The 288358-nt window shown below is 40.9% G+C and overlaps 4 protein-coding genes, 5 long non-coding RNA genes and 3 pseudogenes across 12 annotated transcripts in view; 5 read left to right on the plus strand and 7 right to left on the minus strand.

The window, feature by feature from the left end:
* Positions 1-2264, minus strand: part of LOC123465380 (cancer/testis antigen 47A-like) — a 5050-nt gene extending 2786 nt beyond the window's left edge. The window contains exon 1 of one of the 2 annotated variants that reach the window (XM_045164386.1): positions 1-2264. This exon is cut by the window's left edge and continues 153 nt beyond it. In XM_045164386.1, coding sequence (XP_045020321.1) covers positions 1-526 — 526 coding nt within the window. In that variant the 5' untranslated portion in view covers positions 527-2264. The other variant, XM_045164385.1, reaches the window with a different exon arrangement.
* A 10911-nt stretch (positions 2265-13175) lies between these two features.
* On the plus strand, positions 13176-62353 carry LOC123465385. Of its 3 annotated transcripts, none has more exons than XR_006640601.1 (3): positions 48503-48847; positions 60783-60907; positions 61875-62353. It is a non-coding gene; the product is annotated as an uncharacterized LOC123465385 (long non-coding RNA). The 3 variants fall into 3 exon arrangements; XR_006640600.1 differs by having other exon boundaries at positions 48504-48805; XR_006640599.1 differs by lacking the exons at positions 48503-48847; positions 60783-60907 and adding an exon at positions 13176-13371.
* On the minus strand, positions 35749-39516 carry LOC123465381 (cancer/testis antigen 47A-like). Its single transcript, XM_045164387.1, has 2 exons — positions 37779-39516; positions 35749-36923 (listed from the first exon to the last, which is right to left on the minus strand). Exons 1-2 carry the CDS (start codon positions 38443-38445, stop codon positions 36694-36696), a joined length of 897 nt encoding a protein of 298 aa, XP_045020322.1. The 5' UTR covers positions 38446-39516; the 3' UTR covers positions 35749-36693.
* Positions 61273-66290, minus strand: LOC123465382 (cancer/testis antigen 47A-like). The gene is made up of 3 exons (XM_045164388.1): positions 63906-66290; positions 62906-63047; positions 61273-61883 (listed from the first exon to the last, which is right to left on the minus strand). The coding sequence occupies exons 1-3, from the start codon at positions 64582-64584 to the stop codon at positions 61871-61873; spliced, it is 834 nt and encodes a 277-aa protein (XP_045020323.1). The 5' UTR covers positions 64585-66290; the 3' UTR covers positions 61273-61870.
* A 7368-nt stretch (positions 66291-73658) lies between these two features.
* Positions 73659-93411, plus strand: LOC123465387. Its single transcript, XR_006640603.1, has 3 exons — positions 73659-75892; positions 77248-77370; positions 93089-93411. It is a non-coding gene; the product is annotated as an uncharacterized LOC123465387 (long non-coding RNA).
* LOC123465384 lies at positions 77405-92632 on the plus strand. Its single transcript, XR_006640598.1, has 2 exons — positions 77405-77590; positions 91675-92632. It is a non-coding gene; the product is annotated as an uncharacterized LOC123465384 (long non-coding RNA).
* On the minus strand, positions 91286-95354 carry LOC123465383 (annotated as a pseudogene).
* An 11696-nt stretch (positions 95355-107050) lies between these two features.
* On the plus strand, positions 107051-122931 carry LOC123465396. The gene is made up of 3 exons (XR_006640622.1): positions 107051-107246; positions 121276-122039; positions 122677-122931. It is a non-coding gene; the product is annotated as an uncharacterized LOC123465396 (long non-coding RNA).
* Positions 120887-125066, minus strand: LOC123464554 (cancer/testis antigen 47A-like). Its single transcript, XM_045164419.1, has 3 exons — positions 123309-125066; positions 122309-122450; positions 120887-121284 (listed from the first exon to the last, which is right to left on the minus strand). Exons 1-3 carry the CDS (start codon positions 124003-124005, stop codon positions 121272-121274), a joined length of 852 nt encoding a protein of 283 aa, XP_045020354.1. The 5' UTR covers positions 124006-125066; the 3' UTR covers positions 120887-121271.
* A 3900-nt stretch (positions 125067-128966) lies between these two features.
* On the plus strand, positions 128967-188728 carry LOC123331724. The gene is made up of 2 exons (XR_006640623.1): positions 128967-129158; positions 187451-188728. It is a non-coding gene; the product is annotated as an uncharacterized LOC123331724 (long non-coding RNA).
* An 18420-nt stretch (positions 188729-207148) lies between these two features.
* LOC112582287 lies at positions 207149-207815 on the minus strand (annotated as a pseudogene).
* Positions 207816-210744: 2929 nt separating this feature from the next.
* On the minus strand, positions 210745-211318 carry LOC102402522 (annotated as a pseudogene).
* Positions 211319-288358: the final 77040 nt, after the last annotated feature.

Genomic DNA, 288358 nt, shown 5'->3' on the forward strand with positions numbered 1-288358 from the left:
CCCCCTGGTCTGGGGCTTCCTCAGCCGGCCCCTCCCCCGATTCATCCGATGGCACCTGGACCTCCGAAAACCTGGCCACGGCGGCTGAGCCGTGGTCGGACAAGCGCTGCCTGGTCTGGTGCCAGACCAACACGCGATCATCATTTGGCGGAAGTATGACGTGGTTTTCGGACAAACGGTTCACCATCGAGTGCGCCAGATTTAGGACCGTTAAGAGGAAGGTGTTCATGGGGAAGTGGCGCGAGACCACCATGCGGTTCACGCCCTCCGCCTGCTCCTCCACCTCCCTCTCCTCAGCCGGCCTGAGGTCGGCATCTTCCTCAGCGTTCCCGCCCTCCAGGGCCGCCTCCCTCGGGCCTCCTGAGGCCCCCACGACTCCACCCGCCTCAGCCTCAGGCATGGAGTCACCCCTGCGAGCCTCGGAGCTGCGGTCCACACCGTCACGGGCTCCAGCCTGGGCCCCCGCCGCACCTGCAGGGCCTTCCTGCCCGCCAGGGGCCAGATCTCCATCCCCCGTGGTAGACATGGCAGCCGCCAGTTACCTCAGCCGGGCGGGGGACGATGGCAGTGGCGCAGGTGGTGGCACCCGAAGTGGCTGCCCTGAGAGGAGGCTGAGGGAAGTGAGATGGACCGAGGCAGTCACGGAAGGGACCACAGAGGAGGCCCCACGACCGGGAGGGTAGACGGCCAATGGCGGAAGCGTCCGACGGAAGTCGGGCCTCAGGCAGTGGAGCCAGGCCACAGTCGAGGGGCGGGGCCTGTTGACGCGGAACCGTTGACGGTGGCCTGTGACCCCTCGTCACGAGCTTTGGGCTCATTTGCTGACAAACAAGGATTGACGTGCTCTGTGTCCAATGAACGGCCAAGGCCCTTGGTTGTCAAATTGCTCACAATTGCCTACTTGTTCTTTGACGCGCTAGGGTTCTGACATGTGTGGAGGTCTTCTAGGCTCGTGTCCTTTATGTAATTGTGCAGGAAAGTATTTATGAAGGCATCCTGGGCCATGTGAACTGAGAGAAATTTCCCACCTGGGAATTTCCACCTGGTAATGGCTCATGTGAATAGAGACAGGGTCATAAAAATGTTGTATATCTCAGATGTTAGCAGTACTAAAAACCTCCGCAGAAGAGAAAGAGAATTTGGACAATTTACCTTAGTTAAAAATAGTTGGAAAAGAGTAGACAAATTGAAATGAATGCAGTCAGAACTGAAGGTTGAGAAGTGTTGGAGAAGTTAGGAGCTAGAAGGTGTATAATGAACCCAGACATATTCCCTTAATGCTTTGAAGACTGAATAAAAAAAGGAGAGGTTTCTTTAAAGGATCAGGTCATCTCCTAAGTGCTAAGCATGACAGACGTTAAAAGGGCCACCTTCCTAGGATGTTTCAGAGGCAACAGTCCCGGACTTTTTATTGATCTCAAGATCCACTTAGTCCAGACCCCAAGTGTAATTTTGAAAATTATACAGAAATGAACTGTTTTTATAGTCGTTCTGTAAAAAAAGTTTTGTAGCACTGTCGTTCTGTAAAAAAAGTTTTGTAGCACTAAAAATATTTTTTGAAAAAGACATAGCCAATTACATCTGGATGTTACATTTAGGAAAAATACTAATAAGTCTCATAATTGTAAAGAGGGATTTTTTCCCCTTTCATTCAGTTCAGTTCCAACCGAATTTCAGTGTTTTTATTTTTTCTCTGTCTCACCTCGTGAATGGAGCATGGTGTTGCCGTAAATCATTGGTTTAAATTTGGAAGGCAATGTCAATAATCTCTAATTCAAAATTCTCATTATAAAGACAGCAAAAAAGAGGCAGAATCCCAATCTGAGGTCTGAGTTGGTTTAACATTTGCCGCCCTAAGTGATCCTGAAACAGTTACTTATCATTTCTAGGCCTCAGTTTTATCATCAGTATAGGTGGCATTCAATGAAAATATGAGTTAGGTAGATGGAAGAAGATGGAATTATATTTAGGATACTGAGCATTTGTTGAAACTGTGTTTTTAGTTTGATTTTGCCTTCTAAGTATGCAGTTTTTCTTTTTTATGTCGTAAAATATAATAATATTTTCTTTTTTCTTGGTTTTAACATCATAAATGTGTACATCTTTTCTCATCCAGAAATGAATTTTATACTTTCTTCTTTTTGGAGATCTTCTGAATGTTTACATTGAACTCCTTAATTTGGAATCAATAATGACTCACAGTGTTAAGATTAAAATCTCAGTTGATTTTTAAACAGCTCACCTATAATACCATTTGTTATGCATGAATTCCCCTCTGTAAGGATGTGTGGGCTTCCGGGGTGGCGCTAGTGGTAAAGAACCTGCCTGCCAATGCAGGAGATGTAAGAGACCCGGATTTGATCCCTGGGTTGGGATGATTCCGTGGAGGAGGGCATGGCAATCCCTTCCAGTAGTCTTGCCTGGAGAATTCTAAGCACAGAGGAACCTGGGGGGGCTGTAGTCCATAGGGTCACACAGAGTCGGACACAACTGAAGCAACTTAGCATGCACACACATAAGGATGTGTGGCCAAGTCCCCTTTAGCATTTTCTATAAAGACAGAAGAGATGCAAGAGAAACACACATTCTCTTAGCGTTTCAGGGCTGGAAAGGCCTTTAGATATGGAATCTAAGACCATTCTTTTTTAAAGTAATTGACCTCCAATTAAAATAAATAAATTTAATACAAAATCGACAAACAAAAACAAGAAAAAACATAATTTTTAAAAATTAAAAAAAAATAAACGGGGAAACTAAGGTTTAGAGCTGCTAACTGGCATCCCCAAAGTCATGCCAGTTAGTAGAAGAGCCAGGACTAGGACCAATCTCCTGATCTTTAATGTGGAATTGAAACATACTTCACACGTCAGCTTTGGCCAACTTCCTTCCTATTGGACCTGTCATAGAACAGTGTCATAGAACATCAACCTCAGACATGGTCACTCTGAGACCATATTGAAAGGAGACAGTTCAGTTCAGTTCAGTTCAGTCCCTCAGTCATGTCCGACTCTTTGCAACCCCATGAATCGCAGCACGCCAGGCCTCCCTGTCCATCACCAACTCCCGGAGTTCACTCAGACTCACGTCCATCGAGTCAATGATATCATCCAGCCATCTCGTCCTCTGTCTTCCCCTTCTTTCCTGCCCCAATCCTTCCCAGCATCAGAGTCTTTTCCAATGAGTCAACTCTTCTCATGAGGTGGCCAAAGTACTGGAGTTTGAGCTTTAGCATCATTCCTTCCAAAGAAATCCCAGGGCTGATCTCCTTCAGAATGGACTGGTTGGATCTCCTTGCAGTCCAAGGGACTCTCAAGAGTCTTCTCCAACACCACAGTTCAAAAGCATCAATTCTTCGGCGCTCAGCCTTCTTCACAGTCCAACTCTCACATCCATACATGACCACTGGAAACACCATAGGCTTGACTAGATGGACCTTTGTTGGCAAAGTAACGTCTCTGCTTTTGAATATGGTATCTAGGTTGGACATAACTTTCCTTCCAAGGGGTAAGCGTCTTTTAATTTCATGGCCGCAGTCACCATCTGCAGCGACTTTGGAGCCCCCCCAAATAAAGTCTGACACTGTTTCCACTATTTCCCCATCTATTTCCCATGAAGTGATGGGACCGGATGCCATGATCTTCGTTTTCTGAATGTAAAGAAGGACTAAACATCCCCCTCTCTTGGCTAAAATGAATGTCTACAACTTCTTGACCAATTACATCTTTATTCTGGGTCTAGTCCCCTCTCCCTACAGGGAAGATTTACTCATATACCAATCAGAGAATTGCCTCAGCTACCTAAAGACATCTAATCTAGAGCAAACTCCTGTTTCCTTGAAGGAAAAACTTCCCCAAATAACTCAACCAAACCCCAGCCTCTGTAACAGGTTCTTTCTGATACTTGGGAAGACATCACATGGTTCCTCCATGATGTGTGTTCTCCCTTACTGCAATGAATAGTGAACTGAACTCACTCAACTACAGGCATGTTTCTGTGATCTTTGGCTGGAGGACACTGACGGTGTAAAACACTTCCATCTTTACACTGTAATGCATGAACTCAAACAAGTGAGTCAAAAGGCATTGAAAGTTTTTTCTCAGAAAAGGCTTCTCAGAGGAGGGAGGTGTTGGACCCAAAAGATGGGCAACAGGCCCAAACTAAGGACAATGAAGACAGGATGTTGGCTCTGTGTGGCCCTTGTTAAAATGGGCTTGTAAACCCCAGCAGGTCCCTGGCTGTAAAAAAAGCCTGCGGCCTTCCCTGGTGGCTCAGACTGTAAAGTGTCTGTCTGCAGTGCGGGAGACCCGGATTCGATCCCTGGCTTGGGAAGATCTCTTGGAGAAGGGAATGGCAACCCACTCCAGTACTCTTGCCTAGAAAATCCCATAGACAGAGGAGCCTAGTAGGCTACCGCCCATTGGGTTGCAAAGAGTCGGACATGACTTCACTTTCACTTTCATTTTCACTTTAGGAATAGAAGGTCCGTTCAAGCAAAGCTATGGTTTTTCCAGTAGTCATGTATAGATGTGAGAATTGGACCATAAGGAAAGCTGAGCACCAAAGAATTGGTGCTTTTGAACCTTGGGATTGGAGAAGACTCTTGAGAGTCCCTTGGACTGCAAGGAGATCAAACCAGTCAATCCTAAGGGAAATCAGTCCTGAATATTCATTGGAAGGACTGATGTTGAAGCTGAAACTCCAAAATTTTGGCCACTTGATGGGAAGAACTGACTCATTTGAAAAGACTGGGGAAGATGCTGGGAAGGATTGAAGGCAGGAAGAGACGGGGACGACAGAGGATGGAGATGGTTGGATGGCATCACCGACTCAATAGACAGTTTGCGTAAACTCCAGGAGTTGGTGATGGACAGGGAAGCCTGGTGTGCTGCAGTCCATGGGGTGGCAAAAAGTTGGACATAAGTGAACGATTGAACTGAACTGAGGGGTAGGAAAAGGAGGCAGATGTTGTTTCTGGGCAGAGGGCAGACCTGGGTGATGTGATGGAGGTCCTGGGGTGAGGAAGGTGCTTAATTAGGGCACTCCCATTTCCTATCCCATGCTGTGACAGGACTGCCTCCATTCTTCTTTAGCAGAGAAGCACATACTCCCAGGTGGATGGGGTTTTTTTTCCCCCCATAAGAATTTGCAACCCCATTGACTGTAGCCCACCAGGCTCCTCTGTCTATGGGATTTTCGAGGCGAGACTACTGGAGCGGGTTACCCTTCCTTTCTGCAGGGGATCTTCCCGACCCAGGGATCGAATCTGGGTCTCCTAATTTTTACCATCTGAGCCACCAGGGAAGTTGCCCCACCCATGAAACCCGAGTATTAATGCTTTCTTTGTTTCCTCCTATCTCTGTACATTCTTTTCTTCAGAACTTTTAACAAGACCATCACTATTCACTGTAGAGGACATAGCATGTTACCAAACAAAGCAAACAAAACAAGAGAAATCATACGAGTGTCTTTCCAGGTCAGGAACAACTAGTCTGTCCACTTGAAGCTACAGGACAAACACTCCAGCCCCTAGTCATTTAAGCATTCACTGAGCACATGTAAGCACCTACTATATACCTGGAATTATGTTCGGACTTGGGGACTCAGGTATCTAAGACCCATGGCTTGTTCTGGTTTACGATCTAAAGGGCTAGACAGACACATGGGCAATGACGACTCACTCTGTCCAGTGCTGTGACAAGGATGAGCACAAGTGTTAAGGAAGCATGGGAGAGTGGATGATTAGCTATGGCCAGTAGATGAAGGGGGTGGGCTGGTGCCTGGGAAAGTGCTCAAGAGGGGGCATTTCAGGGGGTCCTGAAGCTAGGAGTTCAAGTGGCAGTAAAAAGGCAGGGGCAAGGAGGTTCCTGTAGGTAAAGGAAGCAGCATGGAGAGTGGCAGAGATGTGTTGGTGTGCAGCTAGCCAGGGAGCAAAATGGCAGGAGTGTAGAGCAGAGTGGCAGCTGGGCCTTTAAAGTAGATAGGGCCGTGAAAGCTCCAGTAAAGACTTTGCCCTTTGCCCTGAAAAGGAGGTTGGCCTCCAAAGCAAAACACCATTGAGATGATGGTAGAGCTAGCAGAAGAGTTTTGGTGCATTTAGGAATATTCTTGATCATGTTACGTTTCCTGTCCCTTTGTTGTTAAAAGCTGTGTGGCTTAGGGTAAATTTTCCTATGGTCCTTAGTTTCCTCTTAACAAAGAGAAGAATTACCACCCCGCAGGGATTTTGTGAATATTTAACATGATAATAGACAATGAGCCTTATCAGAATTAAGGGTTATTAGTGAGGTTTGTCTCGGAGAAGGCAATGGCACCCCACTCTAGTACTCTTGCCTGGAAAATCCCATGGATGGAGGAGCCTAGTAGGCTCTAGTCCATGGGGTCGTTAAGAGTCGGACACGACTGAGCGACTTCACTTTCACTTTTTACTTTCATGCGTTGGAGAAAGAAATCACCACCCACTCCAGTGTTCTTGCCTGGAGAATCCCAGGGACGAGGTAGCCTGATGAGCTGCCATCTATGGGGTCGCACAGAGTCGGACACGACTGAAGCGACTTAGCGGCAGCAGCAGCAGCAGTGAGGTTTGTCTGGGTTTTCTCATCTTCTAAGCATGTCCTTTTTATTCAGAGGAAGTAGAGTTTTAATTTGGTCCTGTTGTCCACACTCAATCAGTAAATGCTTGCCTTCTGTACAGAAGAAATGCCCCCTCCCCCACTTTTATGTTCTCCGTAATTTTCATGGGAATCTTCCTCCCAAATTGTCCTATAGCGGCCTCCTCCTTGGAATTCAGGTTTGTTTGGTTTTTTAATTTTTTAAAATTGATTTATTTTACTTGGAGGCTAATTACTTTACAATATTGTATTGGTTTTGCCATACATTGACATGAATCCACCATGGTGTGGAATTCAGTCAAAGAACACTCACAGGGGATCATCGCTGACTACAACTTGTCACCCAGTGCCACCCTCAAACACTCTTATATTACCACCGTTTCTATTTCCTTCATAGCTTTGAACTTTTCCCATTTAATACGTTTTATCTTTGTATTTATTACTCCTGTCCTAACTCCCCAGCCTCCCCGAGCACCACCAAGAGTTAAGTGCCGCAAAGCAGAGCTTATTGTCTGTTTTCTTCACTATGTCCCCCAAACACCTAGAATGATATCTGGAACGGAGTAAATACTCAGACATTTATTTATTTACTTTAAAGATTTATTTATGTATGCCTGCACTGGGTCTTCATTGCTGCACAGGTTTTTCTATAGTTGCAGCAAGCAGGGTCTAGTCTCTAGTTGCAGGGTGCAGGCTTCTCACTGTGGAGGCTTCTCTTGTTGTGGAGCATGGCTCTAGGCATGTGGGCTCAGTAGTGGCTCCCGGACTCTAGAACACAGGTTTCCTGGACCAGTAATTGAACCCACATCCCCTGCATTGGCTAGCGGATTCTTTACCCCTGAGCCACCAAGGAGGCCCCTTAAACATTTGTTAAATGACTATAAATAACTTGCTTCCTCTATATTGGTTAATTGTACAAGTTACAAAGTCAAATGCTACTATGTGTAGGATCACATTTATGAATTTGGAGAGCCCCCAGTGGGTAAGATTCAAGTTGAGCCTTGAATGTCGGTAGAGTTTGGGTAATTTCTCTCTATACCAGTACATCTCATATTGTCAGAGGGATGGTGAAAAATCTGCCTGCAATGCTGGAGACCCAGGTTCAATCGCTGGCTTGGGAAGATCCCCTAGAGGAGGAAATAGCAACCTACTCCAGTCTTCTTGCCAGGAGAGAGCCATGGACCGAGGAGCCTGGTGGGCTACAGTCCATGAGGTTGCAAAGATTCGGACATGACTGAGTGACTAACACACACACATAAGTATCTTTAGATTGAGGGGGACAAGTTCATAGGGAAAAAAAAGTCTTTCAATTTGGTCATTAAAAGTATATATAAGATGACAGAGAATTGCATCAGTGTTAATGTTTGTTTGCTTTGTGGTTAGCTCATTCTAAATTTCAACATTTGGAGGTCAGAGAGGTTACACATTAAATTTCTGGGTCTTTACATAATGTAAGTTAAAAATCCTCTAAAATTTTCTTCCCCTACTTTGCCACAGGGTCTGAAATTGCCTATCTTAGCATCATTTCATAGGACCTTTCGGAGACAAGTACATTGTATGTTAAGTTGGAATCACATGCTACCTGAAAATACTATTTCTTTTATATCATTAGCCAGGTATTACATTAGGCAGGGTCTTGAGGAATTGGGACAGGAACCTTGAGAGCAGATGAGTAGAGGAATGAAGGAAAGATCTGGGAAGGATCTCCTTTCCCTCCCAGGGAAAGGAGGCCTCTATGGGGAGTGACAGTGACCCTGATTCTAGGTGCTGGGGGATGATGGTGGAATTGAGGAGGACAGCAGGGGCCACTGCTTGAGAGTTAACAGGATGTCGCTGAAAAAAGAGGTAAAGGATCTAGGGATGCAAGTCTTGTTCCACTTTCATAGCGTTGCCTCAGGTCAACTTGTCTCTGGAGGTATTTGGTACTTTAGGACAGAAAGGTGAAGAAGAGTCTTTGAGTTTCCATACAGTGAGGGTCTTGAGATGGGATGTAGGGAGGCTGCTTGTGAAGTATGCTATTGTAGCACACCGGAGAAGCAGTCTGCTAATGCCATCCTGAATGGGTGTCTAAGTGACCTTAACTAATCGTAGAACGAGGCCTTCCCCCAAACTCCCTTTCTCTGATGAACTACCTTTCACCACTTTTTTACCCCAATTCTAGAGCTTAGGCCCATCTACTACTTAAAGTCACACATAAGACTAGAGCAATATTAGTATGAGCACTAATAGAAACTTCCTTGGGGCCCAGGTAATCTCTGCTGAGTTTAAGAAATAAAACAATAGAAATGGAGTTGGAGGTCTGCACATCCTTTCCTCAAATGGTAACTGGTGTCATGAGTTTGGTGTTTCATTCCCATGTACTTTGCCTACATTGATGTGAAATGAAAGAGGTTGTTAAATATACACTTATATCCCAGAGTACATAGCATTTTTGGCAGGTTTTAAAACTTTATATAAATGGCATCACCGGATCTATGACTTTTGTCATTAGTTTTGCCTTACACTTTTCTCAACTACCTCCAGGAAATCATTATCCTCAGAGCGGTGTGTGGCTCAAGCTCCAAGGAGCTCTAGTCTCCTCTCCAGAGGAGCCCTTGGGTCCTAGTCAATTTACCCGCTACACATTGGAGCCAGTGAATTAAGGTTGGTCTTAGATGGAGGTGAGCCTCTTCCTCCGTTGTCTTAGCCAAAGTGCACGGCTGGGCTCACTTGCACCATGTGACCTCCTGGACCATTACCCTGGGAGCCCCACTTTGAAAACCACTACTCTAGAGCAGGAGACAGAGAATGAGATGGTTGTGTGGCATCACTGACTCGATGGACATAAGTTTGAGCAAGCTCTGGGAGTTGGTGATGGACAAGGAGGCCTGGCGTGCTGCAGTTCATGGCGTTGCAAAGAGTCAGACCCGACTGAGCGAGTGAACTGACTGACTGACTCTAGAGCAGGCATGCCCAACCTCCGGGATCTAGTGCCTCATGATCTGAGGTGGAGCTGATGTAATAACAATAGAAATAAAGTGCACAATGAATGTAATGCACCTGAATCATCCCCAAACCATCCACCTCCTCCCTGGTCCGTGGAAAAATTGTCTTCCTTGTAACTTATCCCTGGTGCCCAAAACGTGGGGGACCACAGCTCTAGAGCATCTTTTGCCCCTTGATATTTTAGGCTTCTTTCAACAAAATAATCTGATCCAAGTTTACCAAAAGGTGAACAGGTAGCATTCCTAGAAGGTAGAGTGCTACAAAAACTGCTCTGCTAAGTATAAAATGAAGACAAGACTTTATTAACACTCCAGTGATGAATCACTTGTCTCTAAATGTGTTTTCATGTAACCATCAGTGCAAAGATCCTCAAATAAGCTGACAGTTATTGAAGGTGGCTTTACTGGAACCCTTAACCATGCACATGGTTCAGTTAAAAGTGCATTATGTACTAGTGAGCCCAAGAGACTACCTTTCTACTGCACAATGATGAAGGCACAAGTCAAGCAAGCTAATTTGAAAACTACTTCAACTGGTTTCTCAGGAAGGCTTTCCAAACCACTCTTAGTTTGCATTAAGGATTCTGATATTTTACAGCTGTAGGTGTATCCCTATGACAAAAGTACTTCACGAGAACCAAACTATGGATGTTCAAGGATGCAGTAAATTATGTATCTGGCAGAAAAGTGGAGACCATTAAAATTCTAAGAAGAAAGCACTGGTTTTAAAACCTTTTAAAAGCTGCTTATTAGCTACCTAGAAACATGTTTTTTAAAAACGCAGGTATAAGCAGTGCAGCGTATGTTTAAGCTATTCTCTAATGATATTTAATGCCCTTGGCTCACTGCAGCTTGCATTCAACAAAGTCGTGTTTATTTTAGGGTTCTTCTTCCACTTCTGGTTAATCATTTTCTTCCTCTTGCTTTGCTTCTTCTCTCTTGATTCTTCGCCTGTGTCATCGTCATCATTCTGTGCATCTTGTCCTGTTGAGTAAAGTACTGATCTTGTACACTCGTGAAAGAGAACTGCAATTGATCTCCACGACTTTTACCTGGACCAACCCCACTTAGTATTCTAAATTTAGGAATTTCCAGAGTACAAAAGTAGCTGAAGTATGAGTCCTTGAAAGTTGTTTTGTACCCTATTCTAGAAGTTCCATTTCCTTTGCTATCCTGTTCCTTAATGCATTCTGAGTGACATTCTTCTTCCAATGTATTTAGCACCCAATGCAGCCTATAACTTGTGGTCCGTGAGAACAGAAGGATCAAAATCATCCAGGTATGACTTTATTAGATATGTTTCAGTCAACACCTCATTTGAGAAATAGTCACTGGATTCAGAGAAGTTCAACTGTGAAATTCGTAGGCTCTCCAGCATCTGAGAAGTTGCGGACAAGTATTTCAGGTGCTCTAAAATAGGCTCATGGGCTTTCTGAATCATATTTCTGAGCAATTCTGCATTCTTCAAAACTTTCATGCCAAGATAAAGAATTCTTTCAGGGTGGCTTTTACCTTCAGAATTTTCCTCAAGCTTTCTTTTTGATTTCCTCAACAACTGCCTCTGCAATAGGTTGATAGAGGCATACTTTCTCTCAGTATCATGAGTTACTTTATGATGTTTAGATTTTGTTTTTGCCTGTTCTAACTGGAATTTTCTTTAGGCATTAAGTTGCTTAACGATATTAATCAAGTCCTGAAAACAGCTTACACATGCTACAAGTGAAGCAGCACATCTTTCTTGGGAAGCCTGAGGAATTTGCCTCCCCTCAACAGTTTTTTCTTCCTTCCTGTTCTCAACAGCATGGTGCCCCTCAATCGTGGCTCATTGTAGTCTCCATGCCACAGGCTCTGTGACAGAAAACAGAGTCTCCTGTGCACAGCTTGAGGGTCCTTTGCTTTCCCACCTCAGGGCCTTTATGTTTCTCCGGTGAACGACGAAGCCAAGTGGCTCAAGTGTCCTCCATCATCTCATTAAGACAGGCAGGCCAGGAGGGTGTGGGTGGGGAAAGATGGTGGGCAGCCCAAGGCACTGTAGTCTGTCTTTCTGGCCCCTTGAGGTGGGATCCCTCCTCTGACTTTCAAGAGCTTCCTCCCCCAAATCAAAGTAAATGTTTAAAGTCTTCAACCCTCCCTTGGACACGACTGCCATCTTCCCTTCCTCCTCTTCCATCCTTCACAGCACAGGCTCTGGTTGGGCCAGTAGAGCTGGTTTTATGTCACTTTCGTCCAACATAAAACCTCAATAGCTCTGGCTAGGAAGTGGGGGCAGAGGTGAGAGCCAACAGCGAAGGTGGCCTCAGGGGTGCTGCTGGGACCAGGGGGGTGTGGGGCCAGGGGGCTGCTTGGGTGAGGGGGCTGCGGGGCTGGGGGCTGCTGGGGTGAGGAGGCTGTGGGCAGGAGGCTGCTGGGGTGAGGGCGCTGTGGGGCCATGTGGCTGCTGGGGTGAGGGGGCTGCTGGGCAATGGAGGGGTGTGGGGCTAGGGGGCTGCTGGAGTGAGGGGGCTGCGAGCCCGGAGGCCTGCTGGACTGAGGGGACTGTGGGGCCGGGTGCTGCCAGGAAGGGTGCTCGTCCTTGGCCTAGGCGACAGCCGCCCCTGCTGGGTGACCAGGATTAGACAAGGATGGCTGAGGAGCAGAGCCCCTTCCTGGGATGAAAGTCTGGTGGCCTCAACACAGGCCAGGACCTCACTGTCAGGCTAGGAGATTCCCTCCGTGTCACCTGGCCTTGAGCTGGCATTGAAATCTGACCAAGGCCAGGGCACATCGAAAGGGAGCAGCCAGGCTCAGGGAAGGTTGGCCCCTGCTGTTCCCTCCAGCATGTTTGGTCCTGGGGGCCTCTAAGCCTAAGAGAATTTGCTGCAAAAAGGTGATTGACAGGCCATCTCTTCCTTGTCCCTCCCCCTGTCCCCCCCGCCCCCAGCACTTGGCTTTTTTTGAAGAGGGGCTCATTGGTCCTCTCTCTAAGCAGACCCCAGGAAGAAGGCCTGGTTTAGGAGTACCAGCATGCCATATGCAAGTGAGCCCAGACAGCGAGCTTTTAACATACAATAGGTGTAAGTTCCACCAAGGATTCCCACTATTACAAACTGCAATCAGACTTTTCCTTTGTATACCACGGTTTGGTCCTAGGTTAAGAGTAGTGTGATTTTGTGCCAAATGGCCTGGAGGTCAATGCTCAGACATTCCCGAAAATGTCTAGAAGGGCCCTTAGACATCCTGGAATCCAGCGGTTTTCCAAACTTCGGTGCACATAGGAAGCACCTAGAGGGCTTGTGGGACCACAGATTGCTGGGCCCCATCCCAGTGGTGAGGATTCAGGACCTGGGGAGACCTGAGAGTTTGCATTGCCAAGGACTTCTCGTGTGAGGTTCACGCTGCTGGTCTGGCCACTGCACTTGGAGAACCACGGGTCTAATCCAACGTCTTCATTTCATAGATGGATCAGCTGAGGCAGAACCCCAGCTGGGTTCCAGGATTGGAGTAAACACTAACCAGGTGTTATGACTTTGCAATCTGATTTAGCTGTTCTGGGCCTGCGTTTTCTCATCTACAAAATTAGGTAAGAGCCTCGGTCATTCCTACCCTGGGTTCAGTCTGCAGGTGGCTGCTATTGGGCAGTTACTCAGGCTTTTAGTAACAGCCCTCTGGTTTGGTGTGGCGCTGTCACGCGGTTCTCAGGTCCGTGAGCTTCCACAGCTTCCCTCTGGTTCCTGGGTCGGGTTTAGGCCCTGCCTTTCCTGTGTGGAGCACTGAGAGATGAAGATGCTATCAGGTGGAGGGTAGGACATAAAGCTTTATTCTTTTTGCTGTGGTTTTCTCATTTTGCAGGTGCCTCTTCTGTTTGCTTACATTGCTAAGAATATTGGTTTTCTTTTCTGATGTAGAAAGTTTCCCAATGTTTTCCTTTTCTGTTTCCTTCATATCCTTTGAATTTAAAAATTCTTTACCATCTGATCATAAGGCTATTCAAGGATATATTTTCTTATTTTCCTTGTGATTTTTTATCTTGTATACCCTTATCCCTCTGGAGTTATTTTGACATGTGTTATAAAGTTTGGATCTTGGTTGACTTTCCTTTTTTGTAAATGGCTAATCTCTGGCATCATTTGTTGAGTAATCCCTTTCCTCTCTTTGGATGTCTGGCTGTGCATTCTTAGCACTCTAAGAATGTAGAATAGGTGGGAGTGAGATTTTTGTCGAAGCCTCTTTTTTTCAGATGGGGAAGTTGAGGCCCAGAGCAGCTAACTGGTTTTCCTAAGGTCATGTTAGTGAATGGAGAAGCTCTGACTTCTTTTGTGTGTGTGTGTGTTTATTTTTGGCCGTGCCGAGGCTTCATTGCTGTGCTCGGGCTTTCTCTAGTTGGGGTGAGCAGTGGCTCTTCTTGTTGCAGACCATGGGCTCTAGAGTGCAGGTTCAGTAGTTGTTGCCTGTGGGCTTCATTGCTCCTTGACATGTGGAACCTTTTCGGAGTGGGAATGGAACCCGTGGACCCTGCACTGGCAGGAGGATTCTTAACCACTGAGCCACCAGGAAAGTCCAGATCTCTGTGACCTCTAATCTGAGTTTGAGATATATAGGTCTGCTTGTCTGTCTAGCTCCAGGGACATTTGACAGGGGCAGGTTAGCTAACTGGCCACAAAGTAAATGAGCATGACCTAGGGTCTCTGAGAGGTAGAGACCAGCCTTCCTCAGCCAGCCCAGAGAAACCAGGAAATATGTACTGCACACCTATGTTCAAACTGCCCTGGTGGTTCAGTGGTAAAGAATCTGCCTGCAGTGCAGGAGATGCGGGCGATGTGCAGGAGATTCAGGTTCAATTCCTGGGTTGGGAAAATCCCCTGGAAGTGAAAATGGCAACCCACTCCAGCCTTCTTGCCTGGAGAATCCCATGGACGGAGGGGCCTGGTGGGCTACAGTCCATGAGGTCAGAAAGAGTTGGACACGACTGGGCACACACGCATCCAGTTACCTTTTCTGTGTTGATGATGGTTGTGAGAATATTTAAGATCTGCTCTCTTAGCAACTTTGAAGGACAAAACAGTATTCTTAACTATAGTCACCATACTGAATATTAGATCCACTGAACTTGGCATCTTATAGTTGGAAGTTTGTATCCTTTGAACAACATCTCCTCGTTTTCCGTCCCTGCAGCCCCTGGCAACCACCATTCTACTCTCTGTTTCTGTGAGTTTGTCTCGTTTTAGAGCCCACGTATAAGTGAGATCATACAGTATCTGTCTTTCTCTGACTTATTTCACTTAGCATAATGCCTTCATGGTTTATCCATGTTGCCATGACATTCAGGATTTCCTCTTTTTTATGACCGAATAATGTTTCCTAAATGTATATATGTATATACCTTTACACCCACGTTTTGTTTATCCATTCGTGCACAGGCACTTTGATTGTTTGCATGTCTTGGCTATTGTGAATAATGTTGCAATGAACAAGGGGCTGCAGATATTTCTTTCAGGTAGTTATTAAATTTTCTTTGGCTATATGTCCAGAAGTGGGATTTCTGGATCCTATGGTAGTTTTATTTTTAATATTTTGGAGGAAACCTTATGCAATTTTACATAGTGCCTGTTCCAAGTTACATTCCCACCAACAGTGTACAAGGGTTCCCTTTCCTTTAATATCCTTGCCAACACTTGTTTTGTCTTTTTGAGAATAGTCATTTGAACAGTATTGTATGAGTTCCTATATTAACCGTTTCTTAGATAGATGATTGGAAGAAATTTTCTCCCACTCCATAGATTGCCTTTTCATTTTGTTTCCTTGGCTGTGCATGAGCTTTTTTATTTGATGTAGTCTCACTTGTCTATTTTTGCATTTGCTGCCTGTACTTTTAACGTCATATGCCAACAGGTTTTTGTTTTTTTTTTTTTTTTTTTTTTTTTTTGCCAAAACCTAGGTCAAGGAGCTTGTCATAGGAAAGCTGTGTTTTCTTCCAGGAGTTTTATGATTTCAGGTCTTAAATTTAAGTCTTTAACCCATTTCAAGTGAGTTTTTGTGAGTGCTATAAGATTGGAGTCCAATTTTATTCTTCCCATGAGGATAGCTTGTTTTACCCAATATCATTTATTGAAGAGTCTTTTCCCACTAAATATTCTTGGCTCCCTTGTGAAATATTAGTTGACCGATTACGCATGGGCTTATTTCTGAGCTCTTGATTCTGTTCCATTGTTCCATGCTGTTTCAAATACTATACTTTGTAATATAGTTTGAGATCAGAAAGTGTGATCTCTCCAGCTTTGTTGTTCATTCTCAGGATTGTTTGGGTATTGGAGTCTTTTGTGGTTCCACACAAATTGTAGATTGCTTTTTCTATTCTGTGAAAAGATGTCATTGGAATTTTGATAGGAATTGCATTGCATGTGTAATTGGCTTTGGGTAGTATGGACGTTTTAACAATATTCTTTTTATACAGGAAATGGGGATATCTTTCCCTTTATGTCTTCTTCAATATCTGTCGTCAGTGTCTTATTGTTTTGGTGTATAGATCTTTTGACGTGCTTGGTTAAATGTATTTCTAAGTATTTTACTGTGTTTGCTGTATTGTAAATGAGATTATTTTCATTATTTATTTTTCAGATACTTTGTCCTTAGTGTATAGAAATGCAACAGATTTTTGTATGTTGATCATAGGTCTTGAGAATTTACCAAATTCACTGATGAGTTCTAAAATTTTTTAATGCAGTCTTTAGGTTTTCTGTATAATAAGATCATGTCATCTGCAAACAGACAATTTAACTTCATCCTTTCTGATTTTGATGTTTTTTATTTTTCTTGCCTACGTTCTCTGAGACTTGAGTACAATTCTGAATAGGAGTGGTGAAAGTGGGCACCCTTATCTTGTTTCTGTTCTTAGAGGAAAAGCTGTCACTTTTTCTGCATTGAGGATGATGTTAGCTGTGGGCTTAATGCAGGTGGCCTTTATTATGTTGAAGTATGTGCCTTCCAAACTAATTTGCTGAGAATTTTTTTTATCATGAAAGGATGTTGAATTTTGTCAAATTCTTTTTGTTTGCCACCTGTTGAGATGATCATATGATTTTATCTTTCATTCTATTAATGTGACATTTACTGATTTGTATATTTTGAACCTTCCTTGCATCCCAGGGGTAAATCCCTCCTGATCGTGTGCTATGGAATTCAATTTGATAGTGTTTTGTTGAGAAATTTTGCATCTACCTTTATTAGGAATATTGGTTCATAATTTCTTACAATATCCTTATCTGGTTTTGGTATCAGAGTAATGCTGGTCTCATACACTAAGTCTGGGAGTGTTCCCACCTCTTTGAATATTTGGTAGTTGAGAAGGATTGGCATTCATTCTTTAAATGTTTGGTAAAATTCACCAGGGAAGCCATCTTGTCTTGGAATTTTATGTGTTGGGAGTTTTTTGATTACCGATTCAGTCTCCTGATTTGTTACTATTCTGTTCAGATTTTCAGTATCTTCATGATTCAGTCTCGGTAGGTTGTATGATTCCAGTAATTTATCCATTTCTTCTAGGTTATCCAATTTGTTGGTGTGTAATTGTTCATAGTTATCCCTTAAAATCCTTTGCATTTGTGTGGTATCATTTATAAGGGTTCCATTTCATTTATAATTTTGCATCTTCTCTTTTCATGACTAATTCTAACTATCAGTTTTTCAATTTTGATTATCTTTTCAAAAAACCAACTTTTAGTTTCATTGCTCTTTTTTCTGTTTTCATGTTCTCTATTTCATTTATTTACAAATCTTGATTTCCATGCTTCTCTTAACTTTGGGCTTATTTTTTCCCTAGTTCCTTGAGGTATAATGTATGGTTGTTTGAGATCTTTTTCTAAAGTTAATGTAAGCACTTATTATTATAAACTTTCTTCTTAAAAATGCTTTTGCTGCATTAGTTATCATATGTTGTTCTATTTTTATTTGTTTCAATACATCGTTTTCATTTCCCTTTGATTTCTTTGACCCATTAGGTGTTGAGGAGTGCACTGTTTAGTTTCCATGTATTTGTGAATTTTCCAATCTTCTTCCTGCTTTTGATTCCTAGTTTTATAACATTTCAATCCCAAAAGATACTTGATAAAATTTCAATTTTCTTCCATTTGATGAGACTTGTTTTGTTTTTTGGGATAACTATTACCATTAACACTTGTTGTTTTAACTTGCCTAGATCTTGACTGTCTACATATGGCTTTCCCATCTTGTTTTGAATCCTCACCATTGCCTATGAGATTTCTGCTTTCAGGAAAGGGCTGTGATGCTGGATACATTGTTGCAGATTTACTTATAAAGCAGTTATCCTGGGATAATGTGCTTTAGAAGAGAGGATGCAAGAATGTTTTCTTGGCGTTATTAAGAGGTTATGTTCCTTGACAAAGGAAAAAAATGTGTCTCTAATGTAAAAGTCCGATGATTTAGTCCAAAGATTGTGGACTGTGTGCTTCGTTAAATGTCTCACTTTTTTCATTGCTACTCCATGCTCTGTAAAGACTAGTTTCCCAATCAGTCCACTACCCCTTAAATCACCTTCCCTGTGTCCCTGGGGGACCCTAGTGCCTGTGAATTGGGTAATAGTACACTTCTTGTACTAATTATAAGTGATAGAACACTTATATGGAACACTCTTTACACATGCCCCATGTCAATCTGTTCCAGGCCTGGCAACAGTAAGCACCTCCCTGTGAGACAGAACATTTCTTGGGGGATTATTGTACTCCTCTGGTTAGTCCATTAGTGTTTGTCATCTTGCCCCAATTTCACTGTGACCCGGTCTTCGATTGCCCAGAAATGTATTGCTCGTCCTACATATCCTATTGTTGAAGCTCTTAAGAGCTTGCTGAAATTAAAAATTCCACAGATGCCAAAAGCCATGCTTCCAATCAGGCAAAAAAGAAGCTTACCACAGTGAAGAATGTCTGGGGCCAGTGGAGAGATGTCTTCCCCCCTCACTCCAGCATTGAGGTGGAGATCTCCATGTACCCAAACTTTTAGTGCCTTCCACTCAGGAGCTTCTGCTTCAAAGGTTTTAGCCCAAAGCAAGGCTATATGCCGTCACCCCCACCCTGTGGCATAGTGGTGAAGACTCTGCCTGCCAGTGCAGGATTTCCAGAGATGCAGGTTCAATTCCTGGGTCCAGAAGGTCCTCTGGAGAAGGAAATGGCAACCCACTCCAGTATTCTTGCCTGGGAACTCCCATGGACAGAGGAGGCTGGCGGGCTACAGCCCATGGGGTTGCCAAGAGTCTGACATGACTGAGCACACACACTCACACACGTTCCTGCCCCCATTCCTAGAGACACACATACCTCAAAAGTTACTAGGCTGGACAGCCCCCACATCCCACGTGAACCAGTCTCCCTCAACCACAGAGAAGAGGGAAGTTCAAAATGGGGAGTGGAAAAGGAGAGGAGTCAGGATGCGAGGGATGGTTAGCTATGAGGGATGGGGACAAGTAGCCCAGCAAGTTTTGACTCCTTCCTCCCTATCTTGCCTCACAGTCTTTGGTGGCATTGCCTCCGTTAAGAACTTCAGGCAAAGGAATAAAGATGTAGAATCATTTGCCCTAAGAGTCAGTTGGTTAATAGGCTGGCTCTCCAAGGCACCGACCACCCTAGATTTTCACCTAGGTTCACTGGAAGTTGCTTAAAATTTCCTCTCGAAGGCCTTCCCCTTTAATTCCATCGCCCAAACACATCAAATACTGTGAGCTCCCTTTGGATTCCTGTGCAGTGCCTACCTCATTTTCTTGGGAAACCCAGAAGAGTCTTAGTATAACTTTCAGTGTGTCTGCCTCTGATACCTTGGGGCTACTTTGCTTAAACAGAATTGCAGGACTAGACGTAACTGTGCTTTTTCAGTTCTAAGTGTAATGGTTGAGGAAAACCAATGGGTCCTTGGTTTTCCTGATGATGGTATAATGTGATACTGAAAGGTTGTTGCTGAACGAAAAGGCACTGGGATTCTTGGCCTCCCGTGGAGAAGAAGTCAATCCAGGGCCAGAGACGAGGCTTGATCACTCAGAGCTTTTGTGTGATAACGTTTTATTCAAGTATAAAGGAGATAGAGAAAGCTTCTGACATAGGCATCAGAAGGGGGCAGAAAGAGTACCCCTTGCTAGTCTTCAGCTGGATGTTATATAGTCACTGCCGTTAAGTCACTTCAGGTGTGTCCGACTCTGTGCGACCCCATAGATGGCAGCCCACCAGGCTCCACCATCCCAGGGATTCTCCAGGCAAGAACACTGGAGTGGGTTGCCATTTCCTTCTCCAATGCATGAAAGTGAAAAGTGAAAGTGAAGTCGCTCAGTTGTGTCCGACTCTTCGCGACCCCATGGACTGCAGCCTACCAGGCTCCTCCATCCATGGGATTTTCCAGGCAAGAGTACTGGAGTGGGTGGCCATTAGCAGTCTGTTAATCAAAGAAAGGAATGTCTTAAAACTCAGAATGGCACTAGGCCCCTCATCCATAAGATGCATTTTGGGATCATCTTGGCACCAGATGATTCATCCCAGGCCATGAAACGATTGACTTGAATCTTGCAGAAGGGCAGATTACCCTACAAAGAGTTTCATTTACACAGATTAGGGGAACAATATCTGAGTGTAACATACTGGTTTGTCAAGTAGGTTCTGAGCCATTAGGCGGAACCGACTTGAAGACAGAGTCTGGGGTAAATTCTTAGTACAGTACCACAGCTTAAGACAAACATTTCCATAAGAAAAATGCATTGGTTAACTCAAGGTTTGAGAATAGTTAACTTCAGGTGAAACCAGGTGTCATTATGGCAACACAGTATTTTAAGAGAAACCTCCTTTTAAATTTGTATAGGGAAGGAAGAAAATATCGGTAGTTTGTTTCCTCCTGCTGTTTAAGAGGGAGAAAAGTGTCTGACACTTGCAGCCTATTTCCTCTGTTTGGAGACCCCTGGCCTTCCTGCCTGTTACCCTGTCAATACCAGACAATCACATGCTGGATTTTTGTACTTTCTCTATAAAACATGTGTATCTTTACCTTTTTGATAACGCTAGGTTCTTGATTAACTGGATTTTATTTCCTTTGTATTTTATTCATGAAATTTCATTTAGGTGGATGCCCTTTACCCAGGTAATTCTGGTAGATGAGCTGTTATGCCTTCTCTCTTCTCAGAGTGAACTTCTATTAGGTCATTCTTATTCTGAGCACTCAGCATTATTAATTTTTCTCACAGTTAACAGGTCTGTTTTTAAACACAAGTTATTTTTTCATGCCCAGAGACACATTCTTCAAAGCATTCAGCTTGTTTGAAACTTGTTTGATCTTTGCATATGAAAACAAATACAACAGAACCTGTTCTGTAGTCTGTCATGGGGAGGGCAATCAAATAGGATATTGACAATTCAGACTTGAAGGTTTTCAGAGAAATGAAATGTTCTTAAGAGGTGGTGCAGGGCATAAAGGGCCTCCACTTAGGCATGCCTGAGCAAGCTGATGGCTTCCAGGTGGGTATTTGTATGGGGAAGAGGTGGTATTGAAGTTTTGTATATGAACACCTAGGAAGCAAAGAAAGTGAGCAGTGGGAGGGTATTGCAGTAGAGGGGGCAAGATGGTTCGTATTTCTACTCCAGTCTGGACTAGGGACTAGATCCAAGTACTATAGCAAGATGGGCTATTAGAATGAGGCATTTTTGGAATTACAGGCCAGTATCACTGATGAACATAGATGCAAAAATTCTCAACAAAATTCTACCAAACAATTCAATAACACATCAACAAGGTCATACACCGTGATCAAGTTGAGTTTATTCCAGGGATGCAAGAATTCTTCAATATATGGAAACCAATGTGATACAGCCTATTAACAAATTGAAAGATAAAAACCATATAATAGATGCAGAAAAAGCGCTTGACAAAATTCAGGTCCCATTTGTGATTAACACTCCAAAAAATGGGCATAGAAAGAAGCTACCTCAACATAGAAATGTCCATGTATGACAAGCCCACAGCAAACGTTCTCAATGGGGAAAAACTGAAAGCATTCCCTCTAAGATCAGAAACAAGACAAGGGTGCCCACTCTCACTACTACTCTTCAACATAGTTTTGAAGTCCTAGTTATGCCAATCAGAGTAGAAAAGAAATAAAAGGAATCCAGATGGGAAAAGAAGAAGTGAAGCCTCCCTGATTGCAGATGACATGATACTACACACATAGAACCCTAAAGATAGTATCAGAAAATTACTAGAGCTAATCAGTGAAATTTGCAAAGTCACGGGATACAAAATCCATACACAGAAATCACTTACATTCCTATATACTAACAATGAGAAATCAGAAAGAGAAATTAAGGAACCATTCCCATTCACCATCGCAACAAAAAGCATAAAATATCTAGGAATAAACCTACATAAGGAGACAGAAGGACTGTATAACAGAAAATCATAAGACACTGATGAAAGAAAGCAAAGATGACATGAACAGATGGAGAGATATTCCATGTTCCTGGGTTGGAAGAATCAGTATTGTGAAAATGACTATGCTACCAAATGCAATCTACAGATTGAATGCAATCCCTATCAAAATACCAATGGCTTTTTTTGCACAGAACTAGAATTTTTTCAGAATTCATATGAAGACACAAAAGACCCCAAATAGCCAAAGCAGTCTTGAGAAAGAAGCATGGAGCTGGAGGAATCAGCCTTCCTGATTTCAGATTATACAACAAAGCTACAGTCATCAAAACAGTATGGTACTGGCACAGAAACATAGATACAGACAAATGGAACAAAATAGAGAGCCCAATAATAACCCCCGCACTTATGGGTACCTTCTTTTTGACAAAGGAGGCAAGAATATACAATGGAGCAAAGATAGCCTCTTCAATAAGTGGTGCTGGGAAAACTGGATAGTTACATGTAAAAGAATGGAATTAGAGCATTTCCTAACACCATACACAAAGGTAAACTCAAAATATATTAAAGAGCTAAATGTAAAACCAGCAACTATAAAACTCTTAGAGGAAAACATAGGTAGAACACTTGATGACAGAAATCAAAGCAAGGTCCTACAGTAATGGAAATAAAAACAAAGGTAAACAACTGGAAACTAATTAAACTTAAACGTTTTTGCCCAGCAATGGAAACTATAACCAAGGTGAAAAGTCAACCCTTAGAATGGGAGACAATAATAGCAGATGAAACAACTGACAAAGGATTAATTTCCAAATATACAAGTAGCTCATACAATTCAATACCAGAAAAACAAATAATCCAATTAAAAAGTGGAAAAAAGACCTAAACAGGCATTTCTCCAAAGACGACATATAGATGGCTAACAAACACATGAAAAGATGCTCAACATCACTCATTATTTGGCTCACTCACTCAGTTGTGTTCGATTCTTTGCGACCCCGTGGACTGCAGCACGCCAGGCTTCCCTGTCCAGCACCAATTCCCAGCACTTGCTCAAACTCACGCTCATCAAGTTGGTGATACCATCCAACCATCTCATCCTCTGTTGTCCCCTTCTCCTCAGCGTCTTTTCTAAGGACTCAGTTCTTTGTATCAGGTAGCCATAGTGGTGGAGCTTCAGCTTCAGCTTCAGCCTCAGCCCTTCCGATGAGTATTCAGGACTTACTTCCTTTGGGATTGATTGATTGGATCTCCTTGCAGTGCAAGGACTCTCAATGAGAGTTCTCCAGCACCACAGTTCAAAAGCATCAATTCTTCTGTGCTCAGCTTCTTCTTCTTTTTTTTTTTTAATTTTATTTTATTTTTAAACTTTATAATATTGTATCGGTTCTGAAATATATGGAAATGAATCTGCCACAGGCATACACGTGTTCCCCATCCTGAACCCTCGTCTCTCCTCCCTCCCCATACCATCCCTCTGGGTCGTCCCAGATCACCAGCCCCAAGCATCCAGTATCGTGCATCGAACCTGGACTGGCGACTCGTTTCATATGATATTATACATATTTCAATGCCATTCTCCCAAATCATCTCACCCTCTCCCTCTCCCACAGAGTCCAAAAGACTGTTCTATACATCAGTGTCTCTTTTGCTGTCTCGTATACAGGGTTATTGTTATCATCTTTCTAAATTCCATATATATGCGTTAGTATACTGTATTGGTGTTTTTCTTTCTGGCTTACTTCACTCTGTATAATAGGCTCCAGTTTCATCCACCTCATTAGAACTGATTCAAATGTGTTCTTTTTAATGGCTGAGTAATACTCCATTGTGTATATGTACCACAGCTTTCTTACCCATTCATCTGCTGATGGACATCTAGGTTGCTTCCATGTCCTGGCTATTATAAACAGTGCTGTGATGAACATTGGGGTACACGTGTCTCTTTCCCTTCTGGTTTCCTCAGTGTGTATGCCCAGCAGTGGGATTGCTGGATCATAAGGCAGTTCTATTTCCAGTTTTTCAAGGAATCTCCACACTGTTCTCCATAGTGGCTGTACTAGTTTGCATTCCCACCAACAGTGTAAGAGGGTTCCCTTTTCTCCACACCCTCTCCAGCATTTATTGCTTGTAGACTTTTGGATCGCAGCCATTCTGACTGGCGTGAAATGGTACCTCATAGTGGTTTTGATTTGCATTTCTCTGATAATGAGTGATGTTGAGCATCTTTTCATGTGTTTGTTAGGCATCTGTATGTCTTCTTTGGAGAAATGTCTATTTAGTTCTTTGGCCCATTTTTTGATTGGGTCATTTATTTTTCTTGAATTGAGCTGTAGAAGTTGCTTGTATAGTTTTGAGATTAGTTGTTTGTCAGTTGCTTCGCTTGCTATTATTTTCTCCCATTCTGGAGGCTGTCTTTTCACCTTGCTTATAGTTTCCTTTGTTGTGCAGAAGCTTTTAGTTTAAATAGGTCCCATTTGTTTGTTTTTGCTTTTATTTCCAATATTCTGAGAGGTGGGTCATAGAGGATCCTGCTGTGATGTATGTCGGAGAGTGTTTTGCCTATGTTCTCCTCTAAGAGTTTTATAGTTTCTGGTCTTACATTTAGATCTTTAGTCCATTTTGAGTTTATTTTTGTGTATGGTGTTAGAAAGTGCTCTAGTTTCATTCTTTTACAAGTGGTTGACCAGTTTTCCCAGCACCACCTGTTAAATAGATTCTCTTTAATCCATTGTATATTCTTGCCTCCTTTGTCAAAGATAAGGTGTCCATAGGTGCGTGGATTTATCTCTGGGCTTTCTGTTTTCTTCCATTGATCTATATTTCTGTCTTTGTGCCAGTACCATACTGTCTTGATGACTGTGGCTTTGTAGTAGAGCCTGAAGTCAGGCAGGTTGATTCCTCCAGTTCCATTCTTCTTTCTCAAGATAGCTTTGGCTATTCGGGGTTTTTTGTATTTCCATACAAATTGTGAAATTATTTGTTCTAGCTCTGTGAAGAATACCACTGGTAGCTTGATAGGGATTGCATTGAATCTATAGATTGCTTTGGGTAGTATACTCATTTTCACTATATTGATTCTTCCAATCCATGAACATGGTATATTTCTCCATCTATTAGTGTCCTCTTTGATTTCTTTCACCAGTGTTTTATAGTTTTCTATATATAGGTCTTCAGTTTCTTTAGGTAGATATATTCCTAAGTATTTTATTCTTTCCGTTGCAATGGTGAATGGAATTGTTTCCTTAATTTCTCTTTCTGTTTTCTCATTATTAGTGTATAGGAACGCAAGAGATTTCTGTGTGTTGATTTTATGTCCTGCAACTTTACTATAATCATTGATTAGTTCTAGTAATTTTCTGGTGGAGTCTTTAGAGTTTTCTATGTAGAGGATCATGTCATCTGCAAACAGTGAGCGTTGTACTTCTTCTTTTCCAATTTGGATTCCTTTTATTTCTTTTTCTGCTCTGATTGCTGTGGCCAAAACTTCCAAAACTATGTTGAATAGTAATGGTGAAAGTGGGCACCCTTGTCTTGTTCCTGACTTTAGAGGAAATGCTTTCAATGTTTCACCATTGAGGATAATGTTTGCTGTGGGTTTGTCATATATAGCTTTGATTATGTTGAGGTATGTTCCTTCTATTCCTGCTTTCTGGAGAGTTTTTTTAATCATAAATGGATGTTGAATTTTGTCAAAGGCTTTCTCTGCATCTATTGAGATAATCATATGGTTTTTATTTTTCAATTTGTTAATGTGGTGTATTACATTGATTGATTTGTGGATATTGAAGAATCCTTGCATCCCTGGGATCAAGCCCGCTTGGTCATGGTGTATGATCTTTTTGATGTGTTGTTGGATTCTGATTGCTAGAATTTTGTTAAGGATTTTTGCATCTAGGTTCATCAGTGATATTGGCCTGTAGTTTTCTTTTTTGTGGCATCTTTGTCAGGTTTTGGTATTAGGGTGATGGTGGCCTCATAGAATGAGTTTGGAAGTTTACCTTCCTCTGCAATTTTCTGGAAGAGTTTGAGTAGGACAGGTGTTAGCTCTTCTCTAAATTTTTGGTAGAATTCAGCTGTGAAGCCGTCTGGACCTGGGCTTTTGTTTGCTGAAAGATTTTTGATTACAGTTTCAATTTCTGTGCTTGTGATGGGTCTGTTAAGATTTTCTATTTCTTCCTGGTCGAGTTTTGGAAATTTGTACTTTTCTAAGAATTTGTCCATTTCTTCCAAGTTGTCCATTTTATTGGCATATAATTGCTGGTAGTAGTCTCTTATGATCCTTTGTATTTCTGTGTTGTCTGTTGTGATCTTTCCATTTTCATTTCTAATTTTATTGATTTGATTTTTCTCCCTTTCTTTCTTGATGAGTCTGGCTAATGGTTTGTCAATTTTATTTATCCTTTCAAAAAACCAGCTTTTGGCTTTGCTGATTTTTGCTATGGTCTCTTTTGTTTCTTTTGCATTTATTTCTGCCCTAATTTTCAAGATTTCTTTCCTTCTACTAACTCTGGAGTTCTTCATTTCTTCCTTTTCTAGTTGCTTTAGGTGTAGGGTTAGGTTATTTGTTTGACTTTTTTCTTGTTTCTTGAGGTATGCCTGTATTGCTATGAACTTTCCCCTTAGGACTGCTTTTGCCGTGTCCCACAGGTTTTGGGTTGTTGTATTTTCATTTTCATTCGTTTCTATGCAAATTTTGATTTCTTCTGTGATTTGTTGGTTATTCAGCAGCGTGTTGTTCAGCCTCCATATGTTGGGATTTTTAATAGTTGTTCTTCTGTACTTGAGATCTAATGTTACTGCCTTGTGGTCAGAAAAGATGCTTGGAATGATTTCAATTTTTTTGAATTTACCAAGGCTAGATTTATGGCCCAGGATGTGATCTATCCTGGAGAAGGTTCCATGTGCGCTTGAGGGAAAAGGTGAAATTCATTGTTTTGGGATGAAGTGTCCTATAGATATCAATTAGGTCTAACTGGTCTAGTGTATCGTTTAAAGTTTGTGTTTCCTTGTTAATTTTCTGTTTAGTTGATCTATCCATAGGTGTGAGTGGGGTATTAAAGTCTCCCACTATTATTGTGTTATTGTTAATTTCTCCTTTCATACTTGTTAGCATTTGCCTAACTATTGCGGTGCTCCCGTGTTGGGTGCATATATATTTATAATTGTTATATCTTCTTCTTGGATTGATCCTTTGATCATTATGTAGTGACCGTCTTTGTCTCTCTTCACAGCCTTTGTTTTAAAGTCTATTTTGTCTGATATGAGTATTGCTACTCCTGCTTTCTTTTGGTCCCCATTTGCATGGAAGCTCTTTCTCCAGCCCTTCACTTTCAGCCTGTATGTGTCCCCTGTTTTGAGGTGGGTCTCTTGTAGACAGCATATGTAGGGGTCTTGTTTTTGTATCCATTCAGCCAGTCTTTGTCTTTTGGTTAGGGCATTCAATCCATTTACGTTTAAGGTAATTATTGATAAGTATGATCCCGTTGCCATTTACTTTATTGTTTTGGGTTCGAATTTATACACCGTTTTTGTGTTTCCTGTCTAGAGAATATCCTTTAGTATTTGTTGGAGAGCTGGTTTGGTGGTGCTGAATTCTGTCAGCTTTTGCTTGTCTGTAAAGCTTTTGATTTCTCCTTCATATTTGAATGAGATCCTTGCTGGGTGCAATAATCTGGGCTGTAGGTTATTTTCTTTCATCGCTTTAAGTATGTCTTGCCATTCCCTCCTGGCTTGGAGAGTTTCTATTGAAAGATCAGCTGTTATCCTTATGGGAATTCCCTTGTGTGTTATTTGTTGTCTTTCCCTTGCTGCTTTTAATATTTGTTCTTTGTGTTTGATCTTTGCTAATTTGATTAATATGTGTCTTGGGGTGTTTCACCTTGGGTTTATCCTGTTTGGGACTCACTGGGTTTCTTGGACTTGAGTCATTATGTCTTTCCCCATTTTAGGGAAGTTTTCAACTATTATCTCCTCAAGTATTTTCTGATGGTCTGTCTTTTTGTCGTCGTCTTCTGGGACCCCTATGATTCGAATGTTGTAGCATTTAACATTGTCCTGGAGGTCTCTGAGATTGTCTTCATTTCTTTTAATTCGTTTTTCTTTTTTCCTCTCTGATTCATTTATTTCTACCATTCTATCTTCTAATTCACTAATCCTTTCTTCTGCCTCTGTTATTCTACTATTTGTTGCCTCCAGAGTGTTTTTGATTTCATTTATTGCATTATTCATTATATATTGACTCTTTTTTATTTCTTCTAGGTACTTGTTAAACCTTTCTTGCATCTTCTCAATCCTTGTCTCCAGGCTATTTATCTGTGATTCCATTTTGATTTCAAGATTTTGGATCAATTTCACTATCATTATTCGGAATTCTTTATCAGGTAGATTCCCTATCTCTTCCTCTTTGGTTTGGTTTGGTGGGCATTTATCCTGTTCCTTTACCTGCTGGGTATTCCTCTGTCTCTTCATCTTGTTTATATTGCTGAGTTTGGGGTGTCCTTTCTGTATTCTGGCAGTTTGTGGAGTTCTCTTTATTGTGGCATTTCCTCGCCGTGTGTGGGTTTGTACAGGTGGCTTGTCAAGGTTTCTTGGTTAGGGAAGCTTGTGTCGGTGTTCTGGTGGGTGGAGCTGTATTTCTTCTCTCTGGAGTGCAATGAAGTGTCCAGTAATGAGGTATGAGTTGTCTATGGTTTCGGGTTTACTTTGGGCAGCCTGTATCTTGGAGCTCAGGGCTGTGTTCCTGTGTTGCTGGAGAATTTGCTTGGTATGTCTTGCCCTGGAACTTGTTGGCCCTTGTGTGGTGCTTGGTTTCAGAGTAGGTATGGAGGTGTTTGATGAGCTTCTGTCTATTAATGTTCCCTGGAGTCAGGAGTTCCCTGGAGTTAGGGGTTGGACTTAAGCCTCCTGCTTCCAGTTATCGGTCTTATTTTTACAGTAGTTTCAAAACTTCTCCTTCTATACAGCCCCATTGATAAAACATCTACGTTAAAGATGAAAAGTGTCTCCACCGTGAAGGCCACCCAGAGAGGTTCACAGCACTACATGGAGAAGAGAAGAGGGAGGAGGGAGTTAGAGCTGACCCGAATGAGATGAGGTGGAATCAATAGAGGAGAGAGCAGGCTAGCCAGTAATCACTTCCTTATGTGCACTCCACAACTGGACCGCTCAGAATGTTCAGGGAATTATACAGAGAAGACAAGAAGGAGGAAGGAGACAGAGTTGGCCAGGAGGATAAAAGCGGGAATGAAAAGGAGGGAGACAGATCCAGCCAGTAATCAGTTCCCTAAGTGTTCTCCACCGTCTGGAACACACAGAAATTCACAGAGTTGCATAGAGTAGAGAGGGGTTAGGGAGGAGACACAGGTGACCTGGTGGAGAAAAAGGAGAGTCCAAAGAGGGAGAGAGCAGTCAAGCCAGTAATCTCGCTCCCTAGTGAAAAATGGGTCCTGAAGATTGGGTTCTTAAAGGTACAAAATTGGTAACAAATACATAAAAGCAAAAATTAAAATTCTAGAGTAGAGTTTGGAATTTCAAAAATACAATGTTAAAGAAAAGAAGAAGGAAAATAAAGAGAGTGGAAAAAAACAAAGTCACAAAAATTATAAAGAAAATATAGGTACAAAATTGATAACAAATACCAAAAAGCATAAATTAAAAATCTAGAGTGGAGTTTGGAATTTCAGATATACAATGTTATATAAAAGAAGAAGAGAAAGAGAGAAAAAAAAGTCACAAAAATTATTTAAAAAATATATGTATATAGGTATAAAATTGATAACAAATACCAAAAAGCTAAAATTAAAAATCTAGAGTAGAGTTTGGAATTTCAAAAATACAATGTTAAAAGAAGAAAAAAAAAAAACAAGGTCACAAAAATTATAAAAAACATATATATGAAGTTTGCTTTTTAAAAAAAATAGGGTCTTTTTTTTTTTTTTGCAAAGTAATAGTAGGTTATAAAAGTGAAAATTAAAGTAATAATAGAGGACTTAAAATTCTTTTTAAAAATTAAAAAAGAAAGAACAATTGTAAAAATAGTAAAAATATATCTAGGACTTTCTCTGGTTTTGTTTTGGGTATTGTAGGGTCAGTTCATTTTCGGCTAGTTCCTTGGTCGACTTATATTTCTCAAGATCTATAGGCCCCTTCCTATGTATTCAGTTCTAACCACAGGGTTTTAATCTATTGCCTGTAGCTTCCAAGGCGGTTCCCTCTGTTATAGCTTCTTCTGTTTGCTGGTCTCTTCAGTGTCTGGTTTCCGCCCTGACACAAAGGGGACGGTGGTGGACACTTTTTTTTTTTTTTTTTTTTTAGGCTCACTTGTTCAGTCGCGCTGGGGGAGGGAGGGACGCTGCAAACAAATAACACCGGCGTGTGCTCGCAGTGCCTCAGCCACACTGGGCCTGCCTCCACTCTCGGCACGTGTAGCCTCCCTGACCACACTGCTCAGGCTCTAGGTTGCTCCGCCAGGAACCATCCGTGGCCGGCCCTGGGCTGCTTAAACCTCCCAGGTCTAAGCCGCTCAGGTTCAGGCACTCGGGTAGTCCTCAGAGGCGCAGACTCAGTTGGGCCAGCGTTTTGTGCCCTTCCCAGGTCCGAGCAGCTCAGGTGATGAGGTGTTTGGCGAGCGCGATTGCTGCGACTTCTCACCTCCCCGCCGCTGGGTTATCTAGGTGTACAACCGGCGCACCTTCTCAGGCGGATGTTGACCGTCCAGACTCCCAAGAAGTTTTAGTTAGCAAAAAAGCCTGCTTACAGTTTTGTAGATAATGTCTCTCTGGGGCTGCGATTGCCCCCTTCCGGCCCTGGCTGCCTGTCACCAGAGGGGGACGGTCTGCAGCTGGCTATCTCTGTACAGTCCTTTGTTCCGTGCGCGGGCCTGGTGATGTCTTAGGTTAGGGCTGGCTTTTCGCGTGGTAGATATCCCACAGTCTGGTTTGCTAGACCAAATTATTTTGCTCAGATAGCACTCGGGGTATTCAGGCCAGATCCTTATTCTAAGTGATGCAGCCCGCGCCACGCCTCCCTGCCCAGCCCCGGCTTGCTAATGGCAGATGCAGGCGTCTGCACTGCTTCTCCACTGAGGGAGTTACGGTAGGGCTCGTAATCTGTGGGTTTTAATTGTTTGTTTATTTTTCCTCCCTGTTATGTTGCCCTCTGTGCTTCCAAGGCTCGACACAGATTCGGTAGTGAGAAGGTTTCCTGGTGTTTGGAAACTTCTCTCTTTTTAAGACTCCCTTCCCGGGACGGAGCTCTGTCCCTCCCTCTTTTGTCTCTTTTTTTGTTTTATATATTTTTTCCTACCTCTTTTCGAAGACATGGGTTGCTTTTCTGGGTGCCTGATGTCCTCTGCCGGCATTCAGAAGTTGTTTTGTGGAATTTACATGGCGTTTAAATGTTCTTTTGATGAATTTGTGGGGGAGAAAGTGTTCTCCTCGTCCTACTCCTCCGCCATCTTAGCTCCTCCCCGCCCCAGTGCTCAGTTTCTTTATGGGCCAACTCTCACATCCATACATGACTATTGGAAGAACCATGGCTTGGACTATAGGGACCTTTGTCGGCAAAGTAATGTCTCTGCTTTTTAATATGCTGTCTAGGTTTGTCATAGCTTTTCTTCCAAGGAGCAAGCGTCTTTTAATATCATGGCTGCAGTCATCATCTGCAGTGATTTTGGAGCCCCCCAAAATAAAGTTTCTCACTGTTGCCATTCTTTCCCTATCTATTTACCGTGAAGTGATGGGACTTGATGCCACGATCTTAGTTTTTTCAATGTTGAGTTTTAGGCCAGCTTTTTTAGGCTCCTGTTTCATTTTCATCAAGAGGCTCTTTATTAGAGAAATGAAAATCAAAACTATAATGAGATCTTGCCTCACACCAGTCAGAATGCCCATCATTAAAAAGACTACAAACAATAAATGCTGGAGAGGGTGTGGAGAAAAGGGAACCCTCTTGCACTGTTGGTGGGAATGTAAATTGATACAGCCACTATGGAAGACGGTATAGAGATTCCTTAAAAAAACCTAGCAATAAAACCACCATATGACCCAGCAATCCCACTCCTAGGCATATACCCTGAGGAAATAAAAATTGAAAAAGACACAGGTACCCCAATGTTCATTGTAGTACACTTTACAATAGCTAGAACATGGAAGCAACCTAGATGTGTCCATCGACAGATGAAGAAATAAAGGAGACATGGTACATATATACAATGGAATATTACTAAGCCATAAAAGGAATGCATTTAAGTCAGTTCTAAAGAGGCAGATGGACCTAGAGCCTATTATACACAGTGTAGTATGTCAGAAGGAGACAGATAAATATTGTATACTAACACATATATACGGAAACTAGAAAGATGGTACCAATGAATTTATTTGCAGGGCAGCAATGGAGAGACAGACATAGAGAACAGACTCATGGACATGGGAGGGTGGGAGGAGAGAGTGAGATGTATGGAGAGAGTAATATGGAAACTTAATTACCATAAGTAAAATAGATAGCCACTGGCAATTTGCTGTATAACTTGGGGAACTCAAACAGGGGCTCTGTATCAACCTAAAGGGGTGGGATGGGGAGTAAGATGGGAGGGAGTTTCAAGAGGGAGGGGACAAAATTATACCTATGGCTGGTTTATCTTGATGTCTGACAGAAAACAACAGAATTCTGTAAAGCATTTATACTTCAATTAAAAAAATAAATAAACTAAAAAAACCATTTTCAGAAGCATGACGCCCAGTATGCTCAGGAATAGGTGTAACATGGAGTGAAAAGGGAAAGGGGTGATAGAGCAGATATTTAATCTGGCCTGTGTGAAACATTAGTCCTATTTGCAAGGTTCAAAAAAAGAGTTCAGTTGGGGATCCACATGTCTAAAAATATTTGAAATGTTCAAATCGAATGATAAACCATTAAATAAGTTGTATCTCCTTCCACGACAAATGTACCTTCCTAATGAGCTGAAAGGCCAGGTTGGGATTTAGTCTTCTCAGACTCCTCTAAGTTCAGCCCTGATGGCGTGGGAAGAGCTGTCCTCCTTCCCTTCCCCCGCCCATGCCCAGGCTCCTAGGCCAGGCTGCATCCCCTTCTGGGCCTACAACCCCTCCTTGGGCCTGGGAGCATCCACCCCAGCAGTGAGTGCAGTCAGCCCTCCCCAGGACAGGTCTAAGAGGAGCACACGGGCCCTGGAAGCAGGCTAGGGACTGTTCAGGGCTGCCAGGTACCTGGAGCATGGGCTAGCAGGGACAGACCCCTTGTTCCCATGGGCTGGACTCCTGGCCCTGGCGGGAGGGGTGTGGCTAGAAGAGGACCAAAGTGGCCCTCTAGAGCATAGAGCTCAAGAAAGAGATATCTCTGCCTGGGCCAGGAAGCAATACTGTTTTAACAACCAGCACCGCAGATTATACTAACAAATCAGAACCAGGTTGAAGGGCCGCAAATTGTCCTAGTTGACCTGCCCTTTCAGTTGAAATCATGGTGACGGGGAATGCTTTGCCTTCTGTCTCACCATGTGGTTCTAGCCATAAGGAATAATATAACACATTTTAAAATGTCAACACTGGTGACCAGAAAAAAAAAAAGTTGTTGGGATCTTAAGTTTGCTTCACTTTAATTGACATTAAATACCTACGAAGAGGAAAATCCATTGCCTAGGGCTTTGGGAAAGAAAGATAAATAAAACCCTTAAGGTCCCAGCCATTTAAAGGTTGAGTGCAGGGGTTGGTTTTGATGGAATAGGTGGATGTAGTGTGTGTATTTGCATGTGTACACAGTTAGAATAGAAGACATGCCACCACAGAACATGACAGTATGTTATCAGTTACCTACAAGAAGGTCAGGAGCCGAGCCCGTAGGAACAAAGTATGCTCCAGCTAGACCATGTTTCAGATACCTAGGAAGCCTGAAGTAAATGCAGAAATGAGCCCGTCTAGTCTCAAACCCCCAGGCCCTTCCCCTTCTCTGATCCTCCACTCTGGTCATCTACAACTTTATCTTTTTATTACCTTAAACAGAGTTCAAAGATTAAGTCCACTTTCTCCCTTTTCATTTTATGTCATTTTATGACATACTTCCCATCTGCACAAAATTATAAAGACTACTATAAACACTATTTACCACCACTCAGTTTAAGAAATGTAAATTACAGACACAGCTGAAGCCCACTACGTATCCCTCCCCAATAGGATCACTGTCCTTGTCTTTCCCCATAGGTAACCACCATCCTAAATGTGGTTTATCTTTCCATTGCATGCCTTTCTGTATGCTTGCATATGCGTACATCCTGACAGGCAACTCTGTATGTATCTACTATCCACTCCTGCTGAATGAAGGTTCTCTTAGACTTCGTATACCCGGTATCATGTCTGTGACTTTCTGGAACCAGCTCTGTTCCTGGATATTTTTCTGGTGCCATCCCCTATCCACAGCCTCTCTCTGTCTCAGCCCCTGTGAATCCTAGTTTCCTCGCCAGTCCAGCCCCGACCGTCCTGTTCCATTTACCTCCAGCAGCCCCAAGGCAGTGAACGAAGGCTGGTCACCATAGGTGGGTCTCAACTTCTCCCCCTGTGGCTGTCAACCAGCGCTTCTCAAACCTTGGCTGCATCAGAATCCCCTGGAGGGCTTGTTAAAACACACACTACTGGGCCCCACTCTCAGTTTCTGATTCACAGGTCTTGAGTGGGGCCTAAGAATTCGTGGGTGATGCTAATAATGCTATTTTAAGGACCAAACTTTGAGAACCAGTGCTCCAAATCAGCGTCTGGGCTCAGGCTCAGCAGCACCATCTGGCCTCCAGGCAAGCTGGGCCATCCCTCAGGTTTCCTTCAAAAGCACCCAGCAGGACTATGACATACACATATAACACAAGTCCTGTGCAGTTTTAAATGTTCTAGTAGCCACATCTAAAAAGTAAAAAGAGGGCATCCCTGGTGGTCTAGTGGTTAAGAATCCACCTTGCAGTGCAGGGGACACAGGTTCAATCCCTGGTACAGGAAGATCCCACATGCTGAGGGGCAAGTAAGCCCATGTGCCGCAACTCTGAAGCCCGTCTGCCCTAGAGCTCATGCTCCACAAGAGAAGCCACCTCAGTGAGAACCTGTGCTCCATAATTAGAGAAAGCTCACGTGTAGCAATAAATAAATTTTTAAAAAAGGAAAAAGAAACTGGAGAAAATAATTTTAATGTTATATTTAATACTAGATTATCTTTTCAATGTGTAATTAGTTATTAAAGAGACTTTACATCACTTTTTACATTTCTAGCACATTTCAACTCAGAGTAGCCACATTTTCAATGCTCAGTAGCCACACATGGCTAGTGACTAGTACAGTAAACAAGATCAGATCTAAAGCCTTGACCCCTATTTCTGTCTTTACAAAACTCTTTTACATACAAATTTTATTTTGGGCTGCAATAAAAGAACTTAAAACAGGCTTATCAAATGGTGGAATGTGATGATGCCTTCCAATGATGTAAAACGGCTTCTCATTTTTAAAGAGATTTAAATCAGGATTATTTATATACATAAATCTATCTACATTTCAGTTTACTACTTTAAAACTTAGTTTTAACTAGAACAAATGCTGTCAAATATATCTGGAAAGGATAAAACCCAATTAGATATTGGAATTTTTATAGATATTATTATTAGACAGTTGCTTTTTGGGGGATGGATTTGGGAAGGAAATCAATGTTAATAATCCCATGGGCTTCTGAAAAATCTAAAAATAGCAAACAATGGATCCTTTCTTCTTTCTCTGTCTTCTTTCTAGTCTTCCAAACTGCAGGAAGAAATGAGAGAAAAGGAACGATTATACAGCATCAGTCAGCACCAGAAACTTTCTAAATCTAAGACAACAGTCAGCCTCATGTATATCTGCTGCATCTGAGGGTTGTATCTCAACAAGGAGAGAAGAAAAACACATTTTCCTCTTGTAAAATTCACCCTGGACACTGGGTGCATGTACAACCCGATGGCTTCAATCATGTGATCCTACCAACCTTGTCTCCCTCTTGCCCACAACCATAAATGCTTTTTTTTCCCCCTTCCTTTGAGAGGCTAGTCTGGGACTAAAATCACTCTTTCTACCTTAAAAGCCTGTGCTCACTCCACAGATGATACTCCCTTACCCTCCCAGACCCTCGGTTTCCATATCTACCGTATGAGAAAGAGGCTGTTATTATGAAACACATCACTATGCAAACGAGGGAGAAAATGTTAATCATTAAAAGACAGTACATATACCTTCACTACCAACTCAGTGATAAACAACAGTCATCCTATGACTGTTCCTTTTGACTGTCACATAAAATACAGAAATCTATAACCGAGCAAATATTTAAGTATTAATCACTAAATGTGGTCCTTCTTGAAATTCTGAGCTTTTTGCTATTCGTAAGTAGTTACGTTCTAAAAGATGTCTTCTCTTAGTGCAGGAGACTGCACTTCTGTGGTCAAGACATGAAGGCCAAACTAGTGCACAGCCCAGTTGCTGCTGCTTTTCGTCACTGTTTTCTCAAGAAATACTGGTCTTACGTACTGACACATTTACAACTTGTTGGTAGTCTTAGAGATAGAGGACCAAAGACCTCATAAGAACAAATGAGAAGCCATGAAGTGTATTTCACTTCATGCTCTTTATATTACTGGCTGCAGAACTGTTCTATAAACATTAGGTAAATTTGAGTTGTTGAACTAATTTCAAACAAACATTTTCTTAATTTACTCCGAGAATTAAAAAGCAAAAACAAAATTGGTAAATGCCTGGGAATAGCTGGGTTATTTTCAAAGCTATACACAGATACCTGGGCTTTCTGGGCCAGTCCTTTGCTGGGTCCAGATCCTTTTCTGGTTCTTCTTGTTTCCTCTTATACTTCTTTTCTTTCCCCTCACTTTTGCTGCCCTGCGCCTCTTCTTTGGAGTTCTCATCCTGGCATTCAGCTGTTTCTTTAGAGAGGAATAATAGACTTTGGGACCAGACATTCACAGAAAAAACAAATCCCAACTGATAAGGAATGGCAGGATGTCCAGTACTCTACCCTTAGGAGAAGCAGGAGGACAGAAGCAACTAAGAAAAGAGTAACTGGGGGCCTTCCTTCTGGCAGATGCAACACTTCCATGGCCCTCACTTTGCTGCTGCTTGATCATTTTCACAATGACATTATTTCTTCTTTTCTAGTAAATCTGTCACCCTGTGCTACTGATGACTTGTGGTCCAGGATCAGAATCCTCTGGGTCTGATGCATTCTGGAAGTTTTGGCCAGAACTTTCTCGCCAAAATATGCTTCACCTCAATAACAAATTCTATGCGGAAGCTCCTGAGTTCCTCAATCCCCTGAATACTTCATTTTGACCAAGTGCTCCTGTATGAGTTCATAATGTTTTGGGATAAACTCTCCAAGAATCTTGACATTCTTAAAAGCTATGAACCAAATATGAGGTCTGCCATTTGCTTGTTCTCTTCCATGTCCTCTCAAGCTCCCTCTCGAACACCTGCTTCCACTGACCTTCACGTGTGGGCTCATAACTGGCACTGATCATCTCAGACCTCTTACCGGGGTTGGTAGAGGGCAGCTTATTTTCCCCCCAAACCAAAGAAATTGTTATGGAGTTGGGCTTCTACTGGGCCCCTCTGGCCTTTGATTCAAGGAGGCCCTGACTCCCGGCCTCCCCTTCTGAGGTACCCAGCCCTCCCCGCCGTCTGAGCCTGCCCCCTCCTCGGGATCCCTGGTCCCCAGACCCGGCCTGCAGCTGCCAGTGTTTCTGTCCCTCCCAACTCCCCCCCGCCCCTCGAATGCTCACTCTCAGGGGTGGCCGGCTCCTGTGGCATCTCCGACAAGCTGTGCTCCTCAGACTCCTTGGTGGCCGTCTCCCATAAAGAGGCCTCCTCGGCCTCCTCCGCCGCCTCCTGGGCTTCCTCTGCCTGTTCCGCCTCCTGAGCCAGGGCTTCCTGCGCCGGTCCCCCCACTGGCCCCTCCCCCGGTCCATCTGAGTGCACCTGGACCTCAGAGAACCGAGCCACAGTGGCTGAGCCGAGGTTGGACAAGCGCGGCCGGGTCTGGTGCCGGACCGACACGTGGTCATCCTCTGGCGGGACTAGGATGTGGTTTTTGTACATACGGTTCAGAATCGGGTACCTCTGACTCAGGACCGTTAAGCGGGAGCGGGTCATGGAGAAGTGTTGCGAGTCCACCATGAGGTTCACGCCCTGCGCCTGCACCTCTTCCTCCCCCTCCTCGGCCGTCTCGATGTCCGAGTCTTCCTCAGAGTTCCCACCCTCCAGGGCCGCCTCCCTCGGGCCTCCTGAGGCCCCCACGTCTCCACCCGCCTCAACATCAGGCATGGAGTCACCCCTGCGAGGCTCGGAGTTGTGGTCCACACCGTCGCGGGCTCCGGCCTGGGCCCCCGCCGCACCTGCAGGGCCTTCCTGCCCGCCAGGGGCCAGATCCCCATCCCCCGTGGTAGACATGGCAGCCGCCAGTTACCTCAGCCGGGCGGGGGACGATGGCAATGGCGCAGGTGGTGGCACCCGAAGTGGCTGCCCTGAGAGGAGGCTGAGGGAAGTGAGATGGACCGAGGCAGTCACGGAAGGGACCACAGAGGAGGCCCCACGGCCGGGAGGGTAGACGGCCAATGGCGGAAGCGTCCGACGGAAGTCGGGCCTCAGGCAGTGGAGCCAGGCCACAGTCGAGGGGCGGGGCCTGTTGACGCGGAACCGTTGACGGTGGCCTGTGACCCCTCGTCACGAGCTTTGGGCTCATTTGCTGACAAACAAGGATTGACGTGCTCTGTGTCCAATGAACGGCCAAGGCCCTTGGTTGTCAAATTGCTCACAATTGCCTACTTGTTCTTTGACGCGCTAGGGTTCTGACATGTGTGGAGGTCTTCTAGGCTCGTGTCCTTTATGTAATTGTGCAGGAAAGTATTTATGAAGGCATCCTGGGCCATGTGAACTGAGAGAAATTTCCCACCTGGGAATTTCCACCTGGTAATGGCTCATGTGAATAGAGACAGGGTCATAAAAATGTTGTGTATCTCAGATGTTAGCAGTACTAAAAACCTCCGAAGAAGAGAAAGAGAATTTGGACAATTTACCTTAGTTAAAAATAGTTGGAAAAGAGTAGACAAATTGAAATGAATGCAGTCAGAACTGAAGGTTGAGAAGTGTTGGAGAAGTTAGGAGCTAGAAGGTGTATAATGAACCCAGACAAATTCACTTAACGCTTTGAAGACTGAATAAAAAAAGAGAGGTTTCTTTAAAGGATCAGGTCATCTCCTAAGTGCTAAGCATGACAGACGTTAAAAGGGCCACCTTCCTAGGATGTTTCAGAGGCAACAGTCCCGGACTTTTTATTGATCTCAAGATCCACTTAGTCCAGACCCCAAGTGTAATTTTGAAAATTATACAGAAATTAACTGCTTTTACAGTCATTCTGTAAAAAAAGTTTTGTAGTACTACAAATGTTTTTTGAAAAAGACATAGCCAATTACATCTGGATGTTACATTTAGGAAAAATACTAATAAGTCTCATAATTGTAAAGAGGGGATTTTTTTTCCCCTTTCATTCAGTTCAGTTCCAACCGAATGTCAGTGTTTTTATTTTTCCTCTGTCTCACCTCGGGAATGGAGCATGGTGTTGCTGTAAACCATTGGTTTAAATTCGGAAGGTAATGTCAGTAATCTCTAATCCAAAATTCTCATTATAAAGACAGCAAAAAAGAGGCAGAATCCCAATCTGAGGTCTGAGTTGGTTTAACATTTGCCGCCCTAAGTGATCCTGAAACAGTTACTTATCATTTCTAGGCCTCAGTTTTATCATCTGTATAGGTGGTGTTCAATGAAAATATGTGTGAGGTAGATGGAAGAAGATGGAATTATATTTAGGATACTCAGCTTTTGTTGAAAATGTGTTTTTAGTTTGATTTTGCCTTCTAAGTATGCAGTTTTTCTTTTTTATGTCGTAAAATCTAATAATATTTTCTTTTTTCTTGGTTTTAACATCATAAATGTGTACATCTTTTCTCATCCAGAAATGAATTTTATACTTTTTGGAGATCTTCAGAATGTTTACATTTCACTCCTTAATTTGGAATCAATAATGGCTCACAGTGTTAAGATTAAAATCTCAGTTGATTTTTAAACAGCTCACCTATAATACCATTTGTCATGCATGAATTCCCCTCTGTAAGGATGTGTGGGCTTCCGGGGTGGCGCTAGTGGTAAAGAACCTGCCTGCCAATGCAGGAGATGTAAGAGACCCGGCTTTGATCCCTGGGTTGGGAAGATTCCGTGGAGGAGGGCATGGCACTCCCTTCCAGTAGTCTTGCCTGGAGAATTCTAAGCACAGAGGAACCTGGGGGGCTATAGTCCATAGGGTCACACAGAGTCAGACACAACTGAAGCAACTTAGCATGCACACACATAAGGATGTGTGGCCAAGTCCCCTTTAGCATTTTCTATAAAGACAGAAGAGATGCAAGAGAAACACACATTCTCTTAGCATTTCAGGGCTGGAAAGGCCTTTAGATATGGAATCTAAGACCATTCTTTTTAAAGTAATTAACCTCCAATTAAAATAAATAAATTTAATAAAATCTACACACAAACAAAAAAAGTTTTAAAAATAAAAAAAATAATATTGGGAAACGAAGGTTTAGAGCTGCTAACTGGCATCCCCAAAGTCATGCCAGTTAGTAGAAGAGCCACGACTAGGACCAATCTCCTGATCTTTAATCTGGAATTGAAACATACTTCACACATCAGCTTTGGCCATCTTCTTTCCTATTGGACTTGTCTTAGAACAGTGTGCTAGAACATGAACATCAGACATGGTAACTCTTAGATCATATTGAAGGGAGACAAGACAGGACCAAAAAGAAGGTCATACATGACTAAACATCCCCCTCTCTTGGCTAAAATGAATGTCTACAACTTCTTGACCAATTACATCTTTATTCTGGGTCTAGTCTCCTCTCCCTAAAGGGAAGATTTACTCAAATACCAATCAGAGAATTGCCTCAGCTATGTAAAGCCATCTAATCTAGAGCAAACCCCTGTTTCCTTGAAGGAAAAACTTCCGCAAAGAACTCATCCAAACCCCAGCCTCTGTAACAGGTTCTTTCTGCTACTTTAGAAGGCATCACATGGTTCCCCCATGATGTGTGTTCTCCCTTACTGCAATGAATAGTGAACTGAACTCACTCAACTACAGGCATGTTTCTGTGATCTTTGGCTGGAGGACTCTGACGGTGTAAAACATTTCCATCTTTACACTGTAATGCATGAACTCACACAAGTGAGTCAAAAGGCATTGAAAGATTTTTCTCAGAAAAGGCTTCTCAGAGGAGGGAGGTGTTGGACCCAAAAGATGGGCAACAGGCCCGAACTAAGGACAATGAAGACAGGATGTTGGCTCTGTGTGGCCCTTGTTAAAATGGGCTTGTAAACCGCAGTGGGTCCCTGGCTGTAAAAAAGCCTGCGGCCTTCCCTGTGGCTCAGACTGTAAAGTGTCTGTCTGCAGTGTGGGAGACCCAGATTCGATCCCTGGGTTGGGAAGATCCCCTGGAGAAAGGAATGGCAACCCACTCCAGTACTCTTGCCTAGAAAATCCCATGGACAGAGGAGCCTAGTAGGCTACAGCCCATGGGGCTGCAAAGAGTCAGACATGACTTCACTTTCACTTTCATTTTCACTTCAGGAATAGGAAGGTCCGTCTAGTCAAAGCTATGGTTTTTCCAGTAGTCATATATAGATGTGAGAGTTGGACCATAAGGAAAGCTGAGCACCAAAGAATTGATGCTTTTGAACCTTGGGATTGGAGAAGACTCTTGAGAGTCCCTTGGACTGCAAGGAGATCAAACCAGTCAATCCTAAGGGAAATCAGTCCTGAATATTCATTGGAAGGACTGATGTTGAAGCTGAAACTCCAATACTTTGGCCACATGATGTGAAGAAATGACTCATTGGAAAAGACTGGGGAAGATGCTGGGAAAGGTTGAAGGCAGGAGAAGATGGGGATGACAGAGGATGAGATGGTTGGATGGCATCACCGACTCAATAGACATGAGTCTGAGTAAACTCCAGGATTTGGTGATGGACAGGGAAGCTTGGTGTGCTGCAGTCCATGGGGTCACAAAAAATCGGATATAAGTGAAAAACTGAACTGAACTGAGGGGTAGGAAGAGGAGCCAGATGTTGTTTCTGGCCAGAGGGCAGACCTGGGTGATGTGATGGAGGTCCTGGGGTGAGGATGGTGCTTAATTAGGGCACTCCCATTTCCTAACCCATGCTGTGACAGGACTGCCTCCATTCTTCTTTAGCAGAGAAGCCCATACTCCCAGGTAGACGTGGTTTTTTTCCCCTATAAGAAGTTGCGACCCCATTGACTGTAGCCCACCAGGCTCCTCTGTCTATGGGATTTTCGAGGCGAGACTACTGGAGCGGGTTACCCTTCCTTTCTGCAGGGGATCTTCCCGACCCAGGGATCGAATCCGGGTCTCCTAATTTTTACCATCTGAGCCACCAGGGAAGTTGCCCCACCCATGAAACCAGAGTATTAATGCTTTCTTTGTTTCCTCCTATCTCTGTACATTCTTTTCTTCAGAACTTTTAACAAGACCATCACTATTCACTGTAGAGGACATAGCATGTTACCAAACAAAGCAAACAAAACAAGAGAAATCATACGAGTGTCTTTCCAGGTCAGGAACAACTAGTCTGTCCACTTGAAGCTACAGGACAAACACTCCAGCCCCTAGTCATTTAAGCATTCACTGAGCACATGTAAGCACCTACTATATACCTGGAATTATGTTCGGACTTGGGGACTCAGGTATCTAAGACCCATGGCTTGTTCTGGTTTACGATCTAAAGGGCTAGACAGACACTTGGGCAATGACGACTCACTCTGTCCAGTGCTGTGACAAGGATGAGCACAAGTGTTAAGGAAGCATGGGAGAGTGGATGATTAGCTATGGCCAGTAGATGGAGGGGGTGGGCTGGTGCCTGGGAAAGTGCTCAAGAGGGGGCATTTCAGGGGGTCCTGAAGCTAGGAGTTCAAGTGGCAGTAAAAAGGCAGGGGCAAGGAGGTTCCTGTAGGTAAAGGAAGCAGCATGGAGAGTGGCAGAGATGTGTTGGTGTGCAGCTAGCCAGGGAGCAAAATGGCAGGAGTGTAGAGCAGAGTGGCAGCTGGGCCTTTAAAGTAGATAGGGCCGTGAAGGCTCCAGTAAAGACTTTGCCCTTGGCCCTGAAAAGGAGGTTGGCCTCCAAAGCAAAACACCATTGAGATGATGGTAGAGCTAGCAGAAGAGTTTTGGTGCATTTAGGAATGAGTTGAGTCAAGCAAAGTTCTGCTGAGGCCCTCCAAGGTCTTTCTGGCAAGTTTTAGGATCCCACGCTTTTCTTCTTTATAAAAATAATACATATTCTTTGTACAACAGATTAATAAACCATATAAGACTAAAGAGGGAATCAAAAATTCACACATATCTTGCCCATACAAATGAAGAAGATAATAATAGAAATATAAGCAAAAGACAGGGGTAGATAAATCATAGATAAATACAAATGATTTTTAAACATATGGACTTATTATGCTCAAACAATTCAAATTAAAATTATATTGAGGTAATGATAATGATTAGCATTTATTAAGTACTTATAGGTTGGACACTATTTTAAACACATAGATTATGTTATTTACTCCTTGCAAGAGCGTTATGATGTGAGTACTGTTATTATCCATCTTTTGCAAATAAGGAAACCAAAACACAGAGATGTTTAGCAACATTCTCAAGGATACACAGCCAGTAAGGAACAGAGCCTGGATTGAGAAGATAAAAATCGCCCTTAATCTCACTATCTAGAAATGATCACTCTGCTATTTAGCAAATAGTTCAGTTTCATTTTTCTGAGTTGGGAAGACACTCTGATTGTTAATTCTTCTCTTTGATTAGAGAATCCCAGTCTCCAACCCTTAAATAATAGGAAGTTGGCTGTTGATTGCAAACAGATATTCTTGATCATGTCAGGTTTTCTGTCCCTTTGTTGTTAAAAGCCATGTGGCTTAGGGTAAACTTTCCCATGGTCCTTAGTTTCATCTTAACAAAGAGAATAATTACCACCCCACAGGGTTTTTGTGAATATTTAACATGATAATATACAATGAGCATTATCAGAATTAAGGGTTATTAGTGAGGTTTGTCTGGGTTTTTTTCAACTTCTAAGCACACCCTTTTTATTCAGAGGAAGCAGAATTTTAATTTGGTCCTCTTGTCCACACTCAATCAGTAATTCCCTGCCTCTGTACAGAAGAAATGCCCCCCCCCCTTTTATGTTCTTAGTAATTTTCATGGGAATCTTCCTCCCAAATGGTCCTATGGCTGCTTCCTCCTTGGAATTCAGATTAGTTTTTTTTTTTTTAATTTTTTAAAATTTATTTATTTTACTTGAAGGCTAATTACTTTACAATATTGTATTGGCTTTGCCATACATTGACATGAATCCACCATGGGTGTGGAATTCAGGTTTTAGTCAAAGAACACTCACAGGGGATCATCGCTGACTACAACTTGTCACCCAGTGCCACCCTCAAACACTCTTATATTACCACCGTTTCTATTTCCTTCAGAGCTTTCAACTTTTCCCATTTAATACGTTTTATCTTTGTTTTTATTACTCCTGTCCTAACTCCCCAGCCTCCCCGAGCACCACCAAGAGTTAAGTGCCGCAAAAGCAGATCTTATTGTCTGTTTTCTTCACTATGTCCCCCAAACACCTAGAATGATATCTGGAACGGAGTAAATACTCAGACATTTATTTATTTACTTTAAAGATTTATTTATGTATGCCTGCACTGGGTCTTCATTGCTGCACAGGTTTTTCTATAGTTGCAGCAAGCAGGGTCTAGTCTCTAGTTGCAGGGTGCAGGCTTCTCACTGTGGAGGCTTCTCTTGTTGTGGAGCATGGCTCTAGGCATGTGGGCTCAGTAATGGCTCCCGGACTCTAGAACACAGGTTTCCTGGACCAGTAATTGAACCCACATCCCCTGCATTGGCAAGCAGATTCTTTACCCCTGAGCCACCAAGGAGGCCCCTTAAACATTTGTTAAATGACTATAAACAACTTGCTTCCTCTATATTGGTTAATTGTACAAGTTACAAAGTCAAATGCTACTATGTGTAGGATCACATTTATGAATTTGGAGAGCCCCCAGTGGGTGAGATTAAAGTTGAGCCTTGAATGTTGGTAAAGTTTGGGTAATTTCTCTCTATACCAGTACATCTCATATTGCCGGAGGGATGGTAAAAAATCTGCCTGCAATGCTGGAGACCCAGGTTCAATCGCTGGCTTGGGAAGATCCCCTGGAGGAGGAAATAGCAACCCACTCCAGTCTTCTTGCTGGGAGAATGTCATGGACCGAGGAGCCTGGTGGGCTACAGTCCATGAGGTTGCAAAGAGTCAGACATGACTGAGTGACTAACACACACACATAAGTATCTTTAGATTGAGGGGGACAAGTTCATAGGAAAAAAAAAAGTCTTTCAATTTGGTCATTAAAATATATATAAGATGGCAAAGAATTGCATCAGTGTTAATGTTTGTTTGCTTTGTGGTTAGCTCAGTCTAAATTTCAACTTTTGGAGGCCAGAGAGTTTACACATTAAATTGCTGTGTCTTTACATAGTGTAAGTTAAAAATCCTCTAAAATTTTCTTCCCCTACTTTGCCACAGGGTCTGAAATTGCCTATCCTAGCATCATTTCATAGGCCCTTTCAGATACAAGTACATTGTATGATAACTTGGAATCACATCCTTCCTGAAAATACTATTATTTTTGTATCATTAGCCAGGTATTACATTAGGCAGGGTCTTGAGGAATTGGGACAGGAACCTTGAGAGCAGATGAGTAGAGGAACGAAGAAAAGATCTGGGGGCATGGGGTGCTCCCAGGGAAAGGAGGCCTCTATGGGGAGTGACAGTGACCCTGATTCTAGGTACTTGGGGATGATGGTGGAATTGAGGAGGACAGCAGGGGCCACTGCTTGAGAGTTAACAGGATGTCGCTGAAAAAAGAGGTAAAGGATCTAGGGATGCAAGTCTTGTTCCACTTTCACAGCTTTGCCTCAGGTCAACTTGTCTCTGGAGGTATTTGGTACTTTAGGACAGAAAGGGGAAGAAGAGTCTTTGAGGTTCCATACAGTGAGGGTCTTGAGATGGGATGTAGGGAGGCTGCTTGTGAAGTATGCTATTGTAGCACACCGGAGAAGCAGTCTGCTAATGCCATCCTGAATGGGTGTCTAAGTGACCTTAACTAATCGTAGAACGAGGCCTTCCCCCAAACTCCCTTTCTCTGATGAACTACCTTTCACCCACTTTCTTACCCCAATTCTAGAGATTAGGCACATTTAAAGTCACACATAAGACTATAGGTATGAGCAGTAATAGAAACTTCCTTGGGTCCCAGGTAACCTCTGCTGAGTTTAAGAAATAAAACAGTAGAAATGGAGTTGGAGGTCTGCACATCTTTTCTTCAAATGGTAACTGGTGTCATGAGTTTGGTGTTTCATTCCCATGTACTTTGCCTACATTGTTGGGAAATGAAAGAGGTTGTTAAATATAAACTTATATCCCAGAGTACATAGCATTTTTGGCATGTTTTAAAACTTTATATCAATGGCATCACCGGATCTATGTTCTTCTGTCATTAGTTTTGCCTTACACTTTTCTCTACTACCTCCAGGAAATCATTATCCTCAGAGGGGTGTGTGACTCAAGCTCCAAGGAGTTCTAGTCTCCTCTCCAGAGGAGCCCTTGGTGTCCTAGTCCCTTTACCCACCACACTTGGGAGCCAGTGACCTCAGGTTGGTCTTAGATGGAGGTGAGCCTCTTCCTCTGTTGTCTTAGCCAAAGTGCAGGGCTGGGCTCACTTGCACTAGTGACCTCCTGGACCATTACCCTGGGAGCCCCACTTTGAAAACCACTACTCTAGAGCAGGAGACAGAGAATGAGATGGTTGTGTGGCATCACTGCCTCGATGGACATAAGTTTGAGCAAGCTCTGGGAGTTGGTGATGGACAAGGAGGCCTGGCGTGCTGCAGTTCATGGCGTTGCAAAGAGTCAGACCCGACTGAGTGACTGAACTGACTGACTGACTCTAGAGCAGGCATCCCCAACCTCTGGGATCTAGTGCCTCATGATCTGAGGTGGAGCTGATGTAATAACAATAGAAATAAAGTGCACAATGAATGTAATGCACCTGAATGATCCCCAAACCATCCCCCTCCTCCCTGCTCTGTGGAAAAATTGTCTCCCTTGAAACTTATCTCTGGTGCCAAAAACGTGGGGGACCACAGCTCTAGAGCATCTTTTGCCCCTTGATATTTTAGCCTTCTTTCAACGAAATAATCTGATACAAGTTTACCAAAAGGTGAACAGGTAGCATTCCTAGAAGGTAGAGTGCTTTATTAACACCCCAGCGATGAATCACTTGTCTCTAAATTTCTTTTGATTTAAACATCTGTGCAAAGATCCTCAAATAAGCTGACCGTTATTGAAGGTGGCTTTACTGGAACCCTTAACCATGCACATGGTTCGGTTAAAAGTGCATTGTGTACTAGTGAGTACAAGAGACTTCATTTCCAGGAGTTCCATTTCCTTTGCTATCCTGTTCCTTAATGCATTCTGAGTGACATTCTTCTTCCAATGTATTTAGCACCCAATGCAGCCTATAACTTGTGGTCCGTGAGAACAGAAGGATCAAAATCATCCAGGTATGACTTTATTAGATATGTTTCAGTCAACACCTCATTTGAGAAATAGTCACTGGATTCAGAGAAGTTCAACTGTGAAATTCGTAGGCTCTCCAGCATCTGAGAAGTTGCGGACAAGTATTTCAGGTGCTCTAAAATAGGCTCATGGGCTTTCTGAATCATATTTCTGAGCAATTCTGCATTCTTCAAAACTTTCATGCCAAGATAAAGAATTCTTTCAGGGTGGCTTTTACCTTCAGAATTTTCCTCAAGTTTTCTTTTTTGATTTCCTCAACAACTGCCTCCGCAGTACCTGGTTTCCATTTATTTTCGTCATCTGTAAGCTCATTAGATGATTTTGTATCTCTTATCATACAGGTTGATAGAGGCATACTTTCTCTCAGTATCATGAGTTACTTTATGATGTTTAGATTTTGTTTTTGCCTGTTCTAACTGGAATTTTCTTTAGGCATTAAGTTGCTTAACAATATTAATCAAGTCCTGAAAACAGCTTACACATGCTACAAGTGAAGCAGCACATCTTTCTTGGGAAGCCTGAGGAATTTGCCTCCCCTCAACAGTTTTTTCTTCTTTCCTGTTCTCAACAGCATGGTGCCCCTCAATTGTGGCACATTGCAGTCTCCATGCCACCGACTCTGTGACAGAAAACAGTCTCCTGCGCACAGCTTAAGGGTCTTTTGCTTTCCCACCTCAGGGCCTTTATGTTTCGCCGGTGAACGACAGGGCCAAGTGGCTCAAGTGTCCTCTATCATCTCATTAAGATACACAGGCAGGAGGGTGTGGGTGGGGAAAGATGGTGGGCAGCCCAAGGCACCGTAGTCTGTCTTTCTGGCCCCTTGAGGTGGGATCCCTCCACTGACTTTCAAGAGCTGCCTCCCCCTAATTAAAGTAAATGTTAAAAGTCTTCAACCCTCCCTTGGACACGACTGCCGTCTTCCCCTCCTCCCCTTTCATCCTTCACAGCACAGGCTCTGGTTGGGCCAGTAGAGCTGGTTTTATGTCACTTTCATCCAACATAATACCTGCTCAATAGCTCTGGCTGGGAAGTAGGGGCAGAGGTGAGAGCCAACAGCGAAGGTGGCCTCAGTGGTGCTGCTGTGGTGAGGGGGCTGCTGGGCTAGGTTGGGTGTGGGGCCAGGGGGCTGCTGGGGTGAGCGGGCTGCGGGGCCAGGGGACTGCTGGCGTGAGGGGGCTGCGGGGCTGGGGCCTGCTACAGAGGGTGCTGGGCTTTGGCCTAGGTGATAGCCGCCCCTGCTGGGTGACCAGGATTTGGCAAGGATGGCCGAGGAACAGAGCCCCTTCCCGGGATGGAAAGTCTGGTGGCCTCAACACAGGGCAGGACCTCACTGTCAGGCCAGGACCTCACTGTCAGGCTAGGAGATTCCCTCCGTGTCACCTGGCCTTGAGCTGGCATTGAAATCTGACCAAGGCCAGGGCACGTTGAACGGGTGCAGCCAGGCTCAGGGAAGGTTGGCCCCTGCAGTTCCCTCCAGCACGTTTGGTCCTGGGGGCCTCTAAGCCTAAGAGAATTTGATGCAAAAAGGTGATTGGCAGGCCATCTCTTCCTTGTCCCTCTTCCTGCCCCCCGTCCACTTTGCTTGTTTTGAAGAGGGGCTTATTGGTCCTCACTCTAAGCAGACCCCAGGAAGAGCGACTGGTTTAGGAGTACCAGCATGCCATATGCAAGTGAATTCAGACAGGGAGCTTATACTCTTGCCTGGAAAATCCCATGGATGGAGGAGCATGGTAGGCTGCAGTCCATGGGGTCGCTAAGAGTCGGACACGACTGAGCGACTTCACTTTCACTTTTCACTTTCATGCATTGGAGAAGGAAATGGCAACCCACTCCACTATTCTTGCCTGGAGAATCCCAGGGAGGGCGGAGCCTGGTGGGCTGCCGTCTATGGGGTCGCACAGAGTTGGACACGACTGAAGTGACTTAGCAGGTGTAAATTACCAAGGGGGAGGGGGGAGGGGCATTTATTCCCACTGTTACAAACTGCAATTAAACTTTTCCTTTGTATACCACTCTTTGGTCCTAGGTTAAGAGTAGTGTGATTTTGTGCCAAATGGCCTGGAGATCAATGCTCAGACATTCCCGAAAATGTCTAGAAGGGCCCTTAGACATCCTGGAATCCAGCGGTTTTCCAAACTTCGGTGCACATAGGAAGCACCTAGAGGGCTGGTGGGACCAACAGATTGCTGGGCCCATCCCAGTGGTGAGGATTCTGGATCTGGGGAGACCTGAGAGTTTGCATTGCCAAGGACTTCTCATGTGAGGTTCACGCTGCTGGTCTGGCCACTGCACTTCATTCCAACGTCTTCATTTCATAGATGGATCAGCTGAGACAGAACCCCAGCTGGGTTCCAGAATTGGCATTAACGCTTACCAGGTGTTGACTTTGCAATCTGATTTAGCTGTTCTGAGCCTGCGTTTTCTCATCCACAAAATTAGGTAAGAGCCTCGGTCATTCCTACCCTGGGTTCAGTCTGCAGGTGGCTGCTATTGGGCAGTTACTCAGGCTTTTAGTAACAGCCCTCTGGTTTGGTGTGGCGCTGTCACGCGGTTCTCAGGTGCGTGAGCTTCCACAGCTTCCCTCTGGTTCCTGGGTCGGGTTTAGGCCCTGCCTTTCCTGTGTGGAGCACCGAGAGATGACGATGCTCTCAGGTGGAGGGTAGGACATAAAGCTTTGTTCTTTTTGCTGTGGTTTTCTCATTTTGCAGGTGCCTCTTCTGTTTGCTTACATTGCTAAGAATATTGGTTTTCTTTTCTGATGTAGAAAGTTTCCCAATGTTTTCCCTTTCTGTTTCCTTCATATCCTTTGAATTTAAAAATTCTTTACCATCTGATCATAAGGCTATTCAAGGATATATTTTCTTATTTTCCTTGTGATTTTTTATGTTGTATACCCTCATCCCTCTGGAGTTATTTTGACATGTGTTATAAAGTTTGGATCTTGGTTGAGTTTCCTTTCTTTGTAAATGGCTAAACTCGGGCATCATTTGTTGAGTAATCCCTTTCCTCTCTTTGGATGTCTGGCTGTGCATTCTTAGCACTCTAAGAATGTAGAATAGGTGGGAGTGAGATTTTTGTCGAAGCCCCTTTTTTCCAGATGGGGAAGTTGAGGCCCAGAGCAGCTAACTGGTTTTCCTAAGGTCATGTTAGTGAATGGAGAAGCTCTGACTTCTTTTGTGTGTGTGTGTGTTTATTTTTGGCCGTGCCGAGGCTTCATTGCTGTGCTCGGGCTTTCTCTAGTTGGGGTGAGCAGTGGCTCTTCTTGTTGCAGAGCATGGGCTCTAGAGTGCAGGTTCAGTAGTTGTTGCCCATGGGCTTCATTGCTCCTTGACATGTGGAACCTTTTCGGAGTGGGAATGGAACCCGTGGACCCTGCACTGGCAGGAGGATTCTTAACCACTGAGCCACCAGGAAAGTCCAGATCGCTGTGACCTCTAATCTGAGTTTGAGATATATAGGTCTGCTTGTCTGTCTAGCTCCAGGGACATTTGACAGGGGCAGGTTAGCTAACTGGCCACAAAGTAAATGAGCATGACCTAGGGTCTCTGAGAGGTAGAGACCAGCCTTCCTCAGCCAGCCCAGAGAAACCGGGAAATATGTACTGCACACCTATGTTCAAACTGCCCTGGTGGTTCAGTGGTAAAGAATCTGCCTGCAGTGCAGGAGATGCGGGCGATGTGCAGGAGATTCAGGTTCAATTCCTGGGTTGGGAAAATCCCCTGGAAGTGAAAATGGCAACCCACTCCAGCCTTCTTACCTGGAGAATCCCATGGACGGAGGGGCCTGGTGGGCTACAGTCCATGAGGTCAGAAAGAGTTGGACACGACTGGGCACACACGCATTCAGTTACCTTTTCTGTGCTGGTGGTGGTTGTGAGAATATTTAAGATCTGCTCTCTCAGCAACTTTGAAGAAGGATACAACATAGTATTCTTAACTATAGTCACCATACTGAATATTAGATCCCCTGAACTTGTTCATCTTATAGTTGGAAGTTTGTATCCTTTGAACAACATCTCCTCGTTTCCCGTCCCTGGCAGCCACCATTCTACTCTCTATTTCTGTGAGTTTGGCTTGTTTTTAGATCCACATATAAGTGAGATCATACAGTGTCTGTCTTTCTCTGACTTATTTCACTTAGCATAATGCCTTCATGGTTTATCCATGTTGTCATGACAGTCAGGATTTCCTCTTTTTTTATGACCAAATGTTTCATTGTGTATATATGTATATACATTTACACACACGTTTTCTTTATCCATTCGTGCACAGGCACTTTGATTGTTTGCATGTCTTGGCTATTGTGAATAATGTTGCAATGAACAAGGGGCTGCAGATATTTCTTTCAGGTAGTTATTAAATTTTCTTTGGCTATATGTCCAGAAGTGGGATTTCTGGATCCTATGGTAGTTTTATTTTTAATATTTTGGAGGAAACCTTATGCAATTTTACATAGTGCCTGTACTAAGTTACATTCCCACCAACCGTGTACAAGGGTTCTCTTTCCTTTAATATCCTTGCCAACACTTCTTTTGTCTTTTGGATAATAGTCATTTGAACAGAATTGTATGAGTTCCTATATTAACCGTTTCTCAGATAGATGATTTGAAAATATTTTCTCCCGCTCCATAGATTGCCTTTTCATTTTGTTGTTTCCTTGGCTGTGCATGAGCTTTTTTATTTGATGTAGTCTCACTTGTCTATTTTTGCATTTGCTGCCTGTACTTTTAACGTCATATGTCAACAGGTTTTTTTTTTTTTTTTTTTTTTTTTTTTTTTTTTTTTTGCCAAAACCTAGGTCAAGGAGCTTGTCATAGGAAAGCTGTGTTTTCTTCCAGGAGTTTTATGATTTCAGGTCTTAAATTTAAGTCTTTAACCCATTTCAAGTGAGTTTTTGTGAGTGCTATAAGATTGGAGTCCAATTTTATTCTTCCCATGAGGATAGCTCGTTTTACCCAATACCATTTATTGAAGAGTCTTTTCCCACTAAATATTCTTGGCTCCCTTGTGAAATATTAGTTGACTGATTATGCATGGGCTTATTTCTGAGCTCTTGATTCTGTTCCATTGTTCCATGCTGTTTCAAATACTATACTTGGTAATATAGTTTGAGATCAGAAAGTGTGATCTCTCCAGCTTTGTTGTTCATTCTCAGGATTGTTTGGGTATTGGAGTCTTTTGTGGTTCCACACAAATTGTAGATTGCTTTTTCTATTCTGTGAAAAGATGTCATTGGAATTTTGATAGGAATTGCATTGCATGTGTAATTGGCTTTGGGTAGTATGGACGTTTTAACAATATTCTTTTTATACAGGAAATGGGGATATCTTTCCCTTTATGTCTTCTTCAATGTCTGTCCTCAGTGTCTTATTGTTTTGGTGTATAGATCTTTTGACGTGCTTGGTTAAATGTATTTCTAAGTATTTTATTGTGTTTGCTGTATTGTAAATGAGATTATTTTCATTATTTCTTTTTAAGATACTTTGTCCTTAATGTATAGAAATGCAACTGATTTTTGTATGTTGATCATAGGTCTTGCAAATTTACCAAATTCACTGAGGAGTTCTAAATTTTTTAATGCAGTCTTTAGGTTTTCTGTATATAAGATCATGTCATCCTCAAATGGACAATTTAACTTCGTCCTTTCTGATTTTGATGTCTTTTATTTTCCTTGCCTACTTTCTCTGAGACTTGAGTACAATCCTGAATAGGAGTGGTGAAAGTGGGCCCCCTTATCTTGTTTCTGTTCTTCGAGGAAAAGCTTTCAATTTTTCTGCATTGAGGATGATGTTAGCTGTGGGCTTATTGCAGATGGCCTTCATTATGTTGAAGTATGTGGCTTAGAACCTAATTTGCTGAGATTTTTTTTTAATCATGAAAGGATGTTGAATTTTGTCAAATTCTTTTTTTCCCCCACCTGTTGAGATGATCATATGATTTTATCTTTCATTCTATTAATGTGACATTTACTAATTTGTATATTTTGAACCTTCCTTGCATCCCAGGGGTAAATCCCTCTTGATTGTGTGCTATGGAATTCAATGTGATAGTGTTTTGTTGAGAAATTTTGCATCTACCTTTATTAGGAATATTGGTTCATAATTTCTTATAATATCCTTATCTGCTTTTGGTATCAGAGCAATGCTGGTCTCATAAAATAGGTCTGGGAGTGTTCCCCCCTCTTTGAATTTTTGGTAGTTGAGAAGGATTGGCATTCATTCTTTAAATGTTTGGTAAAATTCACCAGGGAAGCCATCTGGAATCTCATCTTGGAATTTTATGTGTTGGGAGTTTTTTGATTACCCATTCAGTCTCCTTATTTGTTACTGTTCTGTTCAGATTTTCAGTATCTTCATGATTCAGTCTTGGTAGGTTGTATGATTCCAGTCATTGATCCATTTCTTCTAGGTTATCCGATTTGTTGGTGTGTAATTGTTCATGCTGCTGCTGCTCAGTCTCTTCAGTCGTGTCCGACTCTGTGCGACCCCATGGACTGCAGCCTACCAGGCTCCTCCATCCATGGGATTTTCCAGGCAAGAATACTGGAGGGGGTGGCCATTAGCAGTCTGGTAATCAAAGAAAGGAATGTCTTAAAACTCAGAATGGCACCAGGCCCCTCATCCATAAGATGCATTTTGGGATCATCTTGGCGCCAGATGATTCATCCCAGGCCATGAAACGATTGACTTGAATCTTGCAGAAGGGCAGATTACCCTACAAAGAGTTTCGTTTACATAGATTAGGCGAACAATATCTGAGTGTAACATACTGGTTTGTCAAGTAGGTTCTGAGGCATTAGGCGGAACCGAGTTGAAGACAGTCTGGGGCAAATGCATAGTACATTAACATAGCTTAAGACAAACATTTCCATAAGAAAAATACATTGGTTAACTCAAGGTTTGAGAATAGTTAACTTCAGGTGAAACCAGGTGTCATTATGGCAACACAGTATTTTAAGAGAAACCTCCTTTTAAATTTGTAAAGGGAAGGAAAAAAAAAAAATCACTAGTTTGTTTCCGCCTGATGTTTGAGCGAGAGAAATATGTCTGACACTTGCAGCCTGTTTCCTCTGTGTGGAGACCCCTGGCCTTCCTGCCTGTTACCCTCTCAATACCACACAATCACGTGCTGGATTTTTGTACTTTCTCTATAAAACATCTGCATCTTTACCTTTTTTATCATGCTAGGTTCTTGATTAACTGGATTTTATTTCCTTTGTATTTTCTTCATGAAATTTCTTTTAGGTGGATGCCCTTTACCCAGGTAATTCTGGTAGATGAGCTGTTATGCCTTCTCTCTTCTCAGAGTGAACTTCTATTAGGTCATTCTTATTCTGAGCACTCACCATTATTAATTTTTCCCACAGTTAACAAGTCTGTTTTTAAACACAAGTTATTTTTTCATGCCCAGGGGCACATTCTTCAGAGCATTCAGCTTCTTTGTAACTTGTTTGATCTTTGCATATGAAAACAAATACAACAGAACCTGTTCTGTAGTCTGTCATGCGGAGGGCAATCAAATAGGCTATTGATAATTCAGACCTGAAGGTTTTCAGAGAAATGAAATGTTCTTAAGAGGTGGTGCAGGGCATAAAGGGCCTCCACTTAGGTGCGCCTGAGCAAGCTGATGGCTTCCAGGTGGGTATTTGTATGGGGAAGAGGTGGTATTGAAGTTTTGTATGTGAACACCTAGGAAGCAAAGAAAGTGAGCAGTGGGAGGGTATTGCAGTAGAGGGGGCAAGATGGTTCGTATTTCTACTCCAGTCTGGACTAGGGACTAGATCCAAGTACAATAGCAAGATGGGCTATTAGAATGAGGCATTTTTGGAATTACAGGCCAGTATCACTGATGAACATAGATGCAAAAATTCTCAACAAAATTCTACCAAACAGAATTCAATAACACATTAACCAGGTCATACACCATGATCAAGTTGAGTTTATTCCAGGGATGCAAGAATTCTTCAATATATGCAAACCAATGTGCTACAGCATATTAACAAATTGAAAGATAAAAACCATATAATAGATGCAGAAAAAGCATTTGACAAAATTCAGGACCCATTTGTAATTAACACTCCAAAAAATGGGCATAGAAGGAAGCTACCTCAACATAGAAAAGTCCATATATGACAAGCCCACAGTAAACCTTCTCAATGGGGAAAAACTGAAAGCACTCCCTCTAAGATCAGGAACAAGACAAGGGTGCTCACTCTCCTATCATTCAACATAGTTTTGAAATCCTAGTTATGCCAATCACAGAAGAAAAAGAAATAAAAGGAATCCAGATGGGAAAAGAAGAAGTAAAGCCTCCCTGATTGCAGATGACATGATACTCGACATACAGAACCCTAAAGATAGTATCAGAAAATTACTAGAGCTAATCAGTGAGTTTAGCAAAGTAATGGGATACAAAATCAATACACAGAAATCACCTACATTCCTATATACTAACAATGAGAAATGAGAAAGAGAAATTAAGGAAACAATTCCATTCACCATCGCATCAAAAAGACTAAAATATCTAGGAATAAACCTACATAAGGAGACAGAAGAACTGTATAACAGAAAATCATAAGACACTGATGAAAGAAAGCAAAGATGACATGAACAGATGGAGAGATATTCCATGTTCCTGGGGTGGAAGAATCAATATTGTGAAAATGACAATGCTACCAAATGTAATCTACAGATTGAATGCAATCCCTATCCAAATACCAATGGCTTTTTTCCCACAGAACTAGAATTGTTTCAGTTTCATATGAAGACACCAAAGACCCCAAATAGCCAAAGCAGTCTTGAGAAAGAAGCATGGAGCTGGAGGAATCAGCCTTCCTGACTTCAGATTATACAACAAAGCTACAGTCATCAAAACAGTATGGTACTGGCACAAAAACATAGATGCACACAAATAGAACAAAATAGAGAGCCCAGAAATAACCCCCGTGCTTATGGGTACCTTCTTTTTGACAAAGGAGGCAAGAATATACAATGGAGCAAAGATAGCCTCTTCAATAAGTGGTGCTGGGAAAACTGGATAGTTACATGTAAAAGAATGAAATTAGAGCATTTCCTAACACCATACACAAAGGTAAACACAAAATATACTAAAGACCTAAATGTAAGACCTGCAACTATAAAACTCGTAGAGGAAAACATAGAACACTCGATGACAGAAATCAAAGCAAGATCCTACAGTAATGGAAACAAAAACAAAGGTAACAACTGGAACCTAGTTAAAGTTAGAAGTTTTTGCACAGCAAAGGAAACTATAACCAAGGTGAAAAGTCAACCCTCAGAATGGGAGACAATAATAGCACATGAAACAACTGACAAAGGATTAATTTCCAAATATACAAATAGCTCATACAATACCAGGAACACAAATAATCCAATTAAAAAGTGGGAAAAAACCCTAAACAGGTATTTCTCCAAAGAAGACATATACATGGCTAACAAACACATGAAAAGGTGCTCAACATCACTCATTATTTGGCTCACTCACTGAGTCGTGTTCGATTCTTTGTGACCCCGTGGACTGCAGCACGCCAGGCTTCCCTGTCCAGCACCAATTCCCAGCACTTGCTCAAACTCGCACTCATCAGGTTGGTGATGCCATCCAACCATCTCATCCTCTGTTGTCCCCTTCTCCTCAGTGTCATTTCTAAGGAGTCAGTTCTTTGCATCAGGTAGCCAAAGTATTGGAGCTTCAGCTTCAGCCTCAGCCCTTCCAATGAGTATTGAGGACTTACTTCCTTTGGGATTGATTGGTTGGATCTCCGTGCAGTGCAAGGGCTCTCCATGAGAGTTCTCCAACACCACAGTTCACAAGCATCAGTTCTTCAGTGCTCAGCTACTTTATGGGCCAACTCTCACATCCATACATGACTACTGGAAAAACCATGGCTTGGACTACAGGGAACTTTGTCGGCAAAGTAATGTCTCTGCTTTTTAATATGCTGTCTAGGTTTGTCATAGCTTTTCTTCCAGGGAGCAAGCATCTTTCAATACCATGGCTGCAGTCACCATCTGCAGTGATTTTGGGCCCCCCCAAAATAAAGCCTCTCACTGTTTCCATTCTTACCCTATCTATTTGCCGTGAAGTGATGGGACTTGATGTCATGATCTTAGTTTTTCAATGTTGAGTTTTAGGCCAGCTTTTTTAATCTCCTGTTTCATTTTCATCAAGAGGCTCTTTATTAGAGAAATGAAAATCAAACCTATAATGAGATCTTGCCTCGCACCCGTCAGAATGCCCATCATTAAAAAGTCTACAAACAATAAATGCTGGAGAGGGTGTGGAGAAAAGGGAACCCTCTTGCACCGTTGGTGGCAATGTAAATTGATACAGCCACTATGGAAGACGGTATAGAGATTCCTTAAAAAACTTAGCAAACCCACTCCTAGGCATATATGCTGAGGAAATAAAAATTGAAAAAGACACACGCACCCAGTGTTCCTTGCAGTAGTCTTTACAATAGCTAGAACATGGGAGCAACCTAGATGTCCATCAAAAGATGAAGGGATAAAGGAGCTGTGGTACATATGTACAATGGAATATTACTCAGCCATATAAAGGAATGCATTTAAGTCAGTTCTAAAGAGGTAGATGAACCTAGAGCCTATTATACAGAGTGTAGTAAGTTAGAAGGAGAAACGTAAGTATTGTATACTAACACATATATATATGGAAACTAGAAAGATGGTACCAATGAATTTATTTGCAGGGCAGCAATGGAGAGACAGACATAGAGAACAGCCTTATGGACATGGGAGGGTGGGAGGAGAGGGTGAGATGTATGGAGAGAGTAACATGGAAACTTAATTACATAAGTAAAATAGATAGCCACTGGCAATTTGCTATATAACTTGGGGAACTCAAACAAGGGCTCTGTATCAATCTAGAGGGGTGGGTTGGGGAGGGAGAAGGGAGGGAGGTTCAAGAAGGAGGGGACAAATGTATACCTGTGGTTGGTTCATGTTGATGTCTGACAGAAAACAACAAAATTCTGTAAAGCATTTATACTTCAATTAAAAAATAAGTACCTTTTAAAAACCATTTTCAGAAGCATGACGCCCAGTATGCTCAGGAATAGGTGTAACATGGAGTGAAAAGGGAAAGTGGTGATAGAGCAGGTATTTAATCTGGCCTGCCTGAAACATTTATCCTATTTGCAAGGTTCAGAAAAAGAGTTCAATTGGGAATCCACATGTCTAAAAATATTTGAAATGTTCAAATCAAATGATAAACCATTAAATAGGTTGTATCTCCTTCCACGACAAATGTACCTTCCTAATGAGCTGAAAGGCCAGGTTGGGATTTAGAATTCTCAGACTCCTCTAAGTTCTGCCCTGATGGCGTGGGAAGAGCTGCCCTCCTTCCCTTCCCCCGGCCATGCCCTGGTTCCGAGGCCAGGCCACATCCCCTTCTGGGCCTACAACCCCTCCTTGGGCGTGCGAGCACCAACCCCAGCAGTGAGTACAGTCAGCCCTCCCCAGGACAGGTCTAAGAGGAGCACATGGGGCCTGGAAGCAGGCTAGGGACTGTTCAGGGCTGCCAGGTACCTGGAGCATGGGCTAGCAGGGACACACCCCTTGTTCCCATGGGCTGGGCTCCTGGCCCTGGCGAGAGGGGTGTGGCTGGAAGAGGACCAAAGTGGCCCTCTAAAGCATAGAGCTCAAGACAGAGATATCTCTGCCTGGGCCTGGAAGCAATAGTGTTTTAACAACCAGCACCGCAGAAATACTAACAAATCAGAACCAGGTTGAAGGGCCTCAAATTGTCCTAGTTGACCTGCCCTTTTAGTTGAAATCATGGTGACGGGGAATGCTTTGCCTTCTGTCTCACTATGTGGTTCTAGCCATAAGGAATAATATAACACATTTTAAAATGTTCACACTGGTGACCAAAAAAAAAAAAAGTTGTGGGGATCTTAAGTTTACTTCACTTTAATTGACATTAAATACCTACGAAGAGGAAAATTCATTGCCTAGGCCTTTGGGAAAGAAAGATAGATAAAACCCTTAAGGTCGCAGCCATTTAAAGGTTGAGTGCAGGGGTTGGTTTTGATGGAATAGGTGGATGTAGTGTGTGTATTTGCATGTGCACACACTTAGAATAGAAGACATGCCACCACAGAACATGACAGTATGTTATCAGTTACCTACAAGAAGGTCAGGAGCCGAGCCCCTGGGAACAAAGTATGCTCCACCTAAACCATGTTTCAGATACCTAGGAAGCCTGAAGTAAATGCAGAAATGAGCCTGTCTAGTCTCAAACCCCCAGGTCCTTCCCCTTCTCTGATCCTCCACTCTGGTCATCTACAACTTTATCTTTTTATTAACTTAAACAGAGTTCAAAGATTAAGTCCACTTTCTCCCTTTTCTCTTTGTATTTTTCTTTATTATGATATACTTCCCATCTGCACAAAATTATAAAGAATACTAGTAGAAACACTATTTACCCACCACTCAGTTTAAGAAATGTAAATTAGAGATACAGTTGAAGCCCACTACGTATCCCTCCCCAATAGGATCGCTGTCCTTGTCTTTCCCCAAGAGGTAACCACCATCCTAAATGTGGTTTATCTTTCCATTGCATGCTTTTCTGTATGCTTGCATATGCGTACATCCTGACAGGCAACTCTGTATGTATCTACTATCCATTTCTGCTCAGTGAAGGTTCCCTTCGACTTCATATACCCGGTATCATGTCTGTGACTTTCGGGAACTAGCTCTGTCCCTTGGATATTTTTCTGGTGCCATCCCCTATCCACAGCCTCGCTCTGTCTCAGCCCCTGTGAATCCTAATTTCCTCGCCAGTCCAGCCCCGACCGTCCTGTTCAATTTACCTCCAGCAGCCCCAAGGCAGTGAACGAAGGCTGGTCACCAAAGGTGGGTCTCAACTTCTCCCCCTGTGGCTGTCAACCAGTGCTTCTCAAACCTTGGCTGCATCAGAATCCCCTGGAGGGCTTGTTAAAACACACACTACTGGGCCCCACTCTCAGTTTCTGATTCACAGGTCTTAAGTGGAGCCTAAGAATTCGTGGGTGATGCTAATAATGCTATTTTAAGGACCAATCTTTGAGAACCAGTGCTCCAAATCAGCGTCTGGGCTCAGGCTCAGCAGCACCATCTGGCCTCCAGGTAAGCTGGGCCGTCCCTCAGGTTTTCTTCAAAAGCACCCAGCAGGACTATGAAATACACATATAACACAAGTCCTGTGCAGTTTTAAATGTTCTAGTAGCCACATCTAAAAAGTAAAGAGGGCATCCCTGGTGATCTAGTGGTTAAGAATCCACCTTGCAGTGCAGGGGACACAGGTTCAATCCCTGGTACAGGAAGATCCCACATGTGAGGGGCAACTAATCGCATGTGCCACAGCTCTGAAGCCCGTTTACCTGAGAGCTCATGCTCCGCAGGAGAAGCCACCTCAGTGAGAACCTGTGCACCGTAACTAGAGACAGCTCATGTGTAGCAATAAATAACGTTTTGAAAAAGTAAAAAGAAACTGGAGGAAATAATTTTAATGCTATATTTAATACTAGATTATCATTTCAATGTGTAATTACGTATTAAAGAGACTTTACACAGTTTTTTACATTTGTAGCACATTTCAACTCAGATTAGCCACATTTTCAATGCTCAGCAGCCACACGTGGCTAGTGACTAGTACAGTAAACAAGTTCAGATCTAAAGCCTTGACCCCTATTTCTGTCTTTACAAAACTGTTTTAAATACAAATTTTATTTTGGGCTGCAATAAAAGAATTTAAAACAGGCTTATCAAATGGCGGAATGTGATGATGCCTTCCAATGATGTAAAACGGCTTCTCATTTTTAAAGAGATTTAAATCAGGATTATTTATATACATAAATCTATCTACATTTCAGTTTACTACTTTAAAACTTAGTTTTAACTAGAACAAATGCTTTCAAATATATCTGGAAAAGATAAAACCCAATTAGATATTGGAATTTTTATAGATATTAGACAGTTGCTTTTTGGGGGATGGATTTGGGAAGGAAATCAATGTTAGTAATCCCATGGGCTTCTGAAAAATCGAAAAATAGCAAACAATGGATCCTTTCTTCTTTCTCTGTCTTCTTTCTAGTCTTCCAAACTGCAGGAAGAAATGAGAGAAAAGGAACGATTATACAGCATCAGTCAGCATCAGAAACTTTCTAAATCGAAGAAAACAATCAGCCTTATGTATATCTGCTGCATCTGAGGGTTGTATCTCAACAAGGAGAGAAGAAAAACACATTTTCCTTTTGTAAAATTCACCCTGGACACTGGGTGCATGTACAACCCGATGGCTTCAATCATGTGATCCTACCAGCCTTGTCTCCCTCTTGCCCAACACCATAAATGCTTTTTTTTTTCCCCCTTCCTTTGAGAGGCTAGTCTGGGACTTAAATCACTCTTTCTACCTTAAAAGCCTGTGCTCACTCCACAGATGATACTCCCTTACCCTCCCAGACCCTCGGTTTCCATATCTACCGAATGAGAAAGAGGCTGTTATTATGAAACACACCACTATGCAAACAAGGGAGAAAATATTAATCATTAAAGACAAGATATATACCTTCACTACCATCTCAGTGATAAACAACAGTCATCCTACGATTGTTTCTTTTGACTGTCATATAAAATACACAAATCTACAACCGAACAAATATTTCAGTATTAATCACTAAATGTGGTCCTTCTTGAAATTCTGAACTGTTTGCTATTCGTAAGTAGTTACGTTCTAAAAGGTGTCTTCTCTTAGTGCAGGAGACTGCACTTCTGTGGTCAAGAAATGAAGGCCAAACTTCTGCACAGCCCAGTTGCTGCAGCTTTTAGTCACTGTTTTCTCAAGAAATACTGGTCTTAGGTACTGATACATTTACAACTTGTTGGTAGTCTTAGAGATAGAGGACCAAAGACCTCATAAGAAGAAATGAGAAGCCATGAAGTATATTTCACTTCATGCTCTTTATATTACTGGGTGCAGAACTGTTCTATAAACATTAGGTAAATTTGAGTTGTTGAACTAATTTCAAACAAACGTTTTAATTTACTCCGAGAATTAAAAAGCAAAAACAAAATTGGTAAATGCCTGGGAATAGCTGGGTTATTTTCAAAGCTATACACAGATACCTGGGCTTTCTGGGCCAGTCCTTTGCTGGGTCCAGATCCTTTTCTGGTTCTTCTTGTTTCCTCTTATACTTCTTTTCTTTCCCCTCACTTTTGGTGCCCTGCGCCTCTTCTTTGGAGTTCTCATCCTGGCATTCAGCTGTTTCTTAAAGAGGAATAATAGACTTTGGGACCAGACATTTACAGAAAAAAAACGCAAACACATAAGGAATGGCAGGATGTCCAGTACTCTACCCTTAGGAGAAGCAGGACAGAAGCAACTAAGAAAAGAGTAACTGGGGGCCTTCCTTCTGGAGGATGCAACACTTCCATGGCCCTCACTTTGCTGCTGCTTGATCATTTTCACAATGATATTATTTCTTCTTTTCTAGTAAATCTGTCACCCTGTGCTACTGATGACTTGTGCTCAAGGATCAGAATTCTCTGGGTCTGATGCATTCTGGATGTTTTGGCCAGAACTTTTTCGCCAAAATATGCTTCACCTCAATAACAAATTCTATGGGGAAGCTCCTGAGTTCCTCAATCACCTAAACATTTCCTTTTGACCATGTGGTCCTGTATGAGTTCATAATGTTTTGGGATCAACTCTCCAAGAATCTTGACATTTTTAAAAGCTATGAACCAAATATGAGGTCTGCCATTTGCCTGTTCTCTTCCATGTCCTCTCAAGCTCCCTCTTGAACACCTGCCTCCACTGACCTTCACGTGTGGGCTCATAACTGGCACTGATCATCTCAGACCTCTTACCGGGGTTGGTAGAGGGCAGCTTATTTTCCCCCCAAACCAAACAAATCGTTATGCAGTTGGGCTTCTACTGGGCCCCTCTGGCCTTCGATTCAAGGAGGCCCTGACTCCCGGCCTCCCCTCCTGAGGAACGCCCCCCCCCACCCCGTGCCCCCCGTATGAGCCTGCCCCCTCCTCGGGATCCCTGGTCCCCAGACCCGGCCGGCAGCTGCCAGTGTTTCCGTCCCCCCCAACTCCCCCCCGCCCCTCGAATGCTCACTCTCAGGGGCGACAGGCTCCTGTGGCATCTCCCGCGAGCTGGGCTCCTCAGACTCCTTGGTGGCCGTCTCCAATAAAGAGGCCTCCTCGGCTTCCTCCGCCTCCTGGGCTTCCTCCGCCTGCTCCGCCTCCTGGGCTTCCTCCGCCTGCTCCGCCCCCTGGTCCGGGGCTTCCTCAGCCGGCCCCTCCCCCGATTCATCCGATGGCACCTGGACCTCCGAAAACCCGGCCACGGCGGCTGAGCCGTGGTCGGACAAGCGCGGCCTGGTCTGGTGCCAGACCAACACGCGGTCATCATTTGCCGGAAGTATGACGTGGTTTTCAGAAAAACGGTTCACCATCGACTGCAGCAGATTTAGGGCCGTTAAGAGGAAGGCGTTCATGGGGAAGTGGCGCGAGACCACCATGCGGTTCACGCCCTCTGCCTGCTCCTCCACCTCCCTCTCCTCAGCCGGCCTGAGGTCGGCGTCTTCCTCAGCGTTCCCGCCCTCCAGGGCCGCCTCCCTCGGGCCTCCTGAGGCCCCCACGACTCTACCCGCCTCAGCTTCAGGCATGGAGTCACCCCTGCGAGCCTCGGAGTTGCGGTCCACACCGTCACGGGCTCCGGCCTGGGCCCCCGCCGCACCTGCAGGGCCTTCCTGCCCGCCAGGGGCCAGATCTCCATCCCCCGTGGTAGACATGGCAGCCGCCAGTTACCTCAGCCGGGCGGGGGACGATGGCAGTGGCGCAGGTGGTGGCACCCGAAGTGGCTGCCCTGAGAGGAGGCTGAGGGAAGTGAGATGGACCGAGGCAGTCACGGAAGGGACCACAGAGGAGGCCCCACGACCGGGAGGGTAGACGGCCAATGGCGGAAGCGTCCGACGGAAGTCGGGCCTCAGGCAGTGGAGCCAGGCCACAGTCGAGGGGCGGGGCCTGTTGACGCGGAACCGTTGACGGTGGCCTGTGACCCCTCGTCACGAGCTTTGGGCTCATTTGCTGACAAACAAGGATTGACGTGCTCTGTGTCCAATGAACGGCCAAGGCCCTTGGTTGTCAAATTGCTCACAATTGCCTACTTGTTCTTTGACGCGCTAGGGTTCTGACATGTGTGGAGGCCTTCTAGGCTCGTGTCCTTTATGTAATTGTGCAGGAAAGTATTTATGAAGGCATCCTGGGCCATGTGAACTGAGAGAAATTTCCCACCTGGGAATTTCCACCTGGTAATGGCTCATGTGAATAGAGACAGGGTCATAAAAATGTTGTATATCTCAGATGTTAGCAGTACTAAAAACCTCCGAAGAAGAGAAAGAGAATTTGGACAATTTACCTTAGTTAAAAATAGTTGGAAAAGAGTAGACAAATTGAAATGAATGCAGTCAGAACTGAAGGTTGAGAAGTGTTGGAGAAGTTAGGAGCTAGAAGGTGTATAATGAACCCAGACATATTCCCTTAATGCTTTGAAGACTGAATAAAAAAAGGAGAGGTTTCTTTAAAGGATCAGGTCATCTCCTAAGTGCTAAGCATGACAGACGTTAAAAGGGCCACCTTCCTAGGATGTTTCAGAGGCAACAGTCCCGGACTTTTTATTGATCTCAAGATCCACTTAGTCCAGACCCCAAGTGTAATTTTGAAAATTATACAGAAATGAACTGTTTTTATAGTCATTCTGTAAAAAAAGTTTTGTAGCACTAAAAATATTTTTTGAAAAAGACATAGCCAATTACATCTGGATGTTACATTTAGGAAAAATACTAATAAGTCTCATAATTGTAAAGAGGGATTTTTTCCCCTTTCATTTAGTTCAGTTCCAACCGAATTTCAGTGTTTTTATTTTTTCTCTGTCTCACCTCGTGAATGGAGCATGGTGTTGCTGTAAATCATTGGTTTAAATTTGGAAGGCAATGTCAATAATCTCTAATTCAAAATTCTCATTATAAAGACAGCAAAAAAGAGGCAGAATCCCAATCTGAGGTCTGAGTTGGTTTAACATTTGCCGCCCTAAGTGATCCTGAAACAGTTACTTATCATTTCTAGGCCTCAGTTTTATCATCTGTATAGGTGGCATTCAATGAAAATATGAGTTAGGTAGATGGAAGAAGATGGAATTATATTTAGGATACTGAGCATTTGTTGAAACTGTGTTTTTAGTTTGATTTTGCCTTCTAAGTATGCAGTTTTTCTTTTTTATGTCGTAAAATCTAATAATATTTTCTTTTTTCTTGGTTTTAACATCATAAATGTGTACATCTTTTCTCATCCAGAAATGAATTTTATACTTTCTTCTTTTTGGAGATCTTCTGAATGTTTACATTGAACTCCTTAATTTGGAATCAATAATGACTCACAGTGTTAAGATTAAAATCTCAGTTGATTTTTAAACAGCTCACCTATAATACCATTTGTTATGCATGAATTCCCCTCTGTAAGGATGTGTGGGCTTCCGGGGTGGCGCTAGTGGTAAAGAACCTGCCTGCCAATGCAGGAGATGTAAGAGACCCGGATTTGATCCTTGGGTTGGGATGATTCCGTGGAGGAGGGCATGGCAATCCCTTCCAGTAGTCTTGCCTGGAGGATTCTAAGCACAGAGGAACCTGGGGGGGCTGTAGTCCATAGGGTCACACAGAGTCGGACACAACTGAAGCAACTTAGCATGCACACACATAAGGATGTGTGGCCAAGTCCCCTTTAGCATTTTCTATAAAGACAGAAGAGATGCAAGAGAAACACACATTCTCTTAGCGTTTCAGGGCTGGAAAGGCCTTTAGATATGGAATCTAAGACCATTCTTTTTTAAAGTAATTGACCTCCAATTAAAATAAATAAATTTAATACAAAATCGACAAACAAAAACAAGAAAAAACATAATTTTTAAAAATTAAAAAAAAATAAACGGGGAAACTAAGGTTTAGAGCTGCTAACTGGCATCCCCAAAGTCATGCCAGTTAGTAGAAGAGCCAGGACTAGGACCAATCTCCTGATCTTTAATGTGGAATTGAAACATACTTCACACGTCAGCTTTGGCCAACTTCCTTCCTATTGGACCTGTCATAGAACAGTGTCATAGAACATCAACTTCAGACATGGTCACTCTGAGACCATATTGAAAGGAGACAGTTCAGTTCAGTTCAGTTCAGTCCCTCAGTCATGTCCGACTCTTTGCAACCCCATGAATCGCAGCACGCCAGGCCTCCCTGTCCATCACCAACTCCCGGAGTTCACTCAGACTCACGTCCATCGAGTCAATGATATCATCCAGCCATCTCGTCGTCTGTCTTCCCCTTCTTTCCTGCCCCAATCCTTCCCAGCATCAGAGTCTTTTCCAATGTGTCAACTCTTCTCATGAGGTGGCCAAAGTACTGGAGTTTGAGCTTTAGCATCATTCCTTCCAAAGAAATCCCAGGGCTGATCTCCTTCAGAATGGACTGGTTGGATCTCCTTGCAGTCCAAGGGACTCTCAAGAGTCTTCTCCAACACCACAGTTCAAAAGCATCAATTCTTCGGCGCTCAGCCTTCTTCACAGTCCAACTCTCACATCCATACATGACCACTGGAAACACCATAGGCTTGACTAGATGGACCTTTGTTGGCAAAGTAACGTCTCTGCTTTTGAATATGGTATCTAGGTTGGACATAACTTTCCTTCCAAGGGGTAAGCGTCTTTTAATTTCATGGCTGCAGTCACCATCTGCAGCGACTTTGGAGCCCCCCCAAATAAAGTCTGACACTGTTTCCACTATTTCCCCATCTATTTCCCATGAAGTGATGGGACCGGATGCCATGATCTTCGTTTTCTGAATGTAAAGAAGGACTAAACATCCCCCTCTCTTGGCTAAAATGAATGTCTACAACTTCTTGACCAATTACATCTTTATTCTGGGTCTAGTCCCCTCTCCCTACAGGGAAGATTTACTCATATACCAATCAGAGAATTGCCTCAGCTACCTAAAGACATCTAATCTAGAGCAAACTCCTGTTTCCTTGAAGGAAAAACTTCCCCAAATAACTCAACCAAACCCCAGCCTCTGTAACAGGTTCTTTCTGATACTTGGGAAGACATCACATGGTTCCTCCATGATGTGTGTTCTCCCTTACTGCAATGAATAGTGAACTGAACTCACTCAACTACAGGCATGTTTCTGTGATCTTTGGCTGGAGGACACTGACGGTGTAAAACACTTCCATCTTTACACTGTAATGCATGAACTCAAACAAGTGAGTCAAAAGGCATTGAAAGTTTTTTCTCAGAAAAGGCTTCTCAGAGGAGGGAGGTGTTGGACCCAAAAGATGGGCAACAGGCCCAAACTAAGGACAATGAAGACAGGATGTTGGCTCTGTGTGGCCCTTGTTAAAATGGGCTTGTAAACCCCAGCGGGTCCCTGGCTGTAAAAAAAGCCTGCGGCCTTCCCTGGTGGCTCAGACTGTAAAGTGTCTGTCTGCAGTGCGGGAGACCCGGATTCGATCCCTGGCTTGGGAAGATCTCTTGGAGAAGGGAATGGCAACCCACTCCAGTACTCTTGCCTAGAAAATCCCATAGACAGAGGAGCCTAGTAGGCTACCGCCCATTGGGTTGCAAAGAGTCGGACATGACTTCACTTTCACTTTCATTTTCACTTTAGGAATAGAAGGTCCGTTCAAGCAAAGCTATGGTTTTTCCAGTAGTCATGTATAGATGTGAGAATTGGACCATAAGGAAAGCTGAGCACCAAAGAATTGGTGCTTTTGAACCTTGGGATTGGAGAAGACTCTTGAGAGTCCCTTGGACTGCAAGGAGATCAAACCAGTCAATCCTAAGGGAAATCAGTCCTGAATATTCATTGGAAGGACTGATGTTGAAGCTGAAACTCCAAAATTTTGGCCACTTGATGGGAAGAACTGACTCATTTGAAAAGACTGGGGAAGATGCTGGGAAGGATTGAAGGCAGGAAGAGACGGGGACGACAGAGGATGGAGATGGTTGGATGGCATCACCGACTCAATAGACAGTTTGCGTAAACTCCAGGAGTTGGTGATGGACAGGGAAGCCTGGTGTGCTGCAGTCCATGGGGTGGCAAAAAGTTGGACATAAGTGAACGATTGAACTGAACTGAGGGGTAGGAAAAGGAGGCAGATGTTGTTTCTGGGCAGAGGGCAGACGTGGGTGATGTGATGGAGGTCCTGGGGTGAGGAAGGTGCTTAATTAGGGCACTCCCATTTCCTATCCCATGCTGTGACAGGACTGCCTCCATTCTTCTTTAGCAGAGAAGCACATACTCCCAGGTGGATGGGGTTTTTTTTCCCCCCATAAGAATTTGCAACCCCATTGACTGTAGCCCACCAGGCTCCTCTGTCTATGGGATTTTCGAGGCGAGACTACTGGAGCGGGTTACCCTTCCTTTCTGCAGGGGATCTTCCCGACCCAGGGATCGAATCTGGGTCTCCTAATTTTTACCATCTGAGCCACCAGGGAAGTTGCCCCACCCATGAAACCCGAGTATTAATGCTTTCTTTGTTTCCTCCTATCTCTGTACATTCTTTTCTTCAGAACTTTTAACAAGACCATCACTATTCACTGTAGAGGACATAGCATGTTACCAAACAAAGCAAACAAAACAAGAGAAATCATACGAGTGTCTTTCCAGGTCAGGAACAACTAGTCTGTCCACTTGAAGCTACAGGACAAACACTCCAGCCCCTAGTCATTTAAGCATTCACTGAGCACATGTAAGCACCTACTATATACCTGGAATTATGTTCGGACTTGGGGACTCAGGTATCTAAGACCCATGGCTTGTTCTGGTTTACGATCTAAAGGGCTAGACAGACACATGGGCAATGACGACTCACTCTGTCCAGTGCTGTGACAAGGATGAGCACAAGTGTTAAGGAAGCATGGGAGAGTGGATGATTAGCTATGGCCAGTAGATGAAGGGGGTGGGCTGGTGCCTGGGAAAGTGCTCAAGAGGGGGCATTTCAGGGGGTCCTGAAGCTAGGAGTTCAAGTGGCAGTAAAAAGGCAGGGGCAAGGAGGTTCCTGTAGGTAAAGGAAGCAGCATGGAGAGTGGCAGAGATGTGTTGGTGTGCAGCTAGCCAGGGAGCAAAATGGCAGGAGTGTAGAGCAGAGTGGCAGCTGGGCCTTTAAAGTAGATAGGGCCGTGAAAGCTCCAGTAAAGACTTTGCCCTTTGCCCTGAAAAGGAGGTTGGCCTCCAAAGCAAAACACCATTGAGATGATGGTAGAGCTAGCAGAAGAGTTTTGGTGCATTTAGGAATATTCTTGATCATGTTACGTTTCCTGTCCCTTTGTTGTTAAAAGCTGTGTGGCTTAGGGTAAATTTTCCTATGGTCCTTAGTTTCCTCTTAACAAAGAGAAGAATTACCACCCCGCAGGGTTTTTGTGAATATTTAACATGATAATAGACAATGAGCCTTATCAGAATTAAGGGTTATTAGTGAGGTTTGTCTCGGAGAAGGCAATGGCACCCCACTCTAGTACTCTTGCCTGGAAAATCCCATGGATGGAGGAGCCTAGTAGGCTCTAGTCCATGGGGTCGTTAAGAGTCGGACACGACTGAGCGACTTCACTTTCACTTTTTACTTTCATGCGTTGGAGAAAGAAATCACCACCCACTCCAGTGTTCTTGCCTGGAGAATCCCAGGGACGAGGTAGCCTGATGAGCTGCCATCTATGGGGTCGCACAGAGTCGGACACGACTGAAGCGACTTAGCGGCAGCAGCAGCAGCAGTGAGGTTTGTCTGGGTTTTCTCATCTTCTAAGCATGTCCTTTTTATTCAGAGGAAGTAGAGTTTTAATTTGGTCCTGTTGTCCACACTCAATCAGTAAATGCTTGCCTTCTGTACAGAAGAAATGCCCCCTCCCCCACTTTTATGTTCTCCGTAATTTTCATGGGAATCTTCCTCCCAAATTGTCCTATAGCGGCCTCCTCCTTGGAATTCAGGTTTGTTTGGTTTTTTAATTTTTTAAAATTGATTTATTTTACTTGGAGGCTAATTACTTTACAATATTGTATTGGTTTTGCCATACATTGACATGAATCCACCATGGGTGTGGAATTCAGTCAAAGAACACTCACAGGGGATCATCGCTGACTACAACTTGTCACCCAGTGCCACCCTCAAACACTCTTATATTACCACCGTTTCTATTTCCTTCATAGCTTTGAACTTTTCCCATTTAATACGTTTTATCTTTGTATTTATTACTCCTGTCCTAACTCCCCAGCCTCCCCGAGCACCACCAAGAGTTAAGTGCCGCAAAGCAGAGCTTATTGTCTGTTTTCTTCACTATGTCCCCCAAACACCTAGAATGATATCTGGAACAGAGTAAATACTCAGACATTTATTTATTTACTTTAAAGATTTATTTATGTATGCCTGCACTGGGTCTTCATTGCTGCACAGGTTTTTCTATAGTTGCAGCAAGCAGGGTCTAGTCTCTAGTTGCAGGGTGCAGGCTTCTCACTGTGGAGGCTTCTCTTGTTGTGGAGCATGGCTCTAGGCATGTGGGCTCAGTAGTGGCTCCCGGACTCTAGAACACAGGTTTCCTGGACCAGTAATTGAACCCACATCCCCTGCATTGGCTAGCGGATTCTTTACCCCTGAGCCACCAAGGAGGCCCCTTAAACATTTGTTAAATGACTATAAATAACTTGCTTCCTCTATATTGGTTAATTGTACAAGTTACAAAGTCAAATGCTACTATGTGTAGGATCACATTTATGAATTTGGAGAGCCCCCAGTGGGTAAGATTCAAGTTGAGCCTTGAATGTCGGTAGAGTTTGGGTAATTTCTCTCTATACCAGTACATCTCATATTGTCAGAGGGATGGTGAAAAATCTGCCTGCAATGCTGGAGACCCAGGTTCAATCGCTGGCTTGGGAAGATCCCCTAGAGGAGGAAATAGCAACCTACTCCAGTCTTCTTGCCAGGAGAGAGCCATGGACCGAGGAGCCTGGTGGGCTACAGTCCATGAGGTTGCAAAGATTCGGACATGACTGAGTGACTAACACACACACATAAGTATCTTTAGATTGAGGGGGACAAGTTCATAGGGAAAAAAAAGTCTTTCAATTTGGTCATTAAAAGTATATATAAGATGACAGAGAATTGCATCAGTGTTAATGTTTGTTTGCTTTGTGGTTAGCTCATTCTAAATTTCAACATTTGGAGGTCAGAGAGGTTACACATTAAATTTCTGGGTCTTTACATAATGTAAGTTAAAAATCCTCTAAAATTTTCTTCCCCTACTTTGCCACAGGGTCTGAAATTGCCTATCTTAGCATCATTTCATAGGACCTTTTGGAGACAAGTACATTGTATGTTAACTTGGAATCACATGCTACCTGAAAATACTATTTCTTTTATATCATTAGCCAGGTATTACATTAGGCAGGGTCTTGAGGAATTGGGACAGGAACCTTGAGAGCAGATGAGTAGAGGAATGAAGGAAAGATCTGGGAAGGATCTCCTTTCCCTCCCAGGGAAAGGAGGCCTCTATGGGGAGTGACAGTGACCCTGATTCTAGGTGCTGGGGGATGATGGTGGAATTGAGGAGGACAGCAGGGGCCACTGCTTGAGAGTTAACAGGATGTCGCTGAAAAAAGAGGTAAAGGATCTAGGGATGCAAGTCTTGTTCCACTTTCATAGCGTTGCCTCAGGTCAACTTGTCTCTGGAGGTATTTGGTACTTTAGGACAGAAAGGTGAAGAAGAGTCTTTGAGTTTCCATACAGTGAAGGTCTTGAGATGGGATGTAGGGAGGCTGCTTGTGAAGTATGCTATTGTAGCACACCAGAGAAGCAGTCTGCTAATGCCATCCTGAATGGGTGTCTAAGTGACCGTAACTAATCGTAGAACGAGGCCTTCCCCCAAACTCCCTTTCTCTGATGAACTACCTTTCACCACTTTTTTACCCCAATTCTAGAGCTTAGGCCCATCTACTACTTAAAGTCACACATAAGACTAGAGCAATATTAGTATGAGCACTAATAGAAACTTCCTTGGGGCCCAGGTAATCTCTGCTGAGTTTAAGAAATAAAACAATAGAAATGGAGTTGGAGGTCTGCACATCCTTTCCTCAAATGGTAACTGGTGTCATGAGTTTGGTGTTTCATTCCCATGTACTTTGCCTACATTGATGTGAAATGAAAGAGGTTGTTAAATATACACTTATATCCCAGAGTACACAGCATTTTTGGCAGGTTTTAAAACTTTATATAAATGGCATCACCGGATCTATGACTTTTGTCATTAGTTTTGCCTTACACTTTTCTCAACTACCTCCAGGAAATCATTATCCTCAGAGCGGTGTGTGGCTCAAGCTCCAAGGAGCTCTAGTCTCCTCTCCAGAGGAGCCCTTGGGTCCTAGTCAATTTACCCGCTACACATTGGAGCCAGTGAATTAAGGTTGGTCTTAGATGGAGGTGAGCCTCTTCCTCTGTTGTCTTAGCCAAAGTGCACGGCTGGGCTCACTTGCACCATGTGACCTCCTGGACCATTACCCTGGGAGCCCCACTTTGAAAACCACTACTCTAGAGCAGGAGACAGAGAATGAGATGGTTGTGTGGCATCACTGACTCGATGGACATAAGTTTGAGCAAGCTCTGGGAGTTGGTGATGGACAAGGAGGCCTGGCGTGCTGCAGTTCATGGCGTTGCAAAGAGTCAGACCCGACTGAGCGAGTGAACTGACTGACTGACTCTAGAGCAGGCATGCCCAACCTCCGGGATCTAGTGCCTCATGATCTGAGGTGGAGCTGATGTAATAACAATAGAAATAAAGTGCACAATGAATGTCATGCACCTGAATCATCCCCAAACCATCCCCCTCCTCCCTGGTCCGTGGAAAAATTGTCTTCCTTGTAACTTATCCCTGGTGCCCAAAACGTGGGGGATCACAGCTCTAGAGCATCTTTTGCCCCTTGGTATTTTAAGCTTCTTTCAACAAAATAATCTGATACAAGTTTACCAAAAGGTGAACAGGTAGCATTCCTAGAAGGTAGAGTGCTACAAAAACTGCTCTGCTAAGTATAAAATGAAGACAAGACTTTATTAACACTCCAGTGATGAATCACTTGTCTCTAAATGTGTTTTCATGTAACCATCAGTGCAAAGATCCTCAAATAAGCTGAGAGTTATTGAAGGTGGCTTTACTGGAACCCTTAACCATGCACATGGTTCAGTTAAAAGTGCATTGTGTACTAGTGAGCCCAAGAGACTACCTTTCTACTGCACAATGATGAAGGCACAAGTCAAGCAAGCTAATTTGAAAACTACTTCAACTGGTTTCTCAGGAAGGCTTTCCAAACCACTCTTAGTTTGCATTAAGGATTCTGATATTTTACAGCTGTAGGTGTATCCCTATGACAAAAGTACTTCACGAGAACCAAACTATGGATGTTCAAGGATGCAGTAAATTATGTATCTGGCAGAAAAGTGGAGACCATTAAAATTCTAAGAAGAAAGCACTGGTTTTAAAACCTTTTAAAAGCTGCTTATTAGCTACCTAGAAACATGTTTTTTAAAAACGCAGGTATAAGCAGTGCAGCGTATGTTTAAGCTATTCTCTAATGATATTTAATGCCCTTGGCTCACTGCAGCTTGCATTCAACAAAGTCGTGTTTATTTTAGGGTTCTTCTTCCACTTCTGGTTAATCATTTTCTTCCTCTTGCTTTGCTTCTTCTCTCTTGATTCTTCGCCTGTGTCATCGTCATCATTCTGTGCATCTTGTCCTGTTGAGTAAAATACTGATCTTGTACACTCGTGAAAGAGAACTGCAATTGATCTCCACGACTTTTACCTGGACCAACCCCACTTAGTATTCTAAATTTAGGAATTTCCAGAGTACAAAAGTAGCTGAAGTATGAGTCCTTGAAAGTTGTTTTGTACCCTATTCTAGAAGTTCCATTTCCTTTGCTATCCTGATCCTTAATGCATTCTGAGTGACATTCTTCTTCCAATGTATTTAGCACCCAATGCAGCCTATAACTTGTGGTCCGTGAGAACAGAAGGATCAAAATCATCCAGGTATGACTTTATTAGATATGTTTCAGTCAACACCTCATTTGAGAAATAGTCACTGGATTCAGAGAAGTTCAACTGTGAAATTCGTAGGCTCTCCAGCATCTGAGAAGTTGCGGACAAGTATTTCAGGTGCTCTAAAATAGGCTCATGGGCTTTCTGAATCATATTTCTGAGCAATTCTGCATTCTTCAAAACTTTCATGCCAAGATAAAGAATTCTTTCAGGGTGGCTTTTACCTTCAGAATTTTCCTCAAGCTTTCTTTTTGATTTCCTCAACAACTGCCTCTGCAATAGGTTGATAGAGGCATACTTTCTCTCAGTATCATGAGTTACTTTATGATGTTTAGATTTTGTTTTTGCCTGTTCTAACTGGAATTTTCTTTAGGCATTAAGTTGCTTAACGATATTTATCAAGTCCTGAAAACAGCTTACACATGCTACAAGTGAAGCAGCACATCTTTCTTGGGAAGCCTGAGGAATTTGCCTCCCCTCAACAGTTTTTTCTTCCTTCCTGTTCTCAACAGCATGGTGCCCCTCAATCGTGGCTCATTGTAGTCTCCATGCCACAGGCTCTGTGACAGAAAACAGAGTCTCCTGTGCACAGCTTGAGGGTCCTTTGCTTTCCCACCTCAGGGCCTTTATGTTTCTCCGGTGAACGACGAAGCCAAGTGGCTCAAGTGTCCTCCATCATCTCATTAAGACAGGCAGGCCAGGAGGGTGTGGGTGGGGAAAGATGGTGGGCAGCCCAAGGCACTGTAGTCTGTCTTTCTGGCCCCTTGAGGTGGGATCCCTCCTCTGACTTTCAAGAGCTTCCTCCCCCAAATCAAAGTAAATGTTTAAAGTCTTCAACCCTCCCTTGGACACGACTGCCATCTTCCCTTCCTCCTCTTCCATCCTTCACAGCACAGGCTCTGGTTGGGCCAGTAGAGCTGGTTTTATGTCACTTTCGTCCAACATAAAACCTCAATAGCTCTGGCTAGGAAGTGGGGGCAGAGGTGAGAGCCAACAGCGAAGGTGGCCTCAGGGGTGCTGCTGGGACCAGGGGGGTGTGGGGCCAGGGGGCTGCTTGGGTGAGGGGGCTGCGGGGCTGGGGGCTGCTGGGGTGAGGAGGCTGTGGGCAGGAGGCTGCTGGGGTGAGGGCGCTGTGGGGCCATGTGGCTGCTGGGGTGAGGGGGCTGTGGGGCCAGAGGGGTGTGGGGCCAGGGGGCTGCTTGGGTGAGAGGGCTGTGGGCCGGGGGCTGCTGGGGTGAGGGGGCTGCGGGGCCAGGGGGCTGCTGGGGTGAGGGGGCTGCGGGTCCGGGGGGGCTGCTGTGGTGAGGGGGCTATGGGGCCAGGGGCTGCTGGGGTGAGGGGGCTGCTGGGCAATGGAGGGGTGTGGGGCTAGGGGGCTGCTGGAGTGAGGGGGCTGCGAGCCCGGAGGCCTGCTGGACTGAGGGGACTGTGGGGCCGGGTGCTGCCAGGAAGGGTGCTCGTCCTTGGCCTAGGCGACAGCCGCCCCTGCTGGGTGACCAGGATTAGACAAGGATGGCTGAGGAGCAGAGCCCCTTCCTGGGATGAAAGTCTGGTGGCCTCAACACAGGCCAGGACCTCACTGTCAGGCTAGGAGATTCCCTCCGTGTCACCTGGCCTTGAGCTGGCATTGAAATCTGACCAAGGCCAGGGCACATCGAAAGGGAGCAGCCAGGCTCAGGGAAGGTTGGCCCCTGCTGTTCCCTCCAGCATGTTTGGTCCTGGGGGCCTCTAAGCCTAAGAGAATTTGCTGCAAAAAGGTGATTGACAGGCCATCTCTTCCTTGTCCCTCCCCCTGTCCCCCCCGCCCCCAGCACTTGGCTTTTTTTGAAGAGGGGCTCATTGGTCCTCTCTCTAAGCAGACCCCAGGAAGAAGGCCTGGTTTAGGAGTACCAGCATGCCATATGCAAGTGAGCCCAGACAGCGAGCTTTTAACATACAATAGGTGTAAGTTCCACCAAGGGGGCGGCATTTATTCCCACTATTACAAACTGCAATCAGACTTTTCCTTTGTATACCATGGTTTGGTCCTAGGTTAAGAGTAGTGTGATTTTGTGCCAAATGTCCTGGAGGTCAATGCTCAGACATTCCCGAAAATGTCTAGAAAGGCCCTTAGACATCCTGGAATCCAGCGGTTTTCCAAACTTCGGTGCACATAGGAAGCACCTAGAGGGCTTGTGGGACCACAGATTGCTGGGCCCCATCCCAGTGGTGAGGATTCTGGACCTGAGGAGACCTGAGAGTTTGCATTGCCAAGGACTTCTCGTGTGAGGTTTACGCTGCTGGTCTGGCCACTGCACTTGGAGAACCACGGGTCTAATCTAACGTCTTCATTGCATAGATGGATCAGCTGAGGCAGAGCCCCAGCTGGGTTCCAGGATTGGCGCTATTGCTAACCAGGTGTTATGACTTTGCAATCTGATTTAGCTGTTCTGGGCCTGCGTTTTCTCATCTACAAAATTAGGTAAGAGCCTCGGTCATTCCTACCCCGGGTTCAGTTTGCAGGTGGCTGCTATTGAGCACTTACTCAGGCTTTTAGTAACAGCCCTCTGGTTTGGTGTGGCACTGTCACGTGGTTCTCAGGTCCGTGAACATCCACAGCTTCCCTCTGGTTCCTGGGTCGGGTTTAGGCCCTGCCTTTCCTGTGTGGAGCACTGAGAGATGAAGATGCTATCAGGTGGAGGGTAGGACATAAAGCTTTATTCTTTTTGCTGTGGTTTTCTCATTTTGCAGGTGCCTCTTGTGTTTGCTTACATTGCTAAGAATATCGGTTTTCTTTTCTGATGTAGAAAGTTTCCCAATGTTTTCCTTTTCTGTTTCCTTCATATTCTTTGAATTTAAAAATTCTTTACCATCTGATCATAAGGCTATTCAAGGATATATTTTCTTATTTTCCTTGTGATTTTTTATCTTGTATACCCTTATCCCTCTGGAGTTATTTTGACATGTGTTATAAAGTTTGGATCTTGGTTGACTTTCCTTTTTTGTAAATGGCTAATCTCTGGCATCATTTCTTGAGTAATCCCTTTCCTCTCTTTGGATGTCTGGCTGTGCATTCTTAGCACTCTAAGAATGTAGAATAGGTGGGAGTGAGATTTTTGTCGAAGCTCCTTTTTTTCAGATGGGGAAGTTGAGGCCCAGAGCAGCTAACTGGTTTTCCTAAGGTCATGTTAGTGAATGGAGAAGCTCTGACTTCTTTTGTGTGTGTGTGTGTTTATTTTTGGCCGTGCCGAGGCTTCATTGCTGTGCTCGGGCTTTCTCTAGTTGGGGTGAGCAGTGGCTCTTCTTGTTGCAGACCATGGGCTCTAGAGTGCAGGTTCAGTAGTTGTTGCCCATGGGCTTCATTGCTCCTTGACATGTGGAACCTTTTCGGAGTGGGAATGGAACCCGTGGACCCTGCACTGGCAGGAGGATTCTTAACCACTGAGCCACCAGGAAAGTCCAGATCTCTGTGACCTCTAATCTGAGTTTGAGATATATAGGTCTGCTTGTCTGTCTAGCTCCAGGGACATTTGACAGGGGAGGTTAACTAACCGGCCACAAAGTAAATGAGCATGACCTAGGGTCTCTGAAAGGTAGAGACGAGCCTTCCTCAGCCATCCCAGATAAACCAGGAAATGTGTACTGCACACCTAGGTTCAAACTGCCCTGGTGGTTCAGTGGTAAAGAATCTGCCTGCAGTGCAGGAGATGCGGGCGCTGTGTAGGAGATTCAGGTTCAATTCCTGGGTTGGGAAAATCCCCTGGAAGTGAAAATGGCAACCCACTCCAGCCTTCTTGCCTGGAGAATCCCATGGACGGAGGGGCCTGGTGGGCTACAGTCCATGAGGTCAGAAAGAGTTGGACACGACTGGGCACACACGCATCCAGTTACCTTTTCTGTGTTGATGATGGTTGTGAGAATATTTAAGATCTGCTCTCTTAGCAACTTTGAAGGACAAAACAGTATTCTTAACTATAGTCACCATACTGAATATTAGATCCACTGAACTTGGCATCTTATAGTTGGAAGTTTGTATCCTTTGAACAACATCTCCTCGTTTTCCGTCCCTGCAGCCCCTGGCAACCACCATTCTACTCTCTGTTTCTGTGAGTTTGTCTCGTTTTAGATCCCACGTATAAGTGAGATCATACAGTATCTGTCTTTCTCTGACTTATTTCACTTAGCATAATGCCTTCATGGTTTATCCATGTTGCCATGACATTCAGGATTTCCTCTTTTTTATGACCGAATAATGTTTCATAAATGAATATATGTATATAAATTTACACTCACGTTTTGTTTATCCATTCGTGCACAGGCACTTTGATTGTTTGCATGTCTTGGCTATTGTGAATAATGTTGCAATGAACAAGGGGCTGCAGATATTTCTTTCAGGTAGTTATTAAATTTTCTTTGGCTATATGTCCAGAAGTGGGATTTCTGGATCCTATGGTTTTATTTTTAATATTTTGGAGGAAACCTTATGCAATTTTACATAGTGCCTGTTCCAAGTTACATTCCCACCAACAGTGTACAAGGGTTCCCTTTTCTTTAATATCCTTGCCAACACTTGTTTTGTCTTTTTGAGAATAGTCATTTGAACAGTATTGTATGAGTTCCTATATTAACCGTTTCTTAGATAGATGATTGGAAGAAATTTTCTCCCACTCCATAGATTGCCTTTTCATTTTGTTTCCTTGGCTGTGCATGAGCTTTTTTATTTGATGTAGTCTCACTTGTCTATTTTTGCATTTGCTGCCTGTACTTTTAACGTCATATGCCAACAGGTTTTTGTTTTTTTTTTTTTTTTTTTTTTTTTTTTGCCAAAACCTAGGTCAAGGAGCTTGTCATAGGAAAGCTGTGTTTTCTTCCAGGAGTTTTATGATTTCAGGTCTTAAATTTAAGTCTTTAACCCATTTCAAGTGAGTTTTTGTGAGTGCTATAAGATTGGAGTCCAATTTTATTCTTCTCATGAGGATAACTTGTTTTACCCAATATCATTTATTGAAGAGTCTTTTCCCGCTAAATATTCTTGGCTCCCTTGTGGAATATTAGTTGACCGATTACGCATGGGCTTATTTCTGAGCTCTTGATTCTGTTCCATTGTTCCATGCTGTTTCAAATACTATACTTTGTAATATAGTTTGAGATCAGAAAGTGTGATCTCTCCAGCTTTGTTGTTCATTCTCAGGATTGTTTGGGTATTGGAGTCTTTTGTGGTTCCACACAAATTGTAGATTGCTTTTTCTATTCTGTGAAAAGATGTCATTGGAATTTTGATAGGAATTGCATTGCATGTGTAATTGGCTTTGGGTAGTATGGACGTTTTAACAATATTCTTTTTATACAGGAAATGGGGATATCTTTCCCTTTATGTCTTCTTCAATGTCTGTCGTCAGTGTCTTATTGTTTTGGTGTATAGATCTTTTGACGTGCTTGGTTAAATATATTTCTAAGTATTTTACTGTGTTTGCTGTATTGTAAATGAGATTATTTTCATTATTGATTTTTCAGATACTTTGTCCTTAGTGTATAGAAATGCAACAGATTTTTGTATGTTGATCATAGGTCTTGAGAATTTACCAAATTCACTGATGAGTTCTAAAATTTTTTAATGCAGTCTTTAGGTTTTCTGTATAATAAGATCATGTCATCTGCAAACAGACAATTTAACTTCATCCTTTCTGATTTTGATGTTTTTTATTTTTCTTGCCTACGTTCTCTGAGACTTGAGTACAATTCTGAATAGGAGTGGTGAAAGTGGGCACCCTTATCTTGTTTCTGTTCTTAGAGGAAAAGCTGTCACTTTTTCTGCATTGAGGATGATGTTAGCTGTGGGCTTATGCAGGTGGCCTTTATTATGTTGAAGTATGTGCCTTCCAAACTAATTTGCTGGGAATTTTTTTTATCATGAAAGGATGTTGAATTTTGTCAAATTCTTTTTGTTTGCCACCTGTTGAGATGATCATATGATTTTATCTTTCATTCTATTAATGTGACATTTACTGATTTGTATATTTTGAACCTTCCTTGCATCCCAGGGGTAAATCCCTCCTGATCGTGTGCTATGGAATTCAATTTGATAGTGTTTTGTTGAGAAATTTTGCATCTACCTTTATTAGGAATATTGGTTCATAATTTCTTACAATATCCTTATCTGGTTTTGGTATCAGAGTAATGCTGGTCTCATACACTAAGTCTGGGAGTGTTCCCACCTCTTTGAATATTTGGTAGTTGAGAAGGATTGGCATTCATTCTTTAAATGTTTGGTAAAATTCACCAGGGAAGCCATCTTGTCTTGGAATTTTATGTGTTGGGAGTTTTTTGATTACCGATTCAGTCTCCTGATTTGTTACTATTCTGTTCAGATTTTCAGTATCTTCATGATTCAGTCTCGGTAGGTTGTATGATTCCAGTAATTTATCCATTTCTTCTAGGTTATCCAATTTGTTGGTGTGTAATTGTTCATAGTTATCCCTTAAAATCCTTTGCATTTGTGTGGTATCATTTATAAGGGTTCCATTTCATTTATAATTTTGCATCTTCTCTTTTCATGACTAATTCTAACTATCAGTTTTTCAATTTTGATTATCTTTTCAAAAAACCAACTTTTAGTTTCATTGATCTTTTTTCTGTTTTCATGTTCTCTATTTCATTTATTTACAAATCTTGATTTCCATGTTTCTCTTAACTTTGGGCTTATTTTTTCCTTGTTCCTTGAGGTATAATGTATGGTTGTTTGAGATCTTTTTCTAAAGTTAATGTAAGCACTTATTATTATAAACTTTCTTCTTAAAAATGCTTTTGCTGCATTAGTTATCATATGTTGTTTCTATTTTTATTTGTTTCAATACATCGTTTTCATTTCCCTTTGATTTCTTTGACCCATTAGGTGTTGAGGAGTGCACTGTTTAGTTTCCATGTATTTGTGAATTTTCCAATCTTCTTCCTGCTTTTGATTCCTAGTTTTATAACATTTCAATCCCAAAAGATACTTGATAAAATTTCAATTTTCTTCCATTTGATGAGACTTGTTTTGTCTTTTTGGGATAACTATTACCATTAACACTTGTTGTTTTAACTTGCCTAGATCTTGACTGTCTACATATGGCTTTCCCATCTTGTTTTGAATCCTCACCATTGCCTATGAGATTTCTGCTTTCAGGAAAGGGCTGTGATGCTGGATACATTGTTGCAGATTTACTTATAAAGCAGTTATCCTGGGACAATGTGCTTTAGAAGAGAGGATGCAAGAATGTTTTCTTGGCGTTATTAAGAGGTTATGTTCCTTGACAAAGGAAAAAAATGTGTCTCTAATGTAAAAGTCCGATGATTTAGTCCAAAGATTGTGGACTGTGTGCTTCGTTAAATGTCTCACTTTTTCATTGCTACTCCATGCTCTGTAAAGACTAGTTTCCCAATCAGTCCACTACCCCTTAAATCACCTCCCCTGTGTCCCTGGGGGACCCTAGTGCCTGTGAATTGGGGTAATAGTACACTTCTTGTACTAATTATAAGGGGGACCCTAGTGCCTGTGAATTGGGTAATAGTACACTTCTTGTACTAATTATAAGTGATAGAACACTTATATGGAACACTCTTTAGACATGCCCCATGTCAATCTGTTCCAGGCCTGGCAACAGTAAGCACCTCCCTATGAGACAGAACATTTCTTGGGGGGTTATTGTACTCCTCTGGTTAGTCCATTAGTGTTTGTCATCTTGCCCCAATTTCACTGTGACCCGGTCTTCGATTGCCCAGAAATGTATTGTTCGTCCTACATATCCTATTGTTGAAGCTCTTAAGAGCTTGCTGAAATTAAAAATTCCACAGATGCCAAAAGCCATGCTTCCAATCAGGCAAAAAAGAAGCTTACCACAGTGAAGAATGTCTGGGGCCAGTGGAGAGATGTCTTCCCCCCTCACTCCAGCATTGAGGTGGAGATCTCCATGTACCCAAACTTTTAGTGCCTTCCACTCAGGAGCTTCTGCTTCAAAGGTTTTAGCCCAAAGCAAGGCTATATGCCGTCACCCCCACCCTGTGGCATAGTGGTGAAGACTCTGCCTGCCAGTGCAGGATTTGCAAGAGATGCAGGTTCAATTCCTGGGTCCAGAAGGTCCTCTGGAGAAGGAAATGGCAACCCACTCCAGTATTCTTGCCTGGGAACTCCCATGGACAGAGGAGGCTGGCGGGCTACAGCCCATGGGGTTGCCAAGAGTCTGACATGACTGAGCACACACACACACACACACATTCCTGCCCCCACTTCCTAGAGACACCATACCTCAAAAGTTACTAGGCTGGACAGCCCCCACATCCCACGTGAACCAGTCTCCCTCAACCACAGAGAAGAGGGAAGTTCAAAATGGGGAGTGGAAAAGGAGAGGAGTCAGGATGCGAGGGATGGTTAGCTATGAGGGATGGGGACAAGTAGCCCAGCAAGTTTTGACTCCTTCCTCCCTATCTTGCCTCACAGTCTTTGGTGGCATTGCCTCCGTTAAGAACTTCAGGCAAAGGAATAAAGATGTAGAATCATTTGCCCTAAGAGTCAGTTGGTTAATAGGCTGGCTCTCCAAGGCACCTACCACCCTATTTTCACCTAGGTTCACTGGAAGTTGGTTCAAATTTCCTCTCTAAGTCCTTCCCCTTTAATTCCATCCCTCAAACCCTTCAAATACTGTGAGCTCCCTTTGGATTCCTGTGCAGTGCCTACCTCATTTTCTTGGGAAGCCCAGAAGAGTCTTAGTATATCTTTCACTGTGTCTGCCTCTGATACCTTGGGGCTACTTTGCTTAAACAGAATTGCAGGACTAGACGTAACTGTGCTTTTTCAGGTCTGAGTGTAATGGTTGAGGAAAACCAATGGGTTCTTGGTTTTCCAGATGATGGTATAACGTGATACTGAAAGGTTGTTGCTGATCGAAAAGACACCGGGATTCTTGGCCTCCGGAGGAGAAGAATTCAATCCAGGGCCAGAGACGAGGCTTGATCGCTCAGAGCTTTTGTGTAATAAAGTTTTATTGAAGTATAAAGGAGATAGAGAAAGCTTCTGACATAGGCATCAGAAGGGGGCAGAAAGAGTACCCCCTGCTAGTCTTCAGCTGGATGTTATACAGTCACTGCCGTTAAGTCACTTCAGTTGTGTCCGACTCTGTGCGACCCCATGGACTGCAGCCTACCAGGCTCCTCCATCCATGGGATTTTCCAGGCAAGAATACTGGAGGGGGTGGCCATTAGCAGTCTGGTAATCAAAGAAAGGAATGTCTTAAAACTCAGAATGGCACCAGGCCCCTCATCCATAAGATGCATTTTGGGATCATCTTGGCGCCAGATGATTCATCCCAGGCCATGAAACGATTGACTTGAATCTTGCAGAAGGGCAGATTACCCTACAAAGAGTTTCGTTTACATAGATGAGGCGAACAATATCTGAGTGTAACATACTGGTTTGTCAAGTAGGTTCTGAGGCATTAGGCGGAACCGAGTTGAAGACGGTCTGGGGCAAATGCATAGTACATTAACATAGCTTAAGACAAACATTTCCATAAGAAAAATACATTGGTTAACTCAAGGTTTGAGAATAGTTAACTTCAGGTGAAACCAGGTGTCATTATGGCAACACAGTATTTTAAGAGAAACCTCCTTTTAAATTTGTATAGGGAAGGAAAAAAAAAATCACTAGTTTGTTTCCGCCTGATGTTTGAGCGAGAGAAATATGTCTGACACTTGCAGCCTGTTTCCTCTGTGTGGAGACCCCTGGCCTTCCTGCCTGTTACCCTCTCAATACCACACAATCACGTGCTGGATTTTTGTACTTTCTCTATAAAACATCTGCATCTTTACCTTTTTTATCATGCTAGGTTCTTGATTAACTGGATTTTATTTCCTTTGTATTTTCTTCATGAAATTTCATTTAGGTGGATGTCCTTTACCCAGGTAATTCTGGTAGATGAGCTGTTATACCTTCTCTCTTCTCAGAGTGAACTTCTATTAGGTCATTCTTATTCTGAGCACTCACCATTATTAATTTTTCCCACAGTTAACAAGTCTGTTTTTAAACACAAGTTATTTTTTCACGCCCAGAGGCACATTCTTCAGAGCAGTCAGCTTCTTTGTAACTTGTTTGATCTTTGCATATGAAAACAAATACAACAGAACCTGTTCTGTAGTCTGTCATGCGGAGGGCAATCAAATAGGCTATTGATAATTCAGACCTGAAGGTTTTCAGAGAAATGAAATGTTCTTAAGAGGTGGTGCAGGGCATAAAGGGCCTCCACTTAGGTGTGCCTGAGCAAGCTGATGGCTTCCAGGTGGGTATTTGTATGGGGAAGAGGTGGTATTGAAGTTTTGTATATGAACACCTAGGAAGCAAAGAAAGTGAGCAGTGGGAGGGTATTGCAGTAGAGGGGGCAAGATGGTTCGTATTTCTACTCCAGTCTGGACTAGGGACTAGATCCAAGTACTATAGCAAGATGGGCTATTAGAATGAGGCATTTTTGGAATTACAGGCCAGTATCACTGATGAACATAGATGCAAAAATTCTCAACAAAATTCTACCAAACAGAATTCAATAACACATTAACCAGGTCATACACCATGATCAAGTTGAGTTTATTCCAGGGATGCAAGAATTCTTCAATATATGCAAACCAATGTGCTACAGCATATTAACAAATTGAAAGATAAAAACCATATAATAGATGCAGAAAAAGCATTTGACAAAATTCAGGACCCATTTGTGATTAACACTCCAAAAAATGGGCATAGAAGGAAGCTACCTCAACATAGAAAAGTCCATATATGACAAGCCCACAGTAAACCTTCTCAATGGGGAAAAACTGAAAGCACTCCCTCTAAGATCAGGAACAAGACAAGGGTGCTCAGTCTCCTATCATTCAACATAGTTTTGAAATCCTAGTTATGCCAATCACAGAAGAAAAAGAAATAAAAGGAATCCAGATGGGAAAAGAAGAAGTAAAGCCTCCCTGATTGCAGATGACATGATACTCGACATAGAGAACCCTAAAGATAGTATCAGAAAATTACTAGAGCTAATCAGTGAGTTTAGCAAAGTAATGGGATACAAAATCAATACACAGAAATCACCTACATTCCTATATACTAACAATGAGAAATCAGAAAGAGAAATTAAGGAAACAATTCCATTCACCATCGCATCAAAAAGACTAAAATATCTAGGAATAAACCTACATAAGGAGACAGAAGAACTGTATAACAGAAAATCATAAGACACTGATGAAAGAAAGCAAAGATGACATGAACAGATGGAGAGATATTCCATGTTCCTGGGGTGGAAGAATCAATATTGTGAAAATGACAATGCTACCAAATGTAATCTACAGATTGAATGCAATCCCTATCCAAATACCAATGGCTTTTTTCCCACAGAACTAGAATTGTTTCAGTTTCATATGAAGACACCAAAGACCCCAAATAGCCAAAGCAGTCTTGATAAAGAAGCATGGAGCTGGAGGAATCCGCCTTCCTGACTTCAGATTATACAACAAAGCTACAGTCATCAAAACAGTATGGTACTGGCACAAAAACATAGATGCACACAAATAGAACAAAATAGAGAGCCCAGAAATAACCCCCGCGCTTATGGGTACCTTCTTTTTGACAAAGGAGGCAAGAATATACAATGGAACAAAGACAGCCTCTTCAATAAGTGGTGCTGGGAAAACTGGATAGTTACATGTAAAAGAATGGAATTAGAGCATTTCCTAACACCATACACAAAGGTAAACACAAAATATATTAAAGACCTAAATGTAAGACCTGCAACTATAAAACTCGTAGAGGAAAACATAGAACACTCGATGACAGAAATTAAAGCAAGATCCTACAGTAAGGGAAACAAAAACAAAGGTAACAACTGGAACCTAGTTAAAGTTAGAAGTTATTGCACAGCAAAGGAAACTATAACCAAGGTGAAAAGTCAACCCTCAGAATGGGAGACAATAATAGCACATGAAACAACTGACAAAGGATTAATTTCCAAATATACAAATAGCTCATACAATACCAGAAACACAAATAATCCAATTAAAAAGTGGGAAAAAACCCTAAACAGGTATTTCTCCAAAGAAGACATATACATGGCTAACAAACACATGAAAAGATGCTCAACATCACTCATTATTTGGCTCACTCACTGAGTCGTGTTCGATTCTTTGTGACCCCGTGGACTGCAGCATGCCATGCTTCCCTGTCCAGCACCAATTCCCAGCACTTGCTCAAACTCGCACTCATCAAGTTGGTGATGCCATCCAACCATCTCATCCTCTGTTGTCCCCTTCTCCTCAGCGTCATTTCTAAGGAGTCAGTTCTTTGCATCAGGTAGCCAAAGTATTGGAGCTTCAGCTTCAGCCTCAGCCCTTCCAATGAGTATTGAGGACTTACTTCCTTTGGGATTGATTGGTTGGATCTCCGTGCAGTGCAAGGGCTCTCCATGAGAGTTCTCCAACACCACAGTTCACAAGCATCAGTTCTTCAGTGCTCAGCTACTTCATGGGCCAACTCTCACATCCATACATGACTACTGGAAAAACCATGGCTTGGACTACAGGGAACTTTGTCGGCAAAGTAATGTCTCTGCTTTTTAATATGCTGTCTAGGTTTGTCATAGCTTTTCTTCCAGGGAGCAAGCATCTTTCAATACCATGGCTGCAGTCACCATCTGCAGTGATTTTGGGCCCCCCCAAAATAAAGCCTCTCACTGTTTCCATTCTTACCCTATCTATTTGCCGTGAAGTGATGGGACTTGATGTCATGATCTTAGTTTTCTCAATGTTGAGTTTTAGGCCAGCTTTTTTAATCTCCTGTTTCATTTTCATCAAGAGGCTCTTTATTAGAGAAATGAAAATCAAACCTATAATGAGATCTTGCCTCGCACCAGTCAGAATGCCCATCATTAAAAAGTCTACAAACAATAAATGCTGGAGAGGGTGTGGAGAAAAGGGAACCCTCTTGCACCGTTGGTGGCAATGTAAATTGATACAGCCACTATGGAAGACGGTATAGAGATTCCTTAAAAAACCTAGCAAACCCACTCCTAGGCATATACGCTGAGGAAATAAAAATTGAAAAAGACACACGTACCCAGTGTTCCTTGCAGTAGTCTTTACAATAGCTAGAACATGGGAGCAACCTAGATGTCCATCAAAAGATGAAGGGATAAAGGAGCTGTGGTACATATGTACAATGGAATATTACTCAGCCATATAAAGGAATGCATTTAAGTCAGTTCTAAAGAGGTAGATGAACCTAGAGCCTATTATACAGAGTGTAGTAAGTCAGAAGGAGAAACGTAAGTATTGTATACTAACACATATATATATGGAAACTAGAAAGATGGTACCAATGAATTTATTTGCAGGGCAGCAGTGGAGAGACAGACATAGAGAACAGCCTTATGGACATGGGAGGGTGGGAGGAGAGGGTGAGATGTATGGAGAGAGTAACATGGAAACTTAATTACATAAGTAAAATAGATAGCCACTGGCAATTTGCTATATAACTTGGGGAACTCAAACAAGGGCTCTGTATCAATCTAGAGGGGTGGGTTGGGGAGGGAGAAGGGAGGGAGGTTCAAGAAGGAGGGGACAAATGTATACCTGTGGTTGGTTCATGTTGATGTCTGACAGAAAACAACAAAATTCTGTAAAGCATTTATACTTCAATTAAAAAATAAGTACCTTTTAAAAACCATTTTCAGAAGCATGACGCCCAGTATGCTCAGGAATAGGTGTAACATGGAGTGTTAAGGGAAAGTGGTGATAGAGCAGGTATTTAATCTGGCCTGCCTGAAACATTTATCCTATTTGCAAGGTTCAGAAAAAGAGTTCAATTGGGAATCCACATGTCTAAAAATATTTGAAATGTTCAAATCAAATGATAAACCATTAAATAGGTTGTATCTCCTTCCACGACAAATGTACCTTCCTAATGAGCTGAAAGGCCAGGTTGGGATTTAGAATTCTCAGACTCCTCTAAGTTCTGCCCTGATGGCGTGGGAAGAGCTGCCCTCCTTCCCTTCCCCCGGCCATGCCCTGGTTCCGAGGCCAGGCCGCATCCCCTTCTGGGCCTACAACCCCTCCTTGGGCCTGCGAGCACCAACCCCAGCAGTGAGTGCAGTCAGCCCTCCCCAGGACAGGTCTAAGAGGAGCACATGGGGCCTGGAAGCAGGCTAGGGACTGTTCAGGGCTGCCAGGTACCTGGAGCATGGGCTAGCAGGGACACACCCCTTGTTCCCATGGGCTGGGCTCCTGGCCCTGGCGAGAGGGGTGTGGCTGGAAGAGGACCAAAGTGGCCCTCTAAAGCATAGAGCTCAAGACAGAGATATCTCTGCCTGGGCCTGGAAGCAATAGTGTTTTAACAACCAGCACCGCAGAAATACTAACAAATCAGAACCAGGTTGAAGGGCCTCAAATTGTCCTAGTTGACCTGCCCTTTTAGTTGAAATCATGGTGACGGGGAATGCTTTGCCTTCTGTCTCACTATGTGGTTCTAGCCATAAGGAATAATATAACACATTTTAAAATGTTCACACTGGTGACCAAAAAAAAAAAGTTGTGGGGATCTTAAGTTTACTTCACTTTAATTGACATTAAATACCTACGAAGAGGAAAATTCATTGCCTAGGCCTTTGGGAAAGAAAGATAGATAAAACCCTTAAGGTCGCAGCCATTTAAAGGTTGAGTGCAGGGGTTGGTTTTGATGGAATAGGTGGATGTAGTGTGTGTATTTGCATGTGCACACACTTAGAATAGAAGACATGCCACCACAGAACATGACAGTATGTTATCAGTTACCTACAAGAAGGTCAGGAGCCGAGCCCCTGGGAACAAAGTATGCTCCACCTAAACCATGTTTCAGATACCTAGGAAGCCTGAAGTAAATGCAGAAATGAGCCTGTCTAGTCTCAAACCCCCAGGTCCTTCCCCTTCTCTGATCCTCCACTCTGGTCATCTACAACTTTATCTTTTTATTAACTTAAACAGAGTTCAAAGATTAAGTCCACTTTCTCCCTTTTCTCTTTGTATTTTTATTATGATATACTTCCCATCTGCACAAAATTATAAAGAATACTAGTAGAAACACTATTTACCCACCACTCAGTTTAAGAAATGTAAATTAGAGATACAGTTGAAGCCCACTACGTATCCCTCCCCAATAGGATCGCTGTCCTTGTCTTTCCCCAAGAGGTAACCACCATCCTAAATGTGGTTTATCTTTCCATTGCATGCCTTTCTGTATGCTTGCATATGCGTACATCCTGACAGGCAACTCTGTATGTATCTACTATCCATTTCTGCTCAGTGAAGGTTCCCTTAGACTTCATATACCCGGTATCATGTCTGTGACTTTCTGGAACTAGCTCTGTCCCTTGGATATTTTTCTGGTGCCATCCCCTATCCACAGCCTCGCTCTGTCTCAGCCCCTGTGAATCCTAATTTCCTCGCCAGTCCAGCCCCGACCGTCCTGTTCAATTTACCTCCAGCAGCCCCAAGGCAGTGAACGAAGGCTGGTCACCAGAGGTGGGCCTCAACTTCTCCCCCTGTGGCTGTCAACCAGTGCTTCTCAAACCTTGGCTGCATCAGAATCCCCTGGAGGGCTTGTTAAAACACACACTACTGGGCCCCACTCTCAGTTTCTGATTCACAGGTCTTAAGTGGAGCCTAAGAATTCATGGGTGATGCTAATAATGCTATTTTAAGGACCAAACTTTGAGAACCAGTGCTCCAAATCAGCGTCTGGGCTCAGGCTCAGCAGCACCATCTGGCCTCCAGGCAAGCTGGGCCATCCCTCAGGTTTCCTTCAAAAGCACCCAGCAGGACTATGAAATACACATATAACACAAGTCCTGTGCAGTTTTAAATGTTCTAGTAGCCACATCTAAAAAGTAAAGAGGGCATCCCTGGTGATCTAGTGGTTAAGAATCCACCTTGCAGTGCAGGGGACACAGGTTCAATCCCTGGTACAGGAAGATCCCACATGTGAGGGGCAACTAATCGCATGTGCCACAGCTCTGAAGCCCGTTTTCCTGAGAGCTCATGTTCCGCAGGAGAAGCCACCTCAGTGAGAACCTGTGCACCGTAACTAGAGAAAGCTCACGTGTAGCAATAAATAACGTTTTGAAAAAGTAAAAAGAAACTGGAGGAAATAATTTTAATGCTATATTTAATACTAGATTATCATTTCAATGTGTAATTAGGTATTAAAGAGACTTTACACAGTTTTTTACATTTGTAGCACATTTCAACTCAGATTAGCCACATTTTCAATGCTCAGCAGCCACACGTGGCTAGTGACTAGTACAGTAAACAAGTTCAGATCTAAAGCCTTGACCCCTATTTCTGTCTTTACAAAACTGTTTTAAATACAAATTTTATTTTGGGCTGCAATAAAAGAACTTAAAACAGGCTTATCAAATGGTGGAATGTGATGATGCCTTCCAATGATGTAAAACGGCTTCTCATTTTTAAAGAGATTTAAATCAGGATTATTTATATACATAAATCTATCTACATTTCAGTTTACTACTTTGAAACTTAGTTTTAACTAGAACAAATGCTGTCAAATATATCTGGAAAAGATAAAACCCAATTAGATATTGGAATTTTTATAGATATTATTATTAGACAGTTGCTTTTTGGGGGATGGATTTGGGAAGGAAATCAATGTTAGTAATCCCATGGGCTTCTGAAAAATCTAAAAATAGCGAACAATGGATCCTTTCTTCTTTCTCTGTCTTCTTTCTAGTCTTCCAAACTGCAGGAAGAAATGAGAGAAAAGGAACGATTATACAGCATCAGTCAGCATCAGAAACTTTCTAAATCGAAGAAAACAATCAGCCTTATGTATATCTGCTGCATCTGAGGGTTGTATCTCAACAAGGAGAGAAGAAAAACACATTTTCCTCTTGTAAAATTCACCCTGGACACTGGGTGCATGTACAACCCCATGGCTTCAATCATGTGATCCTACCAACCTTGTCTCCCTCTTGCCCACAACCATAAATGCTTTCTTTTTTCCCCCTTCCTTTGAGAGGCTAGTCTGGGACTTAAATCACTCTTTCTACCTTAAAAGCCTGTGCTCACTCCACAGATGATACTCCCTTACCCTCCCAGACCCTCGGTTTCCATATCTACCGTATGAGAAAGAGGCTGTTATTATGAAACACACCACTATGCAAACAAGGGAGAAAATGTTAATCATTAAAGACAAGATATATACCTTCACTACCATCTCAGTGATAAACAACAGTCATCCTATGACTGTTTCTTTTGACTGTCATATAAAATACACAAATCTACAACCGAACAAATATTTCAGTATTAATCACTAAATGTGGTCCTACTTGAAATTCTGAACTGTATGCTATTCGTAAGTAGTTACGTTCTAAAAGGTGTCTTCTCTTAGTGCAGGAGACTGCACTTCTGTGGTCAAGAAATGAAGGCCAAACTAGTGCACAGCCCAGTTGCTGCTGCTTTTCGTCACTGTTTTCTCAAGAAATACTGGTCTTAGGTACTGATACATTTACAACTTGTTGATAATCTTAGAGATAGAGGACCAAAGACCTCATAAGAACAAATGAGAAGCCATGAAGTATATTTCACTTCATGCTCTTTATATTACTGGGTGCAGAACTGTTCTATAAACATTAGGTAAATTTGAGTTGTTGAACTAATTTCAAACAAACGTTTTCTTAATTTACTCCGAGAATTAAAAAGCAAAAACAAAATTGGTAAATGCCTGGGAATAGCTGGGTTATTTTCAAAGCTATACACAGATACCTGGGCTTTCTGGGCCAGTCCTTTGCTGGGTCCAGATCCTTTTCTGGTTCTTCTTGTTTCCTCTTATACTTCTTTTCTTTCCCCTCACTTTTGCTGCCCTGCGCCTCTTCTTTGGAGTTCTCATCCTGGCATTCAGCTGTTTCTTTAGAGAGGAATAATAGACTTTGGGACCAGACATTTACAGGAAAAAAAAAAAAAAAAAACGCAAACACATAAGGAATGGCAGGATGTCCAGTACTCTACCCTTAGGAGAAGCAGGACAGAAGCAACTAAGAAAAGAGTAACTGGGGGCCTTCCTTCTGGCGGATGCAACACTTCCATGGCCCTCACTTTGCTGCTGCTTGATCATTTTCACAATGATATTATTTCTTCTTTTCTAGTAAATCTGTCACCCTGTGCTACTGATGACTTGTGCTCAAGGATCAGAATTCTCTGGGTCTGATGCATTCTGGATGTTTTGGCCAGAACTTTTTCGCCAAAATATGCTTCACCTCAATAACAAATTCTATGGGGAAGCTCCTGAGTTCCTCAATCACCTAAACATTTCCTTTTGACCATGTGGTCCTGTATGAGTTCATAATGTTTTGGGATCAACTCTCCAAGAATCTTGACATTTTTAAAAGCTATGAACCAAATATGAGGTCTGCCATTTGCCTGTTCTCTTCCATGTCCTCTCAAGCTCCCTCTTGAACACCTGCCTCCACTGACCTTCACGTGTGGGCTCATAACTGGCACTGATCATCTCAGACCTCTTACCAGGGTTGGTAGAGGGCAGCTTATTTTCCCCCCAAACCAAAGAAATCGTTATGCAGTTGGGCTTCTACTGGGCCCCTCTGGCCTTCGATTCAAGGAGGCCCTGACTCCCGGCCTCCCGTCCTGAGGAACGCCCCCCCCCCCCCACCCCGTGCCCCCCGTATGAGCCTGCCCCCTCCTCGGGATCCCTGGTCCCCAGACCCGGCCGGCAGCTGCCAGTGTTTCCGTCCCCCCCAACTCCCCCCCGCCCCTCGAATGCTCACTCTCAGGGGCGACAGGCTCCTGTGGCATCTCCCGCGAGCTGGGCTCCTCAGACTCCTTGGTGGCCGTCTCCAATAAAGAGGCCTCCTCGGCTTCCTCCGCCTCCTGGGCTTCCTCCGCCTGCTCCGCCTCCTGGGCTTCCTCCGCCTGCTCCGCCCCCTGGTCTGGGGCTTCCTCAGCCGGCCCCTCCCCCGATTCATCCGATGGCACCTGGACCTCCGAAAACCTGGCCACGGCGGCTGAGCCGTGGTCGGACAAGCGCTGCCTGGTCTGGTGCCAGACCAACACGCGATCATCATTTGGCGGAAGTATGACGTGGTTTTCAGGACAAACGGTTCACCATCGACGTGCAGCCAGATTTAGGGCCGTTAAGAGGAAGGCGTTCATGGGGAAGTGGCGCGAGACCACCATGCGGTTCACGCCCTCCGCCTGCTCCTCCACCTCCCTCTCCTCAGCCGGCCTGAGGTCGGCGTCTTCCTCAGCGTTCCCGCCCTCCAGGGCCGCCTCCCTCGGGCCTCCTGAGGCCCCCACGACTCCACCCGCCTCAGCCTCAGGCATGGAGTCACCCCTGCGAGCCTCGGAGCTGCGGTCCACACCGTCACGGGCTCCGGCCTGGGCCCCCGCCGCACCTGCAGGGCCTTCCTGCCTGCCAGGGGCCAGATCTCCATCCCCCGTGGTAGACATGGCAGCCGCCAGTTACCTCAGCCAGGCAGGGGACGATGGCAGTGGCGCAGGTGGTGGCACCCGAAGTGGCTGCCCTGAGAGGAGGCTGAGGGAAGTGAGATGGACCGAGGCAGTCACGGAAGGGACCACAGAGGAGGCCCCACGACCGGGAGGGTAGACGGCCAATGGCGGAAGCGTCCGACGGAAGTCGGGCCTCAGGCAGTGGAGCCAGGCCACAGTCGAGGGGCGGGGCCTGTTGACGCGGAACAGTTGACGGTGGCCTGTGACCCCTCGTCACGAGCTTTGGGCTCATTTGCTGACAAACAAGGATTGACGTGCTCTGTGTCCAATGAACGGCCAAGGCCCTTGGTTGTCAAATTGCTCACAATTGCCTACTTGTTCTTTGACGCGCTAGGGTTCTGACATGTGTGGAGGTCTTCTAGGCTCGTGTCCTTTATGTAATTGTGCAGGAAAGTATTTATGAAGGCATCCTGGGCCATGTGAACTGAGAGAAATTTCCCACCTGGGAATTTCCACCTGGTAATGGCTCATGTGAATAGAGACAGGGTCATAAAAATGTTGTATATCTCAGATGTTAGCAGTACTAAAAACCTCCGCAGAAGAGAAAGAGAATTTGGACAATTTACCTTAGTTAAAAATAGTTGGAAAAGAGTAGACAAATTGAAATGAATGCAGTCAGAACTGAAGGTTGAGAAGTGTTGGAGAAGTTAGGAGCTAGAAGGTGTATAATGAACCCAGACATATTCCCTTAATGCTTTGAAGACTGAATAAAAAAAGGAGAGGTTTCTTTAAAGGATCAGGTCATCTCCTAAGTGCTAAGCATGACAGACGTTAAAAGGGCCACCTTCCTAGGATGTTTCAGAGGCAACAGTCCCGGACTTTTTATTGATCTCAAGATCCACTTAGTCCAGACCCCAAGTGTAATTTTGAAAATTATACAGAAATGAACTGTTTTATAGTCGTTCTGTAAAAAAGTTTTGTAGCACTGTCGTTCTGTAAAAAAAGTTTTGTAGCACTAAAAATATTTTTTGAAAAAGACATAGCCAATTACATCTGGATGTTACATTTAGGAAAAATACTAATAAGTCTCATAATTGTAAAGAGGGATTTTTTTCCCTTTCATTCAGTTCAGTTCCAACCGAATTTCAGTGTTTTTATTTTTTCTCTGTCTCACCTCGTGAATGGAGCATGGTGTTGCTGTAAATCATTGGTTTAAATTTGGAAGGCAATGTCAATAATCTCTAATTCAAAATTCTCATTATAAAGACAGCAAAAAAGAGGCAGAATCCCAATCTGAGGTCTGAGTTGGTTTAACATTTGCCGCCCTAAGTGATCCTGAAACAGTTACTTATCATTTCTAGGCCTCAGTTTTATCATCTGTATAGGTGGCATTCAATGAAAATATGAGTTAGGTAGATGGAAGAAGATGGAATTATATTTAGGATACTGAGCATTTGTTGAAACTGTGTTTTTAGTTTGATTTTGCCTTCTAAGAATGCAGTTTTTCTTTTTTATGTCGTAAAATCTAATAATATTTTCTTTTTTCTTGGTTTTAACATCATAAATGTGTACATCTTTTCTCATCCAGAAATGAATTTTATACTTTCTTCTTTTTGGAGATCTTCAGAATGTTTACATTTCACTCCTTAATTTGGAATCAATAATGGCTCACAGTGTTAAGATTAAAATCTCAGTTGATTTTTAAACAGCTCACCTATAATACCATTTGTTATGCATGAATTCCCCTCTGTAAGGATGTGTGGGCTTCCGGGGTGGCGCTAGTGGTAAAGAACCTGCCTGCCAATGCAGGAGATGTAAGAGACCCGGATTTGATCCCTGGGTTGGGATGATTCCGTGGAGGAGGGCATGGCAATCCCTTCCAGTAGTCTTGCCTGGAGAATTCTAAGCACAGAGGAACCTGGGGGGGCTGTAGTCCATAGGGTCACACAGAGTCGGACACAACTGAAGCAACTTAGCATGCACACACATAAGGATGTGTGGCCAAGTCCCCTTTAGCATTTTCTATAAAGACAGAAGAGATGCAAGAGAAACACACATTCTCTTAGCGTTTCAGGGCTGGAAAGGCCTTTAGATATGGAATCTAAGACCATTCTTTTTTAAAGTAATTGACCTCCAATTAAAATAAATTTAATACAAAATCGACAAACAAAAACAAGAAAAAACATAATTTTTAAAAATTAAAAAAAAATAAACGGGGAAACTAAGGTTTAGAGCTGCTAACTGGCATCCCCAAAGTCATGCCAGTTAGTAGAAGAGCCAGGACTAGGACCAATCTCCTGATCTTTAATGTGGAATTGAAACATACTTCACACGTCAGCTTTGGCCAACTTCCTTCCTATTGGACCTGTCATAGAACAGTGTCATAGAACATCAACTTCAGACATGGTCACTCTGAGACCATATTGAAAGGAGACAGTTCAGTTCAGTTCAGTTCAGTCCCTCAGTCATGTCCGACTCTTTGCAACCCCATGAATCGCAGCACGCCAGGCCTCCCTGTCCATCACCAACTCCCGGAGTTCACTCAGACTCACGTCCATCGAGTCAATGATATCATCCAGCCATCTCGTCCTCTGTCTTCCCCTTCTTTCCTGCCCCAATCCTTCCCAGCATCAGAGTCTTTTCCAATGAGTCAACTCTTCTCATGAGGTGGCCAAAGTACTGGAGTTTGAGCTTTAGCATCATTCCTTCCAAAGAAATCCCAGGGCTGATCTCCTTCAGAATGGACTGGTTGGATCTCCTTGCAGTCCAAGGGACTCTCAAGAGTCTTCTCCAACACCACAGTTCAAAAGCATCAATTCTTCGGCGCTCAGCCTTCTTCACAGTCCAACTCTCACATCCATACATGACCACTGGAAACACCATAGGCTTGACTAGATGGACCTTTGTTGGCAAAGTAACGTCTCTGCTTTTGAATATGGTATCTAGGTTGGACATAACTTTCCTTCCAAGGGGTAAGCATCTTTTAATTTCATGGCCACAGTCACCATCTGCAGCGACTTTGGAGCCCCCCCAAATAAAGTCTGACACTGTTTCCACTATTTCCCCATCTATTTCCCATGAAGTGATGGGACCGGATGCCATGATCTTCGTTTTCTGAATGTAAAGAAGGACTAAACATCCCCCTCTCTTGGCTAAAATGAATGTCTACAACTTCTTGACCAATTACATCTTTATTCTGGGTCTAGTCCCCTCTCCCTACAGGGAAGATTTACTCATATACCAATCAGAGAATTGCCTCAGCTACCTAAAGACATCTAATCTAGAGCAAACTCCTGTTTCCTTGAAGGAAAAACTTCCCCAAATAACTCAACCAAACCCCAGCCTCTGTAACAGGTTCTTTCTGATACTTGGGAAGACATCACATGGTTCCTCCATGATGTGTGTTCTCCCTTACTGCAATGAATAGTGAACTGAACTCACTCAACTACAGGCATGTTTCTGTGATCTTTGGCTGGAGGACACTGACGGTGTAAAACACTTCCATCTTTACACTGTAATGCATGAACTCAAACAAGTGAGTCAAAAGGCATTGAAAGTTTTTTCTCAGAAAAGGCTTCTCAGAGGAGGGAGGTGTTGGGCCCAAAAGATGGGCAACAGGCCCAAACTAAGGACAATGAAGACAGGATGTTGGCTCTGTGTGGCCCTTGTTAAAATGGGCTTGTAAACCCCAGCGGGTCCCTGGCTGTAAAAAAGCCTGCGACTTCCCTGGTGGCTCAGACTGTAAAGTGTCTGTCTGCAGTGCGGGAGACCCGGATTCGATCCCTGGCTTGGGAAGATCCCTTGGAGAAGGGAATGGCAACCCACTCCAGTACTCTTGCCTAGAAAATCCCATAGACAGAGGAGCCTAGTAGGCTACCGCCCATTGGGTTGCAAAGAGTCGGACATGACTTCACTTTCACTTTCATTTTCACTTTAGGAATAGAAGGTCCGTTCAAGCAAAGCTATGGTTTTTCCAGTAGTCATGTATAGATGTGAGAATTGGACCATAAGGAAAGCTGAGCACCAAAGAATTGGTGCTTTTGAACCTTGGGATTGGAGAAGACTCTTGAGAGTCCCTTGGACTGCAAGGAGATCAAACCAGTCAATCCTAAGGGAAATCAGTCCTGAATATTCATTGGAAGGACTGATGTTGAAGCTGAAACTCCAAAATTTTGGCCACTTGATGGGAAGAACTGACTCATTTGAAAAGACTGGGGAAGATGCTGGGAAGGATTGAAGGCAGGAAGAGACGGGGACGACAGAGGATGGAGATGGTTGGATGGCATCACCGACTCAATAGACAGTTTGCGTAAACTCCAGGAGTTGGTGATGGACAGGGAAGCCTGGTGTGCTGCAGTCCATGGGGTGGCAAAAAGTTGGACATAAGTGAACGATTGAACTGAACTGAGGGGTAGGAAAAGGAGGCAGATATTGTTTCTGGGCAGAGGGCAGACCTGGGTGATGTGATGGAGGTCCTGGGGTGAGGAAGGTGCTTAATTAGGGCACTCCCATTTCCTATCCCATGCTGTGACAGGACTGCCTCCATTCTTCTTTAGCAGAGAAGCACATACTCCCAGGTAGATGGGGTTTTTTCCCCCCCATAAGAATTTGCAACCCCATTGACTGTAGCCCACCAGGCTCCTCTGTCTATGGGATTTTCGAGGCGAGACTACTGGAGCGGGTTACCCTTCCTTTCTGCAGGGGATCTTCCCGACCCAGGGATCGAATCTGGGTCTCCTAATTTTTACCATCTGAGCCACCAGGGAAGTTGCCCCACCCATGAAACCCGAGTATTAATGCTTTCTTTGTTTCCTCCTATCTCTGTACATTCTTTTCTTCAGAACTTTCAACAAGACCATCACTATTCACTGTAGAGGACATAGCATGTTACCAAACAAAGCAAACAAAACAAGAGAAATCATACGAGTGTCTTTCCAGGTCAGGAACAACTAGTCTGTCCACTTGAAGCTACAGGACAAACACTCCAGCCCCTAGTCATTTAAGCATTCACTGAGCACATGTAAGCACCTACTATATACCTGGAATTATGTTCGGACTTGGGGACTCAGGTATCTAAGACCCATGGCTTGTTCTGGTTTACGATCTAAAGGGCTAGACAGACACTTGGGCAATGACGACTCACTCTGTCCAGTGCTGTGACAAGGATGAGCACAAGTGTTAAGGAAGCATGGGAGAGTGGATGATTAGCTATGGCCAGTAGATGAAGGGGGTGGGCTGGTGCCTGGGAAAGTGCTCAAGAGGGGGCATTTCAGGGGGTCCTGAAGCTAGGAGTTCAAGTGGCAGTAAAAAGGCAGGGGCAAGGAGGTTCCTGTAGGTAAAGGAAGCAGCATGGAGAGTGGCAGAGATGTGTTGGTGTGCAGCTAGCCAGGGAGCAAAATGGCAGGAGTGTAGAGCAGAGTGGCAGCTGGGCCTTTAAAGTAGATAGGGCCGTGAAAGCTCCAGTAAAGACTTTGCCCTTTGCCCTGAAAAGGAGGTTGGCCTCCAAAGCAAAACACCATTGAGATGATGGTAGAGCTAGCAGAAGAGTTTTGGTGCATTTAGGAATATTCTTGATCATGTTACGTTTCCTGTCCCTTTGTTGTTAAAAGCTGTGTGGCTTAGGGTAAATTTTCCTATGGTCCTTAGTTTCCTCTTAACAAAGAGAAGAATTACCACCCCGCAGGGATTTTGTGAATATTTAACATGATAATAGACAATGAGCCTTATCAGAATTAAGGGTTATTAGTGAGGTTTGTCTCGGAGAAGGCAATGGCACCCCACTCTAGTACTCTTGCCTGGAAAATCCCATGGATGGAGGAGCCTAGTAGGCTCTAGTCCATGGGGTCGTTAAGAGTCGGACACGACTGAGCGACTTCACTTTCACTTTTTACTTTCATGCGTTGGAGAAAGAAATCACCACCCACTCCAGTGTTCTTGCCTGGAGAATCCCAGGGACGAGGTAGCCTGATGAGCTGCCATCTATGGGGTCGCACAGAGTCGGACACGACTGAAGCGACTTAGCGGCAGCAGCAGCAGCAGTGAGGTTTGTCTGGGTTTTCTCATCTTCTAAGCATGTCCTTTTTATTCAGAGGAAGTAGAGTTTTAATTTGGTCCTGTTGTCCACACTCAATCAGTAAATGCTTGCCTTCTGTACAGAAGAAATGCCCCCTCCCCCACTTTTATGTTCTCCGTAATTTTCATGGGAATCTTCCTCCCAAATTGTCCTATAGCGGCCTCCTCCTTGGAATTCAGGTTTGTTTGGTTTTTTAATTTTTTAAAATTGATTTATTTTACTTGGAGGCTAATTACTTTACAATATTGTATTGGTTTTGCCATACATTGACATGAATCCACCATGGTGTGGAATTCAGTCAAAGAACACTCACAGGGGATCATCGCTGACTACAACTTGTCACCCAGTGCCACCCTCAAACACTCTTATATTACCACCGTTTCTATTTCCTTCATAGCTTTGAACTTTTCCCATTTAATACGTTTTATCTTTGTATTTATTACTCCTGTCCTAACTCCCCAGCCTCCCCGAGCACCACCAAGAGTTAAGTGCCGCAAAGCAGAGCTTATTGTCTGTTTTCTTCACTATGTCCCCCAAACACCTAGAATGATATCTGGAACAGAGTAAATACTCAGACATTTATTTATTTACTTTAAAGATTTATTTATGTATGCCTGCACTGGGTCTTCATTGCTGCACAGGTTTTTCTATAGTTGCAGCAAGCAGGGTCTAGTCTCTAGTTGCAGGGTGCAGGCTTCTCACTGTGGAGGCTTCTCTTGTTGTGGAGCATGGCTCTAGGCATGTGGGCTCAGTAGTGGCTCCCGGACTCTAGAACACAGGTTTCCTGGACCAGTAATTGAACCCACATCCCCTGCATTGGCTAGCGGATTCTTTACCCCTGAGCCACCAAGGAGGCCCCTTAAACATTTGTTAAATGACTATAAATAACTTGCTTCCTCTATATTGGTTAATTGTACAAGTTACAAAGTCAAATGCTACTATGTGTAGGATCACATTTATGAATTTGGAGAGCCCCCAGTGGGTAAGATTCAAGTTGAGCCTTGAATGTCGGTAGAGTTTGGGTAATTTCTCTCTATACCAGTACATCTCATATTGTCAGAGGGATGGTGAAAAATCTGCCTGCAATGCTGGAGACCCAGGTTCAATCGCTGGCTTGGGAAGATCCCCTAGAGGAGGAAATAGCAACCTACTCCAGTCTTCTTGCCAGGAGAGAGCCATGGACCGAGGAGCCTGGTGGGCTACAGTCCATGAGGTTGCAAAGATTCGGACATGACTGAGTGACTAACACACACACACACACATAAGTATCTTTAGATTGAGGGGGACAAGTTCATAGGAAAAAAAGTCTTTCAATTTGGTCATTAAAAGTATATATAAGATGACAGAGAATTGCATCAGTGTTAATGTTTGTTTGCTTTGTGGTTAGCTCATTCTAAATTTCAACATTTGGAGGTCAGAGAGGTTACACATTAAATTTCTGGGTCTTTACATAATGTAAGTTAAAAATCCTCTAAAATTTTCTTCCCCTACTTTGCCACAGGGTCTGAAATTGCCTATCTTAGCATCATTTCATAGGACCTTTCGGAGACAAGTACATGTATGTTAAGTTGGAATCACATGCTACCTGAAAATACTATTATTTTTGTATCATTAGCCAGGTATTACATTAGGCAGGGTCTTGAGGAATTGGGACAGGAACCTTGAGAGCAGATGAGTAGAGGAATGAAGGAAAGATCTGGGAAGGATCTCCTTTCCCTCCCAGGGAAAGGAGGCCTCTATGGGGAGTGACAGTGACCCTGATTCTAGGTGCTGGGGGATGATGGTGGAATTGAGGAGGACAGCAGGGGCCACTGCTTGAGAGTTAACAGGATGTCGCTGAAAAAAGAGGTAAAGGATCTAGGGATGCAAGTCTTGTTCCACTTTCATAGCGTTGCCTCAGGTCAACTTGTCTCTGGAGGTATTTGGTACTTTAGGACAGAAAGGTGAAGAAGAGTCTTTGAGTTTCCATACAGTGAGGGTCTTGAGATGGGATGTAGGGAGGCTGCTTGTGAAGTATGCTATTGTAGCACACCGGAGAAGCAGTCTGCTAATGCCATCCTGAATGGGTGTCTAAGTGACCTTAACTAATCGTAGAACGAGGCCTTCCCCCAAACTCCCTTTCTCTGATGAACTACCTTTCACCACTTTTTTACCCCAATTCTAGAGCTTAGGCCCATCTACTACTTAAAGTCACACATAAGACTAGAGCAATATTAGTATGAGCACTAATAGAAACTTCCTTGGGGCCCAGGTAATCTCTGCTGAGTTTAAGAAATAAAACAATAGAAATGGAGTTGGAGGTCTGCACATCCTTTCCTCAAATGGTAACTGGTGTCATGAGTTTGGTGTTTCATTCCCATGTACTTTGCCTACATTGATGTGAAATGAAAGAGGTTGTTAAATATACACTTATATCCCAGAGTACATAGCATTTTTGGCAGGTTTTAAAACTTTATATAAATGGCATCACCGGATCTATGACTTTTGTCATTAGTTTTGCCTTACACTTTTCTCAACTACCTCCAGGAAATCATTATCCTCAGAGCGGTGTGTGGCTCAAGCTCCAAGGAGCTCTAGTCTCCTCTCCAGAGGAGCCCTTGGGTCCTAGTCAATTTACCCGCTACACATTGGAGCCAGTGAATTAAGGTTGGTCTTAGATGGAGGTGAGCCTCTTCCTCCGTTGTCTTAGCCAAAGTGCACGGCTGGGCTCACTTGCACCATGTGACCTCCTGGACCATTACCCTGGGAGCCCCACTTTGAAAACCACTACTCTAGAGCAGGAGACAGAGAATGAGATGGTTGTGTGGCATCACTGACTCGATGGACATAAGTTTGAGCAAGCTCCTGGGAGTTGGTGATGGACAAGGAGGCCTGGCGTGCTGCAGTTCACGGCGTTGCAAAGAGTCAGACCCGACTGATCGACTGAACTGACTGACTGACTCTAGAGCAGGCATGCCCAACCTCCGGGATCTAGTGCCTCATGATCTGAGGTGGAGCTGATGTAATAACAATAGAAATAAAGTGCACAATGAATGTAATGCACCTGAATCATCCCCAAACCATCCCCCTCCTCCCTGGTCCGTGGAAAAATTGTCTTCCTTGAAACTTATCCCTGGTGCCCAAAACGTGGGGGACCACAGCTCTAGAGCATCTTTTGCCCCTTGATATTTTAGGCTTCTTTCAACAAAATAATCTGATCCAAGTTTACCAAAAGGTGAACAGGTAGCATTCCTAGAAGGTAGAGTGCTACAAAAACTGCTCTGCTAAGTATAAAATGAAGACAAGACTTTATTAACACTCCAGTGATGAATCACTTGTCTCTAAATGTGTTTTCATGTAACCATCAGTGCAAAGATCCTCAAATAAGCTGACAGTTATTGAAGGTGGCTTTACTGGAACCCTTAACCATGCACATGGTTCAGTTAAAAGTGCATTGTGTACTAGTGAGCCCAAGAGACTACCTTTCTACTGCACAATGATGAAGGCACAAGTCAAGCAAGCTAATTTGAAAACTACTTCAACTGGTTTCTCAGGAAGGCTTTCCAAACCACTCTTAGTTTGCATTAAGGATTCTGATATTTTACAGCTGTAGGTGTATCCCTATGACAAAAGTACTTCACGAGAACCAAACTATGGATGTTCAAGGATGCAGTAAATTATGTATCTGGCAGAAAAGTGGAGACCATTAAAATTCTAAGAAGAAAGCACTGGTTTTAAAACCTTTTAAAAGCTGCTTATTAGCTACCTAGAAACATGTTTTTTAAAAACGCAGGTATAAGCAGTGCAGCGTATGTTTAAGCTATTCTCTAATGATATTTAATGCCCTTGGCTCACTGCAGCTTGCATTCAACAAAGTCGTGTTTATTTTAGGGTTCTTCTTCCACTTCTGGTTAATCATTTTCTTCCTCTTGCTTTGCTTCTTCTCTCTTGATTCTTCGCCTGTGTCATCGTCATCATTCTGTGCATCTTGTCCTGTTGAGTAAAATACTGATCTTGTACACTCGTGAAAGAGAACTGCAATTGATCTTCAGGACTTTTACCTGGACCAACCCCACTTAGTATTCTAAATTTAGGAATTTCCAGAGTACAAAAGTAGCTGAAGTATGAGTCCTTGAAAGTTGTTTTGTACCCTATTCTAGAAGTTCCATTTCCTTTGCTATCCTGTTCCTTAATGCATTCTGAGTGACATTCTTCTTCCAATGTATTTAGCACCCAATGCAGCCTATAACTTGTGGTCCGTGAGAACAGAAGGATCAAAATCATCCAGGTATGACTTTATTAGATATGTTTCAGTCAACACCTCATTTGAGAAATAGTCACTGGATTCAGAGAAGTTCAACTGTGAAATTCGTAGGCTCTCCAGCATCTGAGAAGTTGCGGACAAGTATTTCAGGTGCTCTAAAATAGGCTCATGGGCTTTCTGAATCATATTTCTGAGCAATTCTGCATTCTTCAAAACTTTCATGCCAAGATAAAGAATTCTTTCAGGGTGGCTTTTACCTTCAGAATTTTCCTCAAGCTTTCTTTTTGATTTCCTCAACAACTGCCTCCGCAATAGGTTGATAGAGGCATACTTTCTCTCAGTATCATGAGTTACTTTATGATGTTTAGATTTTGTTTTTGCCTGTTCTAACTGGAATTTTCTTTAGGCATTAAGTTGCTTAACGATATTAATCAAGTCCTGAAAACAGCTTACACATGCTACAAGTGAAGCAGCACATCTTTCTTGGGAAGCCTGAGGAATTTGCCTCCCCTCAACAGTTTTTTCTTCCTTCCTGTTCTCAACAGCATGGTGCCCCTCAATCGTGGCTCATTGTAGTCTCCATGCCACAGACTCTGTGACAGAAAACAGAGTCTCCTGTGCACAGCTTGAGGGTCCTTTGCTTTCCCACCTCAGGGCCTTTATGTTTCTCCGGTGAACGACGAAGCCAAGTGGCTCAAGTGTCCTCCATCATCTCATTAAGACAGGCAGGCCAGGAGGGTGTGGGTGGGGAAAGATGGTGGGCAGCCCAAGGCACTGTAGTCTGTCTTTCTGGCCCCTTGAGGTGGGATCCCTCCTCTGACTTTCAAGAGCTTCCTCCCCCAAATCAAAGTAAATGTTTAAAGTCTTCAACCCTCCCTTGGACACGACTGCCATCTTCCCTTCCTCCTCTTCCATCCTTCACAGCACAGGCTCTGGTTGGGCCAGTAGAGCTGGTTTTATGTCACTTTCGTCCAACATAAAACCTCAATAGCTCTGGCTAGGAAGTGGGGGCAGAGGTGAGAGCCAACAGCGAAGGTGGCCTCAGGGGTGCTGCTGGGACCAGGGGGGTGTGGGGCCAGGGGGCTGCTTGGGTGAGGGGGCTGCGGGGCTGGGGGCTGCTGGGGTGAGGAGGCTGTGGGCAGGAGGCTGCTGGGGTGAGGGCGCTGTGGGGCCATGTGGCTGCTGGGGTGAGGGGGCTGCTGGGCAATGGAGGGGTGTGGGGCTAGGGGGCTGCTGGAGTGAGGGGGCTGCGAGCCCGGAGGCCTGCTGGACTGAGGGGACTGTGGGGCCGGGTGCTGCCAGGAAGGGTGCTCGTCCTTGGCCTAGGCGACAGCCGCCCCTGCTGGGTGACCAGGATTAGACAAGGATGGCTGAGGAGCAGAGCCCCTTCCTGGGATGAAAGTCTGGTGGCCTCAACACAGGCCAGGACCTCACTGTCAGGCTAGGAGATTCCCTCCGTGTCACCTGGCCTTGAGCTGGCATTGAAATCTGACCAAGGCCAGGGCACATCGAAAGGGAGCAGCCAGGCTCAGGGAAGGTTGGCCCCTGCTGTTCCCTCCAGCATGTTTGGTCCTGGGGGCCTCTAAGCCTAAGAGAATTTGCTGCAAAAAGGTGATTGACAGGCCATCTCTTCCTTGTCCCTCCCCCTGTCCCCCCCGCCCCCAGCACTTGGCTTTTTTTGAAGAGGGGCTCATTGGTCCTCTCTCTAAGCAGACCCCAGGAAGAAGGCCTGGTTTAGGAGTACCAGCATGCCATATGCAAGTGAGCCCAGACAGCGAGCTTTTAACATACAATAGGTGTAAGTTCCACCAAGGATTCCCACTATTACAAACTGCAATCAGACTTTTCCTTTGTATACCACGGTTTGGTCCTAGGTTAAGAGTAGTGTGATTTTGTGCCAAATGGCCTGGAGGTCAATGCTCAGACATTCCCGAAAATGTCTAGAAGGGCCCTTAGACATCCTGGAATCCAGCGGTTTTCCAAACTTCGGTGCACATAGGAAGCACCTAGAGGGCTTGTGGGACCACAGATTGCTGGGCCCCATCCCAGTGGTGAGGATTCAGGACCTGGGGAGACCTGAGAGTTTGCATTGCCAAGGACTTCTCGTGTGAGGTTCACGCTGCTGGTCTGGCCACTGCACTTGGAGAACCACGGGTCTAATCCAACGTCTTCATTTCATAGATGGATCAGCTGAGGCAGAACCCCAGCTGGGTTCCAGGATTGGAGTAAACACTAACCAGGTGTTATGACTTTGCAATCTGATTTAGCTGTTCTGGGCCTGCGTTTTCTCATCTACAAAATTAGGTAAGAGCCTCGGTCATTCCTACCCTGGGTTCAGTCTGCAGGTGGCTGCTATTGGGCAGTTACTCAGGCTTTTAGTAACAGCCCTCTGGTTTGGTGTGGCGCTGTCACGCGGTTCTCAGGTCCGTGAGCTTCCACAGCTTCCCTCTGGTTCCTGGGTCGGGTTTAGGCCCTGCCTTTCCTGTGTGGAGCACTGAGAGATGAAGATGCTATCAGGTGGAGGGTAGGACATAAAGCTTTGTTCTTTTTGCTGTGGTTTTCTCATTTTGCAGGTGCCTCTTCTGTTTGCTTACATTGCTAAGAATATTGGTTTTCTTTTCTGATGTAGAAAGTTTCCCAATGTTTTCCTTTTCTGTTTCCTTCATATCCTTTGAATTTAAAAATTCTTTACCATCTGATCATAAGGCTATTCAAGGATATATTTTCTTATTTTCCTTGTGATTTTTTATCTTGTATACCCTTATCCCTCTGGAGTTATTTTGACATGTGTTATAAAGTTTGGATCTTGGTTGACTTTCCTTTTTTGTAAATGGCTAATCTCTGGCATCATTTGTTGAGTAATCCCTTTCCTCTCTTTGGATGTCTGGCTGTGCATTCTTAGCACTCTAAGAATGTAGAATAGGTGGGAGTGAGATTTTTGTCGAAGCCTCTTTTTTTCAGATGGGGAAGTTGAGGCCCAGAGCAGCTAACTGGTTTTCCTAAGGTCATGTTAGTGAATGGAGAAGCTCTGACTTCTTTTGTGTGTGTGTGTGTTTATTTTTGGCCGTGCCGAGGCTTCATTGCTGTGCTCGGGCTTTCTCTAGTTGGGGTGAGCAGTGGCTCTTCTTGTTGCAGACCATGGGCTCTAGAGTGCAGGTTCAGTAGTTGTTGCCTGTGGGCTTCATTGCTCCTTGACATGTGGAACCTTTTCGGAGTGGGAATGGAACCCGTGGACCCTGCACTGGCAGGAGGATTCTTAACCACTGAGCCACCAGGAAAGTCCAGATCTCTGTGACCTCTAATCTGAGTTTGAGATATATAGGTCTGCTTGTCTGTCTAGCTCCAGGGACATTTGACAGGGGCAGGTTAGCTAACTGGCCACAAAGTAAATGAGCATGACCTAGGGTCTCTGAGAGGTAGAGACCAGCCTTCCTCAGCCAGCCCAGAGAAACCAGGAAATATGTACTGCACACCTATGTTCAAACTGCCCTGGTGGTTCAGTGGTAAAGAATCTGCCTGCAGTGCAGGAGATGCGGGCGATGTGCAGGAGATTCAGGTTCAATTCCTGGGTTGGGAAAATCCCCTGGAAGTGAAAATGGCAACCCACTCCAGCCTTCTTGCCTGGAGAATCCCATGGACGGAGGGGCCTGGTGGGCTACAGTCCATGAGGTCAGAAAGAGTTGGACACGACTGGGCACACACGCATCCAGTTACCTTTTCTGTGTTGATGATGGTTGTGAGAATATTTAAGATCTGCTCTCTTAGCAACTTTGAAGGATAAAACAGTATTCTTAACTATAGTCACCATACTGAATATTAGATCCACTGAACTTGGCATCTTATAGTTGGAAGTTTGTATCCTTTGAACAACATCTCCTCGTTTTCCGTCCCTGCAGCCCCTGGCAACCACCATTCTACTCTCTGTTTCTGTGAGTTTGTCTCGTTTTAGAGCCCACGTATAAGTGAGATCATACAGTATCTGTCTTTCTCTGACTTATTTCACTTAGCATAATGCCTTCATGGTTTATCCATGTTGCCATGACATTCAGGATTTCCTCTTTTTTATGACCGAATAATGTTTCCTAAATGTATATATGTATATACCTTTACACCCACGTTTTGTTTATCCATTCGTGCACAGGCACTTTGATTGTTTGCATGTCTTGGCTATTGTGAATAATGTTGCAATGAACAAGGGGCTGCAGATATTTCTTTCAGGTAGTTATTAAATTTTCTTTGGCTATATGTCCAGAAGTGGGATTTCTGGATCCTATGGTAGTTTTATTTTTAATATTTTGGAGGAAACCTTATGCAATTTTACATAGTGCCTGTTCCAAGTTACATTCCCACCAACAGTGTACAAGGGTTCCCTTTCCTTTAATATCCTTGCCAACACTTGTTTTGTCTTTTTGATAATAGTCATTTGAACAGTATTGTATGAGTTCCTATATTAACCGTTTCTTAGATAGATGATTGGAAGAAATTTTCTCCCACTCCATAGATTGCCTTTTCATTTTGTTTCCTTGGCTGTGCATGAGCTTTTTTATTTGATGTAGTCTCACTTGTCTATTTTTGCATTTGCTGCCTGTACTTTTAACGTCATATGCCAACAGGTTTTGTTTTTTTTTTTTTTTTTTTTTTTTTTTGCCAAAACCTAGGTCAAGGAGCTTGTCATAGGAAAGCTGTGTTTTCTTCCAGGAGTTTTATGATTTCAGGTCTTAAATTTAAGTCTTTAACCCATTTCAAGTGAGTTTTTGTGAGTGCTATAAGATTGGAGTCCAATTTTATTCTTCCCATGAGGATAGCTTGTTTTACCCAATATCATTTATTGAAGAGTCTTTTCCCACTAAATATTCTTGGCTCCCTTGTGAAATATTAGTTGACCGATTACGCATGGGCTTATTTCTGAGCTCTTGATTCTGTTCCATTGTTCCATGCTGTTTCAAATACTATACTTTGTAATATAGTTTGAGATCAGAAAGTGTGATCTCTCCAGCTTTGTTGTTCATTCTCAGGATTGTTTGGGTATTGGAGTCTTTTGTGGTTCCACACAAATTGTAGATTGCTTTTTCTATTCTGTGAAAAGATGTCATTGGAATTTTGATAGGAATTGCATTGCATGTGTAATTGGCTTTGGGTAGTATGGACGTTTTAACAATATTCTTTTTATACAGGAAATGGGGATATCTTTCCCTTTATGTCTTCTTCAATGTCTGTCGTCAGTGTCTTATTGTTTTGGTGTATAGATCTTTTGACGTGCTTGGTTAAATGTATTTCTAAGTATTTTACTGTGTTTGCTGTATTGTAAATGAGATTATTTTCATTATTTATTTTTCAGATACTTTGTCCTTAGTGTATAGAAATGCAACAGATTTTTGTATGTTGATCATAGGTCTTGAGAATTTACCAAATTCACTGATGAGTTCTAAAATTTTTTAATGCAGTCTTTAGGTTTTCTGTATAATAAGATCATGTCATCTGCAAACAGACAATTTAACTTCATCCTTTCTGATTTTGATGTTTTTTATTTTCTTGCCTACGTTCTCTGAGACTTGAGTACAATTCTGAATAGGAGTGGTGAAAGTGGGCACCCTTATCTTGTTTCTGTTCTTAGAGGAAAAGCTGTCACTTTTTCTGCATTGAGGATGATGTTAGCTGTGGGCTTAATGCAGGTGGCCTTTATTATGTTGAAGTATGTGCCTTCCAAACTAATTTGCTGAGAATTTTTTTTATCATGAAAGGATGTTGAATTTTGTCAAATTCTTTTTGTTTGCCACCTGTTGAGATGATCATATGATTTTATCTTTCATTCTATTAATGTGACATTTACTGATTTGTATATTTTGAACCTTCCTTGCATCCCAGGGGTAAATCCCTCCTGATCGTGTGCTATGGAATTCAATTTGATAGTGTTTTGTTGAGAAATTTTGCATCTACCTTATTAGGAATATTGGTTCATAATTTCTTACAATATCCTTATCTGGTTTTGGTATCAGAGTAATGCTGGTCTCATACACTAAGTCTGGGAGTGTTCCCACCTCTTTGAATATTTGGTAGTTGAGAAGGATTGGCATTCATTCTTTAAATGTTTGGTAAAATTCACCAGGGAAGCCATCTTGTCTTGGAATTTTATGTGTTGGGAGTTTTTTGATTACCGATTCAGTCTCCTGATTTGTTACTATTCTGTTCAGATTTTCAGTATCTTCATGATTCAGTCTCGGTAGGTTGTATGATTCCAGTAATTTATCCATTTCTTCTAGGTTATCCAATTTGTTGGTGTGTAATTGTTCATAGTTATCCCTTAAAATCCTTTGCATTTGTGTGGTATCATTTATAAGGGTTCCATTTCATTTATAATTTGCATCTTCTCTTTTCATGACTAATTCTAACTATCAGTTTTTCAATTTTGATTATCTTTTCAAAAAACCAACTTTTAGTTTCATTGATCTTTTTTCTGTTTTCATGTTCTCTATTTCATTTATTTACAAATCTTGATTTCCATGCTTCTCTTAACTTTGGGCTTATTTTTTCCTTGTTCCTTGAGGTATAATGTATGGTTGTTTGAGATCTTTTTCTAAAGTTAATGTAAGCACTTATTATTATAACTTTCTTCTTAAAAATGCTTTTGCTGCATTAGTTATCATATGTTGTTTCTAGTTTTTATTTGTTTCAATACATCGTTTTCATTTCCCTTTGATTTCTTTGAACCCATTAGGTGTTGAGGAAGTGCACTGTTTAGTTTCCATGTATTTGTGAATTTTCCAATCTTCTTCCTGCTTTTGATTCCTAGTTTTATAACATTCAATCCCAAAAGATACTTGATAAAATTTCAATTTTCTTCCATTTGATGAGACTTGTTTTGGTCTTTTGGATAACTATTACCATTAACACTTGTTGTTTTAACTTGCCTAGATCTTGACTGTCTACATATGGCTTTCCCATCTTGTTTGAATCCTCACCATTGCCTATGAGATTTCTGCTTTCAGGAAAGGGCTGTGATGCTGGATACATTGTTGCAGATTTACTTATAAAGCAGTTATCCTGGGATAATGTGCTTTAGAAGAGAGGATGCAAGAATGTTTTCTTGGCGTTATTAAGAGGTTATGTTCCTTGACAAAGGAAAAAATGTGTCTCTAATGTAAAAGTCCGGATGATTTAGTCCAAAGATTGTGGACTGTGTGCTTCGTTAAATGTCTCACTTTTTTCATTGCTACTCCATGCTCTGTAAAGACTAGTTTCCCAATCAGTCCACTACCCCTTAAATCACCTTCCCTGTGTCCCTGGGGGACCCTAGTGCCTGTGAATTGGGTAATAGTACACTTCTTGTACTAATTATAAGTGATAGAACACTTATATGGAACACTCTTTAGACATGCCCCATGTCAATCTGTTCCAGGCCTGGCAACAGTAAGCACCTCCCTGTGAGACAGAACATTTCTTGGGGGATTATTGTACTCCTCTGGTTAGTCCATTAGTGTTTGTCATCTTGCCCCAATTTCACTGTGACCCGGTCTTCGATTGCCCAGAAATGTATTGCTCGTCCTACATATCCTATTGTTGAAGCTCTTAAGAGCTTGCTGAAATTAAAAATTCCACAGATGCCAAAAGCCATGCTTCCAATCAGGCAAAAAGAAGCTTACCACAGTGAAGAATGTCTGGGGCCAGTGGAGAGATGTCTTCCCCCCTCACTCCAGCATTGAGGTGGAGATCTCCATGTACCCAAACTTTTAGTGCCTTCCACTCAGGAGCTTCTGCTTCAAAGGTTTTAGCCCAAAGCAAGGCTATATGCCGTCACCCCCACCCTGTGGCATAGTGGTGAAGACTCTGCCTGCCAGTGCAGGATTTCCAGGAGATGCAGGTTCAATTCCTGGGTCCAGAAGGTCCTCTGGAGAAGGAAATGGCAACCCACTCCAGTATTCTTGCCTGGGAACTCCCATGGACAGAGGAGGCTGGCGGGCTACAGCCCATGGGGTTGCCAAGAGTCTGACATGACTGAGCACACACACATCACAACACGTTCCTGACCCCACTTCCTAGACGACACATTACCTCAAAAGTTACTAGGCTGGACAGCCCCCACATCCCACGTGAACCAGTCTCCCTCAACCACAGAGAAGAGGGAAGTTCAAAATGGGGAGTGGAAAAGGAGAGGAGTCAGGATGCGAGGGATGGTTAGCTATGAGGGATGGGGACAAGTAGCCCAGCAAGTTTTGACTCCTTCCTCCCTATCTTGCCTCACAGTCTTTGGTGGCATTGCCTCCGTTAAGAACTTCAGGCAAAGGAATAAAGATGTAGAATCATTTGCCCTAAGAGTCAGTTGGTTAATAGGCTGGCTCTCCAAGGCACCGACCACCCTAGATTTTCACCTAGGTTCACTGGAAGTTGGTTCAAATTTCCTCTCTAAGTCCTTCCCCTTTAATTCCATCGCCCCAAACACTTCAAATACTGTGAGCTCCCTTTGGATTCCTGTGCAGTGCCTACCTCATTTTCTTGGGAAGCCCAGAAGAGTCTTAGTATACCTTTCAGTGTGTCTGCCTCTGATACCTTGGGGCTACTTTGCTTAAACAGAATTGCAGGACTAGACGTAACTGTGCTTTTTCAGGTCTGAGTGTAATGGTTGAGGAAAACCAATGGGTTCTTGGTTTTCCAGATGATGGTATAACGTGATACTGAAAGGTTGTTGCTGATCGAAAAGACACCGGGATTCTTGGCCTCCGGAGGAGAAGAATTCAATCCAGGGCCAGAGACGAGGCTTGATCGCTCAGAGCTTTGTGTAATAAAGTTTTATTGAAGTATAAAGGAGATAGAGAAAGCTTCTGACATAGGCATCAGAAGGGGGCAGAAAGAGTACCCCCTGCTAGTCTTCAGCTGGATGTTATATAGTCACTGCTGTTAAGTCACTTCAGGTGTGTCCGACTCTGTGCGACCCCATGGACTGCAGCCTACCAGGCTCCTCCATCCATGGGATTTTCCAGGCAAGAATACTGGAGTGGGTGGCCATTAGCAGTCTGGTAATCAAAGAAAGGAATGTCTTAAAACTCAGAATGGCACCAGGCCCCTCATCCATAAGATGCATTTTGGGATCATCTTGGCGCCAGATGATTCATCCCAGGCCATGAAACGATTGACTTGAATCTTGCAGAAGGGCAGATTACCCTACAAAGAGTTTCGTTTACATAGATGAGGCGAACAATATCTGAGTGTAACATACTGGTTTGTCAAGTAGGTTCTGAGGCATTAGGCGGAACCGAGTTGAAGACAGTCTGGGGCAAATGCATAGTACATTAACATAGCTTAAGACAAACATTTCCATAAGAAAAATACATTGGTTAACTCAAGGTTTGAGAATAGTTAACTTCAGGTGAAACCAGGTGTCATTATGGCAACACAGTATTTAAGAGAAACCTCCTTTTAAATTTGTATAGGGAAGGAAAAAAAAAATCACTAGTTTGTTTCCGCCTGATGTTTGAGCGAGAGAAATATGTCTGACACTTGCAGCCTGTTTCCTCTGTGTGGAGACCCCTGGCCTTCCTGCCTGTTACCCTCTCAATACCACACAATCACGTGCTGGATTTTTGTACTTTCTCTATAAAACATCTGCATCTTTACCTTTTTATCATGCTAGGTTCTTGATTAACTGGATTTTATTTCCTTTGTATTTTCTTCATGAAATTTCATTTAGGTGGATGTCCTTTACCCAGGTAATTCTGGTAGATGAGCTGTTATGCCTTCTCTCTTCTCAGAGTGAACTTCTATTAGGTCATTCTTATTCTGAGCACTCACCATTATTAATTTTTCCCACAGTTAACAAGTCTGTTTTTAAACACAAGTTATTTTTTCATGCCCAGGGGCACATTCTTCAGAGCATTCAGCTTCTTTGTAACTTGTTTGATCTTTGCATATGAAAACAAATACAACAGAACCTGTTCTGTAGTCTGTCATGCGGAGGGCAATCAAATAGGCTATTGATAATTCAGACCTGAAGGTTTTCAGAGAAATGAAATGTTCTTAAGAGGTGGTGCAGGGCATAAAGGGCCTCCACTTAGGTGCGCCTGAGCAAGCTGATGGCTTCCAGGTGGGTATTTGTATGGGGAAGAGGTGGTATTGAAATTTTGTATATGAACACCTAGGAAGCAAAGAAAGTGAGCAGTGGGAGGGTATTGCAGTAGAGGGGGCAAGATGGTTCGTATTTCTACTCCAGTCTGGACTAGGGACTAGATCCAAGTACAATAGCAAGATGGGCTATTAGAATGAGGCATTTTTGGAATTACAGGCCAGTATCACTGATGAACATAGATGCAAAAATTCTCAACAAAATTCTACCAAACAGAATTCAATAACACATTAACCAGGTCATACACCATGATCAAGCTGAGTTTATTCCAGGGATGCAAGAATTCTTCAATATATGCAAACCAATGTGCTACAGCCTATCAACAAATTGAAAGATAAAAACCATATAATAGATGCAGAAAAAGCATTTGACAAAATTCAGGACCCATTTGTGATTACACTCCAAAAAATGGGCATAGAAGGAAGCTACCTCAACATAGAAAAGTCCATATATGACAAGCCCACAGTAAACCTTCTCATGGGGAAAAACTGAAAGCACTCCCTCTAAGATCAGGAACAAGACAAGGGTGCTCACTCTCCTATCATTCAACATAGTTTTGAAATCCTAGTTATGCCAATCACAGAAGAAAAAGAAATAAAAGGAATCCAGATGGGAAAAGAAGAAGTAAAGCCTCCCTGATTGCAGATGACATGATACTCGACATAGAGAACCCTAAAGATAGTATCAGAAAATTACTAGAGCTAATCAGTGAGTTTAGCAAAGTAATGGGATACAAAATCAATACACAGAAATCACCTACATTCCTATATACTAACAATGAGAAATGAGAAAGAGAAATTAAGGAAACAATTCCATTCACCATCGCATCAAAAAGACTAAAATATCTAGGAATAAACCTACATAAGGAGACAGAAGAACTGTATAACAGAAAATCATAAGACACTGATGAAAGAAAGCAAAGATGACATGAACAGATGGAGAGATATTCCATGTTCCTGGGGTGGAAGAATCAATATTGTGAAAATGACAATGCTACCAAATGTAATCTACAGATTGAATGCAATCCCTATCCAAATACCAATGGCTTTTTTCCCACAGAACTAGAATTGTTTCAGTTTCATATGAAGACACCAAAGACCCCAAATAGCCAAAGCAGTCTTGAGAAAGAAGCATGGAGCTGGAGGAATCAGCCTTCCTGACTTCAGATTATCCAACAAAGCTACGGTCATCAAAACAGTATGGTACTGGCACAAAAACATAGATGCACACAAATAGAACAAAATAGAGAGCCCAGAAATAACCCCCGTGCTTATGGGTACCTTCTTTTTGACAAAGGAGGCAAGAATATACAATGGAGCAAAGATAGCCTCTTCAATAAGTGGTGCTGGGAAAACTGGATAGTTACATGTAAAAGAATGAAAATAGAGCATTTCCTAACACCATACACAAAGGTAAACACAAAATATATTAAAGACCTAATATAAGACCTGCAACTATAAAACTCGTAGAGGAAAACATAGAACACTCGATGACAGAAATCAAAGCAAGATCCTACAGTAATGGAAACAAAAACAAAGGTAACAACTGGAACCTAGTTAAAGTTAGAAGTTTTTGCACAGCAAAGGAAACTATAACCAAGGTGAAAAGTCAACCCTCAGAATGGGAGACAATAATAGCACATGAAACAACTGACAAAGGATTAATTTCCAAATATACAAATAGCTCATACAATACCAGAAACACAAATAATCCAATTAAAAAGTGGGAAAAAACCCTAAACAGGTATTTCTCCAAAGAAGACATATACATGGCTAACAAACACATGAAAAGAGGCTCAACATCACTCATTATTTGGCTCACTCACTGAGTCGTGTTCGATTCTTTGTGACCCCGTGGACTGCAGCACGCCAGGCTTCCCTGTCCAGCACCAATTCCCAGCACTTGCTCAAACTCGCACTCATCAAGTTGGTGATGCCATCCAACCATCTCATCCTCTGTTGTCCCCTTCTCCTCAGCGTCATTTCTAAGGAGTCAGTTCTTTGCATCAGGTAGCCAAAGTATTGGAGCTTCAGCTTCAGCCTCAGCCCTTCCAATGAGTATTGAGGACTTACTTCCTTTGGGATTGATTGGTTGGATCTCCATGCAGTGCAAGGGCTCTCCATGAGAGTTCTCCAACACCACAGTTCACAAGCATCAGTTCTTCAGTGCTCAGCTACTTTATGGGCCAACTCGCACATCCATACATGACTACTGGAAAAACCATGGCTTGGACTATAGGGAACTTTGTCGGCAAAGTAATGTCTCTGCTTTTAATATGCTGTCTAGGTTTGTCATAGCTTTTCTTCCAGGGAGCAAGCATCTTTCAATACCATGGCTGCAGTCACCATCTGCAGTGATTTTGGGCCCCCCCAAAATAAAGCCTCTCACTGTTTCCATTCTTACCCTATCTATTTGCCGTGAAGTGATGGGACTTGATGTCATGATCTTAGTTTTTCAATGTTGAGTTTTAGGCTAGCTTTTTTAATCTCCTGTTTCATTTTCACCAAGAGGCTCTTTATTAGAGAAATGAAAATCAAACCTATAATGAGATCTTGCCTCACACCAGTCAGAATGCCCATCATTAAAAAGTCTACAAACAATAAATGCTGGAGAGGGTGTGGAGAAAAGGGAACCCTCTTGCACCGTTGATGGCAATGTGAATTGATACAGCCACTATGGAAGACGGTATAGAGATTCCTTAAAAAACCTAGCAAACCCACTCCTTGGCATATACGCTGAGGAAATAAAAATTGAAAAAGACACACGTACCCAGTGTTCCTTGCCATAGTCTTTACAATAGCTAGAACATGGGAGCAACCTAGATGTCCATCAAAAGATGAAGAGATAAAGGAGCTGTGGTACATATGTACAATGGAATATTAATCAGCCATATAAAGGAATGCATTTAAGTCAGTTCTAAAGAGGTAGATGAACCTAGAGCCTATTATACAGAGTGTAGTAAGTCAGAAGGAGAAACGTAAGTATTGTATACTAACCCATATATATATATGGAAACTAGAAAGATGGTACCAATGAATTTATTTGCAGGGCAGCAGTGGAGAGACAGACATAGAGAACAGACTCATGGACATGGGAGGGTGGGAGGAGAGAGTGAGATGTATGGAGAGAGTAATATGGAAACTTAATTACCATAAGTAAAATAGATAGCCACTGGCAATTTGCTATATAACTTGGGGAACTCAAACAGGGGCTCTGTATCAACCTAAAGGGGTGGGATGGGGAGTAAGATGGGAGGGAGTTTCAAGAGGGAGGGGACAAAATTATACCTCTGGCTGGTTTATCTTGATGTCTGACAAAAACAACAGAATTCTGTAAAGCATTTATACTTCAATTAAAAAAATAAATTAAAAAAACCATTTTCAGAAGCATGACGCCCAGTATGCTCAGGAATAGGTGTAACATGGAGTGAAAAGGGAAAGGGGTGATAGAGCAGATATTTAATCTGGCCTGCGTGAAACATTAGTCCTATTTGCAAGGTTCAAAAAAAGAGTTCAGTTGGGGATCCACATGTCTAAAAATATTTGAAATGTTCAAATCAAATGATAAACCATTAAATAAGTTGTATCTCCTTCCACGACAAATGTACCTTCCTAATGAGCTGAAAGGCCAGGTTGGGATTTAGTCTTCTCAGACTCCTCTAAGTTCAGCCCTGATGGCGTGGGAAGAGCTGTCCTCCTTCCCTTCCCCCGCCCATGCCCAGGCTCCTAGGCCAGGCTGCATCCCCTTCTGGGCCTACAACCCCTCCTTGGGCCTGGGAGCATCCACCCCAGCAGTGAGTGCAGTCAGCCCTCCCCAGGACAGGTCTAAGAGGAGCACACGGGCCCTGGAAGCAGGCTAGGGACTGTTCAGGGCTGTCAGGTACCTGGAGCATGGGCTAGCAGGGACACACCCCTTGTTCCCATGGGCTGGACTCCTGGCCCTGGCGGGAGGGGTGTGGCTAGAAGAGGACCAAAGTGGCCCTCTAGAGCATAGAGCTCAAGAAAGAGATATCTCTGCCTGGGCCAGGAAGCAATACTGTTTTAACAACCTGCACCGCAGAAATACTAACAAATCAGAACCAGGTTGAAGGGCCGCAAATTGTCCTAGTTGACCTGCCCTTTCAGTTGAAATAATGGTGACAGGGAATGCTTTGCCTTCTGTCTCACCATGTGGTTCTAGCCATAAGGAAGAATATAACACATTTTAAAATGTCAACACTGGTGACCAAAAAAAAAAAAAAAAAAAAAGTTGCGGGGATCTTAAGTTTGCTTCACTTTACTTGACATTAAATACCTAGGAAGAGGAAAATCCTTTGCCTAGGGCTTTGGGAAAGAAAGATAAATAAAACCCTTAAGGTCCCAGCCATTTAAAGGTTCAGTGCAGAGGTTGGTTTTGAATGAATAGGTGGATGTAGTGTGTGTATTTGCATGTGCACACAGTTAGAATAGAAGACATGTCACCACAGAACATGACAGTATGTTATCAGTTACCTACAAGAAGGTCAGGAGCCTAGCCCGTAGGAACAAAGTATGCTCCAGCTAGACCATGTTTCAGATACCTAGGAAGCCTGAAGTAAATGCAGAAATGAGCCCGTCTAGTCTCAAACCCCCAGGCCCTTCCCCTTCTCTTATCCTCCACTCTGGTCATCTACAACTTTAACCTTTTATTACCTTAAACAGAGTTCAAAGATTAAGTCCACTTTCTCCCTTTTCATTTTATGTCATTTTATGACATACTTCCCATCTGCACAAAATTATAAAGACTACTATAAACACTATTTACCCACCACTCAGTTTAAGAAATGTAAATTAGAGACACAGTTGAAGCCCACTACGTATCCCTCCCCAATAGGATCACTGTCCTTGTCTTTCCCCAAGAGGTAACCACCATCCTAAATGTGGTTTATCTTTCCATTGCATGCCTTTCTGTATGCTTGGGTACGCATACATCCTCACAGGCAACTCTGTATGTATCTACTATCCACTCCTGCTGAATGAAGGTTCTCTTAGACTACGTATACCCGGTATCATGTCTGTGACTTTCTGGAACCAGCTCTGTTCCTGGATATTTTTCTGGTGCCATCCCCTATCCACAGCCTCTCTCTGTCTCAGCCCCTGTGAATCCTAATTTCCTCGCCAGTCCAGCCCTTACCGTCCTGTTCAATTTACCTCCAGCAGCCCCAAGGCAGTGAACGAAGGCTGGTCACCAGAGGTGGGTCTCAACTTCTCCCCCTGTGGCTGTCAACCAGTGCTTCTCAAACCTTGGCTGCATCAGAATCCCCTGGAGGGCTTGTCAAAACACACACTACTGGGCCCCACTCTCAGTTTCTGATTCACAGGTCTTAAGTAGAGCCTAAGAATTCGTGGGTGATGCTAATAATGCTATTTTAAGGACCAAACTTTGAGAACCAGTGCTCCAGATCAGCGTCTGGGCTCAGGCTCAGCAGCACCATCTGGCCTCCAGGCAAGCTGGGCCATCCCTCAGGTTTCCTTCAAAAGCACCCAGCAGGACTATGAAATACACATATAACACAAGTCCTGTGCAGTTTTAAATGTTCTAGTAGCCACATCTAAAAAGTAAAAAGAGGGCATCCCTGGTGGTCTAGTGGTTAAGAATCCACCTTGCAGTGCAGGGGACACAGGTTCAATCCCTGGTACAGGAAGATCCCACATGCTGAGGGGCAAGTAAGCCCATGTGCCGCAACTCTGAAGCCCGTCTGCCCTAGAGCTCATGCTCCACAAGAGAAGCCACCTCAGTGAGAACCTGTGCACCGTAATTAGAGAAAGCTCACGTGTAGCAATAAATAAATTTTTAAAAAAGGAAAAAGAAACTGGAGGAAATAATTTTAATGCTATATTTAATACTAGATTATCTTTTCAATGTGTAATTAGGTATTAAAGAGACTTTACACCACTTTTTACATTTGTAGCACATTTCAACTCAGAGTAGCCACATTTTCAATGCTCAGTAGCCACACATGGCTAGTGACTAGTACAGTAAACAAGTTCAGATCTAAAGCCTTGACCCCTATTTCTGTCTTTACAAAACTGTTTTAAATACAAATTTTATTTTGGGCTGCAATAAAAGAACTTAAAACAGGCTTATCAAATGGTGGAATGTGATGATGCCTTCCAATGATGTAAAACGGCTTCTCATTTTTAAAGAGATTTAAATCAGGATTATTTATATACACAAATCTATCTACATTTCAGTTTACTACTTTAAAACTTAGTTTTAACTAGAACAAATGCTGTCAAATATATCTGGAAAAGATAAAACCCAATTAGATATTGGAATTTTTATAGATATTATTATTAGACAGTTGCTCTTTGGGGGATGGATTTGGGAAGGAAATCAACGTTAATAATCCCATGGGCTTCTGAAAAATCGAAAAATAGCGAACAATGGATCCTTTCTTCTTTCTCTGTCTTCTTTCTAGTCTTCCAAACTGCAGGAAGAAATGAGAGAAAAGGAACGATTATACAGCATCAGTCAGCATCAGAAACTTTCTAAATCGAAGAAAACAGTCAGCCTCATGTATATCTGCTGCATCTGAGGGTTGTATCTCAACAAGGAGAGAAGAAAAACACATTTTCCTCTTGTAAAATTCACCCTGGACACTGGGTGCATGTACAACCCCATGGCTTCAATCATGTGATCCTACCAACCTTGTCTCCCTCTTGCCCAACACCATAAATGCTTTTTTTTTCCCCCTTCCTTTGAGAGGCTAGTCTGGGACTTAAATCACTCTTTCTACCTTAAAAGCCTGTGCTCACTCCACAGATGATACTCCCTTACCCTCCCAGACCCTCGGTTTCCATATCTATCGTATGAGAAAGAGGCTGTTATTATGAAACACACCACTATGCAAACAAGGGAGAAAATATTAATCATTAAAGACAAGATATATACCTTCACTACCATCTCAGTGATAAACAACAGTCATCCTACGACTGTTTCTTTTGACTGTCATATAAAATACACAAATCTACAACCGAACAAATATTTCAGTATTAATCACTAAATGTGGTCCTACTTGAAATTCTGAACTGTATGCTATTTGTAAGTAGTTACGTTCTAAAAGGTGTCTTCTCTTAGTGCAGGAGACTGCACTTCTGTGGTCAAGAAATGAAGGCCAAACTACTGCACAGCCCAGTTGCTGCAGCTTTTCGTCACTGTTTTCTCAAGAAATACTGGTCTTAGGTACTGATACATTTACAACTTGTTGGTAGTCTTAGAGATAGAGGACCAAAGACCTCATAAGAACAAACGAGAAGCCATGAAGTATATTTCACTTCATGCTCTTTATATTACTGGGTGCAGAACTGTTCTATAAACATTAGGTAAATTTGAGTTGTTGAACTAATTTCAAACAAACGTTTTCTTAATTTACTCCGAGAATTAAAAAGCAAAAACAAAACTGGTAAATGCCTGGGAATAGCTGGGTTATTTTCAAAGCTATACACAGATACCTGGGCTTTCTGGGCCTGTCCTTTCCTGGGTCCAGATCCTTTTCTGGTTCTTCTTGTTTTCTGTTATACTTCTTTTCTTTCCCCTCACTTTTGGTGCCCTGCGCCTCTTCTTTGGAGTTCTCATCCTGGCATTCAGCTGTTTCTTAAAGAGGAATAATAGACTTTGGGACCAGACATTTACAGAAAAAAAACGCAAACACATAAGGAATGGCAGGATGTCCAGTACTCTACCCTTAGGAGAAGCAGGACAGAAGCAACTAAGAAAAGAGTAACTGGGGGCCTTCCTTCTGGAGGATGCAACACTTCCATGGCCCTCACTTTGCTGCTGCTTGATCATTTTCACAATGATATTATTTCTTCTTTTCTAGTAAATCTGTCACCCTGTGCTACTGATGACTTGTGCTCAAGGATCAGAATTCTCTGGGTCTGATGCATTCTGGATGTTTTGGCCAGAACTTTTTCGCCAAAATATGCTTCACCTCAATAACAAATTCTATGGGGAAGCTCCTGAGTTCCTCAATCCCCTAAACATTTCCTTTTGACCATGTGGTCCTGTATGAGTTCATAATGTTTTGGGATCAACTTTCCAAGAATCTTGACATTTTTAAAAGCTATGAACCAAATATGAGGTCTGCCATTTGCCTGTTCTCTTCCATGTCCTCTCAAGCTCCCTCTCGAACACCTGCCTCCACTGACCTTCACGTGTGGGCTCATAACTGGCACTGATCATCTCAGGCCTCTTACCAGGGTTGGTAGAGGGCAGCTTATTTTCCCCCCAAACCAAAGAAATCGTTATGCAGTTGGGCTTCTACTGGGCCCCTCTGGCCTTCGATTCAAGGAGGCCCTGACTCCCGGCCTCCCCTCCTGAGGAACGCCCCCCCCCACCCCGTGCCCCCCGTATGAGCCTGCCCCCTCCTCGGGATCCCTGGTCCCCAGACCCGGCCGGCAGCTGCCAGTGTTTCCGTCCCCCCCAACTCCCCCCCGCCCCTCGAATGCTCACTCTCAGGGGCGACAGGCTCCTGTGGCATCTCCCGCGAGCTGGGCTCCTCAGACTCCTTGGTGGCCGTCTCCAATAAAGAGGCCTCCTCGGCTTCCTCCGCCTCTTGGGCTTCCTCCGCCTCTTGGGCTTCCTCCGCCTGCTCCGCCTCCTGGGCTTCCTCCGCCTGCTCCGCCCCCTGGTCCGGGGCTTCCTCAGCCGGCCCCTCCCCCGATTCATCCGATGGCACCTGGACCTCCGAAAACCCGGCCACGGCGGCTGAGCCGTGGTCGGACAAGCGCTGCCTGGTCTGGTGCCAGACCAACACGCGGTCATCATTTGGCGGAAGTATGACGTGGTTTTCGGACAAACGGTTCACCATCGAGTGTGCCAGATTTAGGACCGTTAAGAGAAAGGTGTTCATGGGGAAGTGGCGCGAGACCACCATGCGGTTCACGCCCTCCGCCTGCTCCTCCACCTCCCTCTCCTCAGCCGGCCTGAGGTCGGCGTCTTCCTCAGCGTTCCCGCCCTCCAGGGCCGCCTCCCTCGGGCCTCCTGAGGCCCCCACGACTCCACCCGCCTCAGCCTCAGGCATGGAGTCACCCCTGCGAGCCTCGGAGCTGCGGTCCACACCGTCACGGGCTCTGGCCTGGGCCCCCGACGCACCTGCAGGGCCTTCCTGCCCGCCAGGGGCCAGATCTCCATCCCCCGTGGTAGACATGGCAGCCGCCAGTTACCTCAGCCGGGCGGGGGACGATGGCAGTGGCGCAGGTGGTGGCACCCGAAGTGGCTGCCCTGAGAGGAGGCTGAGGGAAGTGAGATGGACCGAGGCAGTCACAGAAGGGACCACAGAGGAGGCCCCACGACCGGGAGGGTGGGCGGCCAATGGCGGAAGCGTCCGACGGAAGTCGGGCCTCAGGCAGTGGAGCCAGGCCACAGTCGAGGGGCGGGGCCGGAACCGTTGACGGTGGCCTGTGACCCCTCGTCACGAGCTTTGGGCTCATTTGCTGACAAACAAGGATTGACGTGCTCTGTGTCCAATGAACGGCCAAGGCCCTTGGTTGTCAAATTGCTCACAATTGCCTACTTGTTCTTTGACGCGCTAGGGTTCTGACATGTGTGGAGGTCTTCTAGGCTCGTGTCCTTTATGTAATTGTGCAGGAAAGTATTTATGAAGGCATCCTGGCCCATGTGAACTGAGAGAAATTTCCCACCTGGGAATTTCCACCTGGTAATGGCTCATGTGAATAGAGACAGGGTCATAAAAATGTTGTATATCTCAGATGTTAGCAGTACTAAAAACCTCCGCAGAAGAGAAAGAGAATTTGGACAATTTACCTTAGTTAAAAATAGTTGGAAAAGAGTAGACAAATTGAAATGAATGCAGTCAGAACTGAAGGTTGAGAAGTGTTGGAGAAGTTAGGAGCTAGAAGGTGTATAATGAACCCAGACATATTCCCTTAATGCTTTGAAGACTGAATAAAAAAAGGAGAGGTTTCTTTAAAGGATCAGGTCATCTCCTAAGTGCTAAGCGTGACAGACGTTAAAAGGGCCACCTTCCTAGGATGTTTCAGAGGCAACAGTCCCGGACTTTTTATTGATCTCAAGATCCACTTAGTCCAGACCCCAAGTGTAATTTTGAAAATTATACAGAAATGAACTGTTTTTATAGTCGTTCTGTAAAAAAAGTTTTGTAGCACTAAAAATATTTTTTGAAAAAGACATAGCCAATTACATCTGGATGTTACATTTAGGAAAAATACTAATAAGTCTCATAATTGTAAAGAGTCAGACCCGACTGAGCGACTGAACTGACTGACTGACTCTAGAGCAGGCATGCCCAACCTCCGGGATCTAGTGCCTCATGATCTGAGGTGGAGCTGATGTAATAACAATAGAAATAAAGTGCACAATGAATGTAATGCACCTGAATCATCCCCAAACCATCCACCTCCTCCCTGGTCCGTGGAAAAATTGTCTTCCTTGAAACTTATCCCTGGTGCCCAAAACGTGGGGGACCACAGCTCTAGAGCATCTTTTGCCCCTTGATATTTTAGGCTTCTTTCAACAAAATAATCTGATCCAAGTTTACCAAAAGGTGAACAGGTAGCATTCCTAGAAGGTAGAGTGCTACAAAAACTGCTCTGCTAAGTATAAAATGAAGACAAGACTTTATTAACACTCCAGTGATGAATCACTTGTCTCTAAATGTGTTTTCATGTACCATCAGTGCAAAGATCCTCAAATAAGCTGACAGTTATTGAAGGTGGCTTTACTGGAACCCTTAACCATGCACATGGTTCAGTTAAAAGTGCATTGTGTACTAGTGAGCCCAAGAGACTACCTTTCTACTGCACAATGATGAAGGCACAAGTCAAGCAAGCTAATTTGAAAACTTCTTCAATTGGTTTCTCAGGAAGGCTTTGCAAACCACTCTTACTTTGCATTAAGGATTCTGATATTTTACAGCTGTAGGTGTATCCCTATGACAAAAGGACTTCACAAGAACCAAACTATGGATGTTCAAGGATGCAGTAAATTATGTATCTGGCAGAAAAGTGGAGACCATTAAAATTCTAAGAAGAAACCACTGGTTTTAAAACCTTTTAAAAGCTGCTTATTAGCTACCTAGAAACATGTTTTTTAAAAACGCAGGTATAAGCAGTGCAGCGTATGTTTAAGCTATTCTCTAATGATATTTAATGCCCTTGGCTCACTGCAGCTTGCATTCAACAAAGTCGTGTTTATTTTAGGGTTCTTCTTCCACTTCTGGTTAATCATTTTCTTCCTCTTGCTTTGCTTCTTCTCTCTTGATTCTTCGCCTGTGTCATCGTCATCATTCTGTGCATCTTGTCCTGTTGAGTAAAATACTGATCTTGTACACTTGTGAAAGAGAACTGCAATTGATCTTCAGGACTTTTACCTGGACCAACCCCACTTAGTATTCTAAATTTAGGAATTTCCAGAGTACAAAAGTAGCTGAAGTATGAGTCCTTGAAAGTTGTTTTGTACCCTATTCTAGAAGTTCCATTTCCTTTGCTATCCTGATCCTTAATGCATTCTGAGTGACATTCTTCTTCCAATGTATTTAGCACCCAATGCAGCCTATAACTTGTGGTCCGTGAGAACAGAAGGATCAAAATCATCCAGGTATGACTTTATTAGATATGTTTCAGTCAACACCTCATTTGAGAAATAGTCACTGGATTCAGGGAAGTTCAACTGTGAAATTCGTAGGCTCTCCAGCATCTGAGAAGTTGCGGACAAGTATTTCAGGTGCTCTAAAATAGGCTCATGGGCTTTCTGAATCATATTTCTGAGCAATTCTGCATTCTTCAAAACTTTCATGCCAAGATAAAGAATTCTTTCAGGGTGGCTTTTACCTTCAGAATTTTCCTCAAGCTTTCTTTTTGATTTCCTCAACAACTGCCTCCGCAATAGGTTGATAGAGGCATACTTTCTCTCAGTATCATGAGTTACTTTATGATGTTTAGATTTTGTTTTTGCCTGTTCTAACTGGAATTTTCTTTAGGCATTAAGTTGCTTAACGATATTAATCAAGTCCTGAAAACAGCTTACACATGCTACAAGTGAAGCAGCACATCTTTCTTGGGAAGCCTGAGGAATTTGCCTCCCCTCAACAGTTTTTTCTTCCTTCCTGTTCTCAACAGCATGGTGCCCCTCAATCGTGGCTCATTGTAGTCTCCATGCCACAGACTCTGTGACAGAAAACAGAGTCTCCTGTGCACAGCTTGAGGGTCCTTTGCTTTCCCACCTCAGGGCCTTTATGTTTCTCCGGTGAACGACGAAGCCAAGTGGCTCAAGTGTCCTCCATCATCTCATTAAGACAGGCAGGCCAGGAGGGTGTGGGTGGGGAAAGATGGTGGGCAGCCCAAGGCACTGTAGTCTGTCTTTCTGGCCCCTTGAGGTGGGATCCCTCCTCTGACTTTCAAGAGCTTCCTCCCCCAAATCAAAGTAAATGTTTAAAGTCTTCAACCTTCCCTTGGACACGACTGCCATCTTCCCTTCCTCCTCCTCCATCCTTCACAGCACAGGCTCTGGTTGGGCCAGTAGAGCTGGTTTTATGTCACTTTCATCCAACATAAAACCTCAATAGCTCTGGCTAGGAAGTGGGGGCAGAGGTGAGAGCCAACAGCGAAGGTGGCCTCAGTGGTGCTGCTGGGACCAGGGGGGTGTGGGGCCAGGGGGCTGCTTGGGTGAGGGGGCTGCGGGGCTGGGGGCTGCTGGGGTGAGGAGGCTGTGGGCAGGAGGCTGCTGGGGTGAGGGCGCTGTGGGGCCATGTGGCTGCTGGGGTGAGGGGGCTGCGGGGCCAGAGGGGTGTGGGGCCAGGGGGCTGTTTGGGTGAGAGGGCTGGGGGCTGCTGGGGTGAGGAGGCTGTGGGCAGGAGGCTGCTGGGGTGAGGGGGCTGTGGGGCTGGGGGCTGCTGGGGTGAGGAGGCTGTGGGCCGGGGGCTGCTGGGGTGAGGGGGCTGCGGGGCCAGGGGGCTGCTGGGGTGAGGGGGCTGCTGGGCCATGGAGGCGTGTGGGGCGAGGGGGCTGCTGGAGTGAGGGGGCTGCGAGCCCGGAGGTCTGCTGGACTGAGGGGACTGTGGGGCCGGGTGCTGCCAGGAAGGGTGCTTGTCTTTGGCCTAGGCGTCAGCCACCCCTGCTGGGTGACCAGGATTAGACAAGGATGGCTGAGGAGCAGAGCCCCTTCCTGGGATGAAAGTCTGGTGGCCTCAACACAGGCCAGGACCTCACTGTCAGGCTAGGAGATTCCCTCCGTGTCACCTGGCCTTGAGCTGGCATTGAAATCTGACCAAGGCCAGGGCACATCAAAAGGGAGCAGCCAGGCTCAAGGAAGGTTGGCCCCTGCTGTTCCCTCCAGCATGTTTGGTCCTGGGGGCCTCTAAGCCTAAGAGAATTTGCTGCAAAAAGGTGATTGACAGGCCATCTCTTCCTTGTCCCTTCCCCTGCCCCCCCCGCACCCCCCCCCCCCCGCACTTGGCTTTTTTTGAAGAGGGGCTCATTGGTCCTCTCTCTAAGCAGACCCTAGGAAGAAGGCCTGGTTTAGGAGTACCAGCATGCCATATGCAAGTGAGCCCAGACAGCGAGCTTTTAACATACAATAGGTGTAAGTTCCACCAAGGGGGCGGCATTTATTCCCACTATTACAAACTGCAATCAGACTTTTCCTTTGTATACCACGGTTTGGTCCTAGGTTAAGAGTAGTGTGATTTTGTGCCAAATGGCCTGGAGGTCAATGCTCAGACATTCCCGAAAATGTCTAGAAGGGCCCTTAGACATCCTGGAATCCAGCGGTTTTCCAAACTTCGGTGCACATAGGAAGCACCTAGAGGGCTTGTGGGACCACAGATTGCTGGGCCCCATCCCAGTGGTGAGGATTCTGGACCTGGGGAGAGAGACCTGAGAGTTTGCATTGCCAAGGACTTCTCGTGTGAGGTTCATGCTGCTGGTCTGGCCACTGCACTTGGAGAACCACGGGTCTAATCCAACGTCTTCATTTCATAGATGGATCAGCTGAGGCAGAACCCCAGCTGGGTTCCAGAATTGGCATTAACTCTTACCAGGTGTTATGACTTTGCAATCTGATTTAGCTGTTCTGGGCCTGCGTTTTCTCATCTACAAAATTAGGTAAGAGCCTCGGTCATTCCTGCCCCGGGTTCAGTTTGCAGGTGGCTGCTATTGGGCAGTTACTCAGGCTTTTAGTAACAGCCCTCTGGTTTGGTGTGGCGCTGTCACGCGGTTCTCAGGTCCATGAGCTTCCACAGCTTCCCTCTGGTTCCTGGGTCGGGTTTAGGCCCTGCCTTTCCTGTGTGGAGCACTGAGAGACGAAGATGCTCTCAGGTGGAGGGTAGGACATAAAGCTTTATTCTTTTTGCTGTGGTTTTCTCATTTTGCAGGTGCCTCTTCTGTTTGCTTACATTGCTAAGAATATTGGTTTTCTTTTCTGATGTAGAAAGTTTCCCAATGTTTTCCTTTTCTGTTTCCTTCATATTCTTTGAATTTAAAAATTCCTTACCATCTGATAAGCTTTTCAAAGCTATAGAACAACAACAATCAAGTCACTCACTCGTGTCTGACTCTGCGACCCTGTGGACTGTAGCCTACCAGGCTCCTCGTCCATGGGATTTTCCAGGCAAGAATACTGGAGTGCGTTGCCATTTCCTTCTCCAGATATTTCCTTCCTATTTTCCTGGTGATTTTTACCATGTATACCCTTATCTCTCTGAAGTTACGAAGTTTGGATTTTGATAGGCTTTTTCTTTCCTGTTTTTCCCAAACACCCAGTTCTGTTTGTTGAGTATTCCCCTTTCCTCTCCCTTGTTGTTTTTCTGTGCAGTCTCTAACATTTCTGGTAATATAGAATAGGTGGCAGTGAGGTGGTGGTGTTGGGTTTTTTTTGGTCCAAGCCCTTTTTTTTTTCAATTTGGGGAAGACGAGACCCAGAGCGGGTAACTGGTTTGCCACAGGTGGTACTTTTTAATTGGGAAGCCATGACTTAAACCAAGATCCCTGACTTCTCTTGTGAATTTGAGATAGGTCTGCTGCTTTTCTATACAACTTGAGGGCTGGGGATTGACTAATGTCTCTTCATTTTTTGGTCCTGTGGGAATATAGCCTATACAGTTCAGTCTTCTAGTATTACAGAAGATGTTAATGACCTTATTGTTTTAATTATTTATTTATTTGGCTGTATCGGGTCTTAGTTGTGGTACATGGGATTTAGTTCCGACTAGGGATGGAACCCAGGCCCCCTGCATTAGCAGCATGGAGTCTTAGCCACTGGAGCACTAGGGAAGTCCCCTAATGACCTTATTTTTAATGTGACATCTCCTAAATTTTAAGTTTCTATTTCGGCCAAACACAGTATGCTTTGAGACCACATGGAACCATTGGTGGTTAACTTTTGACCTTTTAAAAAAAGTATTTTAGTAGTGGTATGTGATTTGTAGTTTGATTTCTTTTCCAGTTATCCCAAACAAGGATTACTTAGCTAATATCAGAAGAGAAGCACTTCCTCACTCCTTTTCTTTCTTTTTCTCCTCCAAACAATCTAGCAGAGCATCTTGTGTTAGTGTTCCTGGAAGAGATCAGCTGAGTTAGATTATCTGAATTAGTTTATCAGATTATCTGAATTAGTTTATCATATTAATATAATTTCTGATGTGTGTGTCTGTGTGACCTTAATCTCTCAGTCATATCTGACTCTTTGTGATCTCCAGGATTGTAGCCCACCAGGCTCCTCTGTCCATGGGGTTTTCCATAATACTGGAGTGGTTTGCCATTTACTACTCCAGGGTATCTTCCCGACCCAGGGATCCAACTCAAGTCTCTTCTGTCTCCTCCATCAGAAGGTGGATTATTTACCACTGCGTCACATGGGAAACCCACCATTTCTCATAGTTCCCTGGTATTGACTTGAATTGTAGTCCAGGATTAGACCAATATATAGCAGGTTACTCTTCACTATAGTTACTGCAGTGATGAAAATCCATGGCCCATAACTGACTTAGTGAGATAATGAAGATACAAGTGTGCTGGATTTTTAAAGAAAACCAACAGTAATTGCATACTAGTGCCTCTTCCTTTCATTCACCTTTTCCTTAACCCAGAGATAGCCCTGGCTCAGCTTTCAGTATCCATCCCATAGCAGTTTAACAAAAATCTTGAATCCTCTGACTTCCTGCCTGAATTTCTGTTAGCTAATAAATGTGCTATTAATATTTAGACAGTGGTTCATTGATGTACTATTTAATTAGGAAATGCTTAATGGATGTTTGAGGGAGAACTAAGATTTTATAATATGGAGAATAAAAACATCAAGCATTGAAGGGGTGGTATGGCTTTTTGTGGAGAAGGCAATGGCACCCCACTCCAGTACTCTTGCCTGGAAAATTCCATGGGCAGAGGAGCCTGGAGGGCTACAGTCCATGGGGTTGCTGAGGGTCAGACACGACTGAGCGACTTCACTTTCACTTTTCACTTTCATGCATTGGAGAGGGAAATGACAACCCACTCCAGTGTTCTTGCCTGGAGAGTCCCAGGGACGGGGGAGCCTGGTGGGCTGCCGTCTATGGGGTTGCACAGAGTCGGAGACGACTGAAATGACTTAGCAGTATGGCTTTTTGTATGGGAAGATGAAGGTTATTGTGAAAGTGTTGTCCTTGTTTATGCCATTTGGCCTTTCATAAATGGATCAGGCGGTAAAGAATCCACCTGCAATGCAGGAGACCTGAGTTCGATTCCTGGGTTGGGAAGATCCCCTGGAGGAGGGCATGGCAACCCACTCCTGTATTCTTGCCTGGAGAACCCCCATGGACAGAGGAGCCTAGTGGGCTACAGTCCATGAGGTTGCATAGAGTCAGACACGACTGAGTGACAAAGTATAGCACACATGGTACAGACTTTGGTGATGAGATGAATACGAAAACCTAATCTATTTCTCTTCAACTCTCTTGCTTCATCCTTAGTTCGAGCTTTAAGGATCCCTCACCTTAATTATTGCAATATCCTCATAACTAATCTCCCTGCTGCCAGCACTGCTATTAATCTTTCAGTCTGTTTTCAATCTAGCAGTTGAAAGTGATGCTGTTAATTCATAGATCATATCCAAACCCTTTTTGCAATACCTTCCATATCATGTTAAGTAAAACCCAAGTAATTCCAATAGCCATATAGAGCCCTCTATGATCTGGACCCTCATTACTTCTCATTATTCTGTTCCAGCTACACTGTCTATGCCCACACAAACTAGGCATTTTCTTCCTCAGAACTTGGAATGTGTAACTTTTTGAGAGTTCTTTTCATTATACTTCATTGCTTGGTAGAACCTTAAGACTTTTGGGATAGAGAGACTTTGGCTTTCTATAGCTCCAAAAGTGAGATCCCACTATTCAGAAAATGGTGGGGGGCTTCCCTGGTGGTTCAATGGCTAAGACTCTATGTTTCCAATGCAGGGGGCTTGGGTTCAATCCCTGGTCAGGGAGCTAAGATCCCATATGCCCTGCCATGTCCCCTCCCCCACCAAAATTTTTTTTTCAAAAAAGGGGCAGTGTGAAATAATACGAAAAGTTCCCCAAATGTCCTACACTTACGGTAGATTACTTTCATTAATCAGTAGTCATCACAATCCATTCCTTTTGCATAGTTAGTGCATAAAAATTTACCTATAGTTTCACAAACTCTCTCCTTTTAAGATTGGTGCTGAGTGATAGTACCTAGTAATAAAGACTGCTTTGCATTGAGCTCTGTAAGACCTGATTTTGCCTTTTCACTTTCATGCATTGGAGAAGGAAATGGAAACCCACTCCAGTATTCTTGCCTGGAGAATCCCAGGGACAGAGGCTAGTGGGTTGCCATCTGTGGGGTCGCACAGAGTCAGACATGACTTAAGCGACTTAGCAGCAGCAGCAGTGTCAAAATTTGCATTAGAGTTCAGAATTCTACAGTGTTTGAAGTTAATATAGATGTTGTTTAGGTCATAAATATATAAATATAAATATATTTATAAACATAAATAAACATAAACATATAAACATAAATATATAAACACATATCTGTCTCTTTAATTCTGAAAGGGCATTAATTAAATCACTGACAATAATCCAGATAAACTAGGAAGAAATAAGGGTTAATTGCAAAATGTGATCTTATGGCTTCTTCAAAAGATCAAACTTGATCCCGTGGCTGACATATTTTTTCTGCAAATGTGAACACCATATAATTTGTAAAAATAAGTTACATAGGGCTGGCAGTATTTGAAATTTAGATTTCTGGACTTTTATGAGCTTTTGCAAAATAATGAAGTAATATTGGCCTTTAAATTTTTTTAACCAGGTCTTGCCTTTACCTATTCATCTTGAAAGACAGAGTGGTCTTTAGGGAAGAGAATGTAAATTGCTCAGGAGAAAACTGCAAAGCCAAGGGTTTTGGTCTACATAGTTAGAATGTGGATGAGTTTCCTGCTGTTGTATACTGAAAGGTATTCTTTTTGGTGCTCTATACTGTTAGGCAAATTTCAGGCCTGTGAGGAAAAGAGCAAAGCAAATGTTGCCAGGGGGAGAGATGAAATTCTTCTTGCATTTTCTTTTCTTCCCTGGGGTGACCAGTAACCATACAACAATTGTAGTTTCCTAAGAGCTTGGATGATCTAGAAAGAGAAACATTGCCATAGGCTGCTTTTCTAAATCAGTTGTGGATAAGAATCAACCAAGGTACTTATTAAAAATAATTTCTAGTATCAGAATTGTTGGATATAAATGCTGAGCATCTGTACTTTAACAAGTGGTACAGGTCATTTTGATGTATAGTTTGAGAACCATTGTTTAGAATTTAAGGTTATGATGTTTATAGTCAGGTGAACTTCAGTTCATATTCAAGTTTTGACATATACTAACTGTACTTCCAATTCAATCTTCCTTCTGTTATCATACCCTTCCAATCCCATACTATCCTGTGTGATAATCACCTCTCAATTACATATGCTTAGTTAGATAGGTGTCTAGTTTCTTCTTTTTAGTGTATAGAACAGTCTTTTTATTAGACTAAGCTATAGCAAAGAAAAAAAATTCCATCAACTTAAATAAGTTCATTTTCATTAATGTGTCCAAAGTTGACTGGATCAGGACTGCCAGAGTAGCTTTTCTTCACAGTTTTTCAAGTAATTAGATTTCTTCCATCATATTGCCCCACTATCTTCTAGGGTATAGTCCTTGTGTATATGGTTGAAGGTGGTTCACCTTCAAGATCATGTTCCTGATTTCAAGAAAGGAAAAGAAAGTGTATCGGCATATCTTGTTTTATTGTGCTTCACAGATACTGAATTTTTTACAAAAATTAAAAAAAAAATACAGTTGAAGTAGAATATTATGTTCATTTCAGGTGTATTACATAGTGATTTGACATTTGTATACATTGTAAAATGATCACTGTAAGTCTAGTAATTATCTCTTTCCATACAAAGTTATTACAGTATTATTGATTGTATTCCTTATCTGTATATTACATCACTGTGGCTTATTTATTTCATAACTGGATGTTTGTACCTCTTAACCCTCTTCATCTGTTTTGCCTCACAACCCCTCCTAACTGGCAACCACCTCTTCATTCTCTATATCCATGAGTCTGTTTTTGTTTTTTTAGATTCAACATATATACATAGATCACATGCTGTGTCTTTCCCTGGCTTATTTCAGTTAGCAGAATATTCTTTAGATCTATTCTTGTTGCAAATGGCAAGATTTCATTTTTTATGGCTGATTAAAATTCCATTGTGTGTGTGTGTGTGTGTGTGTGTGTGTGTGCGCGTGTGTGCTAAATTGCTTCAGTCACGTCCCACTCTTTGCAACCCTATGGACTGTAGCCTGCTAGGCTCCTCTGTCCATGGGATTCTCCAGGCATGAGTACTGGAGTGAGTTGTCATGCCCTCCTCCAGGGGATCTTCCCGACTCAGGGATCGAACCCGTATCTCTTATGTCTCCTGTGTTGGCAGGCAGGTTCTTTAGCACTAGTGCCACCTGGGAAGCCTATACACACACACACACACACACTCACCCCACATCTTCTTTATCCATTCAACTATTGATGGACACTTAGGTTGCTTCATTATTTTAGCTATTGTAAATGACACTGCAATTGATATCTTTTCAAAATACTGTTTTTCTCATCTTTGGGTTAAAACTCAGAAAAGAAATTGCTGGGTCATATGGCAGTTCTAGTTTTAATTTTTGGAGAAACTTTAATGCTGTTTACTGTAGTGAATGTACAAATATATGATCCCACAGGATTCCCTTTTCTCCTCATCCTCACCAACACTTATTACTTGTCATTTTTACAATAGCCATTCTGACAGGTGTGAGATGATCTCAATTTAGTTTTGATTTGTATTTCCCTGATGGTTAGTTCATTTCCATAATGATTAGTTATGTTCAGCATCTTTTCACATGCCTGTTGGTCATCTGTATGTCATCCACGGAATAATGGCTATTCAGGTTTTCTGCCCATTTTTTAACTGGGTTGTTTTTGTTCAGTTGTATGAGTTCTTTTTATAGTTTGGATATTAATACTTTATCAGAAATACTGTTCACAAATGTTTTCTACCATTCGGTAGACTGCCTTTTCATTTTGGTGATAATATCCTTTGTTGTGTAAAAGTTTTATCAGTTTGATGTAGTTCCATTTGTTCATTTTGCTTTCATTTCCCTTGCCCAAGGAGACAGATCCTCCCAAATATTGCTAAGACTAATGTCCAAGAGAGCACTTCCTACATTTTCTTCTAGAAGTTCTATGGTTTTGAGTCTTATTTAAGTCTTTAATCCATTTTGAGTTTATTTTTGTCTATATTCTGGGAAAGTAGTCCAGTTCGATTATTTTGCATGTAGCTATCCAGTTTTCCCAATACCATTTATTGAAGAGGCTGTATTTTCCCCATTAAATATCTTTCCCTTCTTTGTTGTAGATTAATTAACCATTATAAGTGTAGGTTTATGTTTGGTGTTCTATTTTCTGCTGATCTGTATATCTTTTTTTTTTTTTTGTGCCAGTACCATATTGTTTTAATGACTATAGCTTTGTAGTATAGTTTGAAATCAGGAAGTATGATGCCTCCAGCTTTGTTCTTCCTCAAGATTGCTTGGATTATTGGGAATCTTTTTGGTTTCCATACAAGTTTTAGAATTTTTTGTTGTAGTTCTATGAAAAATGCCTTTGGTGTTTTGTTGGGAATGCAGTAAACATGTAGATTGCTTTCAGTAGTATGGTCATGTTAACAATATTATGGGATGCAATTTTGTAAATAGGATTGCTAGTTTCTCTATGTGATAGCTTGTCATTAGTGTATAGAAATGTGACAGACTTCTGTATATTTTGTATCTTGCAACTGTACTGAATTCATTTACACTAACAGATTTTTTTTTGGTAGTATCTTTAGGATTTTATTCTCTGATATTTCAGTTGGTAAAGAATCTACCTGCAATGCAGGAAACCCTGGTTTAATTCCTGGGTCCGGAAGATCTGTTGGAGAAGGGATAGGCTACCCATCCAGTATTGTTGGGCTTCTCTGTGGCTCAGCTGGTAAAGAATCTGTTTGCAATGTGGGAGACCTGGGTTTGATCCCTGGGTTGGGAAGATTCCCTGGAGAAGGGAAAGGCTACCCACTCCAGTATTCTGGCCTGGAGAATTCCATGGACAGAATAGCCTGGCAAGTTATAGTCCATGGGGTTGCAAAGAATTGGACACACCTGAGTGACTTTCACTGTCACTCTTCCAAGGAGCAAGCATCTTTTAACTTAGTGGCTGCAGTCACCATCTACAGTGATTTTTGAAGCTGAGGAAAATAAAATCTGCCACTGTTTCCACTTTCCCCCTTCTATTTGCCATGAAGTTATGGGGCTAGATGCCATGATCTTAGTTTTTTTAATGTTGAATTTTAAGCCAGCTTTTTCATTCTCCTCTTTTCATCTACATCAGGAGGCTGTTTAGTTTCTCCTTGCTTTCTGCCTTTAGGGTGGTATCATCTGCATATCTGAGATTGTTGATATTTCTCCTGGCAATCTTGATTCCAGGTTGTGCTTCATCCACCCTGGCATTTCACATGGTGTACTCTGCATATAAGTTAAATGCCAGTTGGTTGTTCCATGTCTGGTTTTAACTGTTGCTTCTTGGCCTGCATATAGGTTTTGCAGGAGGCAGGTAAGGTGTCTAGTATTCCCATCACTTGGAGAATTTTCCACAGTATGTTGTGAAATCCACACAAAGTCTTTATAGTAATCAATGAAGCAGAAGTCGATGTTTTTCTGGAATTCCCTTGCTTTCTCTACGATCCAATGGATGTTGCCAATTTGATCTCTGGTTTTAATACTATCTAAACAGCACTGCATGCTACAGAGAAATCTTTCATGAAAGGAAGAGTCAATCAATACAACAAACTTCATTGTTGTTTTATTTTAAGAAATTTTCATAGCCACCCCAACCTTCAGCAGCCAGCACCCTGATCAGCTAACAGCCATGAGCAATGAGACAAGACCATCCAGCAAAAGGCTACCACTTACTGAAGGCTCAGATGATGGTTAGCATTTTTAGTAATAGAGTATTTTAAAATTAAGTTGTGTACGTAATATTGTTGGACACAATGCATCACAGTATAGTATGAACATAGCTTTCACATACCCTGGGAAACCAAAACAATTTATGTGACATGCTACAATTTTCACCTCAGTGGTCTACAACCAAATATGGAATACCTCAGAAGTATGCCTATTTCTATAAATGCATTGTTGATATTATTATTTTGAGCAAACTGTTTTGTTAAGAGTTCAGTTCAGTCGCTCAGTCATGTCCGACTCCTTGCGACCCCATGAATTGCAGTACGCCAGGCCTCCCTGTCCATCACCAACTCCTGGAGTTCACTCAGACTCACATCCATTGAGTCCGTGATGCCATCCAGCCATCTCATCCTCTGTCATTCCCTTCTCCTGCCCCTCAATCCCTCCCAGCATCAGAGTCTTTTCCAATGAGTCAACTCTTCGCATGAGGTGGCCAAAGTACTGGAGTTTCAGCTTTAGCATCATTCCTTCCAAAGAAATCTCAGGGCCAATCACGATGCTGTGATCACTCACCTAGAGCCAGACATCCTGGAATGTGAAGTCAAGTGGGCCTTAGAAAGCATCACTACGAACAAAGCTAGTGGAGGTGATGGAATTCCAGTTGAGGTATTTCAAATCCTGAAAGATGATGCTGTGAAAGTGCTGCACTCAATATGCCAGCAAGTTTGGAAAACTCAGCAGGGGCCACAGGACTGGAAAAGGTCAGTTTTTATTCCAATCCCAAAGAAAGGCAATGCCAAAGAATGCTGAAACTACTGCACAGTTGCACTCATCTCACATGCTAGTAAAGTCATGCTCAAAATTCTCCAAGCCAGGCTTCAGCAATATGTGAACCATGAACTTCCTGATGTTCAAGCTGGTTTTAGAAAAGGCAAAGGAACCAGAGATCAAATTGCCCACATCCGCTGGATCATTGAAAAAGGAAGAGAGTTCCAGAAAAACATCTATTTCTGCTTTATTGACTATGCCAAAGCCTTTGACCGTGTGGATCACAATAAACTGTGGAAAGTTCTGAAAGAGATGGGAATACCAGACCACCTGACCTGCCTCTTGAGAAATTTGTATGCAGGTCAGGAAGCAACAGTTAGAACTGGACATGGAACAACAGACTGGTTCCAAATAGGAAAAGGAGTATGTCAAGGCTGTATATTGTCACCCTGCTTATTTAACTTATATGCGGAGTACATCATGAGAAACGCTGGGCTGGAAGAAGCACAAGCTGGAATCAAGATTGCCGGGAGAAATATGAATAACCTCAGATATGCAGATGACACCACGCTTATGGCAGAAAGTGAAGAGAAACTAAAAAGCCTCTTGATGAAGGTGAAAGAGGAGAGTATAAAAGTTGGTGTAAAGCTCAACATTCAGAAAACGAAGATCATGGCATCTGGTCCCATCACTTCATGGGAAATAATTGGGAAACAGTGTCAGACTTTATTTTTTTGGGCTCCAAAATCACTGCAGATGGTGACTGCAGCCATGAAATTAAAACATGCTTACTCCTTGGAAGAAAAGTTATGACCAATCTAGATAGCATATTGAAAAGCAGAGACATTATTTTGCCAACAAAGGTCCATCTAGTCAAGGCTATGGTTTTTCCAGTGGTCATGCATGGATGTGAGAGATGGACTGTGAAGAAAGCTGAACACCGAAGAATCGATGCTTTTGAACTGTGGTGTTGGAGAAGACTCTTGAGAGTTCCTTGGACTGCAAGGAGATCCAACCAGTCCATTGTTAAGAGTAAGGAAGTCTTTATTTTGCCTTCACTTATTCCTTTTCTGATGCTCTTCCTTTCTTTAGATCCAAGTTTTTGACCTCTAATTATTTTCCATCTCTCTAAAGAACCTCCTTTAACATTTCTTCCAAGGCAGGTCTACTGGCAACAAATTACCTCATTTTTTGTTCATATGAGAAAGTCTTTATTAAATGTTTTCTCTATTCTCTTCTTTTTTGCATGTTTCTGAGGAGTAATAAGATGTAAATCTTTTTCTTCCCCCTCTGTAGGTAATGTGTTTTTTCCTCTGGCTTCTTTCACGATCTTTTGTCTTAGCTGTATCATCTTCAAATTATAGAAAGCCTAGGTGCAGGATTTTTTTTTTTAATTTATCCTGCTTGATGATTCCTGGATTTCCTGGATCTGTGGTTTGGTGTCTGACATACATTTTGGGAGCTTCTTGTTCCTTATTGTTTCAAATATTTCTATTTTCTATCTTCTCATTTTAGTATTCCCATTATGGATATGTTGTCATCTGTAATTGTCCCACATTCCTTTGGTTATTCTGGCTTTTTTCAGTCTTTGTTCACTTTGCTTTTCAGTTTTTGAGGATTCTATTGATGCATTCTCTAGCTCAGATTCTTTTCTTGCCTGTTTTCAGTCTTCTATGCCTATCAAGGCTCTCTTCATTTCTGTTAGTGTTTTTGATCTCTAGGATTTCCTTTTGGTTCTTAGGATTTCCATCTCTCTGCTTACATTGCCCATATGTTCTTGCTTCTGGTCTACTCTATTCTTGAGAGCCCTTAGAGTGATGTCTCTTCAAGTTATGTTTTAATAGTAATCATAGTTGTTTTAAATTCTCAGTCTGATAGTTCCAATATCCATGCCATATCTGGTTCTGACGCTTGTGGTGTCTCTTCAAGTTATTATTGTTTGCCTTTTATTATACATTGTAATTTCCCCATGATAACCAGACATGATATACCAGGTAAAAAGAGGCCTTTGGTAATGTGGTGGTGAAATGTTGGGGGAGAGGATGCATTCTATAATCCTATGACTAGGCCTCAGCCTTTCAGTGAGCCCATGCCTCTGGACTATTTACCTCTCAGAATTTCCCCTTCTACCCCTCTTAGGTGAGAGAAGATGACTAGAGTAGGCTGGAGTTGAGTATCTTCCTTCTTTAGGTCAGTTAGGCTCTGATATAGCCCAGCAAGTTAGACTCTTACTAGTTTCCCCAGAAGGCAGGTCTTTTCAATAACAGAGTTCTCTGGGTATTTCAGGATGGTTCCTTTATCCCTACCGTCCCAGAAGCCTGAGTGGATTTCCCCCCACCCCGCCCCACCCCCCACCCCCCGCCGTATTTACTGTGGGAACCTGGTTGAGCTGCTGGAGATAAGCCTCACAATATTATAGGTCTTGAACCCACAATATGACTGGGGTCTTTTGGAATTTTTAACTCAATTTCCCATGCTGAGACTTCAGCAGTTCATCAGTTGTAGTTTAGGTTTTCCTACCCTGGCATTGGTTCTCATGGTGGTTCTGCTCATGAGTCTCTGCTGTAGTAAGCCACAACTCCCTGTATTTGCTTGTATATTTCTCCAGACTTGGGGCATGGAGCTTTCCCTATGTCCTCCTGTCTCTCATGGGTCCAAGAAGAGTTACTATATTTTTAGTCTGTTCAGTTCTTACTTGTTAGGAGGAAGTGGCAACTTCAAGCTCATTACATGTGAAACTGGGTCTGAAATAGAATCTTTAGAAAGGTAATCAAGTAAAAATGGGACATTATTCTAATGTGTCTAATGGGGCCTATTCCAGTGTGTCTGTCCTTGTGTTGGCTTTTTGTGAAACAAGTTCATGCAATTTCAGTTGACTCCTTTGTATCTGTATCTCTATTGAAATTCTTCAGCTTTTCATGCTTGTCGTTTTCACTCTCTCCTTTCACATAATTGATTTAATATAATGAATCTATTAACATAAAATACCTTCAGGACATCATGGTCTTCAAATTCTTCTAGCAGTGTGCTATTATTATCTTGTGCTTCAAGTAGGGGTTGGATTACCAGATGGTTTTTTTTCTCAGTGTTTCAGTCATCTCTCAATGCCTGCACCACAAGGGGAGAGGGTCTCTCTCTCCATGTGCTTTCCTGTCTGTCAGTGGTAAACTACTGTTGCTTATTACTTGTGCTCTACCAATTGTGTTTGGGGGTAGTTCTCTGTTGTTCTGATCCAGTCTAGTCTTAAGCAGATCCTGTTATTTTACAAGTTTACAACTTTTATAACAGCTTCAACTGAAATCTGCAAACTCAGGGGGAGAAAACTCAATGTAAAATTCAAAGCTTTCTTTCCATCTCTATCCCAGAAACTCCATCTCAGTGTTCCTCACATTCACATTAATTCTAGTTCTATTGGCTTCTCATATTCTCTATCTCATCACAACAATAGTCATATCTTTTAGAGATATGTTCTTGAATCGAAGGAGGCTTCATGAAGATAGTTTTATTGAGTTGGGATCTGGAAGATGACCAAGGTTTCCATAGGGAGAAATGGGTGGACAGCAAATTGCAGGAAGAGCAATCAGTTCAGTTGCTCAGTCATGTCCAACTCCTTGTGACCCCATGGACTGCCACACACCAGGCTTCCCTGTCTATCACCAACTCCCGGAGCTTGCTCAAACTCATGTCCATTAGGTTGGTGATGCCATCCAACAATCTCATCCTCTGTCGTCCCCTTCTCTCCCTGCCTTCAATCTTTCTCAGCATCAGGGTCTTTTCCAATGAGTCGGTTCTTCACATCAGGTGGCCAAAGTATTGGAGTTTCAGCTTCAGCATCAGTCCTTCCAATGAATATTCAGGACTGATTTCCTTTGGGATTGACTCGTTTGATCGTCTTGCAGTCCAAGGGACCCTCAAGAGTCTTCTCAACACCACAGTTCAAAAGCATCAGTTCTTCAGTGCTCAGCTTCTTTATGGGCCAACTCTCACATCCATACATGACTACTGGAAAAACCATAGCTTTGACTAGATGGACTTTTGTCAGTAATGTCTCTGCTTTTTAATATACTGTCTAGGTTGGTCATAGGTTTTCTTCCAAGGAGCAAGCGTCTTTTAATTTCATGGCTGCAGTCACCATGTGCTGTGATTTTGGAGCCCAAGAAAATAAAGTCTCACTGTTTCCATTGTTTTCCTGTCTATTTGCCATGAAGTGATGGAACCAGGTGTCATGATCCTCGTTTTTTGAATGTTGAGTTTTAACCCAACTTTTTCACTCTCCTCCTTCACTTTCATCAAGAGGCTCTTTAGTTCTTCTTTGCTTTCTGCCATAAGGGTGGTGTCATCTGTGTATCTGAGGTTATTGATATTTCTCCTAGCAATCTTGTTTCCAGCTTGTGCTTCTTCCAGCCCAGCATTTCACATGATGTACTCTGCAAATAAGTTGAATAAACACAGTGACAATATACAGCCTTGACATACTCCTTTCCCAATTTTGGATCAGTCTGTTGTTCCATGTTTGGTTATAACTGTTGCTTCTTGACCTGCATACAGATTTCTCAGGAAGCAGGTAAGGTGGCCTGGTATTCCCATCTCGAAGAATTTTCCACAGTTTGTTGTGATCCACACAGTCAAAAACTTTGGTGTAGTTAATAAAGCAGATGTTTTTCTTGGACTCTATTGCTTTTTCTATGATCCAGTGATGTTGGCAATTTGATCTCTGGTTCCCCTGCCTTTTCTTAATCCAGCTTGAATGTCTGGAAGTTCTCGGTTCACATATTGCTGAAGCCTGGCTTGGAGAATTTTGAGCATGACTTTACTAGCGTGTGAGATGAGTGCAACTGTGCAGTAGTTTGAGCATTCTTTGGCATTGCCTTTCTTTGGGATTGGAATGAAAACTGACCTTTTCCAGTCCTGTAGCCCCTGCTGAGTTTTCCAGATTTGTTGACATATTGAGTGCAGCACTTTCACAGCATCATTTTTCAGGATTTGAAATAGCTCAACTGGAATTTCATCACCTCCACTAGCTTTGTTCATAGTGATACTTCCTAAGGCCCACTTGACTTCACATTCCAGGATGTCTGGCTCTAGGTGAGTGATCACACCATTGTGATTATCTGGGGTGTGAAAATCTTTTTTGTACAGTTATTCTGTATATTCTTGCCACCTCTTTTTAATATCTTCTGCTTCTTTTAGGTCCCTACCATTTCTGTCCTTTATTGAGCCCATCTTTGCATAAAATGTTCCCTTGATATCTCTAATTTTCTTGAAGAGATATCTAGTCTTTCCCATTCTATTGTTTTCCTCTATTTCTCTGCATTTATCACTGAGGAAGGCTTTCTTCTCTCTCCTTGCTATTCTTTGGAACTCTACATTCATATGGGTACATTTTCTCCTTTGCCTTTAGCTTCTCTACTTTTCTCAGCTATTTGTAAAGCCTCCTCAGACAAACATTCTGCCTTTTTGCATTTCTTTTTCCTCTGAAGGCCTTTTTGCATTGAAGTGGGGAAAAAGCCATAACCCAGAGCAAAAGTAGTCAACGTTGGAAGAGGTATGGTGTGCCCCTCTAATGGTGTAGTCATGTTTGAGGGTTTCAACTGCTGCTGCTAAGTCGCTTCAGTCGTGTCTGACTCGGTGCAACCCCATAGCCAGCAGCCCACCAGGCTCCCTGTCCCTGGGATTCTCCAGGCAAGAACACTGGAGTGGGTTGCCATTTCCTTCTCCAATGCATGAAAGTGAAAAGTGAAAGTGAAGTCGCTCAGTCGTGTCCGACCCTCAGCGACCCCATGGACTGCAGCCTACCAGGCTCTTCCATCCATGGGATTTTCCAGGCAAGAGTACTGGAGTGGGGTGCCATTGCCTTCTCTGGAGGGTTTCACCTAGATGCCCACAAAGTTCCCTGATGTATAAATGGAACTATTCTGTGAGAATTGCAGCCATATTTGTATCACATGCTGGTGAAACAGACCATACTTGTCATCTAAGTGCAGTGTTTGAGGATATGAGCCTACCATATCATATACTTTCACATTTTCATCTGCCTGCTGTGGCCCAAAGGAATAGCCCCATATTCCCGAGAGGAATGGTTCTAGGAACAATGATCATAAGAACATGAATTCAGATGCAGAGATTGTGAAACACAAATCATTGTCCTGTCTTTACAGTGTAAAATACTGTACCCATTTTTATCTGAACTAGAAACCAAAACCCAGTAAAAATTCTGAGCATCAATTTGTATAGAGGGTAATCACTACAGTACCATATTGTGTCCCATTCTTTGCCATGCCACCTCCAGCCACCTGCCCATCTATATCTGTTGGTAAGAAGAGTCAAGGGAGAGGGAATGAAAACTACTAAAGTGAAGAGAACAAAACTCCTGTTCATTTCTCCTTTGCTGCTTAAAAACAAGGCAACTTCAAAAGATGCAAATAATTTAGTATCTAGATTTCCTGGATTTATTTTGTTTATCCAAAGCAATTTATCCAGATAAACCTTCATTATACTACTTTTGTAGTTGCTAATACCATCAGAAAAAGATACTGAATTTTAAGAAAAAACTTGTTATTTAAAGCTTATGAGAAATAGGCTTGAGAAAATAAATTATGATATAAAAATACCTAGTTGGTAACCCTAATCAAACTACTTCTTTATCATTATTACCATTTTTGTTTTAATTAACAATATTATTCTGCTGTGCCAGGTCTTAGTTGCAGCATGTGAACTCTTAATTGCGGCATGTGAGAGCTAGTTCCCTCATCAGGGATTGAACTCAGCCCCCTGCATTGGGAATGTGAAGTTTTAGCCACCGAACCATTAGGGATGCCCCACCATTTTTGTTTTATCGCTTTTAAATTAGTTGGTAGGTGAAGAGAGTGTGTCACCATACCTCTGTGTAATGATATTGCTGGGAAGGTGTCATCTTGATTTAAACAGAGCCTCCTCACTATGCTGAAATGGTGCTGTTATTTGAGATTAGGGCGAATTACTGCAGCTTGTATATAGTGAAGCACATTATATATTCATGTCCAGATCTAGGTTTGTTTTAAGGCTCTTTTGCTGCTCTCTCCTTGGCTCTGCCTACTAAATGGACGAGGGATTCAGTTTCCTGTTCTAGGGCTTATCCTAAGGGAAAGAGATGGCATGCTTTCATTTTTATATAAAAAGCCTGATTTCCTCTTACTCAAAGCCTCCATTTTGTGTTCTAAAAGAAAAACCAAAGAAGGATACAGTTGATGAGGTCCATCCCTCCAGAGTATGGTAGAGGACCAATGATACACTGTGTGTGATTGCTTTTGCTGATATTTGGTGTGCTTATAAACAAACAATAACAAGCTTTCATTAGATTTTAACTTTGTAACAGTTGTAAGCACCGTTGTTGTTGTTTAGTTGCTAAGTCATGTCAGACTCGGACCCCATGGTCTGTAGCCCACCAGGCTCCTCTGTCCATGGAATTCCTCTAGCAAGAATACTGGAGTGTGTTGCCTCTTCTTTCTCTAGGAGATCTTCCTGACCCAGGGATTGAACCTGTGTCTCCTGCATGGCAGGTGGATTCTATACCACTGAGCCACCATGGAAGCCTGTAAGCAGTTTGTTTCATTTAATCTTTCCAATAGCCCTGTGAAGTAAGTGCTTTTATTTCCATTTTATAAAGATAGGAAACTGAGCTCCAGAGTTGAAGTGATTCGCCCCAGGCACACAGTCAGTCAGGGTTAGAGCTGGAATTTTAGCACAGGCAGGCTAACTATAGATTCCATACTCTTAATTGAGGACTTGCAAGTTTTTCTGTAAAAGGTCAAATGGTAAGTGTTTTAGGTTTTGCAGGCCATATGATCTCTGTTCCAATTACTCAACAATGCTGTTGTAGCATAAAAGTAGCCGTAAACAATGTATAAATTAATGGATATGACTGTCCTCCAATAAAATTTATTTATAAAAACAGAGGGGGCTGTTGTTTGTCAAATTGCTCGTTGAACCCTGCCCTTACCCACTGTGAAATACTGTCACATTGTTAAGGATTAACAATTCATGAGTAACCAAGGTGTTTTCCTTGTTCTTTTGTGGGTGATATAGAATGCTCTTAGTCTTATAGAATAAAAAACCAAAAGGATGCTTAGTATTTGTATCCTTTCATTTATAAAAATATTTCCATTTTTATATCTACTTATACATCTATCTATATAAATGTGTATACATAGATGTGGGATGCATGCAAGGGTTTGTGTGCTTATATGTGTGCATGTGTTTGGGATATATATACACACACACATACATATCTATTTTCTATATGTGTTGAAGGACAGACATTAAAATGTTAATTGTGCTTATCTCTTGGATTGAATTGGGGAATGTTCTGAGTTTTCTTCTATAAAAGTGCTGACTTTTCCAATTTTTTCTATAATGCATATTTATTACTAACTAGAATCAGACCAAATTAAAATTACAAAGATACATTTATCAAGTTGTTTTTTTTTTTTTTTTTTTCTGGGCAGGAGGCAGAGGAGAAAAGGAGAGAAGACATAGCATTGGGTAGAAGCTAGAGCCAGGAAAAACAGGCTGCTCAGGAACCTCCCAGGTTTAATAGATCTGACAGTATGAGTTTTTTTATTTTGAGCTCTCTATATATTCTTATTGTCTGATCTGTGAGAATGAATATTGGCCTTTTAAAATGGCTTTCTTTTTCTAGTTATCATGATATCAAGTTTTTTTCAGCAGGTACTAAAGAGATATTAGAAGAAATTTAACTTTCTGTTTCATATGTAACCCAAACAATAGACTCGTACAGGGCTGGAGGCTTCCCCAGTGTCTGGCTCCTGTAGTGTGGGTGGCTTCTGCAGTGTGGGATCCAGTAGTTCGCAGCTGTTGAAACCTTACTCTGGTAACCCCCTCTTAGGTGGTTTTGTAGGGAAGTGTCTATGATGAGAGATACTTCCCATGAAACCACATTGAGTGAGTTTTTGAAAGTTCCAAAGAGCTGATTTCTAGCAAGTTTTACTGATGTGGCACCACAGCAACTTCTCTGCCATCTGTTCAGTCCTGGATAGCTCCTCTCCATCCATATCTGGATCTCAGACCTGTGGGGGGTCGGGGGTGGCTCTGGGGATAGGGACAAACTCCTGCTTGGGCATTCTATCTTACCTTTAGGGATGGCAATTGCTCTTTATATGCACTATTTCTGTCTTTAGAATTGTCTTCATTTCATCCTAACCAGTCCCTAGTTACTGCAGTCTCCTGTTGTAGTGAATAATTCTTTGTGTTAAACTTCCCGTGTTAAAATCCTTATGTCATTTGTTTCTCCTGGGTGGAGGCAGGCTGATACACAGCATACTGAACATGGCTGCTTAGGATGTAAGGATCAGTAGACAGATTCTTTTTTTGTTGTTGTTTGCTTGTTTTTTAAAAGATTTTTTTTTTTAATATGGACCATTTTTAAAGCTTTTATTGAAAGTTTTTTATAATATTGCTTCTGTTTCATGCTTTGGTTTTCTGGCCCTGAGGCATGTGGGATCTTACCTCCCTGACCAGGGATGAACCCACAACCCCTCCATTGGAAGGTGAAGTCTTAACCATTGGACTGCCAGGGAATTCCCTATTTTTTTTTTTTTTAAGACAGATTCTTTTAGGTAACCAAGAAGGAGCAAATTAATATGGGAACATGAACATTGACCTTTCTCACAGCTACAGAAGGGCTAAATCAGGAGTGGGCTTATAATCCAGAACCAAATGCAGTTGCTCTTATTTTCTGAGTTAGATGAAACTGCTCTCAGTCTTTCCTTGGTACCTTTCATATTGCCTAACTGATACGGACTTTAGATCTGAAAGTTAGTTTCATGCATGTGATTAAATGCTTTTTTTCTGGAATGGGAATGTTATATAGTGACAAATATAGGTTGGGGGCCAGGCAGATCTATTTGAGTCCTGGCTTTATCACTTAACTAGCCATGTGACCTTATGTAAATCAATTAGTCTTTATAAGTCAGTTCAGTTTCCCTCTTTGTTTGAAATAGGGACAGTGCTACCTACCAAAAATGTTACTGAAGGATTAAGAACAATGAGTATAAAAGCCATAATATAGCGTTTCATACATGTGCTGTGCTCAGATGCTCAGTCGTATCAGACTTTTTGTGACCTCATGGACAGTAGCCCACCAGGCTCCTCTGTCCATGGGATTTTCCAGGCAAGAATACTGGAATGGGTTGCCATTTCTTTCTCCAGGGGATCTTCCCCACCCAGGGATGGGACCTGTGTCTCCTGCATTGGCAGGCAGGTTCTTCACTACTAGTGCCACCTGGGAAGCCCTGTCAAATATAGTAATTGCTAAGCAAATGGTAGCTAGCAATTGTTGTTGTTCAGTGTGTACAGAAACCTACTCTCTAAGTAGATGCAGAGAAAATAAGGAGGAAGCTTCTGATCTCAAGGCCGGACCCACACATTTGTCAGGAGCAGATTGTAACATGACAGTGTGAATGAATCTTTTTCCCTTAGCTCCTTTCCTTCCAGGCAGACCCACATCTATAGCCTATAACTGGACAATGAAGAGTCAGGATGGAGTCCCAGAACAGATGTTGGAAACAGCACCAGTCCTGTTAGGTTCTGACTGAGCTCAGTGTGTGAAAGAGGCTGGCTATCATTTATAGGGTGATAGTGATTGGGTAATGATCATATGATGCCAATAGTTATGACTCCTCTCTGCATGAGTAAGCTTGTTCCTGATTCAGACTCTCATGATTCCTTGGGAATACAGAGAGGGCTTTTTTGATATGCATACCAGGTGTGTATATGTGTTGGGGTGGTGAGTTTCTTTTAGCTGGGCTCCTGCTGTGATTGACTCTTCACAAATAAAATGTACATGTCACTTGGATGCCTGTTCATGTGTCTCCGAAACAAGACAGGTTCCCATTCTTGCCTGGGACCACGTCATGGCTAGGCTTCTGGTGTGTCACATCTGTTTATCTGTATGTGTCTTTCTGCCTCTGTACATGTCAGCAGCATTCATCAGTGGAAGGAAGAACAGAAATGAAAGTAACTTCTGCAGTCACAACTCTGTAGATGACTAAGTGCATTATGCCTAGATTAGGCTGGTCTTCCATGGAGGTTGAGTAGGTGATGTTTTTTCATTAAGTTATTAAGAACTCCTATTAATGTTTATTGACTACTTCATCGGTGTAACATTCAGAAGCAAATGTAAACAAGTTATCTAATGTTAAACCTCAGAAGATTACTATGAAGTAGGTGATGTTATTTTTGTTTTGCTTTTCTTTTTAAAAATGTTTTGTTTCCATCTTTATTCAGGAGTTGGAAAGGCTTCAAAACCTCTCCCTGAGAACAAATTGCTTGCTTAAAAGGACCACTCTCTACAGAGATGTGGTTTTTATTACTAAATCAAGTAGGTTCTGCTATCTACTTTTATAGACGGGAGAACTGAGGCTTATGTTGGGTGATTTATCCAAGTTCACACAGCTAAAAGTGGCCTTCATTCACTGATGACTTTTTTGAACATCTTGAGCATCTTTTATGTATGTGATATTGTTCCAAGTGGTAGACAGATAACTGCAAACAAAAGACAAATCTCTCTGTCCTCATGGAGCTTACATTTTGAATGGTAAAAGGTAAATAAAAATTGGAATCTTACACAGTTGACCCCTGAACAACACAGGCTTGCACTGCATGGGTCCACTTATATGGGGACTTGTTTTCAATAAATATGTAGTACAGTACTACATGATCCATGGTTGGTTGGATCCATGGATGTGGAACCACAGATGTGGATGTCCAACTTTAAAGTTATATGTGAATTTTTGATCATGCAAAGGGTCAGTGCTCCAACTGCTATGTGGCAAGGTTCAGCTGTATAGTAATAAGTGTTGAGAAATATAAAAGCTGAGGAAGTGGTACAAGGAATATGTGTGTAAGATTGCAGTTTAGAGAAGATGGTCAAAAAAGATGTCATCGAGAAGGTGACATTTGAGTAGAGCTTTCCCTTGTGGCTCAGCTGGTAAAGAATCTGCCTGCAATGAGGGAGACCTGGGTTCAATCCCAGGGTTGGGAAGATCCCCTGGAGAAGGGAAAGGCTACCCACTCCAGTATTCTGGCCTGGAGAATTCCATGGACTATAGTCCATTAGGTCGCAAAGAGTCAGACACGACTAAGCCACTTTCACTCTCACTTTGGAGGAGTGAGTGAGCCCTAAGAATATTTGTAGGGAAGAGCATTCTAGGCAAAGGGAACAGAAATCTCAAAGGCCTTGGTACATGAATATTCTTGCCATGGTCAAGGAACAACAGGAAGGCCAACATATAGTAACTGGAGCACAGTGAGCAGAACAGAGGAGGAGAGAGAAGATCAGAAGTAACAGGGCTGTATAGGTCCTTCGGTTCGGTTCACTCAGTTGTGTCCAACTTTTGTGACCCCATGGACTGCAGTGCACCAGGCTTCCCTGTCCATCACCAACTCCTGGAGTTTGCTCAAACTCATGTCCATCAAATCGGTGATGCCATCCAACCGTCTGATTCTCTGTCGTCCCTTTCTCCTGCCCTCCATCTTTCCCAGCATCAGGGTCTTTTCCAATGAGTCATTTCTTTGCATCAGGTGGCCAAAGTACTGGAGTTTCAGCTTCAGCACCAGTCCTTCCTTAGAGCCATTGTAAATATTTGGCTTTTACTCTGAGACTGGAGAGTTTGGGCAGAGGAGTGGTATGTGAATGATAGGCTGATGCTGTCGAAACAAAAGCCATATCTGTTGCATTGAGAATAAACTGAGGAAAGGGGTTCTAGTAAGAAGGAAAAATCACTAAATGATTTGTCTAATCTTTGAGTTCAATAAACACTGAGTGTAGGATTGGATCCAGAGTTTTGTGGCGTGTGAGGCTTTATACAACTTTGGGAGCCTTCTTTAAGTGAAAGAATTCAAAAATAGGTGTGAACATGAACCTTTTGAAGTAAAAAGGGAGATGGTCTGGGAAAGGGTCTGAGTAAAGGGACTCTGAAGCATAAGCTTCATTAGCTTCTCTGCCTCTGAGTGAATTACTATGTACCAGACTCTATGCCAGGCCCTGGGAACAAAGGGATGGATCAATCAGTGGTTAGACTTAACACCTGGACTGTTGTAAAGCCATCTGTCTGGCTTTCCTTATCATCTTCTCCTTCAATCTACTGAGCATATACCTAGAGGATTTATTTTTCTGAATCACTGCTCTATCATTATAGACTTCCCCCTTGAAAAAAAACCTTTAATTGGCTTTCCATTGAGATTTTCTATTGCCCAAAGGACTTCTTACATTCTATCAGAATGCGTTTGGGGAAGTGGTGGGGTAATACTTGTTGAAAATGCAGATTTCCTGGACCCAGCCCTAAACCTATTGAATGAGAGTTACTGAGGTTGGGGCTATAATTCATTTTAAACTGTCTTCCCCAGGTGATTCTGATGCAGTTGGCTACTTTAGTAGTTAATGGGCTCAGGCCAAAGCTCCTTAATATGGAATAGCATCCTTAATCTTGACCCAGCTGCATTCTTTCCTATTCTTCAACTTAGACCCCTCCCCCATTCTAGCTATTGTCCCCCAGATGTGCTTTACACATTCTTGACTCTATAGAACCATTGGTCACTTTGTTCCATCTGGCTGGAATGCCCTTCATCTCCCTGCTGCCTCTCCAAATCTTAGCCATACCTTAAGTCCTGATTCAGATCTAGTCTTTCTTGGTGACCCACGAATCCCAACCTCTAAGTTCCTAGAGTACTCATCAGCAACCTTATCATATTTATTGCATTGTTTTACTTCTCAGAGATGTGTTACATCCACCAGACTATAAACTCCCTCAGGGTAGGGTCCATTCCTTTATCTTTTTGTATCTCCCAAGGGCATTACCCAGTACTGAGTAAGGAGAGAAACAAAAGGAGGAGGCAAGAAAGAGTGTTTATATTCATAATGGACTATATTTTTTGCCTTTATACTCTCATTTAGTAGAGCATAACAAATTCCCAAACAACTACTTTTCGATGAACAACACAGATTTGGTTCATAAATATACGTTCCAAAAATACATTGAAGGTGAAAACGTCTTTGGCTCAGATTCTCTCATTACAGGAAGATATTGGATGATATACTACTGGATACTGGCTGCTGTTTTAGTAAATATTTCAGAAATCAATTTATTCAGTGCTGTTATTTTTATATTTTCATCCGAGGTTGTATTTTATGTTTTACTGTTTGTAAAGGAATTGATCTGCATGCTGAAATAGTCTAGTCCTAGGCTATTTGGATGGAGAAGGCAATGGCAGCCCACTCCAGTACTCTTGCCCAGAAAATCCCATGGATGGAGGAGCCTGGTAGGCTGCAGTCCATGGGGTCGCTAAGAGTCGGACACGACTGAGCGACTTCACTTTCACTTTTCACTTTCATGCATTGGAGAAGGAAATGGCAACCCACTCCAGTGTTCTTGCCTGGAGAATCCCAGGGACGGGGGAGCCTGGTGGGCTGCCGTCTATGGGGTCGCACAGAGTCAGACATGACTGAAGCGGCTTAGCAGCAGCAGCAGGCTATTTGGAAAAGAAACACCACCACCAAAGTATATCTAAAGATTGCACTGGAGTCTGCCAAAGAATAACATCACATTTATCAGTGTTTGGTGGCACTAGTGGTAAAGAACCTGCCTGTCAATGCAGGAGATGCAGGCTTGATCCCTGGGTTGGAAAGATCCCCTGGAGGAGGACATGGCAACCCACTCCAGTATTCTTACCTGGAGAATTCCATGGACAGAGGAGCCTGGTGGGCTATGGTCACAAAAGAGTTGGACATGACTTAGTGACTAAACAAGTTTGTGTATAGGTAGGTTTCTGTGTAAGTATGTGTATAGGGTTTTGTGTGGACCAAAGCTTTCACTTCTCTAAGATAAGTGCTGAGGAACGTGATAACGTGATTTCTTGGTGTTATGGTAAACATGTACTTAGGTTCCCCCCACCCCGCCAAAGAAACTGCCAACTGTTTTGAAGAGTAACTGTACCATTTTTACATTTCCAACAGCAAAAGATGAGAGACCAGTTTCAATTTATTCTTACAAGCATTTGGAACTATCATGATTTTGAAGAGAGCACTGCTTGATTTTATTTATTTTCAAGGCTTTATTGAGATAATTCAAATATGATAAAACTTACCGATTTAAAGGGTACAACTAAATGTTTGTAGTACACTCATAGGTGTGTAGTGATATTTCATTGTGGTCTTAATTTGCATTTCACTAGTTGGTGTTGTTTGGTCACTAAGTTGTATCTGACTCTGGGAGACCCCATGGACTGCAGCACACCAGGCTTCCCTGTCCTTCAGTATCTCCCACAGTTTGCTCAAATCCATGTCACGGAGTCGGTGATGTGCTGAATATCTTTTCATGTGTTTATCCATATTATTCTCTTTGATGAAGTATCTTGTTTTTTTTTTTTTCCTTGTCAGTTTTGCTGGAGTTCAGCTGATCTTAAATAACCAGATTTGTTTGATTTGTTTTCTACATTTTTCTGTTTTCTTTATTTCCTTGACTTCACTCTTTATTTCCTTCCCTCTGCTTGCTTTGGGTTTGTTTCTAGTTTAAGTTAGTGCTTTGGGGCATTGATTTGAGACCTTTTCTTTCTTCTAATACACTAGTTCCTCCTTACCTGTATTTTCACTTTCTGTAGTTTCAGTTACACATGGTCGAACAAGGTTCAAAATGTTAAATAAAAAATTCCAGAAATAATTCATAAGTTTTAAACTGGGAGCTGTTCTGAGTAGTGTGATGAAATCTCACACCTTTCCATTCACCCGAGATCTGAATCATCCCTCTGTCCAGCACATCTTACTCACTTAGTCGGCATCTCAATTATTGGGCTGACTGTCATGGTAGCACAGTATTCGTGTTCAAGTAACCCTTATTTTACTTAATAGTGGCCCCCAAAGTGCAAGAGTAGTGACTCTGGCAATTTGGATATACCAAAGAGAAGCTGTAAAGAGCTTTTTCTGAAAGCAATTCAAAAGAAAATTGAAAAGGTAAGACTTGATAAGAAAAGGAGATAATTATGCTGAGGTTGCTGAGATCTATGGTAAGAAAGAATCGTCTATCTGTTAAATTGTGAAGAAAGAAAAATTTGTGCTGGTTTTGCTTGTTTGCAACTCAAACTGTAAAAGTTATGGCCACTGTGCATGATAAGTGCTTAGTTAAAATGTAAAAGGCTTTAAATCTATAAAATAAGACACTTTGAAAGACCACATTCACATAACTTTTATTACAGTATATTAAAATCCTATTTTAATATTATTTTATTGTGCCTAATCTATAAATTAAATTTTATCATAGGTATGTTTGTATTGGAAAAAATATAGTTTTAATATATATAGGGTGATTTCAGGCATCCATTGAGAGTCTTGGAACACATCTGCCGCACATAAGGGGAGACCACCATCAAAGCATTCAGTGCTTTAAATTTCCTCTCAGTACTTTTTTAGCTGTATCTCTCAAAGTTTGATCTGTTTATTTTAATTTTTATTCAATTCAATGTCTTTTAATTCCTTTGAGACTTACTCTTTGAGATAAGGATTACTTATGTTGATTTGTTGGAGAAGGCAATGGCACCCCACTCCAGTACTTTTGCCTAGAAAATCCCATGGATGGAGGAGCCTGGTAGGCTGCAGTTCATGGGGTCGCTGGAGTCAGACACGACTGAGCAACTTCACTTTCACTTTTCACTTTCATGCATTGGAGAAGGAAATGGCAACCCACTCCAATATTCTTGCCTGGAGAATCCCAGGGATGGGGGAGCCTGGTGCGTTGCCATCTATGGGGTCGCACAGAGTCAGACACGACTGAAGCGATGCAGCAGCAGCAGCATGTTGATTTGTTTCTAAGTGTTTGGAGATTTTCTTTTTTTTTTTAATTTATTTTAATTGGAGGCTAATTACTTTACAATATTGTGGTGGTTTTTGCCATACATTCACATGAATCAGCCATGGGTGTACATGTGCTCCCCATCCTGACCCTCCCTCCCACCTCCCTCCCCATCCCATCCCTCGGGGTCATCCCAGTGCACCAGCCCTGAGCACCCTATCTCATGTATTGAACCTGGACTGGCGATCTGTTTCACATATGATAATATACATGTTTTAATGATACTCTCTCAAATCATCCCACCCTTGCCTTCTCCCACAGAGTCCAAAAATCTGTTCTTTACATCTGTGTCTCTTTTGCTATCTCGCATATAGGGTCATCATTACCATCTTTCTAAATTCCATATATATGCATTAATATACTGTATTGGTATTTTTATTTCTGACTTCGCTCTGTATAATAGGCTACAGTTTCATCCACCTCATTAGAACTGATTCAAATGCATTCTTTTCAATAGCTGAGTAATATTCCATCAGGTATATATGTACCACAGCTTTCTTATCCATTCGTCTGCTGATGGATATCTAGGTTGCTTCCTGGAGATTTTCTTACTATCTTCCTGTTACTGATTTCTCCTTTGATTCTAGGGTGGTTGGGCAGCATACTCTTCATGGTTTCAATTAAAAAATTTTTGCTCACATTTGTTTTGGCACAGGAAATGGTCTATCTTGACATATGTTCTGTGTGCATGTGACAAGAATGTATATTCTACCGTTGACTAGTGTGTGCTTGCTAAGTCCCTTTAGTTGTGTCTGACCCTTTGTGACCCCATGGACTGTAGCCCACCAGGCTCCTCTGTCCATAGGATTCTCCAGGCAAGAATACTGGGGTGGATTGTCATGGACTCCTCAAGGGGATCTTCCCGACCCAAGGATCAAACCCACATCTCTTATTTCTCCTGCATTGGCAGGCGGGTTCTTTACCACTAGCACCACTTGGGAAGCCCACTGTTGACTAGAGTGTTCTACAAATGTCAGTTAGACACTGTTGGTTGATGGTACTGTTGGATTCTTCTATATTTCTGATTTTCTGTCTAGTATTTTCAGGTTTTGAGACAGGTGTGTTGCAATATTCCATTATTAATGTTTGTCTATTTATCCTTTCATTTCTGACAGTATTTGCTTCAGATATTTTGCAGCTCTGTTTGGGGCATAAACATTGGCCTTGTGTTATGGCAACTTGGGTTTTGACGTTTTGCCTTTTGTTATGTCCCCTCTATCTCTGATTAGGTAGGATGCTAGCTAGCTATGGGGTCTTTGTAGATGCCTTTTATCAGACTGAGGAAGTTTCACTCTATTCCTATTTGAGTGTTTCTGATGAAAATATGGTGAAATTGGTCACTTTTTTTCCCTGCGTCTATTGAGATGATCCTTAAATTCTGTTCAATATGGTATATACATTATTTTGAACTTAATATATCCTTGTATGCCTAGGATAAATCCACGCTAGTCATTGTGTATAATTCTTTCTATATGTTGATGGATTTGGTTTGCAAGTAGTTTTGTTGAGGGCTTTTGAGTCTATATTCATGAAAGATGCTGGTCTGCAGTTTTTTTTTCCCCACATGATGGCATTATCTGATTTTTGGTATCAATATAATAACAGTCTCATAGAATGAGTTGGGGAATGTTCCCTCTTCTATTTTGGGGTTTTTCAAGAATTGGTATGAATTCTTCTTTAAGTATATGATAGAATTCATGTATAAAGTCACCTGGTCCTGGGCTTTTCTTTATTGGGAGGGATTTGATTACTGAGTCAATCTCTTGTTAAAATTCTTCATATTTTCTATTTTTTTCTTGAGTCAGTTTTAGTCATTTGTGTTTCCTAAGAATATATCCATTTCATCTGTTATCTAATTTATTGGCATGCAGTGGTTCATACTATTCATAATCCTGTTTATTTCTGCCATATCACTGTTTTAGCTTGGGCTCCTATAACAAAGAACCTGGCTGGCTTATAAGCTGTGGACATTTATTTCTCAGAGTTTTGGGGGCTGGAAGCTGAGATCAGGGTAACAACATGGTCAAGTTCTGGCAAGTCCCTCTTCTGGGTTGTAGACTGACATCTTCTTGCTGCATCCTCACATAGCAGAAGGGGGCAGGGGAGCTCTCTTGAGTCACTTATCCTATTCATGAGGGCTCTACACTTATGACACCATAATCTCCCAAAGGCCCCACAACCAAATATCAATGCACTGGGGATCAGGTTTCAACATAGATATCTGGGGCAGGGGACACAAACATTGAGTCTATAGCAGCTACATATTTTATTTTATTTCTGATTCTAGTAATGAGTCTTTTCATCCCCCCCCCTTTTTAAAATTATTTATCTATTTTATTGAATAAATGCTTTACAGAATTTTGTCGTTTTCTGTCAAATCTCAACATGAATCAGCCATAGGTATACACACATCCCCTCCCTTTTGAACCTCTCTCCCATCTCCCTCCCCATCCCATCCCTCTAAGTTGATACAGAACCCCTGTTTGAGTTTCCTGAGCCATACAGCAAATTCCTGTTGGCTATCTATCTTACATATTTACCGGTAATATAAGTTTCCATGTTACTCTTTCCATACATCTCACCCTCTCCTCCCCTCTCCCCATGTCCATAAGTCTATTCTCTATGTCTATTTCTCCATTCGTGCCCTGTAAGTAAATTCTTCAGCACCATTTTTCTAGATTCCGTATACGTGCATTAGAATGTGATATTTATCTTTCTATTTCTGACTCATCTCACTCTGTATAATAGGTTCTAGGTTCATCCACCTCATCAGAACTGACTCAAAGGTGTTCCTTTTTATGGCTGAGTAATATTCCATTGTGTATATGTACCACAACTTCTTTATCCATTCATTTGTTGATGGACATCTAGGTTGCTTCCATGTTCTAGCTATTGTAAATAGTGCTGCATTGAACAATGGGATACATGTGTCTTTTTCAATTCTGGCTTCCTGAGGGTATGTGCCTAGGAGTGGGATTTCTGGGTCATATGGTGGTTTTATTCCTAATTTTTTAAGGAACCTCCATACCATCTTCCATAGTGGCTGTATCAATTTCCATTCCCACAAACAGTGCAAAAGCATTCCCTTTTCTCCACACCCTCTCCAGCATTTATTGTTTGTAGACTTTTTGATGATGGCCATTCTGACTGGTGTGAGGTGATACCTCATTGTAGTTTTGATTTGCGTTTCTCTAATAATGAGCAATGTTGTGCATCTTTTCATGTGTTTGTTAGACATCTGTGTGTCTTCTTCGGAGAAATGTCTGTTTAGGTCTTTTTCCCACTTTTTGATTGGGTTGTTTGTTTTTCTGGTATTGAGTTGTATGAGCTGCTTGTGTATTTTGGAAATTAATCCTTTGTCAGTTTCATTTGCTATTGTTTTCTCCCATTCTGAGGGTTGTCTTTTCACCTTGCTTATAGTTTCCTTTTCTGTGCAAAAGCTTTTAAGTTTAATCAGGTCCCACTTGTTTACCTTTGTTTTTATTTCCATTACTGTAGGATCTTGCTTTGATTTCTGTCATCCAGTGTTCTGCCTATGTTTTCCTCTAGGAGTTTTATAGTTTCTGGTCTTACATTTAGCTCTTTAATCCATTTTGAGTTTATCTTTTTGTATGGTGTTAGGAAGTGTTCTAATTTCATTCTTTTACATGTAGCTGTCCAGTTTTCCCAGCACCCTTTATTGAAGAGGCTATCTTTGCCCTATTGTATATTCTTGCCTCATTTGTCAAAATTAATGTACCCATAGGTGCATGGGTTTATTTCTGGGCTTTTTATCTTGTTCCATTGGTCTATATATCTGTTTTTGTGCCAGTAACATACTGTCTTGATGACTGTAGCTTTGTAGTATAATCTGAAGTCAGGAAGGTTGATTCCTCCAGTTCCATTCTTCTTTCTCAAGACTGTTTTGGCTATTTGGGGTCTTTTGTGTTTCCATATGAATTATGAAATTTTTTTTCTAGTTCTGTGAAAAATGTCATTGGTAATTTTTATAGGGATCACATTGAATCTGTAGATTGTGTTTGGTAGTATAGTTCATTTTCACAATGCTGATTCTTCCTACCCAGGATCATTGAATATCTCTCCATTTGTTTATGTTGTCTTTCTTTCACTGAAGTGAAGTGAAGTTGCTCAGTCGTGTCCGAGTCTTTGCGACCCCATGGACTGCAGCCCACCAGGCTCCTCTGTCCATGGGATTTTCCAGGCAAGAGTACTGGAGTGGGTTGCCATTTCCTTCTCCAGGGGATCTTCCTAACCCAGGGATAAAACCCAGGTCTCCCACATTGTAGCCAGATGCTTTTACCGTCTGAGCCACCAGGGAAGTTAGTGTCTTATAATTTTCTGTGTACAGTTCTTTTGTCTCCTTAGGCAAGTTTATTCCTAGATATTTAATTCTTTTTGTTGCAGTGGTGAATGGGGTTGATTCCTTAATTTCTCTCTGATTTTTTTTTATTGTTAGTATATAGAAATGCAAGTGATTTCTGTGTATTGATTTTGTATCCTGCAACTTTGCTAAATTCACTGATTAGCTCTAGTAATTTTCTGATACTCTCTTTAGGGATTTTTATGTATAGTATCATGTCACTTGCAAACAGTGAGAGCTATACTTCTTTTCTGATCTGGATTTCTTTTATTTATTTTTTTTTCCTTCTCTGATCGCTGTAGCTAGGACTTCCCGAACTATGTTGAATAATAGTGGTGAAAGTGGACATCCTTGTATTGTTCCTGATCTTAGGGGGAGTGCTTTCAGTTTTTCACCATTGAGAATAATGTTTGCTGTAGGCTTATTATATATGGCCTTTACTCTGTTGAGGTAGGTTCCTTCTATGCCCATTTATTGAAGAGTTTTAATCAAATGGCTGCTGAATTTTGTCAAAGGCTTTTTCTGCATCTACTGAGATTATCATATGGTTTTTATCTTTCAATTTGTTAATATGGTGTATCACATTGATTGATTTTGTGTATATTGAAGAATCCTTGCATCCCTGGAATAAACCCAACTTAATCATGGTGTATGAGTTTTTTTTGATGTGTTGCTGAATTCTGTCTGCTAAAACTTTGTTGAGGATTTTTGCATCTGTGTTCATCAGTGATATCTGCCTGTAGTTTTCTCTTTTTGTGTGTTGTCTTTGTCTGGTTTTGGTATCAAGGCGATGGTGGCCTTGTAGAATGAGTTTGGAAGTGTTCCCACCTCTGCAATTTTTTGTTTTAGAAGGATAGGCATTTTCTCTTCTCTAAATGGCTGATAGAATTCTCCTGTGAAACCATCTGGTCTTGGGCTTTTGTTTTTTGGAAGATTTTTGATCACAGCCTTAATTTCAGTGCTTTTATTTGGGTTGTTCATAATTTCTGTTTCTTCCTGGTTCAGTCTTGGAGGATTGAACTTTTCTAAGAATCTGTCCATTTCTTCCAGATTATTCATTTTATTGGCATATGGTTGTTCATAATAGTCTCTTATAATCCTTTGTATTTCTGTATCATCTGTTGTAACCTCTCCTTTTTCATTTCTAATGTTGTTGATTTGATTCTTCTCTCCTTTCTTCTTGATGAGTCAGGCTAAAGGTTTGTCAATTTTATTTACCTTCTCAAAGAACCAGCTTTTAGTTTTATTAATCTTTACTATTGTTTCTTTCATTTCTCTTTTATTTATTTCTGCTTGGATCTTTCTGATTTCTTTCCTTCTACTAATTTTGTTTTTTTTTTTGTTGTTCTTTTTCCAGTTCTTTTAGGTGTAAAGTTAGGTTGTCTATTCAATGTTTTTCTTATTTCTTAGGGTAGTATTGTATTGCTATAAACTCCCATCTTAGAACATCTTTGCTCTAAAAACATCTTAGAATGTCTTTGCTGCATCCCATAGGTTTTGAGTTGTCATGTTTTCATTGTCATTTGTTTCTAGAAATTTTTTGATTTCCCTTTTGATTTCTTCAGTAACATGTTGGTTATTTAGAAATGTATTGTTTAATCTCCATGTGTTTCTTACAGTTTTTTTTTTCTTGTATTTGATATCTAGTCACATAGTATTGCAGTCAGAGAAGATGCTTGATATGATTTTAGTTTTCTTAAATTTATTGAGGTTTGATTTGTGACCCAAGTTATCTATCCTGGAGAATGGTCCATGTATACTTGAGAAGAAGGTGTATACTTCTGCATTTGGATGGAATGTCCTGAAGATATCAATGAGATCTATGTCATCTAATGTATCATTTAAGACTTGTGTTTCCTTATTTTCTGTTTTGATGATCTGTCCATTGGTGTGAGTGGGATGTTAAAGTCTCCTACTATTAATGCGTTACTGTCAATTTCTCCTTTTATGTCTGTTAGTGTTTGTCTTATGTATTGAGATGCTCCTATGTTGGGTGCATAGATATTTACAATTGTTATGTCTTCCTCTTGGATTGATCCCTTGATCATTATGTAGTGTCCTTCCTTATCTCTGTAATCTTCTTTATTTTAAGGTCTATTTTGTCTGATATGAAGATTGCTACTCCAGCTTTCTTTTGCTTCCCATTTGCATGGAGTATATTTTTCTGTCCTCTCACTTTCAGTCTATATGTGTATTTAGGTCTGAAGTGGGTTTCTTGTAGACGGCATATATATGGGTCTTGTTTTTGTATCCATTCAACCAGTCTGTGTCTTTTGGTTGGAACATTTAATCCATTTACATTTAAAGTAATTATTGATATATATGTTCCTACTGCCATTTTCTAAGTTTTTTTGGGTTGATTTGTAGATCTTTTTTCTTCTTGTTATTTCTTAACTATATAAGTCCCTTTAACATTTGTTGTAGAGCTGGTTTGGTGGTACTGAATTCTCTTAACTTTTGTTTGTCTGAAAAGCTTTTTATTTCTCCATCAATTTTGAATGAGATCCTTGCTGGATACAGTAATCTTGGTTGTAGATTTTTCCCTTTTGGTACTTTAAATATATCCTATCATTCCCTTCTGGCCTGCAGAGTTTCTGCTGAAAGATCAGATGTTAAACATATGGGGTTTCCTTTGTATGTTACTTGTTGCTTTTCCCTTGCTACTTTTAATATTCTTTCTTTGTGTTTAGTCTTTGTTCATTTGATTAGTATGTGTCTTAGCATGTTTCTCCTTGGGTTTATCCTATATGGGGCTCTTTGTGCCTCTTGGACTTGATTGTTTCCTTTTCCATGTTGGGGAAATTTTCAACTGTAATCTCTTCAAAAATTTTCTCATACCCTTTTTTTTTTCTCCTCTTCTTCTGGGATCCCTATAATTCGAATGTTGGTGCATTTGATATGGTCCCAGAGGTGTCTGAGACTATCCTCAGTTTTTTTCATTCTTTTTACTACTTTATTCTCCTCTTCAGAAGTTATTTCCACCATTTTATCTTCCAGCTCACTGATTTGCTCTTCTGCTTCAAGTAATCTGCTATTGATTCCTTCTAGAGTATTTTTAAATTCAGTAATTGTGTTGTTTGTCTCTGTATGTTTATTCTTTAATTCTTCTAGGTATTTGTTAATTGATTCTTGGATTTTCTCAATTTTGTTTTCAAGATTTTTGATCATCTTTATTATCATTCTGAATTGCTTTTCAGGTAGTTTGCCTATTTCCTCTTCATTTGTTTGGAGTTCTGTGTTTCTAATTTGTTCCTTCATTTGTGTAGTATTTCTCCACCTTTTCATTATTATTATTTTTTAAGTTATTGTATTTAAGGTCTCCTTTTTCCAGGCTTCAAGGTTGAATTCTTTCTTCCTTTTGGTTTCTGCTGTCTTAAGTTTGGTCGATTGGTTTGTGTAAGCTTTATATATGGTGAGATTTGTGTAGAGTTTTTTTGTTTATTTGTTTTTCCTCTGATGGGAAAGGTTGAGTGAGGTGGTAATACTGTCTGCTGATGATTGGATTTGTATTTTTGTTTTGTTTGTTGTTTAGATGCACAGGGTGCTACTGGTGGTTTGGTGATGCAGGGTCTTGAATTCAAGTGGTTTCCTTTGTGTGAGTTCTCACTATTTGATACTCCCCATGGGCTCAATAAAGGACAGAAATGGTATGGAACTAACAGAAGCAGAAGATATTAAGAAGAGATGGCAAGAATACACAGAAGAACTGTACAAAAAAGATCTTCACGACCCAGACAATCACGATGGTGTGATCACTCACCTAGAACTAGACATCCTGGAATATGAAGTCAAGTGGGCCTTAGGAAGCATCACTATGAACAAAGCTAGTGGAGGTGATGGAATTTCAGTTGAGCTATTCCAAATCCTGAAAGATGATGCTGTGAAAGTTCTGCACTCAATATGCCAGCAAATTTGGAAAACTCAGCAGTGGCCACAGGACTGGAAAAGGTCAGTTTTCATTCCAATCCCAAAGAAAGGCAAGGCCAAAGAATGCTCAAACTACCACACAATTGCACGCATCTCACACGCTAGTAAAGTAATGCTCAAAATTCTCCAAGCCAGGCTTCAGCAATATGTGAACCATGAACTTCCAGGTGTTCAAGCTGGTTTTAGAAAAGGCAGAGGAACCAGAGATCAAATTGCCAACATCCATTGGATCATGGAAAAAGCAAGAGAGTTCCAGAAAACATCTATTTCTGCTTTATTGACTATGCCAAAGCCTTTGACTGTGTGGATCACAATCAACTGTGGAAAATTCTGAAAGAGATGGGAATACCAGACCACCTGACCTGCCTCCTGAGAAACCTGTATGCAGGTCAGGAAGCAACAGTTAGAACTGGACATGGAACAACAGACTGGTTCCAAATAGCAAAAGGAGTATGTCAAGGCTGTATATTGTCACCCTGCTTATTTAACTTCTATGCAGAGTACATCATGAGAAATGCTGGGCTGGAAGACGCACAAGCTGGAATCAAGATTGCGAGGAGAAATATCAATAACCTCAGATATGCAGATGACACGATCCTCATGGCAGAAAGTGAAGAGGAACTACAAAGCCTCTTGATGAAAGTGAAAGAGGAGAGTGAAAAAGTTGGCTTAAAGCTCAACATTCAGAAAACTAAGATCATGGCATCTAGTCTCATCACTTCATGGGAGATAGATGGGGAAACAGTGGAAACAGTGTCAGACTTTGTTTTTTTGGGCTCCAAAATCACTGCAGATGGTGATTACAGCCTTGAAATTAAAAGGCGCTTACTCCTTGGAAGGAAAGTTATGTCCAACCTAGATAGCATATTAAATAGCAGAGACGTTACTTTGCCAGGAAAGGTCCGTCTAGTCAAGGCTATGGTTTTTCCTGTGGTCATGTATGGATGTGAGAGTTGGACTGTGAAGAAAGCTGAGTGCCGAAGAATTGATGCTTTTGAACTGTGGTGTTGGAGAAGACTCTTGAGAGTCCCTTGGACTGCAAGGAGATCCAACCAGTCCATCCTAAAGGAGACCAGTCCTGGGTGTTCATTGGAAGGACTGATGTTGAAGCTGAAACTCCAATACTTTGGCCACCTGATGTGAAGAGCTGACTCATTTGAAAAGACCCTGATGCCTGGAAAGATTGAGGGTAGGAGAAGTAGGTGGCACAGGATGAGATGGTTAGATTGCATCACTGACTCAATGGACATGGGTTTGGGTGGACTCTGGGAGTTGGTGATGGACAGGGAGGCCTGGGGTGCTGTGATTCATGGAGTCGTGAAGAGTCAGACACGACTGAGTGAGTGAACTGAACTGAGGGTTAGTTTTATGGTAGTCTAGGGTCTTGGAGTCAGTGCTCCCAGTCCAGAGGCTCAGAGCTTGATCTCTGGTCAGGAATGAAGATTCCACAAGTGGTTTGTTATGGCATTAAGTGAGATTAAAACAAATAGCCAAAAATGAGAAAGCAAAAATGAACCCCAGACAAATGGCAGTTATAAAATCAGGGAAATAATAATTAAAATAATGGAATACACACACACACACACATACACACACACACACACACACACACACACACATATATACACACACACACACACACACACACCCATAAGCAAAATCAAAGCAGTCCAAAATGTACAGTAGATTGACCCGGCAAACAAAGGAAATCAAAAATTATATTTACTTGTTAAGAACAAGATTAACTAAATCACAAATTGGAAAACAAAACTTAAAGCAAGGTGCCAAGTGGGGAATAAAGCAGTGAAAACAAAACTAACAAATATGTTGATAGGAAAGGAAAGGAAGAAAGAAAGAATAGATATGCAAAGTTAAATAAAGGTAGTTAAAGAAGATTTATATACATTAAAGATTAATTGGGAGGGGGGAAGAACAGTAGGAAAAGCAAGAAAAGGAATAAAGGTAGAAAAAATAATAATAGGTTTAAAAAATTAAAAAAGAGAAAAGAAAAGGAGAACTCCAAAGAACTGCTAAAGCCCAATATATAGGCAGAGGTTTGTAACAACAATAAAAAATGAGGCTGAGAAAAAAATAAGAAGCTCAAAAGCTTAATTATATTTCATAGTGCCAATAAAATTGACAACTACAATAGAGGCGGGGGAAGGAATTTAAAAAAAAAATCCGAAAGAATCTACAGAACAAGTCAAAACATAATAATAAATGTTTTTCTTGAGTGACTGCTGTTAGAGTCCTTTCCCTTGCTGGGAGTCACAGTCCACCTCACCTCCCTAGGATGCCCTTCAGCACTGTGCTGATCTCTGGACCTTCTGTGGGGGCTGCTCAGATTCTAATCTGGTCCTACTCCTGTGTGCTATTGCCTCCAGTGTCCACAGCTATCAGAACTACTGTGTTTTATTTTGTGGGAGCTCTCAGTGTCCTTTTATATATTCCATATACACAGTCTGCCTTGTTGATTGTGTGGATTTAATCTGTAGCTTGTCCAGCTGGTGGGAAGGTTTTGGGTCTTCTTCCTTAGCCACAATGCCCCTGTGTTTCAATTGTGCTTTTATTTCCACCTCTGCATGTGGATCATCCACTGGGGTTTGCTCCTGAGGCTGCCCTGGAGGGCTTGGGTTTGCCCCTGTGAGGTGTGGAGGTGGGGCAGCTGCTTAGGTTGCAGGGGTTCTGGCAGCACCGGGTACTCAGGGAAGTTGGTGGCTAGGGAAGCAGGAAATATAGTGCTCTAGAAGGGTATGGCAATCATTATTGGCCAATACGCTCCAGTCTTCTTGCCTGCAGCAACCCCCCCCCCCCGCCACCCCACAACCTGACAGACAAGCCTGGCAGGCCACAGTCTATAGGGTCATAAATAGTTGGGCATGACTGAAGTAACCCTGCTTGCATATATGCAGGCCTTTTTTTTGCTTGTGGCAGCTCTGCCCCTGTGAGAGTTGAGCATGAAGGTGACACAGCTGCTTGACTTGCAGGGACCCTGGCAGCACCAAATGTGCAGGGACACGGGACTGCCTCCACCGCAGGAGTTATGGCCCTATCAGGGACTTTTTTTGAGCCTCCTGTAGCTAGTGATCAGAAGGCCTCTTTGGCCAGTCTTTCTCCATAGCTCTGCCGGTTCAGGCACTTAGAGGGCTCCCTTGCCTCTGTGGTCCTTCTCTGTTATTTGGAACATCAGGCACACAGAGGGCACTGCCCCCCTCCCCCCGCCCCGACTGTAGATCAGTGCGTCAGCCACTTAGAGGGGCACCCTGAGTGCGGTCCTACTCTGTAGTTCAGGGCATCAGGCATTTGATGGGTCAGCCTCTCTATTGTTCAGCAGCTGATGCTCGCCATATGAAGAGAGTCTATGGTGGTGGTTCCACCCTCTTCATGTGACTCAGCAGTATCGCCTTGCTTCTATGGCTGCCTGGCTTTCCTCCACAGGCATTTCCCACCACAATCTCCTCCCTCATATCCCCTCAATCTGTCTCTCTGCAGTCAAGAGCAGCCCTCCCCCTGGGATTGCTCCACAATCCCTAAACTCCAGCTCCCAGCCACTGTGCCTTCCAGGGGATCTACATCCCTGTCTGGGGTATGTATGGCTGCGGCAATGGCTGTCTGATTCTCAGTCCATTTAGGCTGCCACAGATCAGCTGTTTCACTCTCAGCCTTAAATGTTTCTCCTCTGACCCAGACAACTGCCCCGATGTGGGGATCAGACCGCTGCTTCAGTTGCCCCACCCACTGAGGGCAGGTCCAGTCCTACTAAAACTCCTGTTTTTCCTCCTACTGAGTTTTGCATGGTTCTGTATATTCTTTTCCACTGGCCAGGTACTCCTGTCTGCTCTCAGCTGGTGTTCTGCATACACTTCTGTGTCTGAAGGTGTATTCCTGGTGTATCTGTGGAGAGAGATGTACTCCCCATCCACCTACTCCTCCACCATCTTGTTAGCTCCATTTTTGCTCCTTTTGATCAGCCTGGCTAAATTTTTGTCAATCTTATCTTTTTAGAGAACCTAATTTCTTGTTTTTTCCCTCTTTACCTGTCTATTTTCTTTACTTTTGTTCTAAAGTTTTTTTGTTTTTTTTTTTGCCTCTCTTTTAGTTTGGTTTGCTCTTCTTTTTCCAGTGACTTAAGGTGGAAGGTTAGCCTCTCAGCACTGCTTTCACTGGATCTCATAAGTTTTACATTCACCTCAAATTTCTCTTGTGATTTCTTATTTGACCCACTTGTTATTTAAGAATGTTTAATTTCACATATTTGTGAATATTACCAAATTTCCTTCTGTTACTGATCTATGATTTTGTTCTCTTGTGGTAGAAAAATATATGGTTTCCATCCTTTTAAAGGTATTCAGACATGCTTAATAGCTCACCATATGGTCTGTTATACAGAGTATTCTATGTGCACTGAGAATGCATATATTATACTCTGCTGTTGTTGGGAGATGTGTTCTATATATGTCCTTTGCTGCTGCTGCTGCTAAGTCGCTTCAGTCGTGTCTAACTCTGTGTGACCCCATAGATGGCAGCCCACCAGGCTCCCCTGTCCCTGGGATTCTCCAGGCAAGAACACTGGAGTGGGTTGCCATTTCCTTCTCTGATATATGTCCTTTAGACATAACTATTCTATATGTTGTCCAATTCTGTCTCCTTGTTAATGTCTTTTTGTACTATCAATTATTAAATGTGGATTATTGATGTCTCCAAGTATTATTGTAGAATTTCGTATTTCTCCCTTATTTTGTCAGATTTTGTTTCACGAAATTTGGTCCTCTGTAATTAGGTACATGGCCTTCCCTGGTGGTCCCTGATGGCTCAATGGTAAAGAATCTACCTGTAATGAAGGAGACTTGGATTTGATTCCTGGGTCAAGAAGATCCCTGTGGAGAAGGAAATGGCAACCCACTCCAATATTCTTGCCTGGAGAATCCCATGGACAGAGGAGCCTGGAGGGCTACAGTCCATGGGGTCGCAAAGAGTTGGAGTGACTAAACAAAAACAGCAACAGCAATTAGGTGCATATGTTTATAATTATCATATATTCCTCATGGAATATCTCTTTTATCATTATAAACCTTTACCTCTAAACCACTGTTTGTTTTAAAGTCTGTTTTGTCTGCTATTAGTATAGCCATTCTAGTTTTCTTACTGTTGTTCTTTGCATATCTTTTTCCATTCTTTCATTTTCAATCTATTTATATCTTTGAATCTTAAGTTGTGTCTCCAATAGATAGCATACACTTAGATCTTCTTGTTTTGTCCATTCTGACAAAATCTGCCTTTTGATTTTATGTTATTGGTATAATTTGCTTTATGTAAATTTTTATTTTTTTGTTTTCTATATGTTCTGTGCTTTTTTGTTACTCTATTCCCCATTTTGTTACTCTGTTCCTCATATTGCTGCTTTCATTTGCATTAACTGGATATTTTCTAATGTAAAATTTTCACTTCTTTAATAAATTTTTTATGGTTTCATGTTAGTTCCTTCACAGTTTTTTTGTGGTTTCTTAGGCTTACTATATAAATCTTAATTTATCAGAATCTGCTACAGATTTATACTAATTTAATTCCAGTGAGATACAGAAATGTTACTCTGGTGGAGTTCAGTCTTTTTTCTCTTTTTGTGATGATTATTGCTATGCTTTTACATGTTAAAAACACAACACAGTGCTGTAATTATACTTGATACAAGTTTAAATCTTTTAAAGTAACTAGAGCAAGGGGAAACATATATATTTGTAGCTTTTCTTACATTAACCTGATTTCCTTTTTGCGGTTTCTTCCTTTGTTCATATTGATTCATGTTGACATTAAGAATAATTTCCTTAATCCAATACACCTTTGCTCCCCACCACCTCCATTATGTTGTTATTGGAAGATATATTACATTTCTATATGTTATAGTTCCAATAGTACAATGATATATTTTAAAACTGCCTTTAAAAAATTGGTTAAGAGAAGAAAGAAATATGCACTTATTCTGCCTTTTATAATAACATAATGTCCTTTACAAGTGCTTTTTCCTTTCTTTGTGAAATTGGAAATACTGTCTAGGGCCACTTGCTTCCAGCCTAGTATTGCTTGTATGGTGGGTCTACTAGTGACAGATTCTCAGATTGTGTTGATCAAAGAATACCTTTACTTCAGATAGCTTTGAGGGATATAAGATTCTAGGCTGACAGTTTTTTTGGTGTTATCTTGAGCACTTTGAATATGTTTTCCCCTTGCCTTCTGGCCTCTATTGTTTCTGATGACAAGTCAGCTATTAATCTTATTGGGGTTTCCTTATAAGAGACACTTTGTTTTTCTCTTGCTGCTTTCATGATTTTCTCTATGTGTTTTAGCTTTCAGCATTTTTACTATGATGTGTTTTTTTGTGGATCTGGTTTCTTTTATCATACTTGATATTCATTGCACTTCTTGAATGTATGCATTAGTTTTTCATCAAATTTGAAAATACTCAGCCTTTATCTCTTTGAATTTTTTTTTTCCTGTCCCATTCTTTCTCGTCTCTCTTCTGGGACTTCTGTTGCTTGCAAGTTTGTGTACTTTATGGGGTCCTGTATTTCTCTGAAGCTCTTTTCATTTTCTTTTTTCACCCCCTTTATTTTTTGAATTGCAAATAACAATGGTCTCTATTCAAACTTAGGCTTTCCTGGTGGCTCAGACAGTAAAGAATCCTCCTGCAATGTGCAAGACCTGGGTTGGGAAGATCCCCTGGAGGAGGGCATGTTAACCCACTCCAGTATTCTTGCTTGGAGAATCCCCATGGACAGAGGAGCCTGGTGGGCTACACCCCATGCGGTTGCAAAGAGTCAGACAAGACTGAGTGACTAAGCACAGCACATGTTCAAACTTAGTGATTCTTTTTACTGTCATTTCAAATAGACTGTTGAGCCCATCTAGTAAAATTTTCCTTTTTAATTATCATAATTTCAGCTTTGTAACTTCGTTACATTTTCCCTTATAATTTCTATCTTATTTCCAGTCTGTATTTGAGACATTGTCATCACACCTTTGTTTATTTAAGCATAGTATCACTTAGTGCTTTGAGTATGTTTCTAGTAGGTACTTTGAAATTTTTGTCCATCAAATTTGACATTGGTTCACTCTCATAAGCATTTTCTCTTGCCTGCTTGTTTCTCCATACATGGGTCAGACTTTACTGTTTCTTTGCATGTCTTGTCTCATTCCCAAAGGGAAACAAATACATTTTAGGTAATATATTGTAGCAACTCTGATTACTGGACCACATTCCTCCCCACCCTTGAGGATGGCAGCTTATTATATTTATTTGTAGTTTGTTTATTGCTAACAGGTTCATTTGAATGAAATGTATTTCCTCCTCATAGTATGACGTCTCTGATACTCCTTAAACGACAGCCTTTGGCACAGGTACAGTCACCCTGGCATAATAGTAGTTTTGGCAGTACTCTCTTTTGTCTAAAGGATAAATTACTCCACAGACTGATCCAGTTAAAATCTGATCCTTTGTTCAGATTTTTTAAAAAACTGTTTCCTACAGATCCATCTCTTCAGATATTTTCTCTTCTTTTCCTCCCTCCTTCCCTCCCTTCCTCCTTGTAATTTTCCCCTCAGCTTTAGTGAGATATAATTGACATATAACATAGTGTAAATTTAAATTGCATAACATGATTTGATACACACACACGCATGCGCGCGTGCACACACACACACACACACACACACACACACACATATATATAATGAAATGATTACCACAGTAAGGCTACTTAACACTTCCATCACCTCACATAATTATCATTTTTTTGTGATGAGAACATTTACTCCCTTAGCATTTTTCAAGTATAAAATACAGTATTATTAACTATAGTCACCATGTTGCACATTAGATTCCCAGAACTTATCTTAAAACTCTAAGTTTGTACCCTTTGACCAATATCTCCCCATTTCCCCCATCTTTAAAACCTGGCATGAACTATTCTACTCTCTGTTCTATGGGGTTGGCCATTTTAGATTTCACATATAAGTGAGATCATATATCTGTCTTTTCACTGTCATTAATTAGCATAATGCCCTCAAGGTCCATTGATATTGTTGTAAATTGGAGGATTTCCTTCTCTCTCATGACCAAATACTATTTCTTTGTGTATGTGTATAACATATCATACCTTCTTATTCTATTCATTCATAGACATTTAGGTTATTTCCGTATTTTCTTGTCATTCAGTCGCTTGTTCATGTCCAACTCTTTGTGACCCCATGGAATTCAGCACACCAGGCTTCCCTGTCCATCACCATCTCCCAGAGCTAGCTCAAACTCATGTCCATGGAGTCAGTGATGCCATTCAAGCATCTTGCACTCTGTCATCCCCTTCTTCTGCCTTCAATCTTTCCCAGCATCAGGGTCTTTTCCAGTGAGTCAGTTCTTCGCATCAGATGGCCTAAGTATTGGAGTTTCAGCTTCAACATCAGTCCTTCCAATGAATATTCAGGACTGATTTCCTTTAGGATGGACTGGTTGGATCTCCTTGCAGTCCAAGGGACTCTCAACAGTTTTCTCCAACACCACAATTCAAAAGCATCAATTCTTCAGTACTCAGCCTTCTCTGTGGTCCAGCTCTCACATCCATACATGACTACTGGAAACACCATAGCTTTGACTATTTGGACCTTTGTCAGCAAAGAAACATCTCTGCTTTTTAACATGCTATCTAGGTTTGTCATAGCTTTTCTTCCAAGGAGCAAGCATCTTTTAATTTCATGGCTGCTGTCACCATCTGCTGTGATTTTGGAGCCCAAGAAAATGAAGTCTGTCATTGTTTGCATTGTTTCTCCATTTGGTACCAAGTGATGGGACTGGTTGCCATGATCTTAGTTTTCTGAATGCCTGATCTTAGTTTTCTGAATGTTGAGTTTTAAGCCACCTTTTTCATTCTCCTGTTTCACCTTCATCAAGAGGCTCCATATCTTTGTTATTGTGAATAATGCTGCAATGAACATGGGAGTCCAGATATCTCTTTGAGATCCTGATTTAATTTCCTTTGAATATATACCCAGAAGTGAAATTGCTGGATTGTATGGTACTTCTATTATTAATTTGTCTGAGGAACTTCCATACTGTTTCCTGTGTGGCTGCACCAGTTTTCATTTCCCCAACAGTGTGCAGGGGTTCCCTTTCCTCCATATCCTTATCAACACTTGTTATCTTTTGTGTTTTTGATGATAGCCATCCTAACAGATGTGAGATAACATCACATTGTGGTTTTCATCTACATTTCTCTGATTAGTGATATTGAGCTGCTCTTTGTGTGCCTGCTGTCCATTTGTATGTCTTTGTTGGCCCAGCATTTTTTTAAAAATTGTATTAAAAAAATTTTTTTTGCTATGGGGTTATGAGTTCCTTACACACTTTGGATATTAGCATGTTATGAGATGATTTGCAAATATTTTCTCTCATTCTGTAGGTTGACCTTTCAATTTGTTGATAAAGTTTTTTATATTTGCAGTGCAGAAACTTTAGTTTGGTAAAATCCCACTTGATTTTTTTGCTTTTGTTGCCTGTGTTTTTGGTACCATATCTAAAAAATTGATTGTGAAGGCCCATTTCAAAGAGCGTTTTCTGTGTTTTCTTATAGGAGTGTTATGGTTTCAGGTCTTACATTTAACTAATTAAATATATTTTGAGTTAGTTTTTGAGTGGTATAAGACAGGGGTCTCTTTTCTTTCTTCTGCATTTAGTGTGTTTCAAGTACCATTTATTGAAGAGACTGTCCTTTTCCCATTGTATATTCTTGGCTCTCTTGTCACATATTAGTTAATTATATATGCATGTGTTTATTTCTCAGCTCTCAGGTCTGTTCCATTGGTCTATGTGTCTAGTTTTTATGCCTGTACCATACTACCATACTATTTAGATTACTTTGTTGTTATTCAGTCACTTAGTTGTGTCCGACTCTTGAGACCCCATGGACTACAGTATATCAGGCTTCCCTGTCCTTCATTATCTCCTGGAATTTGCTCAAACTTATGATGCCATCCAACCATTCAACCATCTCATCCTCTGTCACTCCCTTCTCCTGCCCTCAATCTTTCCCATCATCAGGGTCTTTTCCAATGAGTCGGTTCTTTGCATCAGGCGACCGAAGTATTGGAGCTTCAGCATCAGTCCTTCCAATGAATATTCAGGGCTGATTTCCTTTAGGATTGACTTGTTTGATCTCCTTGCTTTGATTACCACAGCTTTGTAAAATAGTTTTAAATCAGGAAATGTGCCTCCAGCATTATTCTTCTTTCTCAAGAAGATTACTTTGACTATTTGGGGTCTTTTGTGGTTTCATACAAATTTTAGGATTGTTTATTCTATTTTTGTGAAAAATAGCAGTGAAATTTTGAGATTGCATCAAATCTACAGATGGCTTAAGGTAGTATGTATATTCTAGCAGTATTCTGATTCATGAACATGGGATACCTTCCCACTTATTTTCATTTTCTTCAGTTTCTTAAATCAGTGTTTTATACTTCTTAGTGTACAGATCTTTCCCTTCCTTAGTTTAAATTTATCCCACTGTACTCTACTGCTTTGACATTGTATTTGGGATTGTTGTCTTTCCTTTTCAGATAGTTCATTGTTAGCATATAGAAACTCAAGAGGAAAAGGAGGGTCTGTTGCATTTACCCAAAATTTTACTCTTCTAATTATACTTTTTTCCTTCTTGATGCTCCAAACTTTCTTTCATCATTTCCTTTCTGCCTCATGAATTTTCTGTAGCCATTGTTTTAGGGTAGGTCTGCTGATGGTAAATTCTCCTAATTTTACTTAAAAGTAGACTTGACTTCTCGTTTTTAATGAATATTTTTACTAGATACAGAATTCTGCCAGTTAGGGATAGAAGTTCATGTTTTTCACTTGGCCACCTTTAGTGTTCCAAAGGGAGGAGTTTCTTGTTATTTCTGGGCAGGGATAGAATTTCAAGTCCCCGTTAGGCCTCTGCTGATACCACCCATACTGGAAGGGGAAGGGATGCCTTAATACTGCACTTAACATGGCCTCCATTGTCGTCATGGAAGGGGGCCTCCTTACCACTGAGAAAAAATGAAAGTTCTGGTTATCTACTCAGCTTTCTGTGTCACTGTCCTGACAGAGGGGAAGAGGTGCCTAGTTACAGCTTTGTAAAGGTGGATGTCTAGGTTTCCTACTTAGCCTATACTGTCATGGATTGAGGTAAGAGCACAATGTTTGCCCCATGGTGTTTGGCTGATGTAGCATGATTATTGTCTAAAAGTACTCTGTCTTACTAGGCTGCCTTTATCCTGGTCCTTTGGCTAGAGAGAGTAGGAGCATTTTTTTTTTTCTGTACATATTAATGTGTCCTGGTTACAGGCTTCTACTGCACCCAATCCAGGGTATGTTAGGCAGAAAGAAAATCCAAAGAACTTAACACTATGCCATTCCTTGAGTCCTAGAGTCCCTATGTTCTTTCTCCTCTCCACCTTCCAAAGTCAGCCTGCGTTTTTTATGTATAATGTCCAGTGTACTTAGTGCATCTACTTCTCCATCTTATCACAGAACCAGAAGTCCAGGGAACAATTAGATATAGATATTTTAGGTACTGGATACATTTTGATGCAGATATAGTGTTAGAATCATTATGATAAGCAATAATATTTTTATTACTAGGAAATAAATACTCTTGTTACTAGATTAGAATCATTCCTGCCTCTTGCTTCATAACATCTCTGACCTCCTTGGAAGTGGGAACTCCTTTATCTCTCTAAAGGAAAGCAGAACTGCCTGAGATTAATGGGTTCTCTAATGCTGGTGGGAGATTGCTTAAGAAGCCTTGTGTTGAATTTCAACCTTTGGCTTCTCCTGAGGTGGTGCCCATTGATGGCTTATATGATTACCTCAGGAGAAAAGATAATGCTTTTAACCAAGGTGGAAATAGAAACAGAAGTTGAAGTCTGTAGTATCTGAGTTATCCTTGCAGGAAATGAAGACTTAACTCAAGTACTTACTCTGAAGTGGTTATTAAAGTGGAAATGCATACTGTGATCAGTTTTGAGGTCAGTAATAGTAAAACTGTATTCCAAGGCTACAAAAGCTACTGAAATAGTGTCTTAACTGCCAGACTTTATGACCAGAACAAGGGTACGACCATAACCGAAGGATAAATGGCTTGCTACTTTCCTGGAAATGCAGTCACTATGTTATTGTTTATAGAATTTTCTCCTCATCTCTTTCAACTTGAAATGATGTTTTTTTTCACCAGCATCTTAACTCCTATTCTTGGGGACTGTCAGTTGGAAAGGGACGGAAAAGTAGGGGTTTGAATACCTACCTGTTAATAGCTCTAACCTTGGAGTCAGACTACATGGCTTCAACTTCTGGCTTTTCCATTAAGTACTTGTTAGCCTATGGCAAGTTATCTAACCTTCCAAAGTCTTGATTTCTTTAGTGGTAAAGTGAGCATTATGGTAGCACCTACCTCTTAGAGTTATTGTGAGATTTAGATGCAGTAAAAATTACAAATGCCTAAAAAAACCCTGGCCCATTGTAAGCATACAATACATGTTAGCTATGTGAATGGGTCCTAACTGCTGACAATATTTAACAGCTCTTGTTCTCTCCTTTTCTGACCTCTAAAGTGTCGAGTTGGATCATGTTTTAGCTTTTGGCCACTTCATAGTATTACCAGTACCTCCAACTCAGTTTTGGGGTCTTTCTATTATATGAGAAGCTGTGGAATTCTAAGACATTTGTCCAGAAAATCTGGCCACTAGATGATTATGGCTAACAATTTTTAGAGATCTAAATTGATGTTTAAAAAATCAGGCAAACCAGCTCAATGAAGCTGTTGCTAAGTCACTTCAGTCGTGTTTGACTCTGTGCGACCCCATAGATGGCAGCCCACCAGGCTCCCCCGTCCCTGGGATTCTCCAGGCAAGAACACTGGAGTGGGTTGCCATTTCCTTCTCCAATGCATGAAAGTGAAAAGTGAAAGTGAAGTCGCTCAGTTGTGTCTGAGTCTTTGCGACCCTATGGACCACAGCCTACCAGGCTCCTCCGTCCATGGGATTTTCCAGGCAAGAGTACTGGAGATTAATCTGTTATCCTCATTTTAGCATGGTCTGGGTCTCCTGTGAGAATGTAGACTGTGAATACACCTATGTCTTGAAATGATGCGCCTATATATAACATTCAGGCAGTACCTTAATCCCCCTTCAGGGAATACTGATACATGTGTACAGTTATTAATAACATCTAGAATGACTTATTTATTATGATAAGTTTATGTCCAAATAAAGCATTAGTAGTTTGGTCTTTTTGGCCTCCTTAAAGGGAATATGATATTTGGTTATCTAAAGAGTCATGCCAAAGGATACTGTTTAGCTACAGCTAGGAAATAATCATTCTTCATCTTAAATTTTTAGAAAAATATATGTTTAAATGTTTGAAGAAAGATAGAACACATTAGAAATGAATATATTTTAGTTTGAAATATTAACTTGAAATGCAGTTATTTCTTGTGCCAAAATTTCATTATTGGTTATACAAACCTTAGTTGTTAAAGTGTTTTCTTTATTAATTCACCAAAATTTACCAATTTCTTGCTCTTTGTTAGGTACTTTGTCAGGCTCTGGCTATACAACAGTAAATAAGATGAATAAGGCATCTGAACTCATGGCACTTCAATTTAGTGTGGAGATGAAAGATCAAAAGGTAAACAGATAAGGAAGGTTAAATTCAGAATGAGGGTTCTGAAATAAGCAGCATACTGTGATAAAGAATAAGTAGAGGGGACTATTAGCATGATTTGGGAAGGCCTCTATGAAGGAGAGACAGTAAGCTGAGATTTGAGGATGAGCTGGTTATTTAAGGGCATCCTGGGTGCCTCAGCGGTAAAGAAAGGTTATTAAAGATATGGGAGAAGAAATTCTAGGAATTGGAATGCATGACAGGAGGCAACTTTGTATGTTATTGTGACTGAAAGATTAATAATTCTTGAGAGAATAGGATGCTGTTACATGTTAATTCTTCTTTGAATGTTTGGTAGAATTTACTAGTGTAGCCATCTGGTCTTGGACTTTCTTTGAGAGGTTTTGATTATTGGTTCATTCTTACTTGTTAAGGCCTATTAATATTTTCTATTTCATTTACTTTAGTAGCATGGTAATTTGTTGGCATAAAATTATTCCTAGTATTTATAATCCTTTTTGTTTCTATAAATTTTGGAACAATGTCACCTCTTATATTTTTAGTTTTCACTATTTGGATTTTTCTCTCCTTTTTTCTTAATCTAGGTAAAGTTTTGTCAGTTTTGTTAATCATTTCAATAAATTAACTTTTGGTTTAAGTGATCCCTTTTTCTGTTTTGTATTGCATTGATCTATGCTCTAACCTTTATTATTCTTTTGCTAGCAAAGTAAGGTTATTTGTTTGAGATATATCTTCTGTTTTAATGCATGCATTTAGAGCTATACATTTCCCTCTGAGCACTGCTTTCACTGCCTCTCATAAGTTTTGGTATGCTGTGTTTTCATTTTAATTTGTATCAAGTATCTTCTGATTTTCCTGTGATTTTTTTTTTCTTTGAGTTTAGAGTGTGTTAATTTCCACATATTTGTGAACTTTCCAGTTTTCCTTCTGTTGCTGATATCTGAAATAATTCAATTGTGGTCAGAGAAAATACTTTGTATGACTTCTACCTTTAAAATATTCTAGGACTTGTTTTGTAGCCTAACATATGGGCTGTCCTGAAGAATATTCCATGTGCACTTGAGAAGGATGTATATTCTGCTGATATTGGATGGAGTGTTCTGCCTGTCTGTTAGGTGTATTTGGTTTATACTATTGTTCAAGTCCTCTATTTCCTTATTGATCTTCTGTCTAGATGTTCTATCCATTATTGAAAGGAGAGTATTGAAGTCTCCAACTTTTATTGTAAAACGATTTCTTCTGTTCTGTCAATGATTTTTTCATATATTTGGGGGCTCTTTTGTTTGTGCATATGTCTATAATTGTTATATCTCCTTGATGAATTGACCTTTTTATCAATGTATGTCTTTTTTGTCTCATAACAATTTTTGACTTAGTCTATTTGTTTGCTGTTAGTATAGCTACTCAAGTGTTAGTCACTCTGTAGCTACTCAAGCTCTCTTTTGTTTACTGTATCCATGGAATGTTTTTTCCATCCTTTTACTTGGAACCTATTTGTGTCTTTGTATCCAAAGTGAGTCTATTGTAGACATCATATGCTATGCTATGCTAAGTCACTTCAGTCGTGTCCGACTCTGTGCGACCCCATAGACGGCAGCCCAACAGGCCCCCCCATCCCAGGGATTCTCCAGGCAAGAACACTGGAGTGGGTCGCCATTTCCTTCTCCAATGCATGAAAGTGAAAAGTGAAAGGGAAGTCGCTCAGTTGTGCCCGACTCTTAGCGACCCCATGGACTGCAGCCTACCAGGCTCTGCCATCCCTGGGATTCTCCAGGCAAGAACACTGGAGTGGGTTGCCATTTCCTTCTCCAATGCATGAAAGTGAAAAGTGAAAGTGAAGTCGCTCAGTTGTGTCCGACTCCTAGCGACCCCATGGACTGCAGCCTACCAGGTTCCTCTGTCCATAGGATTCTCCAGGCAAGAATACTGGAGTGGGGTGCCATTGCTTTCTCCAAGACATCATATAGGTGAGTCATTTTTAAAATCCACACTGTATTTTAATAGGTGAATTTAATGCATTTACACTTAAACTAATAATTGAGGAAAACTTGCCGTTTTGTTATTTGTTTTCTATACTGCTTCTATTATTTTTGATCCTTAATTACTTCAATACTGCCTTCTGTATTTCTTCCCTATTGTACCATTTTGGTTCCTTCCTCATTTCCTTTTTTGTATGTATTTTAGGTATTTTATTAGGTACCCTGTGAATTGCAATTAAGTAGGCAGTTGAGCATACAGAGCTGGGAGATGTCAAGGCTGGAGAAATAAATTTGAGAATAATTGGCGTGTTGATGGTATTTAAAGCTGTGGGACTAGATGAGGTCTTGTAGGAAGAGAATATAGCCAGAGGAGAGCAGAAAAATGCAGGAGCAATCCCAAAGAACTTGAAAACCTCACTTATTGATGGAAAAGTCTGTATCCTTTAAATCTTATGAGGTCTTCCCTGGTGGCTCAGTCAGTAAAGAGTCTGCCTGCAATGCGGGAAACCCAGGTTCAGTCCCTGGGTTGGGAAGATCCCCTGGAGAAGGAAATGGCAACCCACTTCAGTATTCTTGCCTGGAGAATCCCATGGACAGAGGAGCCTGTTGGCTACAGTCCAGTTCAGTTCAGTTCATTTCAGTCACTCAGTCATGTCCAACTGTTGGCAACCCCATGAATCGCGGCATGCCAGGCCTCTCTGTCCATCACCAACTCCTGGAGTTCACCCAAACTCATGTGCATCGAGTCAGTGATAACATCCAGCCATCTCATCCTCTGTCATCCCCTTCTCCTCCTGCCCCTAATCTCTCCCAGCATTAGGGTCTTTTCCAATGAGTCAGCTCTTTGCATGAGGTGGCCAAAGTATTGGAGTTTCAGCCTCAGCATCAGTCCTTCCAATGAACACCCAGGACTGGTCTCCTTTAGGATGGACTGGTTGGATCTCCTTGCAGTCCAAGGGACTCTCAAGAGTCTTCTCCGACACAATATTTCAAAAGCATCAATTCTTTGTCGCTCAACTTTCTTCACAGTCCAACTCTCACATCCATACATAACCACTGGAAAAACCATAGCCTTGACTAGATGGACCTTTGTTGGCAAAGTAATATCTCTGCTTTTTAATATGCTATCTAGGTCGGTTATAACTTTCCTTCCAAGGAGTAAGCATCTTTTAATTTCATGGCTGCAGTCACCACCTGCAGTGATTTTGGAGCCCCCAAAATAAAGTCTGACACTGTTTCCACTGTTTCCCCATCTATTTCCCGTGAAGTGATGGGACCAGATGCCATGATCTTCATTTTCTATATGTTGAGCTTCAAGCCAACTTTTTCACTCTCCGCTTTCACTTTCATCAAGAGGCTTTTTCGTTCCTCTTCACGTTCTGCATAAGTGTGGTGTCATCTGCATATCTGAGGTTATTGATATTCTCCTGGCAATCTTGATTCCAGCTTGTGCTTCTTCCAGCCCGGCGTTTCTCATGATGTACTCTGCATAGAATTTAAATAAGCAGGGTGACAATATACACCCTTGATGTACTCCTTTTCCTATTTGGAACCAGTCTGTTCTTCCATGTCCAGTTCTAACTGTTGCTTCCTGACCTGCATATAGGTTTCTCAAGAGGCAGGTCAGGTGGTCTGGTATTCCCATCTCTTTCAGAATTTTCCACAGTTGATTGTGATCCACACAGTCAAAGGCTTTGGCATAGTCAATAAAGCAGAAATAGATGTTTATCTGGAAGTCTCTTGCTTTTTTTATGATCCAGAGGATGTTGGCAATTTGATCTCTGGTTCCTCTGCCTTTTCTAAAACCAGCTTGAACATCTGGAAGTTCACGGTTCACATATTGCTGAAGCCTGGTTTGGAGAATTTTGAGCATTACTTTACTAGCCTGTGAGATGAGTGCAATTGTGTGGTAGTTTGAGCATCTTTGGCATTGCCTTTCTTTGGGATTGGAATGAAAACTTTTTCCAGTCCTGTGGCCACTGCTGAGTTTTCCAAATTTGCTGGCATATTGAGTGCAGCACTTTCACAGCATCATCTTCGAGGATTTGAAATAGCTGAACTGGAATTCCATCACCACCACTAGCTTTGTTCATAGTGATGCTTCCTAAGGCCCACTTGACTTCACATTCCCAGATGTCTGGCTCTAGATGAGTGATCACACCATCGTGATTATCTTGGTCGTGAAGATATTTTTTGATTCTTTCTTCTGTGTATTCTTGCCATCTCTTCTTAATATCTTTGGCTTCTCTTAGGTCCATACCATTTCTGTCCTTTATCGAGCCCATCTTTGCATGAAATGTTCCCTTGGTATCTCTAATTTTCTTGAAGAGATCTCTTGTCTTTCCCATTCTATTTTTTCCCTCTATTTCTTTAGGTTGATCACTGAGGAAGTCTTTCTTATCTCTTCTTGCTATTCTTTGGAATTCTGCATTCAAATGCGTATATCTTTCCTTTTCTCCTTTGCTTTTCACTTCTCTTCTTTTCACAGCTATTTGTAAGGCATCCTCAGACAGCCATTTTGCTTTTTTTGCATTTCTTTTCCATGGGGGTGGTCTTGATCCCTATATCTTGTACAATGTCATGAACCTCCATCCATAGTTTATCAGGTACTCTATCAGATCTAGATGGCTACAGTCCATGGGGTCACAAAGAGTCAGACATGACTGAGTGACTAGCACTTTCACTTTAAGTCTTATGAACAGGTGACATAACTGTCACTTGGACATCTTCATTGAATCTCATTGCTGAAGATACTAATGTGAGAGATGCTAGCTGAGTATTAGAAAAGATGAGTCTCATTTTTTCAGTTCTAAGGTTGTCTTTCAATTTTTTCTTTTTCTTGCCTATTTCAATTCATTATTTATCAATTAATTTAAAAGCCATCTTTTTCTTCCCAGAGCTGCCATTGATCTCTTTAATTTTCTCCCTGGATATCATTCCTTTCTAGAGAAAGTAACAAATTCTGTGTTTGCATTTGATTCCTCAGATAAGGCTGATTGATGAGGAGAGACTTGTGCAAATGAGGTCAAGGGCATGCATATAAATAGCGTGCATACATAGCATGTACAAGCCACATATGTCTTGTTCTTTGGCCACAAATTGCATTCCTGACTTGACCAGCATTCTCTTAAAAACATATCTTTAATCTTAAGGTTGAAGGAATAGAGATGATTGTTATGGAGGAGCAACTCTGCATGCACATTTTGGTGGGGGAAAGCCAGAATTGTTACCTTTATATCTGAATGACACTGTTGTGACCCCAGCATAGCTCTCTGTAGGAGGCAGATGGGTTATTAATGACCATGTCTTGCCTACACTGAAAGTTTAAAAAATATGTAATAATAGAGGTTAATTGAACAGAGTTTACCATTTGTCTCTTGCCTGATGTTTAATTTGTTATTTACTGTACACAGCCTGTTTCATCCTTGCCTCTCTCAGCTGCTTGTCATCTGAAAAATAGATCTCTTGCTGTTTGACTCTTGGTATCTGAGAATTGGAGCACCGGCGAGTTGATATTCTAAAATACCCATTAGGAAAAGCAGACTTGGGAGGGTGGTGAGCAGTGCCTGATTGTGAAGGAGCAGAAGCATTTTTCCAGCATAATTGCAATATCACTTGAGCAATGTGGATAACATGACCCTTGAAATTTGGATGAGACCCTTTGAGAAAACTTTGTTTTCTTGGACTATTCTTCCCACCCTGCCTTCCATTTTTGCCTGATTTACAGAAGCTAGAAGACATTTTTGCTAAACTATAAAATTGAATTCTTAATCTCCTCACCATGGCAACCCCATCATTGCCTAGACATATGCCGTATGTAGTCCTTTTGAGAACCCAAGTGTCTGTTAAAGGAGCCCACACAAGTCTTCTGTGGGGTTTTAACAGCCGTTTTGGAGAAGTTCTTATGTTGTTCTCAGGGTAAGAAGGGCTTAGTCTCCTATTTTACTGGAGACAGAGTGGTGCGTGATGATACTTATTTCAGGACTTCTTAGCCTGGTCTGTAGGGAGTCTGTGAACCTCCATAAACTGTGAAATTTGATGTGCATGTATTTTTTTTTCTCCAGAGGAAAGAGTGAAGATTTGTAGCATTCATCAGGTTTTCAGAAAATTGGAAAACCACCCATAAGGGTGGTTTTGAGAGCTGTTGAGAGCCCGTGCCTTAATTGCTAGATAAATCTGGAATTTGCTATATATAATTTTTAACCTTCATTAATATACTGTGAAAATAAGTGAGTCAAAATGGAATTTTTAAGGAAATGAGAGGAATCCTCAATTCACATTAAAACCTGCTTGCTACTCTGTTACACTGGTAACTGACAGCCACACCTCAAAATCAACCCCATTAAATGGCATGTGGTGTTCCCTGGAAAAGGGTACTGCCATGAGCTAAATGGTGGCTGGGGATACTCACTGCCATTGAGGGACTGGTGTGGCATTGACCCCAGACCAAATTATGAGGCACAATGAAAAAATATATGTTGTGGTGCTTTACTGTCAGGTACTCTGCTACATATTTTCATAACTTTTTTTTTGAAACCATATTGTGAGGTAAATATTACCATCCTAATTCTATGAATTCAGGACAGTGAAAGACTTGCTCAAGGCCTTAGAATCATCAGAGTCAGAACTGTGATGATTTCTCTTATTTCTTTCATTGCCTGGGATCTTATGAGAGCCTAGAATTTGAAGTAGGAGAGCATCACATGGAATGTTTAAGCCAGATTCTCGTCTTTGAGCCTGAGAAGTAATTTACTTCCCACTCCTTAAGGAGGTAGGCAGTCTGTGCTCCACAATGATTCAGTGGCTCTAGCAAATACAAGTCCCGATTGCTGGGGAGGCTACTGTTCTGTCCTCTTGAACAGCTCTGTCTTAATTCTGTTTGCATCTTCTGTAAATAACCCTGGCATTAGCCCACACTGAAACCACCTACTCAGGATTTTGAAGTGCTGTACAAACAGTTAAGAGACAGCATTGTCTAAAGGCATATGAAAGAACTAGAATTTGTCTGGTGAACACAAATTTTGCAATCATAACACCTTTTACTCCCACAGCAAGCAGAACTTTGTGAAGGAAGCAAGCAAGCATTCCATTTACAGAATAGCGACATTCTTTAAAGGGGCAGAGCCAGCAGTATAGCGCTTGATTTCCTTCTCTTTGTATTTAACCCCATCAGAGAGGAAAAGCAGATTTCTAGATGCAATTCTTCAAAGCCCTTGAAAGGAGAATTTGTGTCCGCCCCCCCCCCCCAAAAAAAGAATTTCTGTTTCTTACTCAATTACTTGGATGGACCATTGGGCTTCATTGACAAGCTAGTAAATTGAAATTGTGGACCACAGCATCCCATGACATCAGATCACCTGAGTGCTTAGATAAACTGCAGATTTCTGGACTCTACCTTATATGTACTGACTCAATCTCTTATTGGGGGTAGGGGGAATGCAGCCCAGGAATATGCATTTTCGCCACCCCTACAGAGATTTTAATGCACACCAAAATATGAAAATCACTGCATTGGAAGTATAAACTTAATGGTAATCCAAGTTAGAGTATTTTTGTTATAATGGTGTTGGGCTAAAGTGAATCCAGCAACTATAATGCAAGGACCTTGATGGAAAGCCAAGTTAAATGCAGCTTTTCTGTAGTGAATTCCCACATGAAAAAGAGGTGGAAAAAAAATGTGGATTCAGGAGTTGACTGCCTTTAAGAGCTTGAAGGGCTGGTAGCTCTATTCTGTAATACCACAGAGGTCAGAACTCGTGTCGTGTCTTAAAACAAGATGGGGCAGACTTGGAAAGACTGAGACCTGCAACTAGACTGGCATAACGGGATTGAGGCAGGCATAGACTCAGCTGCAGGGTGTAGGCGGACATTCACAGTTCAATAGGCAGAACTGGATACCTCAAAATATGGGAAACATATGGAATATTGAGAGCCCAGGCCAGTAAATTACTGCGTGTGTGTGTGTCTGTCTGTCTGTCTTTGAGATGGGATGAGGCGTTGCAATGGGAAATGAAAGGTAAACAGTATAACAAAGGCCCTCTTACCTGATCAGGATTAGAGTTAGCTAATAATAATTAAAAAAATCACACCAGGAAATGTTTTTTTTTTTAATTATTGGAGTATGATTGCTTTACAATGTTGTTACTTTCTGCTGTACAATGAAGTGAATCATCTATATGTATACATATATCTCCTCCCTCTTGAACCTCCATCCCACCCTACTATCCCACCCCTTTAGGTCATCACAGAGTGTGGAGCTGAGCTCCCTATGTTATACAGCAGATTCCCACCAGCTATATATTTTACACATCATAGTATGTATATGTCAATACTACTCTCTCAGTTCCTCTTACCCTCCCCTTCCCCTGCTGTGACTACACGTCTGTTCTCTATGTCTGTGTCTCTATTCCTGCCCTGCAAATAGGTTCATCTGTACCATTTTTCCAGAGAAGGCAATGGCACCTCCCATGGATGGAGGAGCCTGGTGGGCCACAGTCCATGGGGTCGCCAAGAGTCGGACATGACTGAGCAACTTCACTTTTACTTTTCACTTTGATGCACTGGAGAAGGAAATGGCAACCCACTCCAGTGTTCTTGCCTGGAGAATCCCAGGGACAGGGGAGCCTGGTGGGCTGCCGTCTATGGGGTCGCACAGAGTAGGACACAACTGAAGTGACTTAGCAGCAGCAGCAGTACCATTTTTCTGGATTCAATATATATGCATTAATATATGATATTTGTTTTTCTCTTTCTGATTTAAGTTCACTCTGTATAAGACTCTAGGTCCATCAAGGAATCTTAAAGATATATATTTAAATATTTTATTCCAACTTAAAATATTATTTTTAAGAGCTTTACTATTATTCTCTATCAAATGACATATCCCCAAATATCCTTGTATTAGCCACACTTCCTCTAGTTTTCTGTCTGAAGTTGGGAATCTTCAAATTGTCTTGATGGTCCTGAACTCCACAGCTGGAATTAATCTTTAGATGAAAGGGCCCCCCCCTCCCCCACCCCAGTCCAGAGCCAAACTTCTGTGGGGAGTTTAAGATGAAAATTCTAGCTATGGAAAGTGTTCTACCCTCTTTTTACTTCTTCCCCCTAGGGAGGAAACTAAATCAATGAAATCTAATTATGACTTCCTTTGCCATTTTTGGAATACAAAGGGATAGATTTCTCCCTAATTTTTCTATGGAGACACACACATAAAAGAGTAAGCAAACAAGTAAGCAAGTGAACAAGCAGTGTTTCCAAATTAAGCGGATGTAATCAGGATGCCACCAGATGTTACTCATTTTCCCTTAATGAAGATAAGCAACTTTAGGAACAGAGCTCAGTGACTTTGGCCTACCTTCGTGAAAACAATAGTCCTAATTTATTAGTTTCCGCTGTTTTGGGGAAAAGAGCATTTGGATTTTGCATACTAGGTAATTTTGAGCTCACGTCAGTTTGACTCCAGAACCATGAGTCTAGATTCAAGATCTAGCCTTAGAAGGAATTGAACAAGTGTGAATGGGTAGACCACTGGGCAGTAATTCAAGCCAGGTGTATTAGATGTCATCCCTTTCCTCCTCCTCATGTCCTGACCTTTCCATTTTGAGGTATTTCATCCAAGGAAAAATTAGAAATAGTGCCAGGAAGAAATTATTTTAAAATTTAATTAGAAAATTTTATCAAAGTGATATGTGCTCTTAGTTTAAAAGTTGAACTACTAGTACTGCAAGGCGCATGTGTGAAAGCATTAGTCCCCGACCTGTCCTCATCACTCCTGAGTCCTATCCCCCGGGGTTATTTCTTCTGTTATTACCTTCATATTTTAAAAGGCTTTGTTGTGTTTTCTCGATTTTTAACTTTAGCGTTATCTATTTCATACTATTTAATATGGAGATTTAGTTATCAAAATCTTTCTTCCCTCACACACACTTCTTTTCCTATTGTCCCAATATACAGATAAATCAGTATTATTTACAGCTATATAAATATTGTGCACAGCCAGCTGAGTTACGTATTATTATTTTCTTTTTGCTATGGTCTGAATGTTTGTGTCTCCCTAAGATTCCTAACGGAGAAGGAGATGGCACCCCACTCCAGTACTCCTGCCTGGAAAATCCTATGGACGGAGGAGCCTGGTAGGCTGCAGTCCATGGGGTTGCTAAGAGTCGGACACAACTGAGCGACTTCACTTTCACTTTTCACTTTCATGCATTGGAGAAGGAAATGACAACCCGCTCCAGTGTTCTTGCCTGGAGAATCCCAGGGACGGGGGAGCCTGATGGGCTGCTGTCTATGGGGTTGCACAGAGTCGGACACGACTGAAGTGACTTAGCAGCAAGATTCCTATGTCGAAATCCTAACCCCCAAAGGTGATAGCAGGTATGGGTCTTTGGGCAATAATAACATGGTGAGGGTGGAGCCCTCAGTGGGATTAGTGAGATCCCACAGGGCTAACTAGCCCCTTCTGTCACAGGAGGATACAAGAAGAAATCTGCAGTGAAGAAGAGAACTCTCACCTGACCATGCTGGCACTCTGATCTTGGACTTTAGTCTCTAGAACTGTGAGAAATAAATATCTGTGGTTTATAGGCTACCCGGTCAGTGGTATTTTGTTATATAGCCTGATTGGATCAAGACACTTTGTTATAAATTCTGTTTTACTTTGGGATTAAAAATGTGTTCATATTTGGTGTAGTTTTCTATGTAAGTTTCATAATCCCTCCAGAGTTGTAAGCTTTTCTTAATACTGGAAGGCACAGGAATTAATTTGTTCTACTTTTTTTTCTTGGAGACATGCCTCCTGAAGTTCCCCATCATGTCATTTCAGTCGGGACTGTCTGCTCTTTAGTTCTGCTGTATAACTGTTATCCTGGAGCTGCCTTTCATCATTATAAAACAAGCAAACAGAAGACACAAAATACTCTTTCTCTTATGTAGTTCTCTAGTGGTTCTGTTTTCTGGATCTCCTGGTGCCATCTTTTCTTTGTTTACTCACTTCTTTCTGATGGAGCTCTTGTTATTTTTTGAGACCTTACATGTCTCCAGTGTCTTTATAGTCTGCCTTTATATTTGATTGATATAAAGTATGGCATTTATGGTCCAAAAAATTTTCCCTCAGAATTTTGAAGGCATTCATCCTCTTTTACTTTCTAATGTTGCTGTTGAGAAACGTAATGTCATTCTCTTCTGTATTTCATTGTGTGTTTCACATTCTTTCTCTCTGAAAGCTTTTAAAATAATTTCTCTCTCCTGGGTGTTCCAAAGTTTTGTGATGATGTGCTTTGTTGTGGGTTAATCATTGTGCTGGACCTTTTTCTTTTAAAACTGAAAACATGAGTCTTAAATGTAGAAATTTTCTCTGATTATTTCTGAAATTTTATATATTTTTTTTCCTTCTCTGAAAGCAGTATTGAATGACCTGGGTTGATCCTATATTTATTTATTATTTTTTTTTTTGCTATCTCTGTCCTTTTGTTCTAAAGTTTTAGGAAAAAATTTTGAATTTTTTTCCAATCTGTAACTTATTTTTAGTTATATCTCATATATAGATGAGTGAATATATATAATTATATACACACATGTATATTTGTATATGTGTATATTTAATTTCTAAGACATCTTCCTTCTCATTTTTCCTTTTCTTACAGCACGTTTTCCTTGTTTCATGGATTAAATATCGTAACTCTCTAAAGATAGCATAGTTATAAAAAAAAGTTTTCTTCTGCTTTCTATATTAAAATCTTTTGTTTGCTTCCTGTTTTTCATGTTAGAGGCTCTCCTCAAATACATAGTGCTTTGTGACCTATTCAAGTGTGAGGCATTTAAAGCTAATTGAGAAGCATTTCTGACCAGGATGAAATAACAAATACAGACTGGCCCTCCTGCCAAAAAACTAGAAAATTGTACAAAATATGCAACACAACTGTTTTTCAGACTTCGGACTAGAGCCATTACAGGTCTATGATTTCTTAGGGAAGGAAAACAAGGTGAGCTCTGTGATCATATCCACTTCTGGAAGAAGGTACCCAAGCAAAGAAATGGAAGTCTCGCTGAATTGAGGAGCTGGAGACTATAGTTTGGACAGTCTGAGGCAGGTGGAGTTTGTAGTGCAGAATATCTTGAAATCGACCATGTTTAGAGAATTTATACCTTCAGTTCAGTTCAGTTGCTCAGTTGTGTCCGACTCTTTGTGACCCCATGAATTTCAGCACGCCAGGCCTCCCTGTCCATCACCAAATCCCGGAGTTCACCCAAACTCATGTCCATCAAGTTGGTGATGCCATCCAGCCATCTCATCCTCTGTCATCCCCTTCTCCTCCTGCCCCCAATCCCTCCCAGCATCAGAGTCTTTTCCAATGAGTCAACTCTTCACATGAGGTGGCCAAAGTATTGGAGTTTCAGCTTTAGCATCATTCCTTCCAAAGAACACCCAGGACTGATCTCCTTTAGGATGGACTGGTTGGATCTTCTTTGCAGTCCAAGGGACTCTCAAGAGTCTTCTCCAACACAACAGTTCAAAAGCATCAATTCTTCAGTGCTCAGCTTTCTTCACAGTCCAACTTTCACATCCATACATGACCACTGGAAAAACCATAGCCTTGACTAGACGGACTTTTGTTGGCAAAGTAATGTCTCTGCTTTTGAAAATGCTATCTAGGATTTATACCTTGGCAGTCAGCAAATGCTGCAAATCAACATTTTTTGTTTGGTTGTTTGTACCCATGTTCCCAAAGTGCCTGTTGGTAAACATTTACCAGCATGTTGCTGGTAACATCTTTGTCCTTAAGTATACTGTGACTTAGGGAAACGAGACAGAACAGAGTGTCCAGAAATAGACCTACACATATATGTTCATTCAATTTTTGATGAAATTGCCAAGGTAATTGACTGGAGAAAGATAGCCATTGAAGCAAATGGTATGAGAACAACTGGAAAAAAATGAATGTTGGCCATTACCTCATATCAACACAAAACCTACTTTAAATTCCTTATAGAACTAAACAAAAAAAAAATAACATTTCTAAAAGAATCATGGGAGGAAATCTTTGCAGCCTTGCACTAAAACATAAAAGAAAAAAACCCTTCTGTTCTTCAAGAAGAAAATTGAAAGGCAAGTCATGAGCAGGGTGAAAATATTTGTAATACATGCCTCTCATAAAGGACTTTCATCCATAATATACAAAGGACCCTTAAATCTCAATAAGACAAGCAATACAACATAAATGAGAAAAAAGATTTAAACAGATACTTCACAAAAGATATGAATAGTAAGTATATTAAAAGATGTTTAACATCATTAGTCAACATAAAGATGCAAATAAAAAACACTATGAGATACTAGATACCACAATGGCTAAAATTAAAATGACTGTTAAGTTCCAAGTTTTGGGGCAAATGCAGAACCATTGGGACTCATATATGTTGCTGGGGGTTGTGTAAAATGGCACAGCTATTTGGGAAACTAGTTGGGCAGTTTTTTTTTAAAATGTCAATGTTGACTCTTAGTTTGCTATTTCAAATCCACTTGTTTATGACGAAAGTGAAGTTTTAATTTACTTGTTTATGATAAACACAAAACAGTTGTTTTTAGAAGTAAAGTTGTTTTGATATAAGAATGAAGTAAGTTGTCATCTGTTGTAATTGATAAGCGCTTGGTAGCCCAGCTGCTGAGGGGCCCTTCTAGGGGCTTATTGGTAAGAACAGGAGGAGAAGCAACTATGGCAAGAGATATTTAGACTGTAAATACTGAGAATTTGTGAGAAATATCTGAGTTCAGTCTGTGTAGAAGCTACCCTTTGCTAATAGCTCTTTGAAGACCTTGGGGCATTAGTTCTACCTAGGTAAAAGGCAATGCCTTTATTGGCAGTGGTCTGATCTGTAGCCAGAGAAGTTCAGCATACCTATGGGCACAGGAACCACTGTTCCCTAGCAACACACTCTAGCAACTAGGGTCTTTTATTTTTATGGTAGCAGCTGGAAGTCAGATCTTGGTTGGCAAAGCCTTCTCTCAGGAGAAACCAAAACTCTTAGAAAAGATACACCTTAACTAAATTGGACTTTATTCCTTTCATCTAACCTTGCCTGGTACAGCAGTGTAATTAATCTGTCGTTTGTTTTGAGTATGTTATTTCTTTATTGGTTTACTCAGAGACATCCTGTATTCTCTTGGCTAGTGAAATTATCATAATTCCCACAGTGAATCCGTGTTAAATTAATTTCTGGCAAAGACAAACTCAGCTTCTGAGCTTAATTTGCCCCCAAAACAAAACAGTCAAAATACTCTTATGATATAACCTAGCATTTTGGACTTCTAAAACAACCTAGCATTTACAATGTATAAGAATGTACATACTTGTACATTCCAAATAAAATGAAACCTGTTTTCAAAATAACTTACACATGAAATGTGTTCATAGCAGTTTTATTTATTTTAGTCTCAAACTAGAAATCAACCAAAATATCAACATTTAAATGGGAAAAAAGTGGTATATTAATACAATGGATTAATATAATTAACATATTAATACTAATGGATAAAATTAAAATCGGATATATTCAACAGCATGAATTTCAAGAAATTAACTAAATTGAACAAAAAATCAGAAAAATTCACATACTTCCATTTAGATGAGATACTGTAATATGCAAAACTTATCCACAGTAACAATAGATTGGTGGTTGTCTGAGGCTAGTGGTAGGGTGCAGATTGACTGCAGAGAGACTGAAGGGACCTTTTTGTTGTATGGAAATGTTCTATCTCTTGATTGTGGTATATGCTAGGGTACATATTTGTCAAGACTCATAACCGTACATTTAAGCGGGTGCATTTTACTGAGGGCTTTACTCCAGTGCACTTGACTTTAAAAAAAAAAAAGTAAAACTGATTGGAAGTTATTTATTTATGGATTAGTGGGGTTTACCTTTTTGTGGGCCTCACTCTAGGGTGACCATTTGTTTTGTTTTTTTTTTCCACTAGGAGACTGCCAAATGTTAGTAGGTCTTTTCAAAACAATACAGCTTTTTATGGAAACATCTGTGTGTGTAGTCATGTATCATCATTTTGTCAATTCTATTTTATAATGTAAGTTCAGGTGATTTACAATAGATTTGGAAGCTAAAATATTTGACTCTTAAGCATATAATTCAACTGATTTTTAACTGAGTTTTTCTTAAGCCACAATACATTTCCCCTCACAGAAGTAACATTATAATTACAGAATAAACTAGACCCTTCTGTAATTATTCAATCTTCCCAAAACTTTTCCCAGATACAAAACACAAACGCATGGCCATTATCTAGTATCAAAGTCCTATAAGACACCCACTGAAGGGTATAGATTAAACTTTGTAGGGGAGAAAAAATAATTTTCCCTCTCCCCTTCTAGGTTCTTGACTGAAACCCCTTTGTAATAAAATATTAACAGAAAAACAAACAAAAGTTTAATAACATATATACATATATACTTCCCTGGAAGGGGTTCCCTGGTGGCTCAGTGGGTAAAGAGTCCTCCTGCAGTGTGAGAACCATGTTTGATCCCTGGCTTGGGAAGATCCCCTGGAGAAGGAAATGGCAACCCACTCCAGTATTCCTGCCTGGGAAATCCCGTGGACAGAGGATCCTGGTGGGCTGCAGTCCATGAGGTCACAGAGTTGGACATGACTGAGCAACTTTTATTCACTATACCTCCCATATACATGGGAGAGATCCAGGAAAACTGAGTAACTCTCCAAAATGGCCCAAGCCTTCAACGTATATACCATTTCCAGCTAAGACAACTGAAGATATTGGAGGTGGGCTGGCAGTTATGGGAGGTGACTAGCCAACACACAGAAAACTAGGATATAGTTGTTATGCAGATTTGAGGTGCTGCCTTCTCCACTGCTAAGTTTCTGGAGGTTATATCATCTTCCTTTTCCTGGTACAGAGAGGGAGACACCCTTAGGAATGAAGATTTCTCTTATAGATGTAAATATCTCTTATAAAAGGGTAACTTCCACTCTACTAATAGCTTTTCCTGTATCTGCTATTTCTTAAAAAGAAGCAACTTAAGGTAATCCTTATGGCAGAGAGGCATTTTAGGGGGTGGCAAATTCTCCCCTTCAACGCCCAGTGTTCAAGATACATGGCTCCAATCATTTATATCTTGAGGGCAAACCCAACTTCTGGGCCATTTTTCACCTCTAACTTAGTAGTTACCCATGGATATTTAACTATTATAAATAGTATCAGGTGGGCCAAAAAGTTTTAGATTTTTCCGTAGTATCTTGCAAGAAAATCTGAACAAACATTTTGGTCCACGCAATATAATAAGCATGTTTGTCTGCACTAGACCTGGAAAAACTTGTATCCCAAAGTGACTAACAGTGACATTATACCTGTCTTCTGTTGTCTCTATCCATAAATGCCAGCTTTCTGTCTTTCTATTAATAATCATATATACTAATCATTTCTATTACTAATACATACATATATAGTAATCATTTCTATTAGTAATCATATAATCATATATTACTAGTCATATATACCACCCTTACAAACAGGCTAGTTAACAAAACATTTGTGTCAAATTTGGGGCTTGAGTATCTGGATGCATATTAGTTATTTTCACCTTAATATTATAAAAAGCTTGTAATGAATACAGTTCTATTTTTTAATGCCAATAATCAAATTGTTGGATTTATAAGCCCAGGCCCTGTCCATACTGGGAGTACAATTCAGAGCCGATGAGAAATGTGTGACTCTATGAACCATTATGGGAGTACAGAAGTGGTGTAACAAATAACCTGTTTGCTTGCTAGTAAAATGTGATTCTAAGAGTAATGCAACAACAAATAATCACTATTATACTACTATTCCTTAATATTTTGAATAAGATAACAAGGCAGTCCAGTCTGAGAATAGTAATAAGTTCTTAATACCCCCTTTCAGTTGAGTTCAGTACCAACACCATTTATTCCAGAAAATTTGTTTCAAGTCATTTTTGCAGACCACAGTTGAGTCCTCTTGAAGAGCTGGCTTCATGTGGGAAGCATGAACCTAAATGGGTTTTCTTTCACTTTGGCCATTTGGGTGATCAGTAGCACCTGAAGTGGCCCCTCAGCATGGTGACAATGCATCTTTTCTCCAGAGCACTTTTATGGAAACTAAATTGTTCAGTTGAACAGGAGTGGCAGACTTCTTCCAGTAGGTCCCTCTAGGGTCTTCTGACTTTGTCTCAGGGTTTCTAGGGAAGATAAAAGCCATTTTAGGTATCAAACATGATAATGAGAGAATTCAGTTAAATCAAAGTGGAGGAAGTGATTTCAGACCCAAATTCACAGACCTGCCAAGTGTAAGTTCTAAGGGAGAACATTATTGCTTGCAAGAGCTGCTCTAACTTTTAACAAAACTATTGGTAACTCTCTAGGCCATTTTACCCATAGATCACTGAATCTCAGCTAATGAATTTGTTAGAGTTTGAGTTTTTTATTCTACTTGGAATATGATAGCTTTTTGGAGTCTGCAAACATTTGCATAATTCCTCAACAACAATAGACATAAAATGATCTCTTCCATCTGATTGAATAAACTCTGGTATCTCAACAGTGGGGATTATGTGCATGAAGAGGGACTTTACCCCAATGCCTGAGGATCTGGTTTTGAAGAGGGAAAAGACATCATACATACACCACTAGACAAAATCTACCTTCCATAGGCCTCAATTCTATGAAATCGAAGTGCCACTGGGCTCCTGGTAAAGTTGGTCAGGGAAAACTTTCTGCACCTACATTGGGAGTGGTCTGTAAAGATTTCTGCTGACAAATAACAAAACTCTTTAATATGTTTTAAAAAATTTCATCTTTTTTATGATTTAATTTTTTTTATTTTTTTAAATTTTATTTTTAAGCTTTACATAATTGTATTAGTTTTGCCAAATATCAAAATGTAGTATTAGTCTAGTGCCTTTAAAAACTCCCTTTCAGTTTGATTTTGTTGATAACATAATAAACTAATCAAGCAAATAAAAACTGTGATACAGGAATCATTTTGTTAGTAATTCCTATAGTCCAGTTGAATTTCTTTTAGCCCCCTTTTCAATCCATTTGTTCATTTCCCTTTGTGAAGCTTGTTTTAGAAGATGGATAGAGGTTTCTAGTATTAGAAATGGGGCTTCTATATTTGAAGTCTGTCATGTTTTAGTAGTGGCTTCTGCAGCTCTTTCAGCATAATCATTGCCTTCACAAATTGCATCATTTTGCCCCATATGACCTCTGCAATAGATTACTGATAATCTGAATAGGCAATTGAAAAGCCTCTAACAAATCAGCTTTCAAATCTCCACAAGATGTTTCAGTTCTCATAGAAACCAAGAACCTCCAATTTTTCTAAATTTTCTCTGTTGCATGACAGACATCAAACACACACTTAGCAACAGTAGAACCAAGGATTTCAACTCTAATGATGGCTATTAACTTATCTGCTTGTGCTAACTTAATACCAGACACAAACTTCATGATAAGTCACCATAGCAAAGAAAGCCTTAAATTGGCTACTTTGGTCTCGGGTAAATGACCTGTAAGTCAACATGAGAGCTGCCCTCAAAATGATTATCGAATAAATCAGACTGGGGCCTAGTGTTTTCTTCTGTTATCATTGTAGAATGATGATCATCTATTTGATTAGGATCTGGTAAAACAATAGCAGAAAAAAAAATCAAAAAAGCACGAGAGTTCCAGAAAAACATCTATTTCTGCTTTATTGACTATGCCAAAGCCTTTGACTGTGTGGACCACAATAAACTGCGGAAAGTTCTGAAAGAGATGGGAATAGCAGACCACCAAACTTGCCTCTTGAGAAACCTGTATGCAGGTCAGGAAGCAACAGTTAGAACTGGACATGGAACAACAGACTGGTTCCAAATAGGAAAAGGAGTACATCAAGGCTGTATATTGTCACCCTGCTTGTTTAACTTCTATGCAGAGTACATCATGAGAAACGCTGGGCTGGAAGAAGCACAAGCTGGAATCAAGATTGCCGGGAGAAATATCAATAACCTCAGATATGCAGATGATACCACCCTCATGGCAGAAGTGAAGAACTAAAGAGCCTCTTGATGAAAGTGAAAGTGGAGAGTGAAAAAGTTGGCTTAAAGCTCAACATTCAGAAAACTAAGATCATGGCATTTGGTCCCATCACTTTATGAGAGATAGATGGGGAAACAGTGGCTGACTTTATTTTTAGTTAAGTCAGTCATGTCCGACTCTTTGGGACCCCATGAAGTGCAGCGCACCAGGCCTCCCTGTCCATCACCAACTCCCAGATTTCACTCAAACTCACTTTATTTTGGGGGGCTCCAAAATCACTGCAGATGGTGACTGCAGCCATGAAATTAAAAGACACTTACTCTTTGGAAGGAAAGTTATGACCAACCTAGATAGCATATCAAAAGGCAGAGGCATACTTTGTCAACAAAGGTCTGTCTAGTCAAGGCTATGGTTTTTCCAGTAGTGATGTCTGGATGTGAGAGTTGGACTATGATGAATGCTGAGTGCACAAGAATTGATGCTTTTGAACTGTGGTGTTGGAGAAGACTCTTGAGAGTCCCTTGGACTGCAAGGAGATCCAACCAGTCCATCCTAAAGGAGATCAGTCCTGGGTGTTCATTGGAAGGACTGATGCTGAAGCTGAAACTCCAATACTTTGGCCACCTGATACAGAGAGCTGACTCATTTGAAACGACCCTGATGCCTGGAAAGATTGAAGGCAGGAGGAGAAGGGGACAACAGAGGATGAGACGATTGGATGGCATCACTGACTCAATGGACATGGGTTTGGGTGGACTCCGGGAGTTGGTGATGGACAGGGAGGCCTGGCATGCTGCAGTTCATGGGGTCGCAAAGAGCTGGACACGACTGAGCAACTGAACTGAACTGATCACTTATACTTAATAATACAATCTTAAATTTGGAGAATGTAATTCATCTGCTAGTATCCCAAGAATGGAGTACTAAAAAGAATTTTTTAATTCAGGGTCTCTGACATGACTGTTGTATGGCCACAAGACTTTGAGTTGATCCACCCAATTCAGGAACTGCTAAATGGGTCCTATCCTCATTGTCAAATTGTTGGGGAAATAACAATTAAGAATAAAATTTCCTGCCAACCCAATAAAACCTCTCTATAAAACATGGAGGAAAATGACAGGGTTTATTAATTGATAAGCATTAAATCAGACTGCAATGTGGAGCACAGTCAATCTGCTAAAAGAGATTTGTCAGTTCAGTCGCTCAGTCGTGTCCGACTCTTTGTGACCCCATGAACCCCAGCACGCCAGGCCTCCCTGTCCGTCACCAGCTCCTGGAGTTCACCCAAACTCATGTCCATCGAGTTGGTGATGCCATCCAGCCATCTCATCCTCTGTCGTCCCCTTCTCCTCCTGCCCCCAATCCCTCCCAGCGTCAGAGTCTTTTCCAATGAGTCAACTTTTCGCATGAGGTGGCCAGAGTATTGGAGTTTTTGCTTTAGCATCAATCCTTCCAAAGAACACCCAGGACTGATCTCCTTCAGAATGGACTGGTTGGATCTCCTTGCAGTCCAGGGGACTCTCAAGAGTCTTCTCCAACACCACAGTTCAAAAGCATCAATTATTTGGCGCACAGCTTTCTTCACAGTCCAACTCTCACATCCATACATGACCACTGGAAAAAACATAGCCTTGACTAGACGGACTTTGTTGGCAAAGTGGTGTCTCTGCTTTTGAATATGCTATCTAGGTTGGTCATAACTTTCCTTCCAAGGAGTAAGTGTCTTTGAATTTCATGGCTGCAATCACCATCTGCAGTGATTTTGGAGCCCCCAAAAATAAAGTCTGACACTCTTTCCACTGTTTCCCTATCTACTTCCCATGAAGTGATGGGACCAGATGCCATGATGTTCTTTTTCTGAATGTTGAGCTTTAAGCCAACTTTTTGCTTCTCCTCTTTCACTTTCATGAAGAGGCTTTTTAGTTCCTCTTCACTTTCTGCCATAAGGGTGGTGTCATCTGCATATCTGAGGTTATTGATATTTCTCCTGGCAATCTTGATTCCAGCTTGTGCTTCTTCCAGCCCAGCGTTTCTCATGATGTACTCTGCATAGAAGTTAAATAAGCAGGGTGACAATATACAGCCTTTTCCTCTTTGGAACCAGTCTGTTGTTCCACGTCCATTTCTAACTGTTGCTTCCTGACCTGCATATAGGTTTCTCAAGAGGCAGGTCAGGTGGTCTGGTATTCCCATCTCTTTCAGAATTTTCCACAGTTGATTGTGATCCACACAGTCAAAGGCTTTGGCATAATCAATAAAGCAGAAATAGATGCTTTTCTGGAACTCTCTTGCTTTTTCAGTGATCCAGCAGATGTTGGCAATTTGATCTCTGGTTCCTCTGCCTTTTCTAAAACCAGCTTGAAATCTGGAAGTTCACGGTTCACGTATTACTGCAGCCTGGCTTGGAGAATTTTGAGCATTACCCTACTAACGTATGAGATGAGTGCAATTGTCTGGTAGTTTGAGCATTCTTTGGCATTGCCTTCCTTTGGGGTTGGAACGAAAACTGCCCTTTTCCAGTCCTGTGGCCACTGCTGAGTTTTCCAAATTTGCTGGCATATTTAGTGAGTACTTTGACAGCATCATCTTCCAGGATTTGAAATAGCTCAACTGGAATTCCATCACCTCCACTAGCTTTGTTCATAGTGATGCTTTCTAAGGCCCACTTGACTTCACATTCCAGGATATCTGGCTCTAGGTGAGTGATCACACCATCGTGATTATCTGGGTCATGAAGATCTTTATTGTGCAGTTCTTCTGTGTATTCTTGCCATCTCTTCTTAATATCTTCTGCTTCTGTTAGGTCCATACCATTTCTGTCCTTTATGAAGCCCATCTTTGCATGAAATGTTCCCTTGGTATCTCTAATTTTCTTGAAGAGATCTCTAGTCTTTCCCATTCTGTTGTTTTCCTCTATTTCTTCGCATTGATCGCTGAGGAAAGCTTTCTTATCTCTTCTTGCTATTCTTTGGAACTCTGCATTCAGATGTTTGTATCTTTCCTTTTCTCCTTTGCTTTTCACTTCTCTCCTTTTCACAGCTATTTGTAAGGCCTCCCCAGACAGCCATTTTGCTTTTTTGCATTTCTTTTTCATGGGGATGGTCTTGATTCCTGTCTCCTGTACAATGTCACGAACCTAGGGGAACACAATTCACCACCCTAAAATGTGTCTCTTTGGCATGAGAATTAATTTAAGCTGATTATTTTTAAGGCCCCAAAGAGTCTTGGGGCCTTAAAAGAAACTTTGACTTTCCTTCAAACTGCCTAAAGGAATGTAGATAGTGGATTTGCTCTGAAATAGTATTATCACTGAGATAGCTGCAAATGATATGGGCAAGGTGTGGTAGGGGAAACTCTGAAAGTGAAAGTGTTAGTTGCTCAGTCATATCTGACTTTTTGTTACCCCATGGACTGACGCCCACCATGAACATGGAATTCTCCAGCCAAGAATACTTGAGTGGGTTGCCATTTCCTTCTCCAGGGGATGTTCCCAATCCAGAGACTGAACCTGGTTCTTCTGTATTGCAGGCAGACTCTTTACTGACTGAGCCACCAAGAAATACCTAGGGGAAACTCTAGGCAGAGCCACAGAAACAATGGGAAGCAGAGTAGAAACTGATTTTCTTAAGGGAAACTCTAGGCAGGGCCTAAAAATCAGTTTCTACTCTGTGTCCCACTTTTTCTGTGTGGCTCAAGAGCATTTATTTACAAAATATTTGTTTTTCCATCTCTATGTGATTTGCTTTCCTTCCCTTTGAAGTCTCAAACCAATACCCACAACATCCTCTTCTGTCTTTAGCTGAAGATGGTATTTAAGGTAATGGCTTTGACCATTTTGGCCAATTACTTATTTTTCCTGAGCCTCTCCCATGTATATATGGGTTTCTTAAACTTTTGTGTGATTTTTTTTCCTGCTGTTAACCTGTGTTATTTAATTCTTGGACCAATCAAAAAATCTAGAAGCATAGAGAAAAATTTCTTCCTCTGCAATAGACTGCAGAGACCAAAAAAAAAAAAAAAAAAAGAACTCTTATCCTTTTATATACTTTTTGACCCATTAATATGTATATATAAATGTTAACCCATTATATACACATCAGTTGTATCTATCAGAGGAAAAATAAAATTTCTCATTCTTTTTCAAGCAAGAAGTTAAGTCTTAGAACTAAATCCCCACAGACAGGGAGACAGGGTACCACTCTTGCTTGTTTACTGTTCAAACAAATGGCTCCTTGCAGGCTCAGTCACTTTAGTGCTGCTACTGCTGCTGCTAGGTCGCTTCAGTCATGTCCGACTCTTTGTGACCCCATGGACTGCAGCCTACCAGGCTCCTCCATCCATGGGATTTTCTAGGCAAGAGTACTGGAGTGGGGTGCCATCGCCTTCTCCACTCAGTCACTTTAGTCATGTCCAACTCTTTTCGACCCTATGGACTGTAATCTGCCAAGCTCCTCTGTCCATGGGATTCTCTCCAAGCAAGAATACTGGAGTGGGTTGCCATTCCCTTCTTCAGGGGATCTTCCTGACCCAGGGACTGAACCTGGGTCTCCTGAATTGCAGCCAGATTCTTTGCCATCTGAGCTACAAGGGGAGCCCAATTATAGCTTTGGCTTTCCAATGAATGGAATCTTAATCTAATCACCTTACCAACACCAAGTGCGTAATCTAACTAATCCCTGCCAATGCTTAAGGGAAAGTAAACTTGCAATAAACAATCTGCTTTTTTGCCTAGGATAACATCCTTGTTCCTATTTCCTTCTGCCTATAAAAGTTGCTCTTTTTATACAGCTCCTCAGATCTCCTCCTCGTTAAATTGAAGGCTGCCTGATTTGGATTCATTTTTACTTAGATAAACTCTAAAACTTTTAATATGCCTCAGTTCATCTTTTAACATAGGAAAGGAGCAGTGCCCCATTAAAACTGGGACATAAGATCAGGGTTGGACATTTGAATCATAGGTGTCCTAGAAGAAGACATAAAGAAAGGGCATGAGAAAATACTTGAGATAATAGTCGAAAACTTCCTCAAAATAGGGAGGGAAGTAGCCACCCAAGTCCAAGAAACCCAGAGAGTCCCAAACAGGATAAACCCAAGGTGAAACACCCCAAGATACATATTAATCAAACTAACGAAAGTTAAACACGAAGAGCTTATATTTAAAGCAGCAAGGGAAAAGCAACAAATAACACACTAGAGAATCCCCATAAGGATAACAGCTGATCTTTCAATAGAAACTCTTCAGGCTAGAAGGGAATGGCAGGACATACTTAAAGTGAAGAAAGAAAAACCTACAACCAATATTATCGTACCCAGCAAGGATCTCATTCAGATATGAAGGAGAAATAAAAAACTTTACAGACAAGCAAGAGGTGAGAGAATTCAGCACCACCAAATCAGCTCTTCAACAAATGCTGAAGGATCTTCTCTATACAGGAAACACAGACAAGATTTATATATAAAAAAAAAAAATCCAAAACAACAAAAATATATGGTAACATGATCATACTTATCAATAATTACCTTAAATGTAAATGGGTTAAGTGCTCCAACCAAAAGACAAAGACTGGCCAAATGGATACAAAAATAAGACCCCTATATATGCTGTCTACAAGAGATCCACCTCAAGCCTAGGGACACAGAAAGATTGAAAGTGAAGGGCTAGGAAAAGATACTTCATGCAAGTGGAGACCAAAAGAAAGCAAGAGCTGCAATACTCATATCAGATAAAATAGACTTTGAAATAAAGACTGTGATAAGAGACAAAGAAGGACAGTACATAATGATCAAAGGATCAATCTAAGAAGAAGATATAACAATTATAAACGCATCCAACATAGGGGCACCTCAATATGTAAGGCAAATGCTAATAAGTATGAAAGGGGAAATTAACAGTAATACAATAAGAGTGGGGGACTTCAATATGCCACTCACACCTATGGATAGATCAACCAAACAAAATTAGCAAGGAGACACAAGCTTTAAATGATACAATGGACCAGTTAGACCTAATTGATATGTACAGGGCATTCCACCAAAAAAAAAATGGATTTCACCTTTTTCTCAAGTGCACATGGAACATTCTCCAGGATAGATCACATCCTGGGTCATATATTTCATGTTTTTTTTTTTTTTTTTAAATTTACCAATGCTAGATAGCATTGGTAAATTAAAAAAAAAAACTGAAATCATTTCAATCTTTTCTGATCACAATGCAATAAGATTAGATGTCAACTACAGGAAAAAAAAACTATAAAAAACACAGAGGCTAAACAACAAGCTTCTGAATAACCAATAGATCATGAAAGAAAGCAAAAAGAAAATCAAAATATTCATAGAAAGAAATGAAAATGAAAAGACGACAATCCCAAACCTATGGGATTCAGTAAAAGCAGTGCTAAGAGGGAGTTTCATAGCAATACAAGCCTATCTCAAGAAACAAAAATCAAATAAACAATCTAACTTTATACCCAAAGCAGCTAGAAAGAAGAATTAAAGAACCCTAAGGTTAGTAGAAGCAAAGAAATGATAAAAATCAAAGCAGAAATAAAAAGAAATGAAGGAGACTATGGCAAAGATCAACAAAACTAAAAGCTGGTTCATTGAGAAGATAAATAAAATAGACAAACTGTTAGCCAGAATCATCAAGAAAAAAAGGGAGAAGAATCAAATCAACAAAATTAGGAATGAAAATGGAGAAATCACAACAGACAACACAAATACAAAAGATCATAAGAGATGACTATGAGCAATTTATGCCAATAAAATTGGACAACTTGGAAGAAATGCACAAATTTCTTAGAAAAGTATACCCTCCCAAAACTAAATCAGGAAGAAATGGAAAATCTTTGAAGATCCATCACAGGTGTGGAAATTGAAACTGTATTAAAAAATCTTCCAACATACAAAAGCCCAGGACCAGATGGCTTCACGGGTGAATTCTACCAAAAAATTTAGAGAAGAGCTGACACCTAACCTACTCAAACTCTTCCAGAAAATTGCAAAGGAAGGTAAACTCCCAAACTCATTCCATGAAGCCACTATCACCCTAATACCAAAACCACACAAAGATGCCACCAAAAAAGCAAACTACAGGCCAATATCACTGATGAACATAGATGCAAAATCCTCAACAAAATTTTAGCAAATAGAATCTAACAACACATTAAAAAGATCATACATCATGACCAAGTGGGCTTTATTCCAGGGATGCAAGGATTCTTCAATATTCACAAATCAATCAATGTGATACACCATATTAACAAATTGAAAGATAAAAACCATATGATTATCTCAATAGATGCAGAGAAAGCCTTTGACAAAATTCAACACCCATTTATGATAAGAACTCTCCAGAAAGCCGGCATAGAAGCAACATAACTCAACATGACAAAAGCAATATAAGACAAACCCACAGTGACCATTGCCCTCAATGGCAAAAAATTGAAAGCATTTCCTCTAAAATCAGGAACAAGACAAGGGTGCACACTCTCACCACTACTATTCAGCATAATTTTGGAGGTCCTAGCCACAGCAATCAGAGAAAAAGAAATAAAAGGAATCCAGATTGGAAAAGAAGTAAAACTCTCATTGTTTGCAGATTACATAATCCTCTACATAGAAAACCCTAAAGATAACACCAGAGAACTACTAGAGCTAATCAATGAACATAGCAAAGTTTCTAGGCATAAAATTAATACACAAAGATCCCTTGCATTCCTATACGCAAACAGTGAAAAAACAGAGAAATTAAGGAAACAATCCCATTCACTATTGCAACTAAAAGAATAAAATACTTAGGAATAAATTTATCTAAGAAACAAAAGACATATATATGGAAAAGTATAAAGCACTGATGAAAGAAATCAAAGATGACACAAATAGATGGAGAAATATACCATGTTCGTGGATTGGAAGAATCAATATAGCGAAAATGAGTATATTACCCAAAGCAATCTATAGATTCAATGCAATTCCTATCAAACTACCAATGGTATTTTTCCAAGAACTAGAACAAATAACCTCACAATTTGTATGGAAATGCAAAAAACCTCAAATAGCCAAAGCAATCTTGAGAAAGAAGAATGGAACTGGAGCAATCAACCTTCCTGACTTCAGACTATACTACAAGGCTATAGTTATCCAGACAGTGTGGTACTGGCACAAAAGAATATAGATCAATGGAACAAAATAGAAAGCCCAGAGGTAAATCCACACACCTATGGACACATTAATTTTGACAAAGGAGGCAAAAATACATAATGGAGAAAAGACAATCTCTTTAACAAGTGGTGCTGGGAAAACTGGCCAACCACTTATAAAAGAAGGAAACTAGAATACTTTCTAACACCATACACAAAAGTAAACTCAAAATGGATTAAAGATCTAAATGTAAGACCAGAAACTATGAAACTCTTAAAGGAAAACATAGGCAGAACAATCTCTGACATAAATTACAGCAAGATTCTCTATAACCTACCTCCCAGAGTAATGGAAATAAAAACAAACAAAAAAAATGGGACCTAATTAAACTTAAAAGCTTTTGTACAATGAAGGAAACTATAATCAACGTGAAAAGGCAGATTTCAGAATGAGAGAAAATAGCAAATGAGACAGCTGACAAAGAATTAATCTCCAAAATATACAAACAGGTCATGCAGCTCAATTCCAGAAAAATGAACAACTCAATCAAAAAGTGGGCCAAAGAACAGACATTTCCCCAAAGAAGACATACAGATGGCTAATAAACACATGAATACATGAAAAGATGCTCAATGTCACTGACTATTAGAGAAACGCAAATCAAAACCACAATGAGGTATCATCTCACACCATTCAGAATGGCTGCCATCAAAAAGTCTACAAGCAATTGCTAGAGAGGGTGTGGAGAAAAGGAAACCCTCTTACACTGTTAGTGAGAATGCAAACTGGTACAGCCACTATGGGGAAACAGTTTGGAGATTCCTTAAAAAACTGGAAATAGAACTGCCATATGATCCAGCAATCCCACTGCTGGGCATACAAACCGAGGAAACCAGAATTGAAAGAGACACATGTACCCCAATGCTCATTTAGCACTGTTTCCAACAGCTAGGATATGGAAGCAATGTAGGTGTCCATTGGCAGTTGAATGGATAAGGAAGTTGTGGTACATATACACAATGGGATATTACTCAGCTCTGAAAAAGAACACGTTTGAGTCAGTTCTAAAGAGGTGGATGAAACTGGAGCCTATTATACACAGTGAAGTAAGTCAAAAAGAGAAATAACACTACAGTATGTTAACACACATATATGGAATTTAGAAAGATGGTAATGATGATCCTATGTGCAAAGCAGCAAAAGAGACAAAGATGTAAAGAACAGACTTTTGGACTATGTGGGAGAAGGCAAGGGTGGGATGATTTGAGAGAATAGCATTGAAACATGTATATTGCCATATGTAAAATAGATAACCAGTGCAAGTTCAATGCATGAAGAAGGGCACTCAAAGCTGGTGCTCTGGGACAGTCCAGAGGGATGGGGTGGGGAGGGAGGTTGGCAGGGAGTGTTCAGGATGGGGGGGGGGGGGGAACACATGCACCCATGGGTGATTCATGTCAATGTATGACAAAACCCACCACAATATTGTAAAGATATTATCTTCCAATTAAAGTAAATTAATACAAAAATAAAAATCATTCATATCTTAAAAAAAAAAAGATCAGGGTTGGAGTAGTAAGAGGGATTTGGTGCTGGATTTGACAGATCTGGGCTAGAGCTGTTTAAATACTGCTGGTTTCTGTGATATCAAGAATCCAGGGCAGGGCTCAGCCTGAAGATGGTTTGGGTCACACAGCCTAAGTTACAGTAAAGAAAAAGCAATTTGGGCCTAGAAACAAGAATGGTACAACTTATAAGGAGACAGATTTATGTTTTTTTATGAGCATGTTGAAATTTGTTTTTACCCAGATTAGTCAGGTAAGTCACTAAGTCGTGTCTGACTCTTTCAACCTCATGGACTGTAGCCTGCTAGGCTCCTCTGTCCATGGGATTATCCAGGCAAGAGTACTGGAGTGGGTTGCCATTTCCTTCTCCAGGTTAGGAAAATATATCACAAGAAAAAGTAAATATTTAATTTAACAAAAACAACACTTTTGAAAGAAAAACACAGCACCACCCCCCAGTGCTTCTAGAAATAATATTGCAAATGGTCACTTCTGGGTCAGTTTACCATACTACAGGAACAAAGTTGTTAAAGCATAGTTATTCTCAACTGAGCCGCTTATCTGTACTATAGTAAAGTACTTAAAATCACTCCCAACATCAAGCCTTAAAACCGTTTCAAGTGGTTTTAAATGTTTTATAGCCATTTCTTTTTTTTTTTTTAATAGCCACTTCTGTAAGAGGTGCTTTTCTTTCCCCAAATGTTCAAAGTTTAATTAGATGGTTGACAATACTTCCCTGCCTCCATCAAATCTTCTGTTTAAAATAATATTACTACTGGTAACATGGTTTATATCTTGTGTGATCTAGGAAATGTAGTCCAAGAAATGAGGTTTGAAAAAGGCAGACACTGTTTTCATGGTGGAACATGTACAGGGCACATACTATGACTTACTTCCCCTAGTAATATGAATGAAGTACTCAGAGTTCCTTGATCTTAGGTAAACTGGGGTAAAGAGTAAGCATTATAATGGTGAGAAGGGTGTATACTTACAGGTGGATTACCCTGTTGAGGTGAGACAGGTCCTAGTGGAAATTTTTCGTACAAGGTGGCATCTGAGCAATAAGATGTCTATGCAGAAGGCGGTGGAATAGAAGTCACCGACGTATCTGAAACTTGGCTATGAATCAAGTGAAAAGTACCTGTGGCCTGGGAATGATGTGCCCTTAGATGATATATTGATGGCAGAGGAGGTAGCGTGGTATAGAATATCACTGTGATGGCACAGTGTGATGAGAGTTCAATGCCACTGGTTGACTATGATATTCAGGATGATGGTGAGCAGTTGCAGAGACAGGAGGTATTGTTTCTCAGGTACCTGAATTTGTATCAATCTGAATAGGAACAGTCATTAAATCACTTTGTTTTCTTGTTGTGACAAAAAGGCTTTTTGAGTCAGTTTCTTCACTTGTTGAAAGATGTAGAGATGACGCCACGTACAATTAATTCTGCTATAGGAGCATGAATATCTTGTGGCTGATTATGTGGCTTGGGCAACTCCTTTGCAAAGAAGGTGATGGTATCATAAAGTCTTGCTTTGGTATAATATGGTTCATATGATGCTTGTCTGGTAGCTTTTTAAGATAATTATAGATTTTAGCTGGTGATGGGACAAAATGCTGAATGAACATTTTTAAGTATGGGGAACAGAGTTTCCAGCTCTCACATGGCGGAAGTTGATATGAGCCTCTAAGTCTCTCTGAGATAAATAGGATCTCTTGCATCCTTGAACAGTGCTACACACAAAGACAGAACCTTGACTATGCTTCTGAATTTTCTGCACAGAATTACCACAGGCTGGGCACATCATATCCCTTTCTTTTCCATGTAAAATAGCACAAGTGTAGCAAAAAGCATGCTTGCATGGAATCATCCGCCCATAGATTCTAATCGGTAATTCGCATTTGTCACAGAAATGTATTATGGTTTCATCCTTTTTACCTAAAATATTTATTTTAAAGTCCCAAAAAAGATTTTCAACAGATTCTGGCTCATTTCGAAAAGATTCGCCCCCAGTGGAATCATATTGGTTCTCCTCAAAAGAAAGAGAGCGTCCCCCGGCGTCCTCCATGACTCCACTCAAAAAGCACAAGAGAAGCGGAAGTCAACCTTATTGGCCCAGGGAGCGCATGCGCTGTACTCTGCTGAATGCAGGAAGTAAAAGTACGTCCAGGTCACCCTATTTTTGACCCTTTACTACCTACTCCCGTTCCACTGAGAAAGTCAAGCAGAAGGAGAGAGTGAATATTTGAAGTGTTTCAGTTCTGAGGTTGCTTAGGCGACCCACTCCAGTACTCTTGCCTGGGAACTCCCATGGATGGAGGAGCCTGGTGGGCTGCAATCCATGGGGTCGTGAAGAGTTGGATGCGACTGAGCGACTTCACTTTCACTTTTCACTTTCATGCATTGGAGAAGGAAATGGCAACCCGCTCCAGTGTTCTTGCCTGGAGAATCCCAGGGACGGGGGAGCCTGGTGGGCTGCCGTCTTTGGGGTCGCACAGAGTCGGACACAAATGACATGACTCAGCAGCAGCAGCAGGCTTCTCTCGTTATGCTTTGGGGGCGCGGGGTGGGGATGGAGCGGTGCAGGGGAACCAGCCTTTAATTGGAAAAAGAGACTAATCTGGAATGGGGAAAAAGGAAAACATGCATGTACATGACGGCATGTGCAAGCGCAGTAGTACCTGAAGGCAGAAGCCTAGATGCTGTAGATTTCGAGTCTCAAACTTCTCTGACAGTGTAACCCATAATGGGAGAGAAGAGTAAACTTTTAACTGTGAGAGTAAGAGGGGCAGAGTTCTAAGTACTTTTGAAAGTAAGACATTTCTTTGAATAGTTGTACTTTAAAATTATAAGAATACTATATGAATATAGATTTCTTTTTAAGAATGTTTGTTTTAATAAAAATACTGCTTTTGATTACTTAATTAAGTCACTTGAATCTTTCCCTGCCCCTAAAGTCTTTGAGTAATAGTGAAGTCCCAGGAATTTGTTCCAGGATATGCGCCAAATCTTGTCACACACTGCTGAATCTCCCCGCATTATTGGTACACTAGTTTGTGATGCACAATATAGAGTGGTTCCTTTACTGAATAGAAGGTCATCCAGTAGGACTTGGAAATCCTTTTTATACAGAATCCTTTAAGTATTTGTATATAAGAGCATTTATTTATACATGAAAGTTCAAAGTTAAAAGCCCTGATGAATTAGGGACGTGATTTGTAACATTATAAAATGCCTTCCCATATCCCTCAATTTCTCATTTTGTTTCTTTAAATATTATATTCTCTTGGTATATTTGTATGTTTAAAATCAGTAGTGACGACTACTCAAAGATGGATACAAATCATGTTAGAAATGATCATATTTGTTTGTGGAAAGATAGAGCTGGTTTTACAGAAATGTCATTTGTACTCTCCTTTTGGGAAACTAGTCTGCTGTAAAGTGAGGCTCACCCTTCCTGTGAGAGTTTCATTTCATACTGTACAGAATAAGTGTTCTCATTCTTATTTACAAAACAACTTTGCAAAAGGAGTGATGAACTAACATGACCAAATATGCCAAACTGCTACCTAGGCTTTTGATTTCTTTGGCCTTCTGCCAAATAGCTAATATATAAGCAAATATATGTGTACAAGGGGACCTTGTGACTCAGTGCACACCCTTCTTTTTGCAAATTACCTGAAGTTGTTTTCAAACCTTTTTCTGTATTCAGAAGGCTGCAGCTGCTCTGAGTGAAGTCAGAGTTGGGGAGTCCTGAGTCTTTCCTCCTTAACACTCCCGCACCTCTGGCATCCTTTTGCCCCCTCCTATAGTCATCTTTTAGGCAGTTCAGTGAAGCACAGTTTGACTACAGCTTCTCAAATACATATTTTCTCAACTGATGTATAAAATGTTTATAACCATGTCATATATCCAAGAGAATAATAGATGAGCATCATATATCTACCAGGTAGCTTAAGAAATAGAGCATTATCAGTGCACTTGAAAACTGCTGTACCCTCATGATAGGAAGGAACTGTACCGAACTGTGTGTTCACTGTCCTCTTGCTCTTTTCAATTTTAAAAATCACATACATATGTATGTGTGTGTATATATATATTTATAAAAATATTGTTTATATTTGCATGTTTTTCACTTCATAGGGATGGAATAATACTGTGACTTTCTTTATTCCATTAACAGTATATTTCTGAGATACTTTTATGTCATTGCATGTATTTTATTCATTTTCAGTATTCCATTGTACACATATTTTATAATTTAAATTTTTCCTATTGATGAATAAGTGGTTTGTTCTCAGGTTTTGGCATTATAAATGCTGCTGTGAAACATTTTTCTTCTTTATTTACATTTATTTTTAATTAGAGGATAATTGCTTTGCAATATTGTGTTGGTTTCTGACATATATCAACACAAGGCAGCCATAGGTATACCTATGTCTCCTTCCTCGAGTCTCCCTCCCTGAAATATTCTTGTAGATGTTTCTTGTACATGTTCAAGAATTTTTCTAGGTTATGTGTATAGGAGAGGAAGTTACTTGATTGATAGAGAATAAGCATATTCAGTTTTTCCAAAGAGTTCATATCAGTGTATCAGCAAAGTGTAAAAGTTTTGTTACTCCTCATGTTCACCAACGTTTATTAACAGACTTTTAATTTATTATAAATTTTGTTGTAAAATTCATATCATTATGTTTTTATTTTGTGTTTCTCTGCTTAAAATTGGTTTGTGGCTTTTCTTGTTTCCCCTCCACACACACAGCTAAAGACTTTTATTGGGAAAAGGAAGTTGACTGAAAAGTGGGCCCCAACATCCTCACTGCCTAACACAGCCAGCGTCTCCTCCACAAAGTCCAGGAAATAAGGCACCACCCTCAGTAGGCTCAGATGTAGAGGTCAAAGTCAGTCTGTTTGGATTTCTAGAACTGGTGACGAGGAGGATCCAGCTTCCAGCAATAAATCCCATCCTGAAAGTAGCCTTCATGAGGGGAACTGGGCTACCTAGCCCACCTTTTGCCCCCTTTGCCTCCCCCTCAAGTTCCCAGATGCCTCAGTGCCCAGCCACTGTCTCTCTTGGCAACATCAGCTCTAGACTGCCCTCTAGGAGGGCTTGGGTGCTCATTGGAGTCTGGCCAAGCTGTCATCATCCTCTGAGTCTGACAGAGGCTGCTGATCAGGTGGCTGCTCTCTGATCTTCACCCAATCAGTGTTGTCCGGCCAACTGTCTCAGATCTGAGCATCCCAGATCAGGAAATAGTTGCCATCAGCCTCAAAGTGACCTTCCTCTATCTCCTCCTGCAGCTTGAAGAGTATGATCCTCACACCTCCATCACTGGAGAGTGTGGCTGCTTCCTGACCTTCCACATCCTCTGAGGCCAACATGTCATATTTGCTGGACCCTTCATCATCATTCTCCTTCTCATCACTGTCCAAAGAGTGTTTGTCTTCGAAGTGGCTCCCAGGACCCCCTACCCCAGCCACAGGGTGCACTAATTTTTTCTTGGGAACACTGATTTTATCCTCCTAATCCTCATCTCTCACACTTTGGAAGGTAACTTTCCTCTTTGGCATGACTGGACAGAAGGACTGTCCCCAAACTAAGGATCTGGAAAAGATGGGGGAAGAAAGGGATAGAGGTTTTCTCTAGGGCTGCATCCAGGCCACCTACCCACCACCTGCTTTTCATGTTTTATAAGTGAAAGAAAGTGAAAATCGCTCAGTTGTGTCTGACTGTTTGCAACTACATGGACTATACAGTCCATAGAATTCTCCAGGCCAAAATACTGGAGTGAGTAGACTTTCCCTTCTTCAGGGGGATCTTCCTAACCCAGGGATCGAACCCAGGTCTGTATTGCAGGCGGATTCTTTACCAGCTGAGCCACAAGGGAAGCCCATGTTTTATAGGCCACTTAGAATTCTTCTTTGGTCAAAAACCTGTTCATATCATTGGACCATTTTTCTATTGCACAATTTGTGTTTTCCCTATTTATAGGGATTGTTCATGTCTTTCTGATACTAATTCTTTGCCAGTTACATGACTTAATTTCATCTCCTCTAAGTTTATAAGTTGCTTTTTAACTACTTTGTGGTGTCTTGTGATACACAAGTTCTCAATTTCGATGCTTCAGACTTATCAGTCTTTTCTTTATGATAGGCATTTTACTGATATACTTAGAATGTTTTCTCTAACCTGAGATCTTAAAAAATATTTTCCCTTAAAATTTTTTTTTAAACTTTCACCTTTCAAATGAAACCTTCTTTAATTGATCTGCAACTGATTTTGTATGGTGTGATGTAGGGATTCAGTTTTATTTTTTCATTCATATAAATAGTTGGCCCAGAACCATTTATAAAATAGTCCATTATTTCCCTTCTGATCTTTAGTGGCTAACTCTGTCATATATCTGGTTTTCATATATGCAAAGTTTTATGTTCTGGATTCTCCATTCCATTGGTCTATTTTCTTATCTCATCCTAATTAGTGTCACTTTATAAGCTTTTAAGATTTTGGAGAGGGGAGCAAATCTCCTCAGCTTTTCAGAATCATTTTGTCTATTCTTGGCCATTTGCTCTGTGAAGATATTTTAGATTGGTTGGATATTGGAGAGAGGGATGAAGGAGTTATTAAGGAAAAGAAAGGGAGAGAAGGTTTACAAATAAACATTTGCTCATGCTACAGTTATTCTAAAGTTATTCTAAAAGCCAACTCAGCTTTTGAAGTCAGATATTTTCAAAGATCAGAAAATCTGCCTGCCTATATTTATTGGCATCACTGTAAATGCTCTGTGAGATGCACAGCGATAATGTCATTTTTATTTCTTCTAAGATTTATTTCTTTGGAATCTCACTGTTTCTTGGGATGCATCATGATAAACATGGCCTCAGCTGTCTGACGTACTTCTGTTTAAATTCCTGCTCTGCTTCTTACTACCTATGTGACCTTAGAAATAATACTTAATCATTCTGAGACTTAATGTCTTTTTGGTCTGTGGGTGGTAGTGGTAGAGATTATGATGATGATAATAATAAAATAACTATTATTAACCTACTGTATTAGTTTTATATTGTTGTACAGCAAATTACCAAAAACTTAGTGCCTCAAAACAACACAAATTTAATATGTTATGGTTCTGTAGGTCAAAAGTCTGACAAGGCTCTTCCTGGACTAAAGTTTCCAGAAGGATTCCTTTCTGGAAGCTTTGGGGGGATTCCATTTTCTGCTTACTCAGATTATTGGTAGAATTCAGCTCCTTTCAGTTCCTTGTTGGCTATCAGCTGATAGACAATCCAGCTTGTGGAGGTCACCTGCATTTCTTGGCTTGTGGCCTGCTTCCTGCATCTTCAGAGCCATTCAGAGCCAACAGTGGTGGATGTGAGTCCTTACCTTTCAAATCTTTCTTGACTCTTTTTCCATCACAGAGATACAAAAGAGGAGCGCAGGAAAAAGACCATGTAATGATCGAGGCAGAGAGTGGAGTGATGCTGCCAAGAAAAGCCAAGAATTGCAGGCCACCACCAGATACTAGGAACAGGAAAGGAAAGGTTCTTCCCTAGAGCTTTCAGAAAGAGCATGGTCCTGCTAACACCTTAATTTTGCACATCTAGCCTCTAGAACTGTGAGAGTATACATTTCTTTTGTTGTGAGCCACCTAGTTTGTGGAATTTTGTTATGGTAGCCCAGGAAACTAATATAACCACTTACCATGCTTTCTCAAATTTGTTTTTCTTTGAAGTAGCATATGAAAAATGCTCTTGTTAATTCCCAGTGTATAAGACACCTACATTCGAACATATGTCCTAAGGTTCAGGCAGTACCCTAAGAAAGATTTGTTTGGCATAGCCCCTAATAGTAGAATGAAGATCAATAAGTTAAAGTTCTAAGGAAACTGATTTTTAGTTCAATATATAAAATAGAGTTTTCTAACGATTACAATAGTACATGGCCATAAGAGCTACCCTCATCGTCAGACCCCAGACTTTTGGTTGAGGTTGTGGAGTTAGTTTTTCATGAATGTTTTGGATAAAAAATTAATTTTAAATGGAATTAGATGGGAAGGAAAGGATTGGGAGTTTGGAATTAGCAGATGCAAACTATCACATAGAATGGAAAACAATAAGGTCCTACTGTATAGCATAGGGAACTATGTTCAATATCCTGTGATAAACTATATTGGAAAAGAATATGAAAAAGAATATTTATGTATAACTGAGTCACTTTCCTATACAGCTGTACTTCCATAAAATTTTTAAAAATAGAAGTAGGTATTTTCATGGTAAACAAATTTTTTTTCCATTTTAACATAAAAGTCTGAACTGTTGCTTGCTTATGTAGATGTATATACAAAAAATACAGAATACCCTTACCAACATTTTTTGTGTGTAGTAACAAACAGTTGGTGGATCTGGAACAGAACTCAGTTAAGGGATTGTCTATATTATAAGGCTATATCCTGATCAATTGGTAGATTTTTTTTTGTTTTGAAAAGCAGTAAGTCATCCCTTTATTGAATGTTCCCTGTGTGGTAGAAGAGCTACAGATGATGTCATCACTGCCCTAGTTGATTTTATACTCTGGCTGAGTTGTGTAGTAGACGTTTGCTGGGTGCCTTTACAGGATACATTCTCTTCCTAACAATACTCAAATTTTCCTCATTATATCCACCCCTGTCCTTCATAGACTATGTGTTTCAGGTTACCTAATGAGGGTGAGTTTTAGTTCTCTTGTTTGGAATGCTGCTAAGATGTCTGTGTGTCCCTTTGGAGATTAATAAGAAATATGTAGTCTTAATTGTGGCTGGCAACTGTATGATTGCCAAGAGAAGAACCAGTTTTAGGATAAAGCTGACACTGAGGATGTCAGAGCAGAAAGATATAAGGAAATTGAGTCCTTGAAACATCACTGAAGTATTGGGTCAACCAATATCTGGATGATCCAGTTAAGTGAGAAAATAAATCTACTTTTTGTTTAAGTCAGTTTGCATTGGGTTTTCTATTTATTCCAGCATAAAATCTTATCTAATATGTTCATAAATCAATTGAAGAACAATAAATGACAATATATAAAATACACAGTCCAGTGCTAGATATACTAAACCACTAGCAGCATCAGCATCATTCCAGGGAACTTGATAGAAATGCAAATTTTCAGGCCTCAAACTTTCTGATTCAAACTCTGCAGGTGAGGCTCAGGAATCTTAGTTTTAACAAGCCCTACAGGGGATTCTGAGGTATGCTAAGGTTTGAAAACCACTACCCCAGAAGTTTGGAAAGGAAGACTTCATGGAGAGGGTGAGACAGACTAAATATAGCAGCAAGATAGACTTTTGAAAGGAAGACGTGCGAACCAGAATGAATAAAGGCACAGAGGTAGGAATGAATGTTATTTATTGAGCATTATCTGGCTAGTTGTGACTTTAATAAAATAGTGAAGGGTTAAAATTACCTGGGAAGTAGGGTAGTAGAGAGTTGGTGGCTGACATTGTTTTTATTTTTTGTCCTGTTACTCTCATTTTATCTGAACTCATTAAAAGTTCCTGAGCAATAGAATGAAATGTTGCTACTCTCCATTGCAGGCAGTATATGTTGAGATCAATCTGACTGGACTATAGCCATAGAAAATTAAGAGCATCATGTCACAACACGAGGATGGTCTAGTCCTACTTGTATTGGTGTCAGGTAGATAGAGAAGCCTCCTTCCTGTATTTCAAAATTTTGTTTGAAGGGAATTACTTTTATCTTGTCAAAATCTGACACAGGGTGACACCAGCAGTAAGAATTTAACCTGCCCTGGCTTTATGAGATTTTGGGTATAATTCTTTGTCTTCTTCCTCCGTCTGTTTACATTTCACCTTTTCCCTAAAGTACTGTGAACCATGCATAATGACGCAGCCTGTGGAATTATGAAATGGGAGCTCACTTCGGTTCATAGGGAGTGCTAGAAAATGAGAGAGAAGCATTTTATAGGCTGAAATGCTAACTGCTGCAATAAACCAAACTCTAGATCTTAAAGTCTAAGTCTTTCCCAGACTTGTCTAGACCTCAGTTTATGGTGGTAGTGGTGTGTGTGTGTACGTGACAGGGGGTGTTGAAGGAGGAGAAGGAAGGGTTTTAACCTAATGATGCAAACACTCTTCCTTATTGACAACTAGCTTTCTGCTAAGGAGCACCAGAACAGTGAAGAAGCATTTCTAAAGCAAAAGCACTGCTTAGTGTATTCAGGCATTGTTTAATTAGTCTTGCTAATGGAGCTTTATTTTAGAGAGGATTTAACGGTCTTGATATTGACTGACCTTGGTATGGCAAAGACAGGTGTGTGTCCTGTTTGTAAAATGCAAATAATGGAAGTGGCTTTGGAGTTGAGCCAAAGAACCATCAGCACCAAGCTAAAGTTACTTTACATGTGCTCACTTTGCAGGTCAGATTGAAGGATGCCTGAGACGAGCAATAAATCCTTCCCCTCTGCCACTATCACAGAACAAGTTAGCCAGTCAATCACTTATTTTTTGTTCAGATAGACTGACCCATCATTTCCCTTGCTTTGGGGGTCTAAAGTTTAATTTTTTTCTGTTTCTTAGGGGATAAGGGAGTGATTGTGGGAAGAAAATGGTCAAATTATGGGCCACTAGTGAATTGTAGGGCTAGATAAGTCATTTTGACCTCTCACTGTGCTTGGAGAAACACTTTGGAGCTATGCTATCTTGTTCCCTGGTGGGACAATTTCTGCAGGCAGAATGGTTTCCATGGGCACAAGCTGGCAGAGACTTGGATTGCCAATGCTTTTTTTTTTGAAAAGGTGGTGCTTTAATAGTCTTAACAAAAGACTGATAGTGTAATTGCTGTACATTATCCTAGAGTATCTTACCAGTTTTTGCTAGCTCTGGGCTGTGAGGCTATTTGGGGGATGAATATGTGCATGGCTTCCCTTCTGTACTTGGAAGGTTTCAAGCCCTGGTATGTTTCTAATGGACCCTTTTAAATGCTCCACTTCTGGGTTCATTTTTGGTTATGAAATGCATCTCTGGTACTCAGTGTGAGTTGTTTGAAGCTAAAGGAAGATATTTAGTTTGACAACCGAACAGTGTCTGTTGTGAAATGTTTAACATGAGATAAGACCCTGCTGTAGTCAGCACACCCATGAGACAATTGACAGGTATGTAGTAAACATCTACTAATGATTAGACCCTGGGGTCAAAGTGAAGATACAAAGATGTTAAATATCTAAATTATCTGCATACAATTGGTTTAGTGATTTTTTATTATGTTTATTGTACAAAATTTACTGGTTTTTTTTTTTTTGGTTGGTTTTCCTGTTGGTGAGTACAAATTACCCTTAGAATGCAGTTCTGCCTCTCTACTTTCTCAACAGTGTGCCTTTGGGTAAGTCTTACCCTCTCAGTCTCAGTTAACTGTAAAAAGATAACCCTTGATCTTTGTCAGACATAGAGCTATTGTAAGTGTAGTGAATAGTCCCAGTTGAAGTCTAAGCTGGCATTACTCTACTAATTGGGCATCTCTGGGCACATCTGGAAGGACTGTGAGGCACATTTGCCAAGAGTCAGTTCTTATAAAGGACCTCAGAGTCTCTTGGAAAAGAACTCCTAAAGAAAAAAAGCTCAGTCACATGAACTTGCCACAGAAGGTAGTGCTCAGAAGCCAGAAAAAGGGAAATAGCAGAGTCTTGATAATCAAGACTAAGCAGAAAGACAGTTGGTGCACTTTAGTCTAAGCAACAGGCCAGAACAACCTATATTGGAGTTTTAGGGAAAAAAATGTAGGAGATGAAAATCACTTTGGGAGGGCTAATCAAAGAGCTATGACAAGAAAGGAAATGACAGTCACTAGAGACTGGGTTCCACAGTCCTTCTAAGCATCAGGAGAAAGGTTGTCTCTATTATCCGTTCCTAGACTATGGCGTTTACCCACTAGACAGAACAGTAGTTTTACATTTCCTCTTCAATGTATAGATAGTAAATAAGAGATCTTGTTATAAATCAAATTTGACCAAACAAAACTGATCAGTTCAGTTCAGTTCAGTTCAGTCGCTCAGTCGTGTCCGACTCTTTGCAACCCCATGAATTTCAGCACGCCAGGCCTCCCTGTCCATCACCAACTCCCGGAGTTCATTCAAACTCACGTCCATTGAGTCGGTGATGCCATCCAGCCATCTTATCCTCTGTCGTACCCTTCTCCTCTTGCCCCCAACCCCTCCCAGCAGCAGAGTCTTTTCCAATGAGTCAACTCTTCACATGAGGTGGCCAAACTATTGGAGTTTCAGCTTTAGCATCATTCCTTCCAAAGAACACCCAGGGCTGATCTCCTTTAGAATGGACTGGTTGGATCTCCTTGCAGTCCAAGGGACTCTCAAGAGTCTTCTCCAACACCACAGTTCAAAAGCATCAATTCTTCAGCACTCAGCTTTCTTCACAGTCCAACTCTCATGTCCATACATGACCACAGGAAAAACCATAGCCTTGACTAGATGGACCTTTGTTGGCAAAATAATGTATCTGCTTTTCAATATGCTATCTAGGTTGGTCATAACTTTCCTTCCAAGGAGTAAGCATCTTTTAATTTCATGGCTGCAATCACCATCTGCAGTGATTTTGGAGCCCCCAAAAATAAAGTCTGACACTGTTTCCACTGTTTCCCCATCTATTTCCCATGAAGTGATGGGACCGGCTACCATGATCTTCGTTTTCTGAATGTTGAGCTTTAAGCCAACTTCTTCACTCTCCTCTTTCACTTTCATCAAGAGGTTCTTTAGTTCTTCTTCACTTTCTGCCATAAGGGTGGTGTCATCTGCATATCTGAGGTTATTGATATTTCTCCCGGCAATCTTGATTCCAGCTTGTGCTTCTTCCAGCCCAGCGTTTCTCATGATGTACTCTGCATAGAAGTTAAATGAGCAGGGTGACAATATAGAGCCTCAACGTACTCCTTTTCCTCTTTGGAACCAGTCTGTTGTTCCATGTACAGTTCTAACTGTTGCTTCCTGACCTGCATATAGGTTTCTCAAGAGGCAGGTCAGGTGGTCTGGTATTCCCATCTCTTTCAGAATTTTCCACAATTTATTGCGATCCACACAGTCAAAGGCTTTGGCATAGTCAATAAAGCAGAAATAGATGTTTTTCTGGAACTCTCTTCCTTTTTTGATGATCCAGCGGATGTTGGCAATTTGATCTCTGGTTCCTCTGCCTTTTCCAAAACCAGCTTGAACATCTGGAAGTTCACGGTTCATGTACTGCTGAAGCCTGGCTTGGAGAATTTTGAGCATTACTTTACCAGCATGTGAGATGAGTGCAATTGTGCGGTAGTTTGAGCATTCTTTGGCCTTGCCTTTATTTGGGATTGGAATGAAAACTGACCTTTTCCAGTCCTGTGGCCACTGCTGAGTTTTCCAAATGTGCTGGCATATTGAGTGCAGCACTTTCACAGCATCATCTTTCAGGATTTGAAATAGCTGAACTGGAATTCCATCACCTTGCTAGCTTTGTTCGTAGTGATGCTTTCTAAGGCCCTCTTGACTTCACATTCCAGGATGTCTGGCTCTAGGTCAGTGATCACACCATCATGATTATCTTGGTCATGAAGATCTTTTTTGATTATTTCTTCTGTGTATTCTTGTCATCTCTTCTTAATATCTTTGGCTTCTCTTAGGTCCATACCATTTCTGTCCTTTATCAAGCCCATCTTTGCATGAAATGTTCCCTTGGTATCTCTAATTTTCTTGAAGAGATCTCTAGTCTTTCCTATTCTGTTGTTTTCCTCTATTTCTTTGCATTGATCACTGAGGAAGGCTTTCTTATCTCTCCTTACTATTCTTTGGAACTCTGCATTCAGATGCTTATATCTTTCCTTTTCTCCTTTGCTTTTCACTTCTCTTCTTTCCACAGCTATTTGTAAGGCCTCCCCAGACAGCCATTTTACTTTTTTGCATTTCTTTTCCATGGGGATGGTCTTGATCCCTGTCTCCTGTACAATGTCATGAACCTCATTCCATAGTTCATCAGGCACTCTTACCTATCAGATCTAGTCCCTTAAATCTATTTCTCACTTCCACTGTATAATCATAAGGGATTTGATTTGGGTCATACATGAATGGTCTAGTGGTTTTCCCTACTTTCTTCAATTTAAGTCTGAATTTGTCAATAAGGAGTTCATGATCTGAGCCACAATCAACTCCCAGTCTTGTTTTTGCTGACTATAGAGCTTCTCCATCTTGTGTACATTTCCTAAGGAAAATGAGTCTGTTGGTTTACTCCTTTCCCAGAGGTAGTGTTCAGAGTATAGGGACCATACGTGACTGTCCAATCAGGGCTGCACTAAATTCTGTGGATGAAAAGGTGGTGGTGGTTGTGAGGTCTGGTGTTTGTTCCGTATCAGTGGGCCTTGGATGTTGAAATAATCAATTAGGGATCGTGAGTGCAACATGGGCAGGAGCTCCTCCATGGGAAAGAAGTTGGCTGTTGCTCTTAGGAGAGCTGACTTCTGCTTCACAGAGTAGGATAAGGAGGCAGGCAGGTAGAAGCCTGATCAGAGAGGAGCTTACAGGAAGATTCCATTATACAGTGTCAAGGCTGTATATTGGCACCCTGCTTATTTAACTTCTATGCAGAGTACATCATGAGAAATCCAATATGTACCTGTAGTTATGGCGTAATTATTAAGGGGATCCTCTTTTCATTACTCAAATACTCCTGTTTTAGATGGCAGATTATATGGCAAGGCGCTTGAGGGAGGTTGATCTGTCCTTTTGAATTCCTATGCTGCTTTGCTGTCTGGCCCTTCAGTTGGCAATTACTTCACTTTGCCTGAGGCCTCTGAAGTGCTCTAGTCCCCTTTTGTTAGGTTCCTCTTTTGTCTGCTTCCTTTTTACTCTCTCCATACATCTCACCCTCTCCTCCTTCCCATCTCCTGTCTGCTTCCTTATCTTCCTCTCTTTTCCCCATTCCAGGCTCTTGGGAAATTCTTTATGCTTGTGACTTTTATGACCATGGGGATTGTGTAGCCTGACCCTGGCTTTGTATCAGGCTGCAATGGCCTTAATACTTGATTCATTTTTGTCCTTTTGCCATTTTTGAATTTGATGACCAAATACACAAACAAGAATTGTCTCTGTTCTATTCAAAGAAGTCAGCCTTGCACATCATTTGCATATCTTTTAAAAAAATTATTTGTTTTATTTATTTAATTGGTAGGAAATTGCTTTACAATATTGTGTTGGTTTCTGCATATGTACAACACAAATCAGTCATAATTTATATATATATATATATATATATATATCCCTTCCCCCCCTCCCCCCATCCCACCACTCCAGATCATCACAGAGAGCCAGGGTGGGCTCTTTGTGTTATTTAGCAACTTTTCACTAACTCTTTTACACATGACAGTGTCTATATGTCAATGCTACTTTTTCAATTCCTCCCACCATCACCTTCCCTCACCGTGTCCACAAGTCCATTCTCTTCTAGGTTCATCAGTACTGTTTTCCAGTACTAGATTCCATATATATGCGTTAATATATGATACTTATTTTTCCCTTTGTGACGGACTTCACTCTGTAAAAGAGGCTCTAGGTTCATCCACCTCACTACAGCTGACCCAGATTTCTTCCTTTTTTTGGCAGAGTAATATTCCATTGTATAAATTTACCACAACTTCTTAATGCATTCATCTATCTCTGGACATTGAGGTTGCTTCCATGTCCTGGATATTGTAAATAGTGCTGCAATGAACATTAGGGTACATGTGTCTTTTAGAGTTGTAGTTTTCTCAGTGTATATGCCCAGTAGTAGGATTGCTGGAACATATGGTAAATTTATCCCCAGTTTTTTAAGGAATCTTCATACTGTGCCCCTTAATGGCTGCATCAGTTTGTGTTCCCACCAACAGTGCAGGAGGATTCCTTTTTCTCCACACCCTCTCCAGCATTTATTGTTTGTAGATTTTTTGATGATGGCCATTCTGACTGGTGTATGGTGATACCTCATTATAATTTTCATTTGCATTTCTCTAATAATGAGCAATGTTGAACATCTTTTCATGTATTTATTTGCCATCCATATGTCAGAGCCAAGGCTTTGTGAAATTTGGTACTGCCTACCTGTTACCATGGTCCTGGTCTGAGAGATGATTAACCTTCACTACAGCAAATACTGATAGCAGTTTTCCCCAAAACAATGTGTACCACTATCCTTAAAGGAATTGCAAGAAAATAAAAGTTCCTTGGGGATCACCAGGAAAGCCTAGTCATCCTACCCAGACTTCTGCTAATAGAGCCCATGTACCTAATGTCAAGATTTGGCCCACTCACACTCTTCCAGCGTAGGACAGTGAAACCAATAGTTGTATGAAATGTGTAGATTGTTTATTCATCTTCATATCATTCAGTTTTTATAGTTCTAGGGAGTGAAGACAATTAAACACAAGAGCAATTTTATAGGTTTATCAGGGCACTGATGTCATCTGGGGATAGCATACTTCACTTACGAATCATGTGTGAAAAACAGAATCAGACACAAATCAATGAGAAATGCAGTTAATGTTTTATGAGTTCATAAATCCAGAGCTACGACTAACACTGGGACCTCCAGTGGAAGCCTCCAGCCTTATAATTCAGCAGCTCCAAGGATTAATTTTATCACACAGAGTTTGGGCCGGAAGCTGAAATACATCTGCATGCAAATTCAGACCATGGAAAATAGCTGAACACATTTCTGCATGGAGATTTGTGAATGTGCACTGGTGAAATAACCTCATAAGGGGCCTTTGAGGTGTCACTTGCTTGTTCCACATACAGTGTGAAGTATCTGGGACAGTAAACCTTCTGTTCAAAGCAATCATCAGTGTTTAATAATAAGAAAGCTAGTCATATTAAATTTGTGATTGACAGTCATTGTCTCATATGATTATGTAGATTTGTACCCCAATTTTACAGAGAGAAAATTGAGGTTAAGAAATGTTAAATACACTGCTCAAGATCACAAAGTTGTAGAATTGGTCTTCCTGATTCCATGGCTGATTCTCTTCCTATAACATTACAGTCTCTAACAAGAATCCAGTGAAACCAGCCCATCTCTTTTGCACTTTCATACATATTAGGCTTCATGGATGGTGACATATACATCCAGCAAGATACAGAAATGAGGATGCTTTTGGGAGGACATCCCTATGTAATACATATTGTATTCACCAGGAAAGAATTTGATCAGAACTGGAGCTCCACTACACATCAATACTAAGGGGAAAAAGGCCCCTGTTTTCCATCTAATGATCTATTTTGTACAACCACAGTGGATTTCCGGCAGCCAAGGCTGACCTTACATGGAAGCAGAGTTGATGACTACTTCCATGGTATGAACTAAAGGCACTGGGGGTGCTACCTTCCCATCAACACTAGTAGAGATTTATTCTTTATTCATCTCTACTGAGAGATAAGTATAACTTTTTATTTTGAAATAATTAAAGACCATGGGAAGTTACAAAAATAGTACAGAGAGTTTCTTGTACACTTTGCTTAGCTTCCTCTAATGTTAATCTTACATAAAAGTGTTCAATAATTTCAAAACCAGGAATCTGACATTGGTATAATACTGTTAAATAGACTACAAGACTGATTTCAGTTTTATTAGTTTCTGCATGTATTTATTTATGTCTCTCTGTGTGTAGTGTTTGTGCAATCAAAGTTGCTTCAGTCATATCCAACTCTGTGTGACCTATGGACCATAGCATGCCAGGCTCCTCTGTTCATAGGATTTTCCAGGCAAGAATACTGGAGTGGGTTGCCATTCCTTTCTCCAGGGGATCTTCCTGACCCAGGGACCAAACCCAGTCTCATGTCTCCTGCATTGGCAGAAGGGTTCTTTACCACTAGCACCTATGTGTAGGGCTCTATATAATTTTATCTCTAGGTTTTTTTTTTTTTTTTTTTAGTTTAAGGCTCTTGTCCTTATTGTAATACAGTCTTCTCCTTGGAGAGAGGTAGTGTGTTATGACAGAAGGAATGTGGGCTTTGGAACTTGATAAGCTTTGGATTTCATGTCCTTGGGCCTCAGTTTTCTCCTCTGTGAAGTGGGCATAACAGTTTCTAAATCACATGGCTTTTGTGAAGAAGAAATGGGATGATATATATATAAAATGTCTGACCCAGCAAATGTTTCTCTCCCTCATTTCTCATTCCTTGAGTGAGGTAGCATTTGAAGCTGTTCTCAGTTCTTTGTACCCTTGATTCTTTCCTAATAAGAGCAAGTTTTAATGGGCAGAGATGAGAAATGGATTAGAGCATTGTGAATAGTGGCATCAAAGAAATATTTCAATGATTTAATAATTTTGCCTGGCAGTAATCCTCTTGTTGGTGGTCTGTGGGTTGTTCCTGTATAACATGAATGTTCATAATATTCTTACCCCTATACTTTTGCTTTTGTCATAAATTAATATTTAGTACACATCATAGTCATCACTTCATATTGGTCTTATCTAGAAATTCTACATACCATTCTTATCACAAATTCAGAATTATGTGCTGAGGGGAAGTCTGAGGGAGTGATTGTGTGAAAGTCAAACATTTCTAGAAATTTGACTATTAAACAAATAGCCACTAGTAGATGTGAAGGCTATACTATATGTGAAGGCTAGCCTGAGTATAAGATTAGGTTGTTTCTATTGCTTATTTACTGGGTAGAAGTGGTGACCACAGGATGGAACTGTCTCTATGACTGGGAAGATGATTTTTTTCCCCAATATGACAGAGGAGGAGATACTACTTATTTTTTTTAAAGTTAAGGTTTTGTTTCCTTTCATTTATGGGGAAACTGTGTCAGACTTTATTTTTTGGGGCTCCAAAAATACAGCAGATGGTGATTGCAGCCATGAAATTAAAAGACTCTTACTCCTTGGAAGGAAAGTTATGACCAACCTAGATAGCATATTCAAAAGCAGAGACATTACTTTGCCAACAAAGGTCCATCTAGTCAAGGCTATGGTTTTTCCTGTGGTCTTGTATGGATGTGAGAGTTGGACTGTGAAGAAGGCTGAGCACCGAATAATTGACGCTTTTTTGAACTGTGGTGTTGGAGAAGACTCTTGAGAGTCCCTTGGACCGCAAGGAGATCCAACCAGTCCATTCTAAAGGATATCAGTCCTGGGTGTTCATTGGAAGGACTGATGCTGAAGCTGAAACTCCAGTACTTTGGCCACCTCATGTGAAGAGTTGACTCACTGGAAAATACCCTGATGCTGGGAGGGATTGGGGGCAGGAGGAGAAGGGGACGACAGAGGATGAGATGGCTGGATGGCATCACCGACTCGATGGACATGAGTTTGAGTGAACTCTGGGAGTTGGTCATGGACAGGGAGGCCTGGAGTGCTCTGATTCATGGGATCGCAAAGAGTCGGACATGACTGAGTGACTGAACTGAAAAGTCAGATTTAGTAATCTTTTCAAAGAACTAGCATTTGATTTCATGATTCTTTTCTATCATTCTTTTGGTTTTCATTGACTTTTGCGTAATTTCATTATTCTGATTGCATTAGCTTTGATTTCTTTTTCTAGTCTTAAGATGAAATTGACACCATTGAATGAAGTCTTCTCTAATTATAGCTGTTAAATGCTATGTAAATTTCATCCTAAACACTACTTTAGCTGCATCCAGACAAGTTTTAGTACATGTGTTTTTATTGTTATTCACTTCAGTTCAGTCGCTCAGTCATGTTAGACTCTTTGCGACCCCATGAATCGCAGCACGCCAGGCCTCCCTGTCCATCACCAACTCACGGAGTTCACTCAAACTCATGTCCATCAAGTCAGTGATGCCATCCAGCCATCTCATCCTCTGTCATCCCCTTCTCCTCCTGCCCTCAATCTTTCCCAGCATCAGGGTCTTTTCAAATGAGTTGGCTCTTCGCATCAGGTGGCCAAAGTATTGGAGTTTCAGCTTTAGCATCAGTCCTTCCAATCAACACCCAGGACTGACCTCCTTTAGGATGGACTGGTTGTATTTCTCTGCAGTCCAAGGGACTCTCAAGAGTCTTCTCCAACACCACAGTTTAAAAGCATCAATTCTTCGGCGCTCAGCTTTCTTCACAGTCCGAGTCTCACATCCATACATGACCACTGGAAAAACCATAGCCTTGACTAGATGGACCTTTGTTGGCAAAGTAATGTCTCTGCTTTTTAATATGCAATGGGTCATGCAGAAGCACACTGGCTGTGACAGACCGCACAAAAGTGTGGCCGAGAGGAGCTACCCCATGCCTGAGGTCAGGGGTGGCGGCCAAGAGGAGCAACCCCACATCCAAGGAGCGGTGGCTGCATGGGTGCAGGAGGGCCGAGAGGAGCTACTCCATGTTCAAGGTCAGGAGGGGTGGCTGTGAGGAGATACCCCATGTCTAAAGTAAGAGAAACCCAAGTAAGATGATAGGTGTTGTGAGAGGGCATCAGAGGGCAGACACACTGAAACCATAATTACAGAAAACTAGCCAATCTGATCACATGGACCACAGCCTGTCTAACTCAATGAAACTAAGCCATGCCATGTAGGGCCACCCAGGACGGGTGGGTCATGGTGGAGAGGTCTGACAGAATGTGGTCCACTGGAGAAGGGAATGGCAAACCACTTCAGTATTCTTGCCTTGAGAACCCCATGAACAGTATGAAAAGGCAAAATGATAGGATACTGAAAGAGGAGCTCCCTGGGTCAGTAGGTGCCCACTATGCTACTGGAGATCAGTGGAGAAATAACTCCAGAAAGAATGAAGGGATGAAGCCAAAGCAAAAACAATACCCAGTTGTGAATGTGACTGGTGATAGAAGCAAGGTCCGATGCTGTAAAGAGCAATATTGCATAAGAAGAGGTCAAACAGGAGACAGCAAGAGTGAACGTTGACATTCTAGAAATCAGCGAACTAAAATGGACTGGAATAGGTGAATTTAACTCAGATGACCATTATATCTACTACTGTGGGCAGGAATCCCTTAGAAGAAATGGAGTAGGCATCATTGTCAATAAGAGTCCAAAATGCAGTACTTGGATGCAATCTCAAAAACAACAGAATGATCTCTGTTCGTTTTCAAGGTAAACCATTCAATATTATTATTCAGGAGTTTGCTAATTTCCAAATATTTGGAAAATTTCCTAATTTTTTTGTTATTATTTCTACTTCATTACCTTTTCAGCCAGAAAATATACTCTAAATGAATTCAATTGTATTTAAAAAATTGAGGATTATTTTTTGATCTAGATATAGCCTGTTTTGATGAGTTTTCCAGGTGCACTTTTGTATTTGAGTGGAGTGTTCTATAAATTTTAGTGAAATCAGTTTAGCTGCCAGTGGTGTTCAGGTTTTTTGTATATCCTTAGATTTTATCTCGGAGAAGGCAATGGCAACCCACTCCAGTATTCTTGCCTGGAGAATCCCAGGGACACAGGAGCCTGGTGGGCTGCTGTCTATGGGGTCACACAGAGTCGGACCCGACTGAAGCAACTTAGCAGCAGCAGCAGCAGAGATTATCTGTCTACTTGTTTGATCAGTGATTGAAAGGATATTGAAATATTCAACTATAATTTTGGATTTGTCCAGTTCTGTTTGCAATTCTAGCAGATAAGGATTGGGTTTACGGAAGGTTTTTATTTTTTTTTATTTTTTTTTATTTTTTTTTTTAGTGTTTTCCTGCACCACTCTTGACTTTCAGGCTTACCCATGCACCTATACCTTGGAGGGGTGTGTGGGGGTGGGTTTCCTCCCATGTTCTTGCCTCCCATGCCAACAGTAGACTGCTGTTGCTGGTTACTTAATGCTTGGTAGTGTGATGCTGACCCACTCCAGTGTTCTTGCCTGGAGAATCCCAGGGACAGGGGAGCCTGGTGGGCTGCCATCTATGGGGTCGCACAGAGTCGAACATGACTGAAGCGACTATGCAGCAGCAGCAGTGTGGTACTGGGGCCAGAGGAGGTTCTCTGGTTTCATTTTTAGGCCTGTGTGTCTGGGTCTCATGGGTTGGAGCTTTCTCAGTTATTCTTCCCTTTCCAGCCAAACTCTGCCTTGTATCATTGGATCTTGGACAGGAGAGTTTCCTGCCATCTCCCACTGGTGAGAGACTACTAATGGTTTTAGCATGGGCTCCAGAGCCCTGGACTATTTCCTGCTTCTCCCCCAGTGGTGGAATAGTTTTCTTTTACACTTCCCTCTGCCCTAGTGGATCTTCACCTGGGCCCTGGGAGGGACAGCATTTGTTGCTCCTCTGCTAGTGGCTTAAAGACTCTTGATCTCTGAGGATAAGAGTCCGGGAGGAGTTTGTGCCTTGCCTGAAGTGGCAACCTCACCAAGTCTATACCACTGAGAGGCTCTTTGCATTCTCCCTCCTGCGCAGTCTTTCCAGGGAACACCTGACAGAAGTCTTTGTAGAGGAGTCTGTGAATAGGGGTAAATTCCCCTGTGTCTGAGGTGCCCAAGAGTTCTATTAGCCAATTCTTGTTTTTTTAACAGTACATTGCAGTTTTAGCTCAATTCTTCTTACTCAGTTATATGGTACTGTGTCTCTTCCTCCTGTGCCCTACCATCAGTAAGCTAGTGTTTGTGACCTCTCTCTGTCATGGGAGGTGCCTGTCTTTCCTTGGGTTTCAGATTAGTTCTTTTCCCTGTGATGTCAGTTCTCTGGTGGCAGCAGATAAAAGTACGATTTTGTTGTTTATCTGGATTTTTCTTGTTAAGTTGATAATAATGCTCTTTCTAGCTTTCTGCATGCAAGATAAAATGCCTTTTTTGAGCAGTTTTTTATTTATAAAAGTATTACATGAACAGGGTAAAAAATTCAATGGGTATATAAAATGTTAGGCAAAATTTCCCACAAGCCCTATTCACTAGAGGCAGCAAGTACTAAGAAACTTTCTGTTTTCAATTCTTCCATTTCCAGTAGCACCTGGGAACAGGGTCATTATGAGAACACATCACCAATTTTTCAGGAATTTTACAAGTCCATTGGTGTCACACTGTTGCTTGCAATTGGCTACAGTGGGAATTTTAGGCCACGGAAACCAGCAAAGTCTGTAAATTAGAACTCCCCTGCAGGCAGCTGGCTGGAAACATTGACCAGTACACCATCCATTATAACTCTAAGCGCCATACTTACAGCCCTGTTTCTGGATTTGTTTTCTTTAAATAGTAATTATGAACTCCCCACAATGAAATGTAAATTTAACACATCATCAAACACCCTTTCCTCCCATGTTTTTATTTTTAAATCTTGTATTCTTTGCCTTTATGATATTAAATAAAAAACAGATTCTCTCCTTTTCCATCTATTCCTTACTCCTGGTCTTCGTCCCATAGTAGCTAGTTTAAATCATTTCTTTTTTATGCCTTTTTGTTAATTACCATAATTCTAAACATGTTTGCATCCATCTTTTGATTTAAGGTTAAACAATATATTGACTCTTTAGCTATGATGCACCCTTGTCTACTTCTATCTCCTCTATTTCCAAAGTTTTAATGCCACTATTATTTTTACATTGTTCAGAATTTTTAAATGTTACAATCTCTCATGTACCTAACTATAAATTTTTCTGTTTATGTTAATTCTAAAACCATGTTAAACTAGTAAGACCACATTTATAATTACAGAAATATGGAAATATTATTCACTGTGGAATCACAGAGATTTTAGTCAAAGAAAAGGAAATAAGTTGTTAAATCATTGCCTCTAGCAGGAAAATTGGATGTTTCAGGTGTATCACTTTAGTTCACTTCAGTCGCTCAGTCGTGTCCGACTCATTGCGACCCCATGAATCGCAGCATGCCAGGCCTTCCTGTCCATCACCAACTCCTGGAGTTCACTCAAACTCATGTCCATCGAGTCAGTGATGCCATCCAGCCATGTCATCCTCTGTCGTCCCCTTCTGCTCCTGCCCTCAATCCCTCCCAGCATCAGAGTCTTTTCCAATGAGTCAACTCTTTGCATGAGGTGGCCAAAGTACTGGAGTTTCAGCTTTAGCATCATTCCTTCCAAAGAACACCCATGGCTGATCTCCTTCAGAATGGACTGGCTGGATCTCCTTGCAGTCTAAGGGACTCTCTAGAGTCTTCTCCAACACCACAGTTCAAAAGCATCAATTCTTCAGTGCTCAGCTTTCTTCACAGTCCAACTCTCACATCCATACATGACCACTGGAAAAACCATAGCCTTGACTAGACAGACCTATGTTGGCAAAGTAATGTCTCTGCTTTTGAATATGCTATCTAGGTTGGTCATAAATTTTCTTCCAAGGAATAAGTGTCTTTTAATTTCATGGCTGCAGTCACCATCTGCAGTGATTTTGGAGCCCAAAAAGTAAAGTCTGACACTGTTTCCACTGTTTCCCCATCTATTTCCCATGAAGTGATGGGACCAGATGCCATGATCTTAGTTTTCTGAATGTTGAGCTTTAAGCCAACTTTTCCACTCACCTCTTTCACTTTCATCAAGAGGCTTTTTAGTTCTTCTTCACTTTCTGCCATAAGGGTGGTGTCATCTGCATATCTGAGGTTATTGATATTTCTCCCGGCAATCTTGATTCCAGCGTGTGCTTCTTCCAGCCCAGCGTTTCTCATGATGTATTCTGCATATAAGTTAAATAAGCAGGGTGAGAATATACAGCCTTGACATACTCCTTTTCCTATTTGGAACCAGTCTGTTGTTTCAGGTGTATTGTTTACTCTTAATGCTTTTTACATTTCTTGACTTCTTCTGGGTTATTCTCATCTGCCACTGTTCCTTGTATCCCATGGTTTCCTCCTTCTTGGGTTAGATTTTAATTTTATTGATTAATCATCTCAATTAAATTTTTTAATATATTATGAATGGATATTAAACTTTGAGTCCTTGGATGTCCCCAGATTTTTGTTTTGTCTCATCCTTGATCAATACTTGGTAAGGTTTACAGTGCTAGACACAAGGCCATTTTCCTTTAAACTTTGGAGATTGACTTCTGTTGTCTTAGCATTTTGTGATGTTGACAAAGTCTTATGCTAGTCTGTTTATTTTGGGGGAGGGAGATTATTTTCAGTGTTTTATTATGATATTTGATAATTTTAAGAATAAATATAACACATATAACTGGTGAATTTTGATAAAATGAACATCTATAAAGCCACCACCCAACTAGAACACTGCCATACTCACGCCATCTATCTGTATGTTCCTTCCACTTTCCACCCTTATTTCACTCCAGTGTGATTGTTTTGAGTTTTGTGTTTACTGCTCTTGTTAGTAATGTCTATTGAATATGTATGCATCCCTATACAATATATTACTTACTTTTTCTTGTCTTTTTTCCTAGTTGTAGTTTGTTTTATTGTGGTAAAATATACATAACATAAAATTAACTATTTTAATAATTTTCTGGTGTCCAATTCAGTGGCATTAAGTCCAGTCATACTGTTGTGCAGCCATCACTACTATCCATCTCCAGAGCTTTTTTTTTTAAAAATCATTCTAAAACAAAGTCCTCTTTACCCATTGCGTTCTACCCATTCCCTGTAACTCCTATTCTACTTTCTGTCTCTATGGATTTTCCTATTCTAACTACCTAATGCATATGGAGAGTGAAAAAGTTGGCTTAAAGCTCAACATTCAGAAAACGAAGATCATGGCATCCGGTCCCATCACTTCATGGGAAATAGATGGGGAAACAGTGGAAACAGTGTCAGGCTTTATTTTTTTGGGCCCCAAAATCACTGCAGATGGTGGCTGCAGCCATGAAATTAAAAGACGCTTACTCCTTGGAAGGAAAGTTATGACCAACCTAGAGAGCATATTCAAAAGCAGAGATATTACTTTGCCAACAAAAGTTCATCTAGTCAAGGCTATGGTTTTTCCTGTGGTCATGTATGGATGTGAGAGTTGGACTGTGAAGAAGGCTGAGCGCCGAAGAATTGATGCTTTTGAACTGTGGTGTTGGAGAAGACTTGTGAGAGTCCCTTAGACTGCAAGGAGATCCAACCAGCCCATTCTGAAGGAGATCAGCCCTGGGTGTTCTTTGGAAGGAATGATGCTAAAGCTGAAACTCCAGTACTTTGGCCACCTCATGTGAAGAGTTGACTCATTGGAAAAGACTCTGATGCTGGGAGGGATTGGGGGCAGGAGGAGAAGGGGACGACAGAGGATGAGATGGCTGGATGGCATCACTGACTCGATGGATATGAGTCTGGGTGAACTCCAGGAGTTGGTGATGGACAGGGAGGCCTGGCGTGGGGTCGCAGAGAGTCGGACACGACTGAGCGACTGAACTGAGCTGAATTGAACTGAATGCATATGGAATCATTGAATATTTGTCCATTTGTGTCTGGCTTTTTTATTTAACTTACCATAATGTCTTTAGGGTTCATCTGTGTTGTGGCTTGTGTCAGAATTCATTCCCTTTTTATTGCCGAGTAATATTTCCTTGTATATATATATACTACATTTCATTTATCCATTCATCTGTTGATGGGCAGTTGGGTGATTTTAACCTTTTAGATATTGTGAATTCTGTTGCTGTGAACATAGATGTATATGGATTATCTCTTTGAGTTCTTGTTTTTAATTTTTTAGGGGGTGTATGTGCGAGCAGAATTGCTGGGTCACATGGTAATTATGTTGAACCATTTGAGAAACTGCCAAACTGTTATCCACAGTGGCTACAATATTTTACATTACCACCAGCTAGGTGCAACAACATACAACATACAGCATTCTCCATATCCTTGTCAACAATTGGTATTTTCTCTTTTTTATTATGGCTATTCTACTTAGAATATAGTATCACATTGTAGTTTTTTTTTGATCAAAATCTTTTTAATGCAAACATTTCTTCTGTAGTTATGCATTTCTTTTCTAAAAACAGTTTTCAAAGTGAGTTTTTCTTTTTTTAATTTTATTTTTATTGAAGTATAGTTGATTTTACAGTCTTGTGTTAGTTTCAGGTATACAGCAAAGTAGTTCAGTTATATATATATATATATACACACACACATATATATACACACACATACTCTTTTGCAAATTATTCTCCCTTATATATTATTATAAAATATTGAGTATAGTTCTCTGTGCTATATAGTAGGTCCTTGTTGATTATCTATTTTATATATAGTAGTGTGTATCCATCCCCCATTTCCCCTTTGGTAAACACAAGTTTATATTCTGTGTCTGTGGGTCTATTCGTGCTATATAAATTCATTTGCATCATTTTCTTTTTAGATTCCACGTATAAGTGATATATTTGTCTTTGTCTGGCTTACTTCACTTAATTTAATAATCTCTATAACATATCTTCTTTATCCATTCACTTGTTGATGGACATTTAGGTTGCTTACATGTCCTGGCTATTGTAAATAGTGCTTCAGTGAACACTGGGGTGCTGTATCTTTTTGAACTATGGTTTTCTTTGGATATATGCCAAGGTGTGGGATTTGCAGGATCATATGATAACTCTGGAGAAGGCGATGGCACCCCACTCCAGTACTCTTGCCTGGAAAATCCCAGGGACAGAGGAGCCTGGTAGGCTGCAGTCCATGGGGTCATGAAGAGTTGGACATGACTGAGCGACTTCCCTTTCACTTTTCACTTTCATGCATTGGAGAAGGAAATGGCAACCCACTCCAGTGTTCTTGCCTGGAGAATCCCAGGGATGGTGGAGCTTGGTGGGCTGCCGTCTATGGGGTCACACAGAGTCAGACATGACTGAAGCAACTTAGCAGCAGCATGATAACTCTATTTTTAGTCTTTTAAGGAAGTTCTGTACTGTTCTCTGTAGTAGCTTTACCAATTTACATTCCACCAACAGTGTACAAGGATTTCCTTTTCTCCATACCCTCTCTAGCCATTCTTGATGATGGCCATTCTGACGTATAAGGTGATACTGTACTCACTGTAGTTTTGATTTGAATTTTCCTAATAATTAGCAGTGTTGATTACCTTTTTGTATGCTTTTTGGCCTTCTGTGTGTCTTCATTGGAGAACTATTAATAGATTTTCTGCCCATTTCTTGAGGGTTTTTTTTTTTTTCTTGGTAGTGAACTTCATGAGCTGTTTATATTTTGGAAGTTAATCCCTTGCTCTTGGTATAGTTTGCAGATACTTTCTCCCATTCTGTGGGTCATCTTTTCATTTTATGATTTCCTTTGCTGTGCAAAAGCTTTTAAGTTTAATTAGGTCACATCAAAAATTTTTCTTTCATTACTCTAGGAGGTAGATACAAAAAAATATTGCTGCCATTTGTGTCAAAGAGTGTTCTGCCTGTGTTTTCATCTAAGAATTTTATAGTTTCTGCTCTTACATTTATGTTGTTAATCCATTTTGAGTTTATTGTTGTGTATGGTGTTAGAGAATGTTCTAATTTCATTCTTTCACATGTAGCTGTCCAGTTTTCCCAGCACCACTTAATGAAGAGACTGTCTTTTCCTCATTTTTATTCTTGTCTTCTTTGTCATAGATTAATTGACCATAGGCACATGAATTTATTTCAGGGCTTTCAATCCTGTCCCATTGAGCTATATTTCTGCTTTTGGGTCAGTACCATACTGTTTTGATTATAACACTGTAGCTTTGTAATGTAGTCTGAAGTCAGGCAGCCTGATTCCCCGAGCTCTGTTTTTCTTTCTCAAGATTGCTTTGGCTATTTGGGCTCTTTTGTGTTTCAATACAAATTTAAACAGTTTTGTTTTAGTTTTGTGATAAATGCCATTGATAATTAGATAGGGATTTCATTGCATCTGTAGATTGCTTTGGGAAGTATAGAAACTTTGACAATATTGATTCTTCTAATCCCAGAACATGGTATATCTTTCCATCTGTTTGTCTCATCTTCAATTTCTTTCATCAGTGTCTTATAATTTTTGGAATAAAATTCTTTTGACTCTTTAAGTATGTTTATTTCTAGATTTTTTTTTCTTTTTGATGCAAAGGTAAATGGGATTTTTTCTTAATTTCTGTTCCTGATCTTTTGTTGTTAGTGTATAGAAATGCAAGATATTTCTGTGTATTAATTTTGTATCCTGCAACTTTAACTGAATTCATTAATGAACTCTGGGCTCCCCTGGTGGCTCAGATGGTAAAGAATCTGCCTGCAATGTGGAAGGCCTGGGTTCAATCCCTGGGTCAGGAAGATCCTCTGGAGAAGGAAATGGCTACACATTCCAATATTCTTGCCTAGAGAATTCCTTGGACAGAGGAGCCTGGCAGGCTAAGTCTGTGGAATTGTAAAAAAATTGGACACAACTGAGTGACTGACACTTTTACTTAATGAACTCTAGTAGATTTCTGGTAGTGTTTTTAGGATTTTCTACAAATAGTATTATATCATCTGCAATTCCATAATGATTAGTGATGTGGAATATATTTTCATGTGCTTATTTGTTATTGACCATTTGTATTATCTCAGAGTAATGTCTGTTAAAGTCCTTTGCACATTTTTGAATTGTTTATCTTGTGTTTTTTTTTTTAATTTTATTTTATTTTTAAACTTTACATAATTGTATTAGTTTTGCCAAATATCAAAATGAATCCGCCACAGGTATACATGTGTTCCCCATCCTGAACCCTCCTCCCTCCTCCCTCCCCATACCATCCCTCTGGGTCGTCCCAGTGCACCAGCCCCAAGCATCCAGTATCGTGCATCAAACCTGGACTGGCAACTCGTTTCATACATGATATTTTACATGTTTCAATGCATTTCTCCAAAATCTTCCCACCCTCTCCCTCTCTCTCAGAGTCCATAAGACTGTTCTATACATCAGTGTCTCTTTTGCTGTCTCGTACACAGGGTTATTGTTACCATCTTTCTAAATTCCATATATACGCGTTAGTATACTGTATTGGTGTTTTTCTTTCTGGCTTACATCACTCTGTATAATAGGCTCCAGTTTCATCCACCTCATTAGAACTGATTCAAATGTATTCTTTTTAATGGCTGAGTAATACTCCATTGTGTATATGTACCACAGCTTTCTTATCCATTCATCTGCTGATGGACATCTAGGTTGCTTCCATGTCCTGGCTATTATAAACAGTGCTGCAATGAACATTGGGGTACACGTGTCTCTTTCCTTTCTGGTTTCCTCAGTGTGTATGCCCAGTAGTGGGATTGCTGGATCATAAGGCAGTTCTATTTCCAGTTTTTTAAGGAATCTCCACACTGTTCTCCATAGTGGCTGTACTAGTTTGCATTCCCACCAACAGTGTAAGAGGGTTCCCTTTTCTCCACACCCTCTCCAGCATTTATTACTTGTAGACTTATGGATCGCAGCCATTCTGACTGGTGTGAAATGGTACCTCATAGTGGTTTTGATTTGCATTTCTCTGATAATGAGTGATGTTGAGCATCTTTTCATGTGTTTGTTAGCCATCTGTATGTCTTCTTTGGAGAAATGTCTATTTAGTTCTTTGGCCCATTTTTTGATTGGGTCATTTATTTTTCTGGAGTTGAGCTGTAGGAGTTGCTTGTATAGTTTTGAGATTAGTTGTTTGTCAGTTGCTTCATTTGCTATTATCTTCTCCTATTCTGAAGGCTGTCTTTTTGGATATTTCATCCCAAAACAATGAATTTCACCTTTTTCTCAAGCGCACATGGAACCTTCTCCAGGATAGATCACATCCTGGGCCATAAAGCTAGCCTTGGTAAATTCAAAAAAATAGAAATCATTCCAAGCATCTTTTCTGACCACAATGCAGTAAGATTAGATCTCAATTACAAGAGAAAAACTATTAAAAATTCCAACATATGGAGGCTGAACAACACACTGCTGAATAACCAACAAATCACAGAAGAAATTAAAAAAGAAATCAAAATTTGCATAGAAACGAATGAAAATGAAAACACAACAACCCAAAACCTGTGGGACACGGTAAAAGCAGTCCTAAGGGGAAAGTTCATAGCAATACAGGCACACCTCAAGAAACAAGAAAAAAGTCAAATAAATAACCTAACTCTACACCTAAAGCAACTAGAAAAGGAAGAAATGAAGAACCCCAGGGTTAGTAGAAGGAAAGAAATCTTAAAACTTAGAGCAGAAATAAATGCAAAAGAAACAAAAGAGATCATAGCAAAAATCAACAAAATCAAAAGCTGGTTTTTTGAAAGGATAAATAAAATTGACAAACCGTTAGCCAGACTCATCAAGAAACAAAGGGAGAAAAATCAAATCAATAAAATTAGAAATGAAAATGGAGAGATCACAACAGACAACACAGAAATACAAAGGATCATAAGAGAGTACTATCAACAATTATATGCCAATAAAATGGACAACTTGGAAGAAATGGACAAATTCTTAGAAAAGTACAACTTTCCAAAACTGGACCAGGAAGAAATAGAAAATCTTAACAGACCCATCACAAGCATGGAAATTGAAACTGTAATCAAAAATCTTCCAGCAAACAAAAGCCCAGGTCCAGACGGCTTCACAGCTGAATTCTACCAAAAATTTAGAGAAGAGCTAACACCTATCCTGCTCAAACTCTTCCAGAAAATTGCAGAGGATGGTATGAGGCCACCATCACCCTAATACCAAAACCTGACAAAGATCCCACAAAAAAAGAAAACTACAGACCAATATCACTGATGAACATAGATGCAAAAATCCTTAACAAAATTCTAGCAATCAGAATCCAACAACACATTAAAAAGATCATACACCATGACCAAGTGGGCTTTATCCCAGGGATGCAAGGATTCTTCAATATCCGCAAATCAATCAATGTAATACACCACATTAACAAATTGAAAAATAAAAACCATATGATTATCTCAATAGATGCAGAGAAAGCCTTTGACAAAATTCAACATCCATTTATGATAAAAACTCTCCAGAAAGCAGGAATAGAAGGAACATACCTCAACATAATAAAAGCTATATATGACAAACCCACAGCAAACATTATCCTCAATGGTGAAACATTGAAAGCATTTCCTCTAAAGTCAGGAACAAGACAAGGGTGCCCACTTTCACCATTACTATTCAACATAGTTTTGGAAGTTTTGGCCACAGCAATCAGAGCAGAAAAAGAAATAAAAGGAATCCAAATTGGAAAAGAAGAAGTAAAGCTCTCACTGTTTGCAGATGACATGATCCTCTACATAGAAAACCCTAAAGACTCCACCAGAAAATTACTAGAACTAATCAATGACTATAGTAAAGTTGCAGGATATAAAACCAACACACAGAAATCCCTTGCATTCCTATACACTAATAATGAGAAAACAGAAAGAGAAATTAAGGAAACAATTCCATTCACCAGTGCAACGGAAAGAATAAAATACTTAGGAATATATCTACCTAAAGAAACAAAAGACCTATATAGAAAACTATAAAACACTGGTGAAAGAAATCAAAGATGACACTAACAGATGGAGAAATATACCATGTTCATGGATTGGAAGAATCAATATAGTGAAAATGAGTATACTACCCAAAGCAATCTGTAGATTCAATGCAATCCCTATCAAGCTACCAACAGCATTCTTCACAGAGCTAGAACAAATAATTTCACAATTTGTATGGAAATACAAAAAACCTCGAATAGCCAAAGTGATCTTGAGAAAGAAGAATGGAATTGGAGGAATCAACCTACCTGACTTCAGGCTCTACTACAAAGCCACAGTTATCAAGACAGTATGGTACTGGCACAAAGACAGAAATATAGATCAATGGAACAAAATAGAAAGCCCAGAGATAAATCCACGCACATATGGACACCTTATCTTTGACAAAGGAGGCAAGAATATACAATGGATTAAAGACAATCTCTTTAACAAGTGTTGCTGGGAAATCTGGTCAACCGCTTGTAAAAGAATGAAACTAGAACACTTTCTAACACCATACACAAAAATAAACTCAAAATGGATTAAAGATCTAAACGTAAGACCAGAAACTATAAAACTCCTAGAGGAGAACATAGGCAAAACACTCTCTGACATACATCACAGCAGGATCCTCTATGACCCACCTCCCAGAATATTGGAAATAAAAGCAAAAATAAACAAATGGGACCTAATTAACCTTAAAAGCTATCTTGTGTTTTTTTATAGTTCTTTGTTTTCTGGATATTAATCTCTTATCAGGTATAAGATCTATACATACTTTCTCCTGTCTTGATAGTATTTTTTGATATATAAAGAATTTAAATTTTTATGAAATCTAACTTACCTGTTTTTTTCTTTTGTTGACTCTCATATCCTAGAAATAACTCCAAAATTCAATGCTCTGAAGATCTTCTCCTATCTTTTTTCATGGATTTTACTATTTTTGCTCTTAAATTTAGGTCTTTGTTTCATTTTGAGTTAATTTTTGTATATAGTGCAAGGTAAGGATCCAGATTTATACTTTTGCAAGTGGATATTTAATTTCCCCAGCTTTATTTGTTGAATGACTCTTTTCCCCATCACATGGTCTTGGTACCTTTGTTTAACAAATCAATTGATCATATATGTAGGGGTTTATTTCTAGGCTTTCTATTCTAGTCCATTTGTTTATACATTTGCCCTTAGGCCTGTACCGTATTGGTTTAATTACTATACCTTTGTGTAGTAAGTTTTGAAATCAGGAAGTATAAGTCCTCCAATGTTTTATTCTTTTTCAAGATTGTTTTGTTTTTTTCTGGGTCCCATGAAATTCCATAAATTTTAGGATAGCCTTCTCTATTTCTTTGAAAAGCTTCATTAGGATATTCATAGAGATTGTATTGGATCTTTAGATCACTTTTGGATAGAATTGTCATTTTAACAATATTAAATAAATATGGGAAGTATTTTTTTTTTTTACTTATGCCTTCTTCCATTTGTTTCAGCAGTGTTTTGTAGTTTTCATTCTATAAATCTTTTACCTCCTTGGTTAAATTTATTTCCAAATATTTTATTCTTTTTGATGCTACTAAATGGAAATGTTTCCTTAGTTTTTTTTTTTTTTTGGATATAGAAATATAACTAATTTTTTCATATTGACTGTGTGTTCAGAAACTTTGAGTTTGTTAGCTGTAACTTTTTTGTGTGGAATATTTAGAGTTTTTACATATATGATCATGTTGTCTGTGAACGAGATGATTTGACCTCTTCTTTCTAATTTGGATGCATTTTATTTATTGTCCTTGCCTAATTGCTCTGTTTAGAATTTCCAATAGTATATTGAGTAAAAGTGCAAAAATGGGCATACTTCTCTTGTTCCTGATCTTAGGGGATCCTGTCATTTTTAAAATGTGCCATGTTATATGCTGTTTTCTACAAACTCATTGTTTTATTTGCAAGTTTTCTAACAGTTTCATTCAAAGCTTCTAAGATACTTTCATTTGTGTATTTGTAGCAAACTCAATTTTACTGATAAATTATATTTCCAAGAATATTACATATCTATTCTTTAACTACTAGACATTGTGGTTGTTTCCATTTTTCTGCTATTACAATGTTACCATGAAGATATTACAGCTTATCTTTCTGTATGCCTCTGCAAAGTTTCTCTAGAGTATATACATAAGAGTAAAATTGTTAGGTCAAGGGTGAGCAAGTTTCCAATTTTAAAAGATAATACTAAATTGTTTTCTAAAGTGGGTCTTTAAGTTTACATTTCCATTGCAGTAAGTGAAAGTTCCTGCTCATCTGCATCATTGCCACCATGTGGAACTATCAGAGTTCTAAAGTTTTGCTTATTTTGAGGGTTTAAAATAGGGATGGAATGGGGAGGGAGGAGGGAGGAGGGTTCAGGATGGGGAACACATGTATACCTGTGGTGGATTCATTTTGATATTTGGCAAAACTAATACAATTATGTAAAGTTTAAAAATAAAATAAAATTAAAAAAAAATTAAAAAAAAATAGTATCTCATTGTGATTTTAATTCACATTTCCCTGATTCCTAATGGAGTTAAGAATCTTTTCCTATGTTGATTCAAAATTTGTTTCCTTTTCTGTGAAATGCCTGTTCGTGAGCTTATGTATTTATTTGTAGGAGTGCTGTATATTTTCTTTATATAAGAAGCACATGTATTCTGTATTATTTCTTTATGTAAGATGCACATATATTCTTCCATTGTCCCACTTTCCTTGTGTCTCTTTTTTTTATTGAAGTGTAGTTGATTTCCAATGCTGTGTCAGTGTCTGGTGTATAGCACAGTGATTCAGATATATATACATATATATGTGTGTGTGTGTGTGTGTGTGTGTTTGTATATACTTTTACATTATGGGTTTTTTATGGAATGTTGTTGATAGTTTCCTGTAGTATATAGTAGTACCTTCTTGTTTATCTATTTTATATGTAGTTTGCATCTGCTAATCCCAAAATTTGAATTTATCCTTCTCTCACCCCCTTTCCCCTTTGGTAGCCATAAGTTTGTTCTCTATATCTGTGAATCTGTTTCTGTTTCATAGGTATGCTCATTTGTGTCATCTTTTAGATTCTACATGTAAGGGATATCATGTGATATCTTTCTCTGACTTACTTTACTCAGTTTGCAGGGTTTCGAGACAAAGGGTAGATTTAGTTCTCAATGATTCTAAGCCAAAAAGATGGGAAAAATCGGAAACGTTAGAGAGTTGTGACCAGGCATTGGAGCAAACTATACTTTAGCATAAGTCCAATTTATAGGCAGAAAACACAAACCTTCAAAGACAGACAATAGAATCTAATATTCACAAATATGTGTTACTGAAGCATATTTTTTCTCTCTAAAGTCACCATCAAAATGAATCTGCCACAGGTATACATGTGTTCCCCATCCTGAACCCTCCTCCCTCCTCCCAGATTCATTTTGATATTTGGCAAAACTAATACAGTTATGTAAAGTTTAAAAATAAAATTAAATTAAAAAAATAAATAAAATAAAAAAAATAAATAAAGTCACCATCATTCTCACCTAAGATAACCAAATTGATACTAATTTGTTTGTAAAATAAGTCTAGTCTCAGCAAACTTTGCCTGACCATTTGTGTAAGTACAGCAAGACCAGTCATGGACCATGTAGGCTTTTAAAAAATCTATTTTGCTGGAACTTTTCATAAGGGATCTCAAATTGGACTTTTAAAAGCCTCAAAGCTAGGAAGACAAAACAAAGAATTATCATCAGACTTCGCAGCAGTATCTATAGATTTGAGTTAATTCCTCCCTTCTCTAAGTCCCCCAGATATCTGGAGTTTCCTGCACTTGCTAGGAATTGACCTTTCTTATACACCTAGTAAGGCTGCTGGGGACCCTTTTAGCAAGGTACCAGGCTACTTTTCCAAGGGGCTTTGTTGACTGTATAAAGTCAACCTTGGCTACTTAAAGCTGTCTCATCATATGTAAGTCTATGCATGCCTCTTTCAAGTATGATATTCCACTCAAAGCCTTGGTAATTAATGTATGCAGTATTTCCAATTGTGTCCTGTTACAAGGAGAACAAATTGTTAGTGAACTTAGGCAAATAACTATATTGCCACGAAAATAAGAATACTCACTTAGAGTTCTGAGGGGGAATCAGGTAGGGAGAAATGTTTCATCTTTTTTCACAAAGATATATTTTACCAAATTGCTGTAGGTCAGAGGTAGCTTAAGAGAAAAAGGTTTCTTTAAATCTGAAAAAAACAAAACATTAAAAAAAAAGCAATATTTCAGGTAAAAAGTCATGAAAATTTATAATCATAATTCTCAGCTCATTTAGTCCCATTTTATTAATATTTATTCTGCTTGTATCATTCTCCCAGTAGTTCTGGAAATTCTTAGCCAGTTCAATTGTATGATGTTAAAGTTACCAGAAAGCTATACTTATCAAAAGTGTTTTCCTTGAATCTCTTTGAGGGTGAAGCACTTTTGCAGTATGCTTTTGTAAAAGCATCAGAGTAAAACAATAATTCTCTGTAAATGAAAAAAGACTAAAAAATGCTCATTGTTAAATATCTGATGAGAATTTATTATGATGGAAATGCCAAGGAGTGGGTTATTTCTATAATGTATAGCATTTTAAGATAACTTAAGTTATGACTGATAACATTATACAGGACATATCAGATTTCTAGGGATTTCAATTTCTGGAATACTTATAGTATATACACAACATAAAGAAAATAGTATTGTTTCTTATTTGACAACTCTTCCCAGTGGCTCAGTGGTAAAGAATCTGCCTGCAATGCAGGAGACACACAGGAGCCAAGGGTTCAATCCCTGGGTCAGGAAGATCCCCTGGAGAAGGAAATGGCAACCCACTCCAGTGTTCTTGCCTGGAAAATCCTATGGACAGAGGAGCCTGGCAGTCTAGAGTCCATGGGGTTGTAAAAGAGTCGGGAATAACTTAATGATTAAAACAAACCCATGTAATTTAACATATCAAATAAGCCTAACTCCTGTCACATTTTCCTTTTTATAAGGGGAGAGAACAAATCTTTTAAAATATTCCAGGGCCCTCTGGGGAATTTCAAAATTAGTTTGAAGTAAAAAACAAAAACAAACCACACTTCATTTAGAATTTGACTTTGGGAAGTTTGTCAAAAATAAGAAAAAGGTTTTCATACACTTGGTGAAATAGAATCATAGTTCACTGTGAAATAATGCTTCAGTTCAGTTCAGTCACTCAGTCGTGTCTGACTCTTTGCGACCCCATGAACCGCAGCATGCCAGGCCTCCCTGTCCATCACCAAGTCCCAGAGTCCACCCAAACCCATGTCCATCGAGTCAGTGATGCCATCCAACCATCTCATCCTCTGTCATCCCCTTCTCCTCCTGCCTTCAGTCTTTCCCAGCATCAGGGTCTTTTCCAGTGAGTCAGTTCTTCACATCAGGTGGCCAAAGTATTGGAGTTTCAGCTTCAGAATGAGTTCTTCCAATGAATATTCAGGACTGATTTCCTTTAGGATGGACTGGCTGGATCTCCTTGCAGTCCAAGGGCCTCTCAAGAGTCTTCTCCAACACCACAGTTCAAAAGCATCAATTCTTCGGCACTCAGCCTTCTTTATAGTCCAACTCTCACATCCTTACATGCCCACTGGAAAAACCATAGTTTTGACTAGACGGACCTTTGTTGGCAAAGTAATGTCTCTGCTTTTTAATATGCTTTCTAGGTTGGTCATAACTTTCCTTCCAAGGAGTAAGCGTCTTTTAATTTCACAGCTGCAATCACCATCTGTAGTGATTTTGGAGCCTAGAAAAATAAAGTCAGCTGCTGTTTCCCTATCTATTTGCCATGAAGTGATGGGACCAGATGCCATGATCTTAGTTTTCTGAATGTTGAGCTTTAAGCCAACTTTTCACTCTCCTCTTTCACTTTCATCAAGAGGCTCTTTAGTTCTTCACTTTCTGCCATAAGGGTGGTGTCATCTGCATATCTGAGGTTATTGATATTTCTCCTGGCAATCTTGATTCCAGCTTGTGCTTTCTCCAGCCCAGCGTTTCTCATGATGTACTCTGCATATAAGTTAAATAAGCAGGGTGACAATATACAGCCTTGACATTAGTTATCCTTTTAATCAAATTGACAACAGAAGGTATTAAAGGCTAAATAGTAAAAAACAAAACAAAAAACAAAAAACAAAAAACCTTATCTCTTAATACAGAGAAGGTTCAGTTTTCTAAACACAGGAAATTATTTTGAGAAAACACAGAACCCTTGCTTTTTTAAAGCAGATTATTTTAAAAGGTGTAAAGTGAAGCCTTTTGCAATCTCTTATCAAGAGCAGACAAATAGTGAAAGAAAACTTCATCCTTTTAACAGAAAACCAAATTTACATTTTGTATCAGCTTAATTTTAATATTAAAACTTATTTGCTTAATTAAATTCATTGCAAACTTAGTTTTGACCACACATAAAATTGCTTTCCAAAGACTTTCTCATAAATCTTCTTTTATCTAAAGCATACATCCTATTTTCCTGTCATATGGAAATGTTCCCTTTATTATTTCTAGTAGCTTTAATCACATATATTAGATTTTTTTTTTAGCCCTTTCTTGTTGTTCAGTCGCTCAATTGTGTCTGACTCTTTGCAACCCCATGGACTGCAGCATGCCAGGCTCCCCTGTCCTCCACTATCTCCTGGAGTTTGCTTAAATTCATGGCCATTGTGTTAGTGAATACTAACCATTTCATCCTTTAACCTGTAACCCTTAAAACCATTAATTTCTAGTGAAAACTGAAAAAGTAAGTAGTGAACTGTCTTTTAATTAGTGTTTCGTATATTGGAAAATTTATAAATACTTTTTGTAATTTCTAGAACCGTGGTTTTTCATAGAAAATTTCTCAGCATGGCACCAAATGAGTTAACTAATACACTCAAATATCTTTAGTTTTTCTGTAAGAGAAAGCCGCCATGATTAAACCTATATGTAGTAATTAGGTAATTAGATTAGGAAGCCCGGGAAAGGAGGAAGAATTGTAAGGGACAGCAAAGCATCACTATTACCTATCTTGAGCGTTTCTACTAAATTCATTTCCTGGCTTTCTGTATGTACATGAGTAACCTGGTATACTCTGGGCCTTAAAGTTAGGCTGGAGTGCTATCTGTAAGTCTTGTGAAGAGAGGGAAGTCAAAACAGGCAATTGAGTGTTTAAGAGATTTTTCTGGGGAAGTTAGAGGAGTTTGGATATTTTAAGAAATTTGCTGAGCTGATGGGACTGGATTCTGAGAGGAAATTTATGTTGGATGTAGACATTATTTTCTGTTCTAAATCTAATTTAAAAAAAATCTTTTTAAGGGAGTCCCTAAGACTGTTATCAGAGAAGGCAATGGCACCCCACTCCAGTACTCTTCCCTGGAAAATCCCATGGATGGAGGAGCCTGGTAGGCTGCAGTCCATGGGGTCGCTAAGAGTCGGACATGGCTGAGCGACTTCACTTTCCCTTTTCACTTTCATGCATTGGAGAAGGCAATGGCAACCCACTCCAGTGTTCTTGCCTGGAGAATCCCAGGGACGGGGAAGCCTGGTGGGCTGCCGTCTATGGGGTCACACAGAGTCGGACACGACTGAAGTGACTTAGCATAGCATAGCATAAGACTGTTATGCATCCTCTTGTCCTTTTCTTAAGTTGGTCTTTCCATAGGTATTAATGTGACAATTATTTAGGATGAGAGCTCTCCTAAGAAAAAATTGTTTTTTCTTTTAAATATAGCCAATTTAGGGCTTCCCTTCCCTGATGACTCAGTGGTAAAGAATCTGTCTGTAGTGTAGGAGACACAGGTTCGATCCCTGGAGGAGGAAATGGCAATGCACTCTAGTATTCTTGCCTGGAAAATTCCATGGATGGAGGAGCCTGATAGGCTACAGTCCATAGCATTGCAGAGTAGGACAGGACTGAGCATGCACACACGTGCTGTTCAGGTCCAAGGTGAGGAACCTAAATATAGCCAATTTAAAGGATTCGTCATTTGGTGATTAAAAAGGATTTTATATTAACCTTGTTCAGTTCAGTTCAGTCACGTCTGACTCTTTGCGACCCCATGGACTGCAGCACGCCAGGCCTCCCTGTCCATTGCCAACTCCCAGAGTCCACTCAAATGCATGTCCATTGAGTCGGTGATGCCATCCAACCATCTCATCCTCTGTCATCCCCTTATCCTCCTGCCTTCAATCTTTCCCAGCATCAGGGTCTTTTCAAATGAGTCAGTTCTTTGCATCAGGTGGCCGAAGTATTGGAGTTTCAGCTTCAGCATCAGTCCTTCCAGTGAGCTCTTAGGACTGATCTCCTTTATTATGGACTGGTTGGATCTCCTTGCAGTCCAAGGGCCTCTCAAGAGTCTTCTCCAACACCACAGTTCAAAAGCATCAATTCTTTGGTGCTCAGCTTTCTTTATAGTCCAACTCTCACATCCATACATGACTACTGGAAAAACCATAGCCTTGACTAGATGGACCTTTGTTGGCAAAGTAATGTCTCTGTTTTTTAATATGCTGTCTAGGTTGGTCATAACTTTCCGCCCAAGGAATAAGCATCTTTTTATTTCATGGCTGCAATCACCATCTGCAGTGATTTTGGAGCCCCCCAAAATAAAGTCTGCCATTGTTTGTACTGTTTTTCCTTGATAGTGACCTTGATATTAACTTAATATTCCTTGATATTAACCTTTATAGTGACTCAAACCAATAACCCTTTTCATGGCTTAACCATGGAGGCAAGGAGCATCTTCAAAGGAGAATGCAAACTATGCAGCCCTCAAATGATCCAGAAATTTTATCAGAATTAGCCTAAGAAAGCAAGAACTGTTGTCACATGCCATATGAATAGTATAGAGCAAGCAGTGTCTCCAGTTTCCTGTGAGAATGGGAGACACCTCCAGGTATAGACCCATCATTGTGACACTGGGAAAGCCCTACTGGAATGAAACTTTTTCAGCACTAAAGAGACAATGAATGTTGACACAAAAAAGTCCTCTAATGGACTGGGACCCCCTTTGATGAAGTCTCCCGAGAGCCTTCATTTGTAGTCAGCCTTCGTTTGACTGTAGCACAAACAGAATGCCAAGATACCAGTCATAAGCCCAGGTTGTTACTTGTGCTTCTAACCAGCCAGTTTATTGGTCCCACAGCCTACTCAGTTTTGTTTCCAGATTCATGTCAGTACATACATCTTCCAGTTGCTGGAGAGACTATTCTCACTGGTTCTAAAGCCAAACTCTCAGAACATGGACAACTGAGACAAAACAATGAATGACAATCTATGGGAGGAAAGGGATCAATAGAAAATAAGAGTGCTCATAACACATTTTTACCAAAGTTGCTATACCTGAGACATTAGTTCAACAAATATTTCCTCCAGCTAATCTAAATTTAGAATCAGAAAAAGGCTGTCATTACTCTTAGTTTCCTTCAGACCCTGCAGGTAAAGGGCTTTTTGTCAGAGGTCCCAGGATTTCTTAGCTACAGTAGCCTTAGAGGCAGCTGAGTCCAGCCAGGGAAGTTTATCTTGCTAACTACGTCAATTGTTGGGGAGGAAAAATTTTTTTCTTTACATTTCTGGGTTCTTTGGCTAGTCTATAATAAATAAGTTACTATAAGAGAGATTAACAAGAGGAAAACAAGTTTAATGACATATGTGTATATGGGAGTGACCCAGGAAAACTGAGTAACTCTCCAAAATGGCCTATGACATCATCTTAAATACCAGTTTTAGTCAAAGACAAAAGAAGGTGTTGAGAGGGGGGAGTCAGTTAAGGGAGGGTAACAAGAAAATACTTTGGCCACCTGATGCGAAGAACTGACTCATTTGAAAAGACCCTGATGCTGGGAAAGATTGAAGGCAGGAGGAGAAGGGGACGACAGAGGATGAGATTGTTGGATGGCATCATCGACTCAATGGACATGAGTTTGGGTAAACTCCAGGAGTTGGTGATGGACAGGGAGGCCTGGCGTGCTGCAGTCCATGGGGTCGCAAAGAGTCAGAGGCGACTGAGCAACTGAACAAGAAAATCACAGTAGATGAGTATGGTTGTTATGCAGATTTAGGTGATTTGTTTCTGAATTGATAACAGTTTCTAGAGATTTATATGTCTTCCTCTTCCTGGCACAGTGAGGGAGACATCCTTACAAGTAGAGGTTGCCCTTGTAAACATAAATGTTTCTTTAAAAAGGGTAGTTTCTACTCAATTTTCAGAGCTTCTGCTATATCTACAGTTTCTTAAAAATGATCAGCGTAAATTAATCCTTATGCCAAATACACATATTTTGGGGTGGCATATCTGATCCCCTATAATTATTTAGTATTATTTACTGTACATATTGATATACATACAGTAATATATATATATATATATAATATATATTTTGGGCACACCATCTTACAGGATCTTAGTTCCCTAATCAGGAATCGAAATCTAGCCCCAGCTGTGGAAGCGCAGAGTCTTAACCACTGGACTGCTGGGAAATTCCCAATATATTAATATAATAATATTACATTAATGCATTTTAAAATTCCACAGATATACTGTTACCAAACTAAGTCATGTAGACCCTACTCAGGCCATAGCCCTTGATGAGGCCCTCTGTCTTGATTTGGGGGTAAGGGGTGAGTTCTTTCTCTGTTCAGATTCGAGCAGCTCTTAACGTAGCCAAAGCTGTGATCAACACAGCACAAGTTTTACTCAGTGGCCAAAGAGTGGAGAAATGGGAACTAAATTCACAGATCAACTTCTCTCCTACCCAGGGAGAGATTTAATTTTAAAGGGTAAAGACCAAGGGAGGAGGAGTGAGGCTAATGATGGGGCAGTGAATGCATTAATCTACTGGGGAAGGGGCTTGCTTTTTCAGGGAAGTGGGGTGCCATGCCCTTTTTATCCTTTTTTATCCTTAATGTCTGGTCATGGCTGCTGGCAGGTGTGTAATTTAATATGCTAATGTTAGATCAACACATAATGAGACTCAGGGTCTGTTGGAGATCAGATTCACCTCCATCTTGGTCCCAGCTCATTCCAGCTTTTCTTGTTTATTTTCAGCTTCTTTTCTTATTTCTGGAAACTTTAACTTAAAAAAAATAGCTTGACTCCTGTTAAAGGTGAGGGTTAGCAATTTTTGAGCTAAGACTTGGAGCAGCTCTGGCAAAACTCGGATATAGTCTTATGCAACCATTTGTGTTTTTTATTGGTATTGCATTTAATCTGTTGAATAGTTTGAAGAAAATTGATCTATTCATGATATTGAGTTTGGGTTTTGGTCTTTAAAACTTACATAGGTGAAAAATTATACTTCTACTTAGGATGTAAAAGAACACAAAACCTTTGCACCTGGTGCTCTGAATCTTATCTTCTGTCAATAATATTTTTCCTTTTTTCCCCCTTTCTTTGGTTTTGGTTTCCTGAAGTGTAAAGAAGTTATGGATACTTATGTATTTTTACCCATTAGTTGGTATTTGGTGACTCCTTTCACCAAAGGAGTTTGTTTTTAGTTCATAGGAATTTTCTTGTATATTTTTCTTTCATTGCATCTATTCTTGAATTCTGTAACTCATTTTAAATACTTGTTAGACTTCCTCAATCTAGCCTTCATTATCTTAACTCTTTTCTCATTATATAATTTCCATCTTTTTGTCTTCTATATTTCATTGAAAATTTCCCTGACTTCATTTTTTAGATGAATTGAGTGGTTTCATAGTACCCACTGATTTAAAAAATTTTTTTATATGTGAAATAGATGGCTAGTCCAAGTTCAATGCATGAAAAAGGGCACTAAAGCTGGTGGAGTGGGACAACCCAGAGGGATGGGATGGGGAGGGACATGGGAATGGGATTTGGGACAGGAGGACACATGTACACCCATGGCTGATTCATGTCAATGTATGGCAAAAATCACAACAAAATTGTGAAGTAATTAGCCTCCAATTAAAACAAATTAATTAAATACAGTTTTTTTCTGGGGCAATAATGGTTTTAATGTATGCAAACTCTTACATTTTGTTTTTCTTTTGACATATCAGAGTTTGCTCTTTTATGAATGCCATATCTTTAAAAATATCTATGAGGACAGTAATTAGAATTTTTAAAGTTGTCTTTGAATTATTTCTTTACCTCAGTTTTCCTTTTTCTCCTTTCTCTGATATGGTTCCTTTTTGTTGATCTTGATCCTTTTCTTTGATGCTTCCCCGGCTCCCCGCCCCCCAGATGTCTGGCTATCATTAGTTGTTCATTCAGATCTACAAGTAAAAGGCTTGGATAAAACTATATATATAGATTTATCAATAAACTTTGAAATAAATGACTGACTTGATTCTGTACAAGTGTGTATGGAGAATTGATGGGCAGCTCTTTTTATAGCATATGGGTTCAAGGATCAGTTCAGTTCAGTATCTCAGTCGTGTCTGACTCTCTGCAACCCCATGGATTGCAGTGCACCAGGCTTCCCTGTCCATCACCAACACCTGGAGCTTGCTCAAACTCATGTCTATCCAGTCATTGATGCCAACCAACCATCTCATCCTCTGTCATCCCCTTCTCCTCCTGCCTTCAATCTTTCCCAGCATCAGGGTCTTTTCCAGTGAGTCAGTTCTTCCCATCAGGTGGCCAAAGTATTGGAGTTTCAGCATCAGTCCTTCCAATGCACACTCAGGACTGATCTCCTTTATTATGGACTGGTTGGATCTCCTTGCAGTCCAAGGGACTCTCAAGAGTCTTCTCCAACACCACAGTTCAAAAGCATCAATTCTTCGGTGCTCAGCTTTCTTTATAGTCCAACTCACATCCATACGTGACTATTGGAAAAACTATAGCTTTGACTAGATGGACCTTTGCTAGCAAAGTAATGTCTCTGCTTTTTACTATGCTGTCTAGGTTGGTCATAGCTTTTCTTCCAAGGAGCAAGCATCTTTTTATTTCATGGCTGCAGTCACCATCTGCAGGTATTTTAGAGCCCAAGAAAATAATGTCTGTCACTGTTTCCACTCTTTCCCCATCTATTTGCCATGAAGTGATGGGACTGGATGCCATGATCTTTGTTTTCTGAATGTTGAGTTTTAAGCCAGCTTTTTCACTCTCCTCTGTCACCTTCCTCATTACCTTCCTCTTTGCTTTCTGCCATTAGGGTTGTGTTATCTGCATATCTGAGGTTATTGATATTTCTCCCGGAAATCTTGATTCCAGCTTGTGCATCATCCAGCCCAGCATTTCGCATGATGTAATCTGCATATAAGTTAAATAAGCAGGGTGACAATATACAGTCTTGACGTACTCCTTTCCCGATTTTGAACCAGTCCGTTATTCCATGTCTGGTTCTAACTGTTGCCTCTTGACCTGCATATAGATTTCTCAGGAGGCAGGTCAGATGGTCTGGTATTCCAATCTCTTTAAGAATTTTGCAGTTTGTTGTGATCCACATAGTCAAAGGCATATGTCAATAAAGTCAATAAAATGCATAGTCAATAAAGCAGAAGTAGATGTTTATCTCAAACTCTCTTGCTTTTTCTATGGTCCAGTGGATGTTGGCAGTTTGATCTCTGGTTTTTCTGCCTTTCTAAATCCAGCTTGAACGTCTGGAAGTTCTCAGTTCACATTTTGTTGAAGCCTAGTTTGGAGAATTTTGAGCATTACTTTTCTAGTGTGTGAGATGAGTGTAATTGTGTGATAGTTTGAACATTCTTTGGCATTGCCTTTATTGGGATTGGAATGAAAACTGGCCTTTTCCCATTCTGTGGCCACTGCTGAGTTTTCCAGATTTGCTGGCATATTGAATGCAGCACTTAAACAGTAGCATCTTTTAGGATTTGAAATAGCTCAACTGAAATTCCATCACCTCCATTAGCTTAGTTTGTGGTGATACTTTCTAAGGCCCACTTGACTTTGCATTCTAGGATGTCTGGCTCTAGGTGAGTGATCACACCATCGTGGTTTTCTGGGTCATGAAAGTCTTTTTTGTACAGTTCTTCTGTGTATTCTTGCCACATCTTCTTAATATCTTCTGCTTCTGTTAGGTTCATACCATTTCTGTCCTTTATTGTGCCCATCTTTCCTTGAAATAGTCCCTTGGTATCTCTAATTTTATTGAAAGATCAGGCAGGTATATTTACAGTGACTACCCACAATCTCCAAAGTAAGGTGAGATTTACTGGGAGTGTGGTTTAAATGACTTAATCATTATTTTTCCTGAATAGAAACAGTTTGCCTTTATTCTCCCTTCCTTTATCAATTGTGTTAGTACAGTCTCTGAGCTATTTTGGTGGTATGTTTTAACACTCACATTAGAAATGTACCCCTCCCAAAAAATGAATCCTATATTGACTGAGTACTTTAAAATATTATTATTTTTGTCTGTTCTGGGTCTCCGTGGCTGCGGGAGCTTTTCTCTAGTTGTGGCAAGCAGGGGCTGCTGTTTAGTTGCAGTGCTTGGGCTTCTCACTGAGATGGTTTCTCTTGTTGTGGAGCACAGACTCTAGGGCATGTGAGCTTCAGTAGCTGTGGCACATGGGCTCAGTAATTGCAGCTCCTGGGCTCTACAGCACAGGGTCAGTAGTTGTGGTGAACATGCTTAGTTGCTCTGCGGTAGGTGGGGTCTTCCTGGAACAGGGATGGAACCTGTGTCTCCTGCACTGGCAGGATAATTCTTTACCACTGAGGTGCCAGGGAAGGCCCTAAGTGAGTATTTTTAAAAAGATAAGATTTGGAGCTTTTTTCTAGGGCAGTGGTTCTCAAAGTGAGGTCCAGACAACAGCATTCAAGCATCACTTGAAATCTTAACAGAAAAACAAATCCTCAGATCCCACCCCAGAATACGGAATAAGAAATTTTGTGGGGTGGAGGTGGGGCGGTGAAGGATAAAGTCCAGAAACATACGTTTTAACAAGGTCTCCAGCTTATTCTGATACACGCTTAAGTTTGAGAATAGCTCTGTAAGGAGCAAAAGCTGCTGTTGCCAGTTGCTCTTTTTATTTCTGAGACGGAGTGGAATCCCCTTGGTTCAGGTGTTTTGAATGCAGTTTATTAAATGAAATAAGCTGATAAATGCTCCTGGGCCCAGTCGCTGCCTTGGTTTTGTTTTCTCCTGATTAAATTTTCACTTGTGCCTCTTTTTAGAAAAACTATACTTTGCTTTTGGAGAAGGCAATGGCACCCCCTCCAGTACTTTTGCCTGGTAAATCCCATGGACGGAGGAGCCTGCTAGGCTGCAGTCCATGGGGTCGCTAGGAGTTGGACATGACTGAGCGACTTCACTTTCACTTTTCACTTTCATGCATTGGAGAAGGAAATGGCAACCCACTCCAGTATTCTTGCCTGGAAAATCCCAGGGACAGGGAAGCCTTGTGGGCTGCCGTCTATGGGGTCGCACAGAGTAGGACATGACTGAAGTGACTTAGCAGTAGCAGCAGCATACTTTGCTTTACTGTCTTGGGATGAGGTTTCATCTTCTCTGCTCATTCACCAATCCAGTATCATTTGACTTTTACATTCAAAGAATTACTTAAAGATCGTCAATGGTACCCTTTCTTGGTTTAGTCTTGGTAACTGTTTTATTATTTAAAAAAAAAAAATCCCTTCAGTTATTTCAGTCAGACTGTGACCAGCATGGGAAGGGGAGAAGATATTGTTTGCTTCTGGTAAAATGTCTTTGAAGTTAAAGCCTTTCCAACTTAGGGTTCATTGGGAAATAAAGTTGGCTTTCTGACTCCTTTTGATTTATTTTACAGAATTGTGTAAATTCATAGCCATAGGTTGCCGAGGTCCAGCCCCGGCTGATCCAGGGAGTTCGAAGCGGGGACGGCGTTGGTGAGGATCAGGATACAATAGCTTCAATTAGATATTAATTAGAGATATAAAGAGTAATAGAATGAGGATAGCTCAGTAGGAAAATTCAGTGGAGAAAAGAGGCTGAGTAGCCTGGTTTACGCAGGAGACCAATGAAACTTCAAGACAAGAAGTTTGCACCACTTACGTAGGCCACAGGCGTCCTTCCGTTCTCCCGAAGGAGAGGAGACACTGAGGCCTCCCTGGTCGGATCTTAGAAGCCCAGGCATAATTAGTAAGCATGGTGGGTTCTGCGCTCCAGATGGAGACTCAGCCAGAGTTTGAGAGAGAGAGAGACATGGGGAGACCAGTATTTCAAGGAACTGATCCCAATTCTTTATTTTCCGTGGTCTACTTTTATACACTGAGATGTTATGCAAAAGTCACGTGGGGTCAGCAGTCCTGACTTTTATCAAAGTCAGGTGCTTCATACAAATGTATACAGAGGTCTTAGGGGTGTTACATCATCTTCTGGCCAGGGGGCCTGCTGACAATTTATGACCCTCTCCTTGTGACAACGGTCAGTCAACCAGGACACTTATTTCTCCAGGGGTGATTATTCTTAAAACAGACGCCACCCAAATAAAGTTACATTCCTATAGGGTGAGGGTATAGTGGGTTTTAGTTAAGGAAAGAATTTACTTAGCCTAAGGTCTAACGTGATTAATATCAAAGGTTAATACTTATTTCTTCTATATATTCATTAATGTGTGTAAGGGCAGGGGATGTGGAGACTTAGCAACAAACATTGGCTCAACAAATGAAAAACCCTTCACCAATACAATTTCTAATCAGCCCACTATACTTATACTTATGGTTTTCTAACTTCTCTGAAGAACCTGTTTTTAGAAGGTTTAAAGCATCTCATGCCTCTCACGGTTGGGAGGCTGTGAGTAATCACATGTGGCCAGACAAGCCTGTCAGGCAGGCTAGAGAACCTTCAGAGGAGTTTGTAGGTTAAAACACTCTTGTCATGCCCAGGAGTTTTTATTAACTGGAGCTCTAAGTTAACTCCTTCTCCAGAAGAGGTGGTGGGGGACAGCCCCCCATAAAGTCAGAGGTGTAGGTGAGAGCACAAAGTAGTAAAGTAGGCAGGCTCTGGTTATGGGGGTAGATGCTCGAGGATTTCCAGGGGGACTCCTGAGGCTCGATCCCGCCTTTGCGTATGTCGAGCCTCCTTCCTCATGACCTTTGCCATGGGCGGAGTGCCTCACGCCGGCCCCCCAAAATAGGTAAGTATTAAACATTAGAACTGTAGAAAAAATAATGACAACATTAAGGTTGAATTTTAGAAACCATCCAGTCCTGTATACCCACTTTACATACAAGGAATTCAGGGTTTAAAAAGGGGAGGTAGCTTGTCCAGGTTCAGATAGCAAGTTATTTCATAGCTGAGGCTTAAACGTAGAATGGACTGGTGATTCTCTGTTTATAGAGGGAGTCCAGAAGAAAGAAACAGGGCAACTTTCTGGTTTGGACAGACTTAACTCAAGAATAACTCCATTTCTTTTTCTTTTTTTTTTAATATAAATTTATTTATTTTAATTAGAGGCTAATTACTTTACAATATTGTATTGGTTTTGCCATACATCAACATGAATCCACCACGGGTGTACATGTGTTTCCCATCATGAACCCCCCTCCCACCTCCCTCCCCATACCATCCCTCTGGGTCATCCCAGTGCACCAGCCCTGAGCATCCTGTATCATGCATCGAACCTGGACTGGTGATTCGTTTTACATATGATGTTATACATGTTTCAATGCCATTCTCCCAAGTCATCCCACCCTCGCCGTCTCCCACAGTGTCCAAAAGACTGTTCTATACATCTGTGTCTCTTTTGCTGTCTCGCATACAGGGTCATCTTACCATCTTTCTGAATTCTATATATATGCGTTAGTATACTGTATTGGTGTTTTTCTTTATGGCTTACTTCACTCTGTATAATAGGCTCCAGTTTGATCCACCTCATTAGAACTGATTCAAATGTATTCCTTTTAATAGCTGAGTAATACACCATTGTGTATATGTACCACTGCTTTCTTATCCATTCGTCTGCCGATGGACATCTAGGTTGCTTCCATGTCTTGGCTATTAATAACAGTGCTGCCATGAACATTGGGGTACACGTGTCTCTTTCAATTCTGGTTTCCTCAGTGTGTATGCCCAGCAGTGGAATTGCTGGGTCGTAAGGCAGTTCTATTTCCAGTTTTTTAAGGAATCTCCACACTGTTCTCCATAGTAGCTGTACTAGTTTGCATTCCTACGAACAGTGTAAGAGGGTTCCCTTTTCTCCACACCCTCTCCAGCATTTATTGCTTGTAGACTTTTGGATAGTAGCCATTCTGACTGGCGTGAAATGGTGCCTCATTGTGGTTTTGATTTGCATTTCTCTGATAATGAGTGATGTTGAGCATCTTTTCATGTGTTTGCTAGCCATCTGTATGTCTTCTTTGAAGAAATGTCTGTTTAGTTCTTTGGCCCATTTTTTGATTGGTTTGTTTATTTTTCTGGAACTGAGCTGCAGGAGTTGCTTGTATAGTTTAGAGATTAATTCTTTGTTGCTTCATTTGCTATTATTTTCTCCCATTCTGAAGGCTGTCTTTTCACCTTGCTTATAGTTTCCTTTGTTGTGCAGAAGCTTTAAATCTTAACTAGGTCCCATTTGTTTATTTTTGCTTTTATTTCCAATATTCTGGTAGGTGGGTCATAGAGGATCCTGCTATGATTTATGTCAGAGAGTGTTTTGCCTATGTTCTCCTCTAGAAGTTGTAGTTTCTGGTCTTACATTTAGATCTTTAATCCATTTTGAGTTTATTTTTGTATATGGTGTTAGAAAGTGTTCTAGTTTCATTCTTTTACAAGTGGTTGATGAGTTTTCCCAGCACCACTTGTTAAAGAGATTGTCTTTTCTCAATTGTATACTCTTGCCTCCTTTGTCAAAGATAAGGTGTCCATAGGTGCGTGGGTTTATCTCTGGGCTTTCTATTTTGTTCCAGTGATCTATATTTATGTCTTTGTGCCAGTACCATACTGTCTTGATGACTGTGGCTTTGCAGTAGATCCTGAAGTCAGGCAGGTTGATTCCTCCAGTTCCATTCTTCTTTCTCAAGATTGCTTTGGCTATTCGAGGTTTTTTTTTGCATTTCCATACAAATTGTGAAATTATTTGTTCTAGCTCTGTGAAGAATACTGTTGGTAGTTTGATAGGGATTGCATTGAATCTATAGATTGCTTTAGATAGTATACTCATTTTCACTGTATTGATTCTTCCGATCCATGAACACAGTATATTTCTCTATCTACTAGGGTCCTCTTTGATTTCTTTCACCAGTGTTTTATAGTTTTCTATATATAGGTCTTTTGTTTCTTTAGGTAGATATATTCCTAAGTATTTTATTCTTTTTGTTGCAATGGTGAATGGAATTGTTTCCTTAACTTTTCTTTCTGTTTTCCTATTATTAGTGTATAGGAATGCAAGAGATTTCTGTGTGTTAATTTTATATCTTGCAACTTTACTATATTCATTGACTAGCTCTAGTAATTTTCTGGTGGAGTCTTTAGGGTTTTCTATGTAGAGGAACATGTCATTTGCAAACAGTGAGAGTTTTACTTCTTTTCCAATCTGGATTCCTTTTATTTCTTTTTCTGCTCTGATTGCTGTGGCCAAAACTATGTTGACTAGTAGTGGTGAGAGTGGGCACCCTGTCTTGTTCCTGACTTTAGGGGAAATGCTTTCAATTTTTCACCATTGAGGATAAAGTTTGCTGTGGGTTTGTCATATATAGCTTTTATTATGTTGAGGTATGTTCCTTCTATTCCTTCTTTCTGGAGAGTTTTTATCTTTCTGGAGAGTATTAATTGGATGTTGAATTTTGTCAAAGGCTTTCTCTGCATCTACTGAGATAATCATATGGCTTTTATTTTTCAATTTGTTAATATGGTGTATTACATTGATTGATTTGCGGATATTGAATAATCATTGCATCCCTGGGATAAAGCCCACTTGATCATGATGTATGACCTTTTTAATGTGTTGTTGGATTCTGATTGCTAGAATTTTGTTAAGGATATTTGAATTATGTTCATCAGTGATATTGGCCTGTAGTTTTCTTTTTTTGTGGCATTTTTGTCAGGTTTTGGTATTAGGGTGATGGTGGCCTCATAGAATGAGTTGGAAGTTTACCTTCCTCTGCAATTTTCTGGAAGAGTTTGAGTAGGATAGGTGTTAGTTCTTCTCTCAATTTTTGGTAGAATTCAGCTGTGAAGCTGTCTGGACCCCGGCTTTTGTTTGCTGGAAGTTTCTGATTACAGTTTCAATTTCCGTACTTGTGATTGGTCTGTTAAGATTTTCTATTTCTTCCTGGTTCAGTTTTGGAAAGTTGTACTTTTCTAAGAATTTGTCCATTTCTTCCATGTTGTCCATTTTATTGGCATATAATTGCTGATAGTAGTCTCTTATGATCCTTTGTATTTCTGTGTTATCTGTTGTGACCTCTCCATTTTTATTGATTTGATTTTTCTCCCTTTGTTTCTTGATGAGTCTGGCTAATGGTTTGTCACTTTTATTTATCCTGTCAAAGAATCTGCTTTTGGCTTTGTTGATTTTTGCTATGGTCTCTTTTGTTTCTTTTGCATTTATTTCTGCTCTAATTTTTAAGATTTCTTTCCTTCTACTAACCCTGGGGTTCTTAATTTCTTCCTTTTGTAGTTGCTTTATGTGTAGAGTTAGGTTATTTATTTGACTTTTTTCTTGTTTCTTGAAGTATACCTGTATTGATATGAACCTCCCCTCAGCACTGCTTTTACAGTGTCCCACAGGTTTGGGGTTGTTGTGTTTTCATTTTCATTTGTTTCTATGCATATTTTGATTTCTTTTTTGATTTCTTCTGTGATTTGTTGGTTATTCAGCAGCATGTTGTTCAGCCTCCTTATGAATTTTTAATAGTTTTTCTCCTGTAATTGAGATCTAATCTTACTGCATTGTGATCAGAAAAGATGCTTGGAATGATTTCCATTTTTTTGAATTTACCAAGGCTAGATTTATGGCCCAGGATGTGATCTATCCTGGAGAAGGTTCCGTGTATACTTGAGAAAAAGGTGAAATTCATTGTTTTGGGGTGAAATGTCCTATAGATATCAGTTAGGTCTAAATGGCCTATTGTATCATTTAAAGTTTGTGTTTCCTTGTTAATTTTCTGTTTAGTTGATCTATCCATAGGTGTGAGTGGGGTATTAAAGTCTCCCACTATTATTGTGTTATTGTTAATTTCCCCTTTCATACGTCTTAGCATTTGTCTTACATATTGTGGTGCTCCTATGTTGGGTGCATATATATTTATGATTGTTATATCTTCTTGGATTGATCCTTTGATCATTATGTAGTGACTGTCTTTGTCTCTCTTCACAGCCCTTGTTTTAAAGTCTATTTTATCTGATATGAGTATTGCTACTCCTGCTTTCTTTTGGTCTCTATGTGCATGGAATATCTTTTTCCAGCCCTTCACTTTCAGTCTGTATGTATCCCTTGTTTTGAGGTGGGTCTCTTGTAGACAACATATATAGGGGTCTTGTTTTTGTATCCATTCAGCCAGTCTTTGTCTTTTGGTTGGGACATTCAACCCATTTACATTTAAGGTAATTATTAATAAGTATGATCCCGTTGCCATTTACTTTGTTGTTTTGGGTTCGAGTTTATACACCCTTTTTGTGTTTCCTGTCGAGAGAAGATCCTTTAGCATTTGTTGAAGAGCTGGTTTGGTGGTGCTGAATTCTCTCAGCTTTTGCTTGTCTGTAAATCTTTTGATTTCTCCTTCATATTTCAGTGAGATCCTTGCTGGGTACAGTAATCTGGGCTGTATGTTATTTTCTTTCATCACTTTAAGTATGTCCTGCCATTCCCTCCTGACCTGAAGAGTTTCTATTGAACGATCAGCTGTTAACCTTATGGGAATCCCCTTGTGTGTTATTTGTTGTCTTTCCCTTGCTGCTTTTAATATTTGTTCTTTGTGTTTGATCTTTGCTAATTTGATTAGTATGTGTCTTGGGCTGTTTCACTTTGGGTTTATCCTGTTTGGGACTCTCTGGTTTTCTTGGATGTGGGTGATTATTTCTTTCCCCTTTTAGGGAAGTTTTCAACTATTATCTCCTCAAGTATTTTCTCATGGTCTTTCTTTTGTCTTCTTCTGGGACTCCTATGATTTGAATGTTGGGGCGTTTAACATTGTCCCAGAGGTCTCTGAGATTGTCCTCATTTCTTTTAGTTTTCCTTTTTTCCTCTCTGATTCATTTATTTCTACCATTCTATCTTCTACCTCACTAATCCTGTTTTCTGCCTCCATTATTCAACTGCTTCCTAATGGGGAATGTGGGCATCTGGGCTGTTTCTCCACTGGGATTTACCATTGGGCACGTAATCTGTGGGTTTTAATTATTTATTTATTTTTCCTCCTGGTTATGTTGCCCTCTGTGGTTCCAAGGCTCACCACAGACTTGGCAGTGAGAATGTTTTCTGGTGTTTGGAAACTTCTCTCTTTTTTAAGACTCCCTTCCCAGGACGGATCTCCATCCCTACCTCTTTTGTCTCTCTTTTTATCTTTTATATTTTTTCCTACCTCCTTTTGAAGACAATGGGCTGCTTTTCTGGGCGCCTGATGTCCTCTGCCAGCATTCAGAAGTTGTTTTGTGGAATTTCCTCAGCTTTCAAATGTTCTTTTGATGAATTTGTGGGGGAGAAAGTGGTCTCCCCATCCTATTCCTCTGCCATCTTAGCTCTCATCTAACTCCATTTCTGAAATTTATTTCTTGGAATAGAGTATCTTCTATATTTACACTGATTCAACTTTTAGTAATTGGGGCTGTTAGAAGTCACACAGGGTTCTAGCAGCTGTTATAAGATAAAGATAAGATATAAGACAAAGAAAAAGGATTATTGCCAGGCTTCTTAAATCTTAGTGTATTTGAGAAAATGTCCCAATATGTTACATATGCTTATTCATGTGTGTAGACCTTTGGCTATGGTGCTTTGTCAGTATAAATATGTTTCGTGTTACCAGTTGGTCTGAGTGTTGGGTTGCACATTTATAGATTCTTGATAACCTCAGCACCTTCCCCTACTGTCCTACTAGTTCTCTTTGCTTCTTTTCTCCTACTCTTTATGTTCTTCTCATTTCCTCTCTGCTCAAAGCAATGAAGTGGGGGAAATGGTCAGGGCTGTCAAGAAGTTTATTCTAATTCTTTTCCCAAAAGTAAGGAATCAGAGATCTTCCATTCAAGTTTAGCCTCTGCCATTTAGTGCCTTTGTGATCATAGGCAGTTCATCTCTCTAGGCAGAATTTTCTTATCTGTGAAGGAGGGCAGGATAAGTCACTGTGAAATGTACCTTTGTGTCATAAACATGGTCTTAAGCTGGTTATTTTGAACAAACAGCAGATGTAGGAAAAGCTCTGAAAACTGAATAGAGGTTATCCTTTTATAAGGGAAATCTCCATTTGTAAGGGTGTAAGTCTCTTGAAACTCTTATCAGTGGAGAAGGCCAGGACTTAATTCTGCATAACAACTATACCTTGGTTCCCTGTGGTTTGCTTGAGAGCCTCCTACAACTTCATTGGAACCCCCAGTCTTCTTTTGCCTTTTAGATAGGTATGGTACAGAAAGTGGAGGCATGGGCTATTTTGGAGAGCTACTTAATTTTCCTGGGTATCTCATATATATTAGTATATGGCAGGTAAACATGTTATTAAATTTCTGTTTGTATTTCTCCTGTTAATGTCTTTTATCACAGGGGGTTCCAGCCAAGACCCTAAAAGTGTAGCGGTAAAATGATTTTTCCTCCCCTACGCCTGCTTTGTGTCCTGGAAGGCCTATCTTAATGGATTGCCTTAATGGGTGCTCTTTCCCTCTGCCTTTTGAGTTTACTCCAGGGGAGGAACCAACAGGCAGTTGGAGAGTAGGAGAAAAGAGAGACTGAGATGGTTATTCCAGATGCCCTCCCTGATGTGGTTTGGATTTAACTTTGTTCCTCTACTGAATACCTCAGCTCCTCTCTGATAGGTCTCCCCTGAAGTTCTTTACAGGTTCTAGTTACTCCTTTCCTGTGTGTGTGTGCTCTCAGTTGTTCAGTCATGTTCGACTCTTTGCAACCCCTGGACTATAGCCTGCCAGGCTCTTCTCTCCATGGGATTCTCCAGGCAAAAATCCTGGAGTGGGTAGGCATTCCCTTTTTCAGGGGATCTCCCCGACCCAGGGATTAAACCTGAGTCTCCTGAATTGTCAGGCAGATTATCACTGTCCCACCGGCGAAGCCTTACTCCTTCCTATACTGCCCTCTTTGATAAGGGTGATGGTAAGGCCTCCTTGTCTCTGTTGCTACCCTGAAAAGCTTTACTTACCCTTTCTGATTTCTCTTAATTTTTTTTTACAACATTATAAATAGTCCCTTTATTAAATTGTCCTTTTGAGAGTGTCATCTTTTCCCTGAGAGGGGGCCCTGATTAATTCAGTATGAAAAAAATGTACCTCATTACGGGAATGTTTGCATCTTTGGGAAATATTTCCTAGAGGAAGTATGGGTAAGTTGTTTCCTCAGGCACGTTTGTTATGTGAATAAGGCTATGACATTGGTATGTATCTGTTGACTCTTAAGTTTAACTCTGGGCTTTTTTTGCTTTTCATTGCTTGTGGGCTCCTCAGAATGGTAAAGTCTGCTTGGATACTGTATATACCGAAGATTCACTACTGTAGGGCTTAGGGGAATTAGTGGCCAGCCAGCTTAGTGGTTTGCTCAGTTTGGGGCTAAGGAAGCCAACGCAGAAGTTTTATTTTTGTGAGGAGACAGTTTGGTAACTTGTCTGCAAAAGCTTCAGAGGGTAATTGCAACCTTGGTCACAAATGATTATTTCTGAGGGTCAGTCAGGGAAAGATGGCTAGCTCAAATCAAGCTACAAACTACTTTGGTTTACTGATTTGGGGTCAGTTGTGACCCTTCTGTCTAGGAAGAGCAGTGATATTTTCTACAAAGTTGACAAAGGGGAAACTTAAATAATATACCAGACTCACTCCTCACGAGGTCTTCCGAAAGAATATTTATGTCCTCTTTTGGGAAGTGCAACTTGTTTTTGCCTTTCCTTTCTGACTTGGTTGTCTTGAAAAACTCAGTAACAGTCATGATCTCGTCTTTCATTTTTGGTACAACTATAATTCCCTTTCTTATTAATGATATCTAGTGTCTGATCTTTATTGAACTATTTTGTGGATATTTATATTTTACTGACAGTACTTTAAATTCAGTAGGAAATAGGAAGTATAAGTACTTGGAGTGGGGGAGCTTTAATGAGGTATCCCCAAGAATATGGAAAAATGAAAGGGATAAATTGCCCTCTGAAATCAACACATAGATCCAGGGTAGATCTGTACTGTCACCTGAAAGAAGATGTCTAAGACCAGAATTATTGTTACATTGTAATAATATATCTAAATAATGACCAAGTCAATGAGAGGGTATGGTCAATTCAATAAGCATAGAAAAAGAAGACTCAAGAAGCCACCTGGTAGCTGTGTCCAGCCAAGCATGCTCAATGCAAGAGAGAGCCTGAGCCAGTTTGCTTCCAGCACTTTGACCCAATGTGCTGGAGAATCACAATGAGATGGGTACCTCAAGCTGCCCTGATGATTTAAAGCATTTGATGAACTTGATTCTCTTTCTTACAATTTCTAGATCATCAGATAACTCTGAGTATGATGTGGCTTTCCATGCACCATAGCTACAGGGAGAAAAATACATTATTCAAATAAACTATGAATAATCTGGTGTCTATGACAGTTAATTCTCAATGTAAATTATAAAAAAATTACCTTTTATTGTGATTTTGCTGTCCATGTGGTATGATTACTAGGAGAGAATTCTCTCGTCATCCTGCCTTGATTATTCCAGTCCATGAGAGAATTATGTTTTATTTTGTCAATAAATGAATAGGCATTTTGGTGTCTGTCTTAGTCTAGGGAGCATAATTAGAGTGCATGCATTGCTGAGAGGTGGATATGCTCTCAGTGAGCTGACAATATCTGATTTCAGACGTTGCAAGGCAGAGGGCCAGACTCAGGACTATGGTTAATTCACCAAGGTAATGAGCACCTTCCTGTGGGACCTCTTAGGAGCCAGCCTGTAGGCATTGTTCCATAATAGCATGCTATGTAGCTGAAAATGAGCATGCTTTTATTTTATAAAATGATAGGGCTTCTAACAGTCTCTTACTAAAGCTTTGTCTGCCTAAGATATGTTTACACTTTATCACAAGCCTGTTGTAAAATGTGATCACATTAACTTTTTTTCCAATGGAGAAAGTTTCCATATTTTTTCACAAAATATTTGATCCACACAGAAGAATACATGTAACATACATGAAAATTAGTTATCATAATAATAAAACAAATGACTCTAAACTACTACTTTGCCATAGAACTAGTAAATTACAAATGCTGTTGAAATTCCTGTGTGTTCTTCCTTGATAACATATCACTGATGTGTCTGAAAGGTGACTACTGTCCTGAATTTAGTATTCCTTTAACTTTTTAGAGCTTTCCCACATATGTAGATATTCTTAAACAATTTATTTTTTGCTGAATTTTGAGTGTCATAAATATTGTTACCATGCTGTTTCTATTTTTGAGACCTGATTTTTTTACTTTATATTCTAAGTTTGTTCTATGTTGTTGTATGTATTTATTGTTGTTCATTTGCTAAGTCATGTCTGACTCTGCGACCTCATGAACTGCAGCATGCCAGGCTTCCCTGTCATTCACTATCCTCTGGAGTTTGCTCAAACTCAATGTCCAGTGAGTCAGTGATGCTATCTAACCATCTCATCCTCAGCCGCCCCCTTCTCCTCTTTCCCTCAATCTTTCTTAGCATCAAGGTCAGATACATCAGCATGTATCTATAGTTCATTCATTTTCACTGATGTATAATATTCCATCACATAACTATAACTATATCACAATTTGTCCATTGTGCCAATGAACATTTAAAATGTTGCTAAATTTGAGTCCTTTATATGAATAGTTAGAAGTGTGAGAAGTTCTTGAGGACAAATACCTAGGAATAGACTACTTGCTGTATAGTAGGATATGCATGTCTTCTACTTTTGCAGATAATGAAAAACTTTTTCTAATTCCAAGATCATTGAACATATTTGTATTTCAAGCAGTGTATGAGAATTTTTTTTAATGTATGAGAATTTTGATTGTACCAAGTTCTTGGCCAACACTTGGTTTTATAAAGCTTAGTTTTTCTTTAGTGAGTGTCTTGTATTAACTCTTTGTGATTTTAGTTTTCTTTGGTTACGAATGAGTTTGGGCACTTTTTCATCTGTTTATTGGGTATTCAAGTTTCATCTTCTGTGATATGCTTGTGTCTTCTGCCTATTTTTGTATTGGATATTGTTTTAAAATTTATTTCTAGGAATTAATGTAATCTTGGTAATAAAACTTTGGTTATATGTGTTATAGACATCTTTTTCAACTTTTTCCAGGTTGTGGCCTGTTCTACTTTCTTCACGGTTACTTTTGATAATCAGAATTTCTTGATTTAATGTGCTCATATTTATCAGTCTCTCTTTATGATTTAAGCTTCGAGTCTTGTTGAAGAAATCCTTCCCTGACACAATAACATTTAATGATCAAATGACCATCATTTGTACTCCTGTTGGCCTGATATCTTGACCTTAGCATGCATTCTTTTCTCCACATATCTTGGAGTTCCTAAAAATATCCAGTAAATGTTTTAAAAAACCTGTCTGCCCTCTACCACATAACAACTGCCATGATATTTTCCTTGTGTTCCATGTTCTCCTCCAGCCGATAGCCTCTTCCCTTGAAACAGTTTAGTATTTCTCACTATAGCTTGTATTAGGGATGCCCTTCAGGTGTTGGCAGCATCAGTGCCTAAGGTGCCATCTTTCAGAGGTACCTCTTTTTGAGGTGTCAGAGGAATGCTGAACTGTTTATGAAAGTAGGGAGAATGTCTCTAGCTATATCTGGAGACTCTCTACTAGACAGCCAAAGCTATATTGCTGCACATGAAGTCTCAATATCTCTTAAAACAAAAACTAAACAAAAAATAAAGTCCATGCTTATTTCTTTAGTCACAAGTAACGATTCAGGTATAATACTATTTCAGTTCATACATAGTCTAGCAACAGGTTGCATAAAGCTTCAGAAGTAGAGTCTTTGCTCAATCATGAACAACAGTTTATACTTTAAAACCAGAACACTTAATGTACATTCAGTTAATTTTCTTTTCACAGTCTTTATTCCATTATGAGATGAAGAAACGATCAGATCTGCATACTCTTCTTGGCATAGTTTTGTTCTCCCAATTTTCTGGGAGCAAATATTTGAACAAAAAGACCTACTTAGAATTTCTATGAACAAAAGATAATTTTTAGAGATAATCCGATGTAAATTTGTATTAAAATATTCTTAACTCTTCACAGTCCAGCTAAAGATATGCCCAATTTATTAAGCAGTAGAGTTGAAATTTGATCTGTAGTCTCTGCATGCACCTTAACAGTGACCACACAATTTCCCCAAAGAATAAAGTGAAGGCTGACCTATGGTCTTCATCTCTAGAAAGACAGAATTCCTTGAAATCATTGAAGTGACCGAAACTTTAGTCCACCTCTTTTATTCATTAAAGATTTTGAAAAAGATATTAAAGCCCAAGTTTTGTGCCATATACTTCATTTCCATTATTAATAAGCACCATAAAGTATAAAACAACCACTCCAGAGACAAAATTGATGGTGTGGAATGAGCAGTGTGGAATAGGAGATGATCTGAATTGGAATAGATGACCCCTAGCCATTTTGATTAAGTGTTTGTGGGAAATTAAAGATGGATTCAAGTTCTTTGGCATTTCTTCTATCAAGTGTTGGTATATATCTCGTCTATACTTGAATCTGGGCTGGCTAGTCCCTCTTCTTGCTGATGAAATATGGTGGAAATAATGCTAAGTCAGTTCTGGGCCTCACCAATGAAAGTACTGGCAGCTTCCACCTTGATTTCCTGGAGCACTGAGATACCCTGTAAAAGGTCTCAGTACCCTGCTGAGAGGTCATGCAGAGAAGCCTTGAGACTCCATATAGAGAGAAAGATGTCCTGTTGAGATGAATCTTCCAGCTGTCCTGGACAGGGCACCAAGAATATGAATGAAGCCACCAGTTGAATACCACTAAGTGATCCCAGTTGATGTCATGTGGAACAGAACCACCCAGTCAAGCTCTGCTGGAATTCATAACCTATAAAATTATGAGATATAGCTAAATGTTTATTGTTTTAAATCACGAAGTTTTGGGGGTAGGTTTTTACAAAGCAAAGGACACGGTTGATACCAGTTCCTTATTTAGAAAGAGCTAGGAACTGAAATCAGAATCATTTGTATTCATTTTTTAAATTTGTATTCTTTGTAGTTCAGTATATCTAGGAATGGGAGTTAAGTGTATATTGTTCTCATTATGGATTTGCAGTAGTCATTCTTAACACATTCTTTTGTTCATTTTCATAAAGTTCTGAATTAAATAACCCCTCTAGCCTTTGTTTAATATAATCTGAATAAAGCGGGTCTGTTTCAATAAAATGTTATGTCCAAAAGAAAACACAAATCAACACCCTAAGGAAAGCTTTGAAATTATTGTTTTTAGTAATGCTTTTTGAAGAGGTGCAAAAAAGGGATGAAAATTATAGCCCAAAGTCAAACCTCTTAGAATCCTCATTTCCTATCTCTTCTTTAGTAACTCACACTGTATTGCAGTTGCCCTCTTATCTACTCTCCTCTTGTCTACTCTCCCTGAAATTCCCCAAGATCTGACTGTGTTGGCTCTTCCATACCTTTTCCTCCTTATCTATGCCTTTCCAGATTTAGTTTTACCTCTAATGAGTGACTGTCTACTCCCAAAATCAATAAATCTGTCCTTTGACTTCTCTAGTTTAATGTCATCACCAAATCAGAAGTTCATGAGAAAAGCTATTAAACGTTGTTGCATCCTTTGAGGTGGGGATGAGGTAGGATATGACTGTGAATACTCAAACATTTGTATTTTTTGTCCTATAAAATAAAAATAATTCACTTAGGTAGATACCATGTGTAATTTTTGTTTAGTGTTCATTGTGGTAAAATATATATAACATAAAATTTACCAATGTGACTGATTTTAAGTGTACAATTTGATAGTATTAGTTATATTCACAGTGTTGTACAACCATCACCACTGTCTCATTTCCAAAAATTTATATCACCCCAAAGAGAAACTTGAAACCCATTAACCAGTAATTCCTCATACTACCCTTTACCCAACCCTTGATAAGCTCTAATCTACTTTTTGTTTCTATGAATTTCCTATTTTGGTGTTTCATATAGGTGGACTCAGAATATTTGTCATTTTGTGTCTGGCTCATTTCACTTAGTGTCATGTTTTCAAGTTTCCACTATATTTTAGCAAGTATCAGAACTTTATTTCCTTTAATGACTGATTAAAATTTCATTTTATGTATATACAGTTGATTTTGATTATTCATAGAGTCTGCATTTGAGATTTCACCAACTCATTAAGATTTATTTGTAATCACTAAGTTAATAATACTGTCATTTTTGTAGTCATTTCAGAGGAAGTTTTTTGCAGAGTGGCAGAAAATTTGAACCCCCTGATATACATGTTCTAAGTTAAGGTTGAATGAGGTGATGCTCTGCCTTCTTGTTTAAGCTTTCACAAATAAGTATCTTCTTTGAAGTCTAGTTAGTGCCATGGTTTTAAGTTTTCCTTGTTTTGCTTTTTGGGGTGATTTTCTGCTTAAAATTGCCACTGAGCATAGTGTTGAAATGTTATCTACTGTTTCTAAGCACAAGAAAGCTGTTATGTGTCTTTTGGAGAAAATATATGTATTAGATTAGCTTTGTTCTGGTATGAGTTACAGTGCTGTTGGCTGTGAGTCCAGTGTTTATTATATGTATAACAGTATACATTAAATAAAAAAACATACCTAAGACATGGTTATGTGTTGATTGGATGATGAAAATATTGTGACCAGAGGCTTGTAGCAACTGAACCTGAACTTCCTCTAGGAACAATGGTTCCTGATTTGCTAATTCAGTGTTCACAGCAATCATATAATTATAAATACAAAAACTAGATTTTACCACATTTTGCTTACCCATTCATCTTTTGATGGGCACATGGATTGTTTTTACCTTTATCAATTATTGTGAATAATGATGCTATGCAACCTAGATGTCCATTAACAGATGAATGGATGAAGAAGCTGTGGTATATATATACAATGGAATATTACTCAGCCATAAAAAAGAATGCATTTGAGTCAATTCTAATGAGGTGGATGAACCTAGAGCCGATTATACAGATTGAGGCAAGTCAGAAAGAGGAAAACAAATATTGTATACTAACACATATATACGGAGAAGGCAATGGCACCCCACTCCAGTACTCTTGTCTCGAAAATCCTATGGACAGAGGAGCCTGGTAGGCTGCAGTCCATGGGGTCGTGAAGAGTCAGACACAACTGAGCGACTTCACTTTCACTTTTCACTTTCATGCATTGGAGAAGGAAATGGCAACCCACTCCAGTGTTCTTGCCTGGAGAATCCCAGGGACGGGGGAGCCTGGTGGGCTGCCATCTATGGGGTCGCACAGAGTCGGACACGACTGAAGCGACTTAGCAACAGCAGCAGCAACACATATATATATGGAATCTAGAAAGATGGTACTGATGAAATTATTTGCAGGGCAGCAATGGAGGCACCAACATAGAGAACAGACTTATGGAAATGAGGTGGGGGGAGGAAGGAGAGGGTGGGATGTGTGAAGAGAGTACCATGGAAACTTAAGTGATCATATGTAAAATGGATAGCCAATGCGAATTTGCTGTATGAGTGAGGGAACACAAACTGGGACTCTGTAACAACCTAGAGAGCTGGGATAGGGAGGAAGGTGGAAGGGAGTTTCAAAAGGGAGGGGACATGTGTATACTTATGGCAGATTTATGTTCATGTTCAGAAACCAACACAATTCTGTAAAGTATCCTTCAACTAAAAAATAAATTAATTTAAAAAACACTGTTGTGAATATTGGTGTACAGGTATCTGTTTGAATCTGTTTTTGCTACTTTTTGGTACATATTAGGTTAGTGCAAAAATAATTGCAATTTCAGACCATGAATTTTAAATCATTATAACTAGGCTCAAACACATATTTTTTAGTCAAAGTAGGGGCCATTACAATCAACACATTTTTTGCCAATGAGAAATAAGTTTGTTTATTCCTGTAGCATAAAAATCTGTGCTTTGTGGTTCAAAGAACTCTTGGAAAGCATTTTTTTGCCTCCTGCTGGTTGTGGAAGTGTTTTCTCTGTAAAAAGTTGTCTAGATGCTTGAAGTGGTAATTGGGTGACGAGAGGTCAGGTGAATATGGTGGATGAGGCAAAACTTTGTAGACCAATTTGTTCAACTGTTGAAGCGTTGATTGTGCAATGTGTGGTTGAGCGTTGTCATGGAGAAGAATTGGGCCCTTTGTGTTGACCTATGCTGGCTGCAGGCATTGCAGTTTTCAGTGCATTTCATCAGTTTGCTGAGAATACTTCTCAGATGTAACAGTTTTGCCAGGATTCAGAAAGCTGTAGTGGATCAGATGGGCTGCAGACCACCAAACAGTGACCATGCCCTTTTTTTGGTGAAAGTTTGGCTTTGAGAAGTGCTTTGGAGCTTCTTCTGGTTCAGCTGCTGAGCTGGTCGTTGTTGGTTGTCATATAAAATCCACTTTTAATCACACATCACAATCCAATGGAGAAATGGTTCATTGTTGTTACAAAGAATAAAAGAAGATGACACTTTAAAATGATGATTTTTTTTTTTTTTGATTTGCAGTCAGCTCATAGTTATTGACTATGCTAAAGACAGATCACCTTACCTGCCTCCTAAGAAACCTGTTTGCAGGTCAAGAAGCAACAGTTAGAACCAGACATGGAACAACAGACTGGTTCAAAATTGGGAAAGGAGTATGTCAAGGCTGTATATTGCCATCCTGCTTATTTAACTTATATGCAGATTACATCATGCATAATACTGGGCTGGATGAAGTTCAAGCTGGAATCAAGATTTCCAGGAGAAATATCAATAACCTCAGATATGCAGATGACACAACCCTAATGGAAGAAGGCAAAGAGGAAGGTAATGAGGAAGGTGACAGAGGAGAGTGAAAAAGCTGGCTTAAAACTCATCTTTCAAAAAACAAAGGTCATGGCATCTGGTCCCATCACTTCATGGCAAATAGATGAGGAAACAATGGAAACAGTGACAAACCTTATTTTCTTGGGCTCCAAAATCACTGCAGATGGTGACTGCAGCCATGAAATTAAGATGCTTGCTCCTTGGAAGAAAAGCTATGACAAACCTAGACAGTGTATTAAACAACAGAGATATCACTGCTGACAAAGGTCCATGTAGTCAAAGGTATGGTTTTTCCAGTAGTCCTGTATGGATGTGAGAGTTGGACTATAAAGAAGGCTGAGTGCTGAAGAATTGATGCTTTTGAATGATGCTGGAGAAGACTCTTGAGAGTCCCTTGGACTGCAAGGAGATCAAACCAGTCAATCCTGAAGGAAAATCAACCCTGAATATTCACTGAAGGGACTGATGCTGAAGCTCCAATATTTTGGCCACCTGATGCAAAGAGCTGACTCATTGGAAAAGCCCCTGATGCTGGAAAAGATTGAGGGCAGGAGGAGAAGTGGGTGACAGAGGATGAGATGGTTGGATGGCATCATCAGTTCAACAGACATGAGTCTGAGCAAACTCTGGGAGATGGTGAAAGACAGGGATGCCTGCTGTACTGTGGTCCATGGGGTCACAAAGAGTTGGACATGACTGAGCGGACCGAAAAACAACAACATGAGGCTCCCACTTCTGGATCTTTTTCACCTTTCCAATTTGCTTCACATGATAAGTGACCTTAGAATTGTTGATGTTGAGTTCTTCAGCATCTTCTCATGTAGTTCTAAGTGGATCAGCTTCGATGATCCTCTCAATAGGTTGTTGTCAACTTCCGATGGCTGGCCACTCCTCATCTTCAAGACTCTTGTTTCCTTTGCAAAACTTCTTGAATCACCACTTCACTTTATGTTCGTTAGCAGTTACTGGGCCAAATGCGTTGTTGCTGTTGTGAGTGGTGTCCACTACTTTATGACCCATTTTGAACTCAAATTTAAAAATCACTCAAATTTGCTTTTTATCTAATGTCATTTCTGTAGTTTAAAATAAATACAAAATAAACAGCAAGTAATGTCATTAGCAAAAAAAAAAGTAAATGAGAAATGCCTATTAAAATGATGTACAACATAACCACACTTATTTAAGAAAAATTCCAATATCAAAATCAAATTTCAACAATGCAAAACTGCAATAGCTTGCACCAACCTAATATCTATATAGGAGTGAAGTTGCTGGGTCATATGAAAATTCTATGTTTAACTTTTTGAGGAACTATTAAACTGTTTTCCACAGTGATTGTAAAATTTTACATTCTTTTTCGGTGGAGGGGAGGCCCACACGGTGTGCAGGATCTTAGTTTCCTGACCTGTGTTCTCTACATTGAAGGGAACGAGTCCTAGCCACTGGACTGCCAGGGAATTCCTCCCCAATTTTACATTCTCACCAGCAATGTATGAGGGCTCCAATAGCTGATAGCTTCACCAACACTTATTTATTTTCCCTATTTAAAAAATTAGAACCATCTCCGTAAATGTGATCTCCAATGAGATGGTTTTATTTGCATTTCCCTAATGACTGATGGTACTAAGCATCTTTTCATATGCTTATTGTACATGTGTATATGTTCTTTGAAGAAATGTCTCCTAATGTACTTTCCCCATTAAATTTTTTTTTTTTTGTCTTATTGTTGAGTTTCAAGGGTTCTTCTTATATTCTGGGCATTAAACCCTTATCATCAAGGATTTGCAAATATATTCTCCCAATCTGTGGATTTTTTTTTAACTCTCTTCATAGTGTCCTTTGCACACAAGTTTTAATTTTAATTAAGTCTATTTTTTCTTTTGTTCCCTGTTTTTTGGTGTCATATTTGAGAAACTACTTTAAAATCCAAGGTCATACAATCTTATGTTTTCTTCTAAGAGTTCTGTGGATTTAGCTCTTAAATTTAGATCTTTGATTCATGTGTTTTAATTTTTGTATATGATATAAGGCAAAGGTCCAGCGTTATTCTTTTGCATGTGGTTATCTAGCTTTTCCAGTAATATTTGTTGAAAATACTGTTCTTTTCTTATTACATGGTCTCAGCATTCTTGTTGAAAATAAGTTGACCATAGATGTGAGGATTTAGTTCAAAACTTTCAATTTCGCTGGTCTGTGTGTCTTTCCTTATGATAGTACAACACTGTTTTGATTATTGTAGGTTTGTAGAAAGTTCTAAAATTGGGAAATGTGAATTCTCTGTATTCTTCTTTCTCAAGATTTTTTTTTTTTTTTGGCTATTCTGGGTCCTTTGAAATTCCATATGAATTTTAGGGTGAGTTTTTCCATTTCTGTAGGAAAAAAAGTCATTGGTATGTTCATAGAGATTGCATTGAAATTGTGATCACTTTTAGGTAGAATTTTCATGTTAATATTTTTATAATCCATGAAGGCAGGGTACTTTCCATTGAAGGTTATGTCTTTAGCAATGTTTTATAGTGTTCTGTGTACAAGTGTTTTGCTTCCTTGGTTAAATTTATTTGTAAATATTTTATTCTTTTTGATGCATTGAGTTTATTAGCTTAACATGAGCATATTTAGGATTTTCTACACATAAGATCACACCATCTGCAAACAGATATTTTGACTTCTTCCCCTCCAATTTTGATGTCTATTGTTTCTCTTTATTTCCTAGTTGCTCTGGTTTGAGTAGAACTGGCAAAAGTGAGCATCCTTTTCTTGTTCCTGATCTTAGTGGGAAAGCTTTTAGTCTTTTGCTATTAAGTATGATGTAAGCTGTGGGTTTTTCATTTATGACTTTTGTCATGTTGAGAAAGTTCCCTTCTCTTCCTGGTTTGCTGAGTATTCATATAATACAAAGGTATAGGATTTTGTCAAATTCTTCTTTGGCATCAATTGAGATGACCATGTGCCTTTCCTGCCCTTAATTCTGTTAGTGTATTGTATTGATTATTTTTGTGTGTATGTTGAACCATTCTTATATTCCTAGGATAAATCACACCTGGTCATGGTGTATAATCCTTTTTATATGCTGCTGGATTCAGTTTACTATAGTTTATTGAGGATTTTGTGTCTATATTCATAAAAGATGCTGTTCTGTTGTTTTTTGTATCATCCTTGTCTGACTTCAATGTTAGATAAGTGTTGGCCTTGTTACTGAACCAGATTGATTTGATGCAGAGCAAGCAAACGCTGAGACACTGAGATTTGTTGCAGATGAAAGGTTTATTCACAAAGAAACCAAATAATAATATGGGAGAAGAAACCTCAAATACCCAAGCCCCCAAGGCAAGGGACTGTGGATATTTATGGGATGAAGCTGAAGCATGGGCGCATGAGAAGTGATTGAACATAAGTAAAAGGTGAGGTAATCATCATTCTGCATAGGCACAACAAGCACAGTTAAGCTGTAAGCTTCCTCTTGGGACAAAAATGGCAGTGTTAGCACATTCTGAGGGTGGTGATTTTAGCCCTCTGATGTCAAAGGTTACTGTCTGGACGTACAAGCTGAACAGTCGGTGGTCCCAAGCACTCTTAGCATGTTTAAGCTCTAACTGGACACAGCTGACTCCAAGATCCTGAAAAACAACTTGGGCAAACATCCTACTGTTTGGGGTATGTGACACTTGCAAGGAGGACATGCAAGGCTTTGTTAAAAAGAAAAACAATCTTGGTCAGTGAAAGCAGGTTACAGTTCATTGTTTGCTAAGCAAGCTGTGGTTTAATGGATCTAATTGATGACTTACCCTCAGTTTAAGCCTCATAGAATGAGTTAGGATGTGTTCCTACCATTTCAAATACTAAGGAGTTTGAGAAGGAGTGCTGTAATTTTAAATGTTTGTTAGACTTTACCAATGAATCCAATTTGTTCTGGGCTTTTCTTTTGGGGGAGATTTTTGATTTAGTTTTCATAATTATAATAGGCATATTTAGATTTTCTGTTTATTCTTGTGTCGGTTTTGGTAGCTTGTATGTCTCTGGAAATTTTTCCATTCAATTAGGTTATCAAATTGATTGGTGTACAGTTGCTCATAATAATGTCTTATATTTTTTGTTTTAGTAAAGTTGGTGGAAATATCCCCAATTGTATTTACGATTTTGGCTTGGCTTTTTAAAAAGTTCTTGATAAGTTTATCTAAATGTTTTTTCCCCCAGAGAATCACTTTTTGTTTTATTGATTCTAATTGTTTTTCTTTTTTTGGTATCTTGTATCCCTGCTTTGCTGACTGTATAGAGCTTCTCCATCTTTGGCTGCAAAGAATATAATCAATCTGATTTCTGTGCTGACCATCTGGTGATGTCCATGTGTAGAGTCTTCTCTTGTGTTGTTGAAAGAGGGTATTTGCTATGACCTGTGTGTTCTCTTGGCAAAATTGGATTAGCCTTTGCCCTGCTTCATTCCATATTCCAAGGCCAAATTTGCCTGTTGCTCCAGGTATTTCTTGACTTCCTACTTTTGCATTCAAGTCCCCTATAAAGAAAAGGACATCTTTTTTGGGTGTTCTAAAAGGTCTAGTAGGTCTTCATAGAACCTTTCAACTTCAGCTTCTTCAGCATTATTCGTTGGGGCATAGACTTGGATTACTGTGATATTGAATGGTTTGCCTTGGAAACGAACAGAAATCATTCTGTCGTTTTTGAGATTGCATCCAAGTACTGCATTTTGGACTCTCTTGTTGACCATGATGGCTACTCCATTTCTTCTAAGGGATTCCTGCCCGCAGTAGTAGATATAATGGTCATCTGAGTTAAATCCACCCATTCCAGTCCATTTTAGTTGGCTGATTCCTAGAATGTCGATGTTCACTCTTGCCATCTTCTGTTTAACCACTTCCAATTTGCCTTGATTCATGGACCTGACATTCCAGGTTCCTATGCAATATTGCTCTTTACAGCATCAGATCTTGCTTCTATCACCAGTCACATCCACAACTGGGTATTGTTTTTGCTTTGGCTCCATCACTTCATTCTTTCTGGAGTTATTTCTCCACTGATCTCCAGTAGCATATTGGGCACCTACCGACCTGGGGAGTTCCTCTTTCAGTATCCTATCATTGTGCCTTTTCATACTGTTCATGGGGTTCTCAAGGCAAGAATACTGAAGTGGTTTGCCATTCCCTTCTCCAGTGGACCACATTCTGTCAGAACTCTCCACCATGACCCGCCTGTTTTGGGTGGCCCCACAGGGCATGGCTTAGTTTCATTGACGATGGTATGATCACTCACCTAGAGCCAGACATCCTGGAATGTGAAGTCAAGTGGGCCTTAGAAAGCATCACTACGAACAAAGCTAGTGGAGGTGATGGAATTCCAGTTGAGCTCTTTCAAATCCTAAAAGATGATGCTGTGAAAGTGCTGCACTCAATATGTCAGCAAATTTGGAAAACTCAGCAGTGGCCACAGGACTGGAAAAGGTCAGTTTTCATTCCAATCCCAAAGAAAGGCAATGCCAAAGAATGCTCAAACTACAACACAATTGCACTCATCTCACACGCTAGTAAAGTAATGCTCAAAATTCTCTCAGCCAGGCTTCAGCAATATGTGAACCGTGAACTTCCAAATGTTCAAGCTGGTTTTAGAAAAGGCAGAGGAACCAGAGATCAAATTGCCAACATCCGCTGGATCATTGAAAAAGCAAGAGAGTTCCAGAAAAAACATCTATTTCTCTTTTATTGACTATGCCAAAGCCTTTGACTGTGTGGATCACAGTAAACTGTGGAAAATTCTTCAAGAGATGGGAATACCAGACCACCTGACCTGCCTCTCAAGAAACCTATATGCAGGTCAGGAAGCAACAGTTAGAACTGGACATGGAACAACAGACTGGTTCCAAATAGGGAAAGGAGTACGTCAAGGCTGTATATTGTCACCCTGCTTGTTTAACTTCTATGCAGAGTACATCATGAGAAATGCTGGGCTGGAAGAAACACAAGCTGGAATCAAGATTGCCAGGAGAAATATCAATAACTTCAGATATGCAGATGACACCACCCTTATGGCAGAAAGTGAAGAGGAACTCAAAAGCCTCTTGATGAAAGTGAAAGAGGAGAGTGAAAAAGTTGGCTTAAAGCTCAACATTTAGAAAACGAAGATCATGGCATCTGGTCCCATCAAGAAACAGTGGAAACAGTGTCAGACTTTATTTTTTGGGGGCTCCAAAATCACTGCAGATGGTGACTTCCGCTTACTCCTTGGAAGGAAAGTTATGACCAACCTAGATAGCATGTTGAAAAGCAGAGACATTACTTTGCCAACAAAGGTCCATCTAGTCAAGGCTATGGTTTTTCCAGTGGTTATGCATGGATGTGAGAGTTGGACTGTGAAGAAAGCTGACCACTGAAGAATTGATGCTTTTGAACTGTGGTGTTGGAGAGGACTCTTGAGAGTCCCTTGGACTGCAAGGAGATCCAACCAGTCCATTGTAAATGAGATCAGCCCTGGGTGTTCTTTGGAAGGAATGATGCTAAAGCTGAAACTCCAGTACTTTGGCCACCTCATGCGAAGAGCTGACTCATTGGAAAAGACCCTGATGCTGGGAGGGATTGGGGGCAGGAGGAGAAGGGGACGACAGAGGATGAGATGGCTGGATGGCATCACCGACTCGATGGACGTGAGTTTGAGTGGTCTCTGGGAGATGGTGATGGATAGGGAGGCCTGGTGTGCTGCGATTCATGGGGTCACAAAGAGTCGGACACGACTGAGCAACTGAACTGAACTGACTGATCCCTGCTTTAAATTTTACTATTATTTCCTTCCCAATCCAGATGTTGAATTTAGTTTTGCTTTCTTTTTATTGTTTCTGAAGGTATAACTTTAGATTATTGACTTGAGATCTTTCCCCCTTTTTAAATGTAGGCATTTGCAACTAATTTTCCATCTTAGTATTACTTTTAATGCAATCCTATAAGTTTGGTTATGATGTATTTTTTTTCATTCATCTTAAAATATTTTCTAATACAGTTATGTAAAGTTTAAAAATAAAATAAAATTAAAAAAAAATTTTCTAATTTCAGTCGTGACTTATCATTTTGACCCATTGGTTAAGAGTATATTATTTAATTTCTACATGTTTAAAAAAATTTTTTTTGTTTTCCTTTTGTTGAGAACTAGCTTCATTCTACTGTTATCAGAGAATATATGTTTTACAATTTCAGTATTTTAAAAATTATTGAAAATTGTTTTGTGGCCTAACATGTCTGTACTGGAAAATATTCCATGTGCCATGTAAAGAATATGTATCTTGTCTTTGTATGTGTCAGTTAGGTCTATTTTATTATGTTCTCAAATCCCCCATATATTTTTTATTGTTCTTCTAATGATTTCATACATTATTGAAAGCAATATATTGAAGTCTCCAACTACTGTTGCTGCTGTTGTTTAGTTGCTAAGTCATGTCCGATTATTAGCAACCCCATGGACTGTAGCCCACCAGGCTCCTCTGTCTATGGAATTCTTCAGCCCATTTCCTTCTCCAGGGGATCTTCTAAACTCAGGGATCAAATCCATGACTCCTGCATTGGTAGGTGGATTCTTCACCACTGAGTCACTTTGGAAGCCCCAGTATTCTTAATGGACATGTGTTTGCTCAGTAACTCAGGTGTGTCTCTTTCTGATCTTATGGACTATAGCCCTCAGGCTCCTCTCTAGTGAATATTTCAATTCAACTATGGTACTTTTTAGCTTCAAAATTCGTTTTTTTCCATTTTAAAATTTCTTTATCTTTATTGATGGCAAGAAACATTTTAAAATATTATATAAATAATAAATATTTATAAAAATTTATTTATTTATAAAATAATAGATCTGTGCGACCCCATAGACGGCAGCCCATCAGGTTCCGCTGTCCCTGGGATTCTCCAGGCAAGAGTGCTGGAGTGGGTTGCCATTGCCTTCTCCGTTTCTTCAATCTGCTGCTGCTAAGTCGCTTCAGTTGTGTCCGACTCTGTGTGACCCCATGGACTGCAGACTACCAGGCTTCTCCATCCATGGGATTCTCCAGGCAAGAACACTGGAGTGGGTTGCCATTTATACTCGGGCATTTTATAACTCTACCTTTGTCCTCACTTCCTTCTTGTGTAGAGCTTGAATGACAGCTAGAGGAGAGGGCTTAGGGATTGCTTAATTTTTTTTATCATGCTTCTCATGTTGGGCATATGCATAGCCTTTTAAATTTCCAGGAATATGTGGAAACCTTTATTCCCCAAAGCATCCTCCTTAGCCTTTCCTTTGGCTTTTCATTGTGTCTTTGGTTTACCTCAACTGATATCCATTGTTTTAGGTGGAAGATGCTAGTTCATTTGCCTTTAAAATGTTTTTGACAAATGCTCCCTTCTGTGCACTCACTCATATACCCCGAGAGAGTTTCAGTTTTGGCAAAATAAAGGCAATCTTTATGTGTTAGTCCTTCAGGGAATTGCCATCCAGATCAAAGCCAACTGTCATAATTTTTGAGAACAAGGTCCAATCTGCTCTGTCTGATACCAGGAACCAATTCTGGGCATGTGAATTGGTGTTTCACAAACCCACACTAAACCTAAAAGGTGTGGATGCAGAAGGAATAAGCTAAAATGCCACAAAGCTCTGTTAACTGGGTTTTAGTCACTTTTTTTTTCTTACTAAAATATTTGCTTTGACTGTTTTGTGGAGTTCTGATAAATTTGATTCTGATAGTTTTCATCAGTTTTTTTCTCTTTGGTATTTTTGTGGAGGGATTGGCCCTAAGGATCCTTTACTCCATAATTTTCACTGATGCCATGCCCACTATGTGTTGTTATAATCAGTATCTTATTAATTAGAATGAGCAGAAATAGGTCACAAGAAGTCTCAGAGTGGCTGAATTCTCTCTGGACATGGACCACATTTCACAAAGCCACAGAGTAATAGTCAAGATATAGGAAGTATCAAAAATCAAGTCACCTAACTGCTAGTGGAAGGTTCTTTACACCAGACCAAATTATCCTCATGGCTAGCTAAAAAGGTTCTCAGTACAGGTCAATTTTGAAGAAGTCATCTGTATATTAATTTCAGATAATTGGTAAGTAAATTTCTTTCATGATGGTTTAGTTTCCAGAGGGCTGTCCCTGAGTAGTCAAAAGTCATATGGTCACTTATCCTCATTCTAAAAACAAGTATTATCAGGCTGTGAGGCCACCTTTCATACTTGTGATCTTAGTGTATTTGGTTTCATCTTAGTAAAATTTTCTTTACCTACCACCTTTCCCTCTAATGAGAATGTCCAGGCATTCTTTTTGGTCTTGAGGACTGTTTTCTGTCCTCTTCTGATGGGTTATTCTAACTAGAGTTCTCCCTTCTAGAATCTCTCTTGGCTCATTTTCTTTTCTGTTGGTAGAAATTACATTTTGTTTAGTTCCCCTTAGCCCAAGTGATTATGTAGTGTACAGAATCAGTAGCCAGAGATAATCAATTAAAATGTTCTAAGTCTAGGACTTTTGACTTGTCTAAGGTCTGGGTAGAAAAGTGAATGGATAGCAGTGATTTTAGATATTAATATTTTACCATTGCCCTCATAAGTATGCTCATAATTCTCATCCTATGTGTCCTGACTTTTGGTTCAGAAAAATTTGATACCTATGGATCACCTTGGTGAGTGAGTGACATGGGACTTTCTATGTCAGTTTCTTTTTCTCATGAATCTTTGAGAGCTAATATTCAGTGTGCTTTTCCTTGTTGTTGATTTCTTTGATTTATTGGGAAATTTAGCTAAGAGCATTTGACTTTGCCTTGATGGAAAGAAGATAAACTATGTCTTGTGTATGTGTGTGTGAGAGAGATTTCATTTTCTTAGTGCCTTAAATGAGGAACAGATTTGGGTCTTTTTCTCGAAAAAACAAAAGCCAAAAAAAAGGAAGTGAAGGCGACTCAGGTAGCCATTAATAGTAACTTGGAGTATGTTGGAGTGTTGACATTCTGCTATTATTTGCCAGGAAGGCTGTGGAAAAACCTTACAGCAGAATGTTCTATTTTGTTGTTAATGTGTCTGGTGACAATTCTTTCTTGTAATTCATTTGAATGCCTTGTAACTCTGGATGGAGCTTCCTGGTCATTTGTTAGTCCTGCTATCTATGAAAGACAAATGGGTATCAGCAAGAGTGCTGTTTTCTGTGCTTTAAGAAAATAGGGCTGGAGAGTTTACAGAGTAGTCTTCCACACTGTGACACTTTGCCTGAGGCTAGTTTTGAGGCAAATTTAATAATTATATTAATAAAAATAATAGCTATTAGTTATCAAGATATGCCAGATGACAATTACATTTTACACATTATTTCTAAATATTGCAACATTGATATTTGCATCTCTACTTTATACATGAGGAAACTGAAGAGCAGAGAGGGGAGATAACATGCTTCAAGTTACACAGCAAATGGTTCAAGCCGAGGTCTCCCTGAATGCAAAGCATTCTCTCTCTTTCCACTGTGCCTCATGCTTTTCAAGCACTATTGTTTGCTCTTGGTAGTATGTTGTTTAGTTTCTAAGTCATGTCCAACTCTTTTACCCCTCATGGACTGTAGCCTGCCAGGCTCCTCTGTCCATGGGATTTCTCAGGTAAGAATAGTGCAATGGGTTGCCATTTCCTCTTCTAGGGGGTCTTCCCAACCCAGGGATCAAATCTGCACCTCCTGCATTGGCAGTTGGATTTATTACCAGTGGACCACCTGGGAAGCCCATTGGTACTATATATATGCTTTTTTTCCTGGTCCTTGAATATGAATATATGCTATATACCAGGCATTAATATTTTCTTGCAAAGTAAATATTAGTACCCTCATTTTACAGGTGAGATGATTTTCCATTATACTATGCCACCTCTCCTTGCTTTTATTTGCCCATGAATTAGGTATCTTTGAACCATGCTATGACCCTTTTTGTCCTATACTTATTATCTTCCCAGGCCTATGTTCCAGGTGATTCCATCATCTTGTTCCTGCATGCTTGATGGGTGCTAATGATTTCCTATGTTGCCTTTCTGAATTGTTAGCATTCTCTCAGGGCCCACTGGAGAAGGCAATGGCAACCCACTCCATACTCTTGCCTGGAAAATCCCATGGATGGAGGAGCCTGGTAGGCTGAAGTCCATGGGGTTGCTAAGAGTAGGACATGACTGAGCGACTTCACTTTCACTTTTCACTTTCGTGCATTGAAGAAGGAAATGGCAACCCATTCCCGTGTTCCTGCCTGGAGAATCCCAGGGACGGGGGAGTCTGGTGGGCTGCCATTTGTGCAGTCGCACAGAGTTGGACACGACTGAAGCAACTTAGCAGCAGCAGCAGGGACCCACAGGCTTACTGCTTCTTATGAAAACAAAGTTACCCAAGCCTGGTGTTCCTCAGCTGTGATGGAAGTTCACATTTACCTGGGCCTATATCAAATCACCTCCATGGGACTCATTGACAAGGGGAACTGTCTTAATCTGCTCAGGCTGCTGTATCTAAATACTATAGACTGTGTGGCTTATATGACAGACATATATTTCCTCACAATTCTGGAATCTGAGAAGTCCAAGATCAAGGTACAGGCACGGTCAAATTCTGCTGAGAATCCTCTTCCTAACTGGCACACAGCCGCCTTCTCACTGTATCCTTGCATGGCAGAGGGAAGAAAATGAAGCCAGCATTCTAGTGTCTCTTCATTTAAGGACACTAATCCTATTATCGGAGAAGGCAATGGCACCCCACTCCAGTACTCTTGCCTGGAAAATCCCATGGATGGAGGAGCCTGGTAGGCTGCAGTCCATGGGGTCGCTAAGAGTTGGACAAGACTGAGTGACTTCCCTTTCACTTTTCACTTTCATGCATTGGAGATGGAAATGGCAACCTACTCCAGTGTTCTTGCCTGGAGAATCCCAGGGACAGGGGAGCCTGGTGGGCTGCCGTCTGTGCAGTCGCACAGAGTCGGACACGACTGAAGCGACTTAGCAGCAGCAATCCTATTATAGGGGCCTACCCCTATTACCTCATCTAAACCTAGTTACCTCCCAAAGGCTCCACCTTCTAATATTGTTGTATAGGAGGTTAGTGTTTCTGCATAGGGATTTTGCAAGGATGTAAGCATTCAGTTATGGCTTAACAGAGAACCAACACATATAAATATGTCACATGATCATACTACTTGCTGTGCTATGAGCAATAAGTACTCTATCTCTGACCCAAGAGTCTTTCATCATCTTTCAGTATCCATGAAAAAGTATGTTTTATCTTTTTGGTTTATAAGTAGGGGGAAACCCAGACTCTCTACAGTTTTTGACGAGTACTCTACCCTGGTTTTTTCAATTTAGCTTATAGGAACAGGCTTTATCCCTAGCCCTGAGTGAGGGCTGGCTACTGTTCCCTGCAGTCGTTTCAGGTGGTTCTTTTCCCTCCCTTGGTTAGTTTCTTCGCATGTATGTTCTGATCAACATTCTATTGACTTCCAGGGTTCTGTCTGCTACTCCCGCCTGTCTGATTATCTGTGCTACAAACTCCTTGTTCTTCTTGTACTCACAGCTTCTTTCTCTCTTGGTCAGAAAACCCATTAGACTTTTCCTCTATTCTCTCTCCCTGCACCCTGCATGTGTCCTGGAAACTCTTTTGGGGCAGTAAACTGGCACAGTCGTTTGTTTCAGGGATTACTATCGTTCATTGCTTGGTGTACTATATCTTGAAAACTCTCGTTTATTATTGTCTCAGTTTTTTGGGTCGTTTCAAATGAGAAGATTATCCAAGCCCTGTTACTCAACCTTGGTTGCAATTGGAAATGGAATCTTTGTCTTTTGAATGTGGCCTTGATATTTAAAAACAGCCCAAAGAGAGTGGTGAGTAACTTATCTGTAAGGTTGGCCATCAAACTCGCTAACTCCTCACAACCCCCTGTTCAAAAAATATGTGGTACTAAAAGTAACCAACCTTTTTCCTCCTGTGGTTTTAACATTTCTGTGGTTTAGAATTATTTTTATGAGGAGGAATTTTTGTGGATTTCCTCCACTCTTCCCTCTACTAATTTACTAGGCAGTATAACCTATGGAAGGTTAAAAGTTCTGAGGAAGAAAATTAGGGTTATATTTTTAACTATCATCCACTCTTGCCCCACACTGCTGTTAATTTAGGAGACATATGACTTTTCCTTTTTTGGTGTATTATCTTCTCACTCTTGGTGCCGTGACTCAGGCTGAGGCTCTCATTTTCTGCATACCCCACTCCTAACTGTCCTTTCTTTTTTCTGTCCTTTACATTAGGGCCAGACTAACTTTCTGGGGGAAAAAGCCCCAAAATAGATCTGACTGTGTCATTTTACCTCTTAAGATGGTTCCCCCTTAAATGCAGAATAATATTTGGTCTCCTTTTGTGCCTACAGTCTCATCTCAGCTTATGTTTCTCCATTCATTTTATATAACACAATTTCCACCATCCACAACATTGCAATCCATAAATGGCAGTACTGTCAGGTGATCGTAAACTGAAAGAGACAACTCTGCCTTTCTCTTACGGGTCCAGCTCTGTCCCATCTTGCACACTTGCTTCTACTAGCTTCTTTTCCAGGAATTTTCCATTTTACCTGCCTTCAAAGACATTTCTCAATTAATAAGTACTCCAGAAGTCCTCTCAAGAGGCCTCCAATTGGGATAAATTCCCTTGTCCCTTATTTTCTCATAGGTTGCACTTATGTTTTTTTGGGCTTCCCTGGTGGCTCAGATGGTAAAGCGTCTGCCTGCAATGTGGGAGACCTGGGTTCGATTCCTGGGTAGGGAAGAGCCCCTCGAGAAGGAAATGGCAATTCACTTCAGCACTCTTGCCTGGAAAATCCCATGGACGGAGGAGCCTGATAGGTGACCTGCAAAGAGTTGGACACGACTAAATGACTTCACTTTCACGTATCAGACTCTGCTTTGGTTTATTTGAGTAAATACCTCTCTCCCTCAGTGGATTGTCAGTCTGTGGAGTGGAGGTATTTACTGCCTTATTTTTCTTCACATTCATTGATAGCACCCATCCCAGGACCTTTTTTTTGAGGGGGAGTCCCCTCATTTAATATTTTTAAAATTGACATATAGTTGATTTACACTGTTGTGTTAGTTTCAAGGAAAGCATGGTGATTCCAGTTTACATACCAACTCAGGTGATATGGTGGGGGCAGATGATTATGAGATGGTGGTCTCACTTGAATTTTTTGGAATGAGTTTCCTATAGGAAGGGAGGTTTGGTTACAAGAAGAAAGGGGAAAGGACTATTATGCTGGGCAGATGATATTACAATCCACTACAGAAGTGGACTTTTGTAAAGTTAATCCTGTTGTGATGGTGCTCATGGCCCTGGTTGAAATATTCATAGAGTCACAATGCCCTAAGACAAACGGATGATCTAGCCAAGGGTGAACACTCTTTGCAATGCTAGTCTTTCCTGAAATTGAGTTACAGATTCTTACATAATCTAAAAAATAATTTCCCTTTCCAATGGACATGTCAGCTGAACCCAACTTTTTGAATTGGCTAATTGCTTTTCCTACTGTGTATAGTAACTGCTGACCTCTTGGAAAGAATTGAATTCTTTTTGGTGAAAGACTGATGAAAATCTTGAGCCCCATGAGCCAGTCATCCAATTGTTTAACATTCAATTGAAGAGACATCCTTTTTTAGACTGTTGGTTTGAAGGTTGATGGAGTATTGCTCTTGATACAGTGCTCAAGGTAATAAAAATTGTAGAACTATTAGAATTCTGATATTGTCACAAATGGTACTATGTAAGAGTCCAGCTCAGGGCCCTTCTCTGAGACTGCAGTATATTCACAGATCAAGCCCTGGCCCTGAAAATCTGGTTGTCATTTGGGAAAAGCACATTGAGAGTCAGCTTCCTCTGTAATTGGTTAACACTCTTCTTTCTCCATGGAATCAAGTAATAGAAAAATAAATGCAGAGTAAATAGAATTTCATGCTTGTGCAAGTCACTGGCAAAATCATCCTTGGGTCATGCAGGCAGACATGTTCTTTTCAGAGGAAAGTTTGGAAGGGAAACATTTTATGTCAGTCTTCCTTCTTTTAATTTACCCTCTTTCAAGTTCTAGTTTTAAAATGCTAATTCTTTCCAGAGAGATGTATTGGGAAGGGAATGGACTCTGCACCTGTCCTATTGCAGCATTATCAAATGAGTGATTTATTCATGCAGGTTTTGAATACTAGAAAACTCCAAGACTACATATATTAAAAACTATTATCTAAAGTATCTACTCATTATTTTTGTAGTGCAAATCACAAATAGAAGAGCAAAGGAGATAAAGTTTGCTGTGGCAAATAAATTACCTCAAATTCGTTGGGTCTCTGTATTGTCTCTTTCTATCATAGACACACACACACACACACATGCACACCACCCCCCTCCACCACTGTCCTACTTTATCACTCTTCCTGCTGTGTTGTATTAGTTTTCCATTGCTGCTATAACAAATTAGCACAGACTTAGTGGCTCAGATAATATACATCTATTATCTTACAATTCTGGAGGTTGAAGTCCAAAAGTCCAAAATGGATCTCACTGGGCTAAAAACCAAGATGTCAGCAGGTCTGAATTCCTTGCTGGAGGCTCTAAGGCAGAATCTCTTTCCTTTCCTTTCCTTTTCCAGCTTCTAGAGGCTACATTGCTTGACTTGTGGCTCCATCCTCCATCTTCAAACCAGCAAGGACCAGTCAACTCTTTCTCATGGGGGATGGCTCTGACCTACCCTCTGTCTCCCTTTCCCAGTGTTAAGGATCTTTTAATTATATTGGACCCATCTAGGTAATCGAGGATAATCTCTATTTTAAAGTCAGCTGATTATTAACATTAATTTCATCTTCAGCCTCAGGAGAAGGCAATGGCACCCCACTCCAGTACTCTTGCCTGGAAAATCCCATGGATGGAGGAGCCTGGTAGGCTGCCAGTCCATGGGGTCGCTGAGGGTCAGACACGACTGAACGACTTCACTTTCATGCATTGGAGAAGGAAATGGCAACCCACTCCAGTGTTCTTGCCTGGAGAATCCTAGGGATGGGGGAGCCTGGTGGGCTGCCGTCTATGGGGTCGCATAGAGTCTGATACGACTGAAGCGATTTAGCAGCAGCAGCAGCATCTTCAGCCTTAGTTCCCTTTTTCCATTATTGCCTAGCATGTTCTCAGATTCTGGGGATTGAGAAGTGGACATCTTTGCCAGGGTGAGGGGGTGTGTTGTTCTACCACATATGTCAAGTGCTCCAGACTTAATTCTATTCATTGGGTGCCCAGAATCCTTCACACTCATGTAAGGCTATTGTTTCCAAAAGATCTTGGAGTATAATGGACAGATAGGAACACCAGAATAGGAGACAGAAGGCCAGGGTTAGAAAACAGCCTCTTCATTTATGAGCTATGTAACTTTGGGCAAATCACTTAACTTCCTGGAGCCTCCACTTCCTCATCCATGGCCTTTTCCTCCTTTCTTTATCAAAGTATACCTGTTCTGCATCCTTTTTAATAGGGCTCAACTGAGACCTCAAGATAATATAGAAAATACTGATTCAAGCTAAGGCATTAATAAGTGATAATGGCTTCATGTATCACTACACCCTTCCTTCTAACCCCCATACCCTCTCAATTACTATTTATATTTTATAAGATGAATTCACCTGGAAGGAAGTCATTTTTTTAAGTGTGCAGCAAATGTGAATGGACTGGGCTGCTATTTACCTTTTAAAGCTGGCTTTGTCCCTGAACATTTAAGGAGAAAGTATCTACCAGATGACCAGAGGGTATGGTTTACCCTGGATATTCCAGTTTATACCTTTTGCCTTGTTTTACTCTCAAGTGTCCTTATTTAGATGATAAATTATATGGTCACTGTATTTATTGGGTTGGCCAAAATTTTGTTTAGGTTTTTATGTAGCATCATCTGAAAAAACCCAAATGAACTTTTTAGTCAATAAAATATTTGGCACTTGTAAATGTCTTGAGTGTATTTATAAAATTCTCCTTTTACCTTAAATTTTCATGAAGGCAGGAGCATTTTTATTTTGTAGTTTCTCCTGTAAGTACCCTAGAATCTATATACCATGGGTTCTGGGTAGCTGTTTCTAACTAACTATATTCTTTATTTTGCAGTTCAGCCATCATTATTTCTCCATGTTTATAAACTCTGTTATGAACTGAGTTGGTTCCCTCTTGCCCCATTCACATGTCAAA

Source organism: Bubalus bubalis, chromosome X, assembly GCF_019923935.1.
Source record: "Bubalus bubalis isolate 160015118507 breed Murrah chromosome X, NDDB_SH_1, whole genome shotgun sequence".
Classification (NCBI taxonomy): Eukaryota; Metazoa; Chordata; class Mammalia; order Artiodactyla; family Bovidae; genus Bubalus; species Bubalus bubalis.

What these genes read in the sequence shown, in the direction of transcription:
- LOC123465381 (XM_045164387.1), bottom strand. Translation starts at nt 38,445, where the DNA reads ATGTCTACCACGGGGGATGGGGATCTGGCCCCTGGCGGGCAGGAAGGC. An exon ending in GGAGCCGGCCACCCCTGAGA is followed by an intron (nt 36,924 to 37,778) that starts GTGAGCATTCGA and finishes TCCTCTCTAAAG; the next exon opens with AAACAGCTGAATGCCAGGAT.
- LOC123465382 (XM_045164388.1), bottom strand. Translation starts at nt 64,584, where the DNA reads ATGTCTACCACGGGGGATGGAGATCTGGCCCCTGGCGGGCAGGAAGGC. An exon ending in GGAGCCTGTCGCCCCTGAGA is followed by an intron (nt 63,048 to 63,905) that starts GTGAGCATTCGA and finishes TTCCTCTTTAAG; the next exon opens with AAACAGCTGAATGCCAGGAT.
- LOC123464554 (XM_045164419.1), bottom strand. Translation starts at nt 124,005, where the DNA reads ATGTCTACCACGGGGGATGGAGATCTGGCCCCTGGCGGGCAGGAAGGC. An exon ending in GGAGCCTGTCGCCCCTGAGA is followed by an intron (nt 122,451 to 123,308) that starts GTGAGCATTCGA and finishes TTCCTCTTTAAG; the next exon opens with AAACAGCTGAATGCCAGGAT.